At 36.4% G+C, this 272,465-nt stretch overlaps 43 protein-coding genes, 2 long non-coding RNA genes, 1 other non-coding gene and 2 pseudogenes across 61 annotated transcripts in view; 27 read left to right on the top strand and 21 right to left on the bottom strand.

Annotated features, from left to right (window-relative positions):
- The window catches only part of LOC113768189 (PTI1-like tyrosine-protein kinase At3g15890), a 4,453-nt gene extending 67 nt beyond the window's left edge, over nt 1-4,386 (bottom strand). Inside the window, exons 1-4 of the mRNA XM_027312450.1 lie at nt 3,753-4,386; nt 3,122-3,266; nt 940-1,202; nt 1-866 (exon numbers count right to left, since the gene is read on the bottom strand). The exon at nt 1-866 is cut by the window's left edge and continues 67 nt beyond it. Of these exons, the coding sequence (XP_027168251.1) occupies nt 194-866; nt 940-1,202; nt 3,122-3,266; nt 3,753-3,796 (1,125 nt within the window). The 5' untranslated portion in view covers nt 3,797-4,386 and the 3' untranslated portion in view covers nt 1-193. The remainder of the gene's footprint in view (nt 867-939; nt 1,203-3,121; nt 3,267-3,752) is intronic.
- Nucleotides 4,387-12,559: 8,173 nt separating this feature from the next.
- Nucleotides 12,560-21,509, top strand: LOC113767785 (topless-related protein 4). 2 transcript variants are annotated; one of them, XM_027311978.1, is made up of 26 exons: nt 12,560-12,700; nt 12,806-12,924; nt 13,040-13,219; nt 13,315-13,428; nt 14,362-14,520; nt 14,623-14,800; nt 14,928-15,051; nt 15,280-15,392; nt 15,562-15,682; nt 15,849-15,958; nt 16,058-16,127; nt 16,515-16,588; nt 16,710-16,805; nt 16,880-16,975; nt 17,500-17,627; nt 17,735-17,969; nt 18,054-18,218; nt 18,298-18,396; nt 18,576-18,719; nt 19,159-19,269; nt 19,344-19,523; nt 19,685-19,813; nt 19,908-20,003; nt 20,222-20,410; nt 20,677-20,843; nt 20,925-21,509. In XM_027311978.1, the coding sequence occupies exons 2-26, from the start codon at nt 12,845-12,847 to the stop codon at nt 21,121-21,123; spliced, it is 3,357 nt and encodes a 1,118-aa protein (XP_027167779.1). In that variant the 5' UTR covers nt 12,560-12,700; nt 12,806-12,844; the 3' UTR covers nt 21,124-21,509. The 2 variants fall into 2 exon arrangements, with proteins under 2 accessions (XP_027167779.1, XP_027167778.1); XM_027311977.1 differs by having other exon boundaries at nt 15,514-15,682.
- A 2,059-nt stretch (nt 21,510-23,568) lies between these two features.
- On the top strand, nt 23,569-29,364 carry LOC113767919 (SNF1-related protein kinase regulatory subunit gamma-like PV42a). The gene is made up of 4 exons (XM_027312122.1): nt 23,569-23,702; nt 27,645-27,902; nt 28,261-28,612; nt 29,029-29,364. The coding sequence occupies exons 1-4, from the start codon at nt 23,641-23,643 to the stop codon at nt 29,362-29,364; spliced, it is 1,008 nt and encodes a 335-aa protein (XP_027167923.1). The 5' UTR covers nt 23,569-23,640.
- On the top strand, nt 25,214-25,790 carry LOC113769476. The gene is made up of 2 exons (XR_003468153.1): nt 25,214-25,452; nt 25,609-25,790. It is a non-coding gene; the product is annotated as an uncharacterized LOC113769476 (long non-coding RNA).
- A 2,711-nt stretch (nt 29,365-32,075) lies between the features above and the next one.
- On the top strand, nt 32,076-33,725 carry LOC113768088 (phosphatidylcholine:diacylglycerol cholinephosphotransferase 1-like). The gene is made up of 3 exons (XM_027312323.1): nt 32,076-32,585; nt 32,869-33,006; nt 33,334-33,725. The coding sequence occupies exons 1-3, from the start codon at nt 32,145-32,147 to the stop codon at nt 33,649-33,651; spliced, it is 897 nt and encodes a 298-aa protein (XP_027168124.1). The 5' UTR covers nt 32,076-32,144; the 3' UTR covers nt 33,652-33,725.
- Nucleotides 33,726-34,717: 992 nt separating this feature from the next.
- Nucleotides 34,718-37,527, bottom strand: LOC113768221. The gene is made up of 8 exons (XM_027312489.1): nt 37,319-37,527; nt 36,770-36,893; nt 36,533-36,617; nt 36,374-36,452; nt 35,844-35,957; nt 35,645-35,757; nt 35,214-35,324; nt 34,718-35,114 (listed from the first exon to the last, which is right to left on the bottom strand). The coding sequence occupies exons 1-8, from the start codon at nt 37,446-37,448 to the stop codon at nt 34,995-34,997; spliced, it is 876 nt and encodes a 291-aa protein (XP_027168290.1). The 5' UTR covers nt 37,449-37,527; the 3' UTR covers nt 34,718-34,994.
- Nucleotides 37,528-37,721: 194 nt separating this feature from the next.
- On the top strand, nt 37,722-40,307 carry LOC113767781 (palmitoyl-monogalactosyldiacylglycerol delta-7 desaturase, chloroplastic). Its single transcript, XM_027311971.1, has 5 exons — nt 37,722-38,382; nt 38,572-38,712; nt 38,816-38,956; nt 39,653-39,759; nt 39,900-40,307. Exons 1-5 carry the CDS (start codon nt 37,852-37,854, stop codon nt 40,096-40,098), a joined length of 1,119 nt encoding a protein of 372 aa, XP_027167772.1. The 5' UTR covers nt 37,722-37,851; the 3' UTR covers nt 40,099-40,307.
- A 4,271-nt stretch (nt 40,308-44,578) lies between these two features.
- On the top strand, nt 44,579-46,171 carry LOC113767413 (pseudo histidine-containing phosphotransfer protein 6). The gene is made up of 5 exons (XM_027311500.1): nt 44,579-44,647; nt 44,761-44,891; nt 45,187-45,330; nt 45,697-45,769; nt 46,118-46,171. Exons 1-5 carry the CDS (start codon nt 44,579-44,581, stop codon nt 46,169-46,171), a joined length of 471 nt encoding a protein of 156 aa, XP_027167301.1.
- An 8,702-nt stretch (nt 46,172-54,873) lies between these two features.
- On the top strand, nt 54,874-56,724 carry LOC113767650 (protein LURP-one-related 12). The gene is made up of 2 exons (XM_027311814.1): nt 54,874-55,375; nt 55,985-56,724. Exons 1-2 carry the CDS (start codon nt 55,151-55,153, stop codon nt 56,390-56,392), a joined length of 633 nt encoding a protein of 210 aa, XP_027167615.1. The 5' UTR covers nt 54,874-55,150; the 3' UTR covers nt 56,393-56,724.
- Nucleotides 56,725-59,555: 2,831 nt separating this feature from the next.
- LOC113768682 (umecyanin-like) lies at nt 59,556-60,610 on the bottom strand. The gene is made up of 2 exons (XM_027313135.1): nt 60,341-60,610; nt 59,556-60,189 (listed from the first exon to the last, which is right to left on the bottom strand). The coding sequence occupies exons 1-2, from the start codon at nt 60,519-60,521 to the stop codon at nt 59,720-59,722; spliced, it is 651 nt and encodes a 216-aa protein (XP_027168936.1). The 5' UTR covers nt 60,522-60,610; the 3' UTR covers nt 59,556-59,719.
- Nucleotides 60,611-61,628: 1,018 nt separating this feature from the next.
- LOC113768493 (glucan endo-1,3-beta-glucosidase 14) lies at nt 61,629-64,130 on the bottom strand. The gene is made up of 3 exons (XM_027312874.1): nt 63,952-64,130; nt 62,409-63,433; nt 61,629-61,859 (listed from the first exon to the last, which is right to left on the bottom strand). Exons 1-3 carry the CDS (start codon nt 64,049-64,051, stop codon nt 61,788-61,790), a joined length of 1,197 nt encoding a protein of 398 aa, XP_027168675.1. The 5' UTR covers nt 64,052-64,130; the 3' UTR covers nt 61,629-61,787.
- A 1,190-nt stretch (nt 64,131-65,320) lies between these two features.
- LOC113767681 (methyl-CpG-binding domain-containing protein 10-like) lies at nt 65,321-68,290 on the bottom strand. 2 transcript variants are annotated; one of them, XM_027311856.1, is made up of 3 exons: nt 68,011-68,290; nt 67,814-67,904; nt 65,321-66,382 (listed from the first exon to the last, which is right to left on the bottom strand). In XM_027311856.1, the coding sequence occupies exons 2-3, from the start codon at nt 67,886-67,888 to the stop codon at nt 65,522-65,524; spliced, it is 936 nt and encodes a 311-aa protein (XP_027167657.1). In that variant the 5' UTR covers nt 67,889-67,904; nt 68,011-68,290; the 3' UTR covers nt 65,321-65,521. The 2 variants fall into 2 exon arrangements, with proteins under 2 accessions (XP_027167657.1, XP_027167656.1); XM_027311855.1 differs by having other exon boundaries at nt 68,067-68,288.
- Nucleotides 68,291-70,104: 1,814 nt separating this feature from the next.
- On the bottom strand, nt 70,105-71,910 carry LOC113767662. The gene is made up of 3 exons (XM_027311828.1): nt 71,177-71,910; nt 70,834-71,006; nt 70,105-70,473 (listed from the first exon to the last, which is right to left on the bottom strand). Exons 1-3 carry the CDS (start codon nt 71,792-71,794, stop codon nt 70,317-70,319), a joined length of 948 nt encoding a protein of 315 aa, XP_027167629.1. The 5' UTR covers nt 71,795-71,910; the 3' UTR covers nt 70,105-70,316.
- Nucleotides 71,911-74,364: 2,454 nt separating this feature from the next.
- On the bottom strand, nt 74,365-74,917 carry LOC113769495. The gene is made up of 2 exons (XR_003468158.1): nt 74,811-74,917; nt 74,365-74,532 (listed from the first exon to the last, which is right to left on the bottom strand). It is a non-coding gene; the product is annotated as an uncharacterized LOC113769495 (long non-coding RNA).
- An 80-nt stretch (nt 74,918-74,997) lies between these two features.
- LOC113769493 lies at nt 74,998-77,778 on the bottom strand. The gene is made up of 2 exons (XM_027313949.1): nt 77,406-77,778; nt 74,998-75,897 (listed from the first exon to the last, which is right to left on the bottom strand). The coding sequence occupies exons 1-2, from the start codon at nt 77,689-77,691 to the stop codon at nt 75,752-75,754; spliced, it is 432 nt and encodes a 143-aa protein (XP_027169750.1). The 5' UTR covers nt 77,692-77,778; the 3' UTR covers nt 74,998-75,751.
- Nucleotides 77,779-88,724: 10,946 nt separating this feature from the next.
- LOC113769536 (26.5 kDa heat shock protein, mitochondrial) lies at nt 88,725-90,088 on the bottom strand. Of its 2 annotated transcripts, none has more exons than XM_027314007.1 (2): nt 89,742-90,088; nt 88,725-89,319 (listed from the first exon to the last, which is right to left on the bottom strand). In XM_027314007.1, the coding sequence occupies exons 1-2, from the start codon at nt 90,019-90,021 to the stop codon at nt 88,910-88,912; spliced, it is 690 nt and encodes a 229-aa protein (XP_027169808.1). In that variant the 5' UTR covers nt 90,022-90,088; the 3' UTR covers nt 88,725-88,909. The 2 variants fall into 2 exon arrangements, 1 of the variants encoding a protein (XP_027169808.1); XR_003468161.1 differs by lacking the exon at nt 89,742-90,088 and adding an exon at nt 89,513-89,595 and having other exon boundaries at nt 89,240-89,319.
- Nucleotides 90,089-90,557: 469 nt separating this feature from the next.
- On the bottom strand, nt 90,558-93,715 carry LOC113767359. 5 transcript variants are annotated; one of them, XM_027311421.1, is made up of 6 exons: nt 93,503-93,715; nt 93,290-93,388; nt 92,100-92,356; nt 91,656-91,746; nt 90,935-91,001; nt 90,558-90,855 (listed from the first exon to the last, which is right to left on the bottom strand). In XM_027311421.1, exons 2-6 carry the CDS (start codon nt 93,367-93,369, stop codon nt 90,802-90,804), a joined length of 549 nt encoding a protein of 182 aa, XP_027167222.1. In that variant the 5' UTR covers nt 93,370-93,388; nt 93,503-93,715; the 3' UTR covers nt 90,558-90,801. The 5 variants fall into 5 exon arrangements, with proteins under 5 accessions (XP_027167222.1, XP_027167223.1, XP_027167220.1 ...); XM_027311422.1 differs by having other exon boundaries at nt 90,935-91,043; nt 92,100-92,361; nt 93,503-93,714; XM_027311419.1 differs by having other exon boundaries at nt 90,935-91,043; nt 93,503-93,714.
- Nucleotides 93,716-98,358: 4,643 nt separating this feature from the next.
- Nucleotides 98,359-99,627, bottom strand: LOC113767928. Its single transcript, XM_027312132.1, has 2 exons — nt 98,972-99,627; nt 98,359-98,818 (listed from the first exon to the last, which is right to left on the bottom strand). Exons 1-2 carry the CDS (start codon nt 99,141-99,143, stop codon nt 98,604-98,606), a joined length of 387 nt encoding a protein of 128 aa, XP_027167933.1. The 5' UTR covers nt 99,144-99,627; the 3' UTR covers nt 98,359-98,603.
- Nucleotides 99,628-103,642: 4,015 nt separating this feature from the next.
- LOC113768436 (phospholipase D alpha 1) lies at nt 103,643-107,546 on the bottom strand. Of its 2 annotated transcripts, none has more exons than XM_027312786.1 (4): nt 107,408-107,546; nt 107,148-107,253; nt 104,641-106,540; nt 103,643-104,385 (listed from the first exon to the last, which is right to left on the bottom strand). In XM_027312786.1, the coding sequence occupies exons 2-4, from the start codon at nt 107,241-107,243 to the stop codon at nt 103,952-103,954; spliced, it is 2,430 nt and encodes an 809-aa protein (XP_027168587.1). In that variant the 5' UTR covers nt 107,244-107,253; nt 107,408-107,546; the 3' UTR covers nt 103,643-103,951. The 2 variants fall into 2 exon arrangements, with proteins under 2 accessions (XP_027168587.1, XP_027168586.1); XM_027312785.1 differs by having other exon boundaries at nt 107,148-107,249; nt 107,410-107,546.
- Nucleotides 107,547-115,372: 7,826 nt separating this feature from the next.
- Nucleotides 115,373-116,618, top strand: LOC113768188 (ethylene-responsive transcription factor WIN1). Its single transcript, XM_027312449.1, has 2 exons — nt 115,373-115,651; nt 115,862-116,618. Exons 1-2 carry the CDS (start codon nt 115,572-115,574, stop codon nt 116,415-116,417), a joined length of 636 nt encoding a protein of 211 aa, XP_027168250.1. The 5' UTR covers nt 115,373-115,571; the 3' UTR covers nt 116,418-116,618.
- A 7,450-nt stretch (nt 116,619-124,068) lies between these two features.
- Nucleotides 124,069-127,021, top strand: LOC113768175. The gene is made up of 5 exons (XM_027312432.1): nt 124,069-124,312; nt 125,211-125,324; nt 125,468-125,547; nt 125,975-126,099; nt 126,756-127,021. The coding sequence occupies exons 1-5, from the start codon at nt 124,260-124,262 to the stop codon at nt 126,825-126,827; spliced, it is 444 nt and encodes a 147-aa protein (XP_027168233.1). The 5' UTR covers nt 124,069-124,259; the 3' UTR covers nt 126,828-127,021.
- Nucleotides 127,022-129,015: 1,994 nt separating this feature from the next.
- Nucleotides 129,016-130,404, top strand: LOC113767542 (embryo-specific protein ATS3A-like). Its single transcript, XM_027311666.1, has 3 exons — nt 129,016-129,297; nt 129,427-129,537; nt 129,920-130,404. The coding sequence occupies exons 1-3, from the start codon at nt 129,166-129,168 to the stop codon at nt 130,193-130,195; spliced, it is 519 nt and encodes a 172-aa protein (XP_027167467.1). The 5' UTR covers nt 129,016-129,165; the 3' UTR covers nt 130,196-130,404.
- A 426-nt stretch (nt 130,405-130,830) lies between these two features.
- LOC113767541 (DCC family protein At1g52590, chloroplastic) lies at nt 130,831-133,117 on the bottom strand. Its single transcript, XM_027311665.1, has 5 exons — nt 132,888-133,117; nt 132,313-132,370; nt 131,530-131,637; nt 131,301-131,393; nt 130,831-131,195 (listed from the first exon to the last, which is right to left on the bottom strand). Exons 1-5 carry the CDS (start codon nt 133,105-133,107, stop codon nt 131,114-131,116), a joined length of 561 nt encoding a protein of 186 aa, XP_027167466.1. The 5' UTR covers nt 133,108-133,117; the 3' UTR covers nt 130,831-131,113.
- Nucleotides 133,118-134,359: 1,242 nt separating this feature from the next.
- LOC113768220 (signal peptidase complex catalytic subunit SEC11C) lies at nt 134,360-137,578 on the top strand. Of its 2 annotated transcripts, XM_027312488.1 has the most exons (9): nt 134,360-134,649; nt 135,180-135,292; nt 135,767-135,838; nt 136,000-136,035; nt 136,249-136,294; nt 136,523-136,610; nt 137,021-137,078; nt 137,185-137,210; nt 137,289-137,578. In XM_027312488.1, the coding sequence occupies exons 1-8, from the start codon at nt 134,571-134,573 to the stop codon at nt 137,197-137,199; spliced, it is 507 nt and encodes a 168-aa protein (XP_027168289.1). In that variant the 5' UTR covers nt 134,360-134,570; the 3' UTR covers nt 137,200-137,210; nt 137,289-137,578. The 2 variants fall into 2 exon arrangements, with proteins under 2 accessions (XP_027168289.1, XP_027168288.1); XM_027312487.1 differs by lacking the exon at nt 137,185-137,210 and having other exon boundaries at nt 134,361-134,649.
- Nucleotides 137,579-139,088: 1,510 nt separating this feature from the next.
- On the top strand, nt 139,089-143,431 carry LOC113767544 (pentatricopeptide repeat-containing protein At1g80150, mitochondrial). 4 transcript variants are annotated; one of them, XM_027311674.1, is made up of 4 exons: nt 139,089-139,143; nt 139,441-141,234; nt 142,280-142,470; nt 142,797-143,431. In XM_027311674.1, exon 2 carries the CDS (start codon nt 139,531-139,533, stop codon nt 140,785-140,787), a length of 1,257 nt encoding a protein of 418 aa, XP_027167475.1. In that variant the 5' UTR covers nt 139,089-139,143; nt 139,441-139,530; the 3' UTR covers nt 140,788-141,234; nt 142,280-142,470; nt 142,797-143,431. The 4 variants fall into 4 exon arrangements, with proteins under 4 accessions (XP_027167475.1, XP_027167476.1, XP_027167474.1 ...); XM_027311675.1 differs by lacking the exon at nt 139,089-139,143 and having other exon boundaries at nt 139,255-140,968; nt 142,309-142,470; XM_027311673.1 differs by lacking the exon at nt 139,089-139,143 and having other exon boundaries at nt 139,255-140,968.
- Nucleotides 143,432-144,380: 949 nt separating this feature from the next.
- On the top strand, nt 144,381-148,304 carry LOC113768641 (pentatricopeptide repeat-containing protein At1g52620). The gene is made up of 4 exons (XM_027313081.1): nt 144,381-147,082; nt 147,192-147,240; nt 147,534-147,605; nt 147,718-148,304. The coding sequence occupies exon 1, from the start codon at nt 144,401-144,403 to the stop codon at nt 146,861-146,863; it is 2,463 nt and encodes an 820-aa protein (XP_027168882.1). The 5' UTR covers nt 144,381-144,400; the 3' UTR covers nt 146,864-147,082; nt 147,192-147,240; nt 147,534-147,605; nt 147,718-148,304.
- Nucleotides 148,305-148,482: 178 nt separating this feature from the next.
- LOC113767335 (O-fucosyltransferase 13) lies at nt 148,483-151,813 on the bottom strand. 2 transcript variants are annotated; one of them, XM_027311388.1, is made up of 6 exons: nt 151,522-151,813; nt 151,281-151,363; nt 150,850-150,920; nt 150,630-150,718; nt 149,481-149,702; nt 148,483-149,351 (listed from the first exon to the last, which is right to left on the bottom strand). In XM_027311388.1, exons 1-6 carry the CDS (start codon nt 151,644-151,646, stop codon nt 148,619-148,621), a joined length of 1,323 nt encoding a protein of 440 aa, XP_027167189.1. In that variant the 5' UTR covers nt 151,647-151,813; the 3' UTR covers nt 148,483-148,618. The 2 variants fall into 2 exon arrangements, with proteins under 2 accessions (XP_027167189.1, XP_027167190.1); XM_027311389.1 differs by lacking the exon at nt 151,522-151,813 and having other exon boundaries at nt 150,850-150,957.
- A 2,142-nt stretch (nt 151,814-153,955) lies between these two features.
- Nucleotides 153,956-156,498, bottom strand: LOC113768703 (uncharacterized protein At2g34160-like). Its single transcript, XM_027313155.1, has 5 exons — nt 156,239-156,498; nt 156,055-156,103; nt 154,968-155,030; nt 154,789-154,853; nt 153,956-154,384 (listed from the first exon to the last, which is right to left on the bottom strand). Exons 1-5 carry the CDS (start codon nt 156,365-156,367, stop codon nt 154,268-154,270), a joined length of 423 nt encoding a protein of 140 aa, XP_027168956.1. The 5' UTR covers nt 156,368-156,498; the 3' UTR covers nt 153,956-154,267.
- A 6,918-nt stretch (nt 156,499-163,416) lies between these two features.
- On the top strand, nt 163,417-165,503 carry LOC113768442. The gene is made up of 3 exons (XM_027312793.1): nt 163,417-163,848; nt 163,942-164,047; nt 165,012-165,503. The coding sequence occupies exons 1-3, from the start codon at nt 163,694-163,696 to the stop codon at nt 165,261-165,263; spliced, it is 513 nt and encodes a 170-aa protein (XP_027168594.1). The 5' UTR covers nt 163,417-163,693; the 3' UTR covers nt 165,264-165,503.
- A 6,642-nt stretch (nt 165,504-172,145) lies between these two features.
- LOC113768578 (peptide deformylase 1A, chloroplastic) lies at nt 172,146-174,356 on the top strand. The gene is made up of 4 exons (XM_027312995.1): nt 172,146-172,598; nt 172,702-172,791; nt 172,880-172,947; nt 173,939-174,356. The coding sequence occupies exons 1-4, from the start codon at nt 172,149-172,151 to the stop codon at nt 174,186-174,188; spliced, it is 858 nt and encodes a 285-aa protein (XP_027168796.1). The 5' UTR covers nt 172,146-172,148; the 3' UTR covers nt 174,189-174,356.
- Nucleotides 174,357-174,443: 87 nt separating this feature from the next.
- Nucleotides 174,444-179,463, bottom strand: LOC113768577 (probable polygalacturonase At1g80170). The gene is made up of 9 exons (XM_027312994.1): nt 179,081-179,463; nt 178,158-178,289; nt 177,862-178,032; nt 177,738-177,758; nt 177,203-177,410; nt 176,060-176,141; nt 175,879-175,987; nt 175,563-175,679; nt 174,444-175,000 (listed from the first exon to the last, which is right to left on the bottom strand). The coding sequence occupies exons 1-9, from the start codon at nt 179,339-179,341 to the stop codon at nt 174,716-174,718; spliced, it is 1,386 nt and encodes a 461-aa protein (XP_027168795.1). The 5' UTR covers nt 179,342-179,463; the 3' UTR covers nt 174,444-174,715.
- A 5,235-nt stretch (nt 179,464-184,698) lies between these two features.
- Nucleotides 184,699-185,890, bottom strand: LOC113768218 (MAPK kinase substrate protein At1g80180-like). The gene has a single exon (XM_027312486.1). It carries the CDS (start codon nt 185,562-185,564, stop codon nt 185,106-185,108), a length of 459 nt encoding a protein of 152 aa, XP_027168287.1. The 5' UTR covers nt 185,565-185,890; the 3' UTR covers nt 184,699-185,105.
- Nucleotides 185,891-204,977: 19,087 nt separating this feature from the next.
- LOC113767917 lies at nt 204,978-206,552 on the top strand (annotated as a pseudogene).
- A 5,723-nt stretch (nt 206,553-212,275) lies between these two features.
- On the top strand, nt 212,276-213,839 carry LOC113767916 (spore wall protein 2-like). The gene is made up of 6 exons (XM_027312119.1): nt 212,276-212,375; nt 212,524-212,697; nt 212,782-213,111; nt 213,192-213,275; nt 213,476-213,598; nt 213,727-213,839. The coding sequence occupies exons 1-6, from the start codon at nt 212,276-212,278 to the stop codon at nt 213,837-213,839; spliced, it is 924 nt and encodes a 307-aa protein (XP_027167920.1).
- Nucleotides 213,840-214,363: 524 nt separating this feature from the next.
- Nucleotides 214,364-216,082, top strand: LOC113767914 (spore wall protein 2-like). The gene is made up of 6 exons (XM_027312118.1): nt 214,364-214,391; nt 214,501-214,593; nt 214,925-215,231; nt 215,327-215,526; nt 215,655-215,969; nt 216,012-216,082. Exons 1-6 carry the CDS (start codon nt 214,364-214,366, stop codon nt 216,080-216,082), a joined length of 1,014 nt encoding a protein of 337 aa, XP_027167919.1.
- A 75-nt stretch (nt 216,083-216,157) lies between these two features.
- LOC113767913 (uncharacterized protein DDB_G0290685-like) lies at nt 216,158-218,799 on the top strand. The gene is made up of 9 exons (XM_027312117.1): nt 216,158-216,257; nt 216,377-216,555; nt 216,648-216,756; nt 216,820-216,983; nt 217,178-217,270; nt 217,438-217,678; nt 217,879-218,246; nt 218,292-218,430; nt 218,597-218,799. The coding sequence occupies exons 1-9, from the start codon at nt 216,158-216,160 to the stop codon at nt 218,797-218,799; spliced, it is 1,596 nt and encodes a 531-aa protein (XP_027167918.1).
- A 76-nt stretch (nt 218,800-218,875) lies between these two features.
- On the top strand, nt 218,876-219,740 carry LOC113767912 (prostatic spermine-binding protein-like). Its single transcript, XM_027312116.1, has 4 exons — nt 218,876-218,891; nt 218,984-219,186; nt 219,377-219,488; nt 219,658-219,740. Exons 1-4 carry the CDS (start codon nt 218,876-218,878, stop codon nt 219,738-219,740), a joined length of 414 nt encoding a protein of 137 aa, XP_027167917.1.
- A 51-nt stretch (nt 219,741-219,791) lies between these two features.
- On the top strand, nt 219,792-222,584 carry LOC113767911 (serine-aspartate repeat-containing protein F-like). The gene is made up of 7 exons (XM_027312115.1): nt 219,792-219,896; nt 220,145-220,387; nt 220,501-220,720; nt 220,805-220,945; nt 221,478-221,903; nt 222,035-222,208; nt 222,328-222,584. Exons 1-7 carry the CDS (start codon nt 219,792-219,794, stop codon nt 222,582-222,584), a joined length of 1,566 nt encoding a protein of 521 aa, XP_027167916.1.
- A 6,142-nt stretch (nt 222,585-228,726) lies between these two features.
- LOC113768587 (DNA replication complex GINS protein PSF1-like) lies at nt 228,727-232,950 on the top strand. The gene is made up of 7 exons (XM_027313005.1): nt 228,727-228,873; nt 229,161-229,272; nt 229,997-230,064; nt 231,142-231,297; nt 231,406-231,568; nt 232,366-232,512; nt 232,592-232,950. Exons 2-7 carry the CDS (start codon nt 229,198-229,200, stop codon nt 232,616-232,618), a joined length of 636 nt encoding a protein of 211 aa, XP_027168806.1. The 5' UTR covers nt 228,727-228,873; nt 229,161-229,197; the 3' UTR covers nt 232,619-232,950.
- Nucleotides 232,951-237,040: 4,090 nt separating this feature from the next.
- On the bottom strand, nt 237,041-241,739 carry LOC113767403 (disease resistance protein RGA2-like). Of its 2 annotated transcripts, XM_027311484.1 has the most exons (3): nt 241,612-241,739; nt 239,818-241,513; nt 237,041-239,221 (listed from the first exon to the last, which is right to left on the bottom strand). In XM_027311484.1, exons 2-3 carry the CDS (start codon nt 240,862-240,864, stop codon nt 238,127-238,129), a joined length of 2,142 nt encoding a protein of 713 aa, XP_027167285.1. In that variant the 5' UTR covers nt 240,865-241,513; nt 241,612-241,739; the 3' UTR covers nt 237,041-238,126. The 2 variants fall into 2 exon arrangements, with proteins under 2 accessions (XP_027167285.1, XP_027167286.1); XM_027311485.1 differs by having other exon boundaries at nt 239,818-241,739.
- Nucleotides 241,740-242,470: 731 nt separating this feature from the next.
- On the bottom strand, nt 242,471-244,030 carry LOC113768136 (annotated as a pseudogene).
- A 1,066-nt stretch (nt 244,031-245,096) lies between these two features.
- On the top strand, nt 245,097-246,801 carry LOC113767910. The gene is made up of 3 exons (XM_027312114.1): nt 245,097-245,191; nt 246,124-246,355; nt 246,470-246,801. The coding sequence occupies exons 1-3, from the start codon at nt 245,097-245,099 to the stop codon at nt 246,761-246,763; spliced, it is 621 nt and encodes a 206-aa protein (XP_027167915.1). The 3' UTR covers nt 246,764-246,801.
- Nucleotides 246,802-247,569: 768 nt separating this feature from the next.
- LOC113767332 (aspartate racemase) lies at nt 247,570-250,518 on the top strand. Its single transcript, XM_027311384.1, has 2 exons — nt 247,570-249,078; nt 250,045-250,518. Exons 1-2 carry the CDS (start codon nt 248,374-248,376, stop codon nt 250,324-250,326), a joined length of 987 nt encoding a protein of 328 aa, XP_027167185.1. The 5' UTR covers nt 247,570-248,373; the 3' UTR covers nt 250,327-250,518.
- Nucleotides 249,891-250,045, top strand: LOC113769679. Its single transcript, XR_003468228.1, has one exon. It is a non-coding gene; the product is annotated as a U4 spliceosomal RNA (small nuclear RNA).
- An 11,426-nt stretch (nt 250,519-261,944) lies between the features above and the next one.
- On the top strand, nt 261,945-267,990 carry LOC113767483 (WD repeat-containing protein 43). Of its 2 annotated transcripts, XM_027311593.1 has the most exons (12): nt 261,945-262,092; nt 262,459-262,563; nt 262,666-262,781; nt 262,944-263,098; nt 263,179-263,267; nt 263,359-263,866; nt 264,516-264,602; nt 265,292-265,533; nt 265,624-265,706; nt 266,561-266,672; nt 267,151-267,225; nt 267,338-267,990. In XM_027311593.1, exons 1-12 carry the CDS (start codon nt 262,003-262,005, stop codon nt 267,473-267,475), a joined length of 1,800 nt encoding a protein of 599 aa, XP_027167394.1. In that variant the 5' UTR covers nt 261,945-262,002; the 3' UTR covers nt 267,476-267,990. The 2 variants fall into 2 exon arrangements, with proteins under 2 accessions (XP_027167394.1, XP_027167395.1); XM_027311594.1 differs by lacking the exon at nt 261,945-262,092 and having other exon boundaries at nt 262,476-262,563; nt 262,671-262,781.
- Nucleotides 267,991-268,292: 302 nt separating this feature from the next.
- LOC113768381 (late embryogenesis abundant protein Dc3-like) lies at nt 268,293-269,143 on the bottom strand. The gene is made up of 2 exons (XM_027312717.1): nt 268,992-269,143; nt 268,293-268,902 (listed from the first exon to the last, which is right to left on the bottom strand). Exons 1-2 carry the CDS (start codon nt 269,043-269,045, stop codon nt 268,453-268,455), a joined length of 504 nt encoding a protein of 167 aa, XP_027168518.1. The 5' UTR covers nt 269,046-269,143; the 3' UTR covers nt 268,293-268,452.
- A 1,037-nt stretch (nt 269,144-270,180) lies between these two features.
- LOC113767906 (late embryogenesis abundant protein 29-like) lies at nt 270,181-271,327 on the top strand. The gene is made up of 3 exons (XM_027312109.1): nt 270,181-270,237; nt 270,438-270,500; nt 270,706-271,327. Exons 1-3 carry the CDS (start codon nt 270,181-270,183, stop codon nt 271,099-271,101), a joined length of 516 nt encoding a protein of 171 aa, XP_027167910.1. The 3' UTR covers nt 271,102-271,327.
- An 808-nt stretch (nt 271,328-272,135) lies between these two features.
- LOC113769513 (lys-63-specific deubiquitinase BRCC36-like) overlaps nt 272,136-272,465 on the bottom strand; it is a 5,763-nt gene continuing 5,433 nt past the window's right edge. Inside the window, exon 10 of the mRNA XM_027313974.1 lies at nt 272,136-272,465. This exon is cut by the window's right edge and continues 124 nt beyond it. Coding sequence (XP_027169775.1) covers nt 272,377-272,465 — 89 coding nt within the window. The 3' untranslated portion in view covers nt 272,136-272,376.

Genomic DNA, 272,465 nt, shown 5'->3' with positions numbered 1-272,465 from the left:
TAATAGAAAAAGAATGATAAACAATACATTTCCACCTCATAACACAGTGAAATCATCTAAAGCTTTAACAGCCAGTATCGTTCCTAAAACTATATAATGGATATCTGTATCATCTGTTCAAACACAACCCACTCAAAATCCAATTTCCACAAGCCATGGTGAATATTTCAGGCTGCAGCAGAAATCTCTGAGGCTAGCCGTCAACCTTTTCAATTTCTTCCTTTTGTTCTCTGACCTTTTCACCTTCTTGCTTAACATCTTTTTCCTGCGAGATGAAGTCTGAGCTGTCTTCTGCACCTGATAAGCCATCATTATAGTCTGCAGGCCGAGTGTTCTTGAACATCTCGTCATTTTCTAGAGCAACAAACTTCTCTTCAGAGTCTCCTTTCAGCAGGTCAACAACCTCAAGCATCGTTGGTCTCTTCTCAGGCCTATTCTGAGCACAAACGAGGGCAACAAAGACAACCCTTTTCAACTCTTCCTCCACATAGTTCCCCTTAAGTTTTGGGTCTGCGAGCTCATCAAACTTACTCTCACATGCCAAAGGCAAAGCCCAATCTGTGATCGTGCGCTTTGTTGTTGCATTAAGTTTCTCAATGGGCTTCTTTCCACTAGCAAGCTCAAGCAAAAGAATACCGAAACTGTAAACATCACAGCTCTCTGATGCCTTTCCTAACATTGCATATTCTGGTGCAAGGTAACCTAGCGTACCCTTAACCCTAGTGGTTACATGTGTTGCACCGTCGGGGATGAACTTGGCAAATCCAAAATCAGCCACTCGTGCTTGAAAGTCAGAATCAAGCAATACATTGCTTGCTTTGACATCTCTATGAATAATATGTGGAGTTGCATGGTGGTGCAGATAGCTGGAATGCAGTAGGAGGTCAGCAAAACTAAAAGTAAAGGATGACAAGAGGTATGCTGGTGCTCAATACTTACGCAATTCCCTCAGCAGACCCAATGGCTATGTTCATTCGTCGGTTCCAATCAAGAAGGCATTCAGCTGAATGCTGCCCGTGAAGATGAGAGAGTAAGCTCAAATTAGGCATATAGTCATACACGATCAGCCGCTCTTGCCCTTCAGCACAATAGCCACGTAAGCTCAGCAAATTCTCGTGCCGTACTCTGGCCAGTATCTCAACTTCAACTGCAAATTCCATCTCTGCTTTGTTGCTCCACACCTTCAACCTTTTGACCGCAATCTGTAAAAATAGGCAATCATAAAATCTGGTCTCTTTTCTGTTCCATGAGTACTAGTCAGGAAAGATTCTAGATTACGCAGAGAAGCAAAAGAAGAATTAGCAAGCTTCTCTTGTCACTCAAAAACATGCTTAAGTACAAGCAGACATGAAACTCGGGCAGCAGGAAACATGGAAGAGCAAGAAAGAGTTTAGTCAAAAAAATTAGTTCATAAAAGGTCAGTGTCCAAAGGGACATGTTGGATATCATTAAACCATATGCACTAATACAAAGATAATCATAATACATCTGCTTATTTCATAATAAAAAGTAATAATGTCCCAGACGCAAGTTTTCCAAAAGATGGTAAAGAAAATAATACACAACAGTTATGAAAGGGAACAAACAAGTAACCAAAGTAATTTGTTCAGACACCCAAATGTTACAGGAACATATCCACATCTTTGAGTAAAAGAAGCAATGAAATTAGATAAAACGCTATTTCACTAGAAAAGCAAACTCCAATTGCTACACCAGTTACCCAATTCCAGAATACGTTTGCAAATTGTTGACTAATATGAGGTACATATTAGAAGATATCATCTTAGAACCTATTTGACATTTCTGGTTAAAGGTGCCCCAACATGTCCTAGCAGTTACCCAAGTTCAAAGCACGTTTGTAAAACGCGGCCTAATACGAGGCACACGATAGGAAATATGATCTCAGAACCTTTAAATTTTTGTAAAAGGAGCTCCAACACACCCTAGAAATTACGTGGCACAGTCTATCCCCAACGTTTCCTGATTATCTGGAATTGAATTCAGACCGTCAGGATCAGCCAGTGAGGCACCTAGTTTCGTCCCTCCAGGAAGTCTCTGTGCTTACTAGAGCGTTCTCGTGAAAAACAAGTTTGAAGATTGTATTTCCTGCTTCCATAACTAACTGCCAAAAACAATTTCTTAAAAACACACAAAAGTCACTCATGACCAGTGTGACAAATGCTACTGCTGTTCAAGACTGAATGCTTGTATTTCCCTGTCAAGCTCATACAACAGTAACTTTTGATATGATTTTACAATTCTTGTCTGCCCAAATATACAATTTAAAAGTTCCAGTTGACATTCAGAGAAAAGTATACTGTGAGTGAAGAGTTACTACTGAACAATCCTTGCAACTGACATAGGCAGAATAAAACTCTTAAATTTATTCTCTTATCGGCCTTGTTTGGAAAGGGATTTTCCACCAAAAAATTTCTACGTTTTCCACGAACACATTTTTCAATCACTTTTTTACCTCATGTACATCAAATCGCTATAGTATATTTTCTACAAAAACTCCAGAAAAGTGCAATCCAAACACAATTCACTAAGAGTCCTGAGAAACAAGTCTAGGCCATGAAACGTCCAATATACTTTGAACATCACTAATGTTTCTGCACCTGACCAAGGCTCAGACTTGATCAGACGCAGGTGAACCTCAAATCCTATTGCCACAAAAGCACTTAATGATTTAATCACTATCAGAGTACAAAACTGGTTCCAAATAACTACAACCTCTGACCTACCTGCAGATCTGATCAGTGAGATTGCAATTCAAACTCCCCAGAAATGTCTAATGCTTTTTGAAACTACAATAGTATATAAGATGCAGCCCAGAAATCATCACTACAGCAACAAAGGAAAGTAAAACACTAGCTTTTAATCTAATAAAAAGGCCTCCCTTGAAGAGCACCTCTGAACCTTAACATTAGCCTTCTCATTGGGGCATGTCAGGCCCATAGTTGCACTAAGAGTACTAGGAGCGCCTCTATCTACTCGTGTATCCATATTTTCAGTTTTCTTATTAAACATTCAAGTAGGACAGCTAAGAGAATCTATTTCAGTTTTCAACTACAAGAAACTTCTGAATAAACATTAATGGGATGACAGGTTCTAACTTTACCTGAGAACCATCCCACAATTGGCCCCAGTATACACTGCCAAATCCTCCTTCTCCAAGCTTGTTGTCATAGTTGAAATTGTTGGTAGCCGAGTGCAACTCCTTCAAAGAAAAAATCCTCCATGCTTGCTTCTTCCTTTGATCTTTTCTGTGCAATCATGTACTCCACCAATCAGAAAAAATTAAGAAAAGGAAAAGATCCCGTTTTGGCACCTTAAATGATTCAAATAGATGTTAGGGAATTGGGGAAAAAATTACTTCCGTCAACCAAAGAAGTTCACGTTATACCAATAGAACCAAAAGCTTCAACTTTAGGTCACTTAACTCGGAAGTTTAGTAAATAAGCAGCAAATGCTGGATGGCTGTTACTCCCACAAGGATAAAAACTGAATAACGTGAATCTGTTACTCCCCAAAATAATAATTAAAAAAAATCTTGGCAGCTCAAAACTGAATAAATTACCCGGTGAATAAAAATCGTGTCTTTCCCTAAAATCTCATAAAAACTCCTGAAACAGCAAAAAATTCCAAAGATAAACTGACCTAAAAATAGATCAAGATTCATAAACCGGTAAAATTAAGCTAAAAATTAGTAGCAATAGAACTGATCAACTAATATAAATTACTGCACCTACCGATCGGAGCCCTTAACACAACAAAAGATGGAGGGAAAAGCCATTTGACAATACTAAAACCCCAGCAGCACAGTTCACCTTCTGTCTCCAAACTTCAAATTTGTCAATTTAAACAGCAACCCTTCAAAAATGGCAAAAAACCCATATCTCCAGAACACCTCAGAAAGCAAAAAGCCATGAGCTTTAACTCTATGTGTGTCTCTAACCACTGCCCAACTGAAGTGAAGTTTAGAAATAAAAAATCGAACTTGAAGCTATTCCTTCCCCCTTTTGTAACAGCCAAACAATCCCTTCAAATCCAAGCAATGCTTTTCCTTTTTCTCACTTTAATCTCTTGATGAAGAAGCTTGAGGGACGCAAAAATCAAAACTGCAGAGACCAAAAAAAGGGTTAAGCTATAGTCCTGTTTAGGTTCGTCTGTTGACGAGTGGGAAGGAAAAGAAAGAGATGCCAAACGTAAAGGTTTTTGGTTAGCTTTCGTGGGGCTAGTAGCTGGCTGCTGCCATATGATGCAAGCAGAAAAAAGAAGTCTTAAAAGGCGAATGTCGCGCAACTGGCGCAAGAACTGCAATTTTATAAATTGAAAAAAAACAATTCCCTGATGTACAAGTTGAAATCTACTGCTAACTACCAAAATCTCGGAGATGCGAATGTGCAGTAAATGACTTAGAAGAAACAATAAAAAAATATTTTTAATTATCTTCTATCTTGTTTATATCATATTACAATAAAAAAAAATGTTATAGAATGATTCAAGGTTTGCTTTCTGATACTATTATAGAAATTTTTTGTGTTCAAAGTCTGTTTTGATACGGGGGAAAACACATGGGAGTAAATGTAACAGTGTAAGAAATGAGGACTATGGGTAAGTCCTGAGTCTCCTGTATGGTCGTGTCATGGATGTATGGTTGTTGGGCTGCTGTTGGTTCTTTCACTTTTTTATGGAAGTGTCGTCAGATTGAAGATGGGGAGCATTAGAAGTTAGTGGACTCTTTTAACTTTTTGGGAGATCGAGGATTTATTTGGGTTTATTGGTTGCATTAATATAGCAGTTCATGCGGTTATCCACCATTGTGTAATGTGTACTGCTCCATCCAGATCTTCCAAGAGTGTGATTTAGCTTGAAGCAACATCGAAGGAAGCTGTAAATTGTCTACCATCAAAAGAAAGAATACACAACTGTGGTGTTAGCAGAGTTCTAAAACTAGGGCCTGAATTGTTTTCGTAATACTACTTCATATGTACTTAACGAAGCAAAGATCAACCTTTAATAGTAGTAGTATCTTTTTGTCCCAACTCTTAAAAGTCATTAAAATTTGAAGATTGAAACCTGAGTCCAAACTGTTAAGACACAGACCCAAAGGTTGAAAGGCAAACCGTGAATCCAGAATTGTGGATCACTTTTTTCTTTTTCAACGTCATTTGATTAGGCATCCCGGTCTAGATAGGAAAGGTATCCCAATAGTTTTCAATTTGCAGTAGTAATTTGACAAGCTCCTGCCATCAATTAGATTTCTGCGCCTGCGCATCTGAAACTACTTTCAAGACAACGTTTTTGAAACTAGCACTCTTGAAGGCTTGATCTTAATTTTTCATCCGAACTCCTATCCATTCATCTAAACAAACTCATGAAGATATGGTATGAGATTGTGTGCGCTTTCAGATGGTGTCCAGCAAGAACAACAAACAATCGCATAGGGTTGCATCTCTTCATTCAAGAAAGAAATAAAGTCGTGAAAATGGTGGAAGTTGCTTAATTAGTCAGAAATTTGCATGACCTAAGATTTGTATGTATCTTTCTTTGCTTATTCATTGTATAAGTTCCATATATATTGCCATATGCCCAATAAAAGTTCTATATTGCCATTGAAGTACAGGGAATACACTGAGCATATTCGTCTGAGCACTGCCCTTAAAAATTATAAAATAAAAAGAACTCATTAATTATGTGATTGAAATTTTTTTTTTAAATTGACCGTTGAATTAGAACAGAACAGACAGAACTTGAGCGCTAGTTTAATTGAAACTAGAGTAGTTGCAATAATTAAGAAACTAAAAGACACCTACCTTTTAAAAAGGTTGGTCCCAGATATGCAAAGGGTCACAAAACTAATATTGATGATGTCTCCTCAATAGTTTTCAAATTATGGTCTTAAGTGGTTTTTTTGCTATTGTTCATGCGGCTCTTCTTGACAAGAGCTTAGGCTTGGAATTGGTTTTTTTTTTTTTTGGTGGTGGTTGTGTTTGTGGGTTTGTGGTGGGGGGGGGGGGGGGGAAGAAAAAAGAAAAAGGAGACAGAGCTTACAAAATGGTCGTCGAAGTACCATTTTGCAAATTTCTGACCCTAGCTTTCATATTTGTGATAGACGTGGCCAATTTAGCCACTTCTTAGTATAAACCTGTATTTAAATCATTAAGGATACAGTAGTGTTAAAAATCAAAGGAAAAGTCGATAATAATGCAGAGCCATATCAAGAAACGAAGGCAGGAAAAAGTCACCGACGAAGCCGACTTTGTCGTCCTGGGAGTTATTTTGCGTTGAAAACTCCATACCAAGCGAATAAATTAAAAGCATTGGATATCCCTGTTTGTTTATCTTTCTTCATTCTTCCTTATCCATACGCGTACAGATTCAAAATATCAACATCGCTCCTCCAGGCTCCAACTTGAAAGATGTTCTCGCCTACATTTTTTTTTTCATTTCCTGTCGTGTGTTTTCTAGTGGTTCAACGTAGGCAACATTTCACTTTTGTGAGTTCCTTGCAGAGGCCGTAGTCTACGAAAATCACAGGGCAATCCTCATATGTGACAGTTATGGAAGATTTGACTCTAGCACAACAGATTTACCGTTGCTCCTGTGTTGGGACAAAAATGTTGCACCGTTGTTGATTCATAAATGGATCACGTAAGGGAAGCAGAAATCAACATTGCTGTTTTACAAGTATCACCTCGTGGAATTGTAGAGCTCTTATACAGTATGAATTAGTACTTTTGTTTATCAAGAAAATGAAAATGAAACACTAGTAGTACTCCGCTAATAATGTTCTTTTTTTTTTTTTTTTCCAACCAGCAACATCTACACCAATCCTACAGGCTACAAGTTAGTGGAAGAGAAACGGTACTAACTTCTACATCACAAGAATGCAACGCTACACAACTTCTGAACCAGGTAAAATGTAGAGAATTGCTTGTTAGTAGAGGTGCAAATTAGTCAAATTTAATTGAATAGATCACGAGTTTACTTGGTCAAAACTCGACGTTGAACTCATGTTAATCAAGTTCATACTTGAGTTTGAGCAGATTGAACTGCTTGACGATCATAGTTTGATCCTAGTATGTGAAATTTGAAAGTTTGTCGAACTTCATATACACGCGCATATATATTATTTATTAGTATAAAATGTCTACTATATCCCTTATTTAAAATAAAATTATACAAAATATAAATTTATATTTTTTTAAAACTCAATTAAGCTTTATTGGGTTCGATTTGCATGAGTTTGACATGAGCTCGACTTTCAAGAGCTCGACAAGTTCGAACTCGAATTTAATGTAATACTCGAATTAGAGTTCAATTTTTTTTAACTCGAGTTCGATTAACCCGACTTGACTCTACTGTAACCATGTAGCCATGTTGGTTAGGAGTTCTAGATTTAAAAAGGATAACCCTAAGAAGTGCGTGTTTGAGATTCAAATTTTAACCTTGGGGAACTACTTCTACAGCGAGGACAACACCTTATGTGCGGCTGAATAAAATGATTCAAAATTTGATGATTGCCCAATCTCCAGTTGGTACCAATTGGTACGCCTACAAATCATTGATGTCAGAGAATAATGGTGAGATAAGTTGACAGCCGATGGTAGAGACTTGTTCATAGTTAGTAACATCCAGAGATTAAAAATTAATGCAGCCACACTAAAGAGGGATTACAACAGCTAATGCCCACTTCTCATGCACATTCACTCAGCTACTTGTCTCTTCTTATGACCTTCCTTTTTTTTTCTTTGTGTGTGTGTGTGTGTGTCTCTTGGCTCAAAGCCTTAAACATGGTTAATAAATCAAAACTAACTGCAAATCCACTGAGTTTATCAAGGTGATTATCTTTTGATCCAGTCTTTGAGAGAGGACGAACATTCGACTGGAAGTCGATGAACTGTGAATGGGATATTGTTGAAGCAGTTCATATAAGTTTTGAAGCCAGCACGCAGCAGCAGGTAGGAGTGAACTAAAGGACTGGTTGGAACTTCATATAAGTTTTGCATGGTGCCAAGGGTTGTGTTGTGTTTTGTTCTTTTCAGAAATTACCAAACAATATGACATCTGCTGGATTAGAGATTTAGGTTGAGTCCATTTAAACACAGCTCATGATCTAGACCAGACCCTCTGCAGTGGAGCGGAGTGAATGTGGCTTGTTTGTCACGGTCTGGAAAAAGGATAATTACTAGTTTTTCAATAATTTGCCGCTAATCTCGTAGCCGCATGCGAGATTACATTTGAGTTACAGCTCATTTTGATTAAGCCAGGGATCACAGCTCATTGCTGCGCTGGACCAAAGATGTACGTGGCTATGGTATGGTATGTTGCCAAATTTTGTAAGAGTTAACTATCACAAGACAAAAGTCTGGTAATTCATGACAAAACTTAAAGTTAGCAATCCGTTCTCAAGTTGCACCATTCGTGCTCGTGCATATAACCTAAAGAAATTGGGTACATGGTTGGATTAACTTCGCTAATTTCAGGCATAGTAAATGATCAAACGTGGCTTTGTTCAGATTGTTGGTTTTGTGGAAAACTTTTTTTGAATTTTTTTACAAGTATGTCGTTAACATGTCATTTAATTATTATTTTACTTCGCATACACTATATTTAAAAAAATTATAACTATTTTCTAATGAAACTCTCAAAACTTCTCTCTCTCTCTCTCTGTATATTTGTATAGACACGCAGACACTCAACTGACCTCGGGCCGTTTGTGGTCTTAGGCTTAGGGTTATGGCCTGGGGACTTTTGGTGGTGCGGGCCGGGGGCCTATGTTTCGCTCAGTATTACTCTCATTGGTCTATTACTAGTTTGGGTCGAACGAGAAAATTCCAAGTCCAGCTAATGCCCACATAGTGATCAACTGGTCAACCCTTAGGAAACTTTGTAGTCTGGGCTCCCAAGTCAATGTATCATTGGCTCAAATTAGGCCTAAGGCCCATTCTCTTCTATTAGACTACTAACTGTCAATGTCAAGTGGTATCGTCAGTGAATATTCTCGTGCTTACACAATCCAGAAGAATTAAATAACTAAAATGAATCAATTTTGTGTAAATTGTGTTTGTTACATACAAAAAATTTATATAAAATTTTCATGAAAGAACTTTGATTACATGATTATAGTAATTTGGTAGTTGCAATACTTAGAGTGGCTATGAGTAGTTATATTGGCAAAATGTGATTAGGGTAAAAATTAATTTTTATAAAGGTAAAATCGAAGTTCAAAAAATGACAAAAAAGTGTTTACAGCAACTACCATTACTCTAGCATTATATATTGTATAGATTTTTATAAAGATAAAATTAAAAGTTCGAAAGATGACAAAAAGTGTTTACACAAACTACCATTACTCAAACATTATATATTGCATAGATGTTTCTCCTGGGCCAAGTTTTTCTTTCTTTCTTTCTTTCTTTTTTTTTTCGCTTGAAGGCAAGTACATTCAACTTTTATCAATATAGAATCAATTTTTTGCTTTGATAACCGATTAAATATCTTTTTTCTTTTGACATGCAATTCTCATCCAAATTTAATCTAATCAACCCCTTCTATATTAGATATATACTGAAATATATCATTATGCTATGCTTTCATCTATCTATTTTCGTTTTCTTAAAATGTGCTTCTCGATTTGTACTTTATAGATCTATTTTAGAGGAACACAGGATAGGAATTGCAATAAAAATAAAAGCGATGAGAGTAGCATTTTTACCCCTTTTCTGAAAGGGAAATTTGTCAAATTGGTCCCTAACATTTATCAAAAACACTTTTTTAGTCTCTAACATATAAAATCAGCCAAAATTATCCCTCACATTTAAATTGTGATCCAATTTGGTCATAATGCTCTTTTTTGCTCATTTCTCTGACTAAAAATATCACGCCTCTCTCCCGTGGTCATATTTTTAGGAGCAAAACTGAAAAACTCATTTCATTACCAGTTGAAAGAAGCCATCTTTCCTTTGTCTAATCGCCTCACTAACCCATTGAAATTGAAGAGGGAAAACACAGTAGTAAGAAATTGGGAAGAAGAAACTGACATTTGAAGAGTAAAATGGAGGAGGTGCAATGAAATTTATTCTTTGGAAGGGTGCAAGGAAACCTCCTTGGAAGGGTGCAAGAGGGAACAAGTGTGCAAGGAAATGGAATCTCAAAATTCTCAACTGATACACAATCCTCAAGTCCGAGAAACTTATATCCATGTCCTGACAGCTTCAAAGTTATCAAGATCCTCACACACTTTAGCGCTAGAGAATAATAAGCATCTATTGGCCAAATTTATTGATTGTCTCCTGTATAATGTTTTGGAGCTGCAAGAACATTTTCCCAGTTTCTCGGTTCTGGTGAAGGATCAAATGCTAATACTCCATGAGGGAGTAAGGTTCCTGAGAGTTCTCTTCAGGCAGCAGCGAGAGAAATTCGACGGGCTACATGATCAAATGAAGGATCTGATTGAATTTGTGGCCTGTGATGCAGGAATTGTGATTTTATCCCTTTCAGCAATAGAAATGAAAGAAGATTTGGCCAAGGAAACAGATCTTGCATTTTTTCATCTGGTCAAAGTGCTCAAGTTCATTATGGCAGAATTACACTTCCAAGTTATGCTTGTTAATTAGGGGATGCAAGTTAGGGTTTCTTGAAACTGTAATTTGAGGGAGAAAGGTAAGAGGGGGGTAGTGGTCCCTTATCCTTTTACTTTCAACCGGTAATGAAACGGGTTTTCCAGTTTTGCCTCTAAAAATATGATCACGTGAGAGAGGCGTGCTATTTTTAGTCGGAGAAATGAGAAAAAACGAGCATTATGACCAAATTGGATCACAATTTAAATGTGAGGGATAATTTTGGCTAATTTTATATATTAGGAACTAAAAAAGTATTTTTGGTAAATGTTAGGGACCAATTTGACAAATTTTCCTTTGTGAAAGGATAGTAATGATGGAGAGTTTGAAAAAAAGTGCAGAAAAGCTGCAATAAAGAAAGATAGAGGAAGATGCATGAGCTTAGAAAATTATGAAGAAAGTTTAGTTTAGGTTTGAAAAGTGAAAACTGCGAGATTATGTCATTCGGCAGAAGGTAACAAATAGTACCACCTAACAATCAGACTTTTGTTTCACTTGGTCGCCCTGGAAACCATTACGCCAAATTAGGTTTGACAAAAGTCGAAGACATAAAACAATTTTTTTCCACTGTGTTAGGAGGGCGCAAGGCTATTGAGGGTTAATTTGTAGCCGTGGAGTACATGAATTTAGTGGGAATACCTTCAAGATTTTAATAACACATTCTAACAAATTGTATCCTTCCTGGTTAAATATTTATACAACTTCATAATCAGTCATAGGAGTACAATTCTTTGGCAACGTGCTGGAATAGAACAGAATTACTACTAATTAGAACCGAGACCTTGTTTGGAAGTCAAGTTTTTTTTCAAAGTTTGTCTGCTACAAGTTTTTTAAAACTTTAATTACAGTAACTTCAAAAAAATTTTCAAAATTTTTAAACTATACACTTCAAGATATTAAAAAAAATACACTTCAAATTTTTTTTAAAAAACTTCTACTGTAAGTTACAGTAAAATTTTAGACAAACAATCAAAAAATTCACCTTTCAAACGGGCCCGAACCCCACCTTATCAAGTTTTCATTTTCCTTCCACTAAATTGTGTTAGTTTTGGAAATAACGAACCTCATTTAATAACCGCTTGACTATTCATGTCATCGTTGCACCCTCACCCAAAAATTAAAAAGGAAACTTGCTGACTAAATCCCTGGAAAAGTTCATATGAGACTCGTATAAAATAATGATAATTACTCGTAATTACGTTGTACAAATAATTAACAATGGATTGCAGTTTATTAGTGAGTAATATGTTACATCGTTTAGAAAGAAACAATAATAGTTCTGTCCTTTCCCATCTGTCAATCCAGTGGACCCTCCACAACATCACCAGTGACATCATTTTTCATCACGGAATTTCACCCATTTCGGTAGTGTCCATCAGCTATAGTACTTGTTAGATGTACCGTGCAAATTCCTCCCCTTCGACGCTGATAAAAAGTCATAGCCTCACAGGTTACGTCGCTGTTATAATTTTTTTAAGGAAGTGAAATGCTTTCGTCTACATTTTCCATGTTTTCGATTCACGCAAATCTTGCCGTTAATAAGTACGTGAGCTTATCACCGCCAAGCCACTTGGCTTATCACGATGCTTATCAAACTAAAGTATCTTTCTCACGACCGGGACCCGCCGTTACTCAAGACCCACTCGCGCTTGACTGCAACTGTCTCCGATCCCGATATCCACGTGGCGGATAAGCATGTATGACAGGTAGTTGGACGGACCTTTTTCAGAACTGACACGTGCTTTTGATGAGGTCAAGTTAACCACGCTCTGAAAGGGCGCGTGAAGGAATTTAGGATTGTTAGAAGGCAGAGGAGCAGTGGCAGCTAAAGTCCCTTTACTGGGTTCTCTCTCTCTCTCTCTCTCTCTTTTTTTGTTTGGTTGGTTAATTCACTCGGCTAAACGATTTAAGCACAAAAAGGAAGATTTAAGAAACAAAAAGAAAGAAGAAGCACAGAAATTTCAGAAAATTGGGGAAAAGAAGGAAAACTTTTATTTCTTTACATTTTCCCCACCGGAGTGAGATACTCGTCTTCTGATTCCTCATCCGAATTCTGCCTTTTTTCCCTTGAGGTGCGTAGATGAAATTGTATACCGTTTTGTGGCTTAATTAAAGCATGAATTGAATTGGTGTTGGTTTATGTGAATAACCGTTTGTTCATTTTTATTCAATTGAAGTGGGATTTTGGTGGATCTGCGAGGGTTTTGGAAGAAAACATGTCTTCGTTAAGCAGGGAGTTAGTGTTTCTAATCCTCCAGTTTTTGGATGAAGAGAAACACAAGGAAACAGTTCACAGGTTTTTTTTTTTTTTGGGGTTCGAAATTGATTTTTATTTATTTATTTTTCTTCTTGAAAGAAATGGTATATTTCTAATGATTTCGGTCGGATTTTTTGATTGAACGGTTTGAAAGGTTGGAGAAGGAGTCGGGGTTTTTCTTCAATATGAGGTATTTTGAAGATTGTGTGACAAATGGAGAGTGGGAGGAGGTAGAGAGTTACTTGTCAGGGTTTACGAAAGTGGATGATAACCGATATTCGATGAAAATTTTCTTTGAGATCCGAAAGCAGAAGTATTTGGAAGCACTTGACAAGTAAAGCCTCGGGTCCATTTTGAATATAGTTTTTTCCTGGTTATTTTTTTATATATATTTTTTGTTTTAACTTCTTTGATGTTTGATGTTCACAGACATGATCTGGCAAAGGCGGTGGAGATTCTCTCAAAGGATTTGAAAGTTTTCTCTACTTTTAACGAAGATCTTTTTAAGGAGATCACACTCCTTTTGACATTGCGCGATTTTAGGTATGAATTAGTGTATCTCTTGTGCTGCATTCGCAGAGGAATAATGCTTATGATGACTGGTCATGTTTATCAGTTTGTAGGATATAATCTTTTAGTGATTCAGTATTTTAAACTAAGAGCCCTACTATTAGACGTTTGAAGTGAAAATTGACACTTGGTTTTGAATCAAGGAAGATGTTCATAGGTCAAATCGTGGAATTGTTTTGGAGGTCAAATCGTGAAATGGTACTGTTTTGGGGGATTTTTTCTTTGGAAGGGGGAAGGAAAGAGAGAGAGATAGAGAGAGAGAGGGGCTGGGGGTGTTCGGTGAAGGGGATCATTTCTTTTTTGGTTGTTTTCAGAAAAAGAGTTGCTTTTCAAGCAACATGTGTTGATTAGGTTACATCTACAAGCAAATGATGAAAACCCGACGACTGATGTTTTTCTGTGCTGTTATTAAATGCTTCAATCAGCCCTCTGTTGTTGTATCGGTGTCAATTAAGGGGTTCTGGATTCTCCTCAGTCCTCTGTTTTCTGACTTCATAAAGTAATATACTTGGCTGCACAAGCAAATGCTAAGTAGAAGGATCAGTACTTTGATGATCAAAATCGTTACATTCAGAGGTAGCTAATCGGAAATCTGGTAATCCAGTTAAGGTTAACAATGGTGGAAAACCTTTTGAAAATGGAAAAGCCTGGCCTTAGCTTCTAGCTATATTTCTTTGGTAAACAGGATGAGTAATAAAACAGTCAGGGCATTTTAGTTGCTTTTCATGGTTTTGAGTGGTCTTGTTCTAACAGTGTTATTGTTTGGTAGTTTTCCTTGCCATCTTCTAGAAGAGGAAAGATGGTGAAACTATAGTGGTTAAGTCTTTATTATTCCCTAAAAGTATGTAATGGTTAACTGAGAAGCCTGATTACTTTGGCCATTAAATGAATGACGTCAAATTGCAGAGAGAATGAGCAGCTTTCAAAGTATGGAGATACCAAGTCAGCCAGGGCTATAATGCTTGTTGAGCTGAAGAAGTTGATTGAGGCAAATCCCCTCTTTCGTGATAAGCTTCAGTTTCCTACCTTAAAGAACTCAAGACTGCGAACACTTATCAACCAGAGGTATGAGAGTTTGCTTTTTTATAGAATTTTAGTTCTCATGAATTTTGGAACGTCCATGGATTATGCTGATATTATTACTACCTTTTTTGGCTTGAGGAGCAGTTTAAATTGGCAACATCAACTATGCAAGAATCCAAAGCCTAATCCTGAGATAAAAACCCTCTTTGTGGATCATTCATGCGGGCAACCCAATGGTGCTATACCACCGTCTCCTGTCACTCACCCATTGATAGGATCGATGCCAAAAATTGGAGGGTTTCCACCAATTGCTGCTCATGGTGTAAGTCTTTTTGAACCAGAGTTAGTTCTTTCTAGTTTATTTCTTAAATGGTGGGGGCATATGGCCTTCTTGTCATTTTTTTGGATTGGTTTTTGAACAATTTTTGTGTCTGTCTCCATTTTGTCAGCCATTTCAGCCTGGGCCAGCACCTCTAACTGCGTCTCTTGCTGGATGGATGGCCAATCCATCGTCTGTACCACACCAAGCTGCCTCTGTGGGACCTATGGGAATGGCACCTCCTAATAATGCTGGTAATTTTGATAAAACTTGTTAACATTTCTGAAACACTGACTTTTTTCATCCCTGTTTCAAAAGCTCACTCTTTTATTTTTCCCCCCCTGATCAAAGGCTGGAGGACTAGTTAATATTTTTCCTTTTTTGACTGCATACTGTTGTTTCACTTCTTTCCAACTTTGCCATAATGTTCTATAACCATTATAGGTTACTAATGGTTGACTTTGCCTTTCATATTGTAATAGTGTCTCTGGTGAAGCGTCCAAGGACTCCTCCTAACAATCCAACACTGGATTATCAAACTGCTGATTCAGAGCATGTTTTGAAGAGACCAAGACCGTTTGGGATATCCGAGGAGGTACATCATGATATTCTGGGATATTAGACCTTTCTGTTGCCTCTCATTTGTTGGAGTTTTTCCCTTAGGTTTCTCCCTGATGTTTCCTTGTGTCAAAAATCTTAAATTTGGTCTGCTGCAGGCCAATGAGCTCACAGTTAATATATTGCCAGTCTCCTATCCTGGACAGATGCACATCCTAAGCGCATATGGTTCGGATGACATACCCAAGACTGTTGTTGCAAATCTTAATCAGGGCTCTGCTATTAAGAGCATGGATTTTCATCCTGTGCAATTGACTTTGCTTGTTGGTCAGCTCCTGGTCTCTTAAGTTAGTTGTTACTTTTTCATGGTCTAAGTAATCTGGGTATAGCTCAGTCTCACTCGAATATATCTATGTTGTGCTAGATTTGGCTTCTTTTGATTTTAAGTAGTCCTTAGTTTATTTTTATTTTATTTTATTTTATTTTATTTTAGTTGGCACAAACATTGGTGACATTGCCTTGTGGGAGGTCAGTACCAGGGAAAGGCTTGTGTCTAGAAATTTCAAGGTTTGGGACCTTGCGTCATGTACGACTGCTCTACAGGTATGTTTTAATGTCAGTGCAAAACTCTTTGTTGACATGTTTCCTATGGATGTTTCATTGGACTATTTATTAAGATTTGCTCTGCTTTGGTATCTATAGGCTTCTTTAGTAAATGAATATACTGCATCGGTGAACCGTGTGATGTGGAGTCCAGATGGGTCCTTGTGTGGTGAGCAATTAGTTTACCTTTTGAGTTTGTAATTCCTATTCTTTTCCTCCATTGTGGAGTGTTTACTCCATGAAATATAAGTTTCCATGGGTTGTTTCAGGTATTAATAGTTAAAATTGGGTTGATAGGTATTCCTCTTCATACAATGTGGTAGGTCAAATTAATTTCTCCATCATGAAACTAACACATTGAAGTTCAGTGGAAATGTATCGAGTTTGGTGGATAAAGAATGTTTCATTGCGACTGATTGGACCAAAATGTTCTTTCTTATTTTATGTTAGAGGATTCTAGTTATCAAGTATGCAATGATAATAATGTTGAGTAGAATTGAGATGCAAACAATGTAGTTGTTTCTGGTGATTTATGTTTGTTCTAATGTTGGTCTAGGTGTTGCATATTCCAAGCACATTGTTCACATATACTCCTATTATGGTGGCAATGATTTCAAAAACCATCTTGAGGTTTGTTTTTTCTTTGAGAAACCAGTCATTGCTTTATTCAGAAACGTGGTGTTCATCTAGCTTCCCAAGAACCATGTTGAAGATGCATGGATATTATTTTTGTCCTTTTTTCCCTTTCCAGATTGATGCCCACATTGGTAATGTCAGTGATCTTGCTTTCTCTCACCCCAACAAACAACTAGCCCTCATAACTTGTGGAGAGGACAAGACAATCAAGGTTTGTATTGTCTGCTTTGTATATATATGGTTGATGTCATTACATTGCAGTTATCAGAGCATGTTTGCGTGCAGGTCTGGGATGCTGCCACTGGTTCTAAGCTGTATACATTTGAGGGTCATGAAGCACCTGTCTATTCTGTATGCCCTCATTATAAAGAAAATATTCAGGTATTTGGTTCTTGGTAGCTTTGGTATATTGAGAGTCTCTGACTTTGCAAAGTTGATGTAAATGTAGTGAATGATAAGTTTTAATTACTTTTGTATTCAACCTTACCTTTACTTTAAATATCATTCTTTTTGGTGTGAGGAGTTATCATTCAGAAGGCATTGGACTGCATTCAAAATTCTAAGGAAGTTAACAAATATAGAAGATAATTATTACTGTCTGGTTCTTTTCATCTCTTGCTTTCTTCTTACTTTAGCTGCTGGTATATTCTATTTTTGGCCTTGGGGGCTGTTATCTCTTTAGTGTTCCTTTTGACCAGCCTTTCTTTGTCTTTATGTTGTTATCTGTTTTTTGTTGAAATTGTTGCACTAGTTTCAACTGTTGAATTGATTTATCCTTGCTGCAAATCTTATTGAAGAAAGTATGAAACATGTAAACTCTTGTTCTGCTGAAGTTCGCCGTTTGTTCTCTGTAATATGTCTGTAAATGTTGTTCCCATGATTGAAGTCCTTGTCTTTTGTTTCAGTTCATCTTTTCTACCTCAACTGATGGCAAGATTAAGGCATGGCTTTATGATCCCCTGGGATCAAGGGTTGATTATGATGCGCCAGGTCGTTCCTGTACAACCATGGCCTATAGTGCGAATGGTACAAGGTAATGTAGTGTCTCTTATAGCTTCTAATCTTGGTTCAGTCAATCAGCTAAGTCAGAGTTGAATTTCTCTGTTAAACTCATCGATTATTTTCCTGGAAAAATTATAGGCTCTTTTCATGTGGTACAAGTAAAGATGGTGAATCATACCTCGTGGAGTGGAATGAAAGTGAAGGGGCTGTAAAACGGTCATATCAAGGTCTCGGGAAGCGTTCTGTAGGTGTAGTTCAGTTTGACACAACAAAGAATAGGTTTTTGGCTGCTGGTGACGAGTTTGTGGTTAAAATTTGGGACATGAATGATACAAGTCTTTTAACAACGGTTGATGCAGAGGGTGGCCTATCGGTAAAAGATAAAATTATCTCTTTTGGGTTTTTCTGTGAGCCAGAGAGTGCCTATATAAAATGATAATATATTAATTTAATGCAGGCTTCTCCTTGTGTTCGCTTCAATAAGGAAGGGATACTCTTAGCTGCATCGACCATTGAGAATGGTGTCAAAATACTTGCAAATGCTGAAGGTGTTCGGATAATACGTGCCATTGAAAGTCGTATAGTTGATCCTTCTAGACTTGCATCTGGATCTGTTGCAAGAGTAAGATTGAAGTGGCACAGTGACTTAAATATGATAATAGATGGTGTGCTTCCTACATTAAATTCATATGTTAATGCAGGCCCATATGATCCCCACATATGGTTCTTCCAGTTCAAATGCTGGACCAGGTATTGGCATTGCAGATAGAAGTGCACCGCTCTCAACTATTGTTGCACTGGTGAGTAGGGATAGCTGATAGCTGATAGATGTTGATGACTAAGTTTAGTCTCTCCTAAGATTTAATGGTCTTTTTTATTACAGAATGCTCTTTTTTTTTTACTTAATTATAATACTCCTCCTTTGAATCGTAAGTTTGAGCAATTCACCTTGCATAACGACCTTTACGAATTTTTGCAGAATGGAGATGCGCAAAGTTTGCCAGATGTGAAACCTAGGATCTCTGACGAAATGGAAAAATTGAAGATTTGGAAGTTGGCTGAAATAAATGAACCATCTCAGCTTCGTTCCTTGCGGCTTCCTGACAGTTTGTTAGCAGTGAGGGTAAGTTGCTGCCAAATATGATCAGCTAGTTGATTCTTGATCAAGTACTAGGGTTACTCGTGTCCTTGCACAGTATAATTATCAATTATATGACATATAAGCTTTTTGTGATTTCTATGTGTACTTGGAGGCAGAGAATATGAAGAATTCCAATAAATAATTTTTTTCCAGTAAATAATGGTTTATGAAGAACAAAATGAGTAGCTTTATCAGTTCTTTGTTCAAAAATATTTTGGGCATATCATGTCTTTCAGTTGGCATACCCGCTGAAGTTCATTTGTTGCACAAAACCCAGACTTCTTATAAGCTTATACATATAATCCTCTTCTGGATATCTCCCCTTCAATAATCTGCAAAAGTTTGAAATGTGGTGCATTGCTATGTGCTCTGGGTTGTAGCATATTTCAATTAGATTATTATTATTAACTTTTCTCTGCAGATTATTAGGTTAATCTATACGAATTCTGGAAGTGCAATTTTGTCATTGGCATATAATGCTGTACACAAACTTTGGAAATGGCAAAGAAATGAAAGAAACTTGACTGGGAAGGTATTTAAACTTTTTATGAGGTCTTGTTTTTACTGCTTCCTTGCTCCTTGCTCAGTGATTGCTTCCCTTTGTAGGCAACTACTGCAGTACCACCACAGCTGTGGCAGCCTTCGAGTGGAATATTAATGACTAATGATATAAGTGAAACAAACCTTGAAGAAGCTGTTCCGTGCTTTGCACTTTCAAAGAATGATTCTTATGTCATGTCAGCATCAGGAGGAAAAATTTCTCTATTCAACATGATGACTTTCAAGGTGGCTGTATTCAATAGACATATGACTTTGTGGCATTAGTTGCAAAATATAATTAGGTTTTTCTTAGTTATTATCCTAGAACTTAAACATATATGCATATCTAGTTCTTTGTGATTATGGATTCTGACAATTTAATCTCGTAATAACTCTTCCTTTTGCAGACAATGACAACATTTATGTCCCCTCCGCCTGCAGCAACTGTTCTTGCCTTTCACCCTGAGGATAATAATGTTATTGCCATTGGCATGGAGGACTCTACAATACAAATCTACAATGTTCGTGTTGATGAGGTGCTTTACCTGAGCTTTTATTGGACAACTTGAGTCTTGTAGTGATTCGGATTTTAGAAGATGCTAATTTAGTTGTTGGTTTTATAATTTACAGGTAAAAAGCAAGCTCAAAGGCCATCAGAAAAGAGTAACTGGGCTTGCCTTCTCCAATATTCTACGTGTCCTGGTATCATCTGGAGCTGATGCTCAGGTAAGTTTGGTTGACTAATAATAAAGAAGGGAACTATTATGTTGGCATGCTTGCGTTTACAAGCATTACTTTTTGCTGGAAAACGGCATGTCTTCTGTTTTATTTCCTCCTTTTTGGGAGATTGAATTAAATGATCACATGATTCTTTCCTCAAACCCATCTTGCTGTACTTTGTGCTTATTTATGTTTTAGTTACTCTTGAGCTTTTGGAATTCCAGATTTGTGTTTGGAGCACAGATGGTTGGGAGAAGAAGGTAAGTAAGTACTTGCAAATTCCATCTGGGCGTGCACTGAATCCCCTTGCGCAGACACGTGTTCAATTTCATCAGGATCAAAGTCATATTTTGGTTGTTCATGAGACGCTGATTGCTGTCTATGAGGCATCAAAACTAGATTGCATTAACCAGGTAAACTACTGCCACATTCTAGAGCTAACAATTACACTTAATAGATTACCATGGCAAAGAGTCCTGATTTTGTTTGAATGTCAAGTAGCATAGTGTATGCAAAGTTTAAAAGTTGGACGCTGATAACAGTACAAGAACTAGGAAAAATTTTGAACTGTACTACTAAAAATAAGATTGATTACTTTGTGCAAATTGCCCAGCATTGTCTGGGTGGGGGAGTGTGGTAAAGGGAATGGAAAACTTACAATGACTCTGGCTTATGACAGTGGGTTCCTCGAGAATCAAGTAGTGCAATCACAGATGCTACTTATTCATGTGATAGCCAGTTAATATATGCAAGCTTTGAAGATGGGACCATATGCGTCCTTACTGCTGCAGCTCTAAAACTAAGGTGTCGGATCAGTTCTGCAGCCTATTTACCTCCCAATCCAAGGTATAGCTGGAAGATAATGACTAAATTATTGTTTATGTTGTTTGGTTTTTGACAATGTTGTCTTATGTATGTCCTTTACAGTTCAAGGCTGCAGACACTTGTGATTGCAGCTCATCCATCAGAGGCCAACCAGTTTGCTGTGGGACTTAGTGATGGCGGGGTGCATGTCCTTGAGCCACTGGAATCGGAAGGGAAGTGGGGTAGTGCACCTCCTGATGAAATGGGTTCAGGGTATAGCATCACTCCTGTTGCATCTGGGGTGGAGCAATTGTCAAGATAGCAGTCAACTTCAGCTCTGTTCATGGTTGTATCTGGATAGCTTAGTCTGTCTTCTTATTTGTTCGGGAGGTCTAAACTCTAGTTGACGTAGGCAGCTTTCGCTGTGGCAAGTAGGGGGATGGTATTTTGATTTCAGAATTGATGGTTCGGACTTGGGTAAGTCTTCATAAATTCTATATACAACTGAGAAGAGGTGAGACAATGTTTATATACATAGGTCTAGGAGATAGGAATTAGAATCAACCCTGGGGACATGTCTGAAGATATTTCTTTTCAGGACTGAAGAACATTTGAGCTTTTGTAAGAGTTTCTGTTACATTTTTGTTCTTGTAAATTGCTAGCTTGTGTGTTTGTGTCCAAGGAAATGTCTTTTGGATCTTTTCAGCAGGCGGCAGAAGATCCCTATGCTTGTCATTACGACACTAAGAAAGAACAGTTGAAAGTTAAAAAGGAGCCACAAATTGTAAAATTAGTTGGTGATGGTTAAATTAAGTGGGGCAAAAAAAAGTTGGGAAATCTCGACTGCCGTTGGGTATCAAGTGCTTTGTCACCAGGAGAAACAGGAGCTGGTTCTTCATGCCTGTGTTTGCGTGAGGAGTTTTTGGCGCTTTCAAGATGTTTCTCAATCAAACACAGCAGATGATGATGGTGCTGGCGAATCTCTCTCGTTCCTTCTTTATCAATCTTATAGTGTTATTACGCGATCAAAATAAAAAGTAACTGAAGCTGGGTAAAGTAATTGATAATGGCTGAATGGATGCATCTATTAAAGCAAATCCTCTCCAAGCTGGGTGATTGGTTGCGCCCAAACACACTGTGCGCGTGCGTGCGTGCACGCGTATGTGTGTGTATATATACATACATATATATATATATATATATATATAATTGATAAAATTAAGGAAAATTATAAGAATATTATTATTATTATTATTTAACAAGTAAATCATAACATAATTCTAACCTTTATATTAGTTATCTAGAATCATGTTAGAAAAAAATTATTATATTTTGGGATCAAAGAAAAGAAAAAATATAGAAAACAAAATTATGAATATTTTTATTTTGTATTTTTATCAAATTATTTCTAATGAGAAAATAAATGAATCATTTTTTAAATTATTAAAAAAATGAAAACCAAAGATAAAGAAGATAAAAGAGTAAAATAAAATAATTAGAGTTTAAAATAAAATAAAGAGATAGAAGCAGTTCGAACATTCAAACGCCCAATGCCTACACGCATATAAGCCTGTCAATGGGTTGGGTCCGAACCGGAATTTATTATTCCGGACCTGGACACGGACCCGAACCCGGCATACTATATCGGATCTGAATTCGGCCCATTTATCCGGTGGGTCTTCTACTCTATGTTTCGGATCCGGATTCGACGGGTCTCGGATCCGGGTTGGGTCTGCCCGGAAAAAACCTATCAAAACCTATTTTGCAACAATTTAAAAATGAAACCTATTTTGCCAAGAATTTAAAACGAAGCATATTTTGCAGTAAATTACAAAGACATTCAAAACCAATCACAAATTTAAGTCACAAATTACAAAGTTAAATCACAAATCCCTCACAATAATAGTCATTTCAAAGTGAACCACAAATCTATCTACAAAAGTCATTCCAAAACGACAAAGTCAATATGAAATCCAACAAATTACAACTTCTAAAAGGTCCATTCAAATATTAAATATCAAATACATCATTTCAAGTTTCACAATTTTCTACAACAAAAATGAGAAAAAAATATTTGTAAACTAATTTCTAACTAATAAAAAAAAAACCAAATAAGAAAAGAAATCAAATTGACCTTATTCAAATACATCACCCTAATCAAATTATATTGATAGATATATATTTTTTAAATTATTAATTTATTTATATCTGGATCCGGGTCATAATACTATATTTTATATCTGACCCTTTTTTTTGTTTGATAAAACGGATCCGGGTCTGGATCCCGATAATAAAATTAAATCCCTATCCGTATCCGGAATAATTTGATGGATTCGATCCGAGTCTGAGTCTAGACCCGGACCGTTGATGGGCCTAACATTAACAACACTCGCACCCATTCAAAAGTCCGAGCACTTGACGCTAGCCTACCAATATGGATATGGCTAAAGACAGAAGTTCCGCACCGCTGTAGCGTCCAGAATCTCTAGGAACCACGTTGCAAACACAGGACGCTCATGTACCCTCCGCCATCAACATGTGTACCTCTGTTCCCCGTATAAAATCCCGTATCCACAATTATATGTGTAATCCCAGGCCCACGCACCTTCTTCAGTGATGTTATAGCAAAGAACTCGTTTCTAAAATCTGGACAAAAGCAAGAAAAGAAGAATAGAACCCAAGAACAATGCAGCTGGCAAGGGAGAAGACGGAGATCAACCCACAGGACACTGGTGCCGAGCCTCAGCCTCAAAGTTTTGGGGACAAGAAAGTCAAAGATCTCATAGTTGACAAGAAAAGATCAGTAGAGGTTCCGTACACAGCGTCGCTGGCTGACACCATGAACGCCCTGATGGCTAACCGGGTAGTGGCAGTGCCGGTGGCTGCACCCCCGGGACACGAGTAAATTCTTAAGTTGTGATGAAAAAATAAAGTTATTCTACAAGAGGTGTAATTTTTGAAGTTAATTCCAAAAGTGTGATCTTCGCATTTGTGAAATGCGAGTTCAGATACTTCGCATTTCACAAATGCGAGGTCAGTCTTTTACGAAAAAAAGAAAAATAAGCTCGCATTCTACTCAGTCTGAGCACAAAGCCAGAGCTCCCAATCGCCATTCAAATCTGTCTCACTCTCTCTTCACTCTCTCCATCCAGCTCACTCCTCACTCTCTCCTCTTTTGTTGAGCTTCCATCTTTCTCGTCAGGCGAAATCTTGGTCACAGCTTGGTCGTCGGAATCTTGCGGCCTTCTCGTCGGAAGCTCTTCTCTTTTGTAGAGCTGTAGCTGTTCTCATCAGGCGAAATCTGGGCACAGCTTTCTCGTCGGAAGCGTCGGAAGATCTTGGCCATTGTAGAGCTTGGACCCTTCTTCGGAACCCATCTCTGCTAGGCAGTTGCGCCTCTCTCCCCCCTCCCAATTTGTCACTTTTACAACTACAACAGGACTCCCCAACCAATTTTGTGTCCCATTTGCACTGCACATTTTCTTTTCACTTGGCAAATGGCTTTCAAATTCGTGACTGTGCTCTGTTACTTAGAAACAGCATAAGGGTATGAATTTTTTTTTCCTGATTTTCTTTTATTTTTCTGGGGTTTTTCTTTTCTGAATTGAATTGGCTTTTCTGATTTGGCAATTTATTGGGCGTTGTTGTTGTTTCGGCTTGTTGTATTTGCTTTTCTGATTTGGCAATTTTTCGGTTTGTCTCTTATTCGTGGCCGTTGGTGTAATTTGTTGATGCATTTGGTCTCCTGTTTGAGGACTGTTGCGGCTGCATCCACATACTTTTTCTTTTATTTTGATTAATTTTACTGGAGGTTAGCAGTTAGCTATTGCTTTCATGTGGAGGCAGCATGGGATTAACGTGGATCAATATTGTACTGCAGAAACATGAAAGAGAAAAAAAGGAAAAGTAGCAATCAATATTGCATTGCAGAAACATGAAAGAGAAAAAAAAGAAAAAGCAGCAATCTGAGAACCACAGCTAGTTAATACCAAGTTCTAAGTAGCTAGCTAGCCTACCAAAAAAATAAAATCTTTAAGAAGCCATGCCGAAGCTGCAAAGAAACTTTGTCCTGGCTTTCTTAGTTTTTAGTCTAAAACACCCTGCCTCAAAGATATTAGTTGTCGCATGTGGTGATTGCAGTATATGTTAGGACTGTTGATATGTGTAAATTGCTTAATTGGTTTATAGGTTTGGACTTAGTTAAAGTTTTCCTTAAGCATTTGGTCTGATAGGCTTCATGAAGTTGCCCAGTTTTTTTTACAGAAATGGAGCAGAGGATCTGCCTAGTTGCTGGGCTATCATGCTATTACAATGTCTACACATTTGACTGCTATGTGTTTTATCATAGTCTACGGTATCTGAGTAACTTCTGGTATAATTTCTACTTTTACTGCTACTAGGGACATCTGTACTTGGAAGTACTGGCACCCTCATGCTATCCATGCTAGCTTTAGGATCCATCACACTTTCCTGCAAACTCTGATATGTATGTATTAAATGGTAAAAAGGATTCTCTTAAACATGTTAAGGGCTGGGGCTGGAATTCAACTGCATGAACCATGGAAATCAATGCATCTGCTCTTGTTGAATGTGAGTGGGTTATGATATTAAACAACAATGTTCGAGATCATCTCATGCTGGTCTGATAGAGGTATTATTTCATTCTGGAGTAGTTCTACTTGTTTCTCATTTTCATTGACTCAGATGTTGCAATTATTGGTTTTTTTGTGGAGTATGGCTAATTTTGAAAATGGTAGTTCTACTTGTACCATAGTCTTGTGCTACTAATTTTAATTTATTTTTCCAGTTGCAGAGGATGGACACTCGCTTGGCACGTATCGAGGATCATTTAAGCATTACTCCACCTCAGGGTGGAGCTGCAGATGAAGATGACGATTGAAGCTGCACCATTAGGATCACTATATTATTTGTGCATGGATTTGCTTGCATTTTGTTCTTAATCTGTGGAATGTTGGATGTTTAACTTGATTTTACTTTTTCTGTTTTTTAATTTACTAAAGACTTGTGCTTTTACAGTGGTTTGTGATTATTGGCTGACAAGTTGTTGGAAATATTGCTTGGATTAAATGTTGTCTATTTTGGGTTTGCTAATAGGGAGTTTAGTCCACTTTTAAGAGGAGACTCTATCAAAATTTTTTCAAAAAAAATTTATATATATATATATATTTAATCATAATAAATTACAATAAACAAATAAAATGTTTTTCAAATATCCTAGTGAAATAAATATATGTGGTTTGGGAATTTTTTTCTCATTTAATTTGAAAATGATTATTATGTGATTATAATTTTTATATTTATAGGAAAGTATATCTTTTAATCTATAAGATACATTTATATTAATTATGCATTTATAAATATATTTATATTATGTATTATATGTAATATAATACATTTATACATTTACATATTCTTATATAAATATATAAATATATTTATTTATAAATATTCATAAATGTATTATAAATGGATAAATGTATATAAATATAAAAATTATAAATTATAGAAATACGCAAAAATATGTTTTAGAAATACGTGAACAAAATAATCCAAAAAACATCTACAACAAATTTTTTTATATAGTTTTTCAAAAACAACCCCAAAAACAATTAATCCAAACGGACTTGTATTTGAAAAATAAAATGCTACATTGCTACTTTTTGAAAAACAACCCCGAAAATAGCTAATCCAACGGAGGCCAATGTCATTTAAGAAATTTAACTTTTCCAATATATAATAGCAAATTTGAGAAATTGATTAATCAATTATTAGTAGTATCAATAACAAAAAAATAAAATACTATTCTTGTTCATTCTTATTTTTAATTTCACTGCAAATAATAATTGCTAACTTTTCTTTTTTATGTGGTATATAATATGTTACTTTTAATATAAGTAATTAAGTAGCTACGAATTCTCAATTAGTTTATAGATACTTAAATTATTGAATTACTAGATTAATACACTTTACAAAAATTGTTGACTTACTACATTAATACACTTTACAACATCAGCTACATATATTTTTTAATAACAAAGAGTTTATGATAAATTATTAAGAATGAATTTAACAAATAAACAAATTAAAAAAGTAATTTAAAAAAATATTGAAATTTTTTGATGCAATTTTCTAGGAATTCGTATTTATCGGATGCAAGATACAATCCAACCAAAAAGCTTGCTAGTTTGGTTACGATTTATTGCCCCAAATTATTATCAACTATTGATGTCAATATTAAGGGATCTTTTTTTTCCTAGTTGTGATGAATTTAGAGCCTTAAGTAGTAAAATTTGTAGAAATTTGCATTGCAAATTGTAAATCATTTTATAATTTGCAGTGAAATAATAAAGCAAGGGAAAATGGCATTACAATTGAAGCAAAAACAAAAATTTTTTAGGCAAAATCTAGAAGCCAATGTTGGAAAGAACCTTAAGATGGTACATAGTGAATACTTGTTCACTAGTTTTATCACTCGCATGATGAAGCACGCACGGCTTGTTACTTATGATTATTGTTTGAGCAATAATCATAAGTGTAAGCAATAATCATAAGTGTAAAATTGCAGCTTGCACACTCACTGGACAAGGAAGCTTCTTTGGTCATTGCTGGGCGGTTACTTACCTCGCATTTATGAAATGCGAGGTCTGCTTTTGTTTTTTTTTTTTTTTTATTTCGGTGGTAGAATAAGTTAGGGAGACTTCGCATTTAGCAAATGCGAGCTCAAAAAACTCGCATTTGCTGAATGCGAAGACCTCAAAAACAGATAACCATACACAAAATACTCCCTTTGTAGAATTTTTTTAAAAATCATCATAATTTTAGAAATTTCTCCCCGGGACACTGGATTGGAGCAGGAGGTTCCATGATATTGGAGTCTGATAAGCAGACTGGTGCAGTGAGGAAGCATTATATTGGGATGGTAACCATGTTGGATATCTTGGCACATATTGCTGGAAGGGATGATGTTGAAGCTGGGAATGAAGTTGATGATCTTGCTAAGAAGATGTCTATTCCTGTTTCTTCTATAATAGGTCATTGCCTTGAAAGCCTTAGTTTGTGGACTCTCAACCCTACTACCAGGTAACTATGATGCATTTTTTTATGTTATTTTTTTGGTGTACTAATTTTGATGTTAATTGGCACACCTTTTAATTTATTGTAAGATTAGTGATCATACTTGAAATTTTTGTCTACTCTAAGTATAACCATTTGCTATTAAAGTTTTTGTTAATAATTTTGGCCAATGAATAGTTCAAAGCCGACGTTGCTAGCTCTGGGAAGTTGCTTGCTAGGACTAATTTTTAAACTTCATTCATATCGTTGAAGTTTGTCACATGTTGCACAACTAGGAGTGTGTTTTGAGAGTAGTGTCATGTATGTAAACAGAAATTCTTTCTTGCACTTGTGAAACCACTTAAATTTCGTGTATAAATTGTAGCATGCTGGACTGCATGGAAGTGTTTAGCAAAGGGATACACCGGGCATTAGTACCAATAGACAGCCACATCGAGAATGTAGCAGGAGTAGAGCTTGTGGAGTCTGCATCCAGCTATCGAATGCTGACACAGATGGATCTTTTGAAGTTCTTGAAGGCACACGAGGCCGCCCTTAGAGGTATCCTTTCTCACAGGGTCAGAGAAGCTGGAGCAGTCTCGGACATCATCTTTGGTGTTACGGACAAGGCCAAAGTCATCGATGTCATCAAGTGCATGAGAACAGCTTCCCTCACAGCCGTACCAATTGTTCAATCGTCAAGCGAAATCGAGGAGGACCATTCTCAGCTTATCAATGTATATTCTCGTGAACTAACTTGTTACTTGATAATTTGAAGGGTTTGATTTGACTATGCGATACTCCCATGATGATGCGATCTTGCTGCACATAGTAACTTCATTGGTTACCGGCTAGCTAAGCTTCTTTTTTTTTTTCATGCTCTTGATGTTGTCCTTGGTGCCATAGTATTTGTCGTCTCATAGGAGGTTAATACTTTTGGCGTTACAAATTATTTTTCCTTTAGTGGTGCTTCTAATTCGCGCTAAACCATCTTTTTGTTGGTGTCACAATCTTGGTAGTGCTCATTAGATATTTTGAGTATGTATCTCTCGAATGACTGTAGTGAGAATGAGTTTATCTCTTCATAAGATGCCTTGCGTTTTTTTATCTAACCCAAAATCAAATGCAACTTAATTCTTCAGATGAATTGTAGGGGAAAGGTAGGAAGCTTGTGGGCACATTTTCTGCAACAGATTTGAGAGGTTGTCCCATTTCTCAGCTCCAGTCTTGCCTCAAAATGGGGGTGGTGGAATTCCTGGAGAAACTTGCAGACACCCCATTGCACCAAGCAGCTTGCTTGAGAAGCTCAACAAGGGACCCTGTGGTTTGCACACCGGAATCACTTCTAGGTGAAGCTGTTGACAAAGCTGTTACCTATGCCGTCCATCGAGTTTGGGTGGTAGATAGGCAAGGTTTACTTTATGGCCTTATTTCCCTCACGGATATGATAAGAGTCATCAGGGTTTGGCTTCTTGCTGAGCCAGTCTAGCTAGTGTACTCTAAATGAAGTTGTTGCACGTTTGGTTGTAAAATCAGTTGAGTAGGTGGAGTTTTTCGTGTAGATTCTGTAGATATCCCGAGTGGGTTTTCTTTTATTTTCTTGTCTTTTTTGTTTATGATGAATCAGTTTGGATGAATTTGCCTTTCTTTTTTGCATCACAAGTTCAGGGAATCAAGAATTGCTGATTTAATAAAGACTTAGATGGGATGATAAATTGATAATATTGGGAGTGTTTGGGTAGGGTAGACCGAGCATATACCGAGTTTGGATTAATTATTTATACACTGTCAGTGTAAAATTTGTTTACATTAATTAATTGCAGTGGAATGTGATAGTTTTTTACACTAACAATTATGAATATATGTCATAAATTGAATTTTAAATTTGAAGTTAAATTATATGACATACATCCAACACTCTTGTTAGTGTATATATTAATAATGCATAGAAATTGATTAATATTTTTTATATTGATAATGTGTACGCTATCAGATTTAGATAAATGATAATTATGTAAAATTTAAATTTAAATTTAACGATAATAATGTATATTTGTCCATATATATAATATTTACTTATAAAAAATTACCGTTTCAGATATATATATATATATATATATATATTTTTTTTTTTTTAAAAAAAAAAAAATTAAGCCCTAGAGGCAGGCTATCGGTACGAGAAACTTGTTCTATCTTTGTACGTCTTGGGCAGTGTCTTGATTCTCGTGAATCATCTTTATCTGGATAGGGCAAGTCTTGAATGCTTGGCGCTTGAATGGTTTGGACCTTTGAGAGTTTCCTGTGCCGTCAGGTTTCGCACGAAACGGCGAGCGGTGGTCTTAAATTCTGCAACTGTTTCGTTGACTAGTTTTTTCTTTTTTTTTTTGGCTCAAAGGATGAAAAAATATTACAGTCCGATAGGACACTCCTAATTCTAATCTACTTACCTCTTATCACAAGATATTCATGATTTAATTTACTTATATCTTGTCACATTATTAGATTATTAGATGATTTAAACTTTTGAAATAATTTAAGAGTTGATAACTCTTATTTTATATATCTAATGATGAATTTAATCTCATCGGATAGTGAATTTAATCTTATCGCTATACTACTCAAAAGGAACAATAGAACTCCCCTAAAGGATGTAGTGTGAAGGGCAAAATCAGCATGCATTTGAGTGAAAAATCCGGGGAGCTTCTAAACTATCATAGTTGTCTACTTTGGGCCCATGATATATATATTTTTTGTTTTTGGTTTGTCCCTAAACAATCAAAAGTGCATAGTTTAAGAACTTCTGACTATTTTAGACATAAGTCTAATCGGAATTAGAGAGCATTTTTGTCCAATATTAATCAATAGCATCGAAAACTTAATCAAATGCATCGAGGGCAGGAGTAAAAGTCTTGAGAAGAGAAAACTATTCATTTTTCTTAAACTCTTCCTTAAATTTCTCCACAAAATTCTCAAATTCATTGGCTTTATACTTAAGAGGGCCATGAAAAATTTGATGAAACTTTGACTACCCAAGTATGAAATCAATGAATTTAGAAATTTTGCAAAGAAACCTAACAAAGAGTTTAAGGAAAATGAAAGGTTTGCTCTTCTTAGGGTTTCTACTCCTACTCTCAATACTTGTTATAGCCTTATAGGTTTCCAACGCTTTTGATTAAAGTTAGACAAAAATGCCCTTCAACTCCGGCTGAACTTAATTATATTTAAAATGGCCAGAAGTTCTTAAACTATGCAATTTGAATATTTCAAAGGCCAGTGAGAGATAAAAAATTTATCAAAGGGCAAAAGTAGACAATTGTGATAGTTTAAGAGCTCGAGTTTTTTTTTAACTTGCATGCATTTTTAAAAGATAACTCGTGTTTTTGGTATATATTCCTAAAAAGAAAAAAAAATAAAGAAGAAAAAGATACACACGCACACATACTCCCCTCCTAGTGCTATAGCAGAGTGGCACACCACTACTCAATGCTTGACTCCGTGATTTAATCTTGCATTCGGATGCAAAGTATACAAGACCGCAATAAGAACATGTCAAGGAATGTTGTTTTAGAGCCCTCGCATTGTAATTTTCAACAATTAACAGAAGTTAAAAAAAAAAAAGATAGGTTAAATCCTTATTCCTACAACTTAAATTTATACATCTTTAATACGCTAATGACTTTGTTCTATTAACATTGAAAAATTGTACAGTAAGCGTCGATTTAAAATTGGAGTTATTCCCACCATTGTAAAAAAGATGATAGTATAAAAATATTAAGATTGTGCCCACAAGTAGTCCGACTAATTTCGTAATCGAGTAATTATCAGCAGGTCCATGATCGACTTTCATGTATTGTCACAACACAATATCGGTCTTAATCAGGCAAGAAACTCAATCGCGCGCTCCCATGTGACAAAAACGGTCATTTATTAACTTTGATTTGTCCTGTAGAAAAAATTCGACCAATCAAAAAGTCGGCAACCAAAGGGGATTAGTTATTACAAATACTTTTCATTTTACATCACAAACAGCATTAGTCCCCATCAAATTAACATCAAATGACCAAATCACAGCCATCACCTCTGATAAAAAAAAAAACTTTTTTTTTTCCATTTCCTGATGTGGGGTGGGGATCCTTAATCTAAGCTTTCCTCGTGTCCTCCGTCTGCTAAGCATCTCCCCATGTATTTATTGTATTCAACAACCCACCACTCCTGCAAATTGCCCATTTCCGTAATCTCTCTCACCCTGCAACGCCAACTCCATCACCAATGAACGGAGACGCAACCCATCTCCGTTCCAGGAACCGCCAGCACATTAATAAACGTAACGGCTTTTCTCATTCCAACGGCGCCGTAAAAGAATCCAAAGACGATCACCGCTGCCACGACCACGACAACGTAAACCTGATGATCAAGAAGAAGTCCGGTATGGAAAACGGTAAGATAAATTGTAGTGACAAATGTGGGTTGTTTGAGAAGGCTTATTTCATGAGATGGAAAGCGGAGGATGTGTTGGGTGTGGTGCGGTACCACCCTATACCGTGTGTATTCGCAGCCTGCATGTTGTTTTTCATGGGAGTTGAGTATACCCTTCGCATGATCCCGGCGTCTTCTCCGCCGTTTGATCTGGGCTTCGTTGTTACCCTGCCCCTTAACCGTTTGCTTGCCTCTAGGCCTGGCCTCAACAATTTTCTTGCTGGCCTCAACACGGTAGTTGTTAAAATTACTAGTCCTACAATTGATCTGTGTTCTTGATCTCAGATTACATAAATATATATATATGTATATATATGCAAACATTGCGGTTTTAACAGTGGAAAATACAGGTTTTTATTAGTATTTCAATGTAAATTTGATGTTCAGAATGCTAAAAGTTAGTAAGTACATCATTTTGTTCCAAGCTACAGTTTTGCTGCATGTTTTACCTACTTGGTTAAAAAAAGTAGTTTCCATGTTATTCTAAACACAAAATTGTACTAATATATATATATAGGTGTTTGTGGGGATGCAAACGGCGTATATCCTCTGGACGTGGCTGGTGGAAGGGCGGCCTAGGGCTACGATATCGGCGTTGTTCATGTTCACATGCAGAGGCGTTCTCGGATACGTTACTCAGCTACCTGTCCCTGAGGTTCGGTTCCTGCAACCTATTTATTTCACCAACGATCTCATCATAGTATTATAATCTCATTTTATTATAGCCTTTTATTTACTGTTAATTAAAAATACAGCTGCACCGGAGGCCAACTTCTTAGTTGGATTTCCCGAGAGAGAATTTTACTTTTTTTGTTTGTTTTTGGTTATAAGTTAAAGAAAAACGAATTTCACCGCTTCGATGGTGCTACTTTTTAGGAAATTTTTTTTTAGTTTTTATGAAAGTGCTATTTCTTTTTCCATTTTGCTCTGTTGTTTTTCGCAATTTAGTAACTTAAATTGCGTGTTTGTAATATGTCGGAAGGATTTTTTGGGTTCTGGAGTGGATTTCCCGGTGGGGAATGTATCGTTTTTCCTCTTCTACTCTGGGCATGTTGCTGCATCGGTGATAGCATCTGTAGACATGAAGAGAATGCAGAGATGGGAAATGGCGTGGGCATTTGACGCACTTAACGTACTGCAAGTGGTGAGGTTGCTGAGCACCAGGGGTCATTACACCATTGACTTAGTTGTAGGCGTCGGCGCCGGGATACTGTTTGATTCTCTGGCCGGCAAGTACTTAGAAAAGCACACTGTAGGGATTACTGCCAGTGGTGGTTATAGTGCTCTCTATGCCATGTAAAGTCATCATTTGGAGCTGTAAAGGAAATTACTAGTAATAATCAGGAATCAAGAATCCTTTTTTTTTTGGGTCAAGATTGAAACGCGCTTCTGAAATGTCAAATATCTGGAAAATAAACAGGTCAAGATTGAAAGCGTTTTATACACCCCACATATTAAATGTTAAGTGCTGTTTCAGGTTAAATCGACATAATTCTTCTCTTTTTGGTTTGTGAAGCCCTTTTCCTGATCACATAGATTTTAGAGGCTGTGACATGAAGATCGATTCTTCAGTCTATACGTGCCAGATGGACACTAGGAATTGAATTTTCTTCATTACCTGCTGGGGGATCTTACTACTGTTTTTCTCTTCGACAGATAGATATTCAAATGATAGTTTAGTAATAGCCACCGTCCTTTTCAGTTTTTTTTGTCAACTGTTTTTTGCAGTAGGATAAGGAAACCAGACACGTACGTTAGATTTTAGTTCTGGGTTTACTGAAGCCGCAAGAAGAAGCAATTCTTTAGTTTCCTAACGCCTGATCAACCACTTTTTTTGGAAGCCCCCCCCCCCCCCCCCCTCTTCTCTCAAAATGGCAGATGATTGACACAGTTACCACTCCAAGAAAGCAGAAATTGTTAAACTACTATATTGAGGGCCTACAATTGATCCACCTACTAAATTGAATTAGCGCCAACATCTGTTTGTTTAGGTAATCTTGATCAAGAAAATACTAAGACAAGTAAGGCAGTCAGTAGCTAATTTACTTGTAGTAGTTGATTTTGGCAATTGGGAAACAGACACATACTCTGTTAGTTTTGACACTCCTCGATAGAGCAACTTCACAAGTAGGTTCATATTTCTCAGCCAGAGGAAGCAGAACGTGTTGGACCTTTAATTGATTTTATGATAAGAGGGGATAGCAAGAAAATTGAATCCTCGCACTGTGCAACAGGTTATAGTTACAGGGATACTAATGCATGCACGAAATGATTGGCTGAGTGATTAGTATCTTTGGAGAAAACATTTATGAAAGTGAAGGCAAATAGCAAACAGTCAGAGGGTACAAGAAATGAAAACAATCAGATAGTGCAAAAAGTAGATCTGAGAAGCCATCAGAAAATCCAAATATAAATATACCGTGGGATCTATACAAAAGCCTGCATGCATTTGGGATCGCTTATCAGTTCCATATTGACAAGCAAAAGGTGAGAAGAAACCACTCTGATTCACGAACTAACAATAGGTGACAAACTCAGGAGAATTAATACACTGAATGGAGATCTCTACTAACACTGCTAATAAGGCATTCTCCATACTTGGTACCCCGTCTGTAATCAGGATCAGACACGATATGTATGCTGCTAATCCTCTGAGTCTGAGTCAAGAGGGCAAGAGCCATCGTCCACATTAGCAAGTGGATTAAATAAGGGAGAACTAGGATCAGTGCATCCAACCACAAAATCGAGATTGCAACGATCTCCCTGCATCACCACATCACTTCCAGAGGTAAGTTTGCAAGATTGACCAAATATAATATGCAGCATGACCCGGTAGAAAATGGAAAGGACCATTCTACTTACTCCTTCCACGGATAAGTTACCGATCATAGCACATCTTGTGGCAACAACATTTGTATCTGGAAAGATTGCTTTTTCGCATGCACCATCTCTACTCAGCTCCTGTGCAAGGCCCTTTAGGAACACAATAAATCAAATCAACCATTTTGCAGGCAAATGTTCAATTACCAGAATGATTTCAACTCCTTTGACACTCTTGACAACATAAACCTAGCAGTATGCATGTCTTGTACTCTCTGACAATTGAATAAACTTTAATGGTCATTTGGAGCAATCCTATTCTGATATGAAAAGAAATAACTGCAGGTAGGATTTAAATAAACAAAAGAAACTTGTCACTGAACTTCTTTACTGAAATATTTAAGCTCTTTGAAGAATGTAGACTTGCAGTGATTTTGTTTTAGCACATGTAGCATACTCAAGCGAATCATTACCTCAGTGAAAAATTCAATAGGTCTATTCCTCCATGGCCTTGGAACTTGAATTTGCAGTCTGTATGGACCATCCCACTCAGTTCCATTTGTAAATGAAAAAATCAAACTCAAAGCTGCAATATATTGCTAAACAGAATGAGCTCCACTGAGAGGAGAAAAATAACTATGGGGAACTTGGAATGAATTTGTTAAAAGGTACCATGCTTTGGGATGCATATCTGGATAGTGTAGATCGGTGGATCAACTTTGCCTCGAACTTTCTGAAGCATTGCCCTGGGCTGACCACCACACATGATTGGCTGATTGAAACCTCCTGCAGCAGAAATGTCTCTATACACTAATAAGTAAACGGATTAATTTTCTATACACCGACAGTGTATATACTTTCACTATTGGATGCATGACACATAATCTAAATTTGAATTTGAAACCCAAATTTTGCATATGTATCGTGCATCTAACCGTGATAGTGTATACACTGTCAGTCAGTGTATATAAGATTTACTCGAAGTAAAAATGGTTTATCTCATTGTGATGTTTACAACTGTGGATCTAGATTAGCATTTAAATGCAGATAGAATCCAAGAAGGAGTAGTGTTGCATTCTTCCCCTCTTATACCATATGCTTCCTTAATCTTTGTCTCTGACCAATACACAAGAAGCTGAAGGATTGAAGTGTAGCAAAGTTTTTGATGTCAAATGCAGAGCTCAGATATTAAGCAAGAATACCATTAAATGCAATGCCAAATTCTTCATTTGGAACAAGCTTGTTTGCAGCTGGATTGTAGAAAACCTTTAGTTTCTCTCCCTGCGAAGTGTAAAAATGCATGATTAAATGAACGTCCAAATCAATAAACTAGAGTTAATATTACATGACTGAGGTCATACAGCAGTTGGAGGAAGGCCATTCATAGTTTTCCAATAAATTGGAGCTCTTCCAAGGTCAAATTCAGCCCATGTTGGGAGTTTGTAGCTGGAGAATTGAATGCATTTAGTCAGCCATGGATAATCTTGATTCTTATTGCTTGAGACGAATTACATCAGGAACTCGAACCTCAAAGATAAACTGATTCATGGCAGACTCCTTGGGACCTAAACAAAGCATGTCTCAGTAAAATAACTCACTCTGTAACTTCTTCTACAGGGCTTGCTGCAACTGACGCAGCAGCTGTAACAATTCTGGAAATCTTAGCCATCTTCCGTTTAACTGGAAAACATCTTCTCAAGGAAGCTCCCATACAGTTGGAAACTGAAATAAGATACATAGGTCAATTGGAAAATTGAATTTAAAGCCAATCCTTCCTTAATCGGTCCTTGACATTGTGTCCTGTTTCTGATCAGAGTTAGGCACTAGTGCATCAGATAATCTGAACCCGAAACCAAAATAATTATGATTATGCAGCAATGACTAGATAGCTAGCATAATCCGGAGGTACACAAGCATATTTGCTGCTCTATTTGGCTGTGGGAGTTCAAAGCACTATGAATCATATGGTTAATCAACAAGAGTCTTAGGTTCGGTCAAATATCAAAACAGTATCCTACACCCGTAGTAATGACAATTAAAATAGACAAGCTGTCCTAGTATAGATCAAGAATCTTTCTTATGCTAAATAAAAGATTAAAGCTACAGTAAATTAGCATTGAAAGGATCAAAAGATTGCAATAGCTCACCATAAGTGCTTGCAACAGATACGCTGGTATTACTACTTGAAGCAGAACGTGTTGCAGATACAATTTGCTGGGAAGAAGCAAAGAGTGAAGCACTGCTTGTTGCTGCTGAGCCGGCCGCAGTCACTGCCATTTTGCATAGAAACAGGCAAGACAGATTGAGAAGTGAGACGGGGCTTCAGATAGAGAGGATAGCATTTCTTTAAAAGGGAACCACATAACACAGTTCCCATGCCCACACAAATATGAAATATCTTTAACAACAAAAAGGGACAAAACCCCAAAATTGGCATTTTGGGTGTGAACCCACAGAAATATCTTACGTCTCAGTTTCGGCCATACAGATATGACCTAGTCCCACCGCCTTATCAGTTCTCATCTCCTTTGCCAAGCTGGCTCTCTGTCTCTCAACGGTTTGACCACAGAAAATCTTCCCTGGCTCCTACACCAAATAACCTTGATAACTCAATTTTTGAGAAACCCCTCAATAAAACAAGGGCCTTCTTGCCCGTATTCAACATCCCAAGGCCTAAAAGATGGCTTTTTTAGCAACACCATCACCTAGAGCTAAATCCTGTTCCTTTGCACCTCTTCAGTGCTCAAATCAAAGGCCAAGACGAGTCATATTTCATGAATTGAATTCATTGAGTAAAAATGCCAAATATACGCTCCAAATTTCGTATTTGCGTGCACAAAGAGTGAAGAGAGTAATTCCAATTGTCAGGGCAGCATCAGCGCCAGTGGAAGAAAGTGAAGAAAAATCAAGAATTGGGAGGATTTTACTATCCGACGTGGTGGTGAAGAGGAAAAGGAATGTGTATTGGGGTAGAAAGTGGAATTCTTTGGACATTGGTACAGTTGGGGTGGTGGCGGCCATGCATTTTTTGAGTCTTTTTGCTCCATTTACATTCAATTGGGGTGCTTTTTGGATTGCTGTTGGATTGTATGTGATCACAGGGCTCTTGGGTATCACCCTTTCTTTTCATCGAAACCTTTCCCACAGGAGTTTCAAACTTCCTAAGTGGCTTGAATATTTCTTTGCCTATTGTGGTGTCCAAGCACTTCAGGTTAGTTTGATGCCTATCCCGTTATGGGAGTTTCTTCCTTTAAAGTTAAAGTTTGATTTTTGCGAAGCACGTTCTGAAAATTTGGATTGGTTACTGTTAAAAATTCTGTAATTTTCTGGCCAGACTATGAAAGCTTCAAAGTTTTATTGGTAAAGATTGAGATTTTATGCGTGTGAATTCTGTTTGCAGGGGAATCCAATTGACTGGGTGAGTACACATAGATACCACCATCAATTTTGTGATTCCGACAAAGATCCTCACAGCCCCATTGAAGGATTTTGGTTCAGTCACATGAGTTGGCTCTTTGACACTAATGCTGTTGTGAAGAGGGTAAATTGGTTTTTGCCTTCATTTTCTTTACTCTTTTTTTTTTTCCTCTTTTCCCTTTCTGGTTGTGTTCTTCGCTGATTCCGCCGAGGTCCGCTATTTTCAGTGTGGAAATCCCACCAATGTTGTTGATTTGGAGAAGCAGCCGTTCTATAAATTCCTCCAAAGCAGTTATATTATCCATCCAATAGCATTTGCAGCTATCTTGTATGCGGTTGGAGGGTTTCCTTATATTGTTTGGGGAATGGTAAGTTGAAAAAGTATTCTGCGTTCTTTCATAAAGCCAACTTAGTAGTTTTGCAGGAGAGAATTATCTATTTCACCCTGTCAAGAGAGTTAAAAGGAACCGGCTATCATCCATTATACAGTAGACTTTCTGTATAAGGTAGCACTTCTGTGCAACGTGCATGGATTTGTGATACAGCGTATCCAGTCTGCAGAAGAGTTTAAACTAGGTAGGCCAGCACTAACATGGGGTTAGGCTTCTGCTTAGTCTTCTTGCCACTAACCATCTGGACCAGTACTACTAGGCTAGTTGAGGCAATTGGTCCCAGGCTATCAAGTGGAAAAGTGAGTGTTTGATTTTGTGGTCAGAAACCAAGAGCCACAAATATGTGATGCACAAACATCACTCTCGCAGCGCAAAATTTTTGTTTGGAACGCAATTTTTCTTGTGAACATATTTTTTCATCACTTTTCATTTTATACGCATCAAATCGTTACAATGCATTTTTTTATAAAAAAAAAAAAAAAAAACTCCAAAAAGTGGCGATCTAAACGGGAGGTGCACGAATTTTGGTAGATAATTCATTCATGCTTATGTTCTTTCTGCATCAAGAGAACAGAGGTTACGTTTCAGTTAGCTGTGAAGAGAGTGAACAAAAAGTGAGTGAGGACATGGGAGGCCAACTTAATGATATTTGCAATTTTTTGGAGAATGCAGGGAGTGAGAATCGTGTGGGTATACCACATCACTTGGTTTGTGAATTCAGCTTGCCATGTTTGGGGAAATCAGGTCTGGAACACCGGTGATCTCTCCCGGAATAACTGGTAATGACCTTTTTTTTTTTTTTTTTTTTCTGCAAGCTCTCTCTTGTTACCGATCAATTAATTCATAATCTTTTTCTTTTGTATCTTTAAATTGTTTTCTAGTAGTAAATAATAATATTTGTAAAATTTTGTCACCGCAGGTGGGTTGCATTGCTTGCATTTGGAGAGGGCTGGCATAACAATCACCATGCTTTCGAACATTCAGCCAGACATGGACTGGAATGGTGGCAAATTGACGTGACTTGGTATGTAGTGAGGCTACTTCAAGCGATTGGATTGGCCACTGCTGTTAAGCTACCGACCGAATCTCAGAAGCAGAGAATGGCCATCAACAATTGATTACAGGATTTGTCATTGATTCATTGGAGGGTTAATTTTGCGATTGAAGATTAAAAGTACTTGTAGTTCATTACTTCGAACAGACTTTGGTTAGCCGATTTTCTTGACTGTCCCATATTTGTTTGGAATGTCACCATTTACTGCTACTAGTCTACCATGACCTGTCTGTTTTCCTATACAGCAGATCGTGACATTTTTAGATTTTCATTATCTAACCATCAAATAAATAGTGACAGGCCATTTTATTGGAGAAATCTGGAAAACGTGTGTAGCAAGCAAAATGAATTCACGGTTTGATCAACTACTAGTATTTGTGTTAGGTATAAAGAAAATACGCGGTCGTACTACATTATTAGAATTCATTTTCTTTAATTTTGGACGTAAACTAGCTTCCGTAATCTCGAGTTAGGAAACTGAGGCCCAAAGTTGAGAACAAAGGCATGGTGGAAAGTCACAGAATGCGAATCCAGTCCACAACTACTTTCTCCTATTAGTGTCCATAAAGATTTCAGACTTGCAAAGCCCAAGACGATGTCAAGCCAAAATTTTATTGGAAGCAACCGGATTTAAGCAAACACCTGACCATTACTTTAATATGACCACGCTTTTTAAAGTTTGAGCCACTACTACAATGCTTCAACAATTCGTACACTGACAACTTATTCAAGAAAATGAATATTGATAGCTGAATGATTGATTACATAAGCAACCGTCTCGAGCAATGAATCGGGCGGTCTCAATTTCAAATCCCATTTCCACCACTGTCAGTAAAATAAAGAACCTCCTCGTCACACACACGCTAGGTAATTGATTAGTTGTTTGACATATAATTCAGGGTCGAAGAAGAAAAAGGGGGCGGGGGAGCATATGTATTCCCCAACATTTGGAATTTCGAAGCTCAAAAACAAAAAAAAAAAGCTTTAGGGCGGATAAAATTACTGCTGATTGAGGAGGAATTGTCGAACAAATAATACCCACAGGAACTAAGCACGGGAGCACAAAAAAACATGACTATCAAAGCCTATTATCATATGTTTAATCAGCTCATGAGAATCACTTTTTTTGCCTTCAAAAAGTGTATCACTTTCTTAATTTAAATAATTTGTGTCATTGCATGCACACTCCATCTCGATCTCTGCAATTTTTGCTTGCGTCACTCACAACCATGCGCTACTTACAACAGCAAAAATCTTCTTCTTCTTTTTTTTTTTTTCCCTTTCCTACAGAAAAATGTATGTTATGTGCTGCTTTAATTTTTCCTTATTCAGGGGGGTACTTGTCGATCATGACTTCCGAAAAACCACTTGTGTCGATAATACTTTTTTTTTTTTTTTTTTTGGGCTGGAAGTTGGTTTCTGCTATCAATTCAAACATTTTTGCGGGCTGATTGTGCACAGGAAATGTGTCTAGTTATAACGGTCATCTAGCACTGATAAATACTAGTGCTAAAGTAAAAAATACATAAGCATTTTTTTTTTTGTTAGGCTAGCATACGTCAAAGATGAAGCATGCTTAGGCAGCGAGCAACTCGAGGCTGTATAAATCAGGCCACAGAGTATTTCTCCAGCTAAAACTAAAGAAAAATTACTCCCATCCTCTGGACTACCTTAATTTGAACACACACGTTATAATAGTTTAATGCAAGATTTCCAACCAATGCGTCATTCACTGAACATTAAAGGAGACGCAAAGTAAAATTTACCTCCAAAATAATGCACAGCGGAGAAATAATGGAGTACGTCATCAATATATAGGTAAATCTTCTTTTAAATTTTCAAATTTCCAGTACAAGAATAGCTACCATAATCTCACTTTTAACTAGACCAGATAGAGTTTCTCCCACCCCCAAAAAAAGAAAAAAAAAAAAAAACTAGACTGGATAGAGTACAGCGAAAGTCCTTCAAGTTTGCGTAGTATATCATGACTATCTCGTTTTTGTAGCCAATTGAGAAGAAGTACTGAGCCAAGTTTGATTCTTGAATTTGACGAAGAAGGTGATAATTACCTTAAGCTCTCCAAGCAATCAAAATGGTGATAATTGTTCTTGTCCGATTGATCGAATGGAGGATTAATGCGGTTAAAAAGCGGTTCATCATACATTTGCGATCATCTTTTTTTTTTTTTTTTTTTTGGGTGGGGAGTTCATAGCCTTGAAGACTTCCACGATGCCCCGTGCCCAATGCTCCAATTCTACCACCTAACCATTGAAAAGTCTCATCATTCCCTCAAACCCTTTTGCAGGCTCTGCCTCCTCATGCAATTTTAGTACCACTGTATCAACACTCCCATTTTGTTGCCAAGTGTGTGCCACTATTCACTGCTCCCGTAACCTTAAAGCAAAACAAAATCTTTAAAACAAAAAAAAAAAAAACTGAATAATGAATGTCATAGAGCTAGTTTACCGGGGGCTAAACTGGTGCCCAAACTTCAAGGCTAATAGCCTGCGAGCAAGATGAGGGTGACTGGGTCAGGAGTTAGGACAACAAGGGCATGGTCTTCCTTGGTTGTTTTTTTTTTCCTTGAGAGTAAGACTTAAAAAATGAAAAATGTGAAAGAAAGAGTCAGAGGAAAAAGTGAAAGAAAAGTGAAGAGTGTAGTATGGTTTTGGCAGCATGCAGGAAAGGTATGTGCTGGTGTTGTTTATGTTGGTGTTGGTTTTTTTTATGTGTAAAGAGAGAAAGAAAGATGTGAGCTGACAAGTTTACAAGCGGGTGCAGGGAGTTGTCGGGTTGGAGGTGCTGAGGGAGTGTGCAAACGCCGCACCTTTGGCAGGCAAAAGTAGACAGCACGCGGAGGTGAGTAGTTCCCCTCCCGAAGGAAGGGGGGGGCTACAGAAGGAGGAGGTCACCGCCGCCACCATCCGCCTGTAGCGAGTGATGGTGTTTTGGATTGGACAAGCAGAGGCCAACAGCAGCAGAAGGCTAAGAAGACAAAGCACACACTTCCAGCGCCTCTCTCAATTCTGTAATCTGTAAGGTGCAGCCAGCAGTTTTTTGTATGGTCTGGCCGTAGTCCCAGCTGGTCCGGTTGATATCCCACATTCACCTCGATTTGTTCCTAATTTAACTGCTACCACCCGTCTCTTCCTAAATGGTCTTTCCCCATATGTGAACGAATTGTAATTACTGGCTTTTTCTTTTTCCTTTTAATAATGCAACAGACTGATCAATCATCAATGTCTTGCTTTGTTTCTGGCACCAGAGCTATATAGAAGTCATCAGTAATTTCTACTCATATATAGGATCTAGCAATACAAGAATCAAAGATGAGAACAAGAACGCATGCTAGTCAAAGCTAGTCGTAACTCAATTGTTAATAAAGATGCCATTGAACTTCTAAAGAAATCAGAAGAGACTCTCATAAATTTTTACCAGGAGATAAAAGGTTACCAGCAAAATCAGAGATATTTTCTGTCTGTTCCTAAAGAATAACATATTGGGGGAGCATTGCAGCTTAAGAGCTCGTTTGGATTGCTATTTTCTGAAATTTTTGTAAAAAAATTATACTGTAATGATTTGATATATATATAAAATAAAGAGATAATTTAAAAATACGTTCATAAAAATTTTTTAAAAAAATATGGCAATTCAAACAAATCCTAAATTTATTGTAATTACGTGCAAGTCACAATTTATCTACTTAATTGTAATTGAGCCCAATGAAAGCAACAAAATAAAGCAAATTTTTTTTGGCAACGCATTGAGATAAGTAAGTTGGTGCAATTTTGAGAACTTACCAATTGCATGATTAAAGAATGTAAGCAAGAAAATAAAGCAATTTTTTTTTTTTGGCAATGCATTGAGATAAGTAAGTTGGTGCCATTTGGGTAACTCACCAATTGCATGATTAAAGAAACAAGACGATCAATAAGGAGGAAGTCGTAAGCAAAAGTCATGCTTCAAGGAATTCTGAAAGAACCCAACAAAAAAAAAAAAAAAAAAAAAGAAGGGAAAAAGGGGTGAGAGTAAAGTAGTCTAGTAGGGTACGAAGAAGACAGCGGGGATAAGGGGTGAGAGCACGCGCCATGATGATACGTGTCTGCAAGAGTACAAAGAGGTACAATTTGTCCTCTTTCGCCTCAAATGAGTGGGGTCAAGTCAAGACCCCGCCCCGTCCCTAATACCCTCCACCATCGATCTGTCCCACCTCTAGTCTTAATCTCGGCCTTTAAATTGATTCAAACCAGCCTTCCACTTCTCCACAGTCGCTGTTGTTGTCATCCTTTGTCCTACTCCTCAAGAAAGAAAGCAACACAAAAGCCCTTGAAAAGTACTCAAGCCCCGCACCCCCCCCTCCCCAGCAACCCAAAAAAAAAGGTACTCTTCCTCCCCAACCAAAAAGGGAAAAAAAAAAAAAGAGAAGTCCATTAATTTGCATCCTTCCACTTCCAGTTACAGAAGTATCATCTCCTCCCTTTTGTTTCTCTCTTTTTCTTTTTTTGGAAAAAAAAAATTCAGTCAAAACGGGTCTACCGTTGTGGATGCTTGTTTTGGGGGCGGAGCGGTTACGACTAGACATGAACCGCTTGCTTGCGTTACTTTTCCACCAGGTTCTTCACCCTATTTTTTTTTGTTTGGCTTTAATCTGGCATTGTTTTTCTCTTTTGCTCTTGATTCTTGATCAGCATAGTACTAAAATGCAACTGTGGTCTCTTCTCTGAAGGGGGTGCTCGATGAGCAGTTCTTGCAGCTTCAGCAACTGCAAGACGAGTCCTCTCCGAACTTCGTATACGAGGTTGTTAACATTTATTTCCACGAGTCCGAGAAGCTGTTGAGGAATCTTCGAGGATTGTTGTAATATACACCACAACCACTACTAGTCTACTACTACTCTTTTCTTTCTTGCTCGTGTTTTGTCCTCATGATCAAACCCACAAAATTGCACCTGCACTTTAAAGCTTATGAATGATATTTGTGGGCCTTTGTTACTTAGCATGGACTGGAGAGGACAAATAAAAAGTTATACTGCCGTGTTACATTTGTAAAAAAGAACCAACTCTCATGTTCCTTTTTTTTTTTTTTTTTTTGTATTTTTAAGGGATTTATTACATATCTTTCCTTGAATAATACGGTGATGAATGACACACAGGCTGGATAAGGAGTTCTCGGATTACAAGAAGATGGGAATACATTTAAATCAATTTATAGGAAGCAGCTCAAGCATTGGTGCCAAAAGGGTCAGGGCTGTATGCGTCGCCTTTCGCGCTGCTTCTGAGCAGAATAACAGAGCTGGGTAACAACACTACTACTAAACTAAGATCAGCGCTGCCTCTCTACTTCTTAACCTTTCCTTCTCTCTGCATTTGCGCCTTCACATTCTTACATACCCTCTAAAAACGCTCTGAAAGAAAGTTTTCAAATGTTTTTTTTCCTTTAAACAGTACTAGACATTACCTGCAGCATTTCGCAAATTCACACAACTTTTCCTCGACGTGCTTCTCGCAAGTCAGAAACTAGCTGAATTTTGGCTTTTTTGGACCATGAAGCCTGAGATATTTTCTTATCTTATATTAATCGGTTTATTTCTTTGGTTTACGAGTGCATGTGTACTTTAACTTTCAGCGTCCTTGATATGGTATTTATATATTTTTTTTTTCAGGTGTTTGAGACTGTTGGAGTTGCTAGAACATGAGTACTGTTATCTCAAGAACAAACTCCACGAACTCTTCCAGGTATATATATAGTATACCTGCTGTTCTAGTCAAACTAACCAACTTCCCGGGCATTATTTTCTTAGACATTTAAATCACTTTTTGAAGATTTCAGGTTCTTATTTTCTTAATTTTGTTGAAACTACTAACTTTAGTATTTGTTTAACCATAATTTGCAATAAATAAGCAAGCATGTAATCCTACTATTTATATGCTGCTTTGACAACCAATGACAAATATGTTCCGTTTGACCGGAAAAAAGGGGAAAAAAAATCGTTCAAGCAGTGCCAATAATAGGGGGGTAGCGAGAGTCTCTTTTGTTAGTGCAAAAAACTTTGAACTAAAACCATGATATCCTTCATGATTCAGATGGAACAACAGCGAGTATTAGCAGCTGGAGTCAGGTATCCAATGCAGAATTGAAAACAGCCAATTTTAGCATCGGAAAATGAAGCCAGAAGAAAAGGGGTTGACAGGCGAATCACATAAATATTCACCTGCATTTAATGTTGGAGGTGCTGTTTTTCGAAAATGGTCTTGTTTGTAGTGTGGATTTTGGGAGAAACTTTGCATCGTACTTGCTGGCGGTTTTCTGTAGTAGTAGTAGTAGCAGTATTGAAGGCTGCAAGTTCTGATTTTGATATCGAGTCTACAGATTCAGCTTTAATGTCCATTTACTGCTTGCTCTTTATGAAACTGCCGCTTTTTTTGTTGTAAGTTTGTGCAACATCTATCCATCTATTTTTCAGGACTTCTCAAAAAGTAGTTCCCCAGCAGGGATACGAGCAAATCTCACTTTTATGTGATCAACAAGGAGGATCTATCTATATCTTCAATCAACATAAATGTGTGTGCAAAAACTACCATGCATTGGAACATCAATCAATCAAACCGACTTTGTTTCAAACCAGTCTATCAAGAAATATATGGTCAGCCAAGATTCTGTGTCATTAATGAGTACAGATCGGTCTTTTACGTCTGTCCTGCCTCGTCTTACCACCCAACGGCTCTTGACCGACATTAACATCTGGTTGCTCAACAAACATTTACCAGTAGTCCAACTCCCGGCTATGCCACACTGAATTAGTTAGTTCCCAATACAACTCGCTCGAGAAAATTTTGTTCTGATTCCACGATTTTCCATTTTTTACTTTCTATCCGTAGCAATGTAAGCCTTACAGGCCATTTTTGTTTCTGGGCTTACATTTGCCCCAAATATAAGTTTTGTGGCACGTGAGAAGCCTGCAACTCCGGCATGGGTTGATTCAATGGGCTCACGTATTATAGATATGTAATAATCGCATCTTTAACGCTCGTTGGATGTTGACTGTGAACTAGACACTTATTTATATTTTATATTTTAATGAACAAGTATTGAACTTTTTTTTTTAATTTTTTTCTACTAAGAGAGGGTTGAAATTTAGAGAGGGAGAAAGGGAATTAGAATCTAAACTTTTACATTTTAGACTTTAATTCTAACCACGAGACCAAGACTTTTCGGTGATAGTGAACTTTTTTACCACATGTTATTATTATTATTATTTTTTTTTTTGGTACCACTTGTTATCTCATATTCCTTTCTCCTATAACGAAATACATCGTGAATACATTCACTTAGTAGAGATCACTTTTCTATGTTCATTGACGAGGTAATTTTTGAACGGTTGAACCGAGTCAAATTGAAGTAGTGACTTCGGGATAATTGAACAAGTCGAAATAACCCACCTGTCAAATCTGCAATGTACGGGGCTTGGTCCCCCGATCTTACTCCGACGATCAAATCAGTTAGGGTATTCAATCGTAAACTAGAAGTGGTTTAAGAGCCTCAAGTGTGTATCTCTGAATGCATACCTTTCCTACGGATGAGAGGGTATTTATAGTAGACAGAACAGTGGGAAGAATGATGAGTTCCAATTCTCATGGATCTGAGACTGACGGGGACAGTGTTAGGATTAATAGACAGGACATAACAGTGGTCATGTCATTTTGTCACGTTACTATCATATCATCCCATCATATAGAAGTCAACTTTTTCAATGGGATGTCAGGTATTAGAGGGCGGAGATAGGTGGCTGAGCCGATGTAAGACAACCATGGGAAGACTGAGGTCGGTCTCATGGGTGAGGTAACGAGCCGAGGTGGCATAAGCCCCGAGAAGATTACCTTGGCCAATCACTAAACCGAGGAGGGTTGAGATGACCGCCCTCAGTCATATATAGGGAAGCATTTACAGATCCTAGGGAGAGGGTTGGAAGAGGACGGAGAAATAAGCAAATTACTCAGTTGGGTTCTCATTAGTAAGAAAACGGAGTGAAAGAGGACACAGTTAAAAATTTGTCCTCCTTTTTTTTTTTTTTGGCTGTGCTCTTTGTTTACCCGTTAACCAAAACTATATGGTTTCTTGTATACTTTATTTTGACTTTCTTCCATGGGCTGGGCTTTGAAATGGAACTGGGCTGAGGAATAACTAGTACCGATGCTCAAGTTTGTACGATTTGCTCCTCATCCAATGAAGGTTTTGGTTTGCACTTTGCATGTATGAATGCTGAATAGAGAGTAAGTGAATAACAAGGACAGCGAGGAAAAGAAAAACAAAGAAATTGTTTCTAATCTAATAAGGAGCCATGCCGATCCGATTACTTGCGAATAACAAATTTTTTTAAAAAAAAAACAGAGACAGAGAGAAGAAATATAGAAAAGTAATAGTGTGAACTCCATAAAGTTGGATGAGTTTGATAAACGCCCAGCAGGAGACCAGACCCTGCAAACGAGTCAAATTGAATCGAATTTTAGTTTAATCGAGTCGAATCTCAACCTATGTTTATGAGGCTCGAACTCGACAAACTCAAAATGTAAAGTTCGAGGTTGAGCTCGACTCAAATTCGAATCGAGTTGGAGCTCGAGTTTAAAAAAATAAAAATAATTATTTTGTTTTTAAAAAATAAATAAAATAATAATTTTTCTTAATAAATAATAAAATATTAGAAATATATATGTAAATTTTCTATTAAAATATATACATATATGTAATCGAGTTCGAGCCGGTTCGCAAGATAACGAACTTAGTATTTTTGAATTCAAATTCAAATTCGAATTTGATTTGGTCAACTCGAGCTCGAATCGAACTCAATATTGACCGAGCTCAAGTCAAGTCGAGTTCGGACTCGAGCCGCTTGCAAGCGGTTAGATTGGTTTGTAGTCCAAAGACCCATGATTGATCCTCCACACAACGCCCATTACTGACTTTACAATTTTGTGGCTTTCCTTTTCCATGAAATGGTACTCCTTGGACGCCTTTTAAGCTACAACTCCCCAAGTCGCCCCAGCAAAATTTCCACTTTAACTTTCCAGATTCCTAAACGCCTTCCAGAAGAAGAATGCAAAAAACATGAGTCAAATGCGTGTGGCAATAATGTCACCAACCAGACTTTTATGGACGTTCACATCAAAAACAATTTTTATTTTTGTTTGAAATTGAAGCTAACTTTCATCCACTGGAATCATCAGTAACAACACTCAAAAGAAAGAAAGTGGAGAAATTATCCACCAAACAAGCCGAGACTTCAATCTAAGCCCAAAATGAGCAAGAACATGTGCAGCAGCAATGCATTCCCTGTTCCTACACACATGTACGTAGAATCTGAATATTGCGTGTTGATGTTGAATACTAATTTGCAATCGAGCTTAATGTATGAATAATCAGGCTCATCATATGATAACTTCTCTCTCTATTAATCCATGAGAACCAGCTTCCAAGATCTCATTTAAGCCGTAGATCAGCAACTAATGATTTTCAAAATGATACAAAAACCCCGTCGGCCTTAGTTAGAAAAGAAACCGTAACTAAGCTATGTTAGCCCTTAATTTCAGTTAATTTGTAGCTTTGGATCGAATGGAACTGGGGATGTAGCAAAATTAGGGTGACGAACACATGATACTGGAAGTATGAAACTTAATTTTTAATTATTAGGTTGATTGCGGAATCCTTGTGATTATATTTTGTTGACAATTCGTAATACAGCATTTTCGCCGGTGCAGGTGGCAGTCTCTTCAGGCCAAGAACTGATTATTGCAAACTCAACACACCCTTTGAAAAGAACCTAAAAAAGAAAAAGAAGAAATGGAAACTTCTTAAAGAGTGTTTATCAGAAGAAAAAGACTGAAGAACACGTAATTCTGTCTTACCAAGTCTTGCATAAAGAAGTTATGGCTTTCCAACAAAAGGATTAGCCACGGGTTATTGTGGACAAAATCTTAATCTCCTTTTGAAAATTAGTAAAGCTGTTCAAGAATCAGGATTTAACTAGTTTAGAGTGAGGAAAATTACAAAATGGAGCGAGGTGTAATGTTGGCTGACTGTGACTGCATTCGATGACTGTTGCTAGTCCATTGAATTACAAATCCATTACTTATATGCATGGATTAAAAAAGCAAGCAATTAGTACTTTAAAAAGTCAAAGAATTTAGTATATAACAGTGTGGTTCCTTGCTGCTCTTACTTTTTATCCTATACCCACTAGATAAAGGAATGGGACGGTGGATTACCCGCTGTTTTCAGATGCCATTTACACGTACTGTTTGTTGTCCTTGTAGTTGTTGCTATCATAATAGAATCTTCCACTGATTAATTTGTTTTTCTTCCTTTTTTTTTTGCGTTTTAATTGAGTTCCACGAGCTGCTGATTATAAAGGCATCGAAAGTAGAACCCACTATCAAAAGTTTTGCTTTATTATTCAATCCTACTTCATGTACGAATACTTTAGCTGAGAAAAAGAGGCGTGGCGACAATATGTAGAGAAGATGACTAATTTGATTCATGGCACAGCTTTGACCGGGTTGCTGCTCTTGAAGCTGTTTAGATTATCCCAGAAAAAGTAGCAATAATTTGTGGTTTAGCTTTACCCACTTTCCATATATGGCATGAGATTATGGCACGTAATCGAGTGTGTCACGTCAAATTACAATGCGTGTTACCTAACCTTTTCATCCTTTTAATAATGCAATATTTCAAACAAAGATAAGGGTCATTTCGAAATTAAACATCGCGGTTTTAAGATGTGTGTCCTATGATTGTACGATTCAAATTCATGAATTCGATTCCAATCCTAGAGTTTGTTTGTAAAACAATTGTTAAATCACTAGAAGTTTTTGGATATAATATGAGTACATATTATATTATGAATTAAGAGATTTCTTGATAATTTGTAATTCAAAACTTTTATATTTAATTTCATGAATTTATACCAATGATATATAGTTTTAAATTTTTAGACGAAAACATAACATAAAATACATTTCGGAGTGACTTGAACTTTTATCTACTAATATATAATGCCAGAAAACATACATTTTACTTGAAGAACTTTACATTTTTAGTTACAATTGTATTTTCTACATCTATTTTATTTGCATATATCTTCATCAACAGGAAGTTTATAGATAAATAAAATATCGAATTTTTTTAAAAATATTTTTTCAGTTCCATGATCCTACCTATGATTTGATCCTATTACTTCCAAATCGATCCAAAGTAGGTTCCCAATTTTAAAAAACCTTGCACGGGTCAGGCTAATTATTTATTTACAAATTAGCATGATATTTAGGAAGTTCGATCGTGAAAATATAACATATGCTGTCAAGCCAAACCTTCCCCCATGATAGAGTAAAAGTGAAAAGATAAAAATAGGTGGGAGCTGGAATGGTCTATCTTTTGGCGTGGCTATGATGATATGCTGGAAGTTGAAGCCTCCGGTAATATGTTTGCCGTGATACCAGCAGAACCGCCACTACCACGCCAGTGGATTCTCTGATGTACTTGCTACACTTACACATGGAAACTTCGTTGGTTATTTTTTTAGGTTATCAATGGTAATTGTGATGATTATGATCAAAAGCAAAATGTCATTTTCAATCTTTATTTAGAATACTATTCCGTCAGTAAGGACGTCAGAAAAGCGCATCTGCAAAAGGAATATTGTCCGGAAGGGATATTTTAGTTCGCATGAATACTAGTAGTCAACGTCGAATCCTGTGCTACTGATGACTACCATCCGACAATTGCCTCCCATCAATCGTCATATTTAAAGTGGCTTGATTTTAAAATATTCAGATGGATGCATAATATATCAATTTAATTCGATGTTGATTCAGAATAGATTAAATTATATAATAGTTATCCTCTCCAGAAAAAAAAGATGACTAGCTTTAATTATTCTCCTTTGATCTATTTTTCCCCCTATAGACAAAAAAAAAGGAAACCTTTTTGCTGTTTAACACGGGAAAGCTGCCCTCTTTATTTTATTAATTCTTTTTTTTTTTTTGGGGTTGAATCGATACCTAGTTCGCCAATTCCTTTTTTCGTAAGTAGAGATCCAACTCATTTTCCTGAACTGTTTTTCCTTTTTCTTTTGCATTTTCGCACTACAAATATCATACCTCTATCCTATATCCTGTCAATACTTATCCGAACAGTTTTTTTTTTTTAAAAAAAAAAAAAATCAAGCCATTTCATAGTCTGGTGATATTTGGCGGTTAGGTATATAAAAATTGATGATGTTCATGTTATTATTAAACAAATCCAAATATGGCAACATGGCAGGACAGATGTCAAATACACAACGCCGTTGTAAAGGTTGGAGAGTTGTGCCGCGGATTTTTCTTATTTCTAGAGTGCAAAGCGTTAGACCAAGATTTACTAGCTACCTAATACACCCGCAGATGCCACTACTTGATTCAGCCAGAAATTGAGAACACAAACAACAAAATGTATTATTATTTTTAGTGGGCAATGATTGAACTTCTTAAAAGGGAAAAGCCAAAAGATAAACGCTCTGAAAGTTTTTAATTAGTAACATCAACATCTAGAATTAATAATAAGGGACAGAAAAAGCAAAATGTAAGCACAAAATGAGAACTCATGTTTTCAGCACAAAACTTATCTTCAGCAAATACATCAGCTAAATGCGCTCATTAATGGAATATATGGTCGATACTTTTAAATGCATTTTCGAAAATATATATCTGTCAAAAGTTACGCGCTGGAAACCCACGGTAAGAGATGCTCTAATTAACTAGCTATGGCTTTCTAGGTTGTAGCTATGAATTTTTCCTTCTCCATTTTATCGTCTTTAATCCAGTAAGCATCATGTTCCAAAGGACTGGATTTTGTTCCTACAAGTCAGAAGGAATATAAATTGTCAAATTACGGCAGAATCTGTTCAGACAAAGTTAGTTGCATGACATAGAGTTTTAAAGTGTATTAGCACAATACAGAATTGTTAGGTCTATTATATTATATTCCTTCCGTTCCACTTTGATAGTTTTATTTTCTTTATTCATCCGTTCCAATTTTCATGTCCAACTTTCAACTGAAAAATTTAATTAACTTGTAACTTCTCTAAAATGCCCTTATTTAATATACTTTGTTGCCGGTGAGTATAATCTACCTTATTCATTAATTGCTTAGATTCATGTCTTGAATGGTGCAACTTTTCATAATATTGTTGTTGTAATTAATGTAAAGATATAGTGATTATTCATACTCCAAATATTAATATGTGGGTATTTTAGAAAAATGATTGTTAAATTTACTCTTTCAATAAAGTTAGCTAATTTTTCTTAAAGTGTGTGAAAAAATAACCAAAACTATCAAAGTGAGATGGAGGGAGTAATTAGTATGTGAACATGCTAAGGAGCAATATTAAGAAGACAAACGATAATTAATGATTTTGGTACGATGGTGATAACCTTTTATTTCATGCTCCTTGTATGATTTTAGTCTTGAAAAATCACGGGTCTAGAATATTTAGGCTCAGTTAGTAGTTATTCCCAAACTTTAGTATTAGATTAACCAATTAATTGTATCTTAACTTAATTCCGATGTTAAATGTAGGACGTTATAATTTAACTAATCTACCGTCTATGTTTAATCTGTTATTAGCATCTTGTTTCTTTCAAGACTTTAATCGACATTCGTGTCCTTTCTTTCTTCCTTTTTTTTTTCGGCATAATACTATTGTCATCCACACATAAGCTTGTGGATTAACCAAGTCAAAACAAAGTCTAGTTAGCCTTTTCCAAAGTTTACCTTATTGAATTAGTTATTAGGCTGAGAAGCGGAACTATAAGTTGCTCGATATTCGATCAAGTTTGATCTGGTAAGAGTTCATTTGAGATTGGTTAGCAAACTAATCAAGCAGATCTCAACCTGCAGTCTTTTGTTTTGATAAAATTTTAAACTTAGGCTCGAGTTTGGCTTGATTAGTATAAAATTAAAATTTATATGTGAAAAACTTTAAACCACTCAAGCTGGACTCAAGTTCAACTTAGTAAAAACTCGTTTGACTTTAATTTAGAAAATAAACAAGCCAAACTTAATACAATTTCTAACTTGTTAATATATTTAAACGAATTTAAACGTTAGAGTCTTCGACTTGATTAAATTCGTTGTTACTCATAGTAGTTATCGGCTTAGTAAAGTTGAATGACAGAACTAATTTGTCTGGAGTATGGACCCTCGAAAAAGTTCCTTCATCTATTTACTAACTTTTAAGTCCAAACAAAATTTTGCAGTTGTTAAAATTTTTTTCCTACCCTTACAAGCAAGATTATTTTGAATTTTGAGTATGCAAGCATCATGGTCATCGACACTCCTTCAAAAAAAAAAAAAAAAAAAAAAAATCATCGACACAAAGTACAAGAAAACTTGTGGCTCGAGTAATGTCCAACCTAATGTCAATCTAGTGGAATGGCTTGAACGTAAGTTACCGACTAATTGTCGTCTGTTAGAAGTAAGAATTTGATGAATGGTGAAAAGTTGGGAAAGTCAATTGGATTCCTGTAGCATCTTTTGTACGAGTGTTCGAACTCCACATAAATTGCACCACCAGATTCGCAGCTTTAGTATTCCATTCTTGAAAAAGGGTCCACCTCCTCCGACGCCGAACTCCAAGGGCCGACGATTCTTGACGTGGACCTTTTTAATATTCCTCAGTGCGTGTGTTTTTGTGCGTTGCAGAAACATATTGTGTGCATACGTCTGCTTATAATACGATCGATGATTACTTGATTACCATTTACTTACCACCCCTCCCTCGCTCGCTCTCTTTCTCTCTCTCTCTCTCCCCCCTCTGTTGAGCTCCTCCCAAAGACAAAACCCTATATTAATACCTACGCACACGTCTCATTCATTGTACCCTCCGAAATCTACTTGACGTTAGATACTCTCCCGCTCCTCCTTTACCTCGTGTGGCCCTTTCCTCTTCACATCATCATCATCATAAAAATATCTCCCTATCTTTCCTGTCTTCCCTATCAAAATCATATTCTTGAAAGGAGTGAACTGTGTTAGATATTTTATTTTGAGATCCGGCTTTGAGGAGAAAATTCAGATAAAAACAGAGAATGAGGGGTTGTTGTGCAGTGGTAGAAGATGGGTTCATATACGAAGAAGAGACGCATTTCACAGTTCTCAAGACGTCCCTTTTCTTCGCCGGCGACGGCTTTACCGTGTATGACTGCAAAGGACAGCTGGTTTTCCGAGTTGATACCTACGGGCCCGACTCCGACAAGAGTGAGCTCGTTCTGATGGACGCTTCTGGGAAATGCCTCCTCACCGTCCGCCGCAAGGTACGCTTGTACTTTTTCACCAACAAAATCTAATGGCTCTACGCTTGTACGTGCAAATTTTTGCGTTTATTGATGTTCAATACATAATACATGCTAAAGTATCCCAATCAGATTTGGAATGAAGATCCAAAATGCGCACGTTTTTGCTTTGCTAGACTAGCCATTTAATCTAATGGAATTAAGTGAGTCTACCTGGTTGGTGATCTTACTAGCTTCAGCTCTCCTTCTTTTCCCGTTTCGAGTTTCAGCCACATAACTCAGTGCTGGGTCAAGCTTCTGGAGTTCAGAGGATTCTTTCTTGTTGACTTCTGTGATTTCTTTTTTTTCCTCTTTCACGAAAGAAATGTCAACCGACCCCCAATTTGGTCAAAAGAACTGGCCAGCTACCCTTGAATAATAAATAATTCCGAGTCCATTTACTGGATAATGAAAAAATCTCATCTCTGTTTTAAAACATCTTCGCCATTTTTGGTATTCATGTAGTAATCAAACAGCATGGGGTAAGCAGTATTAAATTTTTTTTAATAATTGGCTTATTATTAATACTTTTTCAAACCGGAGGCTGACGAAACATGCTAAGTTTTGTTTTGGTATTTGGGGGTACTGCAGAGGCCTAGCCTTCATCAGAGATGGGAAGGTTTCCTAGGAGAGAGGGTGGAGGGCCAGAAGCCAATTTTCAGCGTGCGTAGATCATCAATGATCGGACGGTCGGGATTGACGGTGGACATGTACAACAACTCCGGCGAGGAGTACCACATCGAGGGCTCCTATGCACAGAGGTGCTGCGCATTCTTTAATGCGGAGAAGGAATCAGTGGCTGAGATTCGACGCAAAGTGGACGCTTCGGCGAATGTGATGCTTGGGAAGGACGTGTTCTGTCTTTCACTACGGCCTGGTTTCGATGGGGCCTTTGCCATGGGACTGATCCTTGTACTCGATCAGATCTACGGTGATGACGAGGTTGTTGATGACAACTCCAAGGTTACCGTGCACCCCACCACCGAGGATGCTTCTTAATCTCGTACTTTGGACATATTTACCGGAGTAGCGTCGCTTTGTCTGCGCTTCACTTTGTGTTTAAATAAGAGTTTCAGCACATGCTCACTTCTTTTATCATGCAGTACTATGCAGTAGTAAGTAGTAGTATATCAGTAAATCCCTTTTCTTTTTTGGCTTTTGTTCCTCACTGGTGCTGCGGCCATCCATTGCGGCTTAACCCTTCTCACCAAAGTGATTCATTCCTTGTATTGTATAGCTTCACAGGGATTATTTTCCTTTCTTCGAAGTATCGCATTGTACGATGTTCTTTGTCGGATAAATAAACAAAAGTCCTAAATATCTTTGCTTGAGCCAAGTCTAAAATATTTACTCAATTATTTTTGATTCAATGGAGAACTCCAAATTTTATAACAGCGAAGAAGGAAGAAGGAAGAAGGGTACGTTGTTGGTTTATGGGGGGACCAAAAAATCTTTAATTAGGAGGAGGGAGGACGTACTTGAGAATCAACCGACTAAATGTCCTGAACTGGATTTTGAGGATACTTTATAGTAGTAGTGGTATAATCTCACTAGAAGAATCAAAAGTTTTCTAAAAGTTTTTTGTTCCATAGGAGTGGCGTTCTATTTGAGACAATTGTTCTTCCCTTTTCTTTTGTGCTCTTTGTTTTACTCAACCTTTTGTCCCCATGACACTCACACTCTACCAGATTAATAATAATTAGCTGATCCCCAAAACTTGGTTGATACTACTACATTTTACAAGCACTATCTACTAATTATGTTCTTGTAATCTGAAATTATCTTTTTCCCACATGATAAAAGTCTAATGAATTAAGCCCAGGAGACAAAAGAAGAAGTCAATCGTGGCTTCCACTTTGAATGAGAGTGGTTGAGGCTTTTTGGAAGGGTCGCCGGAGTGACGGGCACGGCCATTGACGGGAATAAAGGTCAGATTCGAAATAATCAACCATTCCATCCAACCATCTAGTTAGTGTATATATATATAAATATATGCCCATCAAAACTCAGCAACTAATTGTTGGCCAATTACATGCCCTTGAGGTCCTCACAACAATCGGCTCCATCTCCTTCAGAGAGTCAGTCAATCTTATGACTTTTACCCCCCACACGCACACACACACACACACACACAAACAAAGGAAAGGAAAGACAAAGTAGAAAGAGCCCCGCATTTGGTGTCAATTATCAACTTTCAAGCTTAATTAAGGAGCATTCGTCAAGCCTCCAAGACAGCCGAAATTGACATTAAAACTCTAATAAAGGACGTAAGGGCCAAAGAAAAAATGTACCGTGATCACATTACAAGGTTCAAAGTCTATTATTTAGTCCACGCAAATACCAGACACACCGACAAAAGTGCCAAACTTATTTATGTGCACCATATATAACGATACTACAACATGCAGAAATTCCTGGTCTGCAGCCCTAGTTGGTTGGTACAAGACGTAAAAGGGGGAACATAACCGTTGCGAAAAGCAAGACATTTTGACAGCTATATCCATCCTTACATCGTTCTCGATCGTGATACATTTTTAATTTATTCCAGCGTTATGTTTAATTTGTCATGGTAATGATCATTTTGGTCAGCATTTCACATACTTTGATTGGTCAACTTTTTCTAGGACAATTTTTTGTGGGGGTTCTTGAATCTTGGAGTTGGTAATTTTTCAACATTTTTGTTAGTTGTGACTTGTGATAGGCGGCAGAAGCTTCCATTTGAAACAATTAATTATGTAGATGAGTTCCAGTCAAGTGACTATTATAATTCGCGATCTTAGCTGTAACTAAGTTAGCATTTCTTTTCGAACTTTCTGAACCACAAGTTGTAGTGTAGATCACTTTTTTCTTTTTCTCAATTTTCAATTACGGAGGATCATATTACCCTCAAATATATAGAGGAGAATCTTTGGAGAAGTCTGCATTTTACTTTATATGTTTCAGGTTATTGCTGTTCTTGATCAGTTGTTTCACGATGAATGCAAGTATATATTTTGTCCAGCAATTACTTAAACTAGCTAACACTTCACCGCCACTAGTGTTTAGAACTTCAGAGACCAGTGCAATTTTAATATGATGTTTGTATTAATTAAAAGGATAATACGGAAAGGAAACTTCCTCTTTTTTAAGGCTAATTTAAATATTTTGGGGGACCACTCAATTCATACTTTACACCAAGAATTCTTTATTTTGAACATTCTATTTCTAGGTCTACAATTTTCTTCTCTTTCTTTATAAGAAAAATAATAATAGTATTATTAAAAAAACTCAATCCCTTGCTAATCTCTATTTCTAGGCAGCTGTTAAGGAAGCCAGAATGAGCACAAAAGAAACAACAACACAACAGAATCAACTGCAACAGCTAGGATTAATAGTGGAAGGAATCATCAAATTAAGAGTGGCAACGACAAGGCAAAAGGATAATCTTATAATGGGTATTGGAATCACAGTAACCGATCGATGGCAACCAACAGCCAATGATAGGATGGGCATTGAAAGAGAGAAGCTCAGGATCCTAGTTTATAGGTGAGGCAGTAGCTTTAAAGTTGGCAATGAGCAAAGCTGTAACACTGCAAGGGAGAACAGTGCAGTTTCAAGTGCAAAACAAACAGATCCCAGAAGGCTCAGGACATCAGGATAGCCGCATTGGTGGAAGACATTTATCAACTAAGTTTGTTGTTTCAAATGTGCTCTTTTGTATTGTTAACGGAGATAAGAATCATACAAGTACTAACATTAGCTCTTATGCATTAGGCATTATATAAGATGAGGAAATACTAATTTCTCAGTGTCATCATGTATAGTCAACTCAAGTCTTTACTCGCAATTGTAACTCAAGTCTTTACTCGCAATTGTAGAACAGATTACTTTGAGAACCGTAAAACAGCAGATTAAGCCCGATCTAGATTGAACCTCCGGTCAAGTTAGTCAACCGTACTAGTTGATTTTCTCGTGACTTTTTTCAATTATTTTCTTAGACCATTATACTCCCTAATTTATATTTAAAAAAAAAAAAGAGTTAAAACTGCAACCTCTTTAGAGTGTGAAGTCTGGAATAATGAAATGGTTTACAGTCTTGAGCTCCATTGGCCGCATGGAGATGGTGTGCTGTCAATGTGAAATCAGAATGAAAAAGACGTGATTCTTTAGACGTAAGCAGGCATTAATACCCCAAAAATCCATGAATTTTATTGATAACATTTTCTGATGGCTAAATACAGTAACAGTCTACACTCTACGCGACCCAAGCACAATATTATTAATTGTTGAAAGACTACCCAAAATAAACATCAAAATCAAGAATATCTCCTTCATGTCCTTCCATGTTTAGACGAAAAGGCCCACGGCAACGGATGCAATGCCGAAACCAAGGCCGGCAAACACAGCATTCGAGGATGAAGTAGGAGGAGGTGGTGGTGGGGTGGTCACGGCTGTTGGTGTTGCAGCAGAAGGTCCGTCAGCTTTGGGAGCTGGTGAAGGCGTTGGTGCACGAGCACCAGGCGGCTGGTTAGAGGGTGGAGAAGGAGCGGTAGGAGTCGTTGTGGGAGCAGGGGTCCTAGCGGGAGGATTGGCCCCTGGAGTGCCAGCTGAGCCGCTCACCGAAATGGCTAGCTTCTGACCTGCTTTGCAATGGCCATTGAAAGTGCAAATGAAGTAATGAGCTCCGGTGGATCTGAGAGTTACATTTGCTGGTCCATTCGTGATCATGCCGCCTATTGCATTGTTTGAATTGCATGCATCGTAGGATGCCTTGGGTACTTGTTGGACATCGTGTTGGTTGGTTACGAAGTTGAACACTGGAAGGAAAGAAACAAAGAAAGCAAATTAAGCGAACACATTATTGTTGTTGACTGAGTGAATGTGACGTATTAACTAGAGTAGTACAACCTTTTGTAAATTGAGAATTGATGCGAAATGAAGATGATCATGTCATTATTAGTTCATTACCTAGGATGTCACCGACTTTGAAGTTTTTACCAGAAGCCCAGTCGGCGTAAGCAGCAGCACCATTTTGGGGGATAGCCCACCCAATGGAATCTCCAACCACATACACCTCTGCTGTTGCACCTTGCTGCAGCATTGCTGCAGAAAAAGCACAGAAAACGACCATGCACCCAAACTTGCTCATCCTCAAAACTTGGAAATTTCCTATTGTAGAATTTTAGATAAGAGATTTGGAGTGATGAATGATTAGAGATTGAGCTTGGGGATTCCCATCTGCCTGTGCCTGTGGGGGTTTAAGTAGTGAACGATTTCGGATGCGGTCTTAATAAAGGTAGCAACTGCAGAGTTCTCTGAAATACCAATGCACTATGGTAGGACCCGACTTACGAAAGACTTGGAAAGCTGCAAATGGTGACTAATTCAACTTACATATATGCTGCATTTTTTTTCAAGACAAATGGTACGTCGCCTAATGGAAATTAAGTCTGAGTCGAGATTGACTAATGACTTCAGGTGTAACTAAAAGTGGTCGGGCGGCGTCATGGTAATTAATTATTGGTCGATCCCCATTACATAATTTTCCAGTGTCAATATGGCACAACTGTTGCTTTGAATATGAAGGAGGTTACAAAATATTTCTTTGAATTATTGTTAATCTCTCTACTGTGGTAAACATTGCTTTGATAACGGTGAATCTAGGAGATTAGAAGTTAAAACTATTACTTACCGTCCTTCATCTTTCGCTCTCTTTCTTCTTGGGTTAATTCCTATAAATTCCCTCAAAAAAAAAAAAATTTACTCTTCTCTCAAATTGTCCCCCCTAAAAGTTTGATTGCACCAATTTTTCTCTCCCACCCCAAATTTTCTCTTCATTTTCAGTTCTAATTCTTCCTTCAAAACTGTCGAACAAGATAAAGACTACCTAGCTTTCTATCCAAGTTTTAACAACCCAATTTTCTCCTTCCAACACGGCCTTGGACTCTAAAAGGAAGCTTGCCACATAGTTGGGGTTTTCAAACACGGAGACCTGTTTACTTTGAAGTTATTGAAGTATCCGCTCACGATTGCTATGCAGAGAATTTGGAAACGTCAGGTGAGATTTTAATCGATCAGGTATTTGCAAATTACGAATATCAAGCAAATGTGAGTTTAAAGGATAAAAAAGTGTTTAATTCGTTTTCTCCAAAGATTTCCTGGGAAGATTGAGTTAGGTTAGGAGGGTCCGGGGGAAGGGTGGATGAGTGAGGTGAAAGGCATTGCACCAATCAAATTCAGGAATACTCAAATCACAGAATCAAATAATCAATCAAATATGGATTTCAACTATGTGTACGAAGAGGAAGCTAAAACTTGCTAATTGTAAACTGATTCTGCATCAAACACGTATGAAAAAGGACTCTGGATGCCTTCTCTTTATTAATCTGAATGTCCCTGAAATTTGTCCAAGTCCTCAGATAAAGTGAAACACCAGTATTGTTGCATAAATCAAGTGAATCAGTGAGAATCCACCTAATCGATGATCCTGCAACACAAATGGAGGCATAAAACAGAATCAGTACAGCAAAAGCAACACGGAAGAAAATCTGACATTATGTTTGCTGTGATTTAATTTCTAAACCAGTTAAAAAGTTCTGTGATCCATTCAGCAATATGTAGCACCCCAGTGTTTGTACCATTATCTCAAATGTCTGTCGAAGCTAAATCTGCAGTAGGCATCTGATGCAAATGACATGTCCCCTTAACAGGGGAAACAAAAATGGCGAAAGAAAAGGAAATGTTGTTGAAGAAGATATAGGCAGAGCAGAGTTTCTATTAGATATTCCGTTAGCTTAAGAATTAAAGACGAATACATCTCTAAAGCAAAATTTCCCGTCATTACTTGCTTCAAGAAGCAGTCATATATTAAAAAGAGGAAACGTAGTTTAATTAATAACAAAACATTTTGCCGGACCAAAGTTTAGAACCCAAAAGCATGATTTATCATAAGCAAACAGCATCAGATATCAGCACTATGCATCTTAATCGTGTAATTCAAGAAGACGATTGATGAACTAAAGAAACATGCGAGGACCTTTAAAGAGTGTGCTGATGAAGGTGCAAGCCCTTTGAATCCAATGTTGTAAGAAATGCTGCCATCAGGTTTGAACAATCCAAAGTTTCTCTCAGAAGTTGGACCAGGCTTCGAGTCCTCATTGAACAGGGCAAAAATGTAAGCCCTCACAGGTATCTTGGGTCTGTAAGGCGTCCCCTTCTTCTTTAGAAGCCTCTTACGCAAGTTTTTGTTGTAAGTCTGAGCATTTTTAATCGTTGCTCCTGGCTCGTTTGCATCTCCCCGTGAAGCCCAACCGGTTTCGGAAACTATAACCGGCATCTTACTGTGCCCAACCTTTTCCAAAGCAGCATAAGCTGCATCAATCTGAGCCTCAAACATGTTATCGTAGTGCAAATTGGTTTTGGCATCATAAATACCAGGATTTCGTTGAGCGAGTGCGTAGTTGATATTAATATGTGAAGGGTCGTTGATGTAGGCCAGAAATGGATAGGCATTTATATAGAACGGAGAACCAATTTGAGAAAAGAACTGCAAAAGTGGTCTCATGTACGGCAGAATACTTTCCTTAAATGCGCCTGCGGATGGGGGAAATGTTGTGGCGAAAACAGCCTCTGAATGCGGGCTTGAGACCTCAATTTTGTCACTCAGGTGAAGCTGCTCGAGGGCATGGTATACATTTTTTACTGCAGGCACTAGAACTTCCCAGAGTTCTACATCAGTAGCTCCAAGGATCTCGTTCCCAACTGCAATTCCTGTTATACTAGTACCTGGAAGGAATGGCTCGACATTTTCCTTCACCCAAGATACAGCATTATCAGGATACACACTCATGTCTTTCAAATTCTCGTTCCCCACTCCAACAATTATCTCAATTCCAGATCCTGAAAAGGCCTTCAAAACTTCATGATCAGCGTCGTAGATTCTGATATTCTTTATCTTTGCTGCCCTGAGAAGTATTGCAACAGTTGCTGGTGGTGGAAGGTTGTCAGCTATCCTACCGTAATTTACTCCATACGTACCCGTAAAACCATGCACCATCAACACTGCCATGACAAGCCAAAAAAAAAAACAAAGGGGTGTTGCATGAACAAAGATATCATCTCTTGCTATAGTTTGATTTGCCAAGGTGATGATGATAAAATAGCAGTTCCAAAGCTACTAGACAGTGTGACATCTTCATGACGAGGCAAGCTAGTAAGTTGCACAAAATCCTGAACATGCTAAACTTGTTGACAGAAACCAAACAATTTATGTAGAAACCAAACATTAGAAGGTGAAACTAAGTCTAAGTTCATCACCAGCAGGAAACCTGGTAAAGCTAAAAAAAGATAGTATCCTTTTAAAATTTTAGCATTCTAGAAAGCACAATTCTTTTTTTAGAGAATAGAGACCTAAGTATAAGCTGATCATGAAAGCTTTTGAGGATCCATCGCATAGATAGAATCTGCATCTGCATGCCCACTTAAAAGTATAATAATACATCTAAAGAGGATAAAAATGTTCTACAGAAAAGGAGGAGGAAGGAAAAGAAATGAAGTCAAGAGATTTTAGAGAAGCATACCATTGGATAAGAAAACATTGAAGAGAAGAAGGAAGCAGAGGCCAAAAGAGTAGAGTCCCATTATCTTGAAAGTCCGAAAAAATGCTGAGTACCATTCCATTGAAGAAATGTAGCCTAATTAGTAGATGGAATTTCTCAGAATTGCAGATAACTTTGTTTGAAATCAAAACGGCGGTTGTCTTTGGAATGGAATGCTTCCAGGGGTGGTTTGCCATGGATGGAGATTACTGACTGACAAAATGAAATAAAAGATTCTAAACCCTGGTCCAGAGATGAATGGCAAATGTAGTTTCTGAGGGACAAATGTTTGGTCCTGCGGGCTTCGAATAGATTCCTAACTTTTGTAGTGTAGTAGTGTATCCAACTTTTCTCTATCTCAAAGTTATACCTTTTCGGCATTTCAATCCTTTGGTGAACACTGAACGCTATATCTCTTGATGCTTCCTCGCAAGATCAACTCAAGAGTTGAGATACAGATTTTGACGTCTCCCTCAATCCTAGATGACTGGATGTGCGGACTAATGTGAGTAAAAATCATATTGCCGAGACAGAGATCAAGAGAGACAGAAGTTGCATGGATTAACAACTCTTGGCATAATGATGTATGACTTAAAATCATACACTAATCGGTTTTCTTATCACAAAGATTCCTAACTGCCACTGATTTCAAGATTATCATGATTTTATGACTGGTACTCTATAAGCTTAGAGATATGCCTAATGCGAGTCGATTTTTTTTTTTTTGGTTCGTTCCTCTATTTCCTGACGTCCCATTTTTCCTCCAGAGAATTGAACGTGCCATGAGACATATTTATTTAAATTTGGCCATTGCTTGTGCTAAACCTGGATGCTCCAAAGTACACCCCTCTTAACCCAGGTTCCGAAACAGAACATAGCGTGTATTTGAATGGACGACTATTTGAAAATCTTTTGGTATTATTTATCACTGTTTTCTTTATAATGTGGTGTACATTAATATGAGATAAAAAAAGAAAAGAAAAGTTGATCCAAAAGATTTTAAAAAATAAAAATAAAAAACTATTCGAAATAAATTTAGAAAAAATTAAAAATTGTGAAGTTACATGACATTCGCTGGTTAGAAAGACTAAAGAAATTAATTTTTTCCGACATAGGGGGCACTAAACAACCGTCTGCTTCAATGACCATGTGCCCAAATCTAATCCACTCCACGGGACCAAAGCCACACTTTTAAGAGAGACCGTCAGATGCCTTCAAGCTCTTTTTTTCCTCTTTTTTTTTTTAGTATTGTTGGATAAAGCAACAATCAAAAATGTGGACGTGAACTTTTTTTTCATCTAATAAACAGACCAACAACGTATAAAAGATATAAAAGAGCCTATGTAGAGAATAGCCAAAAAAACAGTAAACAGTCAATAATCTAATTCTACTCAATAGCACGAGTCGTAAGAGGATCACAGCATCACAGAAAACTAAGAAAGTCATTTTCTGACCAACTACTAATATCTAAGCACTAATAAACATTAACATTATAGTCGTCCCAAAAAGTTAGACCGGACACAGGAAATTAAACGAGATGCAGACTATACATTCAGCAGGCAATTGGAGCTGGAGACGGACATTGTGCAGTTTCCCTTTGCCCCGTTTGTTCAACCTTGCCATTTTCCATCACCGCCACTCGCGCATCTTCTACCTGCAACTTTAGCTTGCCATCACACACTTCTACTTCATTAGTTTCTGCTTCAGGAGGCGCCACACCGTTGGGCAGCTCTTGCTCTACTCCATTGCTTGCTGCTGCAGCAGCAGCAGCTGTTCCTGCCTTGTCTTTTCCTGCAGCATCAGCACCATCATCTTTTCCAATCTCAGTCTCTGGTTTCTCTACCTCTTTAGAATCCAGCTTCTCTTCCCCTTTTTCAACTGCAATGGGAGCATTCTTATCATCAGTCTCATTCTGCACTCCAACATCCTTTACGCCGTTTCCAACAGTACCATTCTCTTTCACTGTGGAGTCCGGCTCCTTTCTATCTTCAGCATCTGCTTTACCTTCGCCCTCAACTAAAGTTGCCCTGATGATATCATTTCCCCCCTCTGGTTCCTCGCTATTCTTCTCAGTTGCCCCAGCATCTAGCATTTCCTCATGTCCCTTATTCTCAGTTTCCTGTTTGGCAGCATCAGTCTCTTTGTCATCCTTCTTTGCTCCTAGTGATTTACGAGCTCTTTTTTTTGGCGGCTCTTTCTCAGTGGATGGAGGTGTAGCCTTTAACTTCTCACTGATTCTTGCTGATCTTCTAGGAGTTTCGCCCGTGCTCCAATCAAATTCCGAAATTGATGGGTTTCCAGGATGGGACTTCAGGTACTGCTCCAACTGTTTCCGACCACTAATTTCCTCTCCTGTAGGAGCCACAAACACTATTTCATTCTTCCTTGGAGTTCCTCCTTTTTTTGGAATAAACTGCAAACCAACAGATGAACACCATTCTATAATTAACCGGAAGGGAATCAAGGTCAACGAGTTTCCATATTTACAAGGATATTCAATTTTGGCATCAATATGCACAGTGCAACTACAATTCACTGCTAAACTTGCCTGCAATTAGAATGGATTCCCTAAGTCAAGATGGACCTACTTCTGAACAAACTTACAAACAAGTTATATCTCTCTGCAATGATGTTCTGCAGAAGTAGTATAAAGATTTATAGTAGCAGATGACAACTTGCACTTATTCCATCACAGCCACTGTCATCTAAAGATCAGCAATTAGGAAGAGTTGCTGCTAAACCGCACGGCTTCTGGCTACATAGTAGATTGATACAAGAATCCTCAGGGCGGTACAAGACCTAGAGAAACATCTAACGTGCAACAGTAATTGGCTGGGTTAGAGGAAAACGCTGCTTTTTCAATAGGCTCTTCTAGACGAACAAATAAATGACTGGATCACAAAGCTTTCAAGGAACTCGGCTTCACAAATGATGTATAGTTATATACTAGCAAGTGACACCACGACTTGCAGCAATATACGCAAAAGAAACCCAAAATTGAAGAGTACCATGTCGTAGTTTTGGCCGTTCAAAAAGCAGTCTGTAAACCTAATTGAAACTGAAGAAAACATACATCAGACACCCTACACCTGTGAAATGCTGGATTAATGACTGAATCTCAACAACACGCATGCAACACCCAAAAGAGTTTGTACCAATTTGACTCACCATCTCATCTTCCTTGTAAACAAATACATAGAAAGATAAAGAAGCCTCAAGAAATATTTTTCCTAAATTTGCTTTCTACCAGATAACATATGTAAACTAATCACCAGAGCACATAAATCCCCATTTCCTTAAAAAAAAAAAAAAAGACAAAGAAGAAAATATAACAACAAAAAGTGCATATTACGAGCACGGCTTCTAAAACAGATGCAATAAGAGTTTTTTTTTTTGGGTTAAAAAAAGAGTCTTTTGGGGACGAATATACAGAAAAATATTAAATACCAGATATATTTCTCAGCCCACTCTAAGAGATGATTTTTACCCAAGGGAGAGCAGGCGAAAAAAAAAAAAAGAGGGAAATAGATATATAAATGATTTTGAAAATTAGCGTCTGAACACTTATTTTTTTGCACTTACAACAACCTAGGAAATGTGTCGTACAAAACAAACTACCAAAAGCTTTATCCACCCAACAAAAGTTTGACCCTCTATTATTCTACTAAATCATTTAACACAAGAACACAGGAATTCACCCCACACACAGAACAAGCACTAAATCAGCAGAAAAAGCTAAAATATGAGCTTAGCCCACTGGGAAAAAAAGAGCAAAACAAAAAGAGTATCTTGGTGTTTAAAAAAACTTATTAGTAAAAAAAAAAAAAAAAAAAAAGGTGGGTACCAATTTCTTCCAAGAAGCAGGGGCAGGCAGCTCCACTGACACAACTTCCTCCTTGTTGACAGCAATACTTGCCATGTCTTGATTCTTCTACCTGCAAATTCCAAATAAACCGCTTCAGCAGCAAAACCAACATACAAAAGTTCCAACTAAAATTCCCGACAAACCTTGGAACTTAAAACTAACCAAACATTTCCCACCTGAACTAGAAAGTACACGGGAAATCCTAAGACTTCCGTTAGTACCATATCCATACCTGAGGCCTGGGGGTGCTAGAGAGCAACTATAAAAACTGCTGAGAAAAAAGAAAAAAAATCTCCTCCCGTCGTTTTGTCTCCGTTCTCCTCTGATTTTATCAAATTTATGGTAGCAGTAGTCTTGACTCTTAAAGTCCTAAATATGAGGAAAGCAGCCAGGAAAGAAATGTGATAAACCGACCTTGAAAGGTACAAAAGATTTTTTATTATTCATTGGAAGACCTGGATTTTTTATTTACGTGACACGTGTCAGCTTTTATGTCGGAAGATGATGATTTGTCCCCCACGAAAGGTCTGTTCTCATATGTATGGAGTATAATATATTCGCTTGGCCTCGGTTAAGCTAGCAAAATGGAAGGTCCCCGATTTTGCTAACGTGTCCGTGACAGAGGAGTTGTTTTGGGATTTCGCGATCGTCCTTCGCTGTTACCTTATCTTCTCTCTTTGCATGCTAAGCTATACCGTCGGCGGATCTCCCTTTTCCTTTCGCGCGCCATTGAGCACGTGTCGGACACGATGAGTTGGAGATTTTTGGGGGAGGGGTAATTGAGATGCACGTGCGTGGGAGTGAGGGTGGGAGGAGGAGATGCAGATGGGACGTGAAGCCGTAGGATGGAGCATATAATGGATAACGTACCCGAAATGCGGTGGTGAAGTGGATTGGAATGCGGGGGTTTTAGTTCCGAAAGCGGGAAATTGCAGACGTGAGGGGAGTTCGCACGTGGACATTGTTTTGGCGCACGTGCTTTGCTTCGGTTCCGGGGTCACGAACTCAACGGTTGTTGAGATTACCCACCCGCTCACGCCGCTGAAAGTTGAAAGCAAAAAAGGTTGCGGGGAGCCGGGGCGGATTTTGGCGGGAATCACGTGGGGCCCGATCAAAGTCAAGGAGTCAACAAAACTGCAGAGGAGGCCGCAAACCTGGGCCTGTCGAGTCGATGAATGCAATTCGCCGCGAAGGCTCCCTGGGCCTTTCACCAAGGTTCACAAACAATTTTTTTTTTTTTTTGTGTAAGCCATACTGTTCTAGAATTGTAGGAGATGAAAAATGGACCCAAGTTCATTTAGCAGACAGACCCAATGGAGCTGGACCATGAACTCAAGCTTAATCAACTTTTTTTTGGGTAAAGTTGATAGTAGTTTCTGTGTAAGGGCAGGAGAGAAGAAAAATGAGCATGGAACGCCAGTGAAAAAAAAAAGCTTCCAAGCTTCGAATATATATATATATATATATATATACTACCACTTGAATGGAAAACTACTTCAAATGGAGCCCAAGCAAGGGTCGAATCATTAATCACAATCCACTATAAAATGTCACGCTCAAACCTCTAGCCAAGCAGTTCATTGAAAGGGTATTGGACCAAGCAGGCGTGATTAAAAGTAAGTAAGTAGGGTCTAAATTTATTATTGTCAGCTGGAAGTAGGATCTGCCGTCAAATAAATATGCAGTGGCACTTTGTCACATACATATGAAGGATTCCAATCACAACCGCAAGATACCAAAACTAGAAGTTTTGCAAAATTGCCGTAGTTAGATTAGACCCTCAAATAAAAAACCACGCGCAAATACTCCTCGTCACCAGGAAAAATATCTGGCCGATTACTTCAACATTTAAATGAGCAGACAACAATAATAATAACATGTGAAACTCACGTGGAACAAATACGGGAGATACATCACAACTCCAGAAAATCCCTTGCCAAGGAAACTGAAAGATCTTTTTGCTTCAAAAATATCTAAAGTCGAAAGCAAAGCCAACCCAACCCAACCCAATTCTTGACCGCTAAACTGTGGAGAGAATCAAATGCAAAACAAATTACAAAAATTCATAACAGCAAAGCACCTTTGCCACAGTAGCTTGCCCCTACAAGAACCATATCCGAGTCGAAGGAACTGCAAAAGATTTTATTAGCTTAAATGAACTACGACCGCCATAACCCCCCCCCCCCCCCCCAACCAAAAAAAAAAAAATCCCACAAAAACAAACCACAACAAAAAAAAAAATTGGCGTTTTTCAATCATAATTCCTCATCTTATCTTAAAGAATAAACAAAAGTTGATCTTTATTCATGCTAACATATACACATCAACTTTGAAACTCGTCATCAAAAATTCACGAAATTACTACTAATTCAGGGCAAAAAGCAGATGTTAGGATTTGCCAGTAAGACTCCTGACTACTACGAATTACTACTATATGAACAATAATGACTATGGCAGAGAGATGAGTAGGAGACACAGAGAATCAAGAAGCCGCGGTAAGTGGATATCCGCGTGATGCTCCTCCATAGAATGTTGCTGATGAATTACCACCATCCTTTCCATATTGGCTTGATGCATCTTCTTCCTCCTCCTCCTCCTCAGCATCCCATAGAAACCGAGCATACGAAGCAAGCACATAGCTACACCACAAACCGACTTCCATTAATTTCAAAGAGATTCCAGAACAAACAAATCAAACACAGCACAAATTTCCCAAAATTTCAGCCAAAACAAGATGATGATACATGTACTTCCACTTAACTTGCTTGCATACATAGCACCAGTAAAACCTGGCGTTTGATTCTTAGCAAATTTATCTTTGGTTTTATGATTTACCTACCGAGCTTTTGCCAGCAGATTAACCGAACTAACCAATACAGCAAAAGTCAAGACCAATTCTACATCAACCAACTGCACTATTATTAAGGAAAGCCATACTAACTGTACACCAAAAAAATCAAATCAAATAATTGTTTATATACATGGTGGGCAACTCTTACCAGTCATCAGGGTCAGTTTGAACAGCTTGATCAAAGTAAGTCTTGGCACGGGGTGCATCCTTTTGCGTTTGCCATATTAGGTCAGCATACAGTGAAAGAACATTTCCATCGCTTGGGTTAGCCAAAATTGCTCTTCCGCAGTACTCCTCAGCTTTATCTAACTCTCCCTTCACCTATTCAACAAATTCAATTCCACAAATAATCAGACTAAATGTACCAAGAAAACCCAAAAGAACTAGTACTAACTTTCTTTGAAATTAAAAAACATACTACAAATAAATAAAACGTTGTTCAAGAAAGGAGGAGGAAAAAGAAAAAGGCAAAAAACAAAAAAGATAGTTACCTCCTTTAGGAACTTGGCATAATTCGCCAGTAATAAAGCATTGCCCGGATTGGCTTCGATCATTTTCTGATAGTACGCGTCCGTACTATCATGCCCATGCCACCTATTCGAATCATACGAATCCGAACCAAATCCGGACCCATCTCCACCATCTGACCCGCCACCTCCTCCACCACCACCACAAACCCTCCCCCCACCTCCGCCAGCGCCACCGCCTCCCACCACCAGAGTCTGCAAAACCTTCTCCTTCTCCACCACGGCCACACACCCGTCCTCCTCGGCGGCAGCCGCGGGCTCCCCCAAGCCCGAGCTGGACAACAGCCTCTCCAACTCTTCTTCCTTGGCCTCCTTGAGCTTCACCGGCTTTGGCGTCTTGGGGCGCTTAATGTGGATATCCTTTTCCTTCTTGGAAGCTGGCTGGTGGTCCCTGAGATCGGAGTCATGGACGGGTCGAAGTGGACTGGCGCAACCTGGGATATCATCGATGGCGAATGAGGCAGAGAGAGAGACGGATCGGGTGCGGGTGAGTTGGGGTAGATGATCGGGTTCAGGAGATGACCCGGATGAGTTTGGAAGCCATGAATTTAGGATGGGCGAGGATGAACTCCTCAGTAACATTTTTTTGTTGATCAAGTATTCCCAGAAGATGACAGAGACCTCACCTCTCGAGACTCCCCTTGGAGAGGGAGAGAGAGGCAGGAGAGCGTTTTAGCGAGGGTTTTTATACCTAGTAGTCTGCTACAGCAGCTTCACTAGTAGACGATGGAAGGCTAATGATTTTGATGGACTTGTAAGGATTGATCACTGAATTGGGGCCGTTGGATTGAATCACGGGACAAAATGTAATTAGGGATGCAATCGAGTTTATCAATCCGAAAATTCCCCTAATCAAATTGAATTGACAAAAAAAAAAAAATTTGAATTGAGATCGATCGGCAAATTTTGTGCAAAAAAAGAAAAATTGAACTTGAATATTTTCTGACTTAGGTTTTTCGTTCATGTATTATAGTAATTTTTTTAAATTAACATGTCAATTAAAATTGAAATTGAAAAATTTTTCCTTTTCTCTTATTTTGTCATTTTGTTTATCCTTCTTCCTGATAAAAATGATTGTAAATCAGTGGAGAAAATTGAACCGTTATCGGAGCCGTTTTGGCAATAACCAAAACTGGTGAAAATGCGGGATGGGGGCGAACTTTCAACCCATCATGACTGGCTCGGGCGGCTGATAAGGATGGGGCCTCCAGGAGTTTGTCTCTGATGGGGATTGTCGATGTATGGACGGTCTAAAATCGGTGGAAAGAATTGAGTCTGTAACATCAGGTTAAAGTGGTGATAAAATGTCTGCCGGAAGTGGGGTTTCCATCATCCATGTGATTGAGGCCAACGGCACGCAATGGGTTGAAAAGATTGATGTAAAAGAGCAACTTGGCTAACGCTAGCCCCAAAAAAATAATATATAAATAGAATTGTTGAATTTCAAGTCCAAACTAGTAGATTAATTTACTGCAATTTGGCTTGGATTTTTCGACCCTCCCTCCTGCTCCTGCTACTCTGGCATCCACCATGGGAAAGGATTAATTGGTTGGTTAATAAATAAAAATACTATACCTCACCATCACCGGGAAAAGCAACAAGAAGAAGGTTTTGTTGACAACTTGATTGCGAGACCCTCTTATTATAACACTACTACTACTAGTCTCTTGTCTTTATTGTAAAAAAATTCTCACATATAATAAAAGTAGTGTAGTAGTATCTCCCAGTCCCGGTAGTGATTACAGGTCATTTCTCTGTTCTTGACTTTTCTTTATAAGTAGCACTTCACTAGACGTACAGGTTCGGATTTTAAGGAATGAAGTACGTTAATTTTTGCTGTGGTATTACCAAACCCACAACCTGAAATGTGCGCCAGAACGAGAGATGTTTTGATTCGGGCGTCGCTTACTTTCTGGGGATAATATTTTATTGCGAAATTGGCCTAGATATTTCCAGGCTGACAGAGAGACCGGCGAACAGTGCTGGCCCTCATGAGTCATGCCATGCCATCCCGTTTACCTTCTAATAAAAAGCTTTGCGGTCTACAATAAAGAGGTCCAGCTGTCGTATGGGTATGCCAGATTTTTGTAGTAATGGTAAAATGCAGGAGGGAATGAATAATGATCAGATGCCAAGCTTCTGGGTTGAATTTTATAAGAAACCAAAAAGGAGAAAAATTAACGAACTAACCCATAATAAAATCAAACGACGCTCATTCATGACTGCCCAGCCAATAACTTTACCGATTATTGGTACCCAATGGGAGCCTGTGTTAACCTAAAACACTCCCGAAGTAGCAGCAGATGGCAGCATTTGAACAATCGTCGCATATAAAAATTGCCTAAACGATACGGTACACGAGAGCTGTAATCCCTCAATAGTGAGTCGGTGTCATCAAGGGGCCCACTACCACTTTTTGGAATATATGACATATCACCAGCTTCTGTCTTCCATAATTAATCATGTCGGAGAACAGTTCCTAGTCATTATTATTAATCTGAAAGAGCATCAATCCAATTGATAGCTTCTTTTACTTTCGTTTCATTCGCGACCGCGCATGCTCCTCTGCTTCTCGTTTCTTCCCCTTCTTTTCGCAGGTGAACATCCAAAGCAAGGGGGAGAAGAGAAGTGATAGGATTTGAGGAAGCGGCGACGGAGGATTTAGCACTATGAGAGAGCGTTTAGGAGGATACAAGTTTATGTCCCACCATTTTGACTGACTGATGTATGCTTTTTCAAAAGTTGATCGAGGATTCATTCAGGTCGTTTTTGTCCAGCTACTGCAAAGAGGAAGATGAAAACACGGCACGTAAAAAGCAGGGAACCAAACCGCATTCGTACGAGCAACAAAAATTTTCTTTCCCTTCCTCGTATATGTTGCTGCTAACATAACCACCTCAAGCAACAATATCTGCAGTAGAGGAGAACGCATGCTTAACCAATCATATTTCAAACTAAGACATCTAGTTCCATTTGAATAGAGCATCTCCCACCCCATGCAGAACGCAACAAGGTATGGTGAGGAAGTTTCTGCAACGAGGCATGTTACTGCAAGACTAAGAAGGGATGCCGAGATAACAAAAAATTACAGAGACTGCGATTCAAATGCAGCATATCAAGGGCAAAACAACTCCTATGAAAAGAAAATGAGAGCACAACGGAACACATTAGCCTTTGATAAATCAGAAAAGATCAGAAAAAACACAAGGTCAATTTATAATTACAACTGCTTTTCCTTTTCCTCACCCCCTCTGAGCAAACTCCTCACACACCTAAAAGATGAAAATGGGACCTTCCCATGCTAGATACATTCGCCAAACCTGCAGCATCCCCTAGGAACATATTATCGCCAAAGGACATTTACTTCACATACCCTATCTGCTAGAAATCGATTCAAATGCACAGTAGTTTCTTTGTGAAGTAGGTTTCTTAATAGTCATAAAGTACTTTTTACCATGAAAGCTCAATCAAGTCCGCAATCAGATTACATAAACACGTCAAAAATCCACAAATAGAAAACTTAAAAGAGTTTAACAGACATTCAACGAAATTAAGGATCAAACTATTTGGAGAGAAGGGGAGAGAAAAATGAGAGTACCCGAGTGTATGATTCTTCATGGTAGTCTTGCAGATAACCAGATTCTGATCATACCACAGTCAAAATTTGAAGCATGAAATCACCAGAACTTGCATTGGTTCAGGGTAGAACAGCTGAGATAAACAATGGATTAAGTGTATAAGGTAGACAGCCCATTACTTATTGGAGAGACATTTCACCAAAAGGAGAAATAAAAATAAGGAACTAAATATTCATATATAATGATGAGAGTTACAAGGTGGTGGTTCAAAGGAAAACGCATTTCCCAGGATTTTGTCTCTCCTCATTAAATATGTACGGTGACGTCCTACCTCCTAAGACAAAGTATTTAGATAGGAAATTAGATTCTCATAACACAGAAACCATCCTCAGCAACAATTTAATAGAGAAAAAAATCTCTCTGCCGCTCCATCTCTTTTCCTCTTTGAGTCAACAAATATTCAGAGGATGCAGTTCACTTGTGTCATGTATGCAAGAAATGGCAGGGTTGGTAGCACTTAGTTTCCTTGATTAAGGACCTTGGTTCAAGTACTTGCAGCATGAAGGTTAGGATGGGCTATCACCCGCTGCCTCCAATGAGTTCTTATGCGTTAATTGGCAAAATAATTTCCATGCCAGCTCTTCTAGTACCTTTTTTTTCACTGAATCATAGGAACTTTTCCAGCAACAAGATAAGTTGATTACCAACCACAAAAAAGATGATGGCATCATCACAGTTCCAAATATGTAGTGAATACAGTGTAACATTCTTGGATACAAGAAGTGATCAAACCCAGTGAACAGCCTCAGAATATCATGTGAAGGCAGATATAAGAACTGAAATCACATGAATTTCATAGGGATTTTCTCATTATTTGTTGGTTTGATTACAAGATTGACCGCTTTACTTGTCCATGTTATGCTTAACTTCTATAAAATATACACGACAAACGCTTACTATCTCATCTTCTAAATCGAGATCCATTCTTTGGTCTTCCAATATTTCTCCCATCCCACACGCAAGACCAGAAGAAAAGAGACATCCAGAAGAGAACAGCAAAGAAGATCCGCACAGTATCTTTAATCCTAGAGAAACTTGAAATGAGTCCTGCGGCAGGGATAGCAAGATTAAGCAATTAAGTTTTAAATCAGACAAGTAGCATAACAGAATCATGTAGCACTAGCATATTACATCCTTGCTTTATCCTCATGCTACATCTTGCAGATAAAGTAGACATCTGGAGTCAGGCTAATGAGATGATATACGATAAAGATAAAAATGAATGGGGCAAAAAGGTTCAAGCAACTGAATTCAAGGTTGCAATGGTTTGTTAACAAGGACTCATCAACTCCACTTAGATTTAAAAATATTTTTTACTAAGTAAAACTGCACCTGGATAAGCCTGAAGCATAAATACAGTAAAACTTTCCTAAGATAAGCCAAAACAGAAAAAATAGCCAGTCAATATCGAAATCAATAGCCTCCAGTACCACCATAATCTCATCCATGCCACGCATTTCATAAATCACTTAGGCTGTGTTTAGTTCTCTATAAGAAGTAAAATAGGATTGGAAATTTTGAATTGGAATTATATCATAAGGAATGAGTACAGTTACTTAAACTGCTAACAGGAGAAACAAAAAGTTATTTTTATCCATGGTGCAGTCCATGTAAAACGATTAGTGCAGTTTTCTTACTTGGCAATGTAAAATGGCTTTTTGAACGGTCTAATCTTCATTCTTCCACAATAGTTTGTGAGAGAAAATTTCCATTAGCAAAACATACATAAGGGAGTACAAATAGTTAAATTTCCATAACGAGAAAGCAACTTTCTTTCATTCATTCAATTTAATACATTTCTTGATTGATGACAACAAAGTTTTGCAATTTGGCATTGAAACACAATTTCTTGACTTTACGCTTTCATATATTAAGTTCATAATTTCCACTTTGATCCGATGCATTAATTAAATAAACAATTGCAAGTTGACATTTATGAAGTAAAAAATTGTCAGAACCATTGCAGTGACTATTTTAGCGTGATTGATTGGTGATGAAAAAAGATTTCAATTTGATGTAACTACATGTGTACGTGAATCCAATTATCTTCTGAAGGAGAACCCAAAATGGTTGTCTCATTCGATAATTAATTAACTTTTTACTGATGGAGCAACCAGCAGAGCGGCCACAAAATTGTGAAAGCAATCAAAACTAGTAATTAATTCAATACATGCAGACTTGCGTAGCTGTAAATTCCCTACAATTTCACATTCAAGAAAAGGATGGACACTTAAAAATCAAAAAGCCCTTTCTCTTTTGCCTAGCCATAACTCCACAAGAGCCTCACCATCTTCTGAATCCATTTCTTCATGCTGTTTCTAAACATCTGTTTCTTAAACAGCTTAATACTGGCCAAAATATAATATATAAGCTCAATCAAGGCAAAGCCCAGTTCAACAAAATCCCTTTCTTTCCAAGTATCGAACTCATAACCTAGTTGAGCTAGTTAAGTACGTTAAAAGAGAAAGCCACAAATATATGCAGAAATTCAGGGAATCTCAATAACAGAAGAATCGAATGAGCTGGGTAATACTAGCTAATAGCTCAGTAATTACCTGAGGAAGGAGGTGGATTATCTCCAGGAGGCGGGTCCAACTGCGGGGGTGATGGTGGGCCAGGGCTGGTGGCACGGCAGTGGGTAGACCATTTTCTGGGATGGGAGGATGACAATAGACACGAGCGGTGAAGATGAGGGATATAAGTGGTAGTGAATTGAGTACGACTACAGAAGGATGCTAAACAATTGAAGAAAGTAGGAGAAAAGGTGGTGGAATTGGGCCATACCAGGAGGCGGTGGTTGTGGTGGAGGTGCAAGCTCGTGGGAGGAAAACGGGAGCCCATGGTGGTTGTTTAGGGAAGTTCCAAGGGTTTCTCTGAATTAGCAAGTTAGTAGTAATTAACCGGTAAGACGGACACCCTTTTTTTTTATTTTAAATACAGTTTTCATTTCATTAGTCCAAGCCAAACCGCCAGTCATTTGCGGTTTAAAATTAATTTTATTTCTGCAAGCTCATATTCTCCCTTTTTCCTTTTTCCCTTTCCTGTGTCTATGAAGCCTCCATTATTCAACCCTTGTGACGTAGACAAAATAAAGGCCACTTCCTTTTTGGAATATACTACTGGATGTAAAATAATTTTGAATAGGATGTTATTTGAAATAACACCACCGTAACACAGGAAAAAAAAAATAATGTGACGTATACGAGATAAAGTAGTAATTGAGAGTTTTAACGTATTATGATATAAGCGAAATAATATTTTAAAAAAATTAAATATCCAAACACAACATATTTTTTCGTGAAAAATAACAAATCTAAGCAAAATTAACCTTTGGATGGAGACCGGCAAAATTGGTCTCGGAAATCAAATGTAACCAGGTACAGAATATCTGTCTTTTTGTGTTGTTTTTGGTCCCTAAAATTTTTTTTTATGGCCGTTCAAAAATAAGTAGTGCATCTTAAAACTATACATTTGCAATTTTGCAGAGCACACAACTTGGATTCATTGGCTAAGATTTTTGGGAAAATTTTGGGTACATCTGTATCCAGCATCACCACCTGGCGACTATTTAGATGTTCAACTCATTAATACGACATCAACTTATGTCATGTGTCATAACGGTGACATAGATATAGACATATACTTCAATAGTTACAAGATTTAAGAGTAGCATATTCTTGGATGAAGCCCATCCAAGAAAGTGACCTCCCGGGTGCGGACTAATTGCGAGTCCTCAGCGTCACAATTAATGGTCAGGAGAAGGATTGGATTAGATAGCAAGATAGGAAGAATTTTAAATAGGAAATTTTGATATTAAAATCTTCCCCTTGCCAAAAAAAAATGTGAGATTAATGTACTTATGGGATTCAGTATTTGGTTATGTAAGAATAGAACGTCGATTCCCACTTAATTAAGGTACTAGTTATGTAACTCAAGGATCGAGGATAAATTTGTTGAAAATAATAGGGATATTTCAAAAGACTTTACCCCATATTGAAAAACTCGTCATTTATAATGTTTACGCTTTTATTGGACTTGTGTTAAATTGATAACTAGTGTGGGCTCGTGTGCATGAGAAAGAAGTTGAGTTGGACTGTTTCAGTACAAACTGGCGGATTTGCCCCCCTACATGTGGGTTAAATGCGGCCCAAGTTGATTTTACTGCGAGCAAAAATAAATTTTACTTTTACATTTTACAAATCAAATCCTTATCTCATCGGTTACGAATTCAGGGCACGTTCACAACATATTTTCTATTAATACGTATTAATGTTATTGTCTATTACGTGAAAAATTAGGCATGGTTTTTTTTTATGTTATCCTACCTCCAACGTGCACTTTCTGATGCCTATGAATAGCAGCTTTTCTCACTTCAGAAAACATATCAACAGCTGACAGTAGAGACCTTCCTGCCAGCTTTTTTGCTCTTTGCTAGATTTAACCGACACTTGCTAAAGTTCTGATCCTTCTTGTTATAAACAAGAAGAAGGCTTGTTTAATCCTGGAGAAACATTTCAACCTCACGAAATAATTTCTTAGGACAGTGTTATTAAGCACGACTCAAACTACATTTTGTTAGTTTAGTTAACGTTGTTTTTTACTATTTCTGTCTGCAAAACTTGATTCAAAGGCAGTAATTGAAGGTGTTCGAACTGGAGGAGAGGACTCAAGCCCTCAAGCCCGCAGAGCAGAGTAAATTTCCACAAAGTGCTACTTTCTGAAAAATAGTTCCCAAAAGAGTGAAAGATTTTTTTTTTTTTTTTAAAACGCATTTAGTGAATGCATTTTGAATACGATATTTAAGAAATTATGCATACAAAAAATAATAAGTTGCATTCAGCTGAATACGTTTTTCACCTCTTTAAAAATATATATATACATGAAAAATATCACCCGTTGAAAATTTTGAAAAAAAAAAAAAAAAAAAAAGTAGCACTCTTCAGAGAGTTTACTGCAGCAGAGCATGCTGGACACTTCAGCGTTAAGTTTTGACGTTTGATCTTTTGCTTCAGTTAGAATCAGTTCTGTCGCCATTCACCAAATGAACGGTGGTGTCTTCTTGCTGCTGCTGGGAATATAATACAGTGAACTTTTCTTGACTTTGTCCACTCCTCTGATCCCTGTTTCCTAAGCTAGTAGTCCTGTTTTCTGTCGATAGTCAAAGATATCCGCTACTCCATGTTCATTTCCTATATGATATTCTATTTATTTTTATTTGGTTGGACCCTATTTCATCACGTCCAATCCACTTGGTGTTCATATATTTGAATATAGATGCTAATATTCCGAAGCTTTTCTGCGCACGATTGCTTCTCCAAGTACTCCAGGGCAGATGCAGAACCGAAGAGTTAACTTGCTACAGATTTGACAGATTTTGGGGGAGGCAAAAAATTTTCAGAACCTAATTGAAAACTTTCAGCCTTACAATAGGGATGTTCAGAATTTCTGGCTGACAAAATTCTTGTGCTAAGCTAGATCATTTTGCAATAGCTCCTGGAAGATCAGTATCCAAATAAGCTGGCCTCTAAAGTTTTCAAAACTAGTAGAAAAAGGAAGAAAATCAAAAGAAAAAGATGCTGGCTACGAGGACAGGAACCAGTAGTGATCGGAGCCTCAATTATTGATTTCCTCTACGGTGAAATATGTACTATCTTTTAATGATTCAGTAAAACTTTCAGTATACTACTATTTTACGGGAATTAGTGTACATTCAAAAATAATTGCAGTACATAACAAGATCTTAACCCATTAAGGACTAATTTGTTTAAGCACATGATAGTCTAACTTTCACAATTTAAACTTCAAGAAAACGGCTAGCTAACTACTTAGCATATATCCAGACTATAGTTTCCATGTTTTAGTCATTTTCTTTAGATTTAACGTGTTAAAATTTTTGCAGGAAACAAGACCAATTAAGGTGAATAGATCAATAATAGTTTTGGCACTCACTAACAATCTTTTCAACCTTTATGCAAATTTGTCTTCTATGCACTATGCATGCATGCCATGGAAATAGTACAATAAATTGTCCCTTTGCTTGATTTCTCTGTGTGATCATTTTCTTCTGGTTGCATAGACATGACCTCTCCATGTAACTGTTGTGTTTGGTTGTACTTGTGATATTCTGCCGATCTTCATTTAGATTTTGATATTTCTCAACAAAAACAAACTGTTTAGTCTCAGAGAGATGTCCTTTCATAACCCAAAAAAAAAAATTGCTGTACCCGATGAATTCGATTCTTCCCCAAGAACAAATAAGAATAGGAAGCAAACAAAAAGAAGATTATAACCAAAAAGATAAGTCCTAAACTCCTAAAAATGCATGTATAGAATTAGTCAGGAGAGCATAATAATTACTAAATTACTTAAACCCGTTAAATAGGTACATAATGCTCACAACAGTGCAACATTAGAAGCTTGCTTAATTTTATAAGTACACCATATTAATGAGGAAATAACCTGGTATTTTCAACTATATATATTATCAGTAAATACTAGCTAGCTAATACTTACTATTAAAGCTTTCTTTAACTTTCCGGCCAGAGGCTGGTGACGATCATCAAGGTTGAAAGAGCTTATCTCCACATCTGCATTTCCATGAAAGAAGATAATAGCTATCATCTTCTCTATGAGCTAGTTTCCTTGAACCCTCATCTTGGTGGGGTGGAATAACTAAAGTAGCCTTACAAGGTTGACAACTCATGCATTTGTTCACACAACCTGGTGGCCTTGATCCTAGCACCATTTTCCTTCCCTGGAGTGCATTCTGATCACTATTGGTGTTTGAGGGCATCATTCCCACTGCCAGTGAGCCTGAAACTCGAAAAGATCACGGAAAAAAAAAATGTTAAGTTTCCAAGTTGAAACCTTCTATATGCAATCGTGCAAGGGTCTTAAATGCTGTGACTTACACAATTAAAGAGGGAAGGGGGGGGGGGGTTTGGGTGGGAACATATGCCCCAACTGAAGAAGAGCCTACAACTATGAACATCAAGCTTGAATTACAAACAAAATATTCTGGAGTAGAAATGTTTTCTCCAGCTGATTCTTGATTTAATAGGACAAGGGTGAATGAAAAAAATTCTTGAAAATGGACGCAGTTGCAAGAGAAAATTCTTGAAAATTCATGCACCGAAAGAAGGTGGGCTAATTTTTACCTGACCGGGAAGGTAGGCATATGAGGGAGGATATGAGGATAGCTGAGACTGAAACTTTTAGTCTAACTTGGAAAACCCTTGATAGAGTCATGATCACTGTTGAGACGACAGGCAAGAGGAAAGAATTAATGGTTATAGAAGTCTTCATAGTTCCACAGAAATAAGAATGTCAAGAAGAAGATATGCAGCAATAGAGATCTAATTAAGAAAGGACTTTTATGAGCATTGGGAAAGGGAGATGCGGTGAGAAAACTGAAAAGATGGATATCGTAACACAATGGTAAGCCCTGTTACCACATCCACAGACACGAGTCCCAGGTTAAAAGCAAATTTAATTAGATGACAGTGTCCCGGATTCTTTTAATTTTTTTGGGAAAATGTTGTTGTAATGACTTTTTCTATCTGTAGAAGTTGCAAGCTCCCACCGGAGCATCTAACGATCTCCCACATGAATTTATTAGTAGTAACCACATAAATAGCCTACACAAATTCCCACGAAACTCCAAGAACATAACAAACAATAATACTCCCTCCGTCTCACTTTGATAGTCCTGTTTCTTTTTTCACACAGTTTAAGAAAAAGTAGTTAACTTTGTTGGAAAAGTAAATTTAGATTGCTATTTTTCTAAAATACCCTCACATTAAATAGAGTACAACTTTATGTGAACTTGAATTGATGGTAAAAAAAGAATCAACTCTCATTAAATGGGGTAGGTTTATAGTAACAACAACTTACATTGTTGAATAAGGGCATTTTAGGAAAATTAAAATACAACTACATTCTTCAATTGGAAAGTGAACTATAATTTAGGACCATAGTTATTAAACTCGGCCCGGAGAGGAGACCGGCGAAGGAGGTGGGTCAACGGGTCACTGGTTCAACCGGTGGGTGAGTGGTTGAACCAGTGGGTCACTACATATATTTAAATATTATATTTTATAAATTTTGATATAGGATATATGAGATAAATTGTAATAAATAATGTCATAACAAATATTCATTTAATTTAATTTGCTATAGAATATTTAATTCATATAAGAATCAGCAAAACATAAATTTAATTAGTAATCCACCAAACTTCAAGTGTAGATGTTTATTGTAATTATCTAGGTTATTTACAAATTTTAAATGCAAAAAAAATATTTGTCTTTAAAATAAATTATGTAATATGTTATTTTTGAAATCTATTTTATAATTTATAGAATATAAGGGTCATAAGTTTTATTAAAAGATTCCAAATACATTTGTTTTGGAGAGTTTAAAAAAATAAAGATGAAATTAAAAAACATTCATATAGCATAAGAATGTCCATTAATGAACAAGTGACAAAGTGGCGAGCTACGCACAAACAATACCGAATGTCTGAAGTTCGAATCCAAGCAAAGGCTTGGACAAACATTTTTTCCTCAAATCCGGTCTGCCCACAAAACCAGCCGGATTTCCGGTTTAATACTGTTGAACCGCCGGTCCGTTGAAAAGTCAACGGTTCATATGCAGAAACGATCCAATTGAAGAACCGGCCCGGTTTAGTGGCCGGTTCGCCGGGTTGATCGGTCGAACCGCCGGATCGGGCCAGGTTTAATAACTATGTTTGGGACAGACGAAAAAGGAAAACAGGATTATTAAAGTGGGATGGAGGGAGTATATAATTGGCAAATGACCAGCCACCTTCAGTTTCCTCTGCTAAGTACTAGGTACAAGCCTGTAATTGTTCTCTTTACATCTTAACATAATTATTGTTACCACTTTTGCTACAAAGAGTAGGAGGGACAGGGTGTCAACTCCTTTCTGCCTGCTCCTTTCTAGTACTGGTCATCTGAATCCTTTAGTAGCTTGTTTATTAATGATTTGACAATTAAGATAACGATGCAGTCCACAAACATATGCCGAGTTTATGCTAGATTTTGGTACATATATGGTGGGTTAATTGCTCTTGTTCCGCAAAGATCACAGAAGAAAGAGATGTTTCACTAAATAGTGGGGCTCTCATTGGTCACATATACGACCTCACTATTGTTTACTATCTCAATCAAGTAATTTGGATACTACAAAAAATCATGCATCAAAAACTTTTTCCCTTTTTTTTTTTTTTTTTTGCAGGGTAGAAAGGGACTAAAATATTATTAACAAATAAAAAATAATGGGCACATAGCCAGTAAGCACCTAGACAATCAGATAAGAGACTGTATTGGTATATTATACCTGTAGAATATGTGAGAAGGGTATAAGCATTAAATGCCTCTGCCCTGTCATGTTGGGATTGAAAGCCTAATTTGTAGCGGGTTAGCCAAGCCAGTGAAAACCATTCCTAGTTTCAAAGTGGTTGGAATCACGGTCAAAAGTAAAACAGAGCGACTATCTACCAAGTGACGGTAAAAACTATCCAGAACAACTAGTTTCACGTGCCATTATTCTCTTTCCCAGTCTGAATCCATCTTCGATGAGCTATTCACTTACTTGTCTAGTGAAACAAGGCTAAGGATTTCAATTAAAAATTATATCTATAAATTCCATTGAAAAAGGATGAGAGTTAAGAAGCGAAAGAAACAAAACTAACGATTACTTATATTCATCCTATCATTCACATAATTAATTCAAGTGCTGTTAACCTACCTTCTGCCTTGTTCCTATTTTGGTTGTTATTTTTAAGAGTTTTTGTAAAAAAAAAATTATAACAATTCGATATATATAAGTTAAAAAAATAGTTAAAAATGCATTTATGAAAAAAGTAAACATTTTTCTGCGAAAAAAACTTATCTAAACAACGTTTAGTTACTCACAATGCGTGGAAAATGGGCGAGAAGAACTAGTACAACCTACAACAGTTGAGGTTGACGGGCGTCGGAGATTTTTTTCCTTGTGGGTTCGACTGACAGGGCACTCGTTAATTTTTTTTGAAGGATCAAAACGGTTAATTTAATCAAAGGATAATTCCAGAAACCTCCCCTAAGATTTCTAACAATTTCACTGAGCTCTTCTAAGATTTAAAGAATTACACTTACCTCCCTTAATTTGATAGTTTTAGTAACAAAACCTTAAAATAAGATTGACTTGGACAATTTTTTAAATGAATACCCAAAAATGCCCTTTTGGAATGAGTTTTAATTTATTTTCTTATATAATTATAAGATTATTTATATAATTATAAGAAAAATGTGCCAAATTTTTCATGTTTATATCTACTATTTGATAAATAACTATAATAATAATTTGATTACTATGATATGATATTTTATTATGAATTTAGATTTATAAGATAAAAAAGAAAATGTTGAAATAATTCATTTAGAGTTTATAATTTTTGGGAGTAGTGGGATTATCATAATTTAGTAGTGCTTTTGAGCCATTTCTTTTTTATTTATTGTTAATTTTAATACCAAAAAATAGAAAATAAAGATCAACAAAAACATTGAATTACATATAAAATTAATTCGTTAAAAAAATCGCTAGTTCGACATTTGGTTTAATAGAAACCTAGAGGCAATGGTGGCCGTTCTACAGTTTTATTGGCAAAAAATTTTAAAAAAGGAATAAGAAAGAAAAATAATGAAAAATAATTTTAAAACTCATTCTAAGTATTAGCATACCACATAAGAAAATTTCATTAAAATATTTAAGGGCAAAATTATTATTTTAAATGATAAGGAAGGTATGTATAATTTTTAAAATTTTAGAAGAGTTCAGTGAAATTGTCAAAAACCTAAGGGAGGTTGATGAAATTATCCCTTTAATCTAGGATCATGTACTCTGACAAAAAATGTCATGATGAGACTTCAATGTTATTTCTTGTCCAACGGAACTGAGATTTGCGGGTGCAAAAATTCTCATCTAATTGTGGGTGTGGTGTTTGACCAAAAAAAAAAAAAATTGTGGGTGTGGTAAGATGGAAAAAGTTGCCAGTAAAATTTTTCATTTCAAAAAAAAAAAAAAAAAAGTATGGAGGTAACTATAGTTGAAAATTTCTCATCATCAAGACTCATGCCCTTGTAATTTTTTGTAATAATACTAGTAACTATGAACAATTAAGCTTATCGTTTTAAAAAAATATTAACTATGAATAATTAGCTAATTAATCCTCAAATAAAAGCGTCATGCTTTTTATTTTGTAATGTTTCAATATATTTTTCATATTAAAAAAAAGTCAAAACTATATTCCATTTCTCTTTCCAATATCATTTCTTCCTTTAATGACATGCCTGTTGCATTCAAATTCAAATTGGGAGTAAGATAAGAATGACAAACAAAAAAATGACAACCAAATAATTATTCTTAAAAAATTTAGAATTTGTTTGGATTGACTTTTTTTTAAAAATTAATTACACCATAAACACGTTTTCAAATCACTTTTTTATGCTCTTAATACACTTTTTTACAAAAAAAAAATGCTGCAGTGTTGTTCTAAAAAAAAATTCTAATAATCTTCATTCCAAATATTCACTTAAATTCCCACAATAAAAAAAAAAAAGGAATGGAGGGAGTAATACTCTACCTGGTAACAGAGAATCACAGTCAAAAGCAAAAGTGCCCGTTCACTCAAACAGTCGTCCACGGCTCAGGCATTCTTGCTTCTGTACGTGGATCCGATGAAAACCCTGCTGCAAAAATAAGGAAGGATGCACAATTGATTGAACACAACGTATAATACCAGAATGCACCATAAGCACATTAATATTTTCGGCACACCAGCCTGTGGCGAACTACTTTTGGAAAGAGGAGAGTACTGTCAAGTTTCAAGACCAGTACCCAACAAAAAGGATTCCATTTTATCAATGCCTCTGAAATAACTAAGCACTACTGGTACGTTAATGTCGCGCTTGATTAGACCCCGCCTTTCACGAATACATAAACTAATTACTGTTCATGTCCTGCTTAAAACGTCATGCACCTGAGGCTTTCTAGCTCTCCGCTTTTCCGTTTCGGGTGACACAAGGCTTTTTACCAGCTCAAAATCTCTGAGGCTTTCTATCTATTTTAATTTCAATACCAGCCACTGACACTGGTCAACTCGCAGGTTGAAGTACCTTTTTTTTTTTTTTTGGTTCAAGGAACACGGGGAAGGAGATAAGAGAATGTTGAGAGTTGAACAAAAGCAAAGCGAAAGAAGAAGATTTGAAAGTCACGACCAAAGTTATACTGCCTCATTGGAATATTATTTTTACCAGTTGAATTGGACCTTGAAACTTGACGTCATAGGCATGTATCTAAGTTGCAGTCCTACAAAATGAGTTAAATCTTAGGCTTGATGTTGCTGGTCCATTTTTTTTTTCTCCGATCGATAAAAGTTTGAATGGATTTGACTCTCAATATATGTTATTACGAATTAGAACATATCCTAAAGTTACAAGTCACGTTCAGTCTTCTTATTATGGGTTGGCAAAAATATTTGTTGATCCAAAAATCCATGATTCAATTCGATCTGCTCCCAAAATATAGGACGTCCAATTCGTATTTTCTGATCATGCCAGAAAAGGGTTAAGTACCTGCTTATATACGAAGTGGATTAGGGTTAAGTACCTGCTTATATACGAAGTGGATTAGGATAAGAGGATTAAAAATCCATGAGCACTCTACCCACTTTGCATATATACACACACATATGTGTATATGTGCGCGCGTATGTATATATTATTTTTTATTTTTATATACGTCCACAAAATATTATTTTTAGAGCAAAGTAAATAATTTTATTGAGTAAATTACTCTCCAAGTATGAGTGCCTATAACTTATTTACAATATTTATTTGTAGAGGTCACAGTCTTATCTTTTTTAGAAAAAAATTTAATTTATGTATAATATGTATAAAAAAAAAAAAGGACAATGCTTATAGCAATTTTCATCATCTTTGAATTCTTTTATTTTTTTTCTCTCTTGTATTCAGGAGTACTTAACCCATCCGAAACGGCCAAATGCCGATTGATATACGGGACGATTAAAAGTCAAAAAATAGTTGATCTATAAGATACGAGTGGGATCAACTAAACTAAAAGCTTTACGAAATGAAACGAAGTTCGATTCGTGCCCATTCCTACTTGACCATTGAACAATATATAATTGTCGCATCCGCAATAAGACTCGAACACACAGCTGGCTCGTAGGCTCCTAACTACCGAGTTGTCTGTAGGATTTGGACTTCGACTGACCTGTAAAAAAATTGTGCGCGACGAATAGTAATGTACATCAAAACAAATGAAACTTACATGTAGCGTACGATTAGCTACAATGAGGTCTCCTGTAGATAAAACTATAAAAGAGCCTCCCTTGAACAATCCTCGAGTCTCAGCCAACCACCAAAACTTTAAAGTCTGGGTGAAGATTTTAAAGACCCTTGTCTCCCACCATAAAATTATCACTTCAAGTAACCTTCTCCGATAACATTCCCGTTGGTTCCCCTCTTTTTAAATTAGATTAGAATAAGTTATACAAATATTATTTATTATTGCAAAAAAAAAAAAATAACCCTCAAGTCTTGAGTACGAGCAAGCCCATAGCCCAATGGGCCAACCCACAAGACCATGAATCAAAGCCCACGATTTTGGAGGCATGCAAGGCAGAGCATGAAAACAAACAATTAAAACGAAGGTGACAAGTTTGCAGAGCCGTTTCTATGATCTCTGGGGTATATGTTGATGGAAAAAAACCTCTGCAGGGTAAATACTAAATTTCTTTCCTGAATACCAAAACAAGGTCATTTTATTACTCACATATAAATTTACAGAGACTCGAAACCTCTTCAAGTTCATAATGGAAAGTGGCAGCAGAAATTATTTCTCAAGAGTCACACTCAAACAAACAAACAAACCAACCTCAAGTTTTTGAGAAGCAAGCAAAAGTAATACTACTAATATGGTAGTAGTATATCTTTCTCCCTCGCCCAATCCGTCGAACTCAAAACACCTAATCTCAGTGCACTGAGATTTCTTTTACGTCTTTCTTAGGCCTCTCAGTCCTCGGAATGATAACCGTAAGAACCCCATCTTTCATCTCTGCTTTAATTTCATCAACTTTTGCATCATCAGGCAGCAAAACACTGGTATTATAGTAACCATAGAAGCTTGCCCAGTGATCATCATCATCATCATCAGACCCTTCTTCCTCTTCCTTGCGCTCTCCCTTTATTGTCAGAACTCCATCATCAACAGTCACCTTTACATCCTCCTTGGCAAGCCCCGGCACTGGAAGCCGCAGCTTGTACAAATCGTCTTGCTCTTTAAATTTGCCCAGAAGTCGTGAAGGTGATAGATTCCCAAGCAGCCTGTTGATGTTCTCTGATGCTTGCACCAGAGCATTTCCGAGTCCCGAGGGGAAGAATTCTGCATAAATAAGTTGTGAATATCAATCTCCACTGTTGGAAGTGCTTGTATCAATGTGTAGTCTTCAAGTCTTGTTTTATGTTTTACATCAGTTTTGCGTGCTTATTTTGGGATAATTGGTTCAAAAATCACACAAGACACGAACATGAAGTAAGAGTTATCAGATTGCTCAGTGACGAAAGACAGAGTTTACCCCAGAGAGGAGGAGGGAAGTTATCGTCCTCCTTTTGCCACAGGCTTCTACGTTGCTTCTTCTTTGGGAAAAGCTTAGTGCTTGTATCAATGTGTAGTCTTCAAGTCTTGTTTTATGTTTTACATCAGTTTTGCGTGCTTATTTTGGGATAATTGGTTCAAAAATCACACAAGACACGAACATGAAGTAAGAGTTATCAGATTGCTCAGTGACGAAAGACAGAGTTTACCCCAGAGAGGAGGAGGGAAGTTATCGTCCTCCTTTTGCCACAGGCTTCTACGTTGCTTCTTCTTTGGGAAAAGCTTGTTCGATTTCTCGCCACCCTCGGAAACAGCCACCTGCTGGCCAGCAGAGTCCTCCTTGCCGGCGGCTGATGATATCCTTCTAAGAAGTTCAGAACCCCATCTCTGTTTCTGGACAGAGTTTACAGTTCTTTCGGAGGCACACTGATATGATGGTAAAGAACATCTCTGCTGCAAATTTTTCAAAGCCAAACGAGCCAAAGCCATAAATTAGCTCTGATGTTTTACTAGTAGTATTTTTCTTTTAAGCTTGTAAACGACCAATTTTGCAGATTATATCCGTTTTTACCTTACGTCGCTATGTTTTGACAGCACCGAGGAGGATTTAAGAAGATGGAAGAATTTAATCGGAGCTTACTGGAATACTCATTAGATATCTCTAAGAGCTTCTAGGAGAGTGACACGTCAGACAAGTTAGATACGCTACAGAGGCCTACTCGAGAGTTCTAGCATGAGAAGTTTCTTGCAGTTTCCCTCGCATACATGACCTTGATTTTGAAAGTATGTTAATCGAGAGTTGCCCTCTTTCTACCTCCTTAGGAGTCTTTAGATATTATTGAGATATGTAACGCGCTTTAAACAGAAGCTCCGCAGCCCACACCTACGTGGTTTGGCCGCAATAAAAAAATTTTGACCGTCTTATTAAACCCCCATGGTCAGCAAATATGTCCCGACCACTGGTAGAACTGCTTTCAAATCAAATGTGAGGCATACCATGATGAAATCGAATGATGGATGGAGCATAACAAAAATGGCTATAATATGCGCCAACCGACTTCTTCCACTACAGAGACTTGCACCAACGTGAGTTCTACATAATCAGGATCCTCATACGTACAAGAACATATTTTATATTTGCCTTGGTAAATAGGCTACCGCATACAAAATGATTACATGGTTAATTTACAACACACTTCGTAAAACACCTGAGAAGTTCGATGTCTCAAGGGCAGGCCATGTTGTTCAAGACCTGCAACTTTTGCCCATTCAGTCGTACATTCCTTCCTGCTCCCATACGTCCACAAGAAAATCTACCATTTCCTGTTGGTTTGAAATTAAGAGCCCAAGTCAGAGAAAATTATTTGAAACGGATGAATCACCTGCTCGTTATAAGACTTACGGCAAGAGGAATACGCTTGGTAAAGGGTTTGTTGCTTCCAAGCAAACTATCATAGGTTGCATTCCAACTGCAAAGCCAAAACTTTTTAGCGATGCAGAGACACAAAGTGCTGGGAAAAATACAAGAGAAAACTCATGAATGACCAACCTTCAGTTCAGCTAAGAGAAAGCATCAAACCAACTGTGAATATCCAGACATTGAAACCAACATTCAGGCCTCAACATCTGACTTTGATTTCAAGACAACTATTTAAAAGTTCTCCAATCAAAAGGACCCCAGTAATCCTAACCTTAAAGGATGGATAATCTATGCATCAGGGATGTCAAGCATGTTAGCAGCAATCTATGTCCTACCAGCTTCAGATTCTTGTTATGCGTCACCTTTTATAGACGATAAATGTTGAAAAATAGGCATATAATCAATCTTCAGAAAGGAAGAGAGATATCAATTTCCTTCCCCACCATGTGAAAACATATTTAAGTAATCGAGATTGAGACAACTGCAATATGTTTCACTGCTTTATTTTTCCAAAATAAACAAAATCAAAAATGCCTGCACAACAATACCTACATATTGCCTTTTGCAAGTTAAAATCTAAGTACGACATTTCATTGCTTCGCATTTTCCTAACATAAAGGGAAAAGGCCAAAATCCATGAAAAACCATTAGCTCAAAGTGATGCACCCATTAAATGATACTGCGTAATATAGAAGGATTGTACCTTAACTTGGGCTCACGCAGCTGCTGCATCTGTTTCTCGGGCTTTCTACTGCCTATCCACTGCCGTCTAGTTTGATTCCAAAGAAGAAGACCTATAATAAGGACCTCCAAAGGTAAGACCTAAAGTAGCCTCTAGCTAGAAAACTTGCAAACTGGCAAAGAGACGATCAAACCCAAGATTTGTTTGGAAAACAATGTAAAGTCAATGCAAAAGGGGGAAAAAAATGAGGAAGAAGGAAAACAAGGATGAGGATAAGCTCTTCAAACACAATTCAAGTCCATCCAAGACATAAGTTAGTGATTATGAAAAAAGTCAAATACCACCAGACTAACAGAATTTAAAAATTCACTAAAACCATTTGTAATAGCTTGGTCACTGTTGCACAAGTAAATGAGAAAACAACATAAGATAAAATTATTTTGCAAGGAACAAAGATAAACTTTCCATGATTTACAAATTCATAGGAAGCATTTGAACTTCCAGCTCCATGAGAATTGGTCAATGAACTACTAACTGATGATACACTTCCCTGTGACTGAACAGCACTCACGTCCATGTCACAGTTGCTGTTTGTCCGGAAACTCTCAGATATGCTAGCTTTTGATATTCTTGAATGTATTTCAGCTACAGGTTTCTGCTGTTGAAGAGAGTCATGAATTGTCAAATCTAGTTTTGGCTCAGTAGCACTTCCAAGACAACCACTGTTCTGCAAAGAATGGCATTTATCAATTCTGTAAGAATACATTTTCTTGCAATATTCACCATCCAATACAGCAGCAATTTTCGTTCAAGGAAATGCAAACTTATGTATGACATTTGGAAATGCTCGACGATAACATTAAGTAGAACAGAACTTGGAAAAGCTGAGTTTCCATATATGCTCATTACTAATAAATCAGAAATAACAATATAGCATAATGCAATTGCATATGCAGAAGCAAACACAACTTTAGGATGTTCCAATTTATGTCAACATTTCCTATAAACCCATAATGCTGCATGGGAACATAATGATCTTCATCATGGCATCTGTAGCACATTGCAACCACAAAATCTTGCAGGGTAATATTAGCAAAAAAAATCATTTATTAACCACGAAAAAATATCACCAGGAAATGATGCACAGAGAAGCATTATGCGAAAAGGGAATGTTTAATCACTGAGTCCCACAAAACCAGTTTATATAGCTTCAGAGAAGATTAAACAATGTTTAATCACTCAGTCCCATAAAACCAGTTTATAGAGCTTCAGAGAAGATTAAACACTTGTTTTCACTGACAAAATTTAATTGAAAAAAAAATCAAAACTAGAAGAATTTTATTAAAAAAAAGAAAAGAAAAGAAAATATCAGGAATTTATGTTACTCCTGACCAATATCCTTCTATCATACAATTTGATCGGTAAAATCTATCACATTTTCTATTTCATTGCCTTCCTGAGTTAATGATTCATAGCTCAGTTAAATAAAAGACGTACGTTTAGCATAACTATTTGACCCTTTCCACAATAAAAACATTTCCGAAACCCGGTAAAATAAGAAATCCTTAATCATAGTATTTTAAAACAAGAGAATAAAAGAGAAGCAAAAAAAGCTAAATTATGATGAAATGAAAGGGGAAATATGAAAAATATACATATACCCCATGCATGCAACCATATGAAGAATCCAAGCCACAATTGATCCGAATCGCAGCAATTTTCCCACCATAAACATCGATTACCCAGTGATCGCCCTGCAAATCACAAGCTCCATTTTTTATCATAAAATTGCGCGCACATACCTCAAAAATAAGCAATAAATCAAAATAGTACCACAAATTAAACAAATAATTCATGAAAGGACGGACCTGTTAGAGAGATTAATTGGAAAATCTCTCAGGGCAGGGCAGTCTCGCTTTTCCCGAAATCGATCGGCTAATTATCTGACAGTACAAATGAATGATGCGACCAAGCTTGTTCTATTGCTACGCAAGGTAATGCCACTTTTTTACGCTTTATTCTTGTTCGGTAACTGGTGAGGCGTTGGGCTCGATTAAAAATCTATCGGCTCTTTTTTATTTCCTTTTTCCTTTTTTTTCCCCCAGTGGGTTGAATGAAAAATGTAATGGTTCTATTTTCAATTGCCTTTTTTTTTTTTTGTAAGGCTCTATCTTCAATTCTTTGTCCTTTCTTTTTTCCAATGTGTCAGAATCCAAGGCTATTGGACTTTCTTTGTGTAAACTTGAGATAGAGAAAATTAACATAAAAAAAAAAGTAAATTATGATTTGTTTAAATGCAATGAATTGAATATGTTTGATGGAACAAAAAAAATTTCCTTGTTATTTCGGGTGATCTTACTGAGTTTGTTTGGACAAAGATAATTTGGATGATTTATTTGAGATATTTACTGTAGTACTTTTTGTGATGTGATGTGTGTGAGATAAAAAGGTGATTGAGAAGATAAAAAGGTGATTGGGATTTGTGAGGCAAAATTTTTTTTTCCAAATTCTCTCTATCCAAACAAACTCTGTAGTTTTTTTATAATACACCAATGTGCTCAACTTTTTCTAATATTTTTGTGTAATAGAATCCATGACCTTGCAAGTTGCACCCAACAGGTGGTCAATGGGCTAAAGTCCAGCGGTTTGCAGACTTGGTCATTATTCTTGAGTTGTTGTACCCCAAAAAAAAAAAAGCCCGTTAGCCCAAAGAGTTATCATGTCCGTGTTCGCTTCTACGTGCGCTTTCCCTCGTGGAAATATTTAGACGAGAACAGATTGGTTTTGAACTCACCAGACTTTGACCAAAACTTTTATTCCACGAATACCCGACGCAGAGGAGATCACAAACACAAAGGCACTGCAAATAATGAGGGGATTAAGGAATCGAGTGTATAGAGCCTAAAAGTGCTGGCATAAAGGGTGTGGATTCGGATGCCGACTCATGAGTGATGAGTAGAGGTGGCAAAATGGACGGGATGGACGGGATTTGCTTGGATTTGAGATGGAACCGAGTCATATGGGTTTGGGCCCAACCTTACCCATATGTGTTTTGGGACTAACTTGGGCGGGATCACTTTGGGATGGGTTTAGATTGATCCTGCCCAATACCCAAATCTATTTTCTACATATTTTTTTTCCTTTAATTCATTTTTTATTTTCTATATAATTTTAATATTTTTGATTTATTAAATTTCTTTTAGTTTTATTAAATAAACATGCAAGTGCTTTATACTCAGAATTTCCACCAAAAATTGGATTAATAAATAAAGGAAAAAATAGATATACAACCATATTCCAACATATATCAAGATGGCCAAGGTACTTAGAGTGTTGAATATTTATTCTCATCATTGTCCAAGGATGACAGGTTTAAACTAACTGAAATACTGAAAATTCTTGTGGATAATGACTAGGAAGACTACTAGATTATATTCGCTGGTATGACTATAAAAATTGTTAAAAATAATTTTTGAATCTAATACTCCGTTTGGATTGGCTATTTTTTTAAAAAATAAGTTTTCCAAATATAATATTACAGTAATATACAATAACTCAAAAAAACATTCCATCCATATTAGTATATCAAATATTTTAAAAAAATTTTATCGTAAAAATTTTTCATATACACTACTACAATAAAATATTTCAAAAACACCCCCTAAAAATAGTTAATCCAAACGGAGTCCTTGCAATTTGAGCCCAATGGGTACCCAAGTATTTCCCAAAATTTTCCATCAATTAATGGGTACAATTGGGATTTGTCCCATTTTAAACCCAATATCAAATTTTAGTACACATCCCGCCCAAAGTCTCCATGGACATGGGTAACCCATTGGGACTTGGGACAAATTGTCACCTCTAGTGATGAGTTCATAAAGATGTGCACATGTTTGAGCCTTTGAGAGAGATGTTGAGAAATGTAGGACAATGTCTGGTTATCTGAGTATTAATAGAGAAAAAAATTGGACGTTGGAGGGTGTAAATGAAAACAAAATTTGAACATAAAAAGAGCAACAAAAAATATCTATAAGTGAAATTGATTTATTACATGAGATGTTATGAAACACGTACCAATCTTAGGTTCCGTTTGATAAAACTGAATCTGAATTCTGAAGTCTGAATTCTGAAATCTGAATACTGAAACAATTAATTTACTGAATTTTAAGCACTGAAAAAAATATATGAATGTCTGAATTTTAATGCTAAACCTATTTATGCTGTTTGATAAATATTTATAGCTGAATGCTTAATAAGTTTAATTTGACAATTTTGCCCTTATATCCTTTCATTCAAAAAAGAAATAGAATCTATGATTTAATTAGTTTAAAATTGTTAGGTATGAAAATGACAATATTTATTTTTAAATCAAATTAATATAAAAGATGAAATATATTATATGAGGAGTATGGAGAAGATGTGAAAGTCATTAAAAAGGGAGAAAAGAGAAACTAAAAATCGTTAGATAGAGAATATTATGTTGTTTAATTAGATAAGAATTTTGAACATAATTAACAAACAAGGGTAGATTTGGTAGATAAGATAAGGTAGTTCAAGTAATTCTATTGATTCTTATCAGAATTAAGCATTCAGTTAGGATTCCTGTGCTGAAAAAAATACACACAGGTTCAGCACTGCTTAACAAGTTCAGCAAATACATTTTCATTTATCAAACACTCAAAACATCCGAATGTCTGAAAAAATTCAGATTCAGCGTTTTTTTATGTTATCAAACAGACCCTTAGTCTTACATTCTAATCAATTCTTAACTAATCAATATGTGTACCACCGGAACTTAGGGTCTATTTAGATGGTGAGTTTTTTAAGTATTTGTATAAAATTTTACTGTAATTTACTATAGAATTTGTGAAAAAATCTTCTTTGTAATAGAGGATTTAGAAATAATAAAATTTGTTTTATATATTTTTTTCTTTCCTTTTTTTTCCAATTTCTTTTCTTTTTTATTCTTCTCCATCACCACCACTGCTGCTCCAACCTCACACCCTCATTGCCGATCGCCAACAGCTAACACTTTCGTGATCGTCATTAAGCCTTCAACAGTTTTTTTTTTTCTCTCATTCTCTCCTCCTCCTTTCCCCCTTCACTTACAATCCCTCCTTCCTTCCCTTCCCGTTCTCTTCTTAGGAGAAAGAGGGAGCAAGGGAAGATAGGAGAGAGAGAGAGAGAGAGAGAGAGAGAGAGAGAATGAGAGGAAAATAACAAGTGATTGAGGGCGACTGACGCCGGCATTAATGGTTGGCTGAGGTAGAGATAACGTTAGTGAAAGTATGAATGATTACGGATGATGGTGGTAGAAAAGGAATCGAGTGTGTGTTGGAGATTTTGAGATGTGTATTTTAAAATTTTGGAGTGTTTTTTGAGGTTCCTGTAGGCAATTTTGTTAGAAAAACTTGTCAATTAAAAGCAAGGAAAAAAAATGAGAGTGCCAAACAAGCCCTTAATTACTTTGTTGATATACCATAATCTCGAACTACAAAACTACATTTTCACAACTATAAACTGATGCTGACTTGAATCATGAATCCATAATTATAACCCCTCCTCACTACAAATCAAACTAAACTGCTAGACACCAAACATCTTCCAAAAATGTTCAAGCTTACAACTTATGCATTCTTACCTCTACAGTTACTAAAGATCTAGTTATGGTGTCTCATCTCTTTAGAGAAGATGAGTATGTCTCTTATGGTATGTTTTGCTTAGAGAAATCGTTCATCTCTTTAGAGATGAGAAGATGAGTGTATGTTTCTTTTGTCTTTCATTTTCTTTTTCTTTTTAACATTTGTTTGATTTCATATAGTTTTCCATAATCATGCTATTGGTGGGTATGTACATGTGTGCATCTTTCTTTTTCAGTTATTTATTTTAAAAATATATGTCATTTAAAACTCATCCTCTTAGGCGCACTCACACGAGCGTGCATAGATAACTAGTGATTAGCAAGTCTATAACAAATTACTGAGTGAAATTAGTCACAATACAATGATGAAATTGTTGGAATTTTGGATTAAGAAGACTAAGAAGAATTGCCTTAAAATGGTGAAAGTTGAAAAGTCGGTGGTGACAGGAGAGGGGTAAAGTTTCGCCTACAACATGCTTCATGCTTGCTGATATACAGGCACCTTTTTGGTAATATATATATATATATATGTGTAAGTATATGCTAACCGGCAAAGCGATGACTTTTTATTTTACCAAATTTCAGGTTTATGTTGGAAGAAGAAAAAAAGAAAGAAATCTTTAAGTTCTATGCCGTCGTACCTGATGCAACAAATAAATTTGTTTGCCAGCAACCAAGCCGTTCATGAATTAGGGATGAACAATATACCTTTCTAAACTGTTTTCTTCATGTAAGAAGAAAATGGAAACTAGTTTTTGAATGGAATTTTAACTCAATTTTCTACTTACCAAAAGACAGACTTTTATTGGCTTAAAATAAAATTGGCGACGAAATATAATTTGCCCCTTTATTTTACAGCTCCAGAAAAGGGAAAAAGGCTGTAAAGCAAGTAGGAAACAACCATCGATGGCCTACCGCTAACTAAGACAAACCAAGAAGAGGAAGACCACAACTTTTTTGGATCTGAAGCAAAATCAGTACAATTGCTGGGGTAAGATCATCTTTTTACCTTGAATTCAGAATAAAATAACCAAATTTTTTAGTAAGAAAAAGACATAAATAGACAAATGATAAGAAAAGTCGTTTAGAAACAGAAGAGAAGCTGGACACCAGCTAGTAGATTGATTCAGAAGAATTTGAGATTCAATAGTCAGAATCCAGCGGTAACTTTCTAAATTCCCCAAAAAACGAAAACACTTGAGACTTCGAAGGACTACACAAGTTTTCCATATTTACAAACTTTGAACCAACTGGGGAAACACCAAAATTTCTTCCCCTTCCTAGACCCCTTCCAATTTTACAGTCGAAAAGATAAAATTCCCTGACCATTAATAAGAAAACTCCGTACGTTGTAACCGATCTTTAAGGATTCCACTGTACAAAGCCACCCGGTTTGCTGGCATTCCGCAAGAAACGCTCTGAATTCTTGTTGACTTCCGACCGTGCTCCCTCCTGTAGTCTTCACCGTTCCTACTTGGCTCCTTCACATCTGCTGCAAACTGGACTCTTTTCTTCTTCTTGTTTTTCTCCCCTTTCTTTCCACCTAATTTTAGACAAAACCCACAAAGGATTTTAATTCCAACCAATTTACCCCCTCTTCCCACCAACAAAAAGTAGAAAAAAAAAATAAAAGAAAAAGAAAGAGTTCAAGAAAGTTTTGTTGACCAAGAAAGATGGGAAAATTTTATATTCGTACCTGAAGACAAGCAGGGTTTCAAATTCTGCTTTTGTTGATGGGCATCTCGAGTACGGGCCAACTGGGTTGTCGATGGGAAATACTTTTCACGGCAAAGATCAAACAGGATTATGGTGCCAGCTGAAACGGCCATTGCTGTCGCCAAGACCAGGCCTTGTGAGATAGAAGACATGATTGTGGTTGAATTGAACTGAGGACAGAAGGACAAAAGCCTGGCCTAATAATGAAGGACAAGTTGACGTGAAAAGAGAGAAGAAAAATCTTTTTTTTTCCTTTCTTTTTTGGCTTTAATAATGTGCTCAATGTTAAGCAGTAATTGGGGCTGTTGACGATTAGTTTGGGTGGGGATGTGACGAGAAGGAACACTTGTGAATTATGATAAGGTGGGGGTTGTAGTAGTAGATTTATTGGAGGAATTTAGAGTTTTGGTTTTAATAATAATGCCGGGCAACAGAATCTGGAGATTTCCGGTTTGGTTTTGGCTTTTTTGTGTTACTATGGATGAGAATTGGAATGAATGGGAAAAGTGAGGGAGTTGTTTGGCGGTTGATTTAGGAGATTCGGCTTCTAATAAAAGTGCACCGCACGGCAGTGGAAGGCTCGTTGGGGTCAATAGTTGAGTCCCAATTGGCTTTCATGCGGTGCCCACGGCCGGTGTAAAACGTACGTATTAATAATGGTCCATGAGCCGTAAATGGTACTGCGGGAAGAGAAGTATTAATATTGGGAAAAGGAAAGGGGAAGGAAGACGGGTTTCCCTACGAAACTATAAGTCCAAAAAAGTCAAGAGACTCTCGTGATATTTTTTTTTTTCCATGGCGTGGGTCTGAAGGAGTTGAGGACTTGATAGATAAAAGGATCAATCATTTGTGATCCCGCACAAAAGAAGCATCATCGTCTTAGGCTGTCTTGCGTCATTGCTGTTCAAGTTGGAATTGGCATGCCCAGCTTTAGGGCCATTAGGCCATGTGAGTTCTGGCACTTGTTTTGGCCTGCTGACTAGTCCTCTAAAAGACAATTAAGTCAAGAAGAATTTTTGGGGCCTTACAAGTAAGATATGGAGTTTTTTGCTTAATTCTCGGTCGATGTGGAATTTTTGGCATCCTATTAACATTGCTACATTATATTCATAATTGATTGACTTTTACCGAAGGGACCTAATGTTAGGAAAAAAAAAAAGAAAAAAGCATTGGAAGCGGGCGAGGATATGGAGGAAATCGTATTAAAATTAATTATATCTACAATTACGCATTTATTAATGCAATTGTGTCATTTTCTAGACAATAGTGAAGTCCTTGCTTATAAATTCTAAGATATGACCAGTATTTACGAGTCCAAAAGTAGCCAACGCATAAAAAATTATACATTGAAAGTCCACAAACATTTAAGAAATCAAGTCGTACATCATGGAGCCTTATGATGTACCTTTAAAACAATTATTTTTATGAAGTCATGTTAAGGACATGAGTCAGAATAATATCCTATTTTGTAACCCAATTCAGTATTTAAATTTAATGGATTCAGATTTTAATATGTTCAGGTGTGTTTGATAACAAAAAATAGAACATTTGAATTAATTAAATGGCATAAGCAAAATTTGTTCCAAAAAATAAGTGATAAGTTATTCACTTATCATTTAATATGATATACACGCAAATGTATCAAATTTGGTACTTAACAATTTAGGCGCTTGAGGGATTTAGACTTCTGTTTCATACTTCATGCAAAGTGTTGGTAACGCCTGGATTTAGAGATTTTATGCTAATGACGTCTACTTAATTTCACAAGATAAGTTGGATTACCATTAGTTTTCGTTTAGATTCTTTAAATTTTGCTCAATCTACATGGTGCTTTTTTGGATCAAGTCTGGATATGACTATTTCAATCTGAGAAGGCATTTGTACTCCTAAAAAGTCCGTTAAAGTGCATAATTCATGCAAATCATATGGAATTAAATGGATATTATAATTTCATCATACGTATTTATTTATTGAGTGCATCCAACTCAATTGCCTAATTATTGGTGCTCTTCGTCTAGTTTTCATTTTATATGAAATCATAGGGGATTGCATGACTAATTTAAAAATTTAGAAGGGCCACGTGATGAGATGAAATACGATCGGGGGTTTATATGTAATTTAACAGAGAGAGAGAGAGAGAGAGAGAGAGATTCGTTGGTTTGTCGGCCAAATTGCTTCGCGTAAGCTTCCTGACCTCTTTGTCAAGGTCAAGTTGGAGCAAGCATTATCAAAACAGTCCTAGTGCCAATGGAGACTAAGCAATTACCAGCATACATCACTCAATTCAGGAAAGCAACTCGCTCCATGCCCCTAGTCGTGTCCTAATGAATGTAGACCCCCATCAGGTAATATGATCGATTGATAACTTTACAATAAACTCTAATCCATATCGAAACAATTAATTCCTTCTCAAACCAATATGCAAAGAATTCTAAGAATCCGTTTCGATTGTTATTTTTGGAAGTTCTTATAAAAAAAAATAGTTTAACAATTTGATGTATGTGAGATAAAAAAGTGATTATTTGATGTATGTGAGATAAAAAAATGATTGAGAAATGCGTTTACAGAAAATGTAAAAATTTTTCTGCAAAAAATCACAATCCAAACAAACTTTTATAAAGGCTCATCTATAAAGTCGAAGAATTTGAATTGTGACTCGGCATAGGTCTTCAAAATGGTATAGTGCATAGTTTTAACATTTTAGCAAAATTACTACAAGGTAAAATTTTGAATGGTGGACAAATATCAGAAGATTAAACTTTTTATGCACTGACAATATAGTACAATTTTTTTTTTATACCAATAGTTTTAGATGTATGTCACATGTGTCTGATTTTAGTTTCAAATTTAAATTCATGTTACGTGATATGAACTAAACTTGGTAGCATAAAAAAATTATACACTGACAATACATAAAAAAGGTTATCCAATATCATATGTTTCCAAAAATTTTAATAAATTATATTGCTATTAAACCTTTGCTCCCACTCCCAAAAGATTGATAATTAATCCTTGCGCCCCAAACTCGAATATATATTGACTTTGTTAAATTAAAGGACTCGGAGATATTTAAAAATCATTAGTCCAAGTTCAATAGTATATATTAAAGTACTAATTACAATCATATCAATGTAAATATCTTAGTTTAGTATTTATTGAATTACCAATAAAAAAAATTGTTTGGAATTATTGTTAATCGTGACGTAAAGAACTTTATGCATTGAATACAAGGAGATTGAAAAATAGGTCAAGAATAAAGGACCAATGAGAATTGAGTTAGTGGGGGCAAAATAAATATATTTTTTTAGTTAGTTTGTTTATTTCTTATTATGAGAGCTCTAAAATGTTAGTTTTTAGGCGGGAGGTAACTAGGTATCAAGTACACTGTGAAGCTGAAAATTCAAAACTAGCTATTACCATATAGTAATATTTTATGTTTGCCTTCAAAATCCAAATCCTGATTCGGCCAGTGGCCTGTTTCATTTTGTTTTTGTTTTTGTTTTTGTTTCGTACGTGGGATGGAGTGGCGGGGCAGATGGAAGGAATTGAGCGGAAGAAGTAACAAATTCAACGACTTCTTAGGCCGCTCGGGACTTGTCACGTTGTGGACTGCCTATACCGGACCAGTTCGAGTGGAGGCGACACGTGGAATTTCAAATATCTAAATTAGTATTCCTGTACTGTACTTGCTGCTCCACCTGGACAGCCCGCCACTGAGTGGAGGAGAGGGACGGTTTTGTTAGGTTAAGGGCACCGCCCTGCCCCCGCTTTTGATTTTTGAGTTACTTTTAAGTACTGTTGGAGTAGTTGACAGTTGGTGGAGTGCCTCGTTATCAAATCACAAGTTTCGCTTTCACTTTCTCCTCCTCAACTCAACTGAAGATTATTTAACACAGTCCCAGAATGGAAAGGCCAAGATAGTGCATGCACTGTTATAACAAAAATACTCTACAGATTGAGATTGAATTTGTGGGAGGACCCATTTGCCCACCTTTCAGTTTCTTCATCCCTCACTCGTCTCCTTCCACCACCACCACCACCACCACCACCACCCATTTGTTTCAGGCACCCGAACCCGATTGAATTTGTGGGAGGACCCATTTGCCCACCTTTCAGTTTCTTCATCACTCACTCGTCTCCTTCCACCACCACCACCACCACCACCACCACCACCACCACCACCACCACCCATTTGTTCAGGCGCCCGAACCCCCCCCCCCCCCAGGACACACAAATGCTCCCTCTTTTTTATGCTGCTACCGACTGGGAGATTATGCCTAATATTGAGAAACGCATCGAGGCCTCTCTCCACAGTCCACACGGTACAAATTACAGCAATTTGGACCCAGTTGGACAGAAGAATCAACTGCACAGAACAGAACCCCCTGCCCTATTCAGAAACTGCACCTTCAATTTAGACGACAAAATTAGTTGTATCATCATTTGAACAGAATATTATTTGAAATAATAATTATAGTATTTTTTTATGTGAAGTATGTAAAATAAAAAAATAATTTAAAAAAATAAAATATATGTTTATAATGCAAGCAAAATATTTTTGATAAAATTAAACAATTCAAACGCACCACACGTTCTGTTTCTTACTGACCCACAAAAAAAAAAAAAAAAAAAAAAAACTGGCACAAACTAATGCAAATCAAAGTACGAACTAAAAAGTTTCCATTTTCTGAGAAATAAAGGTGGTCATGCATCCAAACGAGAAACCGCGGCGTCTGAGGGGTGATACAAAGGACGATTTCTACACCAATCACTCAGTTACGTCAAATTGACTTCCAGCCCAATCAGCATCACTACAATTCTTGAAACACTACGAGAAACAACCCTGAAATGAAACATCACGTCTGCAGATTAGGACAGTAGACAAAAATTTATTGTTCCCCTTGCACCGGAACTAATAGGTTCCCGCTTGCTAAAACTGAAAAAGTCGGATCTGGCATCCTTAGGTAGTAAGGATGGGAGGAAGGTAGTCAGATTTAGTGCCGAGAATACGGGCCTTGGTGTCCGGGAAGAACTCCATTCCTGGGAGCTCTGTTACATCTCCTTCACCAGCAACCCCAATGGGGTATCGGAGCAAATGACCTGGGAGGTCTCTCTCTACACTCTCACTCGCATAGAGATCCCAATATTTTTCGGCAGCCTGATTTACCTTTGCGATGCATTCCTCACTTTCGGGATGGAGGAAAGTATCGTCCAGCATGCCCAAGTGTTCATACCATAGTGACATTCGGAAACCATGGATCTGACCCCTGGCCGGCTGCCTGGTTGCCAAATGATAGGGCTGGTAGGCCCCCATTGCTATTTCAGAGTCCCTAGAGCCATCCATTGATCTTTGGTTGATGTTGGCAGATCCAATTATAATGTACTCGTCATCAACTGCCAGAAGACAAAGTTAGAACACGAAACCCCCAAGACTGCCAGAAAACAAAAGTTAGAACAAAAAAGGGAAGCAGCGATGCACACGAATTCACAACGGGTGCACTTTTGCATAAAAGCAAGGACTGACCAAATTCATGAGCTCTTCTATCTGCGTCTAAATGTTTGTAAATTTTTAACAATATGCAAAGTGGAGAACTTTGAAAACATTTTTCAAAGGGAGGTTACAAATAATGACCGAAAGATACTACTTACCAATCATCATCTTGGTATGGACGTATATCATGAAGCGCCGAGCCTCCTGAGCTCTAATGTAGTCTGAATCAGGCTCTGGCTGTTCAGAAGGTTCATACTCACCACTCCTCTTCACCTCCCGGTTCCCCAGGCAGAAGAATGTCAAATAGTTCCTGGGATCCTCCTCCAAGCCCTTATCCCTCAAAGCCTTGATAATATCTTTGTACATCATCTCCATCGTCCTCCTCTGCCAATCTAATATTGCCTGAACTGATCCACTCTCAGGGATACCTTCTGGCCACATTGGGACTACAACATAGACAGTGAACCTTTCCCCAGCCTCAATTTTACTAGCAATCTTCAGAGACAGTTCCTTAGGAATGAGATGCAAAGCACCAACATCTTCAACCTTGATGTCATCAGCTTTCCAGCCAAAACAGCTTCCAAGAAAATACTGGTTTTCAATATAAATAAAATTCTTTGCTCTACGAATAGCATGAATATAAGCATCCTGGATGCTTCTGTCAATAATGTTATCTTTCCCACTGACAAGACCAGCTCTCGCTGCATCTTCGGGTGTCTCAGGGAAGCCAAAAGCAGCTCCACCATCAATAGATCTGAAAAGCTGTACATGCCATGACTCATGGTCATCAGGGAACATTACTGGAGATGGGGGAATAATGATATCATCGAGCTCTCTCAAGTTAACCAGGATGTCCTTCCCACCTTGCTTTCTCCATCTCTGCTCAAAATTAAACAGAACATCCCAAGCAATTGGACCTTCAAGGCGGGAGTGAATATCATGCCAAGGCTCCCTAGGTCCACCTTTGGTTATTGAAGCACCAGTGAAATTAGGTTGATGGAAATCATCATGATGAGCAGTATCCAATGTCCTGAAAAGTGAATGGAAGGGAGTATCATATCTTCCATCACAAAGATCTATACCCCCGACAAAACTCACGATTCTCCTTTTCTGTGGCTCACCACCAGGCATGTCACTATCCACCACCACAATTTTCTGGTGATGAGTGAACATGGTTGAAATTTGTAAATCCTGCACGAAGCTTCCACCATCATCGGGATTGCGAGGGCATAGGACACAATGCACATCTGTACCTTGAAAGAATTGTTCAGTTTCTTCATCATGGGTAGCCATTAGACCATCCTTCTTCAGCAGACCCACTGAGGTTCTGTCATCCCAAACAAGCATGAGAACCCTAACACCTTCACTTGCCTTCTTCTTAAGCAACTCACCAATGGTAACATCTCCTCCTGGCTTTTGCCTCCTTGAATCCCTTATCAAGGTGATTTCAGTGTACACAGACCACCCAGTAATGTAAATCATGTGCTTTGCATTAGAAATTGCATCGAAAATATCTTCCCAGCATCTGTGAGGTTCATAAAGCTTTCCCCCAGCAAGGGGAATTCTTGGGACGAAATTGTCCGGGATATGAGCATCTTGATACAGAGAAACCCGACATCCTGTTCTCTGTGAATAGAAAGTGTAAGGGACTCCAGGAAATTTGGAGCTTCTAATTCCACGAGCCCAATTACGATCTCTAGTCACGTCAAAATATTGTAGCTTCACTTGAATTTTAGACTCTTCCTTGATGGGATTTTTATCCTCATCCAGTATCTCCACCCACCTATCTATCTCTTCTCCTTCTAAGAGTTCATGAACTGGTACATAAGCTCTTCCAATTAAAGTAGCACCAATGGGATTATCATCTTTAACTGTAAATATAACATTTGAAGCTTCATGGGCACAGTAAATGTGAAAAGACTCGTACCACCTTGGGTTATTTGGTTCATTCTCAATCATTCTAGTTCTCCCAACTCTAGCCTTTTCCAGATCAATGGTTGCATAAATTTTGGGAGTTCCTTTGCCAAAACCAACAGTTTCTTCAATGTTTGCCATCAACTACAAGAAGATTTGAACAGGGAGAACAACCATCAGCAGAAGACGAAGTGCCCAAACACGCAGTAATTACCATCCGACATCAAGCACGGTAAAAAGAAAATATACATATTTAAATGAATGCTAATCATTTTTTTAACTAGGGAACTGAACAAAATCTCTAAAACAATTTGGTTAAATGAGAACAACATTCAGGAAAAGGAGATTAACGTAATTATTTCTATAACTGACTAATTTAAACTTCGTACAGCTATAGATGAATACTCAGCTAGCCAGTCGAAAGCTTAGGAAATTAGGAGATCAAAGTTGACAAGATCTCCGTAAGTGCTCTCACCAATCAATCATGGAGACTGTGCACATACAAACAAATATTCAGGGAAAGCAACACAGATTTGAGACACAGGTTTAAGAAATCATTCAAGAAAGAGCACAAGTGTGCAGATTTATCGATCACATAAGCATTCCAATCATCTACCATCAAATTATGCAATATAGACCATCAAATAAACATGGGAGTTCGGCAAGAGAATAGATGAGCTGCTAAATCCAAACAAACACCCTAATGGTGCTCCGATCCAAGTTCCAAAAGGAAGGGGATCAACGTATATACCTTGCGGAAGACATTGGGGCCGCCTCCTTCGCCATGGAGCTTGTCAACCTCGAGGATCGTGACATGGAGAGTCCCGTGAAGCAAAACCGGATCCATTTTCACCTGCACGTATAAAACCACAGCATTACTCAAAATCTAGGCTCGTATAAGACCAAACAAACATTCAACAATGACCCATTCAGGCATAAATACTAACATCTAATAGGCAATCAAGAAAATGATGTGAAAAGTTCCAAGTCTGTAACAGATCTGAAAAGCTTACTTTGATGGGTTTGGAGGGGAGAATACGATCGGATCTTCAGTGTAAAACAGAGAGTGGGAAAGCGAGCTTATAGTGATCCGAGAAAGCTGTCTGTTGAAATGGATACGGGAGGGCCTTGGATATTACTAGTTTATTTGAAGGGCCCGCATCTTATTTTGCCATTATTCTGAGCTACGTGTTCTTTAATTGTCTTCTCATGCCGTGTGGGATCTCAAAATAGTCGGCCATTTCCATCATAACAATAGTCTTTCCCTGAAACAGGAATGGAAGGACCAAAATAAGGGTATGTTCAAGTGAAATGTAAACTTAATGCTCCTAATTTAATAACGGTGTATAGACTATTAGATGTATGATAATTAATTTTAATTTGAATTAGAAATTAAAATTCTAACATGCATGTAAATTTTAAATCCAAAATTGAATATATTGTGATCTTATAAAAGATTAATTCATAAATTTTTTTTAATTAATGAGAAATCTTTTTTATTAAGCTATTAATGGGAGATATTGAATCAGAACTTTCTACTTATGATTCCTCTTTTTTTACCATTCAATTCATAGGACTTCCTACGTACAGTTACTCCTTTTTATCTTTCAACAGAAAGTTATAAAAAAAAAAATTGTATCAACTCTGGTTGGTTTTTAATGAACTGTTGTAAGTAAAATTGGCCATTCATTTTTTTTTCTTATATGCAATTGTTAATCAGCCATCCATTTATGGATCTTCAATTCTACACCTTTTCATTTTTTTTTTTTTGGTTTAGCAAAACTAGAACTTATTCTTTAGAATAGAGCGTGAAAATCTTAAATCAGAACGGTCTCGATTCTACACTAGTTGTGTTAAAAGCCAAAGACAAGATAACAATAAGGACAAAGAAGAAAATATAAAAAAGAATGAGCTTAGATTCGGCCTCGAGGAGTGGGCCGCGAGGACGACTTTGCACACGACACGAGGATTGTGATGGGCGCGCCCTTTCAGCTCAATCACGAACGGCCCTCACCTTATCAACAACTTTTCCTTCTTGTTTGCCCAAACTGAGGCCTCCAGATGTATACTTGGAAGGCCTAAAATTGTCACTGCTCTTCCTTACCAACGGCCCAAGCCTCTAATGAAACAAATCGATGCAAATTCCTCGATCAAGCCCAATTTCTTCACGATTGACACGTGTGTCTGTGTGTGCGTGGGTGTTTTTTTTTTTTTGGGTTTGGTTTGGTTTTGTTTTCTTGTAGCTCAACGTGGGTCTTTGGAGTCCGTAAAGGTTCACACTCATAGCATATTAGATGCCCACTTTTAAGGGCGCATTACTCATCGTGCTTAGTTTCTTGAAAAGAACAAGCAAAAAGTTCGGAGAGAAGATGATAGGCACATCAATCTGTGAATTGAAGATCAGCAGCTCATAAAAACATGGCTTGTCGAGTATGAGTCCAACAACTGGTACCAAAGATCAGTTTCTGTGCTTTACTACGCACATGATTCCTCTACTACTCCGTATAACATGACATGACGTTAGTAAAAAAGACCTTTCGGATTTCAATTTCCGTATGATATATAGGAATGAACATTCCACGCCAATTCGTTGGACAAAACAAAACAAAAGGGACGCTGCAGGCATCTGGTTGATTTATGGCCTCAATGTGCCTGCATGAGTAATCATTTTCCAGAAAACAGAGCTGGTTGTTCTTTCTTTCCAAACAAAAAATACATCGAGAAAATGAAAAGTGCAGCACCATCGACAACAGCGTTTTGGAAAATTGAATGTTTACAAATGTAAACCCCGTCGTGCGTCTTGTGATGAAGCTTCTAAGCGTAAATTTGCAGCTGTTTGTAGAGGAACTGCATGCTTTGGAGATATACTACAAAGCATAAACACGCATCATCGGGCGTATAATTAATTCCTTGGCGCAGCAGCCTTGATGAAGTAAAATCAATTAAGAAGCGAAACAGAGAGGGAATCCCGAGACATCAAGAACGCCCACCAACCATTCTTGGTGGAATAATTAGTGAAACTTAATTGGGCAACGACGCTGCTTCAGCTCAGATAATTAGTGATTTAGCTGGAAGGAATCAATTATATAGCCCTTATAGGGTTAAAGGATCAAATCATTTGGGCAAGTCATAAACGCCTGTAATTGATTTGGCTAAAAGTGGACCATTATATTAATGCAATTCATGATGGTCAATTAAATCAGTCAGTCAGATCATCCTTCTCCTCCTCGTTTTCTCTGTGCTTTTCGTTCTTCTTCGCCAGTTTTAATTATTTTTAAGTAGCATCACCAACTTTTTGATGGCCTAGACTTTTATTAGTTTAAGCATTAAATTAAACCCGGCTGATAATTTAATTTACCCTTTTTTTCTTCCCCTTGTTTTGGAGGAGATATTTCAATCATCTGATTGCAAGTCTTTCTTGGAACTGACTGACTTCTGCATGCTTTTTTTTTTTTTTTGTCAAAGACTGACTTCTGCATGCTGAGTGCTACTTTTATTCAATATTCTTCACATATTGAAAGTGTTTTAATTCTGATGAAGCGATTGAAAACTGTTCCAGCAAATGGCATGAAATTGTTATCCGTTACCTGTTATCAACAGGAATGAGCCAGAATTGCACAACTATACTACAAACTATTTTCCCAACCTGAACAAATATTACATGCACACTTCTATATCTATCTCTTAAACACATCTGCGTTATTGGATATATATATTTGCACTTTAACGATTAAACTTATTTTTCAACCGGGCTGGGTTTTAACAAATGGAAAACAGATTCAGGATATATAGAGGACATATTGGTCCCCAAGTTTTGATAGTATTTATGGAGTTGAGAACAGGTTATTCGTGCATGAAAATGGTGCATCACAAGTATTGTTGATTCGTCCAGTTAGAAATGCAACTTGTATAAAGAGTAGTTAATTTAAAGTGAAGGAAGGTGAATTCAGCATTTTCATTATTTTCTTACTGAAAAAGCACCGCCCAGATAATCTGGCAAACTCTTAATTAGCCAGGAGAAAAAAACAAATACAAAAATGTTCCTTTTGAAAAAAGAAAAAGAAAAACAGTTGAACTTTTCTCCTTTTTTTCTTTTTTTAACATTGAATAGGAAAATCTAAGCAATAAATTATTATCGTAACACCTAATTAATCAAGCCATAGAACATCCATGTCGTTGGCCTGCAGAATTGAACTCATCACAACAGCCGGGCTATCATGACAAAGAAAAATGTACTCTACTCCCCACATTATTGCTTTAAGTTGGCAACAGCTTTTCTTGCATGCCGAAATATGCTTGGCTCATCTCTCTCCACCTCCCCCCACCTTAATGTTATGCACCAAGAACTCCAGATGAAAAGCAAATTGCAAGCCAAAGAATTTTCAACATATATATTACTATGTGACTTTGACTTTTCTAGTCTTTCAAAAGCTTGAAATGACCGGCCGCGGCCGCCTTTTGAATGGATGAATCATGAATGAGTAGTGGTGTGCAGAACGGAAGGGAGCCGGTTGTGATGTATACATACAAGTTCCATGTAAAATTACTCCTTCTTTGCAAGATTAATCCTAATTATTTTTTCGATTTGTCTAATATTTCAGGTGTTATATTTCGTTCACATTGACAGGTTAGAGAGAGATTGTGGGGGGGGGGGGGGGGGGTTCACAACTACGAATCTTAGCCAAATTATACAGCAGTTATTCCGCATTATCAACCGTGCAAGTATGTGGAGTTGTCCCTCAACCTCAATTATATTGAGGATTTACAGCAGTGGAATAAATTGTGAAGACGACAACAACAGGCTACGCTGCCAAACCTCATCCTCAACGAGAGGGAGAGGACCACAACTTGGGAGTTACGATCCTGTTGATTTCGAAGCAGATATTTTGCTTTCAGAATTCACGATCCTGTATGTAAACATGACACACTCTACTCAAACTTCTTTACATAACTTTGTTTACTTTTGGCTTTGTGAGTGAGAACCAACTTCAACTTCGCTGGCCATCTGGGTTGTATTTGCCAGATCAGTCAATAGAGTTTTACCACTGCTGATCCCTCCCGCTTACTTCAATTTCTCAAGGACGAGATCGAAGAAATTCAACTAATGCAACAGAAAGTATGCATTGGTTAGGTGAATTGAAGTGAAAAGACTATAGGAACTAAAAGATCTGCTGATTTTCTAGTGCTTCTGTAAAAGATATTTGGCTGCAATCTCCCTTTGAAACTACTAGCATAAGTTTAAGTAACAAGCCCCAGCTCCAAAAGAAGAAGGGCGAAAGCAAAAATAAAGGATGACTATATCCAGCATGATTTTGATATTTTGAGCCCCATAAATGAATGCTCCATAAATGACCAAATAGTATCAAGCCCACAACTTGTACTGGTTAAAAGATTTGAGTAATGCACGAAAGTTGGCAGGCAGGTTCTTTTCTTACTAATATTTTTTCACTTTGTCCTTTTCAAAAAAAAAAAAAACAACAACATAATTATTTTCTGACTTCAAATTCGGAATTGGTTTCATAATACCAAGTCCAGAAGATAACTGCTAGCTAGCAGCTAGGTACTAGACTAATATTATATGTACCCGGGTTAATTCATTATTCTGATGATAACTAATTAATTGCAGACTCAAATAATGAAGCTAGCTAGCTATTTCCTGTTCCCCTTTCCATCATTTCACAGTCATTCATAATGAGTAATTTACCTAAGCAGATGCTTTAGATATATAGCAGCTTGCTCTTAAAAGTAGCGGAGCCCATGTCTAGGCTGGTTGTATTGTACCTTAAAACTTCCAATCCCATCATCCCATTGAGGAACGTCATTTTCCCCGTTATAATCTCTCATAAATGTCGTCACGTAACACAATCATACATTTTTTTTAATGCTCGTACAACATTTGGTTTATATGTAATTAATCAGCTTTGAAAAAATTATTTTGGTCCAAATAATAATTATTTGGGTCCATTATTATTTACTGCATTACATTTATTTGGCCTTAACTGGACCACAAATTCTGCACAATATCATCAATTCCCCCGCTATGTACCTAAACATAGAGTAGTTATTTCTCCGTTTCTTGCTTCGGACTCAACTGCAACCCTGGCAAAAATATAATTCATCGTCGTTGGCTAGTCAAATAGTGCGTATGAATTTAAATTAGTAGTTTGTTTCTTCATTATATACTTTGGTATATAAAGACTTCTGTCACTATGGGTTTGTTTTAATAGTTGCTTTTGCATTCTCGTATATGAAAGGAAATCATGCACATGCAGACGCACCAAAGTGGGGTTTCACTGCACTAAACCCACCAAAAGGGATTCAATAGCGGCCAGAGAAAGAGGGAAGAAAATTCCAATACTGCATGAAGATCGAGACAGCAGAAGTGTACTGGTTTCTAAAGCTTCTGCTTGGGCTGGCAATGGTGGAACTACCTTTCGAGGACCACTAGGGCCCTGCAACAAATGAAGAGCTCGCCGACAAGAGATCCTTTCTGTTAAACGGTACCATTGCAATGCAAACCATTGGCTTCCACCGTAGCCGTAGGCAGGAGAGACCACTGGCAGTACAACTCAGCATGAAATTGAGTGCGTTTGCTACCCAATTGAGAGGAGGTAACCGGTAAAGGCTATCATCAGAAGGAGCGAGCAGCAATTACTAATATAAATTGGGTCGTAGCTGCTACATAAATTAGTACTGATCACTACACATGCATTCATGCAATTGTGTCAATCCAGATTTTCCAATTGAAAAATTGTACGTGAATAAACTATAAATATGATTAGCATTTTATTTTTCAATGTTGTTGTCTAAACAAGTGGTTAACAATATTTATTAAAGGGAGGTGAAGTGGCAATCACGACCTGATGAAATAAGTGCGAGGCTAAATTTTTTTTTCTTTTTTTTTTTGGCTGTTGATAACTGGCAAATTAATTGTATGGATTAATATGCATTCTTTGTGCAGCATCACTCTAGTATCGATGCTAGGGCAGAAGGCTATCCGAAACTATAATAGGCTCGTATTTTAGGAAAATATGATGTGTAATTTTAGTCAATTATTAATTTATGATATGAATAGGACTGATGAGTTATACAAGATTTTCAAAAATTATCGAACTTATTAATTTACCTCGTTAACCAAGTCGAGATCGAAAAATTATTATTTAATATAGGTTATTAATTGATCGAGTATTAATTTGTAGAGATTTTACTGGTTAGTTTAAAAATATCATTCATGAAAATTAGTTTTTGTAAAGGATATTTATGATACGATGATTTTTTATGGTGTTTAGTTATTTGGTACTTAATTTCAATTGGAAAATTACTAACATAAATTAAGTTAATATTTAAAAATAAGAGGGTATGTAACTATCTAGTTAACAAAACTACCCTTGAAGCTATAATTTCTACAAAAGAAGCAAGAAAGTATAGTAGTCGCCTTCCTTAAAATGATAGCATACATTTTCTCACAAATTAATAAAGTAGTGCTCCATATACCACGTGTGTTTACTTGCATATCATGTACTAATTTATTAATTTTTGTGTGTGCGTCAATATATATATATATATATACATATATACATGATTCGTTTAATTTCTTACTCTGAGTTCGAGTGGTGTGGTGGGTGTTAAATCCAATAAAATAAGATTTCCTACTTAGCAAAAATAGAAATTTGTGAATAGTAGTGAATAAAGTTGTATCCACAAGAATTGGTGGATTGAGTCCCTTTACAATTTTAAGAATCAAAATGGGGAGGTTGGAGAAATTAAACCACACCATAAATAAAAAAGAAATTAATAATAAAAAATTAAGTAAAACTAAATCAATGAAAACAAATCTTCTAGTCAAAGGAGTAATCTCGACTTTTGATTCAATTATTGATACAAAAATCAATTCATATATCCACAAATAAATTTATCATGATCGTCAACAAGCTTTGACCATGCCTTGCCTTATCCTTGCTTTCTTGGTAATTAAAACAAACTCTTTAATTTCTTCTCTTGCCAATAGACAACGCTAAATAAGTGTTTAGAATTTAATCTATCTACAACATTAAGATTTAGAAAGGCCACCAATTTTAACCAACAAATTCACAAGTTTAGTTCATTTAGATTAGATTATATATTACCCTCATATAAATCCAATTATGCCACTTGCCACAAATATTAAAACACTCAAACAATTATGCATTTGACATTTTTATTGGAAGTAGATTATCTAATTAATTAAATTTCGGACCCTGGATATCTAATCCAGCAGGATAACCATCAACAATTAATTCATGAAATATACAAATACTCATAAATGTATAAAAAAGAACAGTAAAAATAAATTAGATCTCACAATTATTGTTGAATCAAAGTCTTGATTATTCTTCAACTTGAAAATGCCTTAACCACTCCTCACTGAGAAAATCGACCGATAAAAATGTGAAACTAGAGTTTGTATTCTTGATAGAAAAATAATAACGAAGAAGAAAAGTTCAGCGCCAAGAGATATCAATAATGTCTCCTTATTCACTTATATGTATTCTATTCTAATTAACTCTCGGATAATTTTGTAAAAAGAAGAAATATCCTTATCAACTACCCAATAAGATAAGATGGTTGTCAAAACTCCTAAACAGTTGAATTAATTTTGGCCCCCATGATTCTTCAAGAGATGCAACAACCGTTAAATCCTTGTGATTCCTGACTTCATAGGCTGGGCAAATGCACCCACATTTTTCCTCCACAAGTCTTTTTAAATTTCCTCTTTTAATTACGAACCCCTAAATTCGTCACCAAACAGATTGATAGTTCAATAATAGACAGTTGTCCCTTTCACCAATCTAAAATAGCCATACACTTAATTCTATCTTCTTAGCAGCTCCCATTTCGATCGTTATAGAGAGTTGTAACTTGTTTAAATGAAATGGTTACTCTTTACTACAGGCTATAGCCATACAATAGTACTCCCAGCAATCTACCACCCAAGACATAATCACCCAACTTCCAAGACTAGTCTAGGTGATCCACGGAGGAGTACGTCCGTGCAATCTAAGTCACTCCTCTCTTTCTCATCATAATATGTACTCTATATATAAGTATTCCCTCGTTTCTCTCCCCTTAATCCTCACTTTCTAGTCATCAACTCCTGCACCTCCAGCGCTACTTCGCTTTCCTTCCTCTGACAATCATGGTACAAACTAAGAAGTTCAGAGGAGTCAGGCAACGCCATTGGGGTTCTTGGGTATCTGAGATTCGCCATCCTCTGCTGTATATTCTCCTTAACTGCTCATCATTAATCTATCTATTTCAATATTCATCATATTCCATACTGTACTACTACACTCTATATATATATACCACTCATCACTAATAGTTGGTCGGAGTCTGACATGAAAATTTTGCGCATTTCAAGCCAAAGTTAGCTTTTTTTCTCTTGAATCATCTTTGATTACTAGTACAATTTTTTGTGTGTTATAGGAAGAGGAGGGTTTGGCTGGGGACGTTTGAGACTGCAGAAGAGGCAGCCAGGGCATATGATGAAGCAGCAGTTTTAATGAGCGGACGAAATGCAAAAACCAACTTCCCAGTCCAAATGAACCAGACTGCCAATACTGATCATGCCTCCTCTTCCAATCTATCATCGTCATCATCATCTGCTGCTCTCTCGGCGGTCCTAGGTGCAAAGCTTCGCAAGTGTTGCAAATCACCATCTCCTTCGCTCACTTGCCTAAGGCTTGACACCGAGAATTCCCATATTGGGGTTTGGCAAAAGCGAGCCGGGGCGCGTCCAGATTCCAATTGGGTGATGACTGTTGATCTTCGCATGAAGGCTAGTGATCGTAGTGATACTAGTACTAATAACGTTAATGATCATCAGCAATGTCCAAGCTTCAAGCGGGCAATACCCCCGGAGACCACCACCACCACCAATACCACCACCACCACCACTTCATCATCATCACAGGGAGACTCCTTGGATGAAGAGCAGAGGATTGCACTGCAGATGATTGAGGAACTCCTGAACAGAAACTAATGAAGATCTCTTAGTATATGATGTCAATTATAGTAAGTGTTGATGCGTTAGTCTGTGGGGGGCTAATAGCTGATTCCATGTGCAGAGCCCTGTCATTGATGTATGCTTTTCTTACCACTTACCGGTCGGGGCTTACTTTTGTTGTGATGCTTCGAGACTGGGATGAGTTATAGACTATACATAAAAAAAGTTGTTCACAAATCTTAGAGTTGATTTATATGCTGATTTGGACTTTTATACAGGGGAGCTGTTTTACGTTGGTTTCAAGTGACATCATTGTGTTGGATTGAGAGTTGTTACTGCAAATATCAGATGGTAACAAAATGTGTATGTTTCGTGTATTTTCTGTGGACTGAAGAGTAGAGAGTATAAAATATGGATGCATCAAATTTATATGGGCTAACAAAACCTTTATGTCTAATTTTTCACTCCTTGATTATTCCTTATAGATGTGGCTCTAAAAGTTGTCACAATTCACTTCTTATAGTGTTGATTTTGACCTTTTTCCATTAAAAAAAGGTGCTTAGATAGTTCATTATTTGTAAATATTATTTTACTTATATCATAAACTCATTTTTTTTCCATCCTTTTTATTCTATCAACCACCTTTATATCAAAGAATTATAAAATGTGCTACTGTGTTATTCTAAATAATTTTTTTAACTAATCTTCTATTCAAACAAATTTAGAGACAGTATATTACTGTAAGTCACAAGCTCAAGAAGAATAGTTTAATGAAGTTCTATGAAAAAAAAAATGGAGCCCAAAAATATTTAGAAAACTGAGTCAAAATTTGCACTCAGTGACTTGATCACAATATTATATTGTGATCGCAAAAAAGTAAATTCTACCGAAACAATTTTCATGCACACATGGCAAGTACTTGCCATTGTCTCGTGTCCTCACAGCTCCCTCTTTTGAGCTTGTCTATGCAGTGTCATTTTTCCTTTATGAAGGGGTTATGGAGTTCCTCATTGGAAAAGAAAAAAAAAAATTTGAAGAAAGGAGTTTTTTTGTTAAGATAGTATTTTAGTAAATATGTTCTCAAACTATTCTTCTAAAGTTCGATTTGATAGCATGACTTCATCTTACACAAAACCGTTTTCCGCGAATACTTCTACCAAAATCGTGGCACATATTTTAGTTAAAAGCATTTCTCGAAAACTGTCCTCCCTACAGCTACAAATTAATTAGGAAACTAGCTGTAGTTATGCAGTTAATTGAGGAGAATATGAGACCGCCCTCTTTTCACCTCAGTTTTCATGATTTTTTCCCATGCCGCAGTACGGACCCAGCGGTATTTCAGCTTACATATATAGCATAGATGATTTTCGGAGAGAATGCCTGAAATAAGTTTGAATTTTTCAACATCAATATGTTATGAATTGGTTGAACTCCCCAGAATTATACAGGTTCTGTATTCATATTCTCCCTTCACCCTTTCTGCTATCTCGTTTTTCTCGTTTATAATATGTGTAGCAAGTCAAATAAGCTGAATATGTGTTTGACAAAAAAAAAGGGGCTAAATATACGTTTTTCTTTTCTTCTCCACTCTCTCAGCTCAAAGAAGTGACAATGATACGGAAATTTGAAAGAAAAAAAAACACTATGAAAGTTTGAATGAAGATCCTCCGTCTTTATAACCGAAAGCAACAACATCTCCCATAAATAGGGCTAAAAAAACAAGTGAAATCGAGTCTAACTTTGATCCAATCGAGTCGAGTATCGATTCAATTTTATTAAGTTCAAACTCGATCTTGACCTCAAATTCGAATAGGATAGAATTCGAAAGCAACAAGTCGAATCGAGTTGAATTTTAACCTAATCTAGTTGAGTCTCAACTCAATTTTATTAAGTTCGAACTCAATCTTGATTTCAAATTCGAGTCCAGTCGAACTAGAGTTTCACCCTATTCGAGTTTAAAAAATTAAAAAAAATTATTATATTTTTTTAAAAAAGTAAAATAATAAATTTTCCATAACAAATAATAAAATATTAGAAATATATTTGTAATTTCACTATTAAATTAAAATTTATATATACACACACACACATATTTATATGATCGAGCGGCTTGCGAACTAATGAAGTAGAGCCTCTCTTTTTTGGCTCAAACTCAGCTCGGTCGGCTCGATCTCGATGTTGACCGGTTTTGAGTCAAGTTTTGACTGAACCAACTCGTAAGCGGTTTGATTTGTTTGCAATCCTACCTATAAATGACATGTAACACATGAAATGGTTTAGCAACATTTTTTATGTCTAGCTTTTTTTGTTTTGAAGGATTGATGTCCAGCTTCAATAACGTATTTCTTCGAGTAACTCATTTGTTAGCGTACCATTAATTACTAACTCATTATATGGCTCAACTGTCATAGTTATTAATAAAGACAAGTCCTTGAATAAACACTTAGAATCTTCTGTTTCGAAATTACCTTCTGTTTTACCTATCCTGTGTTTATACAGCTGACACGTGTGATGCATTGATAATTCAAGAAAACATTTGATTTGTTGATCGATTTTGTTATCAGTTTGCTTGAGTTAACAATGCATCAACAAACAAACGTGACATGAAGTGTTGATTCTTTGAAAATGATGCATGTTGATCGCTACTACGAGCGGTTATTAGTCTGTTCGTCTGCACCTAATGGGAATCAACCACAATAATGCTCTGTTATTGCACAACGTGTTTATCCACTTTAATATACGCTAAAGTCCATAAATACACAAAAATATTTTTTATATATGTGGCAAGTTTGATTGGAAATCTCTAATGTCACTTCAAGAATTAATACATGTGTAAACTCGTCAATTATCATGGATTTAGGAACACGGACGCTGATGTGGCATCTTTACAAGATTCAGCTGTCACGTCTATCCGACGAAAAACTTCATAATTATTACTAACGATGTCTGGAAACCTATTGTAGCAGTTATACAATTTACATGTTTGCCCGAGTGAGACCATGATAATTGACAAGGACACTTAATTATAGGCTTAAACACCGCTTTTATCATCGTACGAATGTGAGACATGTAATTACCGCTTTTAATCATCATACCTATCAACATGTAACACAAAAAATGAAAATAAAAAAACAAATGGTGAATTGTATTGATTATGATTATTCAACATTCACGGAAAATATTGAGCTCTTCTTTTTTCCTGAAAAGATGCAAATAAACTTTGGCTATGGTAGTTCGTTTATGGCTACAAACCCGAGATCTTTTTCTTTTTCTTTTTCTTTTTTTTTGAGAGTAATCCATGGCTATGTTAGTATATTAATCCTTGACAAGGACGGAGGGAGGGGAGTGGAGAGGTGGGGCAGCGACCCCCAAAATTTTTCAAAATTCTATTTTTGTATACGCTTATTTAAAATGACTTAATAAAATTTTCCCATCTTACTTGCCAAATGTAATTAATAGTAACTTTGTACGCCCCTTCTCTACATAATTTTTTTGGGGTGCTAGTTTTTACTTAACTTTCACATAACAGCTAACCTCTAATCCCCTAAATGAGGTAATATATTAATCAAATCTTAATTAAACTAAACTAGAATATCAATTAAAACAAAGTAAAATATAAAAGGGTTTTTCTAATGATAAAGGGTTTTTCTAATGAGTGCTTTTAAGGCACTCTTTAACACACCTATTATTCACCTAAGCTACCATATATATACTTATACTAACAATTATTATCCTTCCTTACATTTTTATTCTTTTTTTTTATTTATTCTTGTCTACCCTCTCTCGTATTTATTTACTTTCTATAATTAATCTTATATTTTCAAAAATATAACGCTTGAAATATATCTTAATGAGTGCCCTTAGACAAATTGTAAAATAAAAATAAAATCAACATAAAAATCCAATATGTTATTGTAAGTAATTGTAACGAATGGAACTCACCACAGGCACGAAAGTTAGAGATTCTTATTCTCAATTTTAACTATCAATCTCTAAATCCAACTTCAAATATTCCAAGGCAAGTACTACTCTTAACCTTTTTCTTTAGAAAGTCCTCTATTATGTTTTCAATCTTTAGTTATTCTTTATTTAAAGAATTATTCCTAGGCAGTGATTATTCTTTATAACATCTAACTTTGATGAGACATGGTAATATGTGATTTTTTTTCTATATTATTTTACTTTAATATCAAATAAAATTTAATTTCCTTGAATTCTAAGATTTTTTTTTTTTTTTTGCAAAAAGTAAAACCACTCATGATTTCTACATAGTGAGTGTAATTAAATAACATTTTTCATCTCATAATACCTGTGTTGGTTAAGAACAGAATGATAGAGAGTTTGATTATGAGCATTTTATTTTAAACCTGTTCAAGCATTAAAATGCTAATTATAGCATTTTGAATTTGAAATTACAATTTGTGATACTTTTTTGCTTCATTAATTTTGTATTTCTACGTTCTCTATTGTTTTTTGTCCCCTCTTCATTAAATAAATGTTTTTTTGTCTCCGTTTATACTTCTTAAGCCACTATGAAGTAAGATATACCGCTGCAAGATTGCTAACTTTACCCTATAGGCTAATAGTACTTTACCATTTTTGTGTCTTTTACAAAATTTAGTCATAGTTAGTCCTTTAATGTTAAAAAGTAATGTTTTAGCTCGTAATTTAATTATTTAGGCCGAGTGACGTACGCCTTCATATTTGATCATCAACTAATCGCCCTGAGCATGCACTAGTGTTGTTTTGATCGGTGCTATGCACAGGTATATATATTTCAAACCATAACAATAATACAATTAATTTATTTATTTTGCAACATGAAATTTAAAATCTAAAAAGTTTTATAGAAATGTTTTATTTTTTTGCCTCCAACGTTATGAAAACGGATTTTATATATATATATAAATAAAAAATTCAGTAGATTGTGTTAATTATTTCTAACTTTGAGTTAATTTTTAACTATAAGTTGCATGTTCCAGAGGTTACTATGGATCGGATATTTCATTTGCCGGGATGACAGTGATGAAACTAAGGATCAGATATTTCATTTGCCGATGTTCTATTCTACCAACTCTGAAATTTCTCACAAGCTTGTGCTTCTGCTTCATTGATAATTACCTTTTATCTGTCACATTCAATGCTTCGCCTCAGATGGAGGTTAGCTTTCGTTTTCGAAACAACGAACGCCATTCTCAGGCCAAGTTGAAAAAAAGCGAAAGGGCAAAAAGCAAGAGAAGTTGTCAATGTAGAAAATTATGCCACCTCATAGAGTTGAATCTCTTTATGTAGGGCAATGCGAACGCAGTTATGAATTCTTTGAATATTATGCCCATCGATCACTCGAACTTCCAAACCAGAGATCCTAAGAAAAAAAGGAAAAGGAAAGAAAAGACCAGAGGCATCAACCCCAACCCCATCCCCATCCCCTTGTGGCTTAGCTTACAAGAACTCACAGAAAAAAAAAAGAAAGAAAGAAAGAAAAAAAGTCCAAGTCCATAAAGTCTAAAATGACTTGAGGTGGTGACAGCCTTAAGGGTAGGTTTGAGCCCTCATTTGTAGCAACCGACAGAGCTACTTTTGAATCAATCTAAATTGTTGTTAGTCAGTGAAAGTTGGTGATGGAGGGTTTTAACCTTGGCGAAGTTTGGGTAAGGGAAACATGCGTGATTTGTGCAAAATTTAATTGGGGTTCGGTACCTTTATCTTTCATTGTTGGCTCTGATGTGAATTTTCCTCAACAAGTCCCCTGATGCGCATTTATGCCGGGACCTTAGTGGTCTAACGACGGGTCCATTCAGATTATAAAAGTGTTTCGCTTTCGCTGTTTCCAGCTCTCAAATTAATCCCCTTCCCGAAGCTCGCCGGACGAAATTTCTCCACCTACTTTCAGTCTTTTGATTGAGTGATCGATTTGGTTCCATTGCAGGTAATAAAATGTCTAGAGATAACTGCTGGTCTGCCCTAGAGGCAAGTGAAACAAAAGATTTCGGTATCTTTGAGCAGATATCGTGGGAGTTTCTTAAGAGTAAGATTAGTTGTGTTTTAACGTGCTTTGTCCCTCCATTTGACCGACAAAAAATAATCAAGACAGTGTTGGGTTTTTACAAACTTCACCACAAAATATGATGTATTATGCCATTTATATGCCTCTAGTTATCTAGAGGGAGAATCGTTCAAAATGTTTATTATATTTTATCAGATTAATTTTTTCGCTATTCACTTTTAAAATTTTAATTTTACGTCTCTTATAAATTCAAGTTAGTAAATTTTTGTCCAAATCTCTAAGTTTTTAACCACTTTTTAAATTGAAATCACCATGTGACCCATCTACAATCATTTTTTATGGATAAAACTATCAAATCCCATTTTTAGAGACAAAAAATTATATAAATTTGATCAAACCCCACTTTTAAGGACAACAATGAATATGATTCACGTCAAGTCCTACGTTTTTAGGGGCAAAAATGATTATGAATCGAGTAATTTGTTTAACTGTAAATGAGATTTTACCTTTTATCTCGAAAAAATGACCATGTATAAGTTACGAGATGAATTCAGAATAAAAAGTGATAAAAAAATCTAGTTGGGACTAAATTTTATTAACTTGAATTTTGTAAGAGACTTATAAATTATTATTTTAAAAGTGAATGACAAAAAAATTTATTGAACTAAATGTGAAAAATGTTTTGATCGATTTTTTCTCACTTGGAACCCTTTTAGACTCAATTCTTAGTAAACAGACGTTGTTAGGATTAACCGAGTAAGAAGAATAGGCTTCTTTGTTTGACATGATTAGAATAGAAGAGTGGCTTCTTTGCCAATTACCATGGACGTCCTTCGTATCCTAATAATAATATATATATATGTATATATATATATTCAAAATCAGTTTACCATATTGAAAATGAAGTAAACTTGCCCTACATATATCTAAATTTTGCAAATTGGGCCTCAAAACCTATCTAACTCTACATGTATTTGACGGGAAGATTCCATTCGAGGTGAAGCAACTACTAGTATCTTTTATATTTCTCCACATTCAATTCTTAGCCCCTTTAAGGAGCTTCCTTATTGGGTCTCAATCTAAAAATTTGACACATATAATAATTAATGTGATTTTATTAACTCAATCCCATTCCTTAACAATTCACGTGATTTAATTAATCCAATCCTACCCCAAATCTATTTGGTTATTCCTTCCTTTTGAATATTACAAAACCCAGTCAGTGCATCAATGATCCAACCAACGAGAAATTGCATCAAACAAAAATTTATAAACCTTAAATCCATAATCAAAATTATTCTCAATTCTCTCAACATTCGATGTTTTCCATTGAATATTTGTGATTGACTTGGAATTCCAGAAATCACTCGCAAATAATTGGTGATTTACTTAACTTGGAATTCTAAAAAAAATCACTGCTCCTATTCTGGGAAAAAAATTATTTACAGATATCAAATTTGTTATACATGTCAAATTTTTAGAGTGAATCCCGACAAGGCTCCTTAAGGAGGCTGAGGACCGGATGCCATATTTCTCGTGTACTGAATTTTGCTTAAAAAACAGCTGTCTTGGCAATTCAACATGGACTAGACAAGAATTCTAAAACATAAGACGGATCGTTTTTGTCAATTTCGCCGTTGTTCTGGACCTAAAGGCAAAACGTTAGTTTAAGGTCTCAGAAATCAGTCCACCGGCCACTAGCTGCTTAAAAATAAAAATAAAAAAATGAAGAAAAGGGGAAATTAAGTTACATCTCAGTCCTCATTGCAACTTGACTTGACACGACATCGTTCGATAAAACTAGACAAAACTGCTGCGATCAAATTCGAAATCGCCGTCCGACGTCGTCGATCGAATCTGACCGTCCAAATATGTTGCTCGCCGTCTTGATCGCCAACTCCGAGGGAAATATCCTTGTCGAACGGTAAATCTAATACCTCAACCCACCGTCCGATGTCGTTCTTTGTTTTTGTTTCTTATTATAAACCCTGCAAAATTGGAAGCTTCATGATTTATGTTTCCCACCAGATATGAGTCCCTGATTTTCCATCTTCGTTGTTATCTGTTGACATTTTATTGTAGCATCATTTTCGAATGATCGTCAGAGCAAAAGAAAATATTAAAAGATTGGATTTATTTGCTAGGATTATGCTGAAATAAGAAATCAGTTTGGTATAAGCAGTTATGGAGCGTCAAAGCTGATGCCTTTTTTTTTTTTTTTTCAAAAATATTGTGATGCCAATGGAAATTTGATAGATTCTTTTGTGGGCAAGGGATAAGGGGTGGGAAGAAGGGCTGAAAGTGTTTATGTGGCTTTAATTAGATGTTTTCTAGGTCGAATGATTTGTCATTGATCCCGAGACATTTACTAGAAAGTTAATTGGTTAAATATCTTGACTAAAAACTTTTGATGCTAGGTATTGGGAAAGATTTTATCCACTCAATGAGGCCCCTTTGCTATGTCGTCTGCTAACAAAAACTGACTAGGAAGATGATTATGATGTCAAATTAAATGTAAATTATGGACTTATGTTGTGATTCGCAAGAGCGTTTTGCCACAGAGAAGACAGCATTTGCTTTTCCGGGCCGCTTTTCTCTTTGTTTTGGAAAGTACACATGGATGCTTATCCCCTTGACAAGGAAGTAACAAATTTTATTTTCCAGTCCTTTTTTTTTTATATTAGATGAGGAGTTTTAGTTTCACACTTTTACATGGGGTTATGGTTGATTGTTTTGAAATATAGCACAGAAACAGGCAATGAGGATCTGTTGTTCTTTTTTAATGTTTAATGGGTTTTTTGAAAATTTATCATGTGATGTAGTTTCAATGGAGTCCCTGCAGAGGAACGTCTGCATTGGCGATCTTTCTTAGTTAAGCTCGGAGCAGATAATCTTAAAGGTGTAAAAAATGAAGAGCTCCTTGTTGCTTCCCACAAGTATGCAACTTCCCTTCTTTTTGTTATTGATAGTTAAGTTAAGGCCAGTATTTTAATTCCTTCCACATTCTTAGGAAGAATTAGAGATAATATCTTGTAAGTCACTTTTATGTAATCTCATTAGCTCATTGTTTGTTTTGCAGATCAGTGTATATTGTCTATACAGTTCTTGGTGATGTCAGCATTTTTGTTGTTGGCAAGGATGAATATGATGAACTTGCCTGTAAGAGTTTTGCCATATTTTGCAAAGTTTTTAGTTTTGAAGTTTTTTTGGGAAAAAGTTGAAACATATATTCTTTTGGGTACTTGGTACATATGCATTCCCCTAGATATGATTAAAAAGATCTTCTTGGCAAATTAACGAAATTTAATGCATTTATCATATCATACTGTGGCAGTACATATTTTGATATGGGTGTGTCCTAATGTTGTCTTTCAGCATGTGATTGCAAAAGCAATTATGAAAAACTAACAGATCTTCTGCAAGTGGTGGGATCATGCTATGAAACTTTCCTGCTTTTTGGCTATTTTCCTTGGCTAGAGGGCCTAGGGGTGCTATCTAATGCAATCTGCGTGCTTAATTTCACCTGACTTGCAATCTCATTCTCTCTACGATTGAAGTAAATCTAATTTGTTGCATCTATTAAAAGTGTCAGAAGCAATCTTTGTGATAACATCTGCTATCAAGGACGTATGCGGAAAAGCACCAACTGAGCGCCTTTTCCTTGACAAGTATGGAAAGATTTGCTTGTGCCTTGATGAGATTGTGTGGAAGGTGAGAGGGTCTGTTAGTACAGTTTTTGCAATTTTCTTGTTTTCAAGTTGAAACATTTTTTATGCGTCTATGTGAACTCCTGATCTTTATAGCATTTTCAATATAGTTGATAATGGTATTCCACTGGAGGGTGGGTAAGGCCTCCCAGCTGGTACATAGTTCAATTTTCCCTGCCCTTCCACCGGTTCCTCTGTTGCACTAGTTCAATTTTCCATCCCTTTCCACCAGTTCCTCTGTTGCACCAAAAGAAGAAAAGATCTAATGACATCATTCTTGCAATCAGTTGTCAGTTCCATGTACTGCCATATGTTCAGCCCCTTGCAAATGATTTCCTATATTCTTCCTGTCATGTATTTTTAGTTTCTAATTGATTGAGAGTGCACCTATATGCGTTGCAAATATGTCACAACACAGCATTAGAGAATGAATGCCTGCAACCGTAGAGCTTGTAACGTCTTGCAGTTTGTAACATTCGTTATAGCTTCTTGAATCACTGGCGGTCATATTGCTGCATGCTCCCTAGTGGTGCTTCTTTTATTTGGTTGCCAAACTTGGCCTGCATTGCACATGGTTGTTTTCTGCCGATTCTCTGCTGTACTTGGTCTCCTGATCTTCTGGGAAGAAGGCTCAAGCTGTTGTTTCTCTCTCTTTTATAGGGATTGCTGGAGAACACAGACAGAGACAGAATCAAGAGACTAATAAGATTGAAACCTCCAACTGACTTCTAAGCGATGAGCATGTTGTTGTATCAAGTTTATTGGAGAAAGGCAGAGAGTTTTGCAGCATATTTTGTGTAATGGCATCACGAGATTTGTATGTATTGGTATGAAACAAATACTTCGGATTTTGAGTTTATGACTGCTGATTTTTTTGTACCAAATTTGCCTACGGGACTTCTGTAGTATAGCTTTTTTTTTTTTTTTTTTTTTTTTTTTTTTTTCGTGTTTTGGGTTGTTGTTGGGGAAGGGGGGGGGGGGTTGGTGGTTTTGGTTGTAACATTTATTTTCGTTTCCTGGCATAAAAATGCAAATTTTACGTATCATGGGGGTAGCGTTGATCTTTAACACGCTCTGATTTTTACCGGATTCCAAAATCGAGAATTTCTCAATAACCAATCCATTAGTAGGACTGTGGAGTGGAGATCCATAGTAGGCCATCTTTCGGCTCACCCCATATCAATGAAACCGAACCCTATCCAGGGCTCCAAATGTGAGGGAGGATCCAACAAGATCAACACTGGGTTTTCTGGTGTTAAAACCTACTCCCTCCCTTTTTTATAACTGACGTTTAAGGTTTTGCACACTAATTTTAAAAAATTTTTCATTGCTTAAATCTGTACACTACTTTCCTTTTGTATCCTCATTAATTATTCAATTTACCCATGTTTTTTTTCACTAGAGTACTAAGTGGTGCTGTTTTACTAGGCCAAAAGCAATGCAAACTAACTCCCATCAAACTAGGAGTAGTAATTAAGAATCCTGTATTGGAAAAGAGAGATAAAAGGGTAAAATTGTGAAAAAATAATTAATATTTTATGGGAATAATAAAACGATAGATAAAAGTACACTAGAGCAAATTTTTTAAACGTCAGTTATAAAAAAAGGGAGGGAGTATAAGGGTTGAAAATTCCGCCAGCACGTGAAACATGACGATGACCTACATGACTGCTTCGCTTGTCCGGTGCATAATGTTTCTTCCATCGCTCTTTTAGTTTATCTACTAGAAATGAGTCACTATCCAAAATTTTGATGATCAATTGTTCACTAATCATCAATGAGAGCTACCGGTTCTTTACGAGGAAAAAAACAAAGATCATGGATATCTTTGCCATTGTATAAAGCCTAAAGAAAATGAAGAAGAAGATTCATAATATGGCGCACTGTACTGAATTATCATGCTATTAATATTCCCCTTGAACTCGTTAATTACTGGAAGGCCAAAATTTGGGTAGATTCGATTTTTAAAAATTCAATGACTCAATTTGTGTCATACTATTTCATCAAGTGATGTGACATAATTTGGATCATTAGTATTTTAAAATCTGGGTAGATTCGATTTTTAAAAACTCAATTTGTGCTACACTATTTCACCAAGTGATGTCATACAATTTGAATTATTGAGTTTTTGAAAATCGAGTCTACTCAAATGCGCGTCTTATCCATAGTTGTCAAAATCGCGATCCGGATCGTAGGATCGTACGATCCTACGATCCGGATAACCAAAATCGATCCGGATCGTATGCAGAGTCGTAAATCATATGAATCTTTGCAGGATCGCATAGAATCGGTGCAGGATCGTGTAGGATCGTAGGATCGTAGGATCGGTAGGATCGTACGATCCTACAAATTTTTTGTCAATTTGTGAAATACGAAGCTCCATTTTGCAAATAAATGAAAATATTTGTGGTATATTTGTAATTTATCAAAGAATTGCAACCTTTAATTGCAATTAAGAGCTTTTGGTAGGATCTTACGATTCTACGATCCGATCCTGTGAAACTAAAATCGATCCTACGTAGGATCCCGATTTTACAAACCTTGGTCTTATCAAGAAGGTAAAGTTGTTGGGGACATGGACACGTGTCGTGTTAACAAATAACCTGTAACTATAGGTAAATAAAGGGACAACAGAGCAATTCTGTCCAAATCACAATAAATAGTGTAGTAATGAAGACAGATATTTTTCTTTTGTTGAAATGGTGTGATTCAATTTGCACCATTAATTTTTTTGCAAATCGGACCTATTCAAACGTGGGTCATTCCAAAAAGGTAAATTTGTTAGAGACATAGACACGTGTCGTACCAACAAATAACCTGTAACCATTGCTACATAAAAGGACGACAGAGTAGTCCTGTCTAAATCAAAATTAATAGAGTAGTAGCTAAGACGGGTATTTTTTTTTAACTGAAATGGAGCAACTTCTGAACATAAATTTATATTAATCTTCAGCAAACCCATACGGCCAAGGCAGCATCAAGGCTCAAGGATTTAAGGACACCGTCCGTCTAAAACCCAAAACAGGTCAAGAGGGGTTGGTGGGTGAGTCATCACAGGCTTGGGAGCAAAATGTTGAGAGCAGTAAATTTTCTCATCTTCTTTGCTCTCGTCGCCACCTGCTCAGATGGAAGCAGATCAAGAATCATCCCACGGCCTGCTCAGCCTCTTCTATCCTTCAAAATCAACGCAACCCAGCCGCTGGTAAACTATTCGCGTGCATTTTTCTGTAGTACCATGTAATTGCATTGACTACTTATCTGCAAAATAATTCGCTTTTGTTTTTTTTGGGTCTTCTTTGTTTGGCTTTTTCAAATTGCTGTATTATTACAGAATCAGAGGAGCACCTGTTCGTTTACGGTGAGCATAAGGACGAGCTGTTCATCTGTCCGGTACACCCGAGATCGTATCAGCCTCTCCTTTGGTGATGCTTATGGCAATCAGGTAATTCTACTGCACAAAATTCGATCATTCACAATTCATCTTTTTATGCAATTACTTGAAAGTTTGAAGCCAACCCATCATTCAGTTAATTAGTTTGATTCTGGTACTGTTAAAGAATCAAAGCATGCTTTGTTTAAAATAGTAAACTGGGGTATGATGGCTTCGGACAATGATGGGCATATTCTTGTTTGCTTAGAAACAAACCAAGTATTATACTTTTCCCTTTTCAGCTTATCTTCTTCCTGAGCTGAAAGAACAAATTATTCCGGACAACATCCTCCAAGTGCTGTTGTATGCTTTTACGTCAAATCTTTACGGCAACTTGTGACTAAATTACCTCTTGTAATTTGTCAAACAAAATTGGGTGTTTTTGGTTTGCAAGGTTTATGCACCAAGGCTAGATGATCCACGGTCTAGGACGTTCGAGCGGTGTTCAACGGATACGTTTGAGATATATGGACCCTGTACCTACCAGATTTGTTATTTATATCTCTACAGGAGGGGACGAGATGGCTGGAGACCTTATGATGTGACTGTTTATGGCTACAACACCAGGCCTGTTACCTTCTACTACGACGTTTTTATACCCAGTGAAGTTTGGTATGGGTTCAACAACTGTTACTACTACAGTGCTGCTGTAGATAAGTCCGCTATGTAGAAGTAGTAATTAGTCAGTTCAGCCTACTTTAATTGAACGGGGGTTTGTGTAATTATGTACTACTGCTACTACTAGTAGTATAGCTTTTACCGATGACTCCAGAGTTTTATGCAGGCGAGTGCTGCTATTAATAATGTTTGTAGTCGCTACTCGGTCAATAAAATAAATTGCTGGATCAATAAAAGATGATTTATTACGTACCTAGTCAATATGATTGTTCTTGCTTTCTCGTTAGAATGGAAGGGGGTAAGGGCTTTTACCATCGTGCTAGATCCTCGAATTGTCATATTTTACATGGATGACTTTTATAGGCATGACCTCAACCGACTAATTTCCTCGCATTATGTTTGTGGAGGCATAAGATATCTGCCCCGAGTCCCACGACGTTTATTTGAGCTGTGACATTGTGCCATATTGCTGAAGCAGGCCAAATCCAAGCACAGCTCTTTGTATGGGACAGTTATCCAAGGGGACGGAATTGTGACGGTGGCTACATACTACTCTTCGCTCAAAAGCTTCAATAAGTTCACTTCTAAATCAGTTCATTTAATGGATTAATCTGAACTGAGCAAAATAAAATATATTGCTGTAAGACGGTCAATGCAGTCATGAGCTGTTGAACACACCCGCCATCGACACTTGTTGACCTCTGCTTTTATAATTGTTCATTGCGACGCCTGCTTCAGATAGGTAGACTAGAAGAAATACTGATGATGTTTTGAAAGAAAGTAACGAAGGTAATCCCTATAGTATTATTCTTTTGCTACTTTTGATAATCCAAACAACAGCATATTTCTTGGCCATTTCATCTTATTACAGAGGATAGACCAGGAAGAGTTTATCAGCTAATAGGACTGTATTGTTTGATGTAAACAGTCCTTACTTGCAGTAGTGACACTACTACTTGTACCAGCAAGATTACAGTTCACATGTATCAGAGCGACCGAAAAATGTGTAACGATTATTTGCAACGTTGTCATAGAAGAAATCTCGGATGAAACTGCAATAACCAAGAGGAGTGAGAAAAGCATTAATTGAATGACGTTTGGCCACCATTAAGGTAGAACGTAGAAGTAGGTATAACAAGAAGACAATTCTCACTTACAGAGGAACAAACTGAAGGAAAAAAGCAAGCTGCGGAAAGGGCAAGTCTATGTACTCCATGATCTTTAATACAGCTTCTGACTTGATATAAGACCTGTAACAAGGACGTTATTCTTCAAAACAAAGGCACCAGATCTCACAACACACTTAACATGACTATTGGCATTACTAAGTTGATTCAAGGATTAAATTTACAATACTGAACCTTGACCAACCATTTATGCAAGTACCTGTCTTTTTCAACCACTACAACGCTTGAAATATCATCGGCAGCTCGTCCAGATCTTCTTAACAGTTTCTTGCCTGCTTCACTCTGTAGCGCTTCAAATCTGATTCTCCTGCAAAATAATTGCAAGTTTTATCAGGAAAATAAGCAAACCTGTGGGCCAAAAAGCAATACAAATCAGAAATTTCAAGAACTAAAACTACAAGGATTTTTCAACCATGGTCCTCTAAATCAGTTATGCATGCTAAACAAGAAAACCTTTATCAACAGTCCAACATTGCTTAAAACAGAACTACAAGTTCACTTGAAGGGGATTTTGAGCATCTCATAGACTTGACCAGTAATTTTCTTGTAACTTTGCACTTCCTGCTCTTTGATATGCTTCAAGAAATTCTGGAGGTAGCATCAGGGCAAGGCCTCATTCCACCAATGACCATTTCATTAACTTATTGATTCAACCTGATATATGCATATTCAGTCTTTTTACCTTCATAAACTCATCCTTGTGTTTATGAGTCCTAATTTTTCATTACCTTCACATTAAGTTTTGTGAATGTACAATAATTATGTGTTTGTGGTAAATGAGAGCATTTTCAAAGATCCAATCGGGTCAAGGGAGAAAACATACAAAGATGTCATCTAAGCTCTAAAGTCAAGGCTAAAGGGTCTTTTTCTAGACCTATAACAAGATTACTAGCATTTTCAGAAGCAGAGACCTACATAAAGGAAAAAAGAAATGCATAAGCTGATAAAACACTAAACCCGTAGGCAAATCAATATACTTTACCTTTGTGGATCATTATCACGGACAAATTTCACACCTCCATTACATAAGTTGCATACGCCTATCAAACAGATCAAGAACACATCTTCACTTTAGCCGTTCGTCATATACACAGTGATTTGCAGCCTATTATTTCCAATGACTACTCCAAAACAAAAAATGAGGCAGCTAAATTTTCTTGTTTCCTACGATCTTGGATAATGATACAAGAAAAAAAGAGTAAAATATTCCTTTTCTCCACTTCCAAATTAATCACTAGAAGAAAGGAAGGATTAAAAATTTAAAACCAATTTTCCCTCCCGAACTTAGTTCAGGATTTGTGCTACAAAAGTTCATCTTCTCCTAGTTAAGTTTAATCCGCAAAAGTAAAAGGATTTTCTAGAAATAAAAATCGAATCTAATTTTGAGAAAATTGAAGAATTCGGTGTGTATAATGATGTTAATTAGTAACAAATGACTGGCAACTCAGTATGCTGCAACGAAAACTATTACCCAAGAGCTAGAAAAATTAATAGACAAGTGCCATTGATTTCAATTACATATTTAGTGAAATAAGCTGCAATCGATTAATGAAATACCGTCGAATAACATGATGGGCCGAGAATCTTGTTGGAAGAAACTAGACGTTGCCTCAACCCAATCCACCGCATCGTCTCCGGCTGTCCGAGTTGGGCTGGAGATGGCCGCGTAAGTATTAGGAACACGGGGGCGTCGGAATCTAACATGCGCCGGAGGAGACACTGTTAATCGTGCACACCCAGCTGGTAGGATGAGCGCCATGAGTTGAGAAGTTAGCATAATTGATGGAGGGAAGTAAAAACTAGTATAAAGTTGCTTAATATTTTACACAAACCATTTTCTGCATTTCCAAAAAATAAATTAAACATCAAATTACCAATTTCTCCTTGAAAGTCCAAGAATTTGCATATAAACCTTTGCGTTTTTAAAGCCGCAGTGCAAATAGTTATTATCTCAGTGGACCAAATCCAATTCCAATCGTGAAAGTGTAGTGCTGTGTTCTAAAATTTAAACAAAGATTATGTACAATAAAATTTTTTTCATATTTGTGTGTATGAGTAATTATTAGGCATGTCTAGTAATTGTTATATCTAACTAATAAAAGAGTTCTATGCGAACATATAAGGATTTCACTTGATTTTATTTAACATATCAAATAGATCTCACTTTTCACTTAATGTGTGAATCAGTAAGTGAGGTTCTTATATGTTCACATGAAAATTTTTTATTAGTTCTTCAACAACTACTAGACATGTCTATTAGTTATTTTAAACCAACATAAAATTTTTCGAGATTATACTCCTTTCAAATTTAGTTAATCAACTTGACATCAAACAAGATTTGACCCGTTGATTAAATTTTAACGAAACAGTTATTAGAAACTCAATTCCACATGGTTGAAATTCAAAACTAGCTTGAGTTCGATATGAGGAGAAAACTTCAATTGAACTTAATATTGATCGGAATTGGATGATGATAAAATATAGTAATTGCGTGCAGGAAGTTAAAAATGTTACCCAAATTCTGCATATACAAATTACATTTCGGGTTTGTCTCAAACTGTAGTCGAATTAAGTCTGAAAGTAATGTTTTGAGTGTTAGTTAATTGAATAAGAACAAAACATTACTTGAAATTAGTTCATGTAAAATTGGAATTGATCCATTTCTCTTTTGCATCCTAATTTGCCAACCACATGGTATTTCGTACGTAGATAACTGAATATCATGTCTATCTGAGCAATGGACAACTCAATTCTCTCAAAACAATTGAGCAATGGATAGCTCAATTTTGTGTTTGATCCAAAACTTCATAATTCGGAGTGGCGCAAAGGTACTAATGGGAACAAGCAAGGGGCAGTGTAGGAATTTGAAATTTCACTACATATTTTCTTTGTAACAGTCACAACAAGTAGGAGTATTAATTGTATACACATGGAAGCCACGTGGGACAATATATACCTCAACCGCCACAAAATTCGGCCAATGAAACTCGAGTAATGTCGTCATCGATCTACGACGATTCATGAAATTACTAAAACCTGGGATTCTTACAGTCCAATCCATAGTTCCAAACCCGTTGTTACCATTTGTTTGACTTTTGGGTCGCGTCTTCTCGCTGTCCAGCTCATTTGCCTATTTGTCTCCCTCCCCGGGTGGCCGCGGTCAAACTACCAAGGTTCAAAATTTCTGAATCAGCATTGGAATCTGGCAGAGAGCAGAACCCAGAAGGCCAGAACCAGAACATGGAGTGGGTTGCCGAAACTGTGGAATCAATAAAAAGTTTTCAAATTAGGAAGGCCCTCAACGACGCCGTCAGCTTTGGTTTGGTTTCTTCCTCTTTACTTTATTTCTCATTTTGGTTTGTTGCCTTCCATTCATTCGTTAAATTTTAGTTTATAACATAAACATTGTTTTTTTTTTTCAAGTTATCTGTTCTTTGAGGAAGTCAACATTGATGATTGAGCAAAACCCGTTTGATCAATCCCATCGTTACAAAAATTTTCTTGCTCTTTCTGATGAACTCACAAAATACAGAGTCAACGTCTAAGTTTGCTCAGTTACAGATTGTGGGGAAATAAATTAGTTTATGACATAAACGTCTAAGTTTGTTATATTAAGTGAAGCTTCATTGGTTCATTTTGGTTTTTCTCATCGAGAAATCATCTAAGAAATTAGTAGCGGATTTAGTCCTTCTGCAACACTCTACTGTCTAAGTAGTGATTCATTTGTTGCTCGGAATGTGTATGCATTCCAAATTAGTTGAAGTCATATCTGCAAATTTATAAGGATGTTGTGGTTTAGTAGCCTGTCAAGATGGTTAGCGTTCTAACGTCTGTTTTTGTTCTGCTCAGGTATGATTATTAGTAGTGCGCTCATAATATGGAAGGCGTTAATGTGCATTACCGGGAGTGAATCTCCTGTAGTTGTTGTTCTTACTGGAAGCATGGAACCTGGTTTCAAGAGGGTAAATTTATCCAACTCTACTGTCCAAATAAACCTTTATCGATGAGAACCAACCAGTCGGGCTGTTAGTCAAAGAAAGCCAGAAACCAGTTAGAGCTGAAAAGCTGATTTGTTTCGAGAATTCAATGCGCTTATGAATTGTCTTGGAAACTTCTGTTCCCGACTCAGTTTTGGAGAAGCTCAGTGCCTTCTACGATCCTAAACTTTCTTCTATTGCAGATTGAAATGCTCTCCCGTTCTCTCTGTGTCACTCTGCTTCTTACTTTTTCCATGGCTTGTATACCGCCTCAACAGAATCCGAACTTTATCTTCTGAAGACAATTTTTTGAGTTCATGAAAACCGTGCGAGTGCTTCAAGTTCCTTTTCTCTTTTGAAAGATCTATGTTAAGTGTTGAGTTAATTTTAACTGCCCTTTATTGAAGAAGCAGTATTATGCTTTGTACACACCAAAGTGACACCTATTTTTATTTGCAGGGAGACATTTTATTCTTGCACATGAACAATGATCCTATTAGAGCAGGAGAAATCATTGTTTACAATGTTGATGTAAGAGTTCTTATTCTTGTCTCTGATTATCCCTTTCATTGTATGTAATAATCAGTCAATAACATGCTCAAAAAAGAGAGTGCATATTTAATTTCTCAATCTTGTTGACCTCCGCCTTCTGGCAATTCACTGTTTACACATTCACCTTTGCACTTTTGCAGGGTCGTTCAATTCCAATTGTCCATCGCGTAATCAAGGTAATCAAATTATCAGTTATTCTTTGTTTTCCAATTATTTCTGCAGTGCAGTAAGAGGTGAGTGGTGAATTTTACCGTGCAATGAGATTTCACCCTGTTATTCTACTTGTGAATCTCAGATCACCTTCTTTCTTCATACATTATTATCACAAAAACTACCATGCGGCTACTGGTCTTTTTGTTTTCAATTCCAGATTCCCATTGCTCTTGTAGGTTCATGAACGAAAAGATACAGGAGAAGTTAACATCCTGACAAAAGGTGCCAGATCTTTACTCTTGCTTGCTCTATCAAGATAGCTAATTATGAATTTATTTTATGTTTTTACTATGCTGAGAGAAGATGACAGCATTTCCATCAAGTGCTCCTATGCTTTCACTGCTTTTCCTTTGGACAAACAACGGTTTTTTATTTGGTTAAACAGAGGTTATCTGTTAAATACTTTCTTGTTCTCCAATGCCTCTACCCTTTTCCCCTTTTTTCTCTCAGGGGATGCCAATCCTGGTGATGACATAGGTTTATATGCTCCTGGACAGCGCTGGCTTGAGCAGCGCCATATAATGGGTAGAGCTGTGGGGTAATAATCTGTAAAATGATATCATTCTCCTCCCAGCCCTTGATTTCTCTCCTTTTCTCCTTTGTCATGACCTTTCTTGCTTCCTTTTAAATTACACTAAGTGTATCTCAGATATATAATCTTTGGTATAGTCAAGGGAAACTGTAACATAGATACAGTGACACGGTACCCTCGTGCTTTTTGTGGGCTAACAATATGCAGCACAACAGCAGAAGTAGAGCTGAGGAAAGTGAGCATAACCAGGAGAACTAGAGCTCATACCTGTTTTTGATGTTATAACCATTTCTTCTGGGCTTGCAAGTGATTAATACTTGATTGTTAAAGGAATGTATGTGTATTTTCTCATTATGATTGCCAAAACAAGGGCTGATCACCTTCTCTTTTTCCCTTTGTGGGTGGTGCATAATCAGGTTCTTACCATATGTCGGCTGGGTGACCATCATTATGACTGAGAAACCCATTGTCAAGGTTTGTAAACTTTTGATCTGTACTACTTATATTGTCTGGTTCTTGATCATAAGTGAAAAGGATCAAATTGCTCGACAGAGACTAAAAATTTTCCTGTTCTACACAGTACTTCTCAAATTGAACTGCTTCCAGGTTTAGTACTGCCCCAAAAGTAGTTTGATTTTGATGGAATAACTACTCCTTTATTAATTTTTTTCCCCACATCTGCAGTATGTTCTCATTGGTGTATTGGGGTTACTTGTCATTACATCGAAAGACTGAAGCGCAGACTTCTTGGAGCTGCAACAAATACTGGCATACATTGGAAACAGCTGCTCGATTCATCTCTTGGTGTTAGTTTTCAGTGTAATGGTTCTGCATAAGAAATACAAAATTTTTTTGTTTCTTACCTTGATTGGGAAGGATAGAAGTGCATTTGTATATCTGTTCTATAGGAAAACCAATACAGTGTTAAGCATCGTTGCTGCTTGGATGCAATTTTTGTCCTTTGGTTGCTGAAACGCATCAGGTATCTGCCATTATTCCATGAATCCATCAAAGAATCAAACTACTAAGCATCCCAAATTTCATAACACAACCTGCATTTGAAGGGGGAATAAAAAAAAAAAAAAAAAGAATGTTGTCTACAGCATGCAATAACCAGCTATTATTCACATGCTAACAAATCATGATTTTTGCGTTGATAATATAATATCCATAGAAGTCGCCTACATATTGAGCTTATAGGTATGAATTAGGGGTGGGCATGGGTCAATTACCCGTTCCTTTGAGCATTTGGTTGACTCGATCCCCATCTAATTAGTCAGCAATATTCCGGTTCTTATTCGTGCTGCGTGTCAGCAGTATTCATTGCCCTGCCCTGCTTATGATTTAATCTTTAAATAAATGATCTATACTAATTTAATTTTGTATTTTATGTATTCATCTAAGATTCAACACAAATTTTATTTAAAAAAAAAATCTCATCCCAAAAAATAGACATACAAAGAGAATACAAGAGAAAGGGGAACAGTTAAAAGAATTCAAAATCAATGAAAATTGATATAAGTGGTACCATTTTTTCATATATATATATATATATATATATTCTACATCACTTAACCTCTTTTATTAAAAATATAAGATAATAACCCATACAAATGAAGCTTATAAACAAATAATCTCTCATATTTTTTGAGAGCAAATTGCTTGATGAAATTAGTTAATTCGCTCTAAAAGTATTATTTTGTAGTATATGTAAAAATGAAAAACTAAATAGATATATATATGTGTGTGTGTGGAGCAGATCGGGTACTCGTGAGTTCTTAATTTTGTGATCCTAACCTATCCCATATATAAGCGAGTAGCTGATCATCTTTTGACACGATAAAATAATACGAATCTAGTATCCTATATTATGGATTAAATGAGATCGAATATTATAAATTTTCGGGTCAACACATATATTTTGCTATCCCTAGCATGAATCACAAATGACACATCACGTCTACAGGTTCTTGGGATGGAGTTTTTTAACAGGAAGGTGAATCATTTTAGCATGGTCCTAATGTTCATCCGCTAAAGATGCTTGTTTAGTCAACAAAAAAATTATCAATTTTCATGAAGAAATCGCTACAAAGTCTTGTCTAACCAAGCAGCAATGAACAAGAGAGGAACTTGAAAAACGAAAAAGAAAAAAAGAAGAAGGAAGTAAGAAATCATTTTCTCTCCAATATCTGGAGTTTCTTTTAAAATAAGAAATAAAAAATCAGTCCGTGGTGTAAAATATGTGATAAACTAACAAAATGAGAAAAATGGTTGTTTGACTTGGTAGTAAAATGCATCCGAAAAATCACCGCCACCTAGGCAGTGCGACTTTCTTACCATGCATCCACCTCCAGTTGATAAATCCCGCTTCCCACACCCTTCAAAAGCCCAAAACCTAGCTCCCCTAGCTGACCCCAAACCGTCTACCACCACCAGCTGGTTGCGTAACCGGAAACAAACTAAAAAAAAAAACAGAAAAAAAAACGCACAACACACGCCAGGATCCCCTCAGAGCTCCCCATCAATGTTCCATCACCCGGTAAATTCCATTTTCCATCCCTAAGACTTGTACTGCTATCCGTTATAAAGCCTTGTTTCCACAATCTCATCTATTTATACTTACAAATAAGTATATATACATAAACCTAGAGCCCCATATTAAAACCCTTTTTGGGTTTCTGATATTTTATTAAATTTTCTGGGTTCTTTTTACGTTTTCGTACGTTCATATTGGCTACTACATTCTTTAGGAGTTTTTGATTGATTCATCGATTGATTGGGTATGATGGACCTGATTTATTTTATTTGATGCTGAACTGGATTGGGTTATTTTTAGATGGGCATTGGATGCTTTCTGAGAATATTGGCTAAAGTTTTGATTTTTGGTGGCGGGCATGTTTGGTTTTGAAGGGGGGCATTTTAGAACATGCTATCTCTGCACCTGGTTCGCAGATTTGGCACTGCAACCCACATTGTAGCGGCTGCTATTACGTGTACTGAGAATGTTAACTCTGTTAGGGAGAGGCCGGTTTCCAATGTGGTAAGGGAACCCATAGAGTTAGATGAGCCAGCCCTTGTCAAGTTGAAGAAGGAAAGGGACCCTGAGAAGTTATTTAATTTGTTCAAGGCTAATGCTCGTAATAAGTTAGTTGTTGAAAACCGGTTTGCATTTGAGGACACGGTTTCTCGATTAGCTGGGGCGGGCAGATTTGATTATATTGAAAATTTACTTGAACATCAGAAAATTTTGCCCCAGGGTCGTCGCGAAGGGTTTATCATTCGGATTATAATGCTGTATGGAAAGGCAGGTATGTTTAAGCAAGCTGTTAATACGTTCTTTGACATGCATTTGTATGGTTGTCAGCGAACCGTCAAGGCGTTCAATGCTGCACTGAAGGTTCTGACTCTATCCCGTGATTTGGAGGCAATTGAGTCATTTTTTAGGGAGGCTCCTTTAGAGTGTGGTGTCAAGCTAGATGTATACTCTGTGAATATCGTCATCAAGGCAGTATGTGAAATGGGAATATTGGATAGGGCACATTTGATCATGTTAGAGATGGAAAAGTTGGGAATAAGACCTGATGTGGTTACATATACGACGCTTATATCAGCTTTTTATAAGTTTAACCAGCGGCATATTGGTAATGGGTTGTGGAACCTTATGATTCTCAATGGTTGTTTGCCTAACCTTGCCACATTCAATGTCAGAATCCAATTCTTGGTGAATAAAGGTCGGTCTTGGGATGCTAATAAATTAGTGGGTTTGATGCATCACCTAGGTCTAAAACCAGATGAGGTCACATATAACTTGTTGATCAAAGGGTTCTGCCGAGCTGGATTTCTTGATATGGCAAAAAGGATTTATTCACATTTACCTGATCAAGGCATTCAACCAAATGTCAAAATTTATCAGACAATGATTCATTATCTCTGCGAAGCCAATGACTTTGATTTAGCTTATACGATGTCTAAAAAAAGCATGGAAAAGAATTGGTTTCCAAGCATCGACACTATACTAAAGCTACTTGAAGGGCTACGGAAGACTGGAAAAATTGATAAGGCAAAATTTGTGATCAGTTTGGCTAAGAAAAGGACACCACCTTTTTCTGCACATCAAATGAATACCATGCAGTCTATGCTGACAAGAAAATATGGGAATATTCAAACTGAAACTAAACTGTGATTTTTGGAGCTCGTCATCGTTCTCTACTTAAGGCTGTTGAGGCAACCGCAGCCTGATAAGCACTTTCATGGATCAGTATTCAGAAGACGGTGCTTCTTCTTTGTCTTAAGTAAAAGCTATGGTGTCAATGAAGACCCTGGAGAATTGAATATCTGCCAAAACTTTAATCATCTAAATTTTTGTGAGTCTCTCTCTCTCTCTCTCTCTCACGAGTCTGTGATAAGTCTGTGACATGTGTTCACCCCCATGCAGAAGTAGCTTTTGCATAACTCACAATTCCATTTTCCGACAAAAATTATCTGCTTATTTGCTACCACAGGACACAAATTTCTCTGAGAGTTTAATGTGTTTCTTTTGTTATTTCGGTACCGGTAGTCATATGTGAAAATGGAACAGAATGGCAGCTGAAATCCCTGAATTGAGATGTCAAAGGGTGTGATGCAAATGGTAATTTCACAAGCTACTTTTCATTTTCTTTTGCTCTTTGCACTGCTTATTAGAATTGGCTGTATATAAAGTCAATTCTACTTAATAACCTGGGAGCCATGGGCTGGGTCACGGTGATTAGGAGAAAGCATGTAATGAAACATGTCGATTGAATCTTAAATCTGAAGAGGGTAAAACATTTTAGCATTTAATTGTTTCTGTAAAAGTCACTTTTCCACGGAGGGAGAGTTTATTGAATAGACAGGGTCCAAATGTTACTAAATTGACAATTAAAGTCATCAGCTATCAGGTGTTGAAGGCAGAGGACGCGTTTCTTTGATAGATGATACATTTACTAAAGGAAGGTTCTGTTGTTGAAAGCTGTAATTATAATTGCTTTGTAGTCGGAGATTTAAAGAATTAATGTTCCAGTGACTACTAAAAATAAGTATCTTTTGTTGCAGTTTTTTATATTTATGTACCTCTTGTAATTTGATTGGTCAAGGATCTGACAGTTCTGTGTTAATTTAGGTTTGAGGCTTGGAGAAGAGTCATTGACCTTTTTCCTTCTTGGAGGCATAATTCAAACAGTTTTTTTTAAGTGAATTTTGAATTCCTTTATTAAGAGGAACAAAATTTATGTTGAAATATTTTTATAGATAAAAAACGGATGCACCTGCACGCCAGGTGATGTGGATGTTGTCCTCTTGCCGGAGTGGATGATATCATCTAAAGCACTTATCTCATTTTTTTTTGGTGCACATAATTAATTAGAAAGGTTGCTTGGCACAGCAAATTAATGTATATGGAAAGCCTGGATCTGTTAATTTTTTCAATAACTTGTATGATACAATTTATGATATTGAAAATTGTTGCCATGCATGTTAAGAACCTGTTCTGGAAATTTTGGAACTACCATTTTTACATGAGAGATTATTCTTAGTCTGCTCATTACTGATCATAGTCTTCTAGAATTTTCATGTAACTCTACATATAAATTTCTGCATTGCATCTTTACTCAATCTAGAGGAGTTCTATGACAGGATTTACATTTATGCTGTGACAGGTAAAACTTATAATATATGTTATATGCAGTGATATACAAGCTGCCCCTTCTGCTCATTGTTTACGTACAAAACCGTTGTCCGGTGCCAGGATGGATAGCTGGATGGATGTATTCAGATACGACCAATTGCACCTGCACTAGCGAAGATTGAGACTGGGGAGAATTTTCATGAAATACGTGACATGGTTTAGGTAGAAAGCTAAGCACATGCTTCATTTCCATATTTTCTTGAAGTTTCTTCTAGAAAATGTAATATGAATGGCCACTTAAACACTGCAACCTTACACCCAATGAACATATATATGAACCCCTTGAAGCATCTTCAGACTCGGTGGGCACGCTGAGTTTCCTAGACGTATTTTGGTATGCCCAGGAAATGCTCATAAAACATATAGAAGTATATACTATTCCCACTTATAAAAAGTAACTAGCAGAAGAAGTATATGCTATTATCCTATTTGTCAACCTTTTGCAGTTTGTTCCGGAGATAAGGATAATATTTCCATTTCTGATGCAGGTAATAAGGCAAGTAGCGGGTGTGTCTGCAAGTTTGTTCTAGAGTTTGTTGACTGGCTTGAAGGTCAGATATAACATATACTGTACCCTATCTTCTTGGCCAAATTTAGAAGGAATAAAGATGGACATGGCTTTGGAACCTGCTATTTGTCGGAACTGCAATTCTTATCACATGCAAAAGAATCCAGATTACTGGCATCATTATGTCAACTATATTTCCCATAAACAAGAGCATTGGTACCTGTTTTTGCATACGTAAATTTCATCACTGGGATGGAAGAAAAGGGTGCATCTATTATGTTTTTCATAATGATGACAGCGCAAGTTCCTCGTGATTGGATCACTAAGTTTCATCCATGCCAAAGGGAGTGCTACAGCAAGAATTCTATGAGAACATCATGATCCTTTCATGGGAAGGCAGGGAAATTTCGTCAGCTGCTGGATAGATTCAAGGGCTTCAGATATAGTCGTTTAAACTTTAACTCTTGTATTGAAGTGTCAGCTTGTATACAACATGAACTGTGCAGCATCTCATTGTACTCCAATTGAAGCACTGTCAACCTACCCTCCCCTCCATGCCATTCAGGATCTAATCTATACCCAATATGAACTAATAAGATTTACGTTTGATCTTTGCCGAGATAAGGAGCTAAATTGTTTAGTTCACAACATTTCCATCCGGCCCTTGTGCTATTTTTTCTTTATATCACAGACAGAAATCTTTTGAAGTGAAATCACAGAGGAATATCACCAATGACGAAGATGATTTGTGTGTAACCACCAAAATACCGTATGTATTCAGGCCACAAAATTGGTTCTCTTGCAAGTGTAAAGATAGAAAGTTTTTGCTGCCCAGCTAAAATAATCAGTCCAATGAATGCAGTCCAATGAAGATGATTTGTGTGTAACCACCAAAATACCGTATGTATTCAGGCCACAAAATTGCTTCTCCTGCAAGTGTAAAGATAGAAAGTTTTTGCTGCCCAGCTAAAATAATCAGTCCAATGAATGCAGTCTACAAACTACAAAGGCCCTGGATGACAATACTTCGTCCAACTTCGTTTGTTAATGCCATTTGGGCCCATTGATGGTTATTACTACTTTTTATACCTCCATTAAGGCCCTTTTTGGCCATCTCGTTTTCTTCTTTATTAGTATTATTATTTTTTTAATTTAAAGGTCTCCTTATCTTCCTCTATATATATTGACTGTTTGAGACTTGAGAAAACAGTTGACCGACCACTACGAAAAATCAATTCCCGCCAATTGGCCAAGCGAAATTGTACCCCGGCTATTGTATTGTACCATGCCAATTTTCTAATTTCCCTGGAAGCAAGAAGGGAGTGAGAGTTCCTGAGGGCCTTTTTTTCCCCCTTAATTTTAGGTTAACTTAAAAGGGATGCAAAGAGCTTTTGGAAGCAAGCTGTCATATTAGCATAGGTTTATCAGATTAGTTGATCAAAGGTCTGCATTTTCTTCTCAAATCTCAATAGTAATTATCTGATCGTATGCAGATTTTCTATCTCCAATGAATGAAAACTGTAGGAAACTGCTCAAAAGTTGTAATTTTGTGGGTGAAATAAACCTAAAAATCTCGCCGTTCACATGTCTAAAAAGTTTCTTTCTGGGATTAAACGTCTCAAGCCCAATCCCAAGTCAACCCATGAAATTCCGGTTCCAACTCAGATCAAGAGACTCGTAGTTGAGGTGTGTGAGATCCTTAGGACACAAACTCAATGGGAAGAAATGCTTGAAACCCGACTGTCAGTGGAGGAAATAGTCCCATCTGAAATTGCCCACTTGGTGTTTGATAAAATTCACAATGCCGATTTAGGGCTTAAGTTCTTTGGTTGGGTCTCTGATAGACCTTATGGCTGTTCTCTGGATGGGTTTGCTTATTCTTCTCTTTTAAAGCTCTTGGCTAAGTTTAAAGTTTTTTCTGAGGTCGAAGCTGTGCTCAAGAGCATGAAATGCCAAGGGAAAGTGCCCAGCCGAGAAGCTTTTGATGTAATAATAAGAGCTTATTCTGATTGTGGCTTAGTTGATAAAGCCGTTGAGTTATATTCTTTTGAAGTAAATACCTGTGGTTTGGTGCCAAATGTGTTGGCTTATAATTCTTTGCTTAATGGACTTGTGAAGAAAGGTAACATTAATGATGCAATGCGGATATATTGCGACATAGTTGAGAGAGCTGATGGGGAAGAGAATTGTTCTGCGGATAATTATACTACAGGTATAATGGTGAGAGGATTGTGCAAGGAAGGTGAGGTTGATAAAGGTATGCAATTAATTTTTGCTAGGTGGGGAAAGGGGTGTATCCCAAATATAGTGTTTTACAATATACTGATTGATGGACATTGCAAGAAAGGCAATGTTGAAAGAGCTTATATGATTTTTAAGGAGTTGAAACTAAAGGGATTTTTGCCCACAGTTGAGACTTATGGAGCAATGATCAATGGGTTCTGCAAGGAAGGGGATTTTAAGAATGTTGATAAGCTTTTGAAAGAAATGAATGAAAGGGGATTGGCAATTAATGTATCTGTTTATAATAGCATTATAGATGCAAAGTACAGGCATGGTTGTGCAATGGATCCCATGGAGACTGAAAGAAAGATGATTGAGGGTGGCTGCAATCCTGATATTGTGACATATAATACATTGATTTCAGGCACATGTAGAGATGAGAAGGCTCAGGAAGCTGAAAAACTTCTAGAACATGTGAGGAACAGGGAATTACTGCTTAACAAGTTCAGTTATACTCCTCTTATTCACCTCTACTGCAAACAGGGCAATTTTGACCGAGCCTCTAATTTGCTAGTTGAGATGACAGAGCATGGACATAAACCTGATCTGGTAACTTATGGAGCTCTTTTGCATGGGTTTGTGGTTTCTGGTGAGATTGATGTTGCTTTATCAATTCGAGACAAGATGATTCAAAGGGGAGTGCTTCCGGATGCAGGTATCTATAATGTTTTGATGAATGGACTTTGCAAAAAAGGTAGGTTTGCTGACACTAAGCAACTTCTTGCTGAGATGCTTGGCCACAAGTTGTTACCTGATGCATATAACTATGCAACATTAGTGGATGGATTTATCAGAGATGGTGACCTGGATGGGGCAAAGAAACTGTTTAAGAAAATAATTAAGACTGGAGTAAATCCTGGACTTGTGGGATATAATGCCTTGATTAAGGGATTCTGTAAATTTGGGTTGATGAAAGATGCAGTATCGTGGATGAATATAATGATGGAGAGAAACATTTTTCCAGATGAATTTACTTATTCCACCATTATTGATGGATACATAAAGCAGCATTATCTGGTTGGTGCATTGGTGATGCTTGGAAACATGATCAAACGAAATTGTACTCCTAATGTGGTAACATATACCAGTCTAATCAATGGGTTTTGTCGCAATGGAGATCTTGCAGGAGCTGAAAAGATTCTTAGGGAGATGCAGTTGAGTGGTTTGATGCCTAATGTTGTGACTTATACCACAATAATAGGTGGCTTTTGTACGGTAGGAAACCTTGCAAAAGGAGCCTTCTTTTTTGACCAAATGCTGATTAGCAAGTGCACTCCCAATGACATTACATTTCACTTTCTGGTTAAGGGATTTTCAAACAGTGTACTTGATATATCCAAGCAAGAAAAGATGTCTAACTATAGTAAGTCTGTGTTTCTGGATGTCTATCAAAGAATGATATCCGATGGTTGGGATTGTCAGACAGCAGTGTACAGTTCCATTATTGTTTGTCTTTGTTTGCATGGTATGTTCAGAACAGCACTGCAGTTAAGAAATAAAATAGCTAGCAAGGGATGTATTTCAAATCCCATCAGTTTTGCTGCCTTCTTGCATGGTATTTGCTCCGAAGGAATATCAGAGCAATGGAGAAGCATTGTCTCATGCAACTTAAATGAGCAAGAGCTCCATGTTGCTGAAAAATACTCTTTGGTGTTTGACCAATATTCAACTAATGGAATGACTTCTGAGGCCTCACATATCTTGCATGCATTGATTAAAGAAGAACATTATCAGGAACTGAGGAAATATCAAAGTTTCAGTTAGTTAAGTGCAAGGAAGAACTTGAAACTTTTATTGTACTTCAAACAAGAGTATCTGAAGTTAACCAACACATTGGTGCCTTGCATGAGATGAAGGAGCTGTCTCAAGGACTAAATTATGTGTGTTACCCTGGAAGTAGAGAATACATGCTATACAGCACATTGAGAGCTAGTATTGGAGTACTTTGGCTCCATTTGCTAATATCTAAAACCTAATGTCATGGTAAAATCAAAGTAGATGGAAAGTTTTTAAATTTTAATCTGAATCCTTGATTTTTGGAGGAAAAGCCATCTGGCGCTGTCGTTTGATATAATTACTATTTTCTGTGTAGGTGACTTGTGACATCTGAAGTGTTAAGTACATACACTTGATAAATGGAGGTAAGATTTGGTTGCAAGTTCACAAACTCATATAGTTTCATGCCTGAGGTACAGATCATAGTAAAGTTTTTTGTATTGCTAGTGGACTGCTATTTTCCCACTCTAAGTACCACTATAAATGCTTCTGTTCCAGTTTGTTTTCTAAAGAAACTACAACTTAGAACTTACAATTTTCCCGTCATCCTTTGGTGGATGATTGGAGTATTAGACTATGGTGGCAATTATTCCTATTTTACAGTTCTGTTTAGCTTCCAAGTTTTATGCCCTGTATGAAAATTATTTATTTTTTGCAGAGAGAGAGGAAATATGCAAGGTGATTTTGTTTTGCATCATTCCTTCAGTAACAAGTAGGCACTGCTGTGAAAGTAAGTCCTCTAACACTTTCCTTTTGATTATTATGCGCAATTACTAGTCCCAAGTTGATTTCAGATTGATAGACATGCAGCCACTAATAGTGCCACTTGTTAATCCTGGAAGATTTTCATGAAGTTTGACAATCTGCTGATAAGTTTGGTGGACGAGCTCTCATGTGAATGTGCCCTTGCACAGTCTTGCGACATTGTAAGAAACGCCAATAACTGATAGAAGGTTGTGTGTGATTTTGCTGGTGGCCATGTCGTGATACTAGTAACTTTAGATCTAAGGCAACTACCGAGGTGTCAGGCGGAACCTTGCTAGTTTATCATACGTAGAATGGAATTTGTCGATCCTGGCATATGCTGAAAGGTGGAACTGGAAATGGAACACAAACTTCTTGATCAGCGGTAGCTAGTTGGAGATACTTGTTGATACAAGTTTCAAACGTGATCCACATTTGTGCATCCGCCGGAATGTTGGAACTTGCATCCTTCCTTCAAGTCTGAATGTGTTCTCACGTGTGAGGCTGTGCGGCATCAAAAGTTAGTGTGACATGACTGACGACAGTGATCGTCCAACAGAATATTCCTTTTGGGCAAAGTGCACACATGAAATTTGTAAAGAGATTTTCGATTAGGGGCTTTAGCACTCTCAAACTCAATAGCGTGTAACGGCATCCTGTTAATGTAGGATTTGATTCTATTCAACGCAATACTCTTTGTCCGTCTGAATTGAAATGAGCCCAGAAAGAGGACCCTGATTGTCTTGTCATATACATGAACATCAAGTGAATTGATTGATTAGCTAAATGTTGCACACCAACATCTGGTCCAAATTCCACTGTGCAAAGATTTGGCGTGCACATAGAAAATAAAATGCAACACGTCAAAACAAATACATGGTTCAATTCATTAGCTAAACAATGCCCTTCATGCTGGGACAGATCTACAAATATTCGAGATAAATCAGTGATGCAAAACTACATAAATTTGAAGGGATTTAAAAAATGATTATAATCTACCTATAACTGGAACTCACAAAAGCAGTCAGATAAAGCAGAACCCCTACTCATCACAAAATCATCTCTATGAGCCTTCCACAGTGCTTCCATTAATCTTTCCCCTCTGAGCCCTTGAGATGTGAATACTGCAAAAGCCCTCCTACTTAAGAAAAGCGTTTTGTACAACCCCTTCATAGCCCGTATTGCTGCTACCATCTTATCCATATTCCCAAAGTACGTAGCAATGTAATAGTCGCTGTTAATGGATACATAATAATCAAGGGCAGCTTTTGTGTTTCCATGCATGCTTGTGAAGTCCTCATCACTAAGAAGGGTGGATTTTGTAACAGCATTAGTGTATACAGAGGTAAGCCCTTCAAGTTCCATAAGCCCATCTCCAGCGGCCAAATATATATTTGTGTTTGTAGGGACGGAAAGAGCCTGAAGAATGAGAGCAGTCTCATTTGGAGTGAGGGGACACTTGCCGCGGTTTCTCCAAATACGGGATGCTTCTCCAGCCCAGGGTTTGCGGTCCGCACGTGCTGCCTCTATAGCTTTTAAGGAGGTAGAAGAAAGACCAAAGTACTCACATTGGCTGTATGCAACCATGTCAGGTTCAAACCTCAGGTGCAGCGAGAGGAAGGGCTTAGGTATAGCCTGCAGAAGCTCGAGGCCCTTTTTCTCCAAAGAGTTAGTAAGTCGCAGAGCAGTATAACAAGCTTGACAAAGAGCAGCCTTTCCATGTAAAGGATACCTACAGAGAAGATAGTCATAATATCAAGAAGTGGGATTCAAATAAGTGAGTTTTGTTCAACATTTCACGTGTGCAGCCATTAACGCTTTCTAACACTATAAGAAATATAAATAGACACTTGAGCTTTACCTATCCCTTCTCTGACTCATTGCAGGTGTCATAGATATATAACGATGCTCCAATAAAGCAGGAAGTACACTTTCAACATAATCAAACTGGCCTTTTCTCTTGCTACAATCTACTCGAAAAGGTTCTTTTGATGCAATATCTGCAGGCAAATCTTTAACTACTTTAACATAGCCATTCATTTCTTGGATGAAGTAATCCACATCAAACACATCTGCAAACCCACTGAAATATAACAGAAAAAGTTATGCACAATATCACATGGAAGTAAACAGAAAGGAAAGAACTAAATAAAAAGATGCATTAGAGATGGATTAGGAGATGCATCTCCCCTGTATATTCAACAGAAGTTGGTGGCATAGTCTAAGATATCTCCTTCACTTGAATAGACAGCACTCACCTAAGATTTTTAAAGGCCAAGTGAAAAAAAAATCCTTAGATCACAGTCCAGCTGTGAGACTGTGATTAACCATGCAAAGGAAAGGATGAGACATTATCAATATGTTGGTTATAGGAAGAAAACTTCCACATTTGGCAGAAAGAAAATAACTCATCCTTCAATGTACAGACTCGGGTTGTCATAGTCCAAGAGTGCTTGTGAAGGATTACATCCCAGGGATGACTGGATTGAATTACATGAGTGCAGGTATTATTTCACTCCACAAAGCTCTCTTGATGAAATGCCACAATTAGCCGATCATGGCTCACAAGCTATGGATGACGGTTTAGATGTATTTTGAGTGAAAGAACTGACATCAACTCTTCTTCAAATTCCATATATCGCTTATACAATTGTCAGGGCTAATATAGGTGCTACAAAATTATCAAGAGTAAAATTGTGGGCATTATCTTGTGTATTGAGGCAATCTTAGGAACAGCATGCAAGAACTACAGCCTCAAGCTATTTGATTCTTACCTGAGCAATAAACTACACAATGCAGTCATGATCGTAAAATATGCAACTTGTGCTAATCAAATTGCTATACGAAAGACTAATATTGAAATGAATCTCAAACATGGAATGGTCCTACAATTGAGACAAGTTTAGTGTTGCCTTGACTGGCATCCTAGGGAAGTAAAAGTTAATATATAACAAAGATGCAACTCCATGAGTGGATAGCCCGATAAGTATTACATAAGAGCTTCACTTACCTTGATTCATTCCAATATGCGGCCACTTCAAATTTGGGCAAAACAAGAGTTGCATTAAGCAGTCGAGCAATCCCAACGCCATCGCAAAACTGCAAATTGCACAAAGCACATCGAACATGATGTTATGATATCATACTACAAAGGAAAACAAATGAAGAAAGCAGAGAGGGGCTGAAGTGTGAAGTTGAAAGGGAATAAGAAACAAAGGCCAAGTACTTACATCCCTTCTCATCTGATTGAGCCCACCATAGCAATCCACACGAATGTAACCATTACTGTGAGCAGGTAGAGCTGCAGCATATCAACACAAAAAACCAAATCCAAATGTCTGCATTGGAAGCCAGTCAACTTTGACTTAGAGAAAAACTAGATCATCCAAATTATATATCCATCATGAAAAGCCCATCCAAGTTATCTATTCATTTCCAAGCAAATCCCGTTTACCAGATACAGATTTACAAACATAATACCAACGAAAAAACATATAGTATATCTTCTCAAGGTTTAAAATTCGTGAGAAGTTCCATAAAATCAGCACAACCCATTTAGAATCTGAAAACATGATATCTGCACCCTAAAACCCAGAAAAAGAATATACTGAAACAAAACAGGAATTTCCATAATTGAAATAAAGAAGTCCATAATACTAACGAGAAGGAGGTTGTTGAAGCCACCATTTGCAGGGTCTCCATTCAACAACCCTTCGAAGACTCCAAATCTCCGGTCTATCTGAGCTGTTCAATTAACAATAACACGTTAAAATTTTCAGCATTACCTTTACAAAATAACAAGACGCTAAAAAAAAAGAACTTTTCGTAACTTCTAAGAAGTAAACAGAGAGTACAGGTGCACGAAGCCCAGGGGAAAAAAAACGAAGAGATTTGTAACTCACAACGAAGTAATACTATAAGGGGTTCCAGAGAAAGGAGAAGATGATGAGAACAGAATAAGGAACAAAGAGACTATGAGCACCACTACAATACTATGCAAAGGTTTCTTGAGCATTAACTCTATCATCTTTTTCTTTCTTTCTCTAATTTTTCATGAATTTAGAGGTCAAAGAAATATAACACTAGCTGTCTGTTTCAGATCCAGTAGAAGAAGAAGCCCCAGATGCCTTCCTTTGGTGAAATTCTTGAAGGCATGAGGAATCACAGATCCAGCAGCAGTTTACAGAATTAAAATAGCCGTACACTGTCCAAGCTTTTAACTATCCTCAGATTGGGTGGTTGCAAGGCGGACCAAACTGCTGGGAGTCCGAACAGTATCGAGTTCGGGTGGGGTAAATATTAGAGATTGACCCGTATTGTAATCAGGTCTTAATTACATGGTGCCTGCTGATAATTAGGGATCAGTATTTACGAATCTATAAATTACCCCCTAGTGACTAAAAGTCAACAGTATATGGGTAAAAAAAGAAAAGATAGTTATGCCCGTTATTATAGGAAATTTGTCTAATAATCCACTTTTATTTTCTTTTTCTTCTTCTTTTTTTCTTTACTATATTTGGATTTTTTTTCTGTCTCCATTTGCATTACGGTATATAAACCTCATTGATAATGTACTAGTTAACTTCATTTTATGATTAAATAGTTGTTGTTATTTTCTTACAAAAAAATAGTTACCCTAAATCATCATAAAAAAAGTGGTGTAAAATTATTAAAAATAATTTAAATGCTTTTTAATTTTGTTAAGGATTTGTCATTAAACATAAAAAATAGATATTGCACATTAAGTATAAATATTTCACTTTTATTTTATTTTTACTTTTTATTTCTTATTAATATTTTCTTTCGATGTTTAAAAAATACTATTATTTCGTTATATAACATACTTAATTATCATCAAATATTATGAAATTAATAACTCTAGATTTAGTAAAAATATTTTACATAATTTCTATATTTTATTAGGAGTTGATGCATCATAACAATTGATGCATAATATTAATAAGTTTTTTTAATAGGTGCTTAATAGACACTTGTTGTTTGTATTGTGAATTTTCACAGAAAAATTTTTACGTTTTCCATGAACACATTTTTCAATTATCTTTTTACCTCACATATATCGAATCGGTATAGTATATTTTTCTATAAAAAAAATTCTAAAAATAGCAATCCAAAAAGGGACATCTAAATTACCCCTAACCTATATGCCAACACTAACAATTATTAGCCTATTTTGCATTTAAAAGCATTCCTTATTCGAACTTTACATTTTCTAAATATTAAAACCTAAATTACATCTTAACTAATACTTAGTAGGCGCTTGATAGACAAGCCCATTAATTATATCAATAGAAAATACTTAAATTTATTAATATATGATATTTACTTTCTTATGAAAATTCGTGATGACCAAATGTTTCTAGCATGAAAGTTACATTATATATTTAACCATGAAAAGAAATTCTCTAATATATTATTGTTGAAGTTTGTATACAGAATTAGGAATGAAAGATAAAGAAAAAGACCTAAACACGCAAAGAAGAAGAGAGAGGAAATTTTTTTTTAAAAAAAAAAAAAAAAAAAAAGTCATCAGACAATATCCTTATAATGAGGACATTACCGTCTTTTTACTATGGACATACATTTGGCTTGAGTTATCGAGGGCAATTTATAGGTTTCAAAATTACAAGAAATAGTTTGCTGTCGAGCCGTGATTACATGGGCCCAATTTATAATTGAGCCATATAGAATACTAAGAGTTCACTTCTCGAAGTTGTTTTTGAAGTTGATAAATAAACTAGCCTAATTTGAGTTTATAATAATATTTTTTGTGTAGATAAATCAAATTTGTCCATTTTAGAGCTCAACTTGATATAATATCCTTTAGAATCTACTCCAAAGGAGAATATTATCAAGTCAAGCTCAAAGATAACCTCAAGCTTGCCAAAGATCAGATCAAACTTGAAGGTAATTTTAAAAAAAAAAAAAAAAAACTAAATTAGACTCTTTTTGCCATCCTTGCTCCCAACTTTTAGCTGTCACTTGTCAAAAAATGATAGCAAACAAGTTAGAGAAGTTTTAAAAATTGTTTCCTAAAAAATTGCTCTATTTAAACGATTCGGGGTGTGCCCAAAACAAGGACAACCACAAAGTTTTCATTTTTTTTTTTAAATTTTATTACTAACAATCTTAAACTCCCCAAAAGCAGTAGCGCGTCTGGTTAGGTCGCCAGATGAGCAGAGAGGGGTGGAAAGCGGCATATTCGTTTTCTAGGGATGCATGCATGGTGGCATAAAAATATACGTAACAGGCTGCAAGCCAGCAAATTTAAAAGAGGCTGAAATTCAGTTTTTCCTTGTCAAAACTTTTCCGAGTTGATAATCGAGAATGAACAAACTCTATGTCAAACAAAGTGGTTAACGTCTCATCAATTCTGGAAAGGTACATCCCAAAATTGAAATGAAACATTGAGCACCAGAAACTTAAGAAAAAGATGCGTTCAACTAATTGACATCTCAATGGAAATAAAAGCCTGAAAATGTAACGAAAAAACTAAAGAAGACAGCCTTGTTAGCTATTGAAAAATGTCTTACAGTTCTACCAAAAAAAAAAAAACAAAAATTGATTGATTCCTGCAGCTTTAATGAACCCAAAAAAAAAAAAAAAAAAAGAGACACAGCCATTATCTTATCAGCTCTGTTCCTCCACATTTCCAGACTGCCCCACTTTCCCTTCGTTCTCCCTCTCCTCTTGCGAAGCAGCCATCAACTCATCAAATTTTGCCGACTTCCCCAGCACTATCTCAATCTGCAACAGAAATTTCAGCTAATGTTCAACCAAATAAAAGAAATATGACAAGAAACTGAATATGCATGTCAAGTCTGTTTTGAATTAAATGAGATTTCTACTGGTACAACGCAATGGGTGTCTGAAGATCAAAAGAGAACAATGCCAAATGAAAAGCTATCTCAGAAAACCGGCAATTCAGTCTTTATCACTTAGAATTGAAACTTGAGTACTACGGCCCATTCACTAAACCAATAAAGGTTAGAGAGCTAACAGAGGAGTACTAATTTTCCCATTATAACTATTTACTTCTGCCAAGTTTGTAATTCAATACGAGGGAAGACAAAATGGGGCCAAGATATTGTAGTTTGTCATCAGGAATGCAGAAGAAAACTTCCCAAAACTCACACATTTACTATCATTACCTTAGCCTTTTGAACAGGTCGCCCCCTGGAATCATCCTTTATCTCCACAGTTGATGTCACTATTCCTGCAATAGTTTTAATTCAGAAAGAAATAAACTTCATCCTACCTGGATCATAACATCCATATCCACTACATAAATTTAAGTTTTGAAAGATATAACTGGGAGGAAATAACTCACTCTTTTCAACAGCCAGGCCATTGTTCTTCAGAATTTCTGCAACCGAAACAACTGTAGCAATTGCTGCGATATTACATTAGAAATTGACATCAGTGCTTATTACCAGAAAAAAAAATAATAGTGGCAAAGCAAGCAGTGCGAAGACTTCTAAAGAAGCAATCTCATGTTGGTCATGTAATGCACAATCAGGCACTGGTTCTTTGTGAAGTTCTAGCTTACACCAAATCATGATACGCTTCAAGAACATAAAGCTAAACAGTTGCAGCCGTACATATACTTCACAAGCTATCAAGTTAAAGATCATGCTTAGCTCGTTTAACCCATGTCCAAATCAACATGAGCTGATTGAACAGGATGTGAAACAGAACATGATTCCTTTTCAATATCAGGAGCGGAATGCCAGAGTTTGTCCATCCAAACAGCATCAGCTATAATGGGAAAATTAGTACTCCTCTGTTAGCAGAGAATCGCCATTTTTTTAACACCTCAAACAGTGTAATTTTTTGCATTAGATTTACTATGTTTCTTGCAGGCAAATTATAGCAGCTCGAAACTGTGCAATTCCGCACTTTCTTCTATACGCCAACTTTCAGTTTGGGAAATAGACTTCACAATACAGCAAGACAGGACAAATAAATATGAACAATTAAAGCTAACAACAGATTTTAATGGTTTGAAGAAGAAAGCCATACCAAGCAAAAATTCAGAAAAGGTATAGTATACAGTCAAGTTAGTTTTCAGTAGGCAATAGACATAGTTGTCACGCGCCCCTAGGTATCTACCTGTGAAATCACCAAGTAACTTTATATACGGTCATTATAGACATACCAACGGAATCCAATCCAATAGACGCCCTAGTAATTTGATGGACTATTTACATAAGACACAGGCTTAGCAGTTTTCCTAAGAAAAGGAACATTAAATGTTAACCTTATTCATGAGCGCCAGACAAGATGTTCTTTATTTCAGATAAGCATTCAAAATCCATGAACAAGATTCAAATCAGTAAATCCAAAAAAAAAAAAAAACGGATACATATATTAATTACGGAACGAATTGGCAAAACAAGCCTAGATTAAGAAAGTACCCATCCCAAGGGCCGAAAGCTCCACCTCATTGTGCTGCTGCATGTACCTCTGCAACCATACATCGTAAACCAACCACCAACTTTACATTACAAATAATTGATTTAGACACAAAAGAAAAAATTCAGAAGCTTGTGAATTTGAAAAAAAAAAAAGAAAATGAAAGGAAAACAAAAACTAATATACCTTGGCGAGGTTGACGTAGAAGAAGAGAGGCTTTTTAGTATTGGAAACTTGAATGCGATTCTTCTTTTGAAGATCATTATTACTATTATTGATGTTAATGTCGTTTACTCCATCTGTTATCTCTTCCATTTTTTTTTCTTTTGGTTTTTTCAAAATCTCCGATTTACGATGGAGGTGAGTCTTTTGTCAGACAGAAGAAGTGTTGATGGCGTTATTCCCTATTCGGGATTAGGGTTTGGGTTCGATTTGGGAAATTTGAAGACTGAGCCACGGACGTCACGCTGTGCCACGTTTGGGGAGAGGGATTAACAATTGTTCCACGTAGGTCATTGCTTGGACCTGGACAACGTTTTCCAGCGAAATTCCTTTTTTTTTTTTTTTTTGTTTTGGGATTACTTGTTTAGTAGAAGCTATTTCTTTCCTTTGTAAGATTTTAGAAAATTTTGCATGGAATTGAACCTCAATGTAGAGACCAGAGAGAAGAAAAATACTAGTAATTTTCTCTAGGTCACAATTTTCAACAAAATCTTTTATAAAACTTTTTTTTTATAAATGTTCATAACTTTTTTTTGATAAATGTTGTATGTGCATAATGATAAAGAAAAATCCAAATTGATAACCTTGTTACAAATTCAAACCGGAACGAATTAGAATAAGGATTGTGCTTTACTACATTGTTATCAGAATAGCAAGTAAAATTAGAGTTGAACTTTACAAGAAAAATTACAAAAGGCAACAAAAAGTCACAATATACCCGTGGAATAGACATATATATATGTGGGAATAGCTAAATTTAGGAAGTGAGGTCATTTTTTTGACAATCACATGCACAACACATATAGTAATACATCTTTTTATTATAAGAATTAATTTTATATATATTATTAATTCAGTGTATACACTATCACCGTTTGATGTTTGTCATCGGTTTAAAAAGCATTTAAAGGGTGTGTTTAAAACCTTTCAAAACAAAAGAAAAAATAGGGTGTTGTTAAAATTAGATAGGACATGTTAATCCCAAAAAAAAAAAAAAGAACAAGCGAACCTGCTAACAAATAGTACTAGTAATTTTAAGTTTAGCCCATTAAGAAAAAAGTAGATGGATGGATCTTAACCAGCCCATATCTGAACACAGATTATGTAGACGGACCCACCACACAGTTGGGCCTTCAGGATTGAAAGGACATTAGCAATGCCTCGCCTTAAGCCTTGAAAAACATCCAGACAACAGTCTATTCCTACCAAGTCACGAGCAACCTCCATTATGAATTCTTAATACCAACAAAAAAAAAATTAAAATTACTATAATCACTAATTCTTGATTGGAGTCATTAGTTAAAGGGTAGTTAATCCAAGAATAGACTAATTTAGACGGACAAACTGAGATGTGATCGAAGATTCACCTTCCCTGAGTTAACAAGGCGAAATTAAAATCGTCTTAATTAATTTAGCATACTTGATCAAGAGAGTAAAACAGAGGTTACGTACCAAAATTTGGTTATATTGCTACTAGCCTAAACGGGCAAGGAAAGTTGATGGAACAACAAACATACCTTATAGAGAATAAATTAAGAGTGTTTGGATACAAAACTTATCCCAAATAATATTTTGCTTGCATCATAAACACATTTTCCAACCCACCTTTTTATATTCTCAACCATCTTTTTATCTCACATACATCACATCACAAAAAGTGCTACAGTAATTATTCCAAATAATAGTTCAAATAATACCTTATCCAAACAAACCCGCGCAGCTGAACACACACACACATATATATATATTCCCATATTAATTCATCTATGTTAAGTAGCACATAATTTACTCGTCAACTATTGCTTCATTTGTTGAATCTTGAATCCTAGCTAATCATCGCGATCAATAAGGTAGTAGGGCTGTTGCGTGCTTGTGCAATTTTATTGGTTGAGATGTTGCAAGTTTCAAGTACTCTAATAACATGTCAAGTAGGTCACAGAATCCTCTCGCTCATCACTGCAAGTCAAACAAAGACGTCTTGCCAAGCTAGTTTGTTTGTTCTCTCTTCCAAGTTCCACCACCACCTTAACTCCTTAATCAACATCAGCAACTGTCAAGCTTTTTATTAATTTGTTTTAGTAATTCTTTTAACGAAACGTTAACCGAAAGAATGTGATTATGTCCCGCTTTCGTCATTTCTGAAAGCAAAGCCTGAGAAACAAGGCAACAATAAAACCCACCTGAGCAGGAAGTCGATGCCAGTTACTTGATTCCTGTCACCAGAGATACATATGCCACTAGAAAATTACGTAAACTTGAGCAGGTTCCTCTCTCTTGGATGTATGTGAAATCAGCCGTATACTGTCAAAGAGACCAAGCAAGCCACTAGCCATGACTAAGGCAGCTTCATTACGTGCTAATGACTGTCATCCGACAAATCTAATCAAGCTTCTTATTATAAAAGAAGCCACGTTGATCCTCCAGATGCTTTCTTCCTCGAATGTCATTTTCTTCTGTCGTACCTAATGCCAAACAAAAAAAGAGATTAATATTTAATTGCATCACGAAATATTTTCTAGAAAAGTGGCGACAGAGTAACCGCAACACACATATATATCCCAATACATTAAAGTGGAATAATAAGGTGGTTGAATTTTTCTTTTTTTTTAAAAAAATTTTTATCATATAAACTTAATGTCAGTGCTCATCTCGTAAAAGTGATACGAGTGACTCTCTTAATGCTAAACAACGTAGATGCACGATGGTACGTGCTTTCGAGATGCAGCATTGTATCTTGTAAGTTGCAACCTCTAGCGGAGCGGAAAAGTTAAGAGTGACGTCTTGTCCATCACTCCATTGAGCTTAGCCCTAATAAACAGAAACTTTTCGTACTTGTGAAAAGGTCAACACTAAACAAGCGACGAACTGATTCCGTCGTTTTCAACCTAAAGTTTAATGGGCAGTGCAAGTTGACATGGACGGACGTGTTCTCCTTCAATTCACCATGAAAGCAAAGGAGTTAGGTTAATCCTTGTCAATCACTGTCTGCAAATGTGTGTGTGTGTGTGTTTAATATATTAATTAATATATGAGTAAATCTTATATACACTGACACTGTATACACTATCACCATTGAATTCATGACATGTGTGTAAAAATTAAATTTCAAATTCAAATTTTACATAGTTATCATTTATCTAACGCTATCGGCGTAAACAAGATTAATCGTTAATATATTAGTATGAGTTTATACGGTAGAGTTGAGTGATTGAGAATGAATGTATCATTGTCATACCTAGGTGGCAAAAGCAATTATTTTCATGATCGATGTTGTAATCAAGGCCATGCATGTAATATATATAACCAATCTCTGTACCCAAAAGACACAGCATAGCCATGGAGTAATAAGGTAATTAATCATCAAAATTTCCTAGCCAGACACTTAGGACACGTGTTCATTGTACACATTTCATAGTGTTACTGGCTTGTTCATGTCTTTACCTATTTTATAATGTCAAGCGTCGGCGGGCGAACCTGCTGTCGCGGCCTGACCAGGTATCACCTGGTTTTCTAATTTGATCTCTTACAGAAACACTAATCACGACAAACAGTATAATAATTAGTATGATGTGTCGATGCAAATAAGTTTATATAGAAAAACACAATCGCAAAAATAACATTAGCTTAGGAGGAATTTCTAAGCGTTCTTTTATATCCTAATGTCCAGAGGGAAGGAGCGGCCAGGTTGCAGATAATTCTGTTTGGATTGTGAATTATTAGAGATATTTTTACTGTAGCACTTTTTGTGATGTGATGTATGTGAGATAAAAAGGTAATTGAGAAGGTAAAAAGGTGTATTGAAAATTGTAATGATGATGTAAGCAAATAAATTTAGGGAAATAAAATCCAATCCAAACAAGTTTGTTCATGAAGGTATCAGTGGATGATCTATTAATTTGGTCTTATTTATAAAAACATCATAACTGAGTTTATACAATTTGTATGATTCTGTCTAAGCCAATGGCAATTTGTAGATGAATCTGTCAAAGTACTTTCTCTGTCTCTTTTTTTTTTTTTTTCCTTCCCTCGTTTGACGATGGGCCTTTTACTCCTCATTGCCCATGTTGGTCGCAACTCGCAAGATAAATGTTCTTGAAAGTTACCTATTCACCTTTAAAAAAGAAAAAGAAGAGAAGATCAACATGACGGTTAACCTATGCAGCTTATGGATGAGAAATAATTGGAGCCAGAAGAGTGCTCTGGCCAAGTTGCTAGAAATCCTTGTGGCGAAATGATGACATCAAATATCGATTGATTCCTTGAAAATATTCTCTTTTTCCAATTCTAACCAAGGAAGTGTTTGTTTGTTTGTTTGTTTTGATCAAATGGAAGGGAAAGGAAACAAATGGAAATAGAGGAATAAGATTTTGACGATTGGATTGGTTTTTGAGGAAGGAAAGAAAAGGATTGAGAAGAAAAAGAAGGGAAAAGGTTTAGTTATCTTTTCTGTCTAAAAGTGGACGGAAATGGAGAAAAAGAACATTAAAATTAATAAAAATTTTAAAATTTTCTAAAAAAATCTCTTATAAGTTTACAAAATAGAATTTTGCTTGACAAGTTGCGTATGAGCTAGCTTTAAATTGCAAATAGAATATCATGTGGCCAATTTCATCAATGTCAAATTCTCTAAAGTGTTTCTCTTCCTTTTGTCTTCTTTTTCTTTTATAGTGGTAGCATTGTATAACAGCTGTAAAGCAAAACAGAAACAAAAAAAAAAAACTCTTGGCATTGCCGCGGTGCAACATGTACTCCCTCGGTTGAGAAATAATTCGGACCAATGGTGTTAATTTTAAGATATCTAGATCTTCTGCCGTTACAATTGAGATGAAGTGATTTATAATTTAATGGTTGAGATTAAAGCTTTTGGACACAAATTTTAACAAGCAGTAAAAGTGATATTGTACTTTTATATATTATTATATGGATTAATCTTTCATATATACTGATAGTGTATACGCTTTCATCATTGGATGCATAACACATAATTCGAATTTAAATTTGAAACTCAAATTTTACGTATGTATCATATATTCAACCGTGATATTGTATACACCGTCAGTGTACATAAGATTTACTCTTATTAATTAGTGTGTAATTTAGTGTATACAGTTATTGTGTTAAATTCTGCATGGTAGGGTGCTGCAGAAGCCCTGGATCCTAATCTGAGTAGGGAATTGCTGTCATAACAAGCCAATCATCGCCGAGAATTGGTAGCTGAGACTTGAGACCCAAATGGGCAAATGCCTACAATCATATGGAATTGGTTCACAATAATTTTCTGCCTCCACCATCTTAACTTGCAGTTGGATTGTACGCCTCTAATGAAATTATGCATAAATCAGCCACTAGATTTTTCGAAACAAATGTTGATGCTTTGAGTTAAATTGGTATTTTTTTTTTTTTACTCGAAACGCACGAGCAAAGCCAAGGCTGATGATTAAATCATTTAATTGACAGATAAACCAATTTAAGTAACTTTTTCTACCTCCGACAAAAGTAATTCATTCGTGCACGAATTAATTTGGTGAAACGTTGAACGCATTTAATGAATTTCTTTTACTAAGGGGAAAATACGTAGACAATAAGTTGTTCAAAGTAATAGTAGTACTCTTTGAAGTCTACAATATTTCGTCTTTTCCTTGAAGGAAAAATCTTAAACTCTTCATCCCGATTTGTTTAAGAAAACTTGGAAGCATATCTACATATTAACTTCTTCTTCTTTCCTTTTTAACGTTTCACAGCATGTAGTAAAGATATTGCCTAGCTAATGTTTTAAGAGTTAGGGTCTGTTTGGTTGGAAGTAAAATGTTTTCCTTGGGAAAATATTTTCCGTGGAAGTAATTTTCCATGAAAATCATTTCCCTTTCATCATTTTCAGGTGTTTGGTTAGCTTATTGAAAATATTTTCTTACTTCATTTTTTTGGTGTTTGTTTAACTTTTGAAATATTTTTACTTTTATCTCTATCTTTACTTTCTACACATTATAACTACATACTTCTTCCCATGCAAAATTAGAAAATTTATCTCATTGTTTAACTTTAAAAAATCTTGGAGAAATGTATATATGAATAAAAAATATCTCCTTACGTAATAAACAAATTGTTGGTCATTTAGTGTCAAATATCAATCACATGCAATGCTTATTGTGACATATATCTTGCACTCTCACTGCTGAAAGTTTCTCTAGAAAAGAATGTCTCTATTATATATAATTAATTACTAGCATAGGATGAGTAGGATGAGATTTTTTTTTATTTTGAATATACTAGGGGGAGGGTTGGGTGGTACGGGGGAGGGAGTGTAAAAAAGAGATTTTGGGTTCGAGTCCTCCTGTTTACACTAAAAAAAAAAAGAACATACTATAAGATATTTTCAGTAAGTTTGGAACATACTACAGGCGGGATGCATGCATTTCGGAAAACAACTTCAGTAAGTTTGGAAGGGAAGTTGTTTTCCATAAAATGAGTGAAAATATTTTACATAGGAAAATGTTTTCAGTAATTTTTGTGCAACCAAACACGGGAAATTAGGAAAATATTTTCTTGGAAAACATTTTCACCCGAAACAAACGGACCCTTAAATATATACATTTTCATTGTTAGATGAGAGTGTATACTGTTATGATTAGATACATGACAGAATAAAATTCAAATTTTACTTTGATGCCATATATGATGATAGTATATAAACATTAATTTAAATTTTAAAATTCAGCTCAATTTGTAGAGTTGAGAGAGACATCGTGAAAATTCTTTAATTCAACGTTTAAACTTTTTTTTTTATTTTCCTTCTCTCGAAAGGTTTGAAATTTCCCCTTGAATTGCAAAAATAACACAAAAAAGACACTGCCTAATTGCAGCAAAACAAGGGTGCCAAAATAAAATTAGCAAAAATCCAGGGATTGCCAACGTGCACAAGCGAGGACACCCACCAGAAGAATAATTGGTAAGTAGGCGGAAAATTCTCTACCCGTCAGATGATTATCGGAGGTAAGCTGCGTAGGATCTACGTGTCATATGAATCCCATGTGGGACACCTGGTGACCACTGGGGTAGATACGTGGACAGAAATGTATTAGCTCATTTATAGCTGCCGGACTACTCTTCTTCTTTTTTTTTTCCCGGGGTATTGCTCCACCAATTTAAAGTTATATATAGCTCTGGCCGTCTAGTTTCATCTTCTTCACTAGTATCACAAGTGCCGTGACGTGCGACCTTTTCTCTCTGATTATCTTTATTCATCTTTTTCCCATTTTGCTCTCCCCCTTAGCTTTATCCATTCGCTGAATTTTCGTTGATTTATGTAACAGGGTTTGTCTATTCCAATCATTTTTTCCAAGTATTCTTAAACGTGCAGGCTCCACTTGTACCGATCCTTGAATTCGTGCCGCTGGTATTGCATTTTTTTTTTAAAGGAAAATGAAGGGAAATACGGCAAATCCATTGCACTTGACATCCCTGAATCACATCTCACTTATTTGTAAATCCGTCGAGAAATCAATGGATTTTTACACCAGCGTTCTTGGGTTCGTCCCGGTTAGGAGGCCTGGATCGTTCAATTTTGATGGAGCATGGTATATCAACTTATCTCATCTTTCGCCGCGAAAGTTCTTGATCGAACTTCTTTTTTTTTTTGCTAATTTCTTGTGGGTTTTGATACGGTGCAGGTTGTTTAGTTATGGGATTGGAATACATCTATTGCAAGCCGAAAATCCGGACGACATGCCGGAGAAGACCGTAATCAATCCCAAGGATAATCATATATCTTTTCAGGTTGTTTCTCGGTCTTCGTATTGGTGCTGTGAAATCTGATGTTGTCTTGTGTTTCGGGCAGGGGTCTTAATAACGCTACTGGTGGTGCATGACTGCATCTCTGCTTTTTGCTTCAACTACTTTTACTCTGGTGTGTGTGACTGTGTGCGTGTGCGTGTGCGTGTTCTTTTATTTCGTACCATGGTTTTTCCTCTCTGTGATCTCATGAAAGCACTATGATTACGAGAAAGAGACCGTAAATGAATACCTGGATGAAGTCAAAAGTTTGATTCCAAATTGAAGGTAGTATAGACTAGTAGCATTTGGTACAGCTATTAACTAGGTTTCTCTGAAAGTGACCAGAAATTATTGATAAATTGTGCTTCTGCAATGATATGATGATAGTACCAAAGAAGGGAGAACCACTGAGCAAGGTTCAAATCTTACCTGCGCTACAAAAAAATCTAAGGGTTATGCGAAAACACTGTCTTGATCTAGTAAGTTTTATGTATCTGCTAATTTCAAATACAGTCTCTTTAGACTCCCCTCCTCTATAGTTTAGGATATATAGGTTATACAATAGTTGTCGTCGTCTCCGAAAAGAACGAAGGTTCCACTTCCCCTTTTGGGTACATATTTCAGGACTAGGAATTGAGGACGGTTTCTAAAATTCAATATAGAATTTTCTGTTAAAGAAATGTACCAAAAATAATAGGAAAAAGGAAAATGCCGTGACAGAATTATGCCGGATGTAATGCAGTTTCTTGCGTATTATCTATTCAGTTGAGGAAGTCCTGATATGGACTCTGTCAACAACGTAACCTAATAGTACTATTTACGTTACAAACTTGTACACATCCTATCATTGTCACAAAAACCAAAAACTGCACTAAATTTTGTGGGTTTCCTGCTGCTGTAGATTTTATAAACACCCCCCCCCCCCCCCACAAAAAAAAAATTGGCTTGAATCATGGGTTATGTGCAGTGTGACAGTATGGCTGCAGTGGAGAAGATGCTGGCGGAAATGGAAATCAAGTACGCGAGGCAGCGAGTGGAAGAAGGTGGGATTTATGTGGATCAGCTGTTCTTCCATGATCCAGATGGATTCATGATTGAGATATGCAACTGTGATAACCTGCCAGTGATCCCATTGGCCGGTGAGATGATCCGTTCATGCTCAAGAGTGAATCTGCAGATGATGCAAGCTCAGCAACACCTACCCGTAGTGCGACCTTAGTTACAAAGGATTAATTAGCTGAAACGTCAGATACGCGTCTACGCAGCTTCTGTGGCTGCCCGCTGGCTTTGCCTACTTGTCGTCTCTGTTAATTTGTTAGTACTACTATCACTGTACTATGTAGTCGTAGCAGGTGTTTTTCATGTGTAGCAATCAATGTTGGCTCTGGCCTGGTTAGGTTGTAATAACGACAATATCCGCCAAATGAGATGCTCATTTTGTGTGTGAGCTTGCGTCTGACGTGACTGTTGTTGGTCGTGAATTTCTGTCTCCCCCCTTTTCCCTACCGCTGTAATAGGCATCAGCAGCTACTTTCTGCTGTCAAAAGTGGGATGCACGTAAATTTCTTGTTTATCCAGCTCCCTAGATTTGTCTGGAAGTGAAAGGTCATAATCAGTGCTAGCTTAACCGATGACCCTTCAATGAAACCGAAGTTCTCTTTTACTGTATGCACCTAGTCATCTATCTGTACCTTAACCAACAACTTGTTTGGGATCGAGCTCCCAGTCAATAAATTATTGCAAGTGTTGAAGGACCTGGACTACAATCTTGTTCAAGAACTATAACTTGAATAAATAAATAAAAACTAACCCAAAACTCGTCTCAAAATTAATTGACATCGATTGAAGTGGTGTAAAATCTTTACTAGTAATTAGTCTTGGGTAACCAATGGAATTTTGTACTTGTCAAGCTTTTCTTCTGATAAAAAATTTTGGTTGGTACTATTGTGACACTTGATGCGAAGAAAGGTGAGCAATCACGCAGCTAGACTATAGCCTAAAGCAACAATTTCTATAGGATTGGTTGTTCCTCCTTTGATGGTGCGGACATTGAAGATTGACGTCGAAATGTACAATTACTATATCCACTCCCCGTTTTTGACTTGGACATGAAACAAAAGTCTTTCATAGAACAAGTCATTTGGTTTCCGTTCATTTTTTATTTAACAAAAGAGAACTGGGGCCACCCGTGCATGACCCAACTTGCAAGCTTATTATACTCCATAGCGCACACCCTGTTCTCGTTCGTTCGTAGTGAATTTGGACATGAGCGTCTCTCCTGAGGAAGGCCCAACCAGGTAGAGGAAGGCACGCCGCTATCCTGTCTTTGTCGGGGAGTACATTCATTTTCGTTAATCAAGCGTATGGTCTTTATGCGTGAATTTCTTGATCGGAATTGCGCATTCCAGGAATTTTATGATGGTGTTGATCTTTTTAACAATCTTCCATGAAGCTAAATTTCAATTAATTATCATGAAACCCAATGAGCTAAGATTAGTGTGTCTTTTTTTTATTGAAAAGTTAGTAAGTTAATATTTATATGAATGACAAAATGTAAACGCCAAGATTATATACTATAAGGGGTCATTTGGATCATGGATGAGGGAGGATGAGTAATAACTAATACGGGGACTAATTGTCCTGAGATGACTCGTCCTTTTCTGATATACTAAGGGTGTATTTGATAAAATTGAAATCTAAAAACTAAAATCTGAATTTTGAATTCATTATTGTTATGTATCAAATTTGATACATTTGAGTGTATCTTACATTAAGTGATAACTCAATAGTTTATCACTTATTTTTTAGAGCAAATTTTGTTTAGAAAATTCGGTACCACTTAATTAATTCAAATATTCTATTTTTGGTTTATCAAACACGTCTAAACATGTGAAGATTTGATCTTATTATATTTAAGTATTGAATTGAGTTATCAAACACGGTCTAAGTTTGGTTAGTATTGGATAGTTCATGGAGTAATGCATAAAAAAGTTTGATTTTGTGCAAAGCTGAAAACGAGTCGAATTAAATTGAACTTTTAGCTTTTGGCTTTTCATAAGTCAAGATCGAGCTCAACTCATTTAATCGTTTATTTACCGAGTCAAAAATTATATTCAAACTCAACTCATTAAAGTTATGCTAAAATGAACTTGAGGTCGAACTCAACTCATATGACATGAGCAAGTCAAGATCAAATGAGTTCCAACTCAAAAAAAACTTCAAATGTGCTTGAATATCTTATGCAATTTTGCAACTCAAAAAAGTTAACCAATTTAATTAGTCTATTGAATGAGAAAATTTTCACCAAGTATAAGAAAATTCCTAATTCTTTAAACAAAGTAAAATCCGAAACAATCGAGACAAGTTAAATCTTCATAATCACCCAAAAAAAAAAAGAAATACTAATTTGAATATACGTACAAATGAGATTAAACGAACTATTCGTGAGCTGAGTTCAATTAGAAAACAAGCCTGATTTAATGTTCAAATTTGACTCGTTTAGATAAACGAACGAGCTAAACAGAGTTGAACTCACAAGCTAGCTCGATTCTTTAACAACTCTAATTTTGTTGTTGAAAAGTTTTGATTTGATATAAACACGTACTTACCAAAATTAGTTCAAAATGATTACTAATTCAGGATAAATAATAACAGGTCCGGAATATTTATCCCATTAAGACGGGATTATTTTAGTTAACCAGGATGCTAATCCACACACAAAAACAACCAAATCAGGGACAACATGGGATTGCTCGTCTTATTTTATGTCATGCAATATAAGTATGGGGATGAACCAAATGGACCTTACTTAAACTGATAGTTAAGGGGATTATAGAATGGACTCCGACCCAAAAAACTATAAAATGGACTAAAACCAACACTAGCCATGCAAACGAGGCTTCCTAATGGAGCCGTCCAACATGGCTCGTCCAACCAGTGTCCACCTAGGGAGCTGGCATCTTTTCCGGCCTTTCTTTGTTTGTCCATCTCATAAGTCATAAGCGGGATTTCAACTAAATTTACGATGTGCATCATTTTACTCCCTAATTCTAACAACAAACAAACAGTTTGAATTAATAGATATTTCCTATGATTAAGAGAATCTTTAGGTGTTCGATTTTTTTTCAGAGAATTACAATTACTTTACAAAAGTTTTTTCAAAGGAAGTGTAATAATTATAATTGTGCGTGTTTACACGTTAAGTTATGACATAATATGAGCATATTAACAGCATCGCTAGAAATATCATATTCATAATTACTCGGGCATCTGGCAAAGAGTTGCTTATTATTAAGATACAAAATAAGCAATCATAGTCTCAAACAATCCCAAATATAAATTCCCCGTATAACATGTCTTATATATTATGAGTAGATGCACAGCACAAATCAAATTTTTTCAAGGGACACAAAAATTGACAGTGGATCAATGGAAGAGATAATTGAAAAGAATAAGGTGGGGGGCTATGCTCTATGCTGATCAATGATAATCGACACTTAAATCATGTGCCCCTTTTGAGCATTTGTTCATAGTTCTCAATGGACTCAAGCCTCTGAAGGAGCAGCTGCTGCCTGAACTTGTTGATGAATGCCTCGGCGCTCGCATTTATATCCTCCGTTGGCTCTCTCTCCAGTAACCTTTTGCCGTTTGGCTCCGCTACTCTCCTCATCGGACCATGACCGGCCTTCGCTGTATTTGGCTTCTCTTCTTTATTATCAGCTTCCTCGACTGCTTTTGGCCTCTGAAGGTAGAGGGTTGCTCTGGAGCTCTCCATTTCTTTAAGCTTCTTTGGAGTTCTTGATATCCTACGGTTGGTTATCTCTTTACTTGTTCCGTTGAGATTATCGTCAATTGCCCATATTTATAGAGATAATGAAGATTGGTGCACTGGTGACTTAAGCCGCTTTTGTCATCATAGTCAATTAGATTATGGGAGATGATTCCGCGTCATAGACATGTAGACTAGTCTATCACGAAGGTACAGCTGTGGAAGGTTGGTGATGACTTCAAAAAAACTGCATGAAAAGTCAAAATTAGGCTTCGTTTCTTGGAAGCACCAAAAATCAAAAGATAAAAACCGGAAAATAGTGAAAAAGTTTTTAACTTAGCCTCTACTTGTAGTATGAGAGAAAATTCTATTTACATGAGTCAGTTCACTATTATGTCGCGTTACCAAAAATAATTTCTTAGCATATCAATTATGATAATTCAACGGATATGAAGGGCAGTTCGCATGCTAGAACCCAAGAAAGTGTAAAGGTCTTCCTATATCACGATTACTTGTTAATGCATATGTGTTGTAATTCTAATGGTGTTATCATAAAATGAAGATCAATCTTATATATGTTGGCCACGTATATATCCTATCCCTTTGGATGCACATCAATTAATTTAAATTTAAAATTTATTTTTGTATACATATAACATGCATTCATAGGTGCCAATATAAAAATTTTTTTTTTTGACTATAATGATAACATCTGTATAACATAATCTATTCTATTTTATAGAAAAGAAGAGTTTAAAAAAACTGTATAAAATATTAGCAGATTTATGAACTTAATTAGACTAAAGGTGTGTTGTGTCATTTCTTTTAAATTTTTTTTACCGTAAAAAGATTTAAACCTCCGTGACTTACAGCTACGGCCCAAAGAGGCACTTAATTCATTTTTGGTGGCTATGGAGCCAAAACTGGGTGGTTCAGATGTGCTGATATAATTCATGAAAATAATCATCATATTTGGACATGTTTCTCTTTTCGCGCGTGAGGACGGGCCAACAAGCGACCAAAGATTGGAGGGCACCCCGAAAGCCGCTCCCAGAGCGCTTTTGAAGACTCGAAAGAAAGACTTGAAACGACGCGCACGAACGTGCCTCTGAAATTCTCAACTTTGGAAGCGTACGGCTTAAGGAGTGGCATAGTCATCCACCGACAATTGGGCACCATTTTCTCTCTAGTCAAGCTGTGCTGCATGCGTACTTTTCCTTTGAGTGCAAGAGATGTCTTTTTGTTGCATAATTGGAATTGAGACTGTTGATTGACATGTTACAGCTAGAACAACTGGTCCTTACCTAATAACGATGTCTAAATCAATGATTAGGATGAGTGATTAAGACCGCAAAATCCAACTGTAAATTGCAATTTTTCTCAAAATTTTTTTTTTTTTTATAAATACATTTCTCAAATAACCTTTTACGTCACATATATTAAATCACTAGTATATTTTTCTATAAAATTTTGAGAAAATAGCAATCTCAACTGGCTCTTAAATATCAAGGTATCAATAGATGCCAATGCTAGTATTAGATAGAGTTTAGATTGAGCATTAAAGAAGAGGATGGGCAATGGTATATCTACAGCTGCCTGAATGGCGGCCGATGCCTAAATAGAGCTTGTTAGGTACGCTCCTCATTACGCGATAGCTCTCCAATTGATGTTTCCAGAAAATGGGGCAAAGGAAATGGACATACTGCAGATTGCAAATGCTTTGACTTCCATTAAAAGATCCATTGTGGGCATTGGGATGACAGGCTGTCATAAACAAGTGATACCCTAAATGAATGATCAATTAAGCATTTGCTATGTGGTCCCTTATATTAATGTCCTTTGGGCCGTTTTTTGATGACTCTCTGAGTGTTAATATAATTGTGTGCGTGTGTTCTTGGCTTCTTGTGAGAAGAAAAAAATTAAGCAATTCTTCTCCTAACAGGGAAGGGGAAGATAAGTTGAAACAAGAATTAGGATGACAAGAGTCAATTTGAAAAAGCTTAGAGCCTAGGCACTGAACCATATCAGATTATCAAGTAACGATTTGTAGTTTTGTAGAATAAAACTACGTAGAACCTGCATTATTCACAGTAAGCAAGTGATAAGTGCATTACGATTATTGGTCTACAATCTACACATGGACGTGTCTATGACAGTCATGCATTTGATCTTCCTTTTAGCCTAATTTTGTCCTTTGTCTAATGATTGTTGCCAAACCTTTTAACGTTCCGCGATTTATAGGTCAGTCATAGATCCCCCGTTCATTATTCCAACACTGCCAGTTTGGAGGACTTGCCAAACTATGCAATTTGACTCGAAATTTTCTAGAAGTCAACCGAAAGATCTAGCTTCTATGTTGTGGTCACATATGAGTCACAGAAATTTTTGGGTTAGATGTTGATGCCAAAAGTTAGATGTAGATCATTACCACCTCATAGGTTGATAGTAAATTAGTAACTGCACAAGTGACGAATCGCGGGTATTTAGAAGAAATTTTTTTTTGTCCGTAACGGCACATCTAACCCACTCCTACTCCTAAGGAGGGGGGAGCCTACTTTATGAAATGGTCCAACTGAGTCGGAGGAAGATGTAGACTGAACCACCATCAGACCAGACGAGTGCACCATGCACCTGTATGGATTTCAATCCAATAGTAGTCTTTTTTTTTTGTCTTTAGTTGTTTGTTGGGAGGCTCACTACTGACGATCACCTTTACAGAATATATTGTCAGTAGTGTGAGTGTATATAAGATTAATTCAAAATTAATCACCAATCCTAACTTTTTGTTGAACATAATTCTTTTAAGAATTTCGTTTTTGAGAATTGCACAGTAGTACATTTCTTTCAGATCAAGTTTGAATACAGCTGTTAGTTATTTTGGGCTTAGCCTGCATAAGTAAGCCCATAAAGTAATGAGTGCACTTTAGCCTATTGTGACATCCTTCCTCCATCAGATCAAAGATGCTAATCTTTTTTGATTTAATGGAGGCTCCAGATTTTACAAGTGAAACGGAAAAGGGCAGAGTTTGAGAATCGTTCAATTAAGATGCATCTTGGGAACCAAAAATCCTAATCTAATCGCAACAATGCAGTTGGTTTCATCAGCAGCAGCTGGCCAACCTAAAAACAAAGAAAAAGAACCTCTTGTGACCTTCACCATTCACTTGGGCCTTGGCGACCAAATATCTGAAGTCAGAAGCCTTATCAGATGATATGGGTCTTATGAGGCCCAATCACTCATTATTTTCCTGGTCCGTAGCCCAAGAGCGGTATCATGATCAAATGGAATCGGTTGAGAACCCAGAAAACAATTACGGATTTCATTAATTTTGCAGAATGGAAGGCGTTCAACGGTTCACTCACCGCCTCTTTCCCGTGCCCATAGTAGCACAAAAATGCCTCCAGAAAACCTTCACCAAAACCCCATTGACGACGACCCGCCTAGCATTAACTTTTCGGAAACCCATTTTCACAAACCGGTCCATTCACCAGGAACCCACATTGTGCAGCAACTTAATAACATCAGCATCCATTAAAACTTACAGTCGCAGCAGCTCTTCTACTTCCGCTCAGGCCGGTTGGTTTCTGGGTTTGACGGAAAAGAAGCAGGTCTTGCCAGAAATTGTGAAAGCCGGTGACCCGGTTCTTCATGAACCCGCCCAGGAAGTCAGACCCGACGAAATTGGGTCGGAAAGGATCCAGAAGATCATTGAGGATATGGTTAAAGTCATGAGGAAGGCTCCTGGGGTTGGCCTTGCTGCTCCCCAGATTGGAATTCCATTAAAGGTCTGTTTATTTCTAGCAAAACCTTTTTGTTTTTTCGTTTTTTTGATCCAGCTGAAGCAGGCTTTTTTAACATTGTCAGGTTTATGATTGTTTTTATTAACAGATAATTGTATTGGAAGATACTAAAGAGTATATAAGTTATGCTCCTAAGGATGACATTAAAGCACAAGACAGGCGGCCCTTTGAACTTTTGGTATTGTACTGAATAGTAGAAGTGAATTGATTTTGGCTGTTGGAATTGGACTAGTGCTAAACTGTTAATCGTGGTTGTTTTGATGCAGGTTATTATTAATCCAAAGCTTAAAAAGAAGGGGAAAAAAGCTGCATTATTTTTTGAAGGCTGTTTAAGGTATAATTAACCATCTAGTTTTGTTGCATTGTGTTTTACAGTATGTCTGTTGCATTTGCGATTTCGTTGGCTTTTTTGTTTCTGCTCGTTGAGGAAACATTTATCTGATTTGTTTAAGTCTCAAGCTAGCGAATTTCAGACATCCTGTCATCATGCGGAAATCCGTCATGAACATACCTGGATGATCTGGGATCATAATTCATTTTAGCAATGTTTTATGATACATCTGCTGATTAGTTAATGCTTTTGAAGATAGTCGCTGAATTGGGTTTTTCGAAATAGACTAGAAAGTGCACCTGAGATTCAATTGTTTTAGCTTAAAACAACTTTTTCAAATACTAATGATTTACATGAATTTCCTAGTTTTTCTCAATTTCGTACTTAAAAGATGAGATGAGATGAATCGAGCTGAACTGAGGTGCATTGTTGGAAATTAAATATGCTTTGACAGTATGAGATTTTCCTGGCCATTTTCTTCTCATAACATCGCTGAAGGGCCACATGGTCACATTTTTTCTAGGCTAGGCGCTTATTCAGTTGCATATCATACCTGAGGGTTTGAAACAAAACCGGAACAAATTTCTGAAAACCTGTTTGTGAACTTGTTACTAGATGTGGAAAGTAACACTTTTGACTTGTTTATACTTGCATACATGGTATAAAAAATGCTAAAGATTACACACCCTCCTGGTTTACTTTTTAGTTAGCAGCTGTGCCCATAAGATGTGGAGTCTTAAACTTTAGCACACAAAAGTGAGAGTTCCTTTAAGCATCTTGTAGCCCTTTTGACCACATGTTGATGACTCTTCTTTCTTTCATACAAAAACCTATTTTTGCACATTGTATGTGTTTTATTCAAGAACTCTTTGATTTGAGCTCATAATCAATCAAAGAGTTTTCAACATTCATTCACTTGCACAGCAAATCTTCATGGATGAACATCATCACAGTGGATCTTATTTTCCGGTTTTCTGATTTTATGGTTTTGCAGTGTTGACGGATTCAGAGCTGTTGTGGAACGTTGCCTAGAGGTAGAAGTTACAGGATTGAATCAAGCTGGCCAACCAATCAAAATTGATGCTTCAGGCTGGCAAGCTCGAATTTTGCAGCATGAGTGTGACCATCTAGATGGTACTCTGTATGTCGACAAGATGGTTCCAAGAACGTTTAGAACTGTAGAAAACTTGGACCTGCCACTTGCTAATGGATGTCCAAAATTGGGCGTGCGCTTGCTCTCTTAGTTAAATGCTTCTGTAGATTCTTTTTTAGTTTTCATCTGTTATCTTGGATAAAGTGGTTCAGAGTTAAGAGTTGATTCATCTATTACCGCTTACCTGTAGAATGAGATTTTATGTACTCCCGTGAAGTTTTGGAAATAGTAATACTGAGATGTTAAACATGGGTTTTCAGCTGCTGTTGCACGATATGCTTGACAGCAACTTTGGCAGTTAGGGGGGAAGAGTATGGCTTGGAGAAGAGGGATTTAGACAATTTACTGTACAAAAATATAAAATGCATTTACGATGTATAGAGTGCATTGATGAATAAAGGGTCTTTCTGTATGAAAAGAATACACACGCATTTGGAAGGCAATTCTAAAACCTATTGGCATTTGTAAACTGACTTCATCTTCTTCCTGCTTTAGACATCTGATTATATTGTACTAAAAGACATGTTATGGCACTCCTTTAAGCGGCATTAAGTGAACCAACATACTATAATACTAGCTCCATCCCCAAACTTTACGTTTGGAGAATGGTAAACATCCTCAGATGGACTGGATTGAGCCAGACTCAGCCTGCTGCTGAATGATGCGATTATTGCAGGAAGATAACAAGCAAGAAGGGGGATATACAAGACCTGAGCTCGAGCCATAAGCTTGCCAGCAAAATGATGTAGTTATTTCACCAGTGTATGAAGTGAGTTGGACATCTTCAAGATATAACATTCTACATGGAGAGCTGTCACTACATGCAAATGATACTGCTGTCTCCGTCGCTGAAGTTCCTTTTATACCAACAAATGATATCTTGTTGATGCTAACCGCTGAAGTCTGCACAATGGATTTTAAAGTCCTTGAGCCTAGAATGGTAACGCATAGTACAGATGACAACACATATAGACTACGACTGAAATTACAGGTAAAGGCAAGCCTGTCAATTAAAAAATTAGGTAAAGAGTATCTTACTTGGAAGCATGCTACTAAATGAAGGGCAGATTTTATCCCAACAAAGCACATATCTACTCTATAAAGTTCCTTGATGATAGGGTCAAGGGAGTCAGCATTTAGTTCCATGGATATGTACTACATTAAATAAATAAATGTAGACATGCACTTTCGATGTGTAATAATTTCAGCATTTTATATATTAAAAATATTTATTCTACTGTGGCTATCAAAAGCTAGAAAAATCACAATCAGGCATATGATTGCAAAGCTTGATGAACTCATTCGCTGATGCAAAGGAACAAAGGGTTAGAGCACATAGAGAGAGAGAGATCTACACTCTAGACATGGTGCATGGGCATTGACATTTAAAGTTATTATCTTAATCACATTCAGAATTATGATTATCGTTTTACCATCAAGCTCAAGCTTTTGATAGATCTCTTACCTGATTTGCACAGGGCACAAAAGAGTCGCAGTAGTATTGATTTATTATGATAGGATTCGAAACATTTTCCATCCACACATTCTGAAAAGTAATCCCACTTGCAAAACCACTGCCTCCCTAATATTGAAAGACGGGTCAAAGGAAAATGAGATTAGGTACTCAGGAAAGATCTAATTCTAGTAAAAGCAAATCATGTCAAATGTTAGTGAAAGAAAAATCGACTCGTTGTGGGTTACTAATAGTAATATCATTCTCCATAACAACTGCTCAGTTGCATGGAAAATGAATCAGATACAGAACTTGAAAGGAAGATTACCTGCCATGTTTTGATCCTTACACCATTCTCAGTATTCATCAGATTTGCTCCATTAACTTTGATGTCATGCACCTGGTCCCGTGAATTTGATTTCCCCAAGCTTCCAATACTACGAAACAGTTATTATTTCTAGAGGTTCTGCTGGTAGCATGGTTCCAAGTAACAATCAAGAGCTTATTACCTTATACCATGCCCGGGTCCACAGGTAATCCCTTCAACAAGAATTTTTGAAGAATTGCTGACAATGGATATGCAGTCATCTCCTAAAAAAATATAGGGATACTTTTAAGAAGAATGGTATCTGCTGCAGAATTTTAACTCAGAACAGCTTCATTCTCAGCTCAAAGAGCATAAGATCTTTAGTAGGAGAAAAGTACAAAAGAAAGAAAACGTCTCTTTCTCTTAATACAATAGTCTCAAACCACTTTAGCATTTTGAGTGAGTAGTCCTCACATCGTCAATCTTAGGAGTTCAAAAATTGCAACGAAACTACAACATTTCACTACTAGTATAGAGTTAGCATTATGCAAATGAGTGTGCAAAATCAGATAGTTGAATTATTTATTGTACTCCAGGGCTATCATTATTGAGATGAAACAACCTTTACCTTGAATTAACCAGTTTCATGTCTGATCTACAGAGTAACTGAATTAAATGAGCAAGTTGAATTATATTTAACCATCACTTCCTACAGAAGTAGAGTTGCAAGATTGAAAATTAATGTAAATAAGGGATTATATGATCAGCATTCAACCTACAGTAGACCCCCTAGCTACTTTAAGACTGTGATTCCAGCATATTAGCTCAGAAAGTAAGTTGGTTTCATTTTACTATATATATATATACAAGGATAACGATAGCTATCTTGATTTTATTGATCTATTTAAATCTCTGCAATTTTTGAGGATGAAGCCAACATATATCCTACACCAATATTCCTCTGACTTGCATGAAATTTCTGGACAACTTTGACCCCAGAAACTATGAATTCATCTCCTAAAAGATTTGACCTAGCCTTTCAAAGTCTTTTGCATTTAGAGATGACAATAACAAATCTAGTCTGGAAATGATTGGAATGTCATAGATCTACAATGAGACCAATTGGTCCAACTTAACTCTCAGTGCCACTAGTTTCAAATTTTTTTGTGGTGTAAAGTATACATCACCCAAAAAACTGCAAGATGGCATACAAGCATCAAGTGTCAATAACAAGCAAGAATGCTTTCTTCTTCTTTCTTTCTTTCTTCTATTTTTTTTTATGGGAGTGGGATTTTTTTTTAACAAATCCTAACATGTAGCCAGAGTACTAAGACAGCCAACAAACCTGTTCTTATAATGCAATCCTTAACTTCAACATTCTTTGATGCACTAATGTGAATTCCATCTGTATTGGGGCTATGTGCAGGCGCGGAGATTCTGAGATAGGATACCACAATCTGTTTAGAACCAGTAAATGCCATGTGCATCTGCTGACTGTTAATTGACATAATGTTCCTCACGATCAAATTCTTGCATCTGTGGAATGTTATGGCCTGCATTGTTAATTATAGAACTCATTAAGGAAAAATGTTCTCCAAGCTGTCCTCATTCCGCTAGCCTAAACTAGCCATTCGCTTGTCCACCTTTACTTTCAAGAGCCCCTTCCACCCTGGGATTCTAGTTTTTCAAAGAAATTCCTTCACTACGTTATTGTAATTCATATTAGGTTGTGCATGAGAATAGCCTGCCATAGATTTACTCCTCGCCAGTGCCCCCAAAAGTACATAGACAATATCTATCAAAGAGAAACTACCAAATTAGGTATGTATTCAGTGAGAGAATAAAGATAAAGAGGGCATGGAGAACAAAGGTCTGCTAACCTTTGGAGCACGTCGACAGGGCTGCCATATATAAACACATCTTACATCAGAAACTTGCAATTTTGAAAGGAAAAGAAAATGAAAAGAGACATATTAGGAATATTAGAGTAACGCAATGGTATACATTTGTGTGATTAATCTTGCAAGATCGAGCCCACCATTCCTTGCCACTCCCATCAACCGTCCCTCCACCTTCCACTGTGAGGTAATTCACCCCATGAAAGTAAAGCCACTTATTAGGATCCAAGCCGTCCCAAACATCCGGATCCCTGGGTGCTACAATCGTACCAGAAATCTAGGCATATAGTACAATGCAACCAATTTGAACAGTATGAGTGCTATTTAACTGCCTGACAACATATTGAACCCTGCAATGCGTTTTTTGATAACCTCTATAAAGAAATTGTATCCAGCTCTTACCCATAAAGTCAAACCTGATCTGCAAGGCCCGGAAAAATCAATTGGTCGAACCAGAAACTTTTTTCCAGCAGGGACTACAATTTTTGCTTCAGATGACAAAGAACATGCTATCTTCCATGCCTTTTGAAAAGCCTTAGCCCAAAAAGAGTAATTATTGAACAAATCCAGAAGATAAATCATCACGATGAGGTTCATCATAGTAGACACCAATACTCTTCTGTCGAGGCAAAGTTAAAACACTACAAACCTTTTACATCTTTGAGGAAGTCACTTAGACAGGATAAAGGAACTGACAAGCCTGGTTTAGAAAATTTTGATTTTAACAGATTGAAGGAAAGATAAGTCCTCTTCCTATTACCAAAAGTTTTGATTTCAGGTTCAGGTACCAAACAGAATCAGCAAAATTTCCTAGATGAAATTAGTAAAGGCATGAACAGAAATTGAAAAAATCATGTTTACAGTCACATCCATAATCCTTGTCATGCCTAGTAGTATTTATAAGTGGTAACCATTTTTCTTTCTTTACCGGGCACTAACCATTCACTTTTCACATTTCCAAAATCAGGATTGAGACCTTGACCCAGAAGATGAGAACTTGGATATCCCCATTTGTAGAGCTGAAAATGCACCTCAAAAGAAAACGAAGTTATAGCATGAACTATTATTGAGATAAAGCGACCAGGAAACCAGCCGAGTTGCATCCAAAAAAAGGTCATTTTTACTTTATTTTCTCTGTTAAGTACTGCAGAAAGAAAAATGCTCTAAGCAGCATAGCAACTGTTCATGAAAGCAACAATGAACACACATAAAGCTCAAAATAATCAATCACCTTAACCAAATTAGCATTAATCACAGCTGAACACAATCATAACAAACTTAAATTGAACAGGTGGCACGGAAAAATAATAACAACACAGTGATACCTTAGTGTCATCACTCATCCCATTTCCTCTGGCCCCAAAATCATGAATGTAGAGTACAGTGCTGGAGTTCGAAACATACTGAGACGTTCTTGAACCTGGGAGCTGGATTGGAGGGTCAAACTTAACCCCACTTACATTTGTGAAATTCAAGAAGAGGAATATAATGCTAGCTCTCTGCACAAAACACAGAGAAATGCTGGAAATAATTGCAGTAGAATGAGAAGAAAAACAAACAAAAGGGGAAGATCTCAGCTTTCCCATCCACCCCGGTGCCCGTGGGAAATGCGTGGGTGGGCTTTCTCCCGCCTAGTTAATATTCTTACAAGTGCCACGTCGTGTTGGATTTGGCTGCTTTTTTGCAGGGGGTGAGAAGTTTCCTCTGCAGTACGACGACATCTTATAGGCTTGCCTCGTGGACGTTTTAGAACATCTCAGAGGCTTATAATGCAGTAGTTCGAATTTTACACTTTCTGTTAAACCAAGTTCGAAGATCTCTCTCACAAAGAAATTTTGTTATTGCCATCTAATTGTTCTAACTATTGTTTTCAACATTAGAATTTAGTAAATCTAATTTAATTAACCCAAGAATTTTAATTACTAATATAATGATTTTGTTTCGCGATGTAGGGCTAGTTTGGATTGCTATTTTTTAAATTTTTCAGTTTGGATTGTTATTTTTTTAATATATTTTTTAAATATTTATAAAAAATAATTATTATAACGATATGATATATGTGAAATAAAAAAAATATTTTAAAATGCACCAAAAGAACATTTTAAAAACTTTTCACAAAAATTGTTATGTGCTTAATATTATTGTATATTCAAATTTTGAGGGTGCCGTGACGTAAAATGCAATCAATTGTTTATATTCTTTTAATGAATCAATTACTCATTACACTATAACGGGTCAAACTATATTGGGCTGTGAGAACTTGGGCCTAAACGGATCCAATTTCATTATTATAGCGCATACTTCTGGCAGCCTACAACCAAAGGTTTTCAACTCGTTTAAAATCACATTTTGTCAGATGACTTGACTCGGAAGAAAAGCTCTCCAACTTTACCTGTTTCAGATTGTAGAGCTGTAATCGAATCGAACTGTTTGGGAGCAACTCTGTCAAAAGCTTGATTTGAACTCGATCAACCCGAATTCAAGTTGAGTTGGAGTGCCTCAATAAGTCAAGCAAGTTGAGTTCGAGTATCCAAAAGTAATGCTCGAAAACTCGTCGAGATTTATCGTGCTTTTTAATTTTAATTCTTTAATATATTATTATTATAAAATTACCCTTATACCCAATGAAATGTTTTAGGTCGTATGAAAATTTTTAAAGGACGATAATAACTTTTCGCTCAAAAATTATCAAGATAATGAAATTTTCTAACTCGAGCTTGATCGAGCTTAATAAGACTTGCATTGACTCGAGCTCATGCGAGTTCGAGCATCCTTCTTGCATGTCGAGTCAAGCTCGAGTATGGTAATATTCGAACTCGATTCGACTCGATTACATCCCTATATTGTATTCCTTAATTTTTTGGGGGACAATTGAGTTAGTTAGTAAAGTGGAAAGAATTACAAATTGAAGATTTTCGATTCAAGATCTTTCGCGTACACCAAAAGAAATTCTTGGAAGCATAATACCTATCCTTTTCTGAATCTCCAATGCGACTTGGGATTTGTACAGATGGTGTTTGTTGAGTATTTATTGAAAACTTATGGTAACTTATTGTAGTTGTTTTAAAATATATACATATATATATTGTACTTGTTTGTTCGAAACACTACAAGCATCTACTGTATTTTTTTCATCTCTCCCTCTCCACCACTCGCCATCCTACATCCTACCCACCTCCATCACCCGTAACCTATTTAAAATTTTTATTTTTGGTATTTACATAAAATTTGTGACTGCTTTATGTAGATGGTGTTTCAAACAAACTTTTTTTTTAACAAACCAAAAGCAGGCCATCCAACACGGACCTGAAGTTATTTGGATGCTAATTTGGCTCGGTAAACTTTTTTTTTAGGGCATCGTACTTCCTTTCCCTCTCCGGAAAATTGCTTTCGATTTAGTTTAGAAGCTTAACATGTTTGTAGTCACTGGTCAGTAGCAAACGGTGGCCGGATCCACCTGTGAGCTGTGCACTAATTTGTTCTTGGCATTGGCTTACAAGTATTAACTAACGCTTATCTATGCGTGATGTAGAAAACTCCGGAGAATAATATGTAATGTAGCTAATAATACACACATGGATGGATTATTGATACTCATCGAAGATGATGTTGGGGGCAATATATTGTTCTTGCCCGCTAATGAGACGGAGATATATGTGGCAGTTGTCCAAAAATTCTGATGAATGATTTGTTTTAGTTTGAGGTTGTTAACATCGTACCAGACACCAACATCTTACAAGTTTCATTCGTTTAAGAAATAATTAGAAAGAAGAGCCCATGAAGAAAAAAGAAAAGATATATATCTAGTTAGAATCTAAGTGACCATTGTTGAACCAGAAAAGATGCTAAGATCCTTATTCACTACCTATAATTTCCTTCCTGCCGTGATTTCTTGTAACAATGAGAATGAGAATATTGGATTTTGGTTTGCAAAATAACAATCGGCCATATCTCTGAAAATGTCAACTGCTATCATAATTGGAGTTTGATTTGCACCTACTTGCACGGCAACATATTATTCGCAATCTTTGGTGGTCAAAAACGGATTATGTAGTAATATGACTGACTTTCAAGTTGTTTCGTAGACTTCATGGATGCGTGTTTTATCGACCTTATTATTTTAGCTAGCCTTTTAAGGCTACATCTTACCAGGATCATCGTCATTCATAATTGGACGAGAGAATGACTATGTATAACGTTGATATTACTTCCTGCACCTGGGGTAGGATTGATGCAAGAATATCAATTATTTGAGATTGAATTCAGACCTTACACCATTAGGAGCCAATAACTTGTCATCCTGCGTTGATAGGATTATCATTATTATTATTTCTTGGGTGCATATATCGTTTTTCACCGAAAGTGATTGAACCCAAATGCACAGATGATGATGATAGGCAGGGCAGATGAGGTTTTGTTGCCCTCATTCTTTCTATCCTTTTGTTGCCCTCATATATATATATACATATATGGTTTCTGATTTGATCGATGCAAATTGTATGGAGTGGGTGTAAAGATTAAAGAGTGATTATGTGGGCGTATATTTTTTACGTGCATCAGATTTTGCATGGTCATCGTGGGCAATTCTCTTTGATGCCACACAAGCTAAGAGTCCGAAACTTGTTCAGGCGAAAGCAATTGTAAACGATCGGGAACAAACCTCATTCATTCGCAATTAATATGGACTTGTCGAGAAGAAGGAAGGATATCTGAAATGAACAGAAATACTAGTGCTTCTTCTCAACTTGCAAGTCATGACTTGTTCAACTATAAAATAAGCAAAGATGGAGAAACACCAAACCAATTTTGCGTTGCTTTCCGTGTATGGATAATGTTAGTAGTATATTTGAGCAACTAATTAGAAAGTGTCAGCTATCCATACTTCTAAAGATGCTGTTGCTGATTCTTGAGAAATTGGTAAGTAATGACAATGACTCCACTTAATTGGGTTTTTCAGATTTTCTTAGTTTTCTAACTTGAAAAGGGCGGATAATGATGGGTTTTTGCCTAGCAGACACTCATACTGCACCAAAAACGTTTCTTACGAGTTAAGACTCTTTCCACCCAGTAACGATTCTTTCTACTATTTTATACCCCATGTACAAATAAAGAGCAGAATAGATGCTGCAGCTAGCTACATGGAAAGAAATGATCAGAAGAGCTGTTCTCTTTTCCAATGATGGCCCTGTGAGATTGTTGTAATTCAAGGACAGATTCAGACGCTGCCCTAATGGGTTATTCTAGTAACGCCTTGTTTTGGGCCTTTTATTTCTCGAGTTTAATTTTGGTGGCTAATTACACTGGAAAGGTAGACAGGATTAATGAACTTTTGTTGCTACACCTTTCTCTTTTCAAAAAAAAAAAAAAATTTGCTTTTGGGTCATGGCTCCTCATGTGATTCATGGGCTTTCTGAAGTTGGTCTGAAAAAAACATAAAGATTGATTGAGTAGACATGCTGTTTGCGTGTATCAGATTTGTTTGTCAAGTGAATTGCAGACAGCAACAAAATCTTCTTTCCAATCGGCCGATGGCATCAGTTGAGTTGCCTTAGTTATGCTCAAAATTAAATCTTCCTTTCCACAGCATTTTCACCATGCTTCCTTTTTGCACTGCTGAATTTACTTAAAAAAGGCTGTTGGTTGCAGAATTGGATGCAGAAGAACAGAAGTTTGTAGATTGCAAGCGTTCAAATTGAAAGTACACTAAAAATAAACCGAGTTTGTCCGGCAGTGATTTTGCTTTGCTTACCCTCCCTAACCCAAAATCCTAAAACCAGCTGAACTCACAAGAGGAAAATGTAATAAACTAAAGATGAACCACAGAGAAGTTGAGATTGGCCATACCAGATTTCAACGATCACATGCCATGTCTAACGGATTCAACAAAAAAAAACTTTATTCAGACTGCCACAAATCTCACACCTTGACAGAGAAAATAATACTAAAGTAGTCAGCGGCGGAGCCATTTGCTTTAATTTTTATCAGTTTGTGTATTTTAATAGCAATGGAAAAAATTGAGTACTCCTATTCCTATAAGAGAGAAACTATGAAAGAAATTTTTGTTGCTTAGGAATGGTGATGTAATGAGTGATGAGGACTGGTCAAAATATCAGGGGAAAACATGAAAAGAAGATGGTGTGTTATAAACTTGAAGGGAGGGGGTAATCTTGAAATTAAATTTAGCAAAGCTGACGTGGCTCCGCCACTGTAGTATACTGTGGATTGTTTCCGCGGCCATAAATCAGCTAAACCAGAAATGGTATCAATAATATCATGTGTGTGTAAGTCAGGTTCGGATAGTCTCGGGATAGCCTAGTTAGATCCTGAGATCGTGTGTTCGAATCACCTCTTTATCATTTGTATATTCTGGAGGGGCCGGAATGCACAGGCACAGAGAGATTAATCGCACAAAACTGCAGTAAAGAAGGTGAATACCTGATTGCAGCATACATCTCAATTAAGCAAGCAAACAGATGTGCGGATGCATAGGCCTGAACCACCAGTGGTAGTGTGTGATATTAAAAGGATTCAATTGTCACCAGTGGATTAATCTCAAATCATTTGCATCAAGTCCCATGATAGTGTGAAACTAAGTAGTCATGCTACTACTAATATTCTGTAGTACCAAAAGGCCAAAGGCCGGAAGCTCTGGCGGCCAGCTGATTAGTTGAAGTTAGATAACCTAAAACCACCAAGAACCTGTGACTAGGATTAAACGTGTACTCTATAGATATATATATATTTCATACTCGTGAGCCTGTCAAAAATTCGACCCAATGCTATTTTCTTCAGATGCCACAGTTGATACTTCTTCTTCGAATGTGATTTCTAGAAACTTGCATGAAAATAGGTGATTCTGTTTTCTTTCGCTAGAAGACCGACAGTAAACGCAAATCCCAATGGCATTGGTCGAGACGATAATTTGACAGAAATAGATCCGTTAAAGCTGGAAAGATTCTGAATTGAGCTACTACATTTGTTTCGTAGTTTGTACACTGAAAACAACTTTAACAAATGCTCCGAAATATTTCTGACAATATTCACATATTACATCCAGCAGAAGAAACAGAATTATCCCCCCCGCCAGTCTACAAGAGTACAACAACCTGGTCCAGAAACTAACCACAAAAAAAAAGACAAAAGCATTAATTTTGTTTTAGTTTTTAGCTCCAAAAATTCTTACACCTCATCCTTTCTGTTCAGCTGAACAACTGGACATCTGACAACCGACGCCTCCTACAACCTAATCCCATAAATAGGAGGCCCCGCCCCACCAGAATGTCCCATCTCCGGCCACCGGAAAAACACCAACTTTAAATGACTCCCCACATATACACTGAAACATCCGAATCACATCGTACGCTTACCGGCATGCTTGGGAGGTCTCCGACGAGTCTTTTCAGGTGGTGGTTTCCCAAAAGCACTGCAAGTGCAAAACCCACATGCCGAAACCTTCGGAGACGGCGGCTCTATCGCCGGAGACACCCTACCAGTGCGATAACGGGGTCCGCCGCCGTTGGATCGGCTCCTCTCAATCGATCCAACAACGGTTCTTGGTGAAACCCGGGAGGCGGCGACCTCTTCTTTGGCTTCTTGCTGGCCGTGGGGTTGGGCTTGTAGTATTTCTTGTCGAGGCTGCTTGTCGCTGTTATCAGTAGTCCCGGAGTGAAGGAGGTGGTGGTCTTCTCTTTGGTTGGTGGGTTGCGCCGGCTGCTGACCCAATTCACCTGATAGAAGCTTGTCATCCCATACTAGACCTGAGGAGCCTTGTCTTCTGAATGATACAGCAGATCTTTGTAAACCAGCCATCCTCTTTTGTTTCGCTAACGTTTGAGAGTCGTTCAATCTTTTTATTCCCCCTTTCTTCCTCTTTAATATGGGTGTGTGTGTGTGTGTGTGTGTCGAGATCTTTCTTTAAAACTCGTTAGACTTTACTTACACCTAACTCTCTGTGTGTTTGTGTTTGTGTTTGTGTGTGTGTGTGTGTTACACTTTTTCTGTACTTGTATAAAAGGGGAGTTGAGTGCTGGGGAGAGGGGGGAGGAAGTCGGGGTTAGAAAGGAAGATGTGAGATCACAGTCCACAAGTGAATGGGAGGAGCATGTGACATGGATTAGTTGGAGGAAGAGGATATGGGAGGGGCAACTCAGTCAACATACCTTTTCTCTTTTTTAATGATTACTCCTATCAATTGCTGTCTTTTATTATTTATATTTATATACAGGACAAAGTAAAAAAATATACTAAATGCATTACCACATATAGCACAATTGTCTAAACTTAAAAGAGTTCTTTTGGATTGCTATTTTTTTAAATTTTTGCAAAAAAGTTATACTATAATAATTTAATGTATATGAGGTAAAAAAATAAATAAAAAATAAATTTATGAAAAACATAAAAAAAAAATTAACTTACTTATGGGAAGGATAAAAACGTTCATACACTTCATTTTCATTTTTAGTATTTTAATTACTCCTTCCATCCGCAATTTGATAATCCAATTTTTCTTTTTCATTCATTTCAATTTATATTCCACTTTGCAATTGAAAAATATACTTAACTTCTAATTTTTTAAAATATCCTTATTTAATGTATTTTGTTATCTATGAGTGTAACCAATCTTTTTCTTAATTGCTTAGATTCATACCTTGAATGGTGCAACTTTCCATAGAATTATTGTTGTGATTAATATAAAGGTATAGTAATTAGTCATATTCCTATTAATATAAGGGCATTTTTAAAACAAATGATAGGTTGGATTTAGCCTTTTAACAAAGTTAACTAATTTTTTAAACAGTGTGAAAAAAGGATTATCAAAGTGGGATGGAGAGAGTTTTCTGATAAATTCAATGAAAAATAAGAAAGTATTTTTCTAATTCATATGGTAAAAATGTCAAGTGATTACTGTTAACAAACAAAGGGTTGGCATTAATATTCTGCTTATCGGTAAAACCGAAGTTGCTCCTGCTTGTTTAGTTTAAGATTTTGGATAGGGTATTATTTAAAATATTATTTGGAATAATTACTGTAACACTTTTTGTGATGTGATGTATGTGAGATAAAAAAGTGGATTAAAAAATGTGTTTATAATACAAGTGAAATATTATGGTTGTTTCCACAAAAAAAAAAAGGAGCTGAGAACGGAAAAACCAATCTTGACTAGAATCGTCTGCCCAATCTCTCCATCTGGTGGAAAATTTGTCCGGGGATCTAATTACACCAATCCGCATTCATACCACGTGGCATAGGGTTGCTTCGTTTCAGACATTATTTAGATTGGATAATTATCCCCAAAAAGATTATGAATATTATTTTATACAATACAATATACTTTTTTATAATTTTTTATAATTTCATTTACATCAGAAAAAGTACTATAATAAATAATTAAAAGATTTCCATTTCAGCCGCGCCCTATGTTAATAGCAAAATTACATCCGGAATCCCCCAAAACCAAACTGACAATCATTTCAGTATATTTCATCGACCTGTTAGTGCCGGTATTAAGCTCAAGTGGGAGCAAAAAATATAAGCTGAAGTGGGGCATTCCCAGTTGTTACTACTTCATCCTAGTAATTTTTTTTTTACAAGCTTAATGGCGAATAATTAATGTCGGAATTTATTGTTATTTATAATTTATAACCTCCAGATAAGAACAAAACAACCCATTCATTATTGAACTTACTGTTTATAAAGAGATCGTGACTTGGTGGCTACTACCTTGACCAAGGTCCTATTGTCTATTTGATGCAAAGCCAATGCCGAAATACCTTTTTTTTTTTTTTCCTTCTTTTGATATAATTAGTGACGTCACCTTTCTACGATTGCAAAAGAAAAGAATAAAAGACTAAAAGAGTAATTAGTGCTGTCATCAATTAAATCTCGACTATCATGCTGATGCCATTAATATAATAGTTTGATAGGAAGGTAAATGAGCTGACCCTTGAAAATAGTAGACAACTGTATAATTGGCTTGTCCTCGTTGATTGTTTTGTTTGATTATGAATTTTAATTTTAGATAATCAGTTTTATGATATTTTTGATTGCTTTTATTTTTATTACTAATTTTTTAATTACTAAAAAAGTTAAAATGCATAATCATTCAAAGAGTAAATTTTGCTGATTCTGATTACTCACTATAATCACCCAGTATGAGTGTTTGGATAGTGTATTATTTGAAATATTATTTGGAATAATTACTGTAGCATTTTTTGTGATGTGATGTATGTGAGATAAAAAGGTGGTTGGAAATATAAAAAGGTGGGTTGGAAAATGTGTCTATGATGCAAGCGAAATATTATTTGGGATAATTGAGGTATCCAAACAAACCTTGTATAGTATTATTTTAGGATTTATTATTTACAATTAGAATTTATAAAATTTAAAGCAACCGAGAACAAGGCCAATGATTACCTGTTATATGCATAATTTCATTTTAATACTCTATTTTTTCAAAGTCAATATCGTATTAATGTAGTATTCTGTTGCTGATCTGTAAGAGTCAAAAGTGCCGAACTAGATTGCATGGTGACTTTGTTGCTTGAGCTGAGCCTTCTTTTCCTCCTAATATTTTTCCTCTGTGGAAGAAAAGAAACAAAACTGGCAAAGCTAACTTTCATGTTGCTTGGTGAAAAAAGCCATCATTGTGTTAATTATTTGAAGCATTATTTTGAAACAGATGCAATACAAGGAATAATATGAATAAATCACAGGGGAATAGACTAAGAGGCTTTGCATTTATCTGCATTAGCCGTTTCTTTTAGCTAATGAAAATTTCCGGGGATTAGGATAGGGGAGAATTTACTGTAAATGTGACGACAATTATTAGTAAAACGTAATGAATGTAAATATGCTTGCGGGTTTAAGTTTCAAATCTCAAATATTCACATGATTTATCAAGATTTCATGGGGAGACATTTAACAAGTAACATTAATAAGCCCGTTTGGATGGTATGATTTGAAAACTAAATTTCAAATATTCTTCCGCTTATATTAATATAAATACAATTTTTAACTATCTTTTTTATTTCACATATATTATGTAATAATGACAGATATTATTGTGTATTATTTCAAATAATTTATTCTAAATAATCTCGCGTCCAAACACGAGTTTCTTTGCAGTAGTCCTAGTAGTATACGACTGGTCAGGTTTCTTTTTCCGTGATTGTATTTTGCAAGTAATGAGTTGTTGGTTTTGTCATTTGTGAGCTGGTTGTCATCGTTCTGAAACCAACAAGCGAAACATGTCATGGAGCCCAACCTAAGCTATTAACTATGTCATTTTCACAAGAAAATATTTAAAATTTTAAGAGTATTAATGGCCTAGAAAGAGTAAAGATATATTAGAAGTAACGTCAAGGAGTTTGACATTCCTTAAATAAGTTTTCAGATTTAAATGTTGTGAATGGAAAAAATATATAATGTTGAGAGAGTCACCCTGAAAAGATCCGATAGCGCTTGATTCTGAATTAAAGAGGACTGAATGTGATTATGAACACAGGATGTTTATCCCACCAAAAAAAAAAAAAAAAAACCACCACGATGCATCTTGTAAGCAGTACTACTCAAGCGTTGCACAATTTGTATAAATCTTATACCGTGTCTAGCAAGTGAGTTTTTTGGATGTTTATCTAAAACTTTACTGTAAGAATTTTTAAAAAAAATTTTGAAATGTGTAAATATTTTAATATTTTAAAGTGTATAGTTTAAAAATTTTTACTGTAGTTAAAGTTTTTAAAGAATTTGTAGCAGATAAACTTGACAAAAAAACTTAGCTGCTAAATGAGGCCTTAATTCGGGTTTCTCCGTGTGGTTTGTAAACGATATAAAAGCCAAAGAAAATGTCAATTTCACTTTGGCTGACAGGTGGTGGGCTACGAGAAGACACCTCAAATGTGCGTAGCGACGTGTGAATTTCATCCAAATCTAGCTTGACAGACATCACAATCAGCAGCACACTGGTACAAAATAGCTCCATTTACTTCCAGAATTGTAACTTCTATTTTGCAATTTATTTTTCTTGTTAGGCAGATGAATTGGAAATTTTGGGACCTCGGAAAATTATAATCGGCCTGCACGCTTATGATTCAAGCCTTATAATGTTTGTTTATCTTGTCATGCAGCTTTATGATCGACTACTCATAATTTGGGGCTTTGAAGTCGGTGCGGCGATATTCAAAAAGGAGTATAGGCGTAGTACGTTGGGCACCCACACAAGTCAATGTCAACTTGGTCATCATCGCATTATCAAAAAAGCTCAAAAGATAAAATGATGGGAAAATCAATAGGTCTAAAGTCTCGTGCTTTTTGGGATTAGGTTCGATGGACGAGCTGCCCCATGATTGTATTTGTGAGTACCTGGTTTTATGAATTGTGAAACACTTCAAATGCTCACATGTGCTCTTACATTTTCATGACATGAATTTGAGACAAGCGTGTGCGAATATATATATACACTAGAGTGGTTCTGACTGTGCAAGGCACAGCCAATGCCCAATCTATTGTGTAACAAATATTGAAAAATTTCTCGACATTCTTATTTTTAAACTTGGTGCACAATTGTATCTAATTCTTATTTTAAATTAGAAATAAATTATCCATTTGAAAAGGTTCAAAATTCTGATCAGACTAAATAAATATAATCATTCATCTAAATCCAATAGCACAACCAATTTCCAACCTATTGTGTAGAAAATATAATTCAGAGCACCTAAATTGTAAGTAGTGACAATTCTTATGTAGATGTATGTCATGTAATAAGGTGTTTACCATAGCTCACGCCCACCTATTAAAATTGAAGAAATGTTGATTCTAACAATATTATATTAGGTATGAACATTATTTTTTTATTTTTATTAATTGAAATACCAACCTAAATACTGTTGTTATTTGCTGTTCTTTTTTCTTTTTAAGTTTAAAAATTTTTTAAAAGCATTTTTAAGCTAGAGGATTAAAGTTTTAGCTGAAAAGAAATCCGATATTAGAGATCCTTGTAGAAAATTTTATTAAGTTCAGTGATTTTGTGGTATAATTGAAAAACTTTTGTGGATTGCGTGCATCATTGGTCATCAGGTTGTAAACATAGCGTGCCAAATACGTTTACTGGCAAGATGTGGAAAATATTAAGTGCGTAAATTATTGCTTTCTAGCAGTAGCATCTCTCCAATGAAAATCAAAATATCCTATACTATGTAGTGTATGTTGCATCTGTAAATGATCAAAAGATCCTATACTATGTTGCATTTGTAAATGTTTAATCAATAAGAGTAAGAATAAAGAAGCAAAGGTAGAACCTTACTTCTTAAATGAAATTACATAATATCCTTTCCATTTAAAAAGTATAAAATTCATATACCTTTACAATGAAGATACCAATTTCTGGGGATTGCATTTATTCACCTTCTGCTTAGAATATTATTTTTTACATGAAAGAAAAGGAACATTTATACAACGGAGAAGAAAATGTAAAAATAGCTTTCAGTAGAATGATTGCTTCCATGGCAGCTAGCCATCTGTAAAACAGAGAACAAAGAACACAAATTGCTTTTAGTAGAATGGTTGTCCCCATAAAGAGAAGTCATTCACTAAATTTCTTAAGAGTTAGAAAAGGGGGAAAAATCTTACCTTCAAGCCAACTTCAAGTAGAAGGAACAGAATTCTCGAGACAGGAAATTCAAAAAAACCCAAATCCTCCAATACTCTCCTACAAACTTTCCATGTCGTCAGTCATAAAATAAGAAGAGAAAAAAAAAACTAAAAAGCAATGCATTGAATGTTTAGAGAATGAAAAAAATTACTCAAGAATTTATTTTAGTCATTAGAGTAATATCGAAAGGATCAAAACATGTCGTAATCATATTTAAAAATGGGGCTAAATTTGTATTAAAAGTTTAGAAGAACACATTCAGGCACACTGAAACTAATAAAATAGGAAAAAAATGAATTTTGACAATCAAAACCAAGACTCAAATGTATCTATAAAAGTCAAGCAAAGAAGAAAAGCATCCCCATGGCTACAAAGTCGGCTGTAGTTAGAGGATAATATTCCCCAAAATGCCATCCTGTAAGAATTATCTATAAGATGAATCCGAAGGCTACGCATCATTTGGGGAAAATTTTGCAAATTTTTTGGCCAAGAAGTACAACCTAGTCTAACCAAAAGTTCCCCATTTTCCTCATTACAAGTAGAATTATCCTGTGGGTAAGCAAATTCTGAGCAAGAAATTACAAAAAAAAAAAAATTTATTTGACATTGAATAAAGGAGAAGACACCATCTGCTAAAACAGTTGAACTGCAGCTTCTTCCTTTCGTCTGATGCGAGGAAAAAGAAATAGACGGAAAAGAAACAGGAATGAAGCAGAAAGATGGTAGGCTAAAACTAAAAGTCAAAAGAAGCAAAAAGTGATAGTACAGATGAAGAAGGGAAAGACGCGGATGAACAGGAAAAAAAGTGCAGGTGAAAAACCAAAATTTAGCCCAAATAATGAGCTACTGTTCTGGAAGCCTATTATGTTTAGAAGGGCAAACACGTAATTTTAAGTAAAAGAAAAAAAATGCCCTAGAATAGTTATCAACTGCTTAGATCAGGGTACACTTTATGAGGTTATTGCTAGAAAAAAAAAACACAATAGTTGCTTCTCTCCCATGTTTTGCCACGTGGATCAACGTGGGAGAAGAAGGCTTAGGTTTTTATATATATGTAAGATATGTGTGTGTTTTGTCTTCATGAAGAATAAATGAGGAGTAAAATGCAAAGTCTAATTGATGTACTCAATACTCGTTGAGGAGAAGAAAATTTTCCAATATTGTTCCCACAAAAAAAAAAGAAAGAACTTGCAAAAAATAATTGACGTGTAAATGGGTTTCAACCCTTTCAAAATCAATTATATCCGTATATTATATTTGCTTGGGGCCAATAGAATGAATCAATGGAAATATAGGCCTCTTCTATGGATTTTTTTATTAATCACCCCTCATAAGAAAATAGTTTGGAATTGACTGATCTGGAGAAATAAGTTTAGAATTCAGTTTGAAAGGTTATTAATTAGAATTGTGAAGTATTTGCTTCGGTTAAGTATGCTTTTGATGAATTTCGGAATCTCATTTCTAATCTATTGATTGGTTGCGCCTTGGTTAAGTATTCAAGGAGTTAAATCTAGAAAGTCATTTGTTTGTTGTCGAGATTGATGAATTAGTCATTGATGAATGGCCATGATATTAGTTCGGAATTGACTGATCTGGAGAAATAAATTTGGAATTCAGTTTGGACGTTTGTTAAATAGAATTGTGAAGCACTTGCTTTTTGACTTTTGCTTAATTTTGCTTCGGTTAAGTGTTGCAGGAGTTAAATGTTGTTTGTTGTTGAGATTTTTTGAATCACATTAGTAATTGATGAATGACCATGCCATGACATTAGTTCCGAATATCAATTAGAATTGGGAAGTACTTGGCTTTTGAATGACTTTTGCTATTCGCAGGACTTTTTAGGATGGATTGGAATAACTTCAAGTCAAAAATTTCCAAATATCTACTTCTTTGAAACCAACTTCAAGCAGGTTTAATGAATGCAGGGTAGGACGAAAACCTTGGTGTAGCGATGAAACCTCTTGTAGAACAGTTAGCTACAACAGAGATAGAGTGTAAGAAGTTGCTGGTTGAGGGGGCTAGCAATTTGGTGATGCTAACGGACAACACAAACGTGCTTTGTGTTTACTATTTCTGCATTTGGTCAAAGTGTGCTATAACTTGCATTATTTCAACAGCAAAAGTTATACCATTGTTCCGGGTAACTTTTGGATCTCGTGTTGTCGAAGAGGGATCTATCTATAAAGTCATTGCAGATTCAAACAACTCATTGACAGGCTGTTAAACTTGTGCAATAATAAATACCTATTCAAACAAAATATAATTTCTATAGAGAGTGATAAGTAGGATCGAATCCACAGGGATTGAGATTATTTGTCTCTTTTGAAATTCAAACTAACAAAGGGGGGTTTTTCTTGGTAATAATTAAATGGTTCAAATAAAAATAAATAGTCAACTAAAAATTAAATGACAAATTATTAAAACCAAATTAATAATAACTAAACTCTAGTCAAGAAATAATTTCGGCAATAGTTTACCTAATTGATCATCGATGCAGAGATAATTCTAATTATTGACTAATAAATAAATTATAACTGCCAAACAAATAATGACAGTCAACTCCTCCTTACTGTGTTGGTGATTAAGATACGTCCGTTAATCATTACTCTAATCGAAAAATAATCTTAAGTACGCCCGTAAGATTTAATTTTCTAATTGCCTTACATATTAGAGGAGATCTATTCTAACCAAATAACACACTACCACGGTTATTTTAGATTAACCCGCATATTCCCCTGACACAAATCCAATCATGCCAGTTGTCATTATTTTAGAGCAATTAAACAATTACGGATTTAACGCTTCAATTGACATTAAATTGCTAAATTAATTCAACGTCTTTATTTAGAATACTCAATTAATAAAATAACCATAAGCACCACAATCAGAAAATATGCAAATACTAGTAAATAAGAGTAATAAATAAAATTAATTCGATCTCACAATTTTTAGATGAACCAAAACCTCCGTTGTTCCTTTATTAGAAAATGGAGATTTAGTTACGCATCCTAGAAGAAATTCCGCCAGACTCCATGGAACCTCGCTGCAATTAGTTTTCCTCTAAAACTAATAAAAGCAAGACAAATTGAGAGGCCAAACTGCCGTTCTCCCTATTGTGACAGTCCCCACACAGATGATCATAAGAAACCTAAATGGCTACCAATTAATAACAAATTCGACCTCTCATTTCAGCAACTAAAACTAGAATTCTAATTGAAAAACATAACTCCAAAAATAATACCAATTGTTTTCTAAATAAAATATTTAAGAAAAATGGTAATTTCCTAATCTTCCGTCAATAATCCACGTAGACTTCATCTTGAATTAGAAAACTTGCGGTTGACAATCAATTACAAGAAAATCATCCCTTTTTAGCAGTTTTTATTATAACGCCCTATAATTAATACAAAACACCAAATATAAGTAGAATCTATCAATTAATACAATATTTGGTAAAATAAAGAGGAAAATAATCATAAAATTAATGACAAAAATGTAACAAATAACTCATTTAATGTTCAACCTATTGACTTGGAAAACATTGATGGTGGTGATGCTACTGATGGTGATCAGCCAACCCTCCCCCCTGATAATAATGGCAAGGCATCTGCTGAAGTTGCATAAAACATTAATCTTGTTGATGGAATTGATCGGCCAAGGCTTGTCGAAAGACTTTATGGGATCCTTCAGGACTGTGATTGGTTCATTGCTAGTTGAAAATCTATCCAAGACCAACTTTCTTCTGAGTTTGGAGTAAATCTGGATAGTGAGAAAGCTTTTTTGAATGAGCACATTGATTCCGTTAAGGCACAACGCGATAATGATTGTGAGAATACCAATGATGGCTTCAAGGATGATGCTATTGAAAATGCAAATGGTTTCGATAGTTGTGTGAGTTGAACACTAACTCGTGTAGGACTCTACTTACCACTAAAGAGTCAAAAAAAATTTTAATTTGATTATGCCTTGTTAGTAGTGCTGCGGTGGTAAAGAAAGGATGATATCTATCATTGCACTATTGTAAAAGTCGGGTCATAGTCGCTATTGTTATGAGTCTTTCTTGCCAGTTTGATATTCATCTTGATCTACTGTTTGACAACAAGTAGATCAGGACAAGATACAAAACCATAACCAAAAATACTGGTAATTTTAAGGTGGAAAAGTAAAACGAATGGGAACGGTTCTATATATAATTGCAGTTCCTTCTACAACCTAAATTGCAACCTGAATTGTTTGTTGCAACCTGGTAATCAACCACGAGGAATCGAAGAATTACAGACGAATCTACAAAAAAAATGTAATTCTGTGAACATAAAATTTAACATTGCTATCACAAAAATTGCAAAACCTTATGGAAACCCTAATATTCTTGCAGAATATATAGCTGGGCAATTAAAGAATAGAGTTTCATTTCGAAAAGCAATGAAAAAGGCTATTGAATTAACTGAACAAACAAATACAAAGGAAATTCAAGTCCAAATTGCAGGTCGTATCGACGGAAAAGAAATTGCACGCGTCGAATGGATTAGAAGGGATAGGGTTCCTCTACAAACCATTCGAGCTAAAATTGATTATTGTTCCTATATAGTTCGAACTATCTATGGTGTATTAGGCATAAAAATTTGGATATTTATAGACGAGGAATAATAAATAAACTTTGACTTTTCCTTCTATATAATTTAGAAAGCTAGACCTCTTCATTCTTTTTCTCAAAACTAGTTTTAATTCTATAAGGTTGAATAAAAATTCGATTAATCATTTGAGAAAATTGCTATGCTTAGTGTGTGACTCGTTGATTTTTTTAGGGTTAGAACTCAAAAAATTGGCCCCCTAATAACCAACCCATCACTTCGCATTATCTTGATCTAAAGCTAAAGAACCAGTTAAGATGTGACCGATATATCACATCCTTGCAACAACTGAAATTTTTTTTATGTTCTTGCAAAAATAAATATGATTTTAAGTTAGAAAGCAAACTAGAGAAGAAAGCTGTGGATAAATGAAAGGATGAAAGAAAGATAAAAAATATCTATGATATAGAATTTCAATATATAAGGTCTATGAGTGATCTCATAAAAGGCAGTGTAATAAAGCATTAATACTGATTCATCCATAATTAAATGACTCTTCTTATAGAACATTTTATAGTAGAACATTATAGAATAAAACAAAAAAAATAAAGAGCTTCGAGACAATAAAGACTAAGAAAATTGATTCAAGAACAAATTTCATTACTAAGCTCCGTTATAAAATTTGGATCTAAACATTAAAGTAAGAAGTGATAGGAACGATGGAAACTGTGAATCCAAAAGATTTTATTAAAATGAATCTTAATAATTCGCCAGTCGGGATGGCGGAACAAACCAGAGACCAATTCATCTATTCTGAGAAGTAACGAGATAATCCTAAAATTGAAATGGAAGAGTAAATATTCGCCCGCGAAAACTTTCTTTTTTAAATTCCTAAATTTGAACGATAAAAAAATAACAATTTATAAAAAAATAACAATATGATTTCTAAAATAAAATGTAACAAACAATTTTGATCTTTGGTAATAGGATTGAAGGAGGTGAATTTGGATCAGTTTACAAAAGTACTGGATTATTTGGTGATTCATTGCAAGAATGCTTATATATTGGTCTTTTATTGGATTCTCAAGGCACATGCTGAGAGATAAATTGTTCTTACAATTCTTTTTTTCTTATATGCTCTAAGCATACACTTCCTAATAGACAAGAGATAGCTATGAAGAGGCTATCTAAAAGTTCAGTTCGAAGAATTTAAAAATGAAATTCTCCTGATCGCAAAGCTTCAACACAAGAATTTGGTACGAGTACTGGGCTATTGCCTGGAAGGAGAAAAGAAGACTCTTATCTATGAATGTGTTCCAAACAGAAGTCTTGACTACTAATGTTATAAGAATACACAAACAAAAATAACTAAAAAAACATCCTATCCATACAACATATCAAAAATAACTTACAAATACACACACACAAAATTTTAAAAAATAAATTCTACAACATTTTTTACTATCACCACCCTCACCCACTACCACCAATACTCATTTCTTACCACCACCCACCATCGTTGCCACCCCCTCCCTTCTCCTTCCTCAACCCCTCTTCCCCTTTCCTTCCTTTCCCTGCCACTCTCGGGCCCTCCCCTCCCTCTCTCGATCTAGTCTCGATCAGAGGCCGTGATCTAGTTGTGTGTAGATTGCGACTAGAAGGTTTAGTACTTTTTGGTCGCGATTTAGCCTCGACCAAATCGAGAGGGATAGGGGAAGGCTGGGAGTGGAGGGGAAAGGGATGGGAGACGGAAGAGGGAGGGGATGGCTGTGGTGGTGATGGTTATGAGTAGAGGTGTCAAAATGGGTGACTTGGGCGGGTTTGGGTTGGGTAAAATGGGTAATGGGTATAAGTGAGTCAACTCATTTATACCCATTTAATTAGATGGGTATAAATGGGTAAGTCAAAAAATGAATTGGGTAACCTAATTACCCATTTATAACCCATTTATTTTAACTTTTTGTAAACTTGCAAACTAAGTTATCAATTTATACCACTCTTTGTACCCATCATTAGTTTTAAATATTTACTTATATTGTTCAATAAACTTAATTACCAATTTTTTTTCATTTATACTCTATGTCACAAAATTACCTATTATTTAATAATTGAATAATAAGAATATAAAAATTTGAACTAAGTACTATAAAAATTAATATAAAAACTTAATCCAAATATTTTGAACCCCTAACATTTTTTTCATATATAAATTTAAAATTTCATTTTATAAAGATAAAAAAATAGGCTAAAATTTATCATAAATTGGTAATGCTAAAAAATGAGCAAGTTAACAAACTAAGAGAAAATAAAATAATAAGATAAAACCAACAAATAATAATAATAATAATAATGAAACAAAAGTAGTTAACATCATGACAAAATGAAAATTTTGAAAAAAAAAAGGTGGGGGAAAAGAAGAGACTTGGGGGGAAGAGAATTCTAAATGGGTTAATTGGGTTTGATGGGTTATCCAATAATACCCATTTATTAAATTTAGTTAATGGGTATTATTGGGTAACCCATTTATACCCATATACAAAAATTTAAGATACCCATACCCATCTATTCATGGGCGGGTATGGGTAAATTTAGTTAAGTGGGTTGATTTGCCACCTCTAGTTATGAGTAGTAGTATTAATTTTTAAAAAGTATTTTAATTTTAAAAAGTACTTCAAAATATATTTCAAAAATCCCTCCAAAAATATCTACAGTAAAAAGTTTTTCGTATACACTGTTATAGTAAAATATTTCAAAAACACCTTAAAAAACAATTAATCCAAATGAAGCCATATTTTTTGTCTGTTTTAATCCGTGCTTCTATTTTTCTCTTTTTCCCTTCTAATTTCCTTTCATTAGTGACCACATTAGTAAGAAATACCTCATTAAATGCATCAAAGCATACAGAAATGATGAAAGATAGTAACCCTGTGGAAAGCTTTATCATACTTTGCGAGGTTAACGAGGAAGTTTTTAGTGTCATGATGATATAGGCAAAGACAAGCACTAGACAATGGACTGGTCAACACAATATGAGATCATAGAAGGAAGGTTCAAAGACTTCTTTATCTACATGAAGACACACTACTTAGAATTATCCATCGCGATCTAAAAAGGTCAATGCTATACCAAAATTCACCATCTTTGGATGCAAATATTCATATTTGCATCTAATAAGATGTTGCTAGATAGGCTTACTCCGTGCTCAAGAAGACATTGAGGAAAGGCCTAACATGGCCACAATAGTACTCATGCTCGACAGCTCTTCATTTTAAGGCAAATTCTTGAAAACTTTCAAGTGACTGTCACTTGAAAAGGTATACAAGATAATCAGAACATAATTTGCTGCAACTTAGCGATACTCTATATTAAGACTTTTTTTATGGTTTTTCACCAATAGGAGCATGAAGCTGGCCCCTATACTTTACTGTTCCCCAGCTCACTTCACTATTCTGTTCTTCGTTGTAACTTTTGATTTAGGTATTCAAACATTCAAGAAGAGTTGCACTCTTGCTCTCTTTTCTCTCTAAACCACAGGAGAAAAAAAAGAACTCATGCTCTAGTAATAGCAGCAACTAAAGCTATCTATGTTTAGTACTTTCCCTATAAAATTAAGGACTTGTATAAGCAGATGGTAAGCTTACATGAAAGGACGAACGGACGCAACGAAGGAAGTAAAAGACCAAGTACAGCCATTGCCTTTATTTACATGCCAACTCAATGTCAGATAATGGACATATGCTAGAGGGTGTTCCTTTCTTTCCTGTCGTATTTATGGATGAACTTAAGGATTTATGATATGTATACAATTTTTTTTTTCGAGTTTTCTAATCCTTTGACTAGATCAATGGCTTGAAAACTTAAATAAGATAAAATTCTTAACTATAAATTTGAAAACTCATTTGATGTGTTTTCAAGGTGCAAAATGCTATTATCCTCCTTGTAAAATTCTCAGACAATTTTTCATAATTATTTAGAATTTCAAATTTTTTTCATATTTCTTATGCAAATCGATGACATGAAAATTATTAATAGGTCTTTCAAATCTTATTAACACTTTGTGATTCCTATTTAAAAAATCACATCATTCAAGTGTTCAAAAGTTAAGAGATTAACTATAGTTGTTCTATAAACAAGATGATTCACATGAAAATGGCAATATTGAAATGAAAATATATTCTTTATCCACAAATGAGTTTTTTAATAATATTTTTTGAAATAGGTTGGTAATGTTACAAAAAATAAAAATAAGGGAGGTAAGCAATCCTTTTAAAATTTTAGGGTACTATTTATCACAAATCTTTTAAGGAGGTTTCTAAAATTATCCCATTTTTAAAAGACAAAAGTTTTTCCTTTTTTTTTTTTTCTTTTTTCTGTGCAATGGAGGGCCAAAGGCCCATTGCGTTGGCGAAGAGGCCCATAGCACATTAACCAGATAAGGATTTGTCACGCCATAGACCTCTTAACCCCGAAGCTTGAAAGACAAAAGTAGTCGCAAAAGGTATTTTCCTCAATCCAATTTGGAATTGGACATCTAACAACTTCTGGGTTGCATTGATCGAGCTCTCTCTAAATGTTTTTCTCGAATTTGCCCCTTAGATTTTCAAAGTTTGCTCCCCTGAGCCTAGCAGAAAACTTTTTTATTTGCAAATCTAAGATGATCCCAATTAAATTAACTATGCCAAAAAAAATATATGCAAACATCCTTGGAAGTGGAGATGTGGAGAAACAATTGCAAAATAACAGTTCTTGTCAAAAAGTATTTTATCTGTGCTCAAAATTTAAGTCATCTTGTCTAAACTATTTAAAAAAAATTTTTTTTACTATGTAGCTGCTGCTACAGGAGGTTTTGTATATATGATGCACTAGAACAGAAAATTCTACTGTTTGATTTTTTATTTTACAATTTTCTATACAATAATTTCATTACTATTGTCAAAATTTTAAACATACACCGGTGTGGTATTGGCCCTTAGTTTTCCAATATTTGCTTTTTTTTTTTGTGAATATCATATACTAAAATCAAGGCCTCGTTTTTTTAAAGTTGTTTTTGAAATATATTGTTATAACAGTGTATATAAAAAAACTTTTACTGTAAATATTTTTTGTGCTTTTTTTGGAGAAATTTTGGAATATATTGAAAGATATATATTGAAAGATATTTTGGAATATCTTTTAAAATTTGAAAAAAATAGAGTTTTTTTTAAATTAACACTATCATTTACAACTACTATTATCCCTACCCACCATAGCCATCACCCTCTACATCCTCCTCTCTCATCCTTGCCATCCCCAGTCACTCCACTCCCTTCCCCAATCTGGCCTCTCCCCTCCTCTCTTCCCAATTGCGATTGAGTTGAAACTAGATCGGAGGAGGAAAGGGAGAGGCACGGGGTACCGAGGTAGAGAGAGAGAGAAGGGGAATAGAGAAGGAGGAAGGAAAAGGAGAAAGCAGAGAGAGGAGGAGAAGGGGAAAAGAAACGAGGAAGGAGAGGGTGGTGGCAGTGATAGGTGAGATTGGTGATGATACATGGAAAATATTATAAAATTTTTTATTTTTAATTTTTTGGCAAATTCGTGAGTTGTTTTTAATATATTGTATGGATGAGATATTTTGAAATTATTTTGATTCGTGCATTACTGTAGTATTGTATTTGAAAAACAGGTGAATCCAAATAGAGCCAAAAAAATTCAGTTAATATGGTTTCGACACATTTCATTTTCCAAACTATGCCTACCATGCTGAATTAGCACAGTAGGAAATAAGTAATTTTTTTAATAAAATGTGCTCAACTGATGTGGTTTCCAAGTGTTTTTTTAAAAAAAAGGCAAATTACACTTTATCCCCTGTAGTTTAGTATTTTTTTTACATATTTTTCATATAATTTTAAAAGTTATACATAATTTCTTCATGATTTGGATTAAAATGTCAAAGTCACGAAAATGGTCATTCATAACGGAGTCACCTAAAATGTCAAAAATATCCTTATGTAAAATTAAAGATTATTTATTAACCAAACAGGATTATGTGTATATTTTGGAAACTATAAGAGGGTTATATGGTAAAGTATTAAATTATAAGGGAGTTATATGGTAAAACATAAAACCATACAAGATTAGTGTGTCATGTATTTATAAGAGTAATTTTGATATTTTTAAAAGTTCCGTTACGAATGATCATTTCCGTCACTTTAACACTTTAATCTAAATCATGAGGAAGTTATGTATAACTTTCAAAACCATATGAGAGTTATGTTAAAAAAATACTAAACCATAGGGGATAAAGTGTAATTTGCCTAAAAAAAAGGCTACACCTAGGTTGTTGTGCCAGGTTTCGAATCTTCCGTCCCCAAATTAGTCTCTATCATCTCTATCCATTCTTTGTACAGCTACCACGTGTCTCTAACTTTTTGATAACCCAAACTCATACAAACCAATAATAATCGGTTGACAAATTTACTCAAAACCAAAACTTGCAGTTTTCTTCTTCAGGTAAACTAGAGTTGAAGAAATTCTGATTAGAGAACCACCACTTGATTTATCAAAAGAAAAAATTAGTTTTGAGTAATTGGAATCACTTGATTTATCCAAAGGCAAAAAAGTTTTGAATTATCTATTTTAATTGGTTTTGAGTAAATTTGTCAACCGATTATTATCGGTTTGTTTGAGTTTGAATTATCAAAAAGTTACAGACACGTGATAACTGTACAAAGAAGGGACAGAAGGGATAGAGACTAATTGAATTATCAAAAAGTTACAGACACGTGATAACTGTACAAAGAGAGGACAGAAGGGATAGAGACTAATTTGAGAACAGAAGATTCGAAACCGTTGTGCCAACACATTTTTTTAAAAAAATTTATTTATTTTTTGTCCACGACAAGTATAATTTGGAAAATGAACTATGTTAGAGCCATATCAACTGGATTTTGCATATTATTTGTAGCCTTTTTAAAAAAAAAAAAAAAAAAACAGGCTAGCGTGCTAAATCACATTAAAAAAAAATATATTTTTATTTTCTATTATACTGAATCAACATGACAGGCATAATTTGGAAAATGAACTATGTTAGAGTCATATTAACTGGATTTTTTTTTGTTTTTGGGCAATATTCTCAGAAATTAGCCCAAGATGGGGGAGCTAACGACGTTGTTAGTTTGAGCTTTTGGCTTAAGCTTATTTTTTTGCCTTTTTATAGTTTTCGTTTACAAACCACACAGAGAAACCCGTATTGAGATTCATATAAATTATCCAACACTTGAGCAGGACCTGTGAAAGGGTGTACCATTATAACTTGTAGTATATCATTATTTTTTAGTTTGTTGGTGTTTTTATAAGTTGTATGAATTAGATGTTTTTAGTAGTATTTTTGAAATGTATTAACCTAACATTTATTTTAAAAACTTGTCTTTGAAAAACACTCCAATCCAAGCACAATCTTTATCCTGTATCATTTATTTCCTTTATGTTATTTTGGGGGGCGGGGCGGGGAATGCATTCTCAAATAGATCTAAAGCTGAAAGCTCTTGTCAAAAATTTCCCGCCAAAGCATCCCTCAGCCGGCCATAACCGACTACTACATCACAAACACAGCTAATTACTCCAGTCACAAAATTTTCTCCTTCCTATCTCGCTTAACCTGTCATTTCTATAATTCTTTTGGTAAGGTTCAATTTTCATTATTTCAGCTTGAATTATCTCTTTTATTTTTTTTCGTTCAAAATTTTTCGAGCGAAAATGTACCGATTTACTAATTTTGATAATTTCACAAGTGTATTGGACTTTGAAATAGATCTATATGGTTTAGAGATCAATTTCACGCATATGATACAGAATCTGAATAATTTGTCGTGCCATTTAGTAAGAAGATCTCAGTCTACTTATGAACTGTGTAAATAGAAGTACATTCTTGTGGAGGACCTGTTGATGAAATGCTTATGTGGTGCAGTTGAATCAGTGGGTCGTCTAATTTTCCGTCCTGAATCCTGAGGAATGTATGGGAAAAAGGGAAGATAATTAGTTAAAGAACTTGCGAGCAGTGAACCTGGACAACTCTCAGCTTTTAATGTATGCATCACTATTTCTTCAATCTGTGGCATGTTGGACGAAAGGGAGGGTGGTTTAATTGATATGTCACTGCATAGAAATGCATTGGTTTTGGTGGTTTGTGTCATGGTCATTGTAGCTATATGTAGTTTTTTCAAGATAGGCTAACTGAAACAACAAGAATTGGACAATTGTTTGCGTCCCAAACGATGTTTAGTCGTGTCTTTGGAGGTGGAAATTGTCACCACTGTTCTGTTATACTGCCATTTACTTTAGCTTGAAAAGCATATCAGATCCCTGAAATAGTAGAATAAGGATAATTAACTTTCAAATACTGGTGGTATATTTGATAGCTCAAAATACAAATTGACAGACAAATTTTTGTGGGACCATAATTTCAGTATGAACTTATGCACAAATGGAGTTCTTTTTTCTAGTTTAAGTGGAAGAAATAGTTTTGGAATTCTGATGTGAAGCCTGCATGATCCTCCACTTATATTGCTTTAGCCTCTCATTTATTGTGTCACGGGATATGCAACTCATAGATTTGTTAGTTGTTGCTGTTGTTCTTGTTCTAATCTTGTTTGGCTTTCGTTCCCTCAAATAAGTTTGCATGTCTTTGCTTATTGATATCAGTGTTGATCTACTGGGCATTCAATTTGAAACTTTAAACTTCTTTCTTGTCTTCCCAATTTAAGTATTCATCCAAGGTCATGGCTGATTGAGTTTTGTCCACTTTTTGTTGCTGATATTTTCTCCACACAGAATGACCTATTTGCCCAAGTAATCAATGAATGTAGAGGCCACCTCCACCTCCATCACCTTCATCAGCAGATTTGAACTCCACTAATGTTCATTAAAAAAAAGAAAAATAAAAAGAAAAATAAAAAAGGAGGTAATAGTGGTCTTCACCTAGCAATTCCTTGTTTCTTGTGAGCTCTCTTTTTGTTTGTTTCACCTATGGATGAGATGTAAGTGCATATAGATCAATTGATATATAGCATCTGTGGTCTTCTTGTGCCTTAGGGGTACATGCGGTCAACCAGTTAAAACATTAATCATATTGATATGATGCAGGAAAATTGAAGAGCTAAAGAAGATTGAAGAGGTAAAGAAACTTGATAACCAGGTATTAGAAGAATCAGAAAAGGCCTTGCTAAAAGCTCACAACTTGGGGGCACTTATCCACCATCTTTCTCTACTCTGCAACAAGCGTTGTTTGATGGCTTACGTGTACGTAGATTACATCTGCTTCACCATGTTTATTTCAGTAAGCTTTTTCGAGTCCTCTTTGTGTGATTAAATATCTTGCTTAATAACATCTGCAGCCGTGACTGCATAGGTATAATAGAGCAGAAACTATGCGAAGTTTGGGATGGGCTGTTGAGAGAGTTCTGCCTGAAGAAATAGAAGAGAAGCTCAGTGCCTCTGAGAAAGAATATTTCAAGAAACGTGCTACAAGCTTACAATCTTGTATGTCAGAACTTGATCTTGATTTAGCTGTGGTAAAAACCTATCTACTCTATAGCCTTAATTTTGAAGAAATTTCACTGTTTGAATAAGGAACTATGGGGCTCATTGGAGTGAGGAATATAGCAAGATCTTAAGCAATTTCTAAATGACAGTATTGCTGACAAACTAACTAATTCTATGTGATGATCTTGATCATGATTTAGCTGTGATAAAAAACCTCTCTCCTCTATAGCCTTAATTTTCGAGAAATTTCACTGTTTAAGGAATTGTAAGGCTCACTGGAGTGAGGAATATAGCAAGATCTTAAGCAATTGCTAAACGACTGTATTACTGCACAAACTAACTAATTCTATATGATGTGTGAGTCTTCTCCAAGTGACATGCTAATTGTACGAGGAAATTGGCCAGCTTTATGCAACTGAATCCTGCACTAGTGGCATTTTCTTTTGCTTATCCAGTGACCAACAACTATGACTAAATTAAACTTTTTAATTAAAGTCGTGAAAGATGAAATTTTCACATTAAAGATGAATGCATTCACAAACTGAAGTTGAACATTTATTGCTTTTTGGTGTAGCAGTTCAACCAGCTGCCATTTTGCATTCTAGGAAATTGATTTCTCTTCTGTTCCTTTACCTGAAGAGATGGGTATAGGTTATAGCTCCCCAAGTCCCTTTACGCAAATCTTCTTTGGTAGGAAGTTTGCATCTTGCTTTATCATGTTTTCTCTTCATTTTGGGCTGGCTGTGGAGGCAGATAAGAAACAACTGTCTTGCATTGAATGATGTTTCAGTACAATTTGATGCATGTCATAACTCTGCAGATCTTTTGATTAATTTGTGAGTGGTTCGCAATGTGAACTTGTTCTTTCAAAAAGGCTGCATATTGTCTCAAATGTCTTTCTGCCAATGCCAGGATATGGTCTCGCCAAAAGATCCCTACATCAAAGTGAGGGCACTAGAGGATATTGGAAATGTTACTGCTCAGTGATCAGTCAGCAACTTAGCTCTCCATGCAATTCTTTTTCTCAGAAGAACTGATGCTGAGCAATACATCTCCTAGGCAATTTTCCCTCATATGTTGTGCTTCTCTTGTATAATAATTTGCCGAAGATCTCAGTATCACGTGTCCTGGTTGACAGGGCTTGATGGATGGAAGAGCTGACTACTTGAACCAAGTGATTATGGTTCTTTCCGGACACAAGAATGGCGTTCAACTTATGTTGTACCTGTTTGCACAAAATTGTCTTCTAGGAGAATTATCTGAAGACTACATAGATCAGTTACTGCCTGCAGAGAACAAGAGGATTCCAAGGGGATTCGAAGATGTTCTGGTTTCATTTACAGTGAAACTTCCTTTTATTTGACTTGCTGATCTGACATAGTAAGGTCATTGGGGTGCTTTGATAGTTTTGACCTTTATTATCTAACAATTCGTAATCGTAGTTGTGATCACAGCGCTGAAGCAACACATGCAGATTGCAGAATACATCTTTCTCACATTGTAATCCAATTTTTAATTTTTTTTATACCACTTGACAAATCACATTGCATCAGTAAATTGTAAAATTTAAACCTTATTAAATGTGGATGTTGAACACATTTGATTAATCAAAGCTTCTATACTTGTTCAATAAATTGTTCCGCACTCTTAATTTGTAGTAATGTATAGAAAATTTTACTGACACACAGTTAAGTTGATCAGTATTTTGGATTTATAGCTACTGAAGCAAGTTGCTATTATCATTTGTAGTAATGTATAGAAAATTTTACTGACACACAGTTAACGATATTTTATCATTTGTTTGCATTTTTTCTTCTTTCTTTTTGGGTGTGTATATATATGTATATATTGAAAAGTTTTTGGGTGTATATTGGAGGACTAATGACTCATTACAAGTTTACTAATCTTTTATCATTTGTTTGTATTTATTATCATAGAGCACTTCGTGCGTAGCAATGATGTCTATCTAGATGACACGAAATGTTGCTTGGACGGGTCCTATTTACGCCCTTCCTCCTATTCTGATCTTGCATTGAAAACATTACGAACATTCGGATTACCCTTTTTTGGCACAGGAAATGCCATGCTTTGTCTTCCTTGGGTGTCACCTTGTTAACTACCGTCGTTAAATAGAGAAGTCTAAGCCATGTACTAAGGAATAAGGACACAATATGTTTGAAGGGTCAATCATATTTGTACTGTACAAGGCTATGTCAATATGTTTTGGTAGGGGCAATCAAGGTTTCTCACCTTCCCACACGTGAAACTGAGTAAAAAATATATCAGGATGATCCTAACAATCCCTTGAATTTACTCACCAATTCAATCTTGCTATATAATTAAAGTCCCATTTAATTTCTATCTAGTTAATTCCTTTAATGACTCTATTCCTTAGATCTCTCTACTTTTTTTTTTTAAAAAAAAAAATATTTTCAATTAAATGCTCCTTGTTTCATTTTTTCCCCCTCCAAATGCCCTCCTTGTTTCCTTATTTTTTTCCCCTACAACCTTTAGATTCTTTTTTTTAACTTTTTTTACAAACTCTTAAAATAACAAACCAATTAAATTCAATATTTTTTAAGACTTTAATTTTAGACTAATAATATACTAGCTCTTACACTTTTTATTTATGTTGATTTAAACCTAAGCTTTTTTTAATTTTTTTTATCCTTTTATATTTTGGATAATTACTTACCCAGATTTTCTTTTTGTTCCAACATCCGAGGAAGTAGTTGTTCAAAATTTTAAAAGTAAAAAAATTGGGTATAAATCAACATTAATCGAGAGTGTGATTGGTAGTCTATTATTAGTCTAAAATTAAAGTCTTTTATGGTGATGTTGAATTTTAGCCGGTTGTTTTATGAGTTTGTTAAACAAAAAAGTAGAATCTAAAGATTTTGGGAAAAACAAGGAAACAAGGAGAGGAAAATAAAACAATGTTAGAAAGAGGTGAGGAAGTGAGGCATTGAAGGAATTAATGAGATGGAAATTAAATGGAGCTTCGCTTATTCTGCATGACTGAATTAATAGATGTACTCAAAGGGTTGTTAAAACCATCCTCATATACCAATTACTCAACCATCGAAATACCTAATATGATATTGAAAAAAATATTCTCGCCGAGACCATGAAAGCTATTCTATATCGGTCTATTTTTAACATAACGTTGACACATTAAATGACCTTTTCCTTTTCCTTTTCTTAATTGCGGCATGTGGACAATTCCTACCTTAAATTTTTTAAGTGTGCTATTTGTGTCCTAAATTGGGTAAAAACTCGTTAAGTATGGTGGTAGATTTAGATGATAATGGTAGTGGAATATATTCAGGTGCGCTTCTTGTGAAGAAGTGAATAACGTTAGGTTAATTTTAATTCCCTAAACTAGTATGTACATTCAAGAAGCGAAAACCATTAGGCCAATAGCCATATATTAAGCATCTCTAGATTTTTATTGGGTTAATTTAACTTTGCACCTTCGAATTTGTACTACTTTTTCATTTTGCGTCCTAAACTTCAATTTTGAACACTTTGCACCCTAAACTCTCTGTTGGGCTTGGGTTTTATCCCAAATCCAATAAAATAACAGTTTGCGGGATAAAACCCAAACCCAACACTCTCAATTTTGGAAACATTCTAAACTCTCCAGTTTGTCTTACTAAGTCTAATCAATGACAACTTTGGGAAAATTAATGGCATAGAGAACCTAGCAAATCAATGATAATGTGACAAAATGGTCAAAAGATGCTAAGATGTCGTAGTAAAAACAAAACAATATATTATCATTGATTTGAGTTGCCTTTTGTCTCGTTAATTTGGCTAATAATATTAGTGATCCAAACCATACAAATTAATGACAATGTACTAAAAAATGTTAAAAAAAAAAGTCAAGGGATTGCAATTAAAATAAAATGGTACATTATCATTAATTGTCACTGTACTTTATCTCGTCAATTTTGCGAAAATTATCATTAATTGGACTTAAATGGAACAAAATTGAGATTTAAGGTGCAAAATATCCAAAATTGAGATCTTAGGATATAATGTGTTTAAAATTGAAGTTTAGAGTGTAAAGTGAGAAAGTAGACAAAGTGGAATTAGCCCTTGTTTCTTAGCTAGCTTATAAATTACTGCAATGTAAACATGATTAATTATCCTTTCCATAATTTCAATACAAATCATATGTGTGGAAATATGATTAACAGGAAGATGAAAACTATACGACCAAAGTGTAAACTAAAAAGATAAGAAATTACTTGTACTCCTTATCCTCTAATTCTTCTTTGCTCCCTCTATTTGCAAAATTCCACGACCCTAATTTGTTGTAAAAAAAAACTCACAATTTTCTTCTTTTGTGTTGTTCAAAATAACTTTCATATGTAATTGTGCTTCAAATTGTACTGTATTCTTTCGAAGGAAAGTTAACAACTTGTTGCTTAATTAAACCAGATTTATAGACATATTTTAGGGTAATCCTCTGCACAAATAAAACCCTTCCACCTCAAAAAAAAAAATCCAAGAGCGTACTTAGCAGTTTGGATGGTCTAAAATAGTGCAAACAATTATGCATATGATCCCAAAGTACAGTACATTGAAGAATTGCAGCAAACGTGGATGCAATCTGCTACTTGATTAAGGCAATTGAAGGAATAAGTAACAGTCTCAAATTGATTAAAAGACATTTTATCTATTTATTGCCTTTTGTGATTCGATCTTTGAAGTTAGGGGGAGTAAATTAAGTGTTACCATAAAAGCAATTGGTAATTTCTATGGTTGAATTTTTGAAATTCATGAATGCAATCCTGTTAAGCATAATTCTAATGTATGAGATTTGTTCAGACTGTAGAATTGACTGATAATGGAGGAACAAATTTGGAATGTTTAAGTTATTTCAATTTGAAATACTATCCTATTTTCTCTTTCCATGTAACATTTTTTAGTTGAATCCGCTCAATAATTTTGTTAGTACTTTAATTTGTCCATCAGTCGAAATACTATCCTATTGTCAATCAATTCTCTATTCCAATTTGTTCCTCAATTGTGCTTTATTATAAGAATGCTTTTGATGAATTTTGGATTCTCATTTTTAATCTATTGATCGGTTGCACCTTGGTTAAGTATTCAAGGAGTTAAATCTAGGAAGTCGTTGTTTGTTGTTGAGATTGATAAATGACATTAGTCATTGATGAACGGCCATGACATTAGTTCGGAATTGACTGATCTGAAGAAATAAATTTAGAATTCAGTTTGGATGGTTATTAATTAGAATTGTGAAGTACTTGCTTCGGTTAAGTATGTTTTTGATGAATTTCGGATTCTCATTTCTAATTTATTGATCGGGTGCGCCTTGGTTAAGTATTCTAGGAGTTAAATCTAGAAGTCATTTGTTTGTTGTCAAGATTGATGAAGGACATTAGTCATTGATGAATGGCCATGACATTAGTTCGGAATTGACTGGTCTGGAGAAATAAATTTGGAATTCAGTTTGGATGTTTGTTAAATAGAATTGTGAGCACTTGCTTTTTGACTTTTGCTTGATTTTGCTTCGGTTAAGTGTTGCAGGAGTTAAATGTTGTTTGTTGTTGAAATTTGATGAATCACATTAGTCATTCATGAATGGCCATGCCATGACATTAGTTCCGAATATCAATTAGAATTTTGAAGTACTTGGTTTTTAATGATTTTTGCTATTCGCAGAACTTTTTAGGATGGATTGGAATAACTTCAAGTTAAAAATTTCCAAATATCTACTTCTTCGAAACCAACTTCAAGTAGGTTTAATGAATGGAGGTTGGGACGAAAACCTTAGTGTTGCGGTAAAACCTCTTGTAGAATAGTTAGCTACAGCAGAGATAGAGTGTAAGAAGTTGCTGGTTGAGGGGGCTAGCAATTTGGTGATGCTAATGGACAACACAAACGTGCTTTGTGTTTACTATTTCTGCATCTAGTCAAAGCGTGCTATAACTTGTCCTATTTCAGCAGCAGAAGTTATACCATTGTTCCGAGTAACTTTTGGATCTCATGTTGCCGAGGAGGGATCTATCTGCAAAATCATTGCAGATTCAAATAACTCATTTAGTGTTCAAGCTATTGACTTGGAAAACATTGATGGTGGTGATGCTACTGATGGTGATCAGCCAACCCTTCCACCTGATAATGATAGCAAAGCATCTACTGAAGATGCAGAAAACATTAATCTTGTTGATGGAATTGATTAGCTAAAGCTTGTCAAGAGGCTTTATGGGATACTTCAGGATTGTGATTGGTTCATTGCTACTCGAAAATATATCCGAGACCAACTTTTTTCTGAGTTTGGAGTAAATCTGGATAATGAGAAAGTTTTTTTGAATGAGCACATTGCTTCCATTAAGGCACAACGCGATGATGCCTGTGAGAATGCCAATGATGGCTTTAAGGATGAAGGCATTGAAAATGTAGATGGTTTCAATGGTTATGAGGAGGAAGTTGGGGAGGATGATCAAAGTAAGATTTTTAAAAATTTAGTTAATCATGAGAAGGAAGATGATGCTGGTTTTGAGCAAGAAGATGATGCCGAAGATTTTGAAGGAGATGATGACCAGACTAAGACTTCTAATGGTTCAGAACAAAAGGAACATGATACTGGTTCTGAGAGGCAAGATGATGCTAATTCAGATGTTGGTTCTGAGGAGGAGGGGCAAGATGTTGCTGGTTCGGAGTAGGAAGAGCAAGATAATGCTTGTTCGGACGGAAAAGATTATGGAGAGGATTCCGGGGAGGATGAGACCAATGAGGATGCCCATGGCATGGTGATCAATGAAGGGGAGGAGAAGGAAGTTGAGGACAAAGATAATCATCAAGTTGAGTATAACGATGAGGATCAGGCTGCCTTCTCAGATGATCCTAGTTAATTCGTTGATTGAGGTATTTGAAACTAGTTAGTGAGGCATCAATTGTTGAAATTTTAAGTGTTGTTTTCAAATGTGATTTAGGAATTTGTTGTGTTGATTGAACATTAACTCACATAGAACTGTACTATGTGCTGTAACTCCAGAGTTTGAAGTAAATCTGGATAGTGAGAATTTTTTTTTTAATGACCACATTGCTTCCATTAAGACACAACGTGATGATAATTTTGAGAATGCCAATGATTGCTTTAAGGATGATGACATTAAAAATGCAGATGGTTTCGATGATTATAAGGAGAAAGTTAGGGAGGATGATCAAAGTAAAGTTTTTAAAAATTTAGTTGATCATGAGGAGGAAGATGATGCTGGTTTTGAGTAAGAAGATAATGCCGAAGATTTTGAAGGAGACGATGACCAGACTAAGGCTTCTAATGGTTCAGAACAAAAGGAACATGATGTTGGTTCTGAGGGGCAAGCTGATGCTAGTTTAAAGGATGAGGGGCAAGATGTTGGTTCGGAGAAAGAGGAGCAAGATGCTGCTGGTTCAGAAAAGGAGGAAGATGATGCTGGTTCGGACGGGGAAGATGGTGGAGAGGATTCCGGTGAAGATGGAGCTAATGAGAATGACCATGGTATGGTAATCAAAGAAGGGGAAGAGAAGGAAGCTGAAGACAATGATGATCATCAAGTTGAGGATAATGATGAGGATAAAACTGCTTCCTCAGATGATTCTGGTGACGTCATTGACTGAGGTGTTTGAAATTAGTTAGTGAAGCACCAATTGTTAAAATTTTAAGTGTTGTGATCAAAGAAGGGGAGGAGAAGGAAACTGAAGACAATGATGATCATCAAGTTGAGGATAATGATGAGGATCAGGCTGCCTCCTTAGATGATCCTAGTGAAGTCATTGACTGAGGTGTTTGGAACTAATTAGTGAGGCATCAATTGATGAAATTTTAAGTGTTGTTTTCAAGTGTGATTCAGAAATTTGTTGTGTTGATTGAATATTAACTCACATAAAACTGTACTATGTGCTGTAACTCCAGAATTTTGAGTAAATTTGGATAGTGAGAAAATTTTTTCTGAATGACCACATAGTTTCCATTAAAACACAACGCGATGATGACTATGAGAATGCCAATGATGGCTTTAAGGATGATGACGTTGAAAATGCAGATGATTTCGATGATTATGAGGAGGAAGTTGGGGAGAATGATCAAAGTAAGGTTTTTAAAAATTTAGTTGATCATAAAGAAGAAGATGATGCTAGTTTTGAACAAGAAAATAATAACCAAAATTTTGAAGAATACGGTGACAAGACTAAGGTTTCTAATGGTTCGGAACAAAAGGAAGGGTTGCTAGTTTTGAGGGGCAAGATGATGGTGGTTTAGAGGATGAGGGGCAACATGTTGTTGGTTCGAAGAAGGAGGAGCAAGATGTTGCTGGTTCAGAAAAGGAGTAAGATGATGCTGGTTCGGACGGGGATGATGATGGAGAGGATTCCGGTGAAGATGGGACTAATGAGGATGACCATGGTATGGTGATCAAAGAAGGGGAAGAGAAAGAAGCTAAAGACAATGATGATCATCAAACTCAGGATAATGATGAGGATAAAACTGCCTCCTCAGATGATTCTGGTGAAGTCATTGACTGAGGTGTTTGGAACTAGTTGGTGAAGCACCAATTGTGAAAATTTTAAGTGTTGTTTTCAAGTGTGATTCAAGAATTTGTTGTGTTGATTGAACATTAATTCACAAAAAATTGTACTATGTGCTGTAACTCCAGAGTTTGGAGTAAATCTAGATAGTGAAAAATATTTTTTAAATGACCACATAGTTTCCATTAAGACAAAATGCGATGATAACTGTGAGAATGCCAATGATGGCTTTGAGGATGATGACATTGAAAATGCAAATGATTTTGATGATTATGAGGAGGAAGTTGGGGAGGATGATTAAAGTAAGATTTTTAAAAATTTAGTTGATCATGAGGAGGAAGATGATGCTGGTTTTGAGTAAGAAAATAATACCGAAAATTTTAAAGGAGACGATGACAAGACTAAAGTTTCTAATGGTTCAGAATAAAAGGAACTTGATGCTGGTTCTGAGATGATGCTAATTCAGATGCTGGTTCAGAGGAGGAGGGACAAGATGTTGCTGGTTCGGAGAAGGGGGAACAAGATGTTGCTGGTTCAGCGGAGGAGCAAGATAATGCTGGTTCGAACGGGAAAGTTGATGCTTAGGATTTCGGTGAGGATGAGGCTAATGAGAATGATCATGGTATGGTGATCAATGAAAGGGAGGAGAAGAAAATTGAAGACAATGATGATCATCAAACTGAAGATAATGATGAGGATCAGACTGCCTCCTGAGATGATCCTAGTGAAGTCGTTGACTGAGATATTTGAAACTAATTAGAGATGCACCAATTGTTAAAATTTTAAATGTTGTTTTCGAATATGATTTAAAAATTTGTTGTGTTGATTGAGTATTAACTCACATAGAACTGTACTATGTGCTGTAACTTCGAAATTTGGAATTAATCTAGATAGTGAAAAACCTTTTTTGAATGAGCCTATTGCTTCCATTAAGGCGCAACGGGATGATGACTGTGAGAATGCCAATGATGGTTTTAATGATGATGACATTGAAAATGCAAATGATTTCAATGGTTATGGGGAGGAAGTTGGGGAGAATGATCAAAATAAGATTATTAAACATTTAGTTGATCATGAGGAGGAAGATGATGTTGGTTTTGATCAAGAAGATAAAGTCAAAAATTTTGAAGGAGACGATGACCAGACTAAGGTTTCTAATCATTCAAAACAAAAGGAACATGATGCCGGTTCTGAAAGGCAAGATGATGCTAGTTCAGATGCTGGTTAAGAGAAGGAGGAACATTATGTTGCTGGTTCGAAGAAAAAGAAGCAAGATGTTGCTGGTTCTGAAGAGGACAAGATAATGCTGGTTTGAACGGGAAAGATGATGGAGAGGATTCCGATGAAGATGAGGCTAATGAGGATGACAATGGTATAGTGATCAAAGAATGGGAGGAGAATGAAACTGAAGACAATGATGATTTTCAAGCCGAGGGTAATGATGAGGATCAGTCTGCCTCCTCAGATGATCCTGGTGAAGTCGTTGACTGTGGTGTTTGGAACTAGTTAGTGAGACACCAATTGTTGAAATTTTAAGTGTTTTTCAAATGTAATTCAGGAATTTGTTGTGTTGATTAAATATTAACTCACATTGAACTGTACTATGTGTTGTAACTTTAGAGTTTGGAGTAAATCTGGATAGTGAAATTTTTTTTTTAAATGATCACATTGCTTCCATTAAGGCACAACGCGATGATGACTGTGAGAATGCTAATGATTGCTTTAAAGATGATGACATTGAAAATGCAGATGATTTCGTTGATTTTGACGAGGAAGTTAGGGAGGATGATCAAAGTAACGATTTTAAAAATTTAGTTGATAATGAGGAGGAAGATGATGCTGGTTTTGAGCAAAAAGATAATGCTGAAGATTTTGAAGGAGATGATGACCAGACTAAGGTTTCTAATGGTTCTTTACAAAAGAAACATGATGCTGGTTCTGATGGGTAAGATGGTGCTAGTTCTGATACTGATTTAGAGGGGGAGGGGCAAGATGTTGCTGGTTCGAAGAAGGAGGAGCAAGATGTTGCTGGTTCAGAGAAGGAGTAAGATGATGCTGTTTTGGGCGGGAAAGATGATAGAGAGGATTTCGGTGAGAATAAAACTAACGAGAATGACCATGGTATGGTGATCAAAGAAGAGGAGGAAAAGGAAGCTGAAAACAATGACGATCATCAAGTTGAGGATAATGATGAGCATCAGACTGCCTCCTCAAATGATCCTGGTGAAGTCGTTGACTGAGGTGTTCAGAATTAGTTAGTGAGACATCAATTGATGAAATTTATGTTTTATTTTCAAATATGATTCAGAAATATAGAACTGTACTATATGCTGTAACTCCAGAGTTTGGAGTAAATCTGGATGGTGAAAATTTTTTTTTGAGTAACCACCTCGTTTTCATTAAGGCACAACGTGATAATGACTGTGAGAATGCCAATAATGGATTTAAAGATGATGACATTGAAAATGCAGATAATTTTGATGATTATAAGGAGAAAGTTGAGGAGGATGATCAAAATAAGGTTTTTAAAATTTACTTAATCATGAGAAGGATGATGATGCTGATTTTGAGTAAGAAAGTAATACCGATGATTTTAAAGGAGACAATGACCAGACTAAGGTTTCTAATGGTTCAGAACGAAAGGAACATGATGCTGGTTCTGAGGGGTATGATGATGCTAGTTCAGATGCTGGTTTAGAGGAGGAGGGGCAAGATGTTGCTGGTTCGGGAAAGGAGTAAAATGTTGTTAGTTCAGAGAATGAGTAAGATGATGCTGGTTTGGAAGGGGAAGATAATGGAGAGGATTCCGATGAGAATAAAACGAACGAGGATGACCATGGTACGGTGATCAAAGAGAAGGAAGAAAATGAAGGTGAAGACAATGATGATAGTCAAGTTGAGGATAATGTTGAGCATCAAACTATTTTCTCAAATGATTCTGGTGAAATCGTTTACTGAGGTGTTTAGATTTTATTAGTGAGGCACTAATTTTAAATGTTGTTTTCAAATGTGATTCACGAATTTGTTGTGTTGATTGAACATTAACTCGTATAGAACTGTACTATGTGCTATAACTCCAGAGTTTGGAGTAAATTTGGATAGTGAGAAATTTTTTTTTGAATGACCACATTGTTTCTATTAAGACACAATGCGATGATGACTTTAAGAATGCCAATGATGGCTTTAAGGATGATGACAGTGAAAATGCAAATAACTTCGATGATTATGAGGAGAAAGTTGGGGAGGATGATCAAAATAAGATTTTTAAAAATTTAGTTGATCATGAAGAAGAAGATGATGCTGGTTTTCAGCAATAAAATAATACCGAAAAACTTGAAGGAAACGATGACCAGACTAAGGTTTCTAATGGTTCAGAACAAAAGAAACGGTTGCTGGTTTTGAGGGGCAAAATGATGCTGGTTTAGAGGATGAGGGGCAAGATGTTGCTGGTTCGAAGAAGGAGGAGCAAGATGATGCTGGTTCAGACGGAGATGATGATGGAGAGGATTCCGGTGAAGATGGGGCTAATGATGATGACCATGGTATGGTGATCAAAGAAGGGGACGAGAAGGAAGCTGAAGACAATGATGATCATCAAGTTCAGGATAATGATGAGGATAAAGCTGCCTCTTCAGATGATTCTGGTGAAGTCATTGATTGAGGTGTTTGGAACTAGTTTGTGAGGCACCAATTGTGAAAATTTTAAGTTTTATTTTCAAGTGTGATTCAAGAATTTGTTGTGTTGATTGTACATTAATTCACAAAAAACTGTACTATGTGCTGTAACTCCAGATTTTGGAGTAAATCTGGATAGTGAGAAAATATTTTTTAAATGATCACATAGTTTTCATTAAGACCCAACGCGATGATAACTGTGAGAATGCCAATGATGGCTTTAAGGATGATGACATTGAAAATGCAGATGGTTTCGATGATTATGAGGTGAAAGTTGGGGAGGATGATCAAAGTAAGATTTTTAAAAATTTAGTTGATCATGAAGAGGAAGATGATGCTGGTTTTGAGTATGAAGATAATAACAAAAATTTTGAAGGAGACGATGACAAGACTATGATTTCTAATGGTTCAAAACAAAAGGAACTTGATGCTGGTTCTGAGGAGCAAGATGATGCTAATTCAAATGCTAGTTCAGAGCAGGAGGGGCAAGATGTTGCTGGTTCGGAGAAGGAGGAACAAGATGTTGCTGGTTCAACGGTGGAGTAAAATAATGCTAGTTCTAACAGGAAAAATGATGCATAGGATTCCGGTGAGGATGAAACTAATGAGAATGATCATGGTATGGTGATCAATGAAAGGGAGGAGAAGAAAATTGAAGATAATGATGATCATCAAACTGAAGATAATGATGAGGATCAGACTGCCTCCTCAGATGATTCTGGTGAAGTCGTTGACTGAGATATTTGAAACTAATTATTGATGCTCCAATTGTTAAAATTTTAAATGTTGTTTTCGAATATGATTTAAGAATTTGTTGTGTTGATTGAGCATTAACTCACATAGAACTGTACTATGTGCTGTAACTCCGGAGTTTGGAATAAATCTAGATTGTGAAAAAGCTTTTTTGAATAAGCCCATTGCTTCCATTAAGGCGCAACGAGATGATAACTGTGAGAATGTCAATGATGACTTTAAAGATGATGACATTGAAAATGTAGATGATTTCGATGGTTATGGGGAGAAAGTTGGGAAGAATGATCAAAATAAAATTATTAAAATTTTAGTTGATCATGATGCTGATTTTGATTAAGAAGATAAAGTCAAAAATTTTGAAGGAGACGATGACCAGACTAAGGTTTCTAATGATTCAAAACAAAAGAAACGTGATGCCGATTTTGAGAGGTAAGATGATGCTAGTTCAGATGCTGGTTAAGAGAAGGAGGGGCATTATGTTGCTGGTTCGAAGAAGAATGAGTAAGATGTTGATTCTGAAGAGGAGCAAGATAATGCTGGTTCGAACGGGAAAGATGACGGAGAGCATTCCGATGAAGATGAGGCTAATGAGGATGACAATGATATGTTGATCAAAGAATGGGAGGAGAATGAAACTGAAGACAATGATGATCATCAAGTTGAGGATAATGATGAGAATCGGGCTGCCTCCTCAGATGATCCTGGTGAAGTCGTTGATTGTGGTGTTTGGAACTAGTTGGTGAGGTACCAATTGTTGAAATTTTAAGTATTTTTTAAATGTAATTTAGGAATTTATTGTGTTGATTGAATATTAGCTCACATTGAACTGTACTATGTGCTGTAACTCCAGAATTTGGAGTAAATCTGGATAGTGAGAAAATTTTCTTTTTAATGATCACATTGCTTCCATTAAGGCACAATACGATGATGACTGTGAGAATGCTAATGATAGCTTTAAAGATGATGACATTGAAAATGCAGATGATTTCGATGATTATGACGAGAAAGTTAGGGAGGATGATCAAAGTAAAGATTTTAAAAATTTAGTTGAATGAGGAGGAAGATGATGCTGGTTTTGAACAAGAAGATAATGCTAAAGATTTTGAAGGCGACGATGACCAGACTAAGGTTTCTAATGGTTCAGTACAAAAGAAACATGATGCTTGTTCTGATGGGTAAGATGATGCTAGTTCAGATCCTGGTTTAGAGGGGGAGGGGCAAGATGTTACTGGTTCGGAGAAGGATGAGCAAGATGTTGCTGGTTCAGAGAAGGAGTAATATGATGGAGAGGATTTCGATGAGAATAATACTAACGAGGATGACCATGGTATGGTAATCAAAGAAGAGGAGGAGAAGGAAGCTGAAGACAATGATGATCATCAAGTTGAAGATAATGATGAGCATCTGGCTGCTTCCTCAAATGATCCTGCTGAAGTCGTTGACTGAGGTGTTCGGAATTAGTTAGTGAGGGACCAATTGATGAAATTTTAAGTTTTATTTTCAAATATGATTTAGAAATTTATTGTGTTGATTGAACATTAACACACATAGAACTGTACTATGTGCTGTAACTCCAGAGTTTGGAGTAATCTGGATGATAAAATTTTTTTTGTAATGAGCACATTGTTTTCATTGAGGCATAATGTGATGATGACTGTGAGAATGCTAATGATGACTTTAAGGATGATGACATTGAAAATGCAGATAGTTTTGATGATTATGAGGAGGAAGTTGGGGAGGATGATCAAAATAAAGTTTTTGAAATTTACTTAATCGTGAGGAGGAAGATGATGCTGATTTTGAGTAAGAAGGTAATACTGATGATTTTGAAGGAGACAATGATCAGACTAAGATTTCTAATGGTTCAGAACGAAAGGAACATGATACTGGTTCTGAGGGGCATGATGATGCTAGTTCAGATGCTGGTTTAGAGGAGGAGGGGCAAGATGTCGCTGGTTCGGGAAAGAAGGAGTAAGACATTGTTAGTTCAGAGAATGAGTAAGATGATGCTGGTTTGGAAGGGGAAGATGATTGAGAGGATTTCGATGAGAATAAAACTAACGAGAATGACAATGGTGCGGTGATCAAAGAGAAGGAAGAAAATGAAGCTGAAGACAATGATGATCATCAAGTTGAGGATAATGATGAGCATCAGGCTGTCTTCTCAAATGATTCTGGTGAAGTCGTTGAAGAGGATTTTGGTGAAAATGTAGATGATTTCGATGGTTATGAAGAGGAAGTTAGGGAGAATGATCAAAGTAAGGTTTTTAAAAAATTAGTTGATCATGAAGGGGAAGATGATGCTGGTTTTGAGTAAGAAGATAATTCCGAAAATTTTAAAGAAGACGATGACCGGACTAACGTTTCTAATGGTTCAAAACAAAACGAACATGATGCTGGTTCTGAGAGACAATATGATGTTGGTTTAGAGGAGGAGGGGCATGATGTTGCTTGTTCAGAGAAGAAGGAGCAAGATGTTGCTGGTTCAGAGAAGAAATAAGATGACACTGATTCTGACGGGGAAGATGATGAAGAGAATTTCGATGAAGATGGGGTTAATGAGGATGACCATGATATGGTGATCAAATAAGGGTAGAAGAAGGATGCTGAAAATAATGATGATTATCAAGTTGAGAATAATGATGAGGATCTGGTTGCCTCCTCATATGATCCTAATGAAGTCATTGACTGAGATGTTTGAAATTAGTTAGTAGTGAGGTATCAATTGTTAAAATTTTAAGTTTTATTTTCAAATGTGATTCCGGAATTTGTTGTGTTGATTGAACATTAACTCACATAAAACTATATTATGTGCTATAATTTCGAATTTGGAATAAATATGGATAGTGAGAAAGTTTTTTTGAATTAGCACATTGCTTTTTTCAAGGCAAACGCGATAATGACTGAAAATGCCAATGTGGCTTTAAGGATGATGACATTGAAAATGCAAATGATTTCGATGGTTATGAGGAGGAAGTTGGGGGGAATGATAAATTAATATTTTTAAAAATTTAGTTGATCATGAGAAGAAATATGATGCTGGTTTGGATCAAGAAGATGATGTCAAAAATTTTGATGAAGTCGATGACCAGACGAAGGTTTCTAATGGTTCAAAAGAAAACGAATATGATGCTGGTTCCGAGGGGCTAGATGATGCTAATTCAGATGCTGATTCAAAGGATGAGTGGCAAGATGTTGTTGGTTCAGATAAAGAGGAGCAATGTGTTGTTGGTTCAGAGGAGGAGCAAGATGATGCTGGTTCGGACGGAAAGGATCATGGAGAGGATTCCGGTGAGAATGAGACTAATAAGGATGACCATGGTATGGTGATCAAAATATGGGAGGATAATGAAGCTAAAGACAATGATGATCATCAAGTTGAGGATAATGATGAGGATCAGGCTGTCTTCTCAGATAATTCTGGTGAAATCGTTGACTTAGGTATTTGGAACTAATTAGTGAGATACCAATTGTTGAAATTTTATGTGTTTTTTTCAAATGTGATTTCAGGAATTTGTTGTGTTGGTTGAAAATTAACTCACATAGGACTATACTATGTGCTGTAACTCTAGAGTTTGGAGTTAATCTGGATAGTGAGAAAGCTTTTTGGAATGAACACATTACTTCTATTGTGGCGCAACGCGATGATGACTGTGAGAATGCCAATGATGATTTTAAGGATGTTGACATTGAAAATGCAGATGGTTTCGATGGTTATAAGAAGGAAATTTGGGAGAATGATCAAAGTATGGTTTTAAAAATTTAGTTTATCATGAGGAGGAAGATGATGCTAGTTTTGAGCAAGAAGATAATGCCAAAAATTTTAAAGGGGACGATGACTAGACTAAGGTTTCTAATGTTTCAGAACAAAGGGAACATGATGCTAGTACTGAGGGGCAAGATGATACTAGTTTGGATGTTGGTTCAGAGGAGGATTCAGATACTGGTTCAGATGAGAAGGGGCAAGATATTGCTGGTTCAGAGAAGGGGCAAGATGATGCTGGTTCAAACGGGGAAGGTGATGGAGATGATTCCGATGATGATAAGGCTAATGAGAATGACCATGGTATGGTGATCATTGAAGAGGGGAAAAGAAAGCTGAAGACAATGATGATCATCTAGTTGAGGATAATGATGAGGATCAGGCTGCCTCCTCAGATGATTCTGATGAAGTCGTTGACTGAGGTGTTTGGAACTAGTTAGTGAGCACCGATTGTGAAATTTTAAGTATAGTTTTCATATATGGTTTTAGGAATTTGTTGTGTTGATTGAACATTAACTCATATAGGACTGTACTTACCACTAAAAAGTCGAAACAATTTTCTACTTGATTATGCCTTGTTAGTAGTGCTGCGATTGTAAAGAAAGGATGTTGAAAATTTTAAAGTGATGCGGTATCAGGAATTTGTTGTTTGGATTGAACACTAACTCGTATAGGACTCTACTTACCACCGAAGAGTCGAAATTTTTTTTAACTTGATTATGCCTTGTTTGTAGTGCTGCGGTGGTAAAGAAATTATGATATCTATCCTTGTACTATTGTAAAAGTCGGATCATAGTCGCTCTTGTTATGAGTCTTTATTGCCAGTTTGCTATTCATCTTGATCTGTTGTGAAGCAACAAGTAGATCAGGAAAAGGTACAAAATCATAGCAAAAAATGCTAGTAATTTTAAGGAGGAAAAGTAAAACGAATGGAAACAGCTCTATATATACTTACATATCCTTCTTTCTTGACTCTTATCTTCTTTTTCTTATCTAGATGGGATTGATATCTCAAGCATGAAACAATTAAACTATAATCTAAGTGATATTCAGGTTGCAACAAACAATTTCGATCTTTGGTAATAGGCTTGGTGGAGGTGAATTTGGATCAGTTTACAAAGTACAGGAATATTTGGTGATTCATTGCAAGAATGCTTATATATTGGTCTTTTATTGGATTCTCAAGGCACATGCTAAGAGGTAAATTGTTCTTACAATTCTTTTTTTTCTCATATGCTCTAAGGATACAATTCCTAATGGATAATAGCTATGAAGAGACTATCTAAAAGTTTGGTTCGAATAATTTAAAAATGAAATTCTCCTAATCGCAAAGCTTCAGCACAAGAATTTGGTACGAGTACTGGGCTATTGCCTGGAAGGAGAAGAGAAGACTCTTATCTATGAACGTGTTCCAAACAGAAGTCTTAACTACTAATGTTATAGGAATACATAAACAAAAATAATTTAAAAAATTCTCATCCATACAACATATCAAAAATAACTTACAAATACACACAAAAAAATTTTAAAAAATAAATTCTACAACATTTTTCACCTTTCACCACCCTCCCCCACTACCACCAATACCTCTCCCTCACCACCACTCACCATCGTCGCCACCCCCTCCCTTCTCCTTCCTCCTCTCCCTCCCTCTTCTTCCTCCACCCCTCTTTCCCTTTCCTTTACCTCCTTCCCTCCCTTTTCCTGCCACTCTCCGACTCTCCCCTTTCTCTCTCGATCTGGTCTCGATCAGAGGTAATGATCTAGTCGTGGGTAGATTGCGACCAAATCGAGGGAGATAAGGAAAGACTGGGAGTGGAGGGAAAGAGGATGGGAGGAGGAAGAGGGAGGGAATGGTTGCGGTGGGGGTGGTTATAGATGGTAGTATTAATTTTTAAAATGTATTTTAATTTTAAAGGTACTCCAAAATATATTCCAAAAATCTCTCCAAAAAAATCTACAATAAAAAGTTTTTCATATACACTGTTCTAGTAAAATATTTCAAAAACACCTTAAAAACAGCTAATTCAAATGGAGCCATATTTTTTGTCTGTTTTAATCCGTGCTTCGATTTTTCTCTTTTTCCCTTCTAATTTCCTTCCGCTAGGTGAACACATTAGTAAGAAATACCTGATTAACTGCATCAAAGCATACAAAAGTGATGAAAGATAGTAACCCTGTGGAAAGCTTTATCATACTTCACGAGATTAACAGGGAAGTTTTTGGTTTCATGATGATATAGGCAAAAACAAGCAACAGACAATGGACTAGTCAACATAATACGAGATCATAGAAGGAAGGTCCAAAGACTTCTTTATCTACATGACGACACACTACTTAGAATTATCCATCGCGATCTAAAAAGGTCGATGCTATACCAAAATTCACCATCTTTGGATGCAAATATTCATATTTGCATCTAATAAGACGTTGCTAGATAGGCTTACTCTGTGCTCAAGAAGACACTGAGAAAAGGCCTACATGGCCATAGTAGTACTCATGCTCAACAACTCTTCATTTTAAGGCAAATTCTTGAAAACTTTCAAGTGACTCTCATTTGAAAAGATATACAAGATAATCTGAACATGATTTGCTGCAACTTAGCTGTACTCTATATTAAGCTCTTTCACGGTTTTCCACGAATAGGAGCATGAAGCCGGTCCTTATACTTTACTGTTCCCCTACTCACTTCACTATTTTGTTCTCCATTGTAACTTTTGATTTAGGTATTCAAACATTCAAGAAGAGTTGCACTCTTGCTCTCTCTTCTCTCTAAACCGCAGGAAAAAAAAAAGAACTAATGCTCTAGTAATAGCAGCAACTAAAGCTATCTATATTTAGTATTTTCCCCATAAAATTAAGGCCTTGTATAAGCAGATGGTAAGCTTACATGAAAGGAATAACGGATGCAAAAAAGGAAGTAAAAGACCAAGTACAACCATTACCTTTATTTACATGCCAAGTCAATGTCAAATAATGGACATATGCTAGAGGGGGTTCCTTTCTTTCCTGTTGTATTTATGGATGAACTTAAGGATTTATGAATTGTATACAATTTTTTTTTCGAGTTTTCTAATCCTTTGACTAGATTAATCACTTGAAAACTTAAATAAGATAAAATTCTTAACTATAAATTTGAAAACACATTTGATGTGTTTTTAAGGTGTAAAATGCTATTATCTTTCTTGTAAAATTCTCAGACAAATTTTAAATTTTTTCATAATTATTTGGAATTTAAATTTTTTTTCATATTTCTTATGCAAACTGATGACATGAAATTATTAAAAGGTCTTTCAAATCTTATTAACACTTTGTGATTCTAATTAAAAAATCACATCATTCAAGTGTTCAAAAGTTAAGAGATTAACTATATTTGTTATATAAACAAAATGGTTCACATGAAAAAGGCAATATTGAAATGAAAATATATTCTTTATCCACAAATGAGTTTTTTAATAATATATTTTGAAATAGGATGGTAATGTTACAAAAAATAAAAATATGGGAGGTAAGCGATCCTTTTAAAATTTAAGGGTACTATTTATCACAAATCTTTTAAGGAGGTTTCTAAAATTATCCCATTTTTAAAAGACAAAAATTTTTCTTTTTTTTTCTTTTTTTGTGCAATGGAGGGCCAAAGGCCCATTGCATTGGCGTAAAAGGCCCATAGCACATTAACTAGACGAGGGTTTGTCACGCCATAGACATCTTACTCAATCCAAATTGGAATTGGACATCTAACAACTTCTGGGTTGCATTGATCGAGCCCTCTCTAAATTTATTTCTCGAATTTGCCCCTTAAATTTTCAAAGTCTGCTCCCTTGAGCCAAGCAGAAAACTTTTTTATTTGCAAATCTAAGGCGATCCCAATTAAATTAACTATGCCAAAAAAAACCTATGCAAATATCCTTGGAAGTGGAGATGTGGAGAAACAATTGCAAAATAACAGTTCTTGTCAAAAAGTATTTTATCTGTGCTCAAAATTTTAGTCATCTTGTCTAAACTATTTAAAGTTTTTTTTTTTTTACTATGTAGCTGCTGCTACAGTAGGTTTTCATCCATATGATGCAGTAGACCATAAAATTCTAGTGTTTAAATTTTTATTTTAATTTTTTTATAGAATAATTTCATTAATACTGTCAAAATTTTAAACATACACAGGTGTGGTTTTGGAATCAAGGCTTCGTTTTTTTTGTTTGGATTAGTTATTTTTAAAGGTGTTTTTGAAATAGTTTAAATATTTTACTATAATAGTGTACATAAAAAATTCTTACTGTAGATTTTTTTTTTTGTATTTTTTGAGAAATTTTTGAAATATATCTTGGGATATCTTTTAAAATTAAAAATTTTTTTAGAGTTTTTTAAAAAATTAACACTACTATTTACAACAACTATTACCCCCACCCACCGCAACCATCACCCTCTACATCCTCCTGTCTCTCTTCCTTGTCACCCTCGCCTTTCCCTTCCCTTCCCCAATCTGGCCCCTCTCCTCCCCTCTTCCTAATCACAATCTAGTTGAAACTAGATTGGAGGAGGCAAGGGAGGGGCAGGGGTGGCGAGGAAGAGAGACAGAGAGAAGGGGAATAGAGGAGGAGGAAAGAGAGGGAGAGAGAAGAGGGAGGAGAAGGAGAGGGAGAAGAAACGAAGAATGAGAGGGTGGTGGCAATGGGGGGTGGGATTGGTGATGATAGGTGGAAAATATTATAAAATTAAAATTTTTTTTTTATTTTTTTGGTATATTTGAGAGTTGTTTTAATATATTGTATGGATGAAATGTTTTGAAATTATTTTTATTTGTTTATTACTGTGATATTGTATTTGAAAAATAGGTGAATCCAAATGGAGCCAAAAAAATTCAGTTAATATGGCTCTGACACAGCTCATTTTCCAAACTGTGCCTACCATGCTGAATTAGCAAAGCAAGAAATAACTAATTTTTTTTAAAAAATGTGCTCAACTGGTGTGGTTTCCAAGTGTTAAAAAATGGCAAATTACACTTTACCCCATGTAGTTTAGTATTTTTTTACATATCTCTCATATAATTTTAAAAGTTATACATAATCCCTTCATTATTTGGATTAAAATGTCAAAGTGATGAAAATGATCATTTGTAACGGAATCACATAAAATGTCAAAAATACCCTTATGTAAAGTTGAAAATTATTTATTAATCAAAGAGAATTATGTGTATATTTTAGAAACCATAAGAAAGTTATATGGTAAAATATTAAATCATAAGGGGGTTATATGGTAAAACATAAAACCATACGGGGTTAGTGTATCATGTATTTATAAGAGTAATTTTGACATTTTCAAAAGTTTCATTACGAATGATCATTTCTGTCACTTTAACACTTTAATTCAAATCACGAGGGGGTTATGCATGACTTTTGAAACTATAGGGGAGTTATGTAAAAAAATACTAAACCATAGGGAGGTAAAGTGTAATTTGCCTAAAAAAAAGGCTACACCTAGGTTGTTGTGCCAACACATTTTTTTTTTAAATTTATTTTTTTTCTGTCAGCACGACAATTATAATTTGGAAAATGAACTATGTTAGAGCCATATTAACTGGATTTTGCACACTATTTGTAGCCTTTTTTTTTTTAGCGTGCCAGGTCACATTAAAAAAAAAATATATTTTTATTTTCTATTACACTGAATCAACATGACATGCATAATTTGGAAAATGAACTATGTTAGAGTCATATTAACTGGAATTTTTTGTTTTTGGACAATATTCTCAGAAATTAGCCCAAGATAGGGGAGCTAAAGACGTTGTTAGTTTGTTTTTTGGCTTAAGTTTTTTTTTTTTTTGCCTTTTTATAGTTTTCGTTGACAAACCACACAGAGAAACCGTAGTGAGATTCATATAAATTACCCAACACTTGAGCAGGACATGTGAAAAGGTATGCCATTGTAACTTGTAGTATATCATTATTTTTAAATGGGTTAATTCCACTTTGTCCCCCTAAACTTTGGACGATTACCCACTTCAATCCCTAAACTTTAAAATGGGACACTTAAGTTCCTAAACTTATAAATACCTTCCACTTAAGTCCCTAAACTTATAAAATGGGACATTTGAATCCCTAAACTCTTATAAAATGGGATACTTCGACCACCAACGGCATTCAGGATTTGTTAACAATTTTCTTTAAGTGGGAGGTATTTATAAGTTTAGGAACTTAAGTATCCTATTTTAAAGTTTAGGGACTAAAGTGGACAATCGTCCAAAGTTTGGGGGGACAAAGTGGTATTAACCCATTTTGTATTTGAGGTTGTATGGATTAGATGCTTTTAGTAGCATTTTTGAAATGTATTAACCTAACATTCTATTTTAAAAACTTATTTTTGAAAAACACTCCAATCCAAGCACAATTTGGAAATATTCTGTAAAATTAGCCCCTATCCTGTATGGCTGTATCATTTATTTCCTTTATGTTATTTTGGAGGCGGGGCGGGGCGGGGCGGGGAATGCATTCTCAAATAGATCTAAAGCTGAAAGCTCGTCAAAAATTTCCCGCCAAAGCATCCCTCAGCCGGCCATAACCAATTACTACATGACAAACACAGCTAATTACTCCAATCACAAAATTTTCTCCTTCCTATCTCGCTTATCCCGTCATTTCTATAATTCTTTTGGTAAGGTTCAATTTTCATTATTTCAGCTTGAATTATCTCTTTTATTTTTTTTCGTTCAAAATTTTTCGCACGAAAATGTACGGATGTACTAATTTTGATAATTTCACAAGTGTATTGGACTTTGAAATAGATCTGTATGGTTTAGAGATCAATTTCACGCATATGATACAGAAGCTGTATAATTTGTCGTGCCATTTAGTAAGAAGATTTCAGTCTACTTGTGAACTATGTAAATAGAAGTATATTCCTGTGGAGGACCTGTTTGATGAAATGCTTATGTGGTGCAGTTGAACCAGAGAGTCGTCTAATTTTCAGTCCTGAGGAATGTATGGGAAAAAGGGAAGCGAATTAGTGAAAGAACTTGCGAGCAGTGAACCTGGACAACTCACAGCTTTTAATGTAAGTGTCTTCAATCTGTGGCATGTTGGGCGAAAGGGAGGGTGGTTTAATTGATAGTTCACTGCATAGAAATGCATTGGTTTTGTTGGTTTGTGTCCTGGTCATTGTAGCTATATGCAGTTTTTTCAAGATAGGCTAACTGAAACAAGAATTGGCCAATTGGTTGTGTCCCAAACGATGTTTAGTTGTGTCTTTGGAGCTGGAAATTGTCACCACTGTTCTGTTGTGCTGCCACTTACTTTAGCTAGAAAAGCATATCAGGTCCCTGAAATAGTAGAATAAGGATAATTAACTCTCAAATGCTGGTGATATATCTGAGAGTTAAAAATACAAATTCACGGACAGATTTTTGTGGGACCATAATTTCAGCATGAACTGATGCACAAATGGAGTTCATTTTCTAGTTTAAGCAGAAAGAAATAGTTTTGGAATTCTGATGTGAAGCCTGCATAATCATCGACTTACTTTGCTTTTGCCTCTCATTTATTGTGTCACAGAATATGCATATCATAGATTTGTAGGTTGTTGTTGCTCTAATCTTGTTTGGCTCTTGTTCCTTCACATAATTTTGTATGTCTTTGCTTATTCTCATCAGTGTTGAACTGTTGGGTATTCATTTTGAAACTTTAAACTTGTTTCTTATCTTCGCAATTGAAGTATTTATCCAAGAACTTGGCTGATTGAGTTTTGTCCACCTTTTGTTTCTGATATTTTCTCCATGCAGAATGACCTATTTGCCCAAGTAATCGATGAATGTACAGGCCACCTCCATCACCTTGGCTCATTGATAAGGTAAGTTTCTTGTTGAATGTGGGCCATGTGCTGCAGCCTCTTTTAGATGTCCTTGCCTGACTTTCCATCTTCATTCTTGTTTCTGACCCTCTAAACGATAGATAGACAGTCACCAAGGAAATAAAGAGAAGAAAGCATCATTTTGCTGATAATCTGATTGTTTACATTGCTGGTTGGTTTTTATCGTAATTGTACTAAAAAAAAGTCCATTTTTCATGAGTGCCAGACAACTCATCCTTTCTTCATACTTTAACCCAAAAAAAAAGGAAAAGAAAAAGCAAAAAAAAAAGTGAAGTGAGATAGTTTTCAAGCAATTTAAGACCAAAGGAATTACTTCAGTCCACTTGATTTGAATCTTCAATGTAATATAATGTCCTTATTTTGATGAAAATCATGCCTCATGTTTAATGGTGTAATAGATTGAATTTTTTCCAAGCAGATACACTGCAGGCTTCATCATCCGATTCCTTTATTGTTTCTTTCTTCTCTTTGTGTTTTTATTTCCTTTTTATACCAGAAAGTGTGCAGGTCCCAAAAACACATGGTTTCTCCTACAAAAATGACTTCTCCATTGGCGAATGCACTAGATATTTACCTAAACCAGTAGGCTGTTGGGCGGATCCCACATTAGCCCCAAGACATTGGTCTCTAACTAGAAAAGTAAATGCTTGAGCTTGAGAAGCTTCTAAGATTCTCTTTTATGACCATTTTGTCTTGTCGAAAGGCTAGGTTTTTACACAAAGTAGCTTCTGACTTAACTGAAACAAGTCTTACTTTTGGAAACTTGATTTAATCACAACTATTAAATCGGTGGCGGGTTAGCTTATGCTTAATTTCTGGCTTTAGTTGAATTGAACTATACTAATATTCCTTAGAAAAAAGAAAAAGAAAAAAAGAAGGTACTTAGTTGTCTTCACCTGGCGATCCCTTGTTTCTTTGATCTCTCTCTCTCTCTTTCACCTATGGATGAGATGCAAGTGCATAGATCATTGATATATAGCATCTCTGGTCTTCTTGTGCCTCAGGGGCGCATGTGGTCAACCAATTCAAAGCATTAATCATATTGATATGATGCAGGAAAATTGAAGAGCTAAAGAAGATTGAAGAGATAAAGAAACTTAATAACCAGGAATTAGAAGAATCAGAAAAACAGTTGCTAAAAGCTCACAACTCGGGGGCACTCATCCACCACCTTTCTCTACTCCGCAACAAGCGTTGTTTGATGGCTTATGTGTATGTAGATACATCTGCTTCACCATTTTTATTTCAGTAAACATTTCTGAGTCCTCTTTGTGTGGTTTCATATCTTGCTTAATAAAATCTGCATCTGTGACTTCATAGGTATAATAGAGCAGAAACTATACGAAGTTTGGGATGGGCTGTTGAGAGAGTTCTGCCTGAAGAAATAGAAGAGAAGCTCACTGGCTCTGAGAAAGAATATTTCAAGAACCATGCTGCAAGTTTACAATCTTATATGTCAGAACTTGATCTTGATTTAGCTGTGGTAAGAATCTATCTCCTCTATAGCCTTAAAAATTGCTAAACAACTGTATTGCTGCGCAAACTAACTAATTCTATATGATGATCTTCATTTTGATTAGCTGTGGTAAAAAACCTATCTCCTCCATAGCCTTAAATTTTTAAGAAATTTCACTGTTTAAGGAACTATAAGGCTCATTGGAATGAGGAATATAGCAAGATCTTAAGCAATTGTTAAACGACTGTATTGCTGCACAAACTAACTAATTCTGTATGATGATAATGTCGTGTGAGACTTCTCCAAGTGACATGCTAATTGTATGAGGAACTTAGCCAGCTTTATGCAACTGAATTCTGCACTTTTGGCATTTTCTTTTGCTTATCCAGTGACCAGCAACTATGACTAAATTAGCCTTAAAGTCTTGGAAGATGGCATTTTCACAATGAAGATGAATGCATTCACAAACTGGAGTTAAAAGATTTATTGCTTTTAGGTGTAGCAGTTCAACCTGCTGCTATTTTGCATTCTAGGAAATTGATTTCTCCTGTTCTTGTACCTGAAGAGATGTGTATAGCTCCTTAAGTCCCTTTAGGCATTCTTCTTTGATAGGAAGTTTGTATCTTGCTTTATCTTATTTTCTCTTCATTTTGGATTGGACGAGGAGGCAGATAAGAAACAAGTGTCTTGCATTGAATGATGTTTCAGTATGATTTGATGCAAAGTCTGCAGATTTTTTGATTAATTTGCGACTGGTTTGCAATGTGAACTTGTTCTTTCAAAAAGACTGCATATTGTCTCAAATGTCTTTCTGCCAATGCCAGGACATGGTCCCGCCAAAAGATCCCTACATCAAAGTGAGGGTACTAGAGGATATTGGAAATGTTCTGCTCAGTGATCAGTCAGCTAACTTAGCTCGCCATGCAATTCTTTTTCTCAGAAGAACTGATGCTGAGCAATACATCTCCCAGGCAATTTTCACTCTTATGTTGTGGTACTCTTGTATAATAATTTGCCCAAGATCTCAGTATAATGTGTCCTGGTTCACAGGGCTTAATGGAAGAGCTGACTGGTTGAACCAAGTGATTATGGTTCTTTCTGGACAAGAATGGCTTCAACTTATGCTGTACCTGTTTGTACAAATTTGTTTTCTAGGAGAATAATCCGAAGACTACATAGATCAGTTACTGCCTGCAGCGAACAAGAGGAATCCCAAGGGAATTCGAAGGTGTTCTGAATTTATTTTTTCCAAGTGAAACTTTCCTTTTGTTTGACTTGCTGATCTGACATGGTAAGATAGATGCGAACGGTCATTGTGGTGCTTTGATAGCTTTGATCTTTATCTAACTTGTAACAATTTTAATTTATAGTCATTCGTAATCTTAGTTGACATCATATGGTTATCGCAACACTGAAGCAACATATGCAGATTGCAGAATATTACTTTCTCACGTTGTAATCTAAATTTTAATGTTTTTTTATCCCAGTTAACAAATCACATTGTAGCAGTAAATTGTAAAATTTAAACCTAATTGATTGTGGATGTTGAACATATTTGATTAATCAACGCTTCTATATTTGTTTAAATAATTGTACCCGAAACTCTGAATTCTTTGTATAATGACGATTAAGTCCTATCTCACGCTTTCTCCAGAGTAAGTTTAATTCTCATACATGAAATTACCTTCTTCTCACCACATGCTTTCATATTCTTCATATTCAAGCGACAGGGAGATTTCCGAGTGTGTAAAAGGTACTTCGAATCATTACCGTTTGACTCGGAAGTGTTTTAGAACATTTTATTACGATTTTGGTGAATCATGTGACATGCAATTATAACTGAACGATCTTTTCTTGGATCGCTACCAATACTGAGAACAAAATAGGAAAAATATTAGCAATTACGCAACTGAATGTTTATTCCTCTGGAATTCTCTAACACTTTCTCAACACCGTGCAAAACATTTAACGTTTATTCCTCTGGAATTCCCTAGCTTACCTTCTCAACTCTTTGCAAAGCATTTGTCATGTAATTTGAGGACTAACTCCATTTTGTACTTCCAAATTTGTATCACTTTCTTACTCTGCATTCTAAACTTTAAGTTTGGACATTTTGCACTTTAAACTCTCAATTTTGGACATTTTTCATTTTCTACTCTCAAATTTGTCCCATTTAAATTTAATCACTAATTACTTTTTGTTCTAACTACAAGCACTTAGCTGTTTTGACCACTATTAATTTTGCTAAAATTATTATTGATTAGACTTAAATGAGATAAACTTGAGTATTTAGGTCCTGTTTGATAACTCAGTTCAACACTTAAATTTAATAGTATCATATCTTAACATATTTAGACCGTTTGATAACCAAAAATTGGACATCTGAATTAATTAAGTGACACTGAATTTTTTAGGCAAAACTTGCTCTCAAAATTAAGTGATAAGTTATTCACTTATTACTGAATGTGATATTAGATTTAATACTTAAATATATTAGATTTAATACTTAACAATTTAATAACTTAATGGATTCAGAATTCAAATTTTAGATTTCAGACTTTATTTTTCAGATTTCAGTTTTATCAAACGTATTCTTAGAGTGTAAAGTGTTCATAATTAAAGTTTAAGATGCAAAGTAGGAGAGTGATATATGTTTAGTGTGCAAAGTGGAGTTAGTCCTAAAAGGGTTGAGATCATATGTATTTCTTGTAGTTGCTTCTTGCTATCCGTTTATTATTATTCTAATATGCATTCAGATTAGGGGTGCAAACAAGTCGAACCGAATCAAATTTTAGTCTAATCAACTTGAACTCCAACTTAATTTATGAAGCTCGAACTCGAGTTTGAACTCGACGAACTCAAAATATAAAGGTCGAACTTGAGCTTGACTCAAATTTGAGTCGAGCTCAAGGTTTAAAAAAATAAAAAAATAATCATTTTATTTTTAAAAAATGAATAAAATAATATTTTTTAACAAATAGTAAAATATTATGGATATATATATGTAATTTTACTATTAAAATAATAATAATAATAACAATAAATAAATAAATAAATAAATATATATATATATAATCTAGCCGATTCGCTTACTAATGAGCTGAACTTTGAACTCGAGTTCAATTTGGTCAACTCGACTTGAGCTGCTCGCAAGCAGCTCGATTCATTTGCAATCCTAATTCTGGTAGAAATTTTTACTGACTGAGTTAACTTGGTTAAGTTGATCAGTATTTTGGATTTATAGCTATTGGCGCAACTTGCGATTATTTTGTGTAATTAATGTTATTGGTTCTAACTTCTAAGTTCGTGCCAATATCATATCAATCCCTCGAAACTTACCCAACGATATATTTGAAATGGGAAACTGTTGTACTCTCCTAGAGATATTTTATCATTTGTTTGCATTTTTCTTCTTTCTTTTTCTGGTGCATTGGAGGACCAAAGACCCATTACAAGTTTACTAATCTTTTATCATTTGTTTATATTTTGGGATAATATAAAAAATCACCCTTGAGATTCTTCTTAATATCATGTAGCACCTCTAAAGTTTTAAAAACATCTCTTACCTCCTTTACTTTTGTTATTTGTGTAATAAAATTAAAAAATCCCTAAATTACTCTTTTGCATATTTTGCTAAATAAAAAAAAAATTCCTAAACCACTTTGTTCACTCCAAGAAAAATCACCACAAAAAAAAACAATCGCTAGTAGTACCTCAACATCACAAATCTATAGACCATAAAAATTATAAATTTGAAAAATAAAAAGATATTTGTAAATAAATATACAAGCTCCAATTTAACTCTATATGTTCAAAATCGATTTCTTATAAATCTTATATTTTTTCTCAACTTCGTCTCAACTAATGGCCCAAGCCTTTAAGTTGTACTAATTGTTATAAAAATCAACTCAAAATAAACAAAGAAATCGTACTTCAGTCTATCACAATCATAAAAGTTCAAAAGATAAACAAACCTCAATTTCCTATAATTTAAAAATAAAAAATCACACAATCATCCATAAAAATGAATAAGAGAGATTGTCGGAGAAAGAGAATAAAGTGGCTTTTGTTTCTTTTTTTTTAAAAAAAAAAATTTTGAGCTCAATTTATTTGAAATATGAATTATGTGTCAAATAAGGATCAATATAGTTCTTTGCAATCACTAGGACAGGTAAGTGATTATTTTTAAAACTTCAGAAGTGTCAAGTGATATTGGGAGAAATCTCAAAAGAGGTTTCTACTATTATCCCTTGTATTTATTACTATCATAGAAGACTTTGTGCATAGTAATGATGTTATCACAAATTGTTGTTTCTGTCTACATTTCCACTTTGACGGGTCCTATTTACGTATTTTATGCCCTCATCCTATTCTGATCTTACATTAAAAAGATCGGATTCCTCTTTGTTTTTGGCATAGGGAATGCCATGCTTTTATCTCCCCTGGGTGTCAGCTTGTTAACTCCTGTTGTTAAATAGAGTTAGTCTAAGCCATGTGTTAAGGACAACATGGCTTAGCAAGCAGCCAAAGTGCACTGAGAGAAGGAGAGGATGAGGTTTCATGGTCGACATAGTAGCCAATCGGAGGAGGAGGATGCGTCTTCTTCTGGAGTGGTCCGTGATCACAACCCTAGTTAGGTTGATCTGTCCGAGTCCGTATACCAATAACCCTCCATTGATTTTAAATGAATCTAAATGAATATCCAATTAAATTCATTTAATTGATGGGTAATGAGTTGACTTGATTTTTTATCCATTGATATCAATTTAAGAATAATTATATACTTATATTCAATTTTTAGTGAGCGTTGAGCAAATAAATTTGAATTTCTTACCAACATAATAATGATAAAATACCATTATTTCTTGTTAAACAACATGCGAAAAAATGAAAAAAATAAGTAAAATTTTAAATGATTCATAAATGGGTAGTTAGATATATTCATATCTATTTATTAAATGAGTATAAATGAATTAACCAATTATATCCATTATCCAATAATAACATGCTCAAACTCATTCGAATCACCCGTTTCGATGCCTCTATATCTAAGCACTGAATTGAGCCCTGCCCGGATGAAATTTTAAGACAAAAAGAAAGTCGCAAAAGAAGTATTCTCAATCCAAATTGAAATTGGGCGTCTAAAAGCAATTTTTTTTTTTTGGGTCTAACAACATTGGGTTGTAATAAATGAGGCCTCCTTAGATTTATGTATTTAATTTTACCCCTTCATATCCAAAGTCCACTCCTTGATGCCCATTAAGAACTTTGATTTGCAAATCCGAGCTAATCTACACAAACTTCACCCAATCAAACATCCTCGGAAGCGGATAAACGAATGCAAGATACGAATTTTGTCGAGTGTTCTATCTATGATCAAAATACAGAGTCATCTTGTGCTGACAATCTGAAGAGTTTTTTTTTTTTTTTTTATCCCCTTCTGTGGCTACGTGATTGCAGTAGGTTATGCACACTAGAATCGAAAATGCTAAGGTTGAAATAATCACAAACCAATTTAAGAATACCAATCTTTCATATTCTTGTAGAAAATAATCATGTCATCGTTGGATCTATAGGCACAGACTTGAATTATCTTTTGTGTCTTCTTCTACTACTGGTACTACTGGCACCTTTAGAACCCTCAGAAAGACAGGCATCAATAGCTGCCATAACTTGGGTTTCAAATTTATGGCCTTTAAGTGCTGCCCTTGCCTTCCTAACTACTTGCTGCTTCATCACCCAACGCTCTGCGGTTGTCAGATGCTTGCACTTACTAATACCCTTCAGAAACCCAACCACAGTTGCGCCAGAACCCCCACGACTCTTTTCAATTTTGGCCAGCTTTTCAATTACTTGCAAAGAAAACATCCGTTCCAAGCAGATTTTATTTCCCACCTCAACTACATCTAGAACACAGTTCAAGCTTACCTCCCTGGTCTTCGCTGACTTGCTCTCAATCAAATTAACTAACCTATCAATCTGTCCAATCTGAAACATCTGATCTAGAATAAGAACTCCACCTTGGGCAAAAAGCATTTGATGTAGGGTTGTGTAGGCTGAATCCTGTAGCTCAGGAGTGTCACATTGCATCATTTTAACAAGTTCTTGAATGATGTCATATTCAAGTATTTTCTTAATGCAGGGCTCCCCTCCAGAGCAAGCGAGCTTCATTAGTACAAAGGCAGATTCAGCCTTCAAAAGGTATTGTTCTTGGCGTCCTTGCAAGAGTTCTGACAATCGTTTTACAAGGAGACTTCTTAAGATCATGTCTCCGATTATTGGTTCTCCTGCTTTTTCTACTATTGGTATGACATCTTGCATAGCTTCCAGTATTCGCTTGTCACTATTTTCCAGCATTTTGTGGATGATATCATCAAAAGTCTGTGGCTTTGGTGAAGGGAGAGAGTTTTGATTTGACAACACATATTTTTCCAATCGAAGTCTTGCTTGCCAAGGCAGCAACTTTAGAATACCAGGGCCAAGTGATCCATTTGTTGGACCTCCAAGCTCATAAAATGACTTCAATATGACAAGCGCATGGTGTTGAGTAACATCAGACCCATTCTCAAGAAGTCTAATCAAGCTCTAATCTAACTCAGAAGCAAACATTTTCTCAACAGCTTTCGATTTTCCAGCTTTCATTAATGAAATCAATGTTGTAAATACACTGTCATGCCATTCCTCAGCACTAGGAGAGAGCAAATCTGCCAGCTGACTCAACGGAATTCTCTGAAGGACCTTATCTACTGTGCCAGGGGTTCCAAACTCAGCAAGCTTTGCTAGGACAGTTGAAATGTTAGTTTGGACCATAGGGTCATCACAGACTTGCAATATATCTGCAAGGTTATCAACTGCACCAGTAGTTTCAAGGGATGGCAAGTAGTTGGAGAAATCAGCTTTCGTGAAAATGCTGATGATTGCTTTTGCAGAGAGAGCAACCAGACTCTGTGATTCAGCAGACATCAGATCTCCAATCTTGGGTCCTAAAATCCTACTCAAGCTTGCTCTGGTGGCCTCAATTTCTGAGATTAATTCGCTAGACATGAATGCTTGAATAATTGATTCCAAGACAATAATTGCCTGCTTTTCTTCAGAAGAGCCAAGGGCAGATTCAATCTTTTGCTCAGAAACTATTTTAACTGCATTCTTCCCAAAAATAAAAAGCCAGGGACTGATAAATGCTGATTTCTCAGCAGTAGATTCTGTCAGAAGCATAATAACTGAATCATTTTCCTTGCTGTTAAGGTATAGGGAAACCATGTCATGTACTTGGTATATAGAAGTGGCATCAGTTTTCATCAGTAGAGAACCTTCAACAAGCTTGCAAACTGTAAGAGGAAACAAATTTTCCTGCCCAATAACCGACCATATGGCCTCTAGGCAAGCTTCAGGAAGAGGTTCTGCCCATGAAAGAGAAGCGAAAGCAATAAACAGCTTTCTTGAGTCTTCTGGCATCACTTCAAGGCTGAACTCAAGTGATCCAAATATGGTAACGGTGGTCTCAGCTTCTTTCTCATTTACATATAAAATTGGACCTGGTGCAGATGTGGCATATGTTGATAGGTCGGATATGGCCTTTTCCCATTTCTCAGCTCTTACTTCTTTGCGAAGAGCCTTGCCCATGACAGCAACTGTTAAAGGATGGTGACCACAACGTTCAAGCAACATTTCAGCAACCTCCTGTGAAACAAGAAAATCTCAAAACTTAGGAAAATAAACAGATTATTGATGAAACAAAGTTCCATAACACCAGATTATAAAAGAACAAAAAAAGCACATATATTAAAAAAAATTTTCTAGCAGGGGCGGGTGAGATTTAAGAAGCAAGAAGGCGAAGAGGGGGAGGGGGGGTTTTAAACCCAAGACATCTAAGTGCTGGGACCTCAACCTTAGCCACTAGACCAAGGATTGTACGTTTTGAGTTTTTAACAATTAAGGTGAAATCGACCAAGATTATTGCAGGAAAAGAAAAAACAGCGACAAGCTAATTGATTATTTTGAGAGTCCTAGCATTCTTTGAAAAACAAAAAAATTAAACATTCGTTCTTAGAAGTCATGGTACAGAGATATCAGATATGCTTGAGTCAGTAATGGATTTGGAATTAAAATAGTTTAAGCATGAAACCAGCAATGCCATTGCTGATGAACAGCATTTACAGCACAAATGTTCTGGGGATGACGATAAATGCACAGCAATCACAAAAGCAGTGAAATGATATACACAGCTCATGTTTTAGCAATCATAAAACAGTGCAAGACATGGTAGAAGGACATACTGGTAGCTGATCCTCCGTAAGAAAGGTATGGTGTAGAAGAACTGCCTTGCTTATTTCCATTATGTCATCCTTACTCAACTCTACTTTCTCAGCTTCTGTTATCTCATAGATAGACTCGTTCCTAGTTGTTACTAAGTATTTACAGTTGTTATCATACAACTTTGCAAAACGTTCAACAATATCTTGTTCCCAGACATCATCAAGGAGTACCAAAATGCTCTTCCCATATAGTGCTTCTTGAAGCAAGTAACCAATGTCTTCAAGATCTCTGCAGTGTTCATCCTGCATCTTTTTCTGAGACCCAATCTGCACCAGGAATTTTGTCAGTTTCCTTGTCAATCGCCTCTGATATTCAGCCTTGTTCCCGTTGCAAGCAGCCCTGCTGCACCATTGCCCAAATCGAAGTTCAATGGCACCATCTACAAATTTTGATGGAAGATCAGAAGCCACTTGACGAGCTAAACATGTCTTCCCAATGCCAGACAGTCCAACAATTAAGATAACATGGTGAGTATCATCTTTCTCCAGCATGTTTTGCACAAAAGAGCACTTACCCAATATCGGGTAGCCTTGATCTGAGTTTACCTTCAATCGACTTGGGATGTTTCTAGCTGTCCTTTCTATAACATTCTCGACATCCCTTGACAAATTCTGAGATTCAAGCCACCATTTCAAGTCATACTGTATCGAAAGCAAAATCTTTGCAAGAGGATCACCAGCCATTGAGTTCCATACAACTTTAGCAAAGTTCTTAAATTTGCTTTTTGACACTATCCTTTTTGCCTTTGTGATGTTTGGATGCAGCCGATCAATAAGATTATTCAAGCTCTGTATTTGGCGCTCCAAACGGGAATCATGGAGCTTATACACGTGTTTTTGCCTGGTTTTGAGGACCAAATTTTCGAGTTCAGACACAAATTCCTCAAGGATTCGAATTCTCTTTGGAGCATCATCAAGATTTCTAGATGCTTGCTCTAGTGATCCAATAGCAGCAACCATACTTGAAACAATCTGCATTGCGGAGGAAACAACTTGCAGGGCATCCATTTCAACTTAAATCTATCTGCACCACCACTATATTCAGAACTCCTTCAACGCATTATTTGTGCAAGACATTCTATTTGGTTTCTACAAGAGCTCACCTGACAACTCAAATATACACACCAGTAAATTACAATCAGACCTATGGGAAAAATCCTTTGAAGATGGTAAAGTGGCAGTTATGACTGGAGAAACGTAACAGCTTTATCATGTTCCAAAGAAATTTCTTCCACTGAAAACCACTAAAACTACCGCAATCACAACCTGATTCTCTGAGTATAGGAAAAACCCCCGAGCAAATGGATCCTCAGCACTCAAAATATTAAGTATATAATATTCCCGCTATATATGCCAGCAATTAGGTCTTGTAAGTCCACCCAAGAAAGTCATATTAAGAATCAGAAACATCAATTTTGCAGCTAATATACCAAACCAAGTGCTGCACTGGCAACATCTGATCGACTGATTCTGATGCTCATAGGCTCCGGGAGCCTTTCAACTGATACAAACTCATATAGCGTAACTCAGATAAAAAATTTTCCTAAATACTCAAAACCCAGCTCCGAAAATGTTTCTCATAAAAAATTGATCTTTCTTTGATATCATATATAATAGAAAAATCCCAACACGCAGCATATGCAAGACCTCTACCATTCTGAATTGCAAGAGAACCCATTTTAATAAAAATTCAGAAACTACCAATCACAAAATGCATACAAGGAAAGCAGTCATGGGGTGTTCAATTAATATTACCTCAAAAGATCTCGCAAAACGAAAACGGCTTGTAAGATATCCCCTCCAGATATCTCAGGAGAATAACTCTTTTGACTAGCTTCCTCGAGCCAATGATGAAAAACGAAACTGGCTTCAAGAAATCCACTAGTCACTTTGCCCAAGTTTTCAACAGCAATGAGTCAGCCACTACATGATACTACTCTATCATTTTATTCATTTATTGTAGTTAGATAAAGAGTCCATTTTGACAGGTACTATGTTTTAAGTATATTGTTTGTAATTCATAGGATGAAGCAGGTCAAGTTAGAATAGTAGTAAAACGGAGTAATACATACAGGTCGGATCTTTCATGATTGGAGGTGAAAGAATCCGGTTTCGGGTTTGGTCTGCGGCGACTTTGCAATAGGATCCGTTCTAACCAGTTTAACCACGACCCATTGTTTTTGGTCTTGAGTTACCGCAGTAGTTTTAACTTTTACCTCCGAAGACATCATCCGGAATCCATTAGAAAAAGCGTAAGTCGAAGCCTTAAAAGATTTATCTTTTAGTAGTAATAGAAAGAAAAGGACAGATATGGACAAACTTAGGAGGACAAATAGCAATTTCACAACCAACCGACTCGTGGCTTCGGACCACGGTCGTGTATAATGCCGGTCGGCTAACTATTGCATTGGGAAATTTAGCTGGGATGTAGTAGTAAAACTTAAACACCACTGTGGCACTTAAGTTAGGAAAATTATCATCATCATACCATTTTGCAATATCTTATGTTAATTGATTTCAGATCTATCAAAACAAAATATTGAATTGATTTCAGTGTTCGGACTACAAGATTCGAAACAAAGGACTCCGGTCCAGAAACGTGCAGAACCACTGCTGAGCCAATCAAGGCCCGCAGGCGAACTCAATTTATTGCTTGATGAAGAGAATGACAGTTTACAGTGAACAACTAACTCCCTAGTCTGTGATCGAGTATCTTCTACTTTCTTGAGGCCTTCGGTGCAAAAGATTCTACTTTGAGTGGCTACAAAATTCCTTCTGGAGGCGGTTGCGGGAGCCAAGCCGCCAATACGTTTCCAACTGAAAAAGAACTTGGCAATTCGCACCTGAATTTTGAATTCGATCGTACATGATTAACTGATATGTAGCTGAAAATCACAACTGATATTATCGGAAGAGGAAGAATAAGAAACACCAACAAAAAAGCGACGGAATAACAAATCAAGCTTATGCATTGAGGAGGGAGGAATGAGCAAGATTTGGATGTAGCAGGAGTCCTTTAATCTGAAAATTCTGCAGTTGCTGGCCTCTTATCGAACAACATCCATCAATCCAAAACCATTCCCACCTGCCCTCATCTACAACTTCCCTCCAAACTAACATGCCCGATCCAAGATCCTTGTACAGGCAAACTATCCCATTATTGCCAACACATTTGGTGCTATCCCAACAGCCTTTTCCTCCCAAAAATCTCATCCCAATTCAAATGGCACCTTCTCAATCATACGCCATACATCCCCTTCTCCCAGCTCCCATATACACGCATCACCACCACACTTGCCACCAAGGAGCGTCAGCTTCCCATTCCTCTGCACCAATGCTGCGAACTCCAGCCTATCAGCAACCGGCACACTCAATTCTCTCCAGTTATTTGTAGCAATCTCAAATCCCATCACACTATAGGCTCTGGCTGATGTCATCCAGTACAGGATCCCATTGGAGTACACGCTTTCATTGGGTGTCCAAACTGTTAGTCTCACTGCAAATTCCACTGGCATTGATCCGATAACCTTCCACGTGTCACACCGCGAATCGTACATTTCCACCTTTGGCTCGTACAACGCGCCGCCGCCCGGCGCTTCAGACATGCCACCGGCAACATAGGCCCTGAAGTTGAGCTCGCCGAATTGATGGCCTGGATCCAATTCCATGACCCCAACCGCTGGATTAATCCTGGTGACATTTAGCATCGGCAGGTGCCTAAATTGCCTGGTAAAAGGGTTGCATATGGCTAATTGAAAAGGCGTAGTGCTAGTTGATCTTAGAAGAATTAGACCAGCTGTTGCAGAAACGGGTCGGGTTGGGATTGGGAGAAAGTCAAGCGGTAACATGTACCAACTGCTGCTGTTGTTGTTGTTGTCAATTGGATTAGAAGCACAGCAAAAGAGACCGCGGCTGCGATTAGGCAAGGCTATGAACCATGGTGGATGCCGCCGCGGCGACTCCTGCGTGGCGAAGTACCTAGCACATTGATGCCAATGGCGGCAGGAGGATTTGGCGCAGGCCAAGGAGTCAGGGGAAAGGAAGGAGAAGACGTTAGCTAGGAGATCAAAGGGAAGGTTGCTCCACATACTGAAATTAAAGAGAGCACGGAGGAAGAATGAACAGGCAACAATATGTTATGTGGCACAAACTTCAATTATTGGTGGGCTGGGACTGGGACAATTATTTTAGTGCATTCCCTTATCATTGTGAATGTGAGGGCGGGATTTTTGCATAGGGATGTGTGACCACATGAACTGAAAATCTGACTCGCAGTCACATGGGAGCGCTCAATTCAATACTAAATCTACCTTTGTGCCTTTTGTGATTTGAATTTTAAATTCTGAGTTGGCCGCAGCGGGATTTGTTCTTTGGACCGATCAATATGATGATGAAAATTGAAATGCCTTCTTCATCATTTACTCTACTCTGCATCCATCAATTGTCAAAGATGCTACAGAGCTTCTTCTGCTCTTCTATTTTTGTACCTGCGATAGTGGAAACTATCGGGTCCCATTCATGGAAGGAATTTCATCATTAACCCAAGATTCAATGAACCGAGTTGCCGTTTGAGATCAAAGAAATGCAGCTACAATAGTTAAACTATCACACACTTCAGTAGAAGATATTTGAGGAAAGTTCATGGTGCATATATATGCCCCCATAATAATAAAAAAAAAAAAAAAAAAAGGAATGAATTTTTGCCTAAAGGTTGTTAACAGCCGCAAGCTACGCAGATGGTTTCCGACACTACAAGCATCTATTGGTCATTGGATATTCGATAAGAACTCTGATGAAAAACGACAAAAAATAGCGACTAAAAATCATGATAGAGGTTTATCTGTTGAAAACGGCAAAATATTTGAGTTCCTTAATCACAAAGTTCGTCCAAAAGGATCTAGCGTAAGTTTTGAAAGTTGAAAGCTTATCCAAACTCGTTTTGAAAAACAACAATCGGTGTTTGACAAAAAAATCAAACAACAATTCGGATTAGATTTAGGAGGACATGAATGAATGCAGGTGATGATGAGAATTATGAAAGGCGAAACCCACAAACAAGCGAATGGTGGTAATGCAACCCCCAAAAAATAAATAAATCACGAGGACACGTCGCTATTCACGACAGAATAGAAATGGGAACCAAACATGGCCTTACTGTCGTCGGGTCGTGAATTTGCTATTTGCGGGAAAGGAAGAAAAGTACAAAGTACCAGACTTATCATCTCATCGGGCAATTGGCTATGGCGTCGTTGTCAAAGAAATGGGCCAGGATCATTTCTCGCGTCGCTTCTCAAATTTATTTCCTCCTCATTATTTTCCAAGTTCCTCTTTTCAGGTTATTTACTGCGTGCATCTTTAATATGTCACCATGTCCTGCTTACGCCCAATTATTTGATTCAATCTTTTCCTTTTTTTTTAAAAAAAAAAAATTTGTTGGGTCCTTCTTTTATTGTTTTATTAGTTTCCCTGAAGACGTAGCACATCATTCAATGTTATGTAATGGGTCCCCTTATTTTGAAAGATTAGCTCCCAAAGCAATCATGTCATTGGGAATTTTGACAATTATAAGATATGCCATATAATCCCATGTACTATTACTATTAGGCGGCCATCCTTGCTCCTCTGGACCAGTGCTCTTTTTGTTGATTGAGATTCCAGCCTGTGGATGGATATTGGATCAATTATATGCATCTTCTTGTGTAAGTCCTGAACCTTCCGAGCTAAGGGAGGGAGGATTTGGAGTCTCGTAAGTTGAATTCTGTCCGGTATAAATGGATGAGTTGCAAATTCAAGTTTAACGCCTATTTTGTGCAAATTTATCCTATAAAAATCATAACATATACATCAATCAATTTGAATTATTGGATAGAATTCAATTCAAATTGTAAGATTTAGATCTAGAGACGGGATGTTGTCGAGCTAGATCACAGCTCTGGGGCAATTTCTTGATGATTTTCCCATTTATTGTCCCCAGTACCCTGACTTGATGCTTCTTGTGAAGAGCTTGACGTTAGTTGAATGAAAAAAAAAAAGGAAAGGTAATGATATAGTGAAAAACCAATCAGCGCTCAAAGAAGTGCTGCACTAAAAAGAAAATTAAAAAAACAGAGAGAAACTAACTACTGCAGTACTTATCCGCCTCTACTGTTTTTGATACCAATGTCAAATGTAGTGCTGAGAATTCTGTCACCTGCATTTTTCAAATTTCCAGTAGGGGCTGCAACTGAAGATCGCTTGATTTCTGAAACATTGTACTTTTGACCTCAGATTCCCATGTAGAATTGGCATGTGCGAAACACCTATGGAGGTGACATCCTCTCAGCTGATTGCGAGTGAGGTTCTTCCTACAGTGGTAGTAAAGATCATTCTGTCTCCTGGAGCCATTGCAAAAGCCATTACCAAGAAAACAAGCATGCCGACCTACAACGACTTGCTGAGCACTGGGAAATTCATCAACATGGGTAAAGGGCCGTCAACAATCGATCTCAAGCACATGGAGGTTTGTGTTATCCCATTCGCGTGCGATACAGCACAATAGAGAAGAATGCACTGGTTTTTCCTCTGAAACCTGTTTTCTTAAGCTAATGACGCGGTTACTTTCTGCGCCATGCAGGTTCTTGCAGGAAGCTACTTCTCTTTAGCTGGAGCATTTCTAGGTCTAATGAGATCTGGAAGGATGAGCCTCTTTGGGGTAATGCTCATCATTTTGGGAATTGCCAGGGAAGTCAATTTTGGAAAGCATGCGCCTAACGATCCTTCTAAAGAAGTTTGCATGTACCGTTCAATGTACATTGCTGTGCTTTCTGCTTTCTTTTCTATTAGAGGGGATGTCAGAAAGCTAATCCGCAGTAGCAAAGTTAAACATATTATTCATCCGCTCAGGCATTCAAAAGCAAAGCGTAAATGAGTTGATAACTTCTTGTTTTACATTTCTGGATTTTTTTCACAAAGATGATGCAGAAGAGGGGAAATGGACTTGTCAAGGCATTGCCATTTTGCTGCCTCTATTTTAACTTTCTGACTATGCGAATTAGCCCAAACCAAGACAGTAGTATTCCGTCTACTTTGACACAAATGGTCATCTCAAGTTAGCCGGTGTGTATTTCACTTCCCATCTAGCTGTAGCTTATTCTGACAGAGCATCAACTAGTGCCACAAGGCTTGTAAACGAAAATTGGTTCCATTTCCTGATTCATTTCATCATGTGCTCACTAGCTATTTACAATTTTGTAACATATAAGCTTTTGTACAATGCCGTGATATCACCGAGACTGGAGTATCAGTCTTAAATGTTGCCAGGTGGTTTGATTGACATTCAGACTTCTGTGAAGTCTTTTTGTTCCATTTTGGAGCTTATTTGACAAGCTGTTTTTAGTATATTAAGGCATAATCTTATTGTTCCAAGAAAGAATATGCAAACTGCATAAATAAATATTGACTAAATCGGGCCGTAAACTGTTTAATCTTTCAACCAACAGAACCCTTATCTCGATAATAAGCCAATCGAGCTAAGTTATTGATGATGAGCTGTAGGAATTATTTATGCAGTAAATAATTACTCTATCCAAAGACAACCATTGACAGCAGCAAGTTGGTTGGGACCTGTAACGTTCATTAATCATGCAGATTCAAGACCCATCACCCTTACCATACCTCGTCCAATTAGGCCAGTCCCCACTTGCACTATCGCCCAACATCAAAGCATGCTCGATGATGTAAGATCTCTAAAACTAGCAATGAATCTTGTCCTGTAGTTATTGTTTAAGTAATTCGCTTTTCTAGACCAAAAAACATGATAGATAGACCATTACACAAACATTCCAAAGTTGAGTTTTGCCACGAATGATCTGTAATTGGTTTGTTTATAGTGTATACAGAAGTAACGTCTCTCGTACTAGGAGCTTGCCAGCCCACTCCGCATTTTCAAGTTTAAATGTTTAATATTTTCCTTTTCTGCTTTGCTGTAGAATAAACACACAGAGATTTATGCTTTCTTTTGGGAGTTTTGCCTCTGAAATTCCGAAAGAAAAGATTTGGTGGCTGTTTGAGCTGTCATCTGATTGAAGGTTGCTATTTGGGGGTCTAAAGATTTTAGATACAATCAAAAGCTGGCTTTCAGGAAGCAGAAAGATATGGAAATTGAGAGAATCGTTGCTGAGTTTTAATTAGGCTGAGCCTGGACCCGTTTTCTAGGTATCCCTTTCAACAGTACAAGAATCCGGGTGGAATTTTTTATTTAAGGGCTTAATAAAACTTCAAATTGACCAGATTATGGGGCTCTAGAGGCTGGAAATCAAAGTTCTGGAGCGCCTGCTTTTGAGATTTTGTATGCAAAGCCAAAAGGAGCAGTCTTTTTACGAGGGCGCAAGGAAGTTTAGCCAAATTGGATTCGTATAAAATTTGGGATACGCCTAGCTTTGGGTTCTTGCAGAAGAATTCACAGAGTTTAGCGCATAACAGGCCAAAGTTAAACAGAATTCCTTTCTGGTACTCTCTTCTGCTTTGATATTGATAAGCATGGCAGCCTCTTTTCAGTCATTGAATCATCCATCTCATGCTTTGGGTTTTATAAGCAGGCAGAGAAGTCAGAACACGGTCAGGAGAAATCCTGTTCTTGCTTTATCTCCATCTTCTATTATCCCAAAAATTGAAGAAAGCGGTGATCTACTGGACTTTAGCAAGAATTCTCGCTCAACTAGTGCTCTAATAGATGGTGGTGGTTCATTGCTTTCTCGCAACTCAGTAGGAGTTATTGGTGGTGCCTCAGTTGTATCCACTGTGAAGTTTGCCAAGAAATTGGTGGACTGGAGTTCGAAGGATGCCGAGAGTAGCAGCATCCCTTTTGTTCTTTGCTCTGATCCAGTACTAAGCAAGGAGCTTTTGTTCCACGAAAGGAGTTCTTTGCCTTTCCTTACTAGTAAGGGTGAACATCGAGCTAAGGATCATGGTCCAGCTGTTTCAAATCTGAGAACCAAGAGAATATTTCTGGAGAATTCTGGAGCTGGTTGCATTGTGACGCCTTGTCATGTATCCCATTCATGGTATGACGAGGTTGCAGAAGGATGTTCTGTACCTTTTCTTCATATAGGCGAATGTGTTGCCAAGGAGCTAAAGGAAGCAAAAATGAAGCCTCTTGAAGCTGGAAGTCCACTACGCATTGGAATTATTGCAAGTGATGCGACGTTAGCTGCCGGATTTTATCAGAAGAAACTTCAAAATGAGGTATTTCCATCTAGTGCGTGTCTTTTCTTCTTGTTTTCTGTCCCTTTTCTCCATTTTTTATTCTTTTTTTTCCCCTTGGGGTGAATTTTAGGTTGAACAAAAATATGTACTGACTACTGAAATGATGCTCTGTGTTGAGATTTCTGCCTTAAGCATGGATTAATGCTACCTGTTATTATAATAATCGATCATAAAGAAATTTTGCATGAAATGCTTCTGAAAGTTGACATACATTTGTGTACATGTTTGCCTTCAATATTAGTGAAGCGGACAATAAAAAGCCTTTCACTTCTCGAGCATCTAGCTTCATGAGTTCCAAATGACAATAAAGAACCACAATTTAGTTGTGTAACCCTTGCAAATGTTGCATGATTAATGTTAATGTTTGGTGATTGCACATGACTAATGCTGTTAGTTATAAGCTACTCCGATGTGGCCTTTTGCCTGCTATAGATTTCAGGCTTAATATACAGGATTTACTTTCTTGACTGCATAATTTACTTCGATAGGTTTTCTTAATAACGTCTCTCTTGTGATGGTGCTACACATAGCAAGCAAGTCTTAGTTAGACGACTAGTCTGGCTTTTTAACTAAAAGCCTTCTGACAACTTCTATCTAATACTATGTTAAAACTTAAGGCAGGGAGCAGTGAGTAATAGACTTCTATGTGCAAGATGAAAGTATCCTGCAGAGCAAACATCTGTAGGCAGTTGATGCTTTTATGCTTTGTCTGTTTGTTATGCTTTGGCTTGTAGTTATGGAATGTGCCCATTTCATCTGTTCGAATTGGAAGTGAAAATCTGCTAGCCTTTATCTTTGCGCTTGGGGCAATGACGCATCTAGCTAGTGAGGTTCTAACCGAGGCGCGTCTATTGCTGGTTGAAAACTCTGCTAGCCTTTTAGGCCCTTACCTTTCATGCTGATGAAAACGTGTGTATTTCCAAAATCCTGAGCTTATTAATGCAGGGGTTTGAGGTCATGGTGCCGGATAAAGCTACCATGGAACACACTGTACTCCCAGCAATGGAAGCTTTAATCAGAAAAGACATTGAAGGAGCTCAAAATTTGTTCAGAATTGCTTTGCAAGTACTTCTGGTGAGAGCCGTAAACACTATAATCCTTGCCTCTGATGACATGCAAGGCCTTTTGCCTCCAGATGATCCTCTTCTCAAGAAATGTGTAGACCCAGTGGATGCCTTGGCCAGATCAGCTATCAAACATGCTCGTTCTGCTGAAATTGCTACATAGCGAAACAGCCAAATGCGCAGAAAGATGCATTTGGTTCTAAATTTAAAACTTACGTTCCATTCTTTTAAATGGAGGAGGACCCTCGGAACCGAGATTTTCAGCTTATGCTTGTACTATCATTAACAGGTGTTGCTGCTATGAAACACAATCACTACAACTGTAAATCATAGTTGCAGTTACGTTCCTGTAGAATATGCAATTTTTTCACCCGCCCCAAACACCCAGGAAAATCACGGTATTGAGAAAAAACTCAATGAGGATGTGCCATGCGCACAATCACGACCATCACGAAAACACTTTTGAGGTGTCGGGGGCAACAGTTGGTCTAAAATGTAGTAACTCGATGCGTTCAAGAGGAAGGGAAAAAGCGATGTTCCAAAATTGGTTCTTTTTCATGAAAGTGATCGTTTACCCTCAAATTACTAGTTAGTTCGGGGAAGATGCATCTTTGGCCGACTTGAAGAATACATTTCTTGAAGCTCTAAGTTCCAGCTTGGTAAACCTTTTTCAGACTGCAATTATACCCCGTCAAGGTAAAATTGACAAAAATCATGTTTCACTTCTTACAATAGTACAATAATCTGCAAGAAACTAATTTTGTAAATGGGGACCTGAAAGGCTGAAAGTCATGCTACTCTTAGCTGTCTATTTCTTTCTTCTCTACGTACTGCACAACACAATCAAAGGGAATACACGGCACTTTTCCAAACAAAAGAGAGAAAAGAAGTGATCTTCGAGACACTTTTCTTTTGCTACACCTGAAAAGTTTAGCAAAATAACTGCGTCAAATTCACCTAATAACAAGTCTCTGCTAAAGAGATTACGCTATCCTTCAGTCTGAAATTGACCTAATAACAAATCTCTGCTAAAGAGATTACACTATCCTTCAGTCTGAACAATAATTACAAAGAATTTTGGTATATCATTCACGTTTTCAAAATTCGGCATCACAGGCTGCCTGGAGGAACATGTGGCATACTTTCAATCCAATCAGCATAGACATGACTAATCTTCTCAACGTTGTTCCACTTGGTAAGCCACTTCTTATGCTTCTGCTACTTGTCAACGGATCCGATCTCCTTCATACCTGCATCCTCTACATCACCAGCAACATTTTCTGCCAGTAAGGATTCTCCAGATTCCACTGGGGGGAAAAACCAAACTTTTGAAGTTCTGCATAATCACACACACAAGAATCATTAGTATTCCTCTAAAACCCCTCCGTCGACCCTCCCCTGAAAGGCACCATTTTTGCTATTCCTCCTTGACAGCAGATCCATCGTCCTGCCAACATAAATACAAGTGTAAAAGCAACTTTTTGGTGAGAAACCAAACTGAGTTGCACTAAAACAGAGGTTCTCTACCATCTAGGTCCTCATGGCAAATATTCTTCGGAAGCAAGAAGATCAGGATTTTTATTTCATCTCCACATGTAGAGTATGAGTTAAACTTTCCTAGATTTATCTTTATTTTGCTCTGATAGCCTGGTGCAGGCAGATCCCGTGGCATCAGAGTCAAATGTGGGCTTGACATGTGCTGAAATTTTCATCAATAAACACCATGTATATAATGCATTTCCTTTTCACCAAACGTTTTTGGAATTCAAATACACGGGAAGATGAGCTATGGACATCAAACAGCCAGACAACAGGCATGAATATCCAGTGAATGTTTTCATAAAGAATCTTCATTTAGTTGTGACAACTACTTCATGGCCCATAAGAATTCAACATTAAAGACAAGGTCCACCGTTCGTTTGATTGAAAATCAACAGCAGTAGACTTGTAGCCTAACATAATCAGAGCACTTTGCGATTGCAGTAAATATTAAGTACTCTTTTCCTGAGCTACATCTACTATTGGAAAATGTTGAGTTCATTAAAATTGACAGGCCATTCTATAAGTGCTTACACTGCCAGGTTGGAACTAGCTTTAAGAAATTAATTCAAATATTGTCAAATCACAATGCTGACAAACAGGGGATAAGTTGATCACATGACAGTGCAAAACACTAACTTGCATTAAAGTGCAAAACACTAGTCATTCTTGTTTCATGTTGTCTGTTTTTGCATCTTTCTACTTTTTGGTTTCGAATATCCCAAATACAGCAGTAATAGATCACATGAAAGTCGCCTCTTGATAACAATGAAAAAACAGATAGCAAGAAACTTAATTAAGAACGAAGAAAACCTCTCTGGCTCTAATCACAAATGCAGAAAGAGAAATGTCCATAACCAGTGTACATACTCAGTATAACTAAGGTTCACGGAAAACAATATGGTCCAACCATGAAACTTCGTACCAGCCGCCAACATTGTTTACCCAACCATTGGTAGTGTAACTGCGTAAATGTCAAATGAATAAGGAACTAATCCACTAATTACGACCAGAAGCAACATCAAGTAAACCAAACGAATCTAACTACAAAATACCCGTAAACCCATGAGCATATTAGCATTTTTCACCATCCGGGCAGCTACCATCTTATTCCCACTTGTCACGGAGCCTTGTCTTCAAAGGCTCTGCCTTTTGTTTCTTTTGACTAGCACCATCAGAGTTTCAAATCCATAAACCTCTTGCGTTCCAATTGACCAAACTGTTTTCTGTAACCCTCAGTTTTTGTACTCAAAACAGTAATTGCAGCAGTCTGCCTAAATTTAGACACGCGAAAACCTCCCTTATCATCTCTAACACTAAGATGAAAAAAGTTGCATCTATTGCCATGTGGACATTCTTTTCCATAAACTGAGAACCAACAGTTGGTCCTAATCTGGTGGCCACCCACAAGTACACCCATATCGGAGTTCTGTAATTCTCTTCACCAGCCTCATCATGACTAAATACACAGTTGGCCCCGGAGTTGCAGTAGCCACTTGTATATAGCCGGCAGGGCTGTGGCCTGGCATTGATGGGCCCTGCTTCGTTTGACCCGGAAGTTGAAGACAATATGACATTCTTGAACTTGACTTAAGCATTGGTTCAGAAATTCCGGGTTTCTTGAAAAACTGAAAATCAGCTGCAATAATCGTCAAACACTTGTAGCGGAGGCCAGTAGTAATCGTCAAACACTTGTGGAGGAGGTCAGTTGTAATCATGGTTCGAAGACTCGACCGAGACCGAGACGACTCGGCCTAGTACGAGACGAGACCGCGACGAAACGTTTCCGAGATACGTGACAGGCCGAGACGTCATCGTGAAGGGTTGAAACGGCCGAATCACACCGAGTCACTCCACGTCATCCCGAGTCAACTTGAATTTTATTATTTTTACTAATTTTTTAATTACTTTTGTTCATCATATTTTTTACAATTTTTAGAATATTAAATATTTCACAAATTCGCGTCTCGCAGAGATCGCGACCGATATGCCGAGACCGATGTGAAACGATCCAGACCGCAACCGCGACTTTGAACCATGGTTGTAATGGAATTGATTCGCCCCATATTCCAAATGGAAAGGGAAATTTAAGGGGTTGTTAGTAGTGGTGTTCGTGTTCATGCATGAAGAGTTTGAGGGTCATGTGGTTTTAAGACAAAAGAAGGTTACCAAGCTAGCGTTTTGGACGAGAGGAAGAAATTTAACTGAGATTTCAGAGGATTCCTGGGCGGGATTTGATGAACTCTTGGAGGGGAATATGGGGAAGCTAGAAACTTCTCAGGTGCAGAATTGTGCATTTCGCGATTATCATCCAATTCAAAGGCGGGTGAGGACAGATTCTCATTTCCATTCTCGTAATGTGAGAAATTTTTTTGGGTAAATAACACCTGTGGTTTGTCACATTACTGCATGATTGTTCTAAGGTTTTAAGATATTTACATAATTTCCCTATAATTTTATATAAAGTGAAAGTAGACCGAGAGCATCAACTATTGCCACAATTGAACTAAAGTGCTCCAAAAATTGCACGTAATGGAGTCATATAATTTACTAAACCCCTTGTGGTTCGCATGAGTATCCATTTTATCCTTTTCTTTAATTTTTCTTAGTTGAGGAATGATGGAATTTAAGTATTAGGAAGAGGATGGGGGGCATGAGTATTCATTTTATTTCCTGTAAATTTTTGTATTTATTTATATGATTTCCTTATAGTTTTATACAAGGTGGTCAACAATTGTTTGCTTTAATAGTTAAATGAGGGCAAAATTGGTATTTTAGCTAACAACTTTTGGGATGCTATTTTCCATCAAGTTTTTACTCTATATAAAACTATAAAGGAGTTATGTGTATATTTTGAAGAGTTAGAGAGGTCAAATGGTAATTTGTGAATCTACAAGGGCTAATATATCATTACTCTTACGAGCCTATTTGGATAGGAGTTTTGTAGAAAATAAATTTAAGAGAACGGTAGCTTTTAGCTTTTCAAACTTTCCCGCTATTTGCAGTGCAAGTAAGATAAAAAAAATAAACTACAAACAAAAGTAAATTACAAATTATGTCGAGAAAATATTCCAAAAATTTTTTCCCTTGAAAACTCACATTCCAAATGAACCTAAGGGTACGTTTGTAAAAATTGAAGTTTGAAAGTTGAAAATTGAATTATGAATTCATTAAATTACTGAATGGTTAAATACTAAATTTGATATATTTGATTGTATATCGCATTACTTATTACTTATTTTATTTTTTAGAGCAAGTTTTGCTTGAAAAAATTAGTGTCAGTTAATTAATTCAAATGTTCTAATTTTGATTATCAAATGCATCTTAATATGTTAATATCTGAACCCATTAAATTTAAGTATTAAATTGAATTAACAAACAAAATCCAAGCCTTTGATTGAGAGAACTACGGAGTTATAGTATATACTTCAAATCATCGCATGAGGGTAAATCAAATCCTCCAGGACGTGTTTAGGATCATGGTGTTTTTGCTAAAAAAAATATATATATTTAGAGGACAAAAGCATTTTTAACATGTTTAGTGAGCATCATTTCTCGAATTTAGGATTAGAGCTTTTGGCTAGTAAAGCTCAAAATTGGTATAAGCTCAAAATTGGTGCTTTTAGCGCAACTTTTATGTTACAAAAAATTTAAAAAATTATTATTAATAAAATTATTATAAAATTTGAACTAAATAAAAATAAAAATATGTTTTAAAAATTCAAAATTCCACGTTATTAATGCGAAAAGTACTTAAATAAGTATGTATCCAAACAATATGATTAAGCATTTCAATAAGTATTTTGACCAAAAGTTCCACTAATTAAGAACTTGTTGATAAGCCACTACAACTATGTACCGGTCCTTAATTCATTGGGGTGGTTCAACTAGTCTAAAGATTAGCAACTTGCTTTATTTGAAAAACGAAGTACCAAGGGAAGGTACTTTGAAATTTAAAAAGATCATTTTAGTGATGTTCACCAATGCTTAATCGCCCTTGATTATCCGTTATAGCAGCACTTAGCTCCTTGCTGTCAGGGATCTGCATGTTATAGCAGGATCCAGACATCCAGTCATCCACATTTGAAAAAACTCCTGTCACGAGGTATATAAATAATTCCTGCAAGCTCCCTCAGAAGACTACATGCTATACGAAGAAGAGAATAAGGTTAAGATGCACATCCCATAAATCCAAAATGTTGCTGCAGAATAAAGATTCAATGGAAAAGGCAGCACTTTCCAAACAACTAAAGGACCTATTTTTTGTTGCCAATATAACTGCTTTGAAGTCAACTAACTGCAGAACTCTCACAAAAACTATCTGCAAATTCTGAGCAAATGTAACTACAATTTCCATCATTCTGCACAAGAAGTTAGAGAGAATTTGGTATCTCATCTGTGGCTTCGAAATTCAGCATCACAGGTTGGCTGAAGTAAGGTGGACAGGGGGCATACTTTCAATCCAATCAGCATAGATGCCGCTAATCTTCTTGACTTTGTCCCGCTTGACAAAAAAGCTCTTGCTCTTGCTCTTCTCCTGCTGCGTACAGTCAGTTCTGATTGCCTTCCCAGTTGATGCTGCATCCTCCCTATCAAAAGCAAGATTTTCTACTGTGAAAGATTTTCCAGATTCCAGTGGACAAAAGGAACTTGGCTTGCCGAGTTCTGCATAACCAAATAACCGAAAGAATCATCAGTGTTTCTTCTTTTAGAAAGCCTGCTCATACCAAGAAAAGTGTCCACTCCCCACCACCCCCAACCCCCAAAAAACAACCGAAAAAAAATGGGGCACCAGTTCAGCATCCTCTTGGTCAGCAATTTATCCTCTTTCATCTTTATATTTTCATTGTAATTGAAACTGTGTACGGAAATGTATGTGAGGTACCGTGGAGCAGTTGAACATTGAAAAAGAAAGCTTCCGTTGTCTGTTCTAAAAATTTGTGCAGGAACAAGAAGATCAACAGTAGTGCTACTTTGTCAGGAACAAGAAGAGCAATAGTGCTATATTCAACTTGGAAACAGAGCTTGAAGCTGAACTTTCCTAGATTTAAACCATTTTAAGTTTCCATATTAAAATGACAGGTTTGTGCCATTAGATTCTACAAACAGTTACAGCAGATGGAATACCATTGTCTAAAACAGGAATTTCTTTTCTCACATTCAACGAAATTAGATAACACATGGACTACGCACATAAAAACCGAAAAGAAAAGAAGCATTAACTACTGTTAAGTTGTGGCAAATACTTCTTGGTCAACAAGACAACTGCCACACAATTCAAGAATCAATACTACCATTTATGTTGTATAAACTGATTAGACGCGACAATCCTCAAAGTTAAGAGGTGTGGCCACAAATATCCGAAAAGTTTTGCAATTTACCAACAAAATAAAATATGTCTAGCTTCCTGTACTCTTACATGGATGTCCAGTCTTCCCACACGCAGAGATTTATATAATCCGCTTGTATTCTCTTGATCCTGGTTGGCTTTGCCAATAGAGTTCATCATAGTGCAAAAGAAAATACTTGCAAACAGGGGAATCTAGAGGTACGACCATTGAAGGTCTGGAGGGACTAAATGCAATTTCCAGTGCTGAAGCATAGCTTTAATCATAAAGCAGTAATTTGCTTTAAAAGCATAGCATTACTGATTACTGTTCTGTGCGCCCTTATTTGTACCTTTAGTTACTTTATTCAGTTATTGAAGAGGCTTTAGTTCAGGAATAGCAGGTCATGTAGAAGTTGCTAGTTGCTTACATTTAATAACTAGCAAATAACTTGTCCTCAAATCTCCAAAAAAAAAAAAAAAAAAAGAAACCGCGCATAAAAGACAGCTGCTTGTGATCAGCAAATATACCAAAATCATGTCATTTCGTGCAAAATTATCACTGTTGGTTAATCTAATGATTTTATTATCACCTCGTTCTCCATGAGCATATTGGCACCTCACACCATAGGGGCAGCTACCATTTCTATCCCAATTGTTACAAAGCCTTGTCTTCCAAAAGACAGCCTTTCTCTTGCAAGCCAATCGATCGCTCTCTTTTCGTTCAGCTTCTTCAGGCCCAGAATTCACGACCGTAACAGCAGCCTTCTCCCTAGCCACGCCTGACCCTCCCTTAGCATGTTTAACGCTCTGATGAAGAAAATGGCATCTGTTACCATAAGGGCAATTTTTCCCATTCATAAAAAACCTACACAATCTTACTCTATTCATCATTCTATAATGGTCCTCAGGCATGTCATGGCTGAAAATGCAGTCGGCCCCATAATTGCAATGGCCCCTTCTATACTGCAAGCATGACTCTGACTTGGCATTGATGGGCCTGGCTAGGTTTGACCTAGAAGTTGAAGAAATTGACATTCTTGAACTTGAATTCATCATTGAATTGGAAAATCCGGGTTTCTTGCAAGACTGAAAATCAGCTCCACAATAGTTGGTTATAGGATCTGTCACACATTTGTAGCTTCCGGCAGGCATTTCCTGAAATTGCAATTCTGGAAGGAAATTTAAGGGTTTATTACTGGTCAAGTTCATTTCTAAGCAAGAAGGGATCAAGGGTTTAAGGAGTCTAGGGGTTTAAGTAGATTTAACAGAAACCTTTGAGAGGATGCCCGGATGGCATTTGATGAAAAGGACCCAACTCTTTGGAGGGAATTTTGACCAACCTAAAAAAAAGTGAAATTCTGGTGCAAAATTTTGTAATTCTGGATTACCTTAGAAGTGCGACGTGACAATGAGAAAAAATTCTGATCTGGTCTCTTGTAGTCTCGTAACTTCAAGGAATGATTACCAAGTTTTTTTCTTGTGATATATTTAATGCTAGAGAAACTAACAAAATCATGGGACTTTCCGTGCTTCAAGAAGCTTTAAGGTAACATTGGGGAAATGGTTTACTTCGCGACATTTGAGACATTTATTTCTACGAATGATCAACGGAGCCGGGGAGGGTCCCCCGCACCCCGACCCGTTGTCCATTAGTTCCTCTCGTCCTATCCTTTTTTTTTTTTTTTTGTGAGAACAGTCGTTTCACCGACTGTTATTATTTTTTTAGTAAAAAGTATTATTATATTAAGTATAGTTAGAAATTTAGTATAAATATATTATAAAATTTAGCATAACTAATTAATAATTTTTATAAGTATACATATATAATTATTAGTATAATTAATTATATTATATATACTAATATACATTATATAATACTTATAATTAGTAATATTATTATTATAAGTTTATAACTGATTAAATTAAATATATTTTGTACATAATTGTATATATAATTATTATAAGTTTATATATATAATTATTTATATATATGTTTAAAATTTTTTAACAGGTTGTGAGGCGTGGGCATACTCCCTGGCCCTACCCCGTTTTTCTAACAGGGAAAAATGCCCCCGCCTACGGCTCAATCAATCCCTACGAGAGTAAGCTATTAAATATATAGGTGGCAGGAGTATCTCTTCTTATCTTTTCTTCTATTTAACTTATGTATCTATTTTTTTATTATTTAAATTTGATTTGATTCCATCGGTTATAATCGAAAAGAGTAGTTACAAGAGTTTTTTCAAAGTGGAAGAGTTTCTTTCTTTCAGCAGCTTTTTTATCTTTTAATTCCAAATTTTCTTAATTCCCATTCATATTCATATGAGAATCCTCATAATCATAAAATGGGATATTGTTATAGCATGTCTCTGTAAAGTGAAAGTGGAATTCATCCTTTGTTTTTTACTTTCTATTCACTTGGATTTCTAGCACCTGCTCCAATTGCCATCACTATTTATTCACCGAGGCAGCAGACGTAGTCAGCATAAGGAAAAAGAACAAGATAATTGCAAATGGCAACTAAAATTCAAAAAATATCTGAATGTAAAAGAAAAGCATTAATGCTGGCAGATTTTGCAAATTTAGTCCCTATACTTTACATTTCCATCACTTTAGTCAACTGATTTTTTATGCAGTCCTAGTTTATTCATCTACCACCGTACACAGGTTAATAATTATAATTTAGGATGGATTGCTCTATAGCATGACCCTTGACCAATTAAAATGTCGCTTTGCATTTTTCAATTATAGAACAATTAACTAAGTGTTTTCACTTATAAAAAATTTAAGACTAAGTGTCATTGCCTTTACAATTTTAGTTATATGTGATTTTATTTTGATTGTAGGAAATTAAAGCATGCCAAATGTGAAAAAGTTTAGGAGACAATATGAAACTATCCATAATTACACAAGTGTTTTGGTGGATTGTTTATTCTTACTCAACCTATTTAAAAGGGCCAATGAAATGAGACATAAGTCCTTGACTATTTAGTGCCAATTTATTTCCTTTCTTCTTTCTATTTATTTTGTCATTTCCCCTTTCTCCTTCCCCACTTCCTTTTATTATTTGATTACACAAAATAAAAATTTTAATTTGTTTTAGTTCAGTTTTAATTTCTTTTGTGATCTAATTAATTGCTTTTTAGTTCATTATAATCCACTATAAACTTTATACAAAAAATAGCTTACACTGCAATTTTTTTTTTCATTTAGATTCACATTGTGAATCTTATTTAATGTGGTATTTAAATTACTTAAACATATATAACAAAGTTATAGCTTCTGATTAGACTCAAAACAACAAATAAACAAATTATGTAAAACAAGACAATAATCTAAAGAAAATTAATAATCTCATTCTAAATGGAACAATAACAATAACAATAATATTGATGGGGGAAGTGATGGCAAAGAGGGAAAAAAAAGAAAATTGGAAACAAGAAGAAAGACAAAATAAAATTTATGCACTAAATTCCAATGGCATAAAAGTCATTATGGAATTTTTTGGATGATAAAGGCGTGGCTGATGAGTTTCACAGAGGGGCAAAAATGGTGATAGAAAAGAATTCAGGACCAAAATACAACTCATTCCTAATTTCAGGGGAATTTAGTGTAATTAAACGGCAAGATTGTTAAGGCGTTCTTACCCTAACGGAATAATTTCAGAAACCTCCCCTGAGGTTTTTGACAATTTCACTCGGGTCTCTTAAGGTTTACATAATTGCATAGACCTCCCTTGTTGTGATAAAAAGACAATAATGTCATTTATTAATTGTCAACTCATTGAAAAACTCTATCAAATATTAAAATCTCTCATCGATTATTAACCAATAATTCAAACCACGGTCTTTTCTATTTAACTATCTATTCTCTTTTTCATATATTTATTTTTCTTTCAAACTCATTTATCTATTATTATCAATCAAATGTGTACTGTTGCTACTAATAAAATCATTATACACACTAAACCACCAATACTTATATATCTTAGTATCTATTCCCAATCCTCGATTTTTCACTATTAGTAAATGGTTTCCTTGCACCCATTTTTGTTTCCAATTTTTGATAGGTATTAGCACATTGAAATTGTCAAATAACAAATTGAGTGCTAATTTCATTATCAAATTAGATGGAGATGAAGATAGTTACAGTGATAAAAAAATAAAAATTAAGGACAAGAAGTGGAATAGGAACTAAATACAAGTTATACCATTATGGTTATTGTGAAAAAAAGTGTTCTTGGTATATATTTATAACTATATTGAGTTTCTATTTTTGATTTATAATTATTGATATTATTCTTATAGAGAGAATTTGATTGATTTTGAACTCTGTGCCAATGGAATATATTGGATATTGATATTAGTAGTGATGGTTTAGATTATTTTGTATTAAAAAGGTGGTAGTCATGAAATTGAAAATTAGAAATATTGATGAATATTGTAGTATATTAAGTAAAATCTGATATTGTTATGAGATTGTAGGTAAGTTTTTGAATATATGATGTAGCATTTATAGTTGATACAATAGTCTGCATCGAAAATTTTTTAGGTAAAACGAACATTAGAACAAAGATAAGTGTTTATTTAATGGTAATTTGGATGTTGATAAGTAGGTAATAGTGGTAGGAAATAAAGATAAATAGAGAGTGTAAACCATTTTTTTCCCTTATATTTTTGTTGTGAATTATAACTCAAGGGTATTATAGAAATTTGGGAAAAATATAGCCTTTTGGGTCTAGAATATTACTTAAATAGTGAAAATAGGGGAGGTAAGTGTAATTTTTAGAACTTGAGGGGAGCTTTCTGCAATTGTTAAAAACCTCAGGGGAGTTATGTGAAATTAACCCTACCATAAACCCCTAACCAAAACCCTCGTCTACTCGCTCGTTCATTCATTCACAGCTACAGCACCTCCATAGCCCTCTAATTCCATCTCCCTCCAAGCCTAGCTGTATCCTTTTGTTGTTTGATGGCGAAAGAGAAGCTTAAATCCCTAATTACAGCTTTCAACCCTGATGGTAGCTACCTTGCTATTCTATCGCCGGATGGAACCGTTAAGGTATAGTTGCTTTTTGTTTCTCACTGGTTTATTCTGAATTTCCTTTTTCCGAATATTGTAACGTATCTTTGTTCCTGGCATACGGATTTCGAGAAAATGCAAAGTTTGGATTTAGCTTGTATGTGCTGAATGTTAATCCTTTCTCTTCTGATCTGTTTGTGCAATTCAAGTTTGCCAAATTAACCTCAAGAAAAAGTTCACGATTTGAAGAAGGAAATCGATGGACTTTTAGCATGAATATAGAATTGTTTTGTGGCTGCGTATCCCACCTAGAATCATCTGTAGCTCGTCTGTACGAATAAAAGGACTGTTGGTTTGGCAAGTTTTATTGGTTTAATTGATGAAAGCCTTGCGAAATTTGTGCAGGTGTGGAACACCAGTAATGGGAGTAAATTCGCAGAGTGGAGAGAGATAGATGATATTGCCAATGTTAGTTTTTCATGTATGGCTTGCAGCTTTGTTGGCAAGATGGTATGCTTACACTTGAGAAGTATTCAAGTCGATTTATTTGATATGCAAATAACTATTGCATCTAAGTTAGTGATAAGTGCAATTTTTTTCCCCGTTCTGTAGCGCAGAAAAGAGCGAGGCACTTGCTTAGTAGCCGTCGGCACAAATAGCGGTGACCTTTCTGTGGTTAATATTTCAGTTGGTCAAGTTATGTGGAAATCTAGTGGCCGTTACCCTGGGTATGTTTCTTTATTTAGTTAAGAGTGCACTTGCTTAAATCCTATTCATGTCTTCATGGGATTTTTCTAGTTTTTGTTTAACTTACTCCCCATTGAAGCTCATTATCCTAAAAAGTCATCAAAGCCCTTGTTCAGTGTTGATTCCTGCAATGTTTCCTGCAGTGGAATTGCTAGTCTTACTTTTAGAAGTAAGGGAAGTAGAATTCATGCTATTGGAAATTGTGGCCTGGCGTCTGAAATCATCTCTGAAACTGGAGAACTTGCTAGAGAGTTCAAAATCACTAAAAAATCTATGGTATCAGCTGCATATATATCTGGTCAGTAGTAATGCCAAACCACATTTCTGCAATATGAACTGAGAATTTTCCCTTAACCTAACATTTCTATTGTTGTCAAGATGATAAAATCACTGCTGCAATTGGTCAGAAGATAAGAATTTTAAGTCTGGATGACGGGAGAGAAGTACTGAAGCTTTCATCTAATTGGGTATGTAAACATTATTGCCCAATATTGCACGTACTATCCCCCCCCTTTTTTTCATGCAGCAATGTTTCATGATTTATTATTATTATTGCAGGATCAGCTGCGATGCATTTCCAGTTGTGATGATGCCAAGTTCATAGTTGCATCTGGAGTAGGCAAGAAAAGCATCCAAGTATGGAGGTGCAACTTTGGTGAAGGGGACGTTACTAATGGTCTTATTCTTTCCCTGAAACATCGTCCCCTGACTATCGAATGCAAGAATGGCTGTGATGGGGAAGATAGTTTGATAGTCCTCTCAGTTTCTGAGGCCGGTATGGCTTATTTGTGGAACATGAGATCTGTCTCTGATGATGTGAATCCATCTAAAATTTCTGTCAAAGGCAATATGGAAGAAGCAGATTCCCTCAAAAAGCATTGTGTATCCATAATTGCTGCTAGAATACATGCTCTGGAGACAACAGGACAAGTAAAAGCTCTCATTTCATTTGGTTCCGTAGATTCCCCACAATTTTCGGTTGTAGACATTCCTGGACCAGGTCAGGATGTTGTCATAACTGCCGCAAATATTGATATGCAAGAAAATGGGATTCAGGGTGATGAAGGTGGATTTGCAGTTTCCTCTCTCTCTCTCTCTCTTACTCACTCACACACACACACACACATGCGTGCGCGCACACACACACTCTTAAACCTTAAAACCCACAAACACAAATATACACTCATTCACAATTAGCATGCACGTGGCTGTGCACATCCAAGCAAAAACGCCACCATTCCCACTACTTAGATTCCAGCAACCATCTTTTCCTCTTTCATGCCTCATGTACAAGCATGCTATTACTTTAAATCTTTGCTAAAGCCTTCACCTGGACCACTGGAAAGTTTTCTTGTATATATATTGTATCGGAGATTGTCCAACTTGTAGCTAATATTGGACATTCTTTCTTGGCATTGTGTTTTTATTGCCATCGCTGATTCGACTCTATAACTACGTCCATGAACTGTGATGCTTGCAAAGTTCAATTTGTATTCTACTTGCTGATATAATATTTTTGCATGATAAGGCTACTTGGATATTGCAGTTAAATAGAAGTCATGTTAGTCCAAGATTATCACTTTAGCACGGGAAGGGTTAATTACAGAATTGAGTTGTTTACACAAGAGTGAAGCATTATCTGATCCCGGATTAAAACCAGTCCTGGCTTCACCATTGGGACTGTGTAGTTTTGACTGGTAATTGTACATCTTCAGGTGTATCAAAGCAAAAAGAAAAGCCAAAAAAGAAGCGTGCTGCATCCGATATTGAGACTGCAAGCAGAGTAGCTTTAATTGATAATGGTACAGTGTTTCCCATTTTCTCTTACCTGTAGCTTTATAGATCCCTGCTTCTGCATCACTTGTTTGCTCTCCTTTAAAATCATTTTTATTTAACAAATAAAAAACTTTTTCACTCCTTTGGATGATAAATAGGTCCCTCCTGTTCTATATAATTAATGGCTCTAAAGTATGTATCAAATTGCTTTTTGGATATCCTGCACAATACGCAAAATTATGGAAGCTGCATAAGAGCCTGTCTTGAGGTGCAGTTATATGTGAACAATAGGTCATGAATCAGTTTTACTATGGTATTTTAGTGTGGATTCATTCTGAGGCTGTAATCTGGTTTTTGTGCTTTCAGAAGACTTTCTTCTTTGCATTGGCCATAGCCAGGTTTTCTTCGGAAAGTGCAAATGCAGGAATTGACCTGGAAGAGATACTTTCTGAACTTCTCACCTATCTATCATAAAAGATCCCCGGCCAGAATAATGCAAGAGACTTGGGAAACTTTAAAGTGTTTCATTTCTTTTTTAATTGCTCTTTCAGGAAAGCAAGAATGTAATCAGAGTTGGATTACTGTGACCTTATTGTTTTGAAAACTTATTTGTTGGTAACCAAGTATATTTCTCTTCTTGATTGTGTGTTTCAGATGAAGTATTAGGGTGACCTTGCAAAATATTATATGACTCAATCATGGTGATGGTGTGCAGGTTATGGAGATCGAAAGGATGGTATTCAAATTGATGATGACTTAAATGAGCCAACAATGGGCGAGAAACTTGCAAATCTTAATTTACTAGAGATGGATGAAGCTAAGAGCAATAAGAATATTGAGTCCTCCCCTCGCACAAAGCCTCCAAGTGCTGATTCAGTTTATATTCTGCTTAAGCAAGCACTGCATGCTGATGATCGAGCACTTCTAGTAGATTGTTTATTTAGACAAGATGAAAAGGTTTCTTAGACCCCTTTCTCTCAGGTCTTGATGCATGAACAAGAAGCACATGGTTGTTTTGTGAATCAGTGATGGTTATTCGCCTTGCAGGTCATTGCAAATTCAGTGTCACTGTTGAATCCATCGGATGTTCTTAAGCTTTTGCAGTCCCTTGTACGTATAATCGAGTCTAGGTAAGACTGATATGATGTCTGGTCAAGCACTGCACAGCATTATTTCATTCACTTTTTCAAGTATCTTTTTATTATCTAAATTTAAAAATTTGGATTCAGGTAGATAAGCATTACTGGCCTTTCAGCACTTTAGCCCCTCTGGTGAAAAGAATCCAGTTGAATATTATGTTACATGGCTAAATCTAATGATACTACAAATTTATATAATTTCCCTGTCACATTTCAATAGTTTAAATAGTAAATGGTTGGCATGTCCACGTAGGACATTTTCTAATCTGAAACTTAAATGAAGATCCTACATTTTGGGAGAAAGTAACTTTCAATTGTTTGATTCCATTGGTTATGATGTTGGCAACTTTAAACTCTTCGTCTAATGCCTTAGAAGATGCCTCTTGAAGTAGCCACCTACTAGTTTTTAGTTGCAACTTGATATTGATAATTAATGGGTTGCAAGAGGTCTTGTTTTGTCGTTCTTGGTTAAAAGATGACTTTGTAAATTAAAATAATAATATACCTGCCTTTTTCTCGATTGCATTATGCCTAATGGCTTAACTCGAGGCTTTTGTAATCATTCTCATCTAAGCTCTGCTTCAGAAGATATAATCTTGTGTTAGTTGATGTTAACATTTTTTTTTTGGGTTGGGTGTTTTCTGGGGGGTGGGGGAGGATGATATTGTCTAATAGCGCCTTTGATTTGTAGCTTCGTTTCTTAAATTTTGCCACCGTTCCTTTCTACTCTTTCTTCTGTTTTAGGGGGTTTGCATGAAACTTTCTTGGCTTGAGATGAAAACCTTTTGCTTGGCTTGAGTTTACGGTTGCTGACATGTTTCCTTCGTGTTGCGTTTTTACATCAGGGGGGCTGTCCTGGTTTGTGCTCTTTCATGGCTGAGAAGTTTACTACTACAACATGCAAGCGGAATAATGTCCCAAGAATCTTCTTTACTTGCCTTGAACACTTTATATCAGGTAAGAGCAGAATTCTAAAAAGGCCAGTTATTCTAATATATTGGGCAGTTGAGCATCTCAAAAAAGATTTTCAGGCCAATTTGCGAAGGTTGTCCTGTTTAGCGTAATCTTCGTAGCATTGACCAGATTGACTTTCTATGTCTTGAAGGAACAAATCCAATAACTGCACACTATATTTAGGATTAGAGAGCAAAGAAGGTGGAAGGTTTGTAATGTGCAGTAATGAGGGGAGTTTCAGTCTATGCATGCTTGTGGTTCCTTCATTTTTTTTTTTTTTTTGCTTATCAGAACCAGCGGATTGTGATTTGAGCAATCTTGTTTAGCCTGTATATAGAAGTCAGTCAGCACAAGTCATGTCAGCCTGCAAACGATTGCCTTAGACCTGTATTTGCATTTTTCTTTTGCCTCCCATATCTGTTTCACGTAAGCAGGATCTTTCAAGTGGTTTATTCATTGTTCTCTCTCTCTCTGTTTGCAGCTCATAGAATCTAGAGTTTCAACTTTCAATCAAGCTCTTCAACTATCCAGTAGCTTGGACTTACTTTATGCAGGAGTAAGTTGTAAATGATGATATGATTGTAAAAAGAAAAAGATGGTTGTATATGATTATGCTTTTTAATTGTGGATAATAAAAAAGTGAACTTAAATCAAAAAATTTGTTGCAGATTGTTGACGAGGGCGAAGAAGAAAATGAAACCATAACACCGGCATTTTTCGAGGACAACAGCGATGAGGATACGACTGGAGATGCCATGGAAACAGAAAGTGATGAGAATGGCGAAGAACCAGAAAAATCTTGGTGACATCAGTGACTTCGAAGCCATGGAGTAAGTAAGCGCATAGGTTCTGTATAGGTGCTGCAAAATGGATGGTGTTCTTTCTGAAGCCTTTTGAAGGGCTTGGAAGTGGATATTTGTAAAAGAACGTGATTTGCTCAAGTAGCCATCAACCCAGGCGAGACGCTAGGCCTTGCCCAAGCACTAAGCACGGGGCCGTTTACGACCTGGAAGAAAATTGTTTGGCTTATCCCACGAGACCACCAATTCAGCGGAAACGGGTTTCGCACAAGCTGAGTAGTTATTGTGAAGAATTTTAAGAAAGCGTATCCTTAAGCAAGCAAATACTCTTTTACGCTAATCATGTAACGGTATGGTCGTTGTAATTGCCACCAACGGGTCCTGAGTTGGACATAAAATACTTAGATATCTGAGGCGAGAACTGAAAGAGGGCCTTTTTCCTGATCCCATTCCAAAGGTTTTGGTTTGCTAGATCTTAAAACACTAGGACTGGGGAATTTTGTTTTGCTTTGCTAGGGTTTTAGATGAATTCAAGCGTACAGTCAAGAGCTGTGTTGTCTTAAAAAAAAAAAAAAAAAAAAATCTACCACTTCCCTAGAATCGCCAGTGTACCAAAGGGGAAAATTTTGTTATACCGAAACAACAGGTAATGCAAGGGACAGAAGATCGTATCACATTCTCAAAACTGGGAGATCAGTCGCCGGATATTTCTTGGTTAAATGTTTGCATTGGGCAACGACAAAACGAGAGCGTCCAAATTGAAAGAAAGTAAGCAATATTGCCAAAAGCAAAAATATTGCAATTAAAGTACAAAACCACAAAATCCCAAAGGGGTCCAAATACTTATTACTGGGATAATTAATACGAAAACAAGCACAAGGGCCTCAGAAGAAAACTCGAGGCAACTATGAAAACACACACGACAAAAAGTTCAGAAACTACACCACCAACAGAACACCACCTTAGATATTTAGAATCACAGTCTAATGGTCGTCCCTTTTGGTGGGATGGTCTTTATCCTTGTTTTCATCTGTACCTTCGGCCATGCCAAAAGTATGCTTCACAGCATCAGCAGCACCTTGAGCCATGCTCTTGACTTGTTCCCCAGTCTGCTGTAGGATCCCTCCAGTCTTCTCTTTTCCAGCTTCTGCCGTCTCCTTAGCTGCCTCGCTCATTTCAGCAGCCTTCTCCTTAGTAGCCTGAGCTGCTCCTACAGCCTTTTCTTTGGCAGCTTGAGCTGTTTCAGAAGTCTTTTCTTTTGTGGCTTGTGCGGTTCCTGAAATCTTGTCCCCGGCAGCGCCAGTCTCGCTTCCAGTCTGGTCTTTCTTCTCATGGGCAGCGTCATGAGCCGCCGAATGCCCCAACTCAGATGCATTGTCTTTGCCCTGCTGTGCCTTATCCCTCATGCTATCCAACATTTCTCCTGCCTTTTCCTGCAAAATTACCAACGCAAGTAACAACCCTTTAGTCCTTGAACTATTAAAAAAAAAAAAAATTTGACGAAAAATATGTATGCTTAAACCTGAGCTTGACCCTTGGCTTCACCAGCTCTGCAGGTCTGATCCTGGGATGCCATTTTTCTCTCAAGAAATTGATTGCTAAGAAATGAGAAGCTAGAATGAAGTTGCTCTCGAAGGCTCTGAATGAAGTTTGTGAATATGCGCTTGGTAAAGGGGAAATGCGGTGCCTCTATATAGATCAGATGGCGGTAGTGAGGTTGTAAACTTGCAAGTGACAAGCGTCCAGCTGCTAACGCGTGTACAACCACGTGCCATTAGATAGTTAGCTTCTGGCCTTTTTTAATCATATTTTAAGTTTTAAATGTTTGGATCAGCATCAGAGTCATCACAATTCACACGGACTGTCAGATAGGATATAATCGAACCGAGCTGCTTGCGAGCTCGGTCAAAAGCTTGACTTGAACTCGATTTGATCGAGTTTGAGCAGCTTGATAAGGTTATCGAGTCGAGTTCGAACATCCAGAAGTGATACTTGAAGGCTCGATGAGTCTTATCGAACATTTTAATTTTAATTATTTAATATGTTATTATTATAAAATTATCCTTATATCCAAAATAATTGTCGAATTTACGAAATATTTCAAGTCATATAAAAATTTTAAAAGGGAAATAATGTCTTTTCGCTCAAAAATTATCAAAAAAAGGAATTTTAATAATTCGAACTCGATAAGGCTCGCATGGACTCGAGCCCATGCGAGTCGAGCTCGAGTATTGCGAGCAAGTTTCGATCTCGAGTTCGAGCTCCAATAATACTACTCGAGTTCGAGCTCCAAATCCAAATTGCGTTTCAAGACTTAGGAAGGGCAAATTTGATGCTACTATCTCATGCAAAATTTGACGCGGAAATATGCATTTTTTAGAGTTTTTGAGTTTGGATTGCCCTTGCAACTTTGTTACAAGTGCTATTTTGGAATGTCGGTATTATAATTAATAGTTGGGGTGCCTTCTTACCCAACTTTGAAAATTTCCAATGCAGAGAGATCTTCCTATCAAAGAAGTGATCAAGCAGCAGCCATGTGTAAGCAAATGCACGGTCTCAGGCACACGTTAGCAACAAACTAAACTTAGGACGTTAGAAAGCTTTTATAAATACAGAGGCTTTAATTGCTGATCATAAACAAGGCATTCAATTTACAGATCGGTCATCGATTTTCCCAAAAAGCTAAGATAACAAAGAACTGAAAGAAGAAGATGGACCGCAATCCCACTACCGGCTACACTCCTGCACAAGTGCCCGGACAAGCTCAGGTAAATTACTATTTCTTAACCCCATATTCATTAACCGTAACGCATTGCATTGTGCTATATAACTGCATTAGTAAAGGAATTTGATTGAATGAACAAAGTTTCGTTCATCCATCCATCCCTAGTATTATTACTCAATTATGTTCATGTTTCTTAGTATTAGTAAATCACTTTTTATTAATATTAATATTAATTAATTGCAGATGAGGAGGAACGACCAAGTTGACCAGCCGAACCAGGACTACGCCACCAACTTCCTTCAAGAGGTAATTAATTCACCATGTTAATATACATACATATATATATATATATATGCATGCATGGGTTTGTGTTCGGGAAGGACTGAGGATTCTCATAATATTATTGATCTCTTCAATTCGCAATTATGTAAAAATGTAGGCTACATGGATTTGCTGGTACTACTAATATAGTATTTTTTTTTTTCTTCTTCTTCTCTGGATCAATGTGAAGACTGGATCACATTTGAAGGACGTGGCCCAAGGAGCAGCAGACGCTGGGAAAGGAGCAGTGCTGGGTGCCGCGAGCATGGCCAGGGGAGCAGCGGCGGGAGCAGCTAATATAGCGCACGGGGCAGCTGATGCGGTGAAGCATACGTTGGGGCTGGATGCCACCGGCAACGCCGACAACACTTGTAATTGGCCAAGTTCTAATCATCCGGCAGCAGCAGGAAACAGTACAACTGACTGGCCATCTCACGGTGCTGCTGACTCCAATCTTCTTGGGAATACAAACCGCCCAACCAGCAATCTTGCAGACACTACAAACTATCCCGCTAACCTCATGGACGATAGCACAAACTTGCCCGGCTCCCTCCACAACAACCCCAACGCCAGGAAGAATATTTGAACCATTTTCCTACGTACCTTCCTTGCCTAGCTAGCACCAGTTACCGACCCTTTTTTCTTTTTTTCATTTTATTTTTACATTCATAATTCAGTACTGGTGGTTGTGTAGGCATATGGAGAGCAGAACTGTTATTGCGAGGCTTGATGTCCTTTCTCTTTCGAAAATAAAATCAGATTGTTCTTTTGCGTTCATAATTAATTTCTTGTTCAGGATTGGTTGTAAGCTTCTTCGACACTGATCTATTGATTTCACTTCAGGCTTGTTAGCATTACGAAGTCCTCTAATTCTTTATTTAAAAAAAAAAAAATTTAAAGCACGGCACCGGAAAATGGAAAAAGATCAACTCACAGTAAGAAGAGCTTTTGAGATTTGGGACTTGGGATCAATAGTCCGATTTAAGAACAAATATAAGCGTAAGAAGTGTATCAAGCGTAATTCATGAAATAATATGAACCCTCTTGGTTCCAGCTATTTGCAGATGGATCTCGACACAAATACCATAACTTCATGCTCATTTATGAGGTTTGATCTGCTAAGAGGATTCAACTATTTATGAAGCCTTGGTTATTACAGAATTAATTTCTAGATTATGGTCATTTGTCAGATTTGATGAGAAAAGAAGACGAAACCTTAAAGGTTATTACGGACGGAATTTGTAGTTTATACTCGTTTGTTTAATGCGAATTCGCATTAATTTATTGATCAAACTCTTTACTCTTCGGAACTTTTGTATTGGGGGAAAAGAAGTCGTTTAGACGCGACTTTCAGTTCATTAACTTTAGCTAGCTAGCATTATAAAAGCTTGAATCAGTAGAATATATCTTCTTTTTTTTTAAAAAAAAAAAAAAGAAAGAAAGAAAAAAATCTGAGAATTTTCGCCTTAACTTCTAAACCAGAGTTTTGCGCCAGAAAACACACAAAACTAAAATAAACTGCCGATTTTCAGAAAGCAACACTAGCTGTTTATGATGGATGGGCTACGTATCGTATGTCATGGGGTCATGACATGAACTGGATCCATCAAAAAAATGGCATCAATTTCCGGTATCCAAAAGGAACCTGTATCTGAAATTTGGATCTCAACTCGTTTATTCACATACAAAAGAGTAGACGACATAAATTACCAGATACGTTCCTTTGAAAGACAAAACCTTTACATCCCTCCCACAGGCAACCAACATCCGCAAGATACAGGAGGCCGAAAGATGGCAAGATATCACGGTCCATTTTACTATAACCCAAAAACAAAAATCATACAAGACGAAGACTACTATACTATCCTTTTCGGCTCCGGGCGACAGGATTAGCAACATTCTTCATGTTGCTCAACTCACCAGGACTATACAAATCCCTATCTCTATGAC

The sequence above is a fragment of the Coffea eugenioides genome, chromosome 4, assembly GCF_003713205.1.
Source record: "Coffea eugenioides isolate CCC68of chromosome 4, Ceug_1.0, whole genome shotgun sequence".
Classification (NCBI taxonomy): Eukaryota; Viridiplantae; Streptophyta; class Magnoliopsida; order Gentianales; family Rubiaceae; genus Coffea; species Coffea eugenioides.
Note: the sequence above shows the minus strand (reverse complement) of the source record. Positions and strands in the feature narration are given on the sequence as shown.

Coding starts and splice junctions, on each gene's coding strand:
- LOC113768188 (XM_027312449.1), top strand. CDS start 115,572: ATGGTACAAACTAAGAAGTTCAGAGGAGTCAGGCAACGCCATTGGGGT. Junction 115,652..115,861: donor GAGATTCGCCATCCTCTGCT/GTATATTCTCCT, acceptor TGTGTGTTATAG/GAAGAGGAGGGTTTGGCTGG.
- LOC113768682 (XM_027313135.1), bottom strand. CDS start 60,521: ATGAGCAAGTTTGGGTGCATGGTCGTTTTCTGTGCTTTTTCTGCAGCA. Junction 60,190..60,340: donor CAAAGTCGGTGACATCCTAG/GTAATGAACTAA, acceptor CTTTCCTTCCAG/TGTTCAACTTCGTAACCAAC.
- LOC113767911 (XM_027312115.1), top strand. CDS start 219,792: ATGGTAATCAAAGAAGAGGAGGAGAAGGAAGCTGAAGACAATGATGAT. Junction 220,721..220,804: donor AGTTAGGGAGAATGATCAAA/GTAAGGTTTTTA, acceptor AAAATTTTAAAG/AAGACGATGACCGGACTAAC. Junction 222,209..222,327: donor AATTTGGGAGAATGATCAAA/GTATGGTTTTAA, acceptor CTAATGTTTCAG/AACAAAGGGAACATGATGCT.
- LOC113768436 (XM_027312786.1), bottom strand. CDS start 107,243: ATGGATCCGGTTTTGCTTCACGGGACTCTCCATGTCACGATCCTCGAG. Junction 106,541..107,147: donor GCCCCAATGTCTTCCGCAAG/GTATATACGTTG, acceptor ATCTTCTTGTAG/TTGATGGCAAACATTGAAGA. Junction 104,386..104,640: donor CCATACCAAGATGATGATTG/GTAAGTAGTATC, acceptor GTCTTCTGGCAG/TTGATGACGAGTACATTATA.
- LOC113768493 (XM_027312874.1), bottom strand. CDS start 64,051: ATGGAATGGTACTCAGCATTTTTTCGGACTTTCAAGATAATGGGACTC. Junction 63,434..63,951: donor CAATGTTTTCTTATCCAATG/GTATGCTTCTCT, acceptor TTGTCATGGCAG/TGTTGATGGTGCATGGTTTT. Junction 61,860..62,408: donor CATCAGCACACTCTTTAAAG/GTCCTCGCATGT, acceptor TTTGTGTTGCAG/GATCATCGATTAGGTGGATT.
- LOC113767650 (XM_027311814.1), top strand. CDS start 55,151: ATGAGGGGTTGTTGTGCAGTGGTAGAAGATGGGTTCATATACGAAGAA. Junction 55,376..55,984: donor TCCTCACCGTCCGCCGCAAG/GTACGCTTGTAC, acceptor GGGGTACTGCAG/AGGCCTAGCCTTCATCAGAG.
- LOC113767912 (XM_027312116.1), top strand. Junction 219,187..219,376: donor GTGAAGTCGTTGATTGTGGT/GTTTGGAACTAG, acceptor GCTTCCATTAAG/GCACAATACGATGATGACTG. Junction 219,489..219,657: donor AGTTAGGGAGGATGATCAAA/GTAAAGATTTTA, acceptor ATGCTAGTTCAG/ATCCTGGTTTAGAGGGGGAG.
- LOC113768578 (XM_027312995.1), top strand. CDS start 172,149: ATGGAAGGCGTTCAACGGTTCACTCACCGCCTCTTTCCCGTGCCCATA. Junction 172,792..172,879: donor GGCGGCCCTTTGAACTTTTG/GTATTGTACTGA, acceptor GTTTTGATGCAG/GTTATTATTAATCCAAAGCT. Junction 172,948..173,938: donor TTTTTTGAAGGCTGTTTAAG/GTATAATTAACC, acceptor ATGGTTTTGCAG/TGTTGACGGATTCAGAGCTG.
- LOC113768703 (XM_027313155.1), bottom strand. CDS start 156,367: ATGGAAGAGATAACAGATGGAGTAAACGACATTAACATCAATAATAGT. Junction 156,104..156,238: donor TCTACGTCAACCTCGCCAAG/GTATATTAGTTT, acceptor GTATGGTTGCAG/AGGTACATGCAGCAGCACAA. Junction 154,854..154,967: donor TGGCCTGGCTGTTGAAAAGA/GTGAGTTATTTC, acceptor AAACTATTGCAG/GAATAGTGACATCAACTGTG.
- LOC113767785 (XM_027311977.1), top strand. CDS start 12,845: ATGTCTTCGTTAAGCAGGGAGTTAGTGTTTCTAATCCTCCAGTTTTTG. Junction 13,220..13,314: donor TATTTGGAAGCACTTGACAA/GTAAAGCCTCGG, acceptor TGATGTTCACAG/ACATGATCTGGCAAAGGCGG. Junction 15,052..15,279: donor GGCACCTCCTAATAATGCTG/GTAATTTTGATA, acceptor ATATTGTAATAG/TGTCTCTGGTGAAGCGTCCA.
- LOC113768381 (XM_027312717.1), bottom strand. CDS start 269,045: ATGGCATCCCAGGATCAGACCTGCAGAGCTGGTGAAGCCAAGGGTCAA. Junction 268,903..268,991: donor AAGCCAAGGGTCAAGCTCAG/GTTTAAGCATAC, acceptor GTAATTTTGCAG/GAAAAGGCAGGAGAAATGTT.
- LOC113767359 (XM_027311419.1), bottom strand. CDS start 93,369: ATGTTTATGGTGGGAAAATTGCTGCGATTCGGATCAATTGTGGCTTGG. Junction 92,357..93,289: donor GTTGCATGCATGGGGTATAT/GTATATTTTTCA, acceptor TTTGCAGAACAG/TGGTTGTCTTGGAAGTGCTA. Junction 90,856..90,934: donor CCAAGCGTATTCCTCTTGCC/GTAAGTCTTATA, acceptor TCAAACCAACAG/GAAATGGTAGATTTTCTTGT.
- LOC113767332 (XM_027311384.1), top strand. CDS start 248,374: ATGGCAGCCTCTTTTCAGTCATTGAATCATCCATCTCATGCTTTGGGT. Junction 249,079..250,044: donor AGAAGAAACTTCAAAATGAG/GTATTTCCATCT, acceptor TTATTAATGCAG/GGGTTTGAGGTCATGGTGCC.
- LOC113768221 (XM_027312489.1), bottom strand. CDS start 37,448: ATGGCAGTGACTGCGGCCGGCTCAGCAGCAACAAGCAGTGCTTCACTC. Junction 36,894..37,318: donor ATCTGTTGCAAGCACTTATG/GTGAGCTATTGC, acceptor ATCTTATTTCAG/TTTCCAACTGTATGGGAGCT. Junction 35,115..35,213: donor GTAACTTATCCGTGGAAGGA/GTAAGTAGAATG, acceptor GTGGTGATGCAG/GGAGATCGTTGCAATCTCGA.
- LOC113767914 (XM_027312118.1), top strand. CDS start 214,364: ATGAGGAGGAAGATGATGCTGGTTTTGA. Junction 215,232..215,326: donor CATGATGCCGGTTCTGAAAG/GCAAGATGATGC, acceptor CTGGTTCTGAAG/AGGACAAGATAATGCTGGTT. Junction 215,527..215,654: donor TGGTGAAGTCGTTGACTGTG/GTGTTTGGAACT, acceptor TTGTAACTTTAG/AGTTTGGAGTAAATCTGGAT.
- LOC113768577 (XM_027312994.1), bottom strand. CDS start 179,341: ATGGGAAAGCTGAGATCTTCCCCTTTTGTTTGTTTTTCTTCTCATTCT. Junction 176,142..177,202: donor GGATTGCATTATAAGAACAG/GTTTGTTGGCTG, acceptor ATATTTTTTTAG/GAGATGACTGCATATCCATT. Junction 175,988..176,059: donor GGACCCGGGCATGGTATAAG/GTAATAAGCTCT, acceptor ACTGTTTCGTAG/TATTGGAAGCTTGGGGAAAT.
- LOC113769536 (XM_027314007.1), bottom strand. CDS start 90,021: ATGGCTTTGGCTCGTTTGGCTTTGAAAAATTTGCAGCAGAGATGTTCT. Junction 89,320..89,741: donor CTTCCCTCCTCCTCTCTGGG/GTAAACTCTGTC, acceptor TTATTTATGCAG/AATTCTTCCCCTCGGGACTC.
- LOC113767916 (XM_027312119.1), top strand. CDS start 212,276: ATGGTGATCAATGAAGGGGAGGAGAAGGAAGTTGAGGACAAAGATAAT. Junction 213,112..213,191: donor TGCTTCCTCAGATGATTCTG/GTGACGTCATTG, acceptor TGATCAAAGAAG/GGGAGGAGAAGGAAACTGAA. Junction 213,599..213,726: donor AGTTGGGGAGAATGATCAAA/GTAAGGTTTTTA, acceptor TCGGAACAAAAG/GAAGGGTTGCTAGTTTTGAG.
- LOC113767541 (XM_027311665.1), bottom strand. CDS start 133,107: ATGCTAACTTCTCAACTCATGGCGCTCATCCTACCAGCTGGGTGTGCA. Junction 132,371..132,887: donor GCCCATCATGTTATTCGACG/GTATTTCATTAA, acceptor TCTGTTTGATAG/GCGTATGCAACTTATGTAAT. Junction 131,196..131,300: donor TTCCTTCAGTTTGTTCCTCT/GTAAGTGAGAAT, acceptor TGGTTATTGCAG/TTTCATCCGAGATTTCTTCT.
- LOC113767542 (XM_027311666.1), top strand. CDS start 129,166: ATGTTGAGAGCAGTAAATTTTCTCATCTTCTTTGCTCTCGTCGCCACC. Junction 129,298..129,426: donor TCAACGCAACCCAGCCGCTG/GTAAACTATTCG, acceptor GTATTATTACAG/AATCAGAGGAGCACCTGTTC. Junction 129,538..129,919: donor GTGATGCTTATGGCAATCAG/GTAATTCTACTG, acceptor TTGGTTTGCAAG/GTTTATGCACCAAGGCTAGA.
- LOC113767906 (XM_027312109.1), top strand. CDS start 270,181: ATGGACCGCAATCCCACTACCGGCTACACTCCTGCACAAGTGCCCGGA. Junction 270,238..270,437: donor AAGTGCCCGGACAAGCTCAG/GTAAATTACTAT, acceptor AATTAATTGCAG/ATGAGGAGGAACGACCAAGT. Junction 270,501..270,705: donor CCACCAACTTCCTTCAAGAG/GTAATTAATTCA, acceptor ATCAATGTGAAG/ACTGGATCACATTTGAAGGA.
- LOC113768088 (XM_027312323.1), top strand. CDS start 32,145: ATGAACGGAGACGCAACCCATCTCCGTTCCAGGAACCGCCAGCACATT. Junction 32,586..32,868: donor TTCTTGCTGGCCTCAACACG/GTAGTTGTTAAA, acceptor ATATATATATAG/GTGTTTGTGGGGATGCAAAC. Junction 33,007..33,333: donor CTCAGCTACCTGTCCCTGAG/GTTCGGTTCCTG, acceptor ATATGTCGGAAG/GATTTTTTGGGTTCTGGAGT.
- LOC113767681 (XM_027311856.1), bottom strand. CDS start 67,888: ATGGCAAGTATTGCTGTCAACAAGGAGGAAGTTGTGTCAGTGGAGCTG. Junction 66,383..67,813: donor CTGCTTCTTGGAAGAAATTG/GTACCCACCTTT, acceptor GTTGGTTTGCAG/TTTATTCCAAAAAAAGGAGG.
- LOC113768442 (XM_027312793.1), top strand. CDS start 163,694: ATGAAGGGAAATACGGCAAATCCATTGCACTTGACATCCCTGAATCAC. Junction 163,849..163,941: donor TTCAATTTTGATGGAGCATG/GTATATCAACTT, acceptor GATACGGTGCAG/GTTGTTTAGTTATGGGATTG. Junction 164,048..165,011: donor ATAATCATATATCTTTTCAG/GTTGTTTCTCGG, acceptor GGTTATGTGCAG/TGTGACAGTATGGCTGCAGT.
- LOC113767483 (XM_027311593.1), top strand. CDS start 262,003: ATGGCGAAAGAGAAGCTTAAATCCCTAATTACAGCTTTCAACCCTGAT. Junction 263,099..263,178: donor ATCAGCTGCATATATATCTG/GTCAGTAGTAAT, acceptor ATTGTTGTCAAG/ATGATAAAATCACTGCTGCA. Junction 265,707..266,560: donor GTACGTATAATCGAGTCTAG/GTAAGACTGATA, acceptor TTTTTACATCAG/GGGGGCTGTCCTGGTTTGTG.
- LOC113768641 (XM_027313081.1), top strand. CDS start 144,401: ATGTCTAAAAAGTTTCTTTCTGGGATTAAACGTCTCAAGCCCAATCCC.
- LOC113767781 (XM_027311971.1), top strand. CDS start 37,852: ATGGCTTTTTTAGCAACACCATCACCTAGAGCTAAATCCTGTTCCTTT. Junction 38,383..38,571: donor GTGGTGTCCAAGCACTTCAG/GTTAGTTTGATG, acceptor TTCTGTTTGCAG/GGGAATCCAATTGACTGGGT. Junction 39,760..39,899: donor GATCTCTCCCGGAATAACTG/GTAATGACCTTT, acceptor TTGTCACCGCAG/GTGGGTTGCATTGCTTGCAT.
- LOC113767403 (XM_027311485.1), bottom strand. CDS start 240,864: ATGGATGCCCTGCAAGTTGTTTCCTCCGCAATGCAGATTGTTTCAAGT. Junction 239,222..239,817: donor TTACGGAGGATCAGCTACCA/GTATGTCCTTCT, acceptor CTTGTTTCACAG/GAGGTTGCTGAAATGTTGCT.
- LOC113767544 (XM_027311674.1), top strand. CDS start 139,531: ATGCTATCTCTGCACCTGGTTCGCAGATTTGGCACTGCAACCCACATT.
- LOC113767335 (XM_027311388.1), bottom strand. CDS start 151,646: ATGATAGAGTTAATGCTCAAGAAACCTTTGCATAGTATTGTAGTGGTG. Junction 150,921..151,280: donor GCTTCAACAACCTCCTTCTC/GTTAGTATTATG, acceptor GATATGCTGCAG/CTCTACCTGCTCACAGTAAT. Junction 150,719..150,849: donor TCAATCAGATGAGAAGGGAT/GTAAGTACTTGG, acceptor TGCAATTTGCAG/TTTTGCGATGGCGTTGGGAT.
- LOC113767919 (XM_027312122.1), top strand. CDS start 23,641: ATGAACGCCCTGATGGCTAACCGGGTAGTGGCAGTGCCGGTGGCTGCA. Junction 27,903..28,260: donor ACTCTCAACCCTACTACCAG/GTAACTATGATG, acceptor TATAAATTGTAG/CATGCTGGACTGCATGGAAG. Junction 28,613..29,028: donor ACCATTCTCAGCTTATCAAT/GTATATTCTCGT, acceptor GATGAATTGTAG/GGGAAAGGTAGGAAGCTTGT.
- LOC113767662 (XM_027311828.1), bottom strand. CDS start 71,794: ATGTTACTGAGGAGTTCATCCTCGCCCATCCTAAATTCATGGCTTCCA. Junction 71,007..71,176: donor ATGCCAAGTTCCTAAAGGAG/GTAACTATCTTT, acceptor TTTGTTGAATAG/GTGAAGGGAGAGTTAGATAA. Junction 70,474..70,833: donor CAAACTGACCCTGATGACTG/GTAAGAGTTGCC, acceptor TTTGTGGTGTAG/CTATGTGCTTGCTTCGTATG.
- LOC113768220 (XM_027312487.1), top strand. CDS start 134,571: ATGGAGTGGGTTGCCGAAACTGTGGAATCAATAAAAAGTTTTCAAATT. Junction 135,839..135,999: donor TCATTGTTTACAATGTTGAT/GTAAGAGTTCTT, acceptor GCACTTTTGCAG/GGTCGTTCAATTCCAATTGT. Junction 136,295..136,522: donor AGTTAACATCCTGACAAAAG/GTGCCAGATCTT, acceptor TTTTTCTCTCAG/GGGATGCCAATCCTGGTGAT.
- LOC113768175 (XM_027312432.1), top strand. CDS start 124,260: ATGTTGCTCGCCGTCTTGATCGCCAACTCCGAGGGAAATATCCTTGTC. Junction 124,313..125,210: donor GGAAATATCCTTGTCGAACG/GTAAATCTAATA, acceptor CATGTGATGTAG/TTTCAATGGAGTCCCTGCAG. Junction 125,325..125,467: donor CTCCTTGTTGCTTCCCACAA/GTATGCAACTTC, acceptor TTTGTTTTGCAG/ATCAGTGTATATTGTCTATA.
- LOC113769493 (XM_027313949.1), bottom strand. CDS start 77,691: ATGGGCTCCCGTTTTCCTCCCACGAGCTTGCACCTCCACCACAACCAC. Junction 75,898..77,405: donor TAATCCACCTCCTTCCTCAG/GTAATTACTGAG, acceptor TCCCTGCCGCAG/GACTCATTTCAAGTTTCTCT.
- LOC113768218 (XM_027312486.1), bottom strand. CDS start 185,564: ATGGCTGGTTTACAAAGATCTGCTGTATCATTCAGAAGACAAGGCTCC.
- LOC113767413 (XM_027311500.1), top strand. CDS start 44,579: ATGCTTGTTTTGGGGGCGGAGCGGTTACGACTAGACATGAACCGCTTG. Junction 44,648..44,760: donor TTGCGTTACTTTTCCACCAG/GTTCTTCACCCT, acceptor TCTTCTCTGAAG/GGGGTGCTCGATGAGCAGTT. Junction 45,770..46,117: donor AACTCCACGAACTCTTCCAG/GTATATATATAG, acceptor TTCATGATTCAG/ATGGAACAACAGCGAGTATT.
- LOC113768587 (XM_027313005.1), top strand. CDS start 229,198: ATGTATGGGAAAAAGGGAAGCGAATTAGTGAAAGAACTTGCGAGCAGT. Junction 229,273..229,996: donor GACAACTCACAGCTTTTAAT/GTAAGTGTCTTC, acceptor TTCTCCATGCAG/AATGACCTATTTGCCCAAGT. Junction 231,298..231,405: donor CGTTGTTTGATGGCTTATGT/GTATGTAGATAC, acceptor GTGACTTCATAG/GTATAATAGAGCAGAAACTA.
- LOC113767928 (XM_027312132.1), bottom strand. CDS start 99,143: ATGTCTTCTATCTCACAAGGCCTGGTCTTGGCGACAGCAATGGCCGTT. Junction 98,819..98,971: donor GAAACCCTGCTTGTCTTCAG/GTACGAATATAA, acceptor GTCTAAAATTAG/GTGGAAAGAAAGGGGAGAAA.
- LOC113767913 (XM_027312117.1), top strand. CDS start 216,158: ATGGTGATCAAAGAAGAGGAGGAAAAGGAAGCTGAAAACAATGACGAT. Junction 216,984..217,177: donor CAAATGATTCTGGTGAAATC/GTTTACTGAGGT, acceptor GTTTCTATTAAG/ACACAATGCGATGATGACTT. Junction 218,431..218,596: donor TGCCTCCTCAGATGATTCTG/GTGAAGTCGTTG, acceptor GAATAAATCTAG/ATTGTGAAAAAGCTTTTTTG.
- LOC113767910 (XM_027312114.1), top strand. CDS start 245,097: ATGGCGTCGTTGTCAAAGAAATGGGCCAGGATCATTTCTCGCGTCGCT. Junction 245,192..246,123: donor TTCCAAGTTCCTCTTTTCAG/GTTATTTACTGC, acceptor TTTTGACCTCAG/ATTCCCATGTAGAATTGGCA. Junction 246,356..246,469: donor TCGATCTCAAGCACATGGAG/GTTTGTGTTATC, acceptor TGCGCCATGCAG/GTTCTTGCAGGAAGCTACTT.